Genomic DNA, 285,412 nt, shown 5'->3' with positions numbered 1-285,412 from the left:
GAAGGTGTTTACCTTGTCACCCTGTCCAGCAGATCCTTCCGCAGGGAGCTGGGCATGAGAAATGAACTCAGCCGCTTGAGATGAAGGCTGGATACGTTACTGAATAACAAATACAGTGTCTCTTCAGCATGCCCTCTAAACACAGATTTCCTGGTTTGCCTTGAATCTGTGAAAGATGTGTGCAGTGAGACCATGCATGGGAAATGGATGAAGGCAGCAGGCACCTCTGCTTTGCCTGTAACACCAGGCAACGTGGCCCTGAGAGGGCTGCAGAGCAGCTCCATGGTGCCAGGGCTTTGCTCATGATGCTGGCCCTGCCCTGAGGTCGTGGTGCCCTCTAAATTCCCCCAGCAAGGAGGTTTCTCCATTTTCTGCTATGTCAGGGTTCTTCACCATTGATGTTGGGTTGGGGTTTTTGCTCTAAAGCAGCTTTGAGTCTCCACCCTTCCCTCCTCCCCCTGACTCGTGTAGTTTGGGCATAGCATGAGCAAGAGGAAGGGTCGACCTTCGTTAGAATAAATACGAGCGGCAGTCTGTCAGAAAGATAAACAGAAAAAGGGCTGGGTCAGAGGTGTGGAGAATCCCTAAAGCTGAGGGGCTTTACATTAATTATATCAAGTGTTTGAACGGCAAAAATACCCATCTCCATTTTCATGTGCGTTCACTTTAAAAAAAAATAAAAATCCTGCTTAATTGCTCCACTTAATTCATTAAAGGATTATAGCAAAGACTAAAGGAATAAAAGTGAGGTATGATGGGTGGTTCTGGCATCCCGCTCCAAATTATCTGTGCGTGTTTTGGAGGTAGCACAGGGCGCGAACATGACTCCTCCACCCAGCGTTTCTGCTGTGTTCCCAGCAGAGCGGGGTGAACCCTGGTGCCCAGGAGCTTGAGCAACCTCGACCACTGGGACGGAAGGGTATCGGGAGCACAGCCCCAGGCACTCTTCCTTGCTCAGCAGATGAAAATCCTCCCCGGTGCTTTGACAGTACCGAGTCCTTTGCAGGAGGCTTTGCTGAGACCTCAAGACACACTTCAACCTCTTTACTTGGCTGCACGTTTGACAGATGCTTCTGACCCATTGACAGTATCCAGTACAAAGCTGTCCCATTAACCAGGGTTTTCTTTTTTTTAACAGAGCTGAAATGCTGCAGCAGAAGGCTGTGATGATTTTTGCAAAACATCTTCTGTATTCATTTGCACTGAGCTTTAAAAGTAAACCTGGGAGGTACTGGTTTATCTCTCAGGTGCATTTTTATTTGAGTTCCCAACATTTAGAGGTTAGGCTGATGTATGCCATGCTGGTGCGGGTCTGCCTGCATCGCTTCTGGGCAGGGACCGTGCTGGCAGAAAAAGGGTTAGGGGAAATGGGGGCTGGTGCAGGTGGGGAGTTTGCTGCCTGATAAAGAGGAGGGGAGTGGCTGGCAGGAGGTTAAGGTTAGGAGTAGGAGACGAGATTGTTCATCGCTTCTCTGAGAGTGTTTTGGTGTGATCAATGCTGGGATGGAGTGGTGGCTTTGGAGCAGAAGGCTAAGGGTAAGTCCACTTTGGTGGGACTAGCTATCCTCAGGAGTGGAGGAAAGTGCTGCCATGAGCAAAGGGTGTGGGGGATCTCACAACGCAATAGGAATGGGGCTCGGCAGCCGGAGCATGTATGTGAAACCACCTTTAAGCTATTACTTTGTCCTGGGGAAGGCTTGTGACTAACAGCCCTGAGGGACTGTGTTTGGGGGTGAGGCGTTTAGGATGCTGTTGTAGGGCCCCTGAAACCAGATCACACCCCAACAAACAGTTTATTTGCTGAAAAGAGGTGGAGGCTGCCTTCTGTCCCGCTCCTCACGGCTCAGTAAAGGGCTTGGCCTTGGGAAGTGAGGCTGTGCGTGGGGAGGCCAGGACATCATAGCAGTCCTTGGTGTGGACTTCCCATGCTGCCCGGAGCGCATCGCCTTCCCAAATCAAGCTCCTGCAGGGCCTGAGGTCACCATTTCAACACTGCCTTTTCCCAGCTGCCAGCGTGCCCCGAGCCAAGATGGGCTGGGGAGGTGGAGTGAGGTATTGCAACCTGTTCCCTCCAGCAATGACTGCGTACACATGGCTCGTGAGCAATAGCAGGGGCTGTTCCGAAGCCGGGGTTTGGCCTGAAAGGGGAGCAGGGCATCTACTGCTCTGGGGTGTCCTCAAATCAATGCACAACACCTGGAGCAGCTGGCCGGGCTCAGGCAAAGCTGAGCACCCAGGTAGGGCTCAGCCCCTCTGCAGAGTATCTTGGGTTCAGCTGACAAGCCCGGCTTTCGCTCCCTTCTTCCCTTGATTGTCCCTCTCCTATCTTATCATTGACCGCAGGTGGTAGCAGGTGCCTCACAAAAAAGCCAGACTGGTGCTACAGACCTGTGTGTGCGAGGGGAAAACAGCAAATCATCCTTGAAATAATGTCCCTTTTCAGAGCCTTGGATCCTGGCGGGAATAATCGGTCCTCCCTGGGTGGCTCAGCCTGGCAGCAGCTCTGCCTAATCCTGCCCAAGTCAGGGCAAATCTGTGGATTGCTCAGCTGTGGGGTGACACGGGATGCTTCTGCAGCCCATTGGGGAGCCTCTGCGGCTTGTTGTGGCTCTGGAGGAGGCTGGGAGGAAAGGGCAGGTGATGTGTTTGCACAGATGGGCACATCTGTATGGGCAGGCACATCTGTATGGGCAGGCAGGAGCGCTTGGGAGGGGTGGGTCGTGCTCTGCTCTTAGGGCAGCCCCCATAGGGAATGCTGAGGGTTGATCTGGGGTGAGAATCAGGGTACAATAAGGAATCAGTGTCGACGGCCATCCCTTGCCGGGTGGGAAGAAGGCTGACTGCTTGTTCGTGGGTCAGTCTTTGTACTCCGGAGCTGGAATCAAGGCAGAGATCCCAACCCTGGTGTGCTGCAGCGACAGGTTGCAAGCAGCCCTGTGCCCTGGACGTAGCTGTTGTCTGCAGGATGGTTGCCCTCACCTGCGGGTGAAAAATAAGGGCTGTTCAAAAACTTTCAGGGTCTGAATAACCCTGTTTCCTCTGAGCGGAGGAAGAGATGGTATGATCATGCTCTCTGGAGCTGTTTGCAATAGTGCTGCTCAGATTACAGGGGTGTGTGTGTGTGCGTGCAGAGATTTAATTTCAGGAGTTGTCAGCAATGCATGTTCACAGGGGACTTCTTTTTGCAAGTGAATCTTGTGCTGTTTTGGATGTAATATTCATTGTCTGAAATGCCCTCCTGGAGTTTTTCCCCTACCGACTTTTATCTGTCTCCGCCATCGTAAATATCATCTCATTTTCTCTTTCAAATGGGTCCTGGAATGAACGCTGTGGGCTGTCTTGTACCCCAGACTGGGGAATTCAGATTGTATTTGCAACATGCCAGGGAATTTTATTTTCCAGTAATGACTTGTGCTATAATTGTGAACTTCCTCTTACAACAGAGATCTACCTCCCCACTTCCCCGGTGAACACTCACTTTGGGAATGGAGGCTGGAGCACTGCTGGTGTTTTTCAGTGGGTTTTCTCTAGTCCCCTTGAAATTCCCAGAGTTTTAGCAAAGCTGCTGCAGGAGGATGGGGACTTGGACACCTTTTACTGCACAACATCTGGAGGGAGAGATGCGTGAAGGGCCATCACAGCTGGACCTGCCCCACAGGGAGGATGGAGGATAATCCCCTCTTACCTCCTCTACCTTCTGCCTTCCCTCCCCAGCTTCTGTTTTCCACTTCCTTTGCCTCCTCTCGGCAAGCTCTGACCCACAGCCTGGCCCTGGGTCACCTCCTCCTAATTGGGGATCAAAGCCAAGCTCACACCTACGGTGCTGGCAGGGAGGGCAGCGCTGCCCTGTCTCCTGCCCTGCACGCTGCCTGCCCGACTAGTGCCTGCCAGTGTCGTCTGACGGCTGCAATTAGGATGGGAGAGGAGAGTTTACTTAGCCTGCTCCTGCCAGACCCCAGGGTGATGAAAGTTGGTTTTTTGAAGGCAGCGAGATAGGGCTGGGGAGGGGATCAAAGGCATCCTGCCTGCCTACAGAAGCAGTTGGTGATGCAAAGCGCAGGGCTGTGCTCTCTGAGGCGATGCTCAGCCCTGACACTGGGCACATCTCGCCCTCCCAGCCCTGCTCGAGGTTCCTCCTGACCGCAGCACTGGTTCCAGACCTGCTGCTCCCAGCGCCGCTCCCCGGAGCCGGGAGACCTCTGGGCTATGCCGACGATAGACATCCCTTTGCCACCAACTCTTTCTCTTGCACTAGGGCCCACAGAGAAGTGGCTGTGGCTCCTGGCATTGGGGGTGTCCTTTGGCACCTCCTGGGGGGACACACAGCACCCTCGTGTCCCACGTCCAGGGGCAGAGCTGCAGAAATTGCATTACCATTAAAATGCAGCTTGCGCTGCCTGGCAAGCGTGGAGCAGCCTCTGTTCCCACGGACTCATTTACCTGCTTGGAAGTGGAAAGTGTTCAGTACCTGGCGGGCTCTGCTGAGCTAATTAATTTATTTAATAACGCTGCTTAGCTGCTCTCCGGGCCTAGCTGCTTTGCATCCCAAAGGGGGATGATTTTTTTTAGAAATTCCCAGTGGAGATGCGCCTGCTTTATTTATATATAGAGATTTTGTTGTTGTTGTTGTTCTCCATTTTGTACAGCACCTTGCACAATAGGGCTCTGGCTCCGTACCCCTGCTCTGACATGCTGTTGTCACACACATGAGCACTCCCACCCGTCTGGCGACACTCCTGCTCAACCGCTCCATGCATGCTGTGGGCTCTGCCCTCTGGGAGAATAAATCACAGGGCCCCATGAACCAGAGGAGCTGCAGCTCGAGCTAACAATCCAGCCTAATTAACCTGAAATCTTCCGAGAGTTGCAGTCGCTAGAGGGAGACAGGGGAGCCCCTGCTGCTAGCCGGGGTGTGAATGATTCATGGGCACCCTGTTTCCCTTCTTCTGCAGTCCCCAGGATGAAATCCAGCTGGCTTGGAGGGGTGCAGGAGGATGCCCTGCTAGCTTTCCATCATGACTGTTGTCATCTCAGTTTTGATTCTCCCAGCCGACGCCTTCCCCGCAGCTGCAGCCGGCTGGAAGTAGGGACCAGGCTATGCCCTGGACTAGGGATGTGCATTTCCTAGCAGGGATTAGGAAAGCCTTGTTACCTTACTGGGAACATCTACCCATTTTTCCTGTTGCCACTGGCAAAGCTGTTGGGACAGTTGACTTCAGGAAGCTTTTGTCTTGTTGCAACACAAAATGGAAATGCTGATCAAGGCTGCCTTGCCTTCAGGGACAAGCAAGAAAACACAGGGGTGGGGAAAATGTCTGTTATCCTGTAGGGCAGGTGCAGGGTGTGCAACTGGAATTACCCAAAGCAGTGCCCATGGAGGCATCTGGGCACTGGGGACGTTGGCTTACTCCTGGCGCACGGGTGCAGGTCTTGCCCTTGCTGCCCCAGGGACCGGAGAGGGGACGAAAGGAAGAACGTGCCATGGGTTTGTTTGTCCAGAGCCCGGCCAGTGCTGCTGTCCCAGATTTGGCTGGGATAGAGTTAATTTTCTTCTTAGCTGGTACAATGTGTTTTGGATTTAGTGTGAGAATCATGCTGATAACACAGTGATGTTTAGTTGTTGCTAAGTAGTGCTTATCCTAAGTTAAGGATTTTTTCAGTTTCCCGTGCTTTGCCAGCAAGCAGGTGCACAAGAAGCTGGGAGGGAGCATGGCCAGGACAGCTGACCCGAACTAGGCAAAGGGATGTTCCATACCATAGAATGTCATGCTGGGTATATAAACTGGGGGGAATTGACCGGGAGGGGCCGATCGCTGCTTGGGCATCGGTCAGCAGGTGGTGAACAGCTGCATTGTGCATCACTTGTCTTTTCTTGTTGTTTGAGGTTTTTTTTAAATTTTATTTTATTACATCCCTTTTGATTACTATTATTATTACTATATTTTATTACTGTTAGTATTACATTTTATTTTACTTTAGTTATTAAATCTTTCCTATCTGAACCCATGAGTTTTCCTTTTTTTTTTTTTTCCAACTCTCCTCCCCATCCCATTGGGAAGGGGGGAGTGAGCGAGCAGCTGCATGGTGCCTAGTTGCTATCTGGGCTTAAACCACAACACATGGGTGCATCTCTGCCAGAGCCTGGCTCTGCAACAGTGTTCAGCAAGATGCACCCTGGCATCGTCCACCCGAAACCTTAGGTGACCATCCTGTTCACGTGGGGACTTCTGTGGGTAGATCCTGTCCTGAAAGAGAAGAAAAAGCTCCCAGCACTGTGGCTGGATGAGGATCTTTTCCACTTTAGCTCAGCCGGGGCTTGGATGCCCCAGCCTCGTCAGTGGCACGAGGTGCCTGTCGCTCCCAGCGCAGGTTCGCTCACCCGATGCCGTTCCCCACGCTTTCTCACCGCTCTGCACAAGTTTGCTCTCCTCTTCGCCCTGAGACAGACCTGGGTGTTTCCATGACTTGCACCCCTGGTTTGTGCCCCGGCAGGTTGCTCTCCTCCTTGCGTTCCCGATTCCTTCCCCAAATTGCATTTTTCTCTGCCGGTGAGTCACGCGTCGTACTGTTGCAATACTCACCTTGCCGCGACCTCTGTGGGAGCCGTGTCCCTGCATGCAGGAGCTCATTCGGGCCGCAGTGATTCAGCTCGGATCAGAGGACTTGCGCCTCTTCCCTGTGCCCAGCTGTGTGTACCCAAGAAAGCATTTCTGCCTGGTGGGGAGTGAATCACCCAGGAGTGGCTTACCCAGCCCTGCCTGCCGCGAGCAGGAAGGGGAACGCGAGGAGAGGAGAAGGGGAACGTCGCTGGGAATTCACCGGCAGGGAAGCCTTCCTCCTGCGCTTGACACCGGGGCCGCTTTGCAATGCAACGCTCCGGTTTTGGGTTGCAGAGGAAGAAAGTCCAAGTGGAGATGCAGCATTTGGTTGCTCTTGTACAGGCTCGCAGGTCACCCTGGTGGCTGTCTTCCCGGAGCGGAGAGCAGCCGGTGCCTGCCCGGCTCCGACTGCATGGGCTGCAGCTTGTCTCCAGCCCTTTGACTTGTTCTCTGCTGATGCTTCAGGCAAGCTGGGACACGGCCACCACGGAGAGGACGTCCGCTTTGTCATGCCTTGAGCTGGCGCTGGGCTGATCTCTCTGCCGATTCCCACAGCTGCTCTCTGGAGCGAGAGGCTGGGGGTTTTCCAAGTAGGGGAGCTGGTACGGGGCCATCCTGCCTGCTCAGCTGTCATCTCCAACAGGCAGTGGGTGGCATTTTGAGTGGAAGGAGTGAGCTTTCGTCGTGTTCTTTCTGCTGTATTATTTCATTTGCTGTGGTCTGCATTTGCTGTACACTGGCCCAGAGCAGTTAAGGGCATCTAATTTAAGAACTACTAGAATAAATATAAGTTGTGGCAATGACATAAGATTTAAAAGAAAGCCACTTGGTGAGTCTCCCTCTTTGACCTGTCTCTTTTGGAGCACTCTCTAGCATGGCAAGCATTACTCACTTGGAGCAAAATCATTTTTGCACTACCAGGTCCTGGCCGTAGGGAGCTGGGAGCTGAGGGTAAGGCTGCGTTGGGCTCCCCAAAAAGCTGATGTGATGGATGAGTCTGGTGAGCACCTGTTTAGATGGGATCTGCAAAAATATGTCCCTATCAGATCAGAGCAGCCTTCTGGCCAGTCGCTGAACAGCCCCCTCCCCTGGGAAGCTGTGGGTGCAGCCTGGGAGCACTGAGAAAGGGCAGGACCCGTGCAGGGACCCAGGTGTCAGGGTCTGCAGTCAGCCCACCGGGGGGTTGTCCCACGCAGAGCTGTGCTCTGAGGTGCCTGCCAGGCCCCGTGCTTGGCTATGGGTCCGACCTGAGTTTTCCAATGGGAATATCAGGCGGGATTGCTGTGCCTCACTACTGGCTCCATTCAGTCTACCCGAGGAGCGATCTGGACGACAGCAAAGCTGTGTCTGATCTGGAAGCAGGTCCCTAAAGGATAGCGTTGATGCGCTCGTCTGTATGTCCCCACCCTGTGTAACATCAGACTCAGCTCGTTGCCTTCATTTTCAAGGTGAATCATGGTTTATCTCACCCAGCCTACCATCCCTCATTTGATACCGAGCAATGGGCTGTTGCCTCATGAGCTTGGGAAGAAGACTCCCAACCTCCCCCCAAGGGTGTCAGCATCCTTCAGGCACCTTCTTCACGCTGTTACCGCTGGCAGACGCATGCACGTGCATGCAGCTGGTGCTGAGGCATCCCAGGAGGAGGGCTGCGAGGTGCCGTGGTAATTCACACGATCAATAACTGCAGAGGATGAATCTCAGATACACATCTCTGGGGCAAGGCAAAAGACCTGCAGCTCATGTATTTCTGGCACAGGAATCAAGTGTCCCAATAAAATTACAGCCCCTGAAAGTTAAATGGTAGATCTGACACTGATAGGTGTGGGTAGGGAATTTCCTGCAAACTGCTGACTATAAACATGACCATTAATATTATTCTGAGAGGATCTTGTTCATGATTTATTAGACCTGTGTGGGACAGGCCCATAGAAGACACATGGAATAAATCAGGTGAAACCCAGAAATGCCCTTGAGCTGGTTCAACCCCTGCTACTGCAGCAAGGGCAATGGGAGCACGGCAGCCTGCGGGTATAGGCTTTCCATGGGCATGCCGCAGTGCTGGCCAGGATGGGGTCTGCGGTCTGCTGATGGGACCTGGGATTAAGAGAGGACCTGAGCAGGAGGCTGGGAGGGGAGTTGCGAGAAGCTTGGTCCTTCCCAGGACCCGAAACGGCCGGGCTATGGCAGCGTGCAGCTTTGTGCCCCACACCGCCGACGGAGGCTGGGGGGTGGGAGGGAGGCATGTTGCTACAGTTCTGCCATTACCACATCCAAAATTATCCTTCATATAAACAAGGCAAGCAAGCAAACCTCAGGACAAACCGGGACTCGTCTGGGGGAAGCGGGAAAAGGCAGGAGCCACCAGGTGAGGGGGAGCCAGGTTGTACGGGGGACTGCTCGTTCAGGCGGTGGGCTCCTGTTGCTGGAACTGCAATTTAACCCATCTCACCTGGCCTTGCTCTGAGGCTGCTGGACACTCTTGCAACTGTGGCACGATGTGTCTGAATTGCTCCCAGTGCAGTTTGGAAGGGGAAGATGTGGATGTAAAGGAGCTGGGGGTAACTGGGGAGCAGCTCCGCTGTGCTGATGTAGGAACTTCTCCTTTGCTCCAGGCAATTCTCCAGCAGCAATTATCTCCTGTAGGTGAAGCTCTTGCTGGGTTTTATTTCCCGGACATCTAACGACTTGCCTGAAGAAAGATCTGCTGTAAAGCCTGCATCACCCCGCTCTGTGCATTAGTACGAGGCTTTGTGCGTGGCTGACTTACGTTCGGACGGGTGCCAGCAAACGGGCTCTGCAGAGGGAACTGAAGCAGCAAAGGGACCGTCTGCCTGGGGTCTAAAGCATCCTGGGGTGAGGTTTAAAGCCTAGGCCAGTATGTTGGCATAAATTCTCTTCTCATTCAGCATTCCTACTTCCTCCAGACTCTGGTGGGCCTTTTCTGTCCATGGTTGCATAGGGAGGGTCTAGCTCCATGGGGCCCATTGTTGCACTAAAAAATGAACGTTGTGTACCATCACTGCCCTGGTTGGGCTGAGGGTGGAGATTTGCCACTGAGATTTAGGACAGGTCATCAGGTATTAGGTGGCTTTTAACAGGGAATTAACCTAAAGGCTTACACACCAGGGCTCTGGAGGGGGTGTCTGTGCTTCAGGTAGCTGAGCTGACCACTGGAGTCAATCTGGCTTCCGAAGGGCTTTCCCTGGTACTTGGACAGCATCTCCTTTCAGTTGCATTTTCTTGCTGTTTGTTTCTTTTCACGGAAAATAAGTAATTCTGGGGACATACTGACATGGAAAGGAAAGAAGGACAAAATCTGAGGTTTGCTGTCATGATAAATCAGGTACCCTGCTAGGGTCACGTGCATCCTCAGAGTCTGAGGTTATTCCTCAGCACCAGTGTCTGAACTTGTCTTGTCTTTGGTAAGGAGGTAAATGACATCTTTATTGGACAGGTATTTTTAGCTGTGCTCCAGGCAAGCAGCTTGAACGTCCTGGGTATCAAATCAGAAGGGTAAAGCCCTCGAAAAGAGGAATTCCAAGCACCAGGAGAGCTGGACAAGGAGACCTTGTCAAGCACCAGAAATAACCAGTTCCTTGACTACCCATGGGAAAGCCAGCCTTCTGGTTAGCTTCAGCACAAGCTTTGCAGCCATGTAGGCAGGCAGATGGATGGTTGAGATCTTCTAATACATATTAGCCAATACTGACATGGTTGTGGCATATGTGTACATAGGATGACTATGAGTAGCCTAAATATGATTGTTGAGCAATAGTTTGCTGTTATACGAATAACACAGATGTTGCACAACCAGGGAGGGGTAATCCTTCAGGTGTCCCAGTGCCTCTTCTGTGGCTCTGCTCAGCTTGGAGTCCTGCTTGAGCAATGCTGTGGGAGCACAACGCAGGGCACATGGTGCTCCTTAATGTCATTTCTTGTTCTGGGTGCAGGGGACAGATCCTGCACCCTATCTCTTTTTTACTGTTGTCACTAAGTGACACGCTGCTGATGGAGGTGCCTGTCCCTCTGTCCACCAGCCGCCCCTTGTCCCTTCATTTATCATCAGTCAGAGCTGAGTAAGGGCATAGGAGCTGTGGCTGTTGCACAGAGACACTATCAGCAGACAAAGGACTGCTCTCGGATAAGCTTGGGGCCAAGTGTTTCATCCAGTTTTAAGTCTGGAGAACTTCACACTTACAGCCCCAGGGTGCAAGGAGCCCAGAATGGCTGCAGGTGGGAACACGCCCCATTGTGTCAATGCGCTTTGGCTCTGCTGCTCACTGCTGCTGGGTAATTCTGGCAGTGTGAGGTGTTCAGATGTGGATCAGCACTGGCTGATCGTTAAACAGGCCCAGATTGCTATTTTTGTCTTCCTAATACTCCCTAAGCTGGTTATAGAGGAAATTCTACTTTAGACACTACCGTGCGCTCCCTGCCAGTCCTTAGCACAGCTCATCACAGTACCAGTTTCAGCAACATGCGGGATTCCCAAATGAATAGAAAATTATGGGGCATAGCTTTGTCAGGCGTTTGGAAAGGGTTTGTTTCTGCAAAAGCAGAACGTTGTGTTAATGGGAGAAGCTGTAAAGGGATTAGGAGTGAATGCACCTCTGCAGCAAAAAGGACAGCAGAACAGTACCTGAAAGTGCAGTGGAGTTGGACTCTGTGCCTGTGGGCACCTGTGCAAGCTCCCTGGGCTGGGGTACAGGCAAGCCCAGGGGTACCCAGGGTTGGAAGAGGGAGAGCTGAGCACCCTGGCTATGTAAAGTTTTCTCTGGACCCTCAGGAGCCCATCCCAGGGCAGATCAGCCTTTGCAGCTCCTGGGGCTGACTGAGGAAAGCTGGGACCCGTGAGGCATCACTGACTGTGACTAAACCCGCAGGTGAGGGGAAGAGCTATCAGTCCATCACTTGTTTTGACTGAACCCGAGGGCCCTGATTCAGGGTTGCTTTAAACCACTAAGTCCAAGGGGCTTAAGGTGGACAGAAACTACCTGCTGGGCTACGCTCCCCTCTGGGTGTGTAGATGTGGTTTCAGGGGTAAACCAGGTGCTCGATGACTGTGCTGGGCATGCACTGCGGATCTGGTTGTGAATCCTGAGAAGCAGGACATACATCAGCATAAGCGCCTTGAGCCAAGGCCGGTGTAAAGTGAGGGACGGGCCCTAATTCCCAAAAACACGTGCATTGAGCCAAAGCTTGCAGTGCTACTGGAGAGCAGGGCAGGTCAGGAGGCTTTCTGTGGCAGCCGGCCAGCCAGGCTCAGCTCTGAAGCCCTGGCCAAATGTGGTCCAGCGTACCCAGCATAGTGTGTGTGCAGGGACATGAGCCCCACAGCGTGCAAGGGGGCCGGACATTTGCTTCTCGTCCGCAGGATTTTAAATTCTTCTGCTCTTTGTTTTCTGGCAGAACAGGAGACTACGTGGATCCTCACGAGCTCTGATATCTCTGCTTTATCTCCTTCCTCTAAATGCCTGAGATCATTAAGGACAGAGAAAAGAAAGCCTCTTATCTGACTGCCAGCAGCACTGAAAGGGCCCTCTATATTACCTTGTGGTTTATAGTTTCTGAAGTATTTCTGTCCAAAATTACTGGAGGACAGGATGGCTGTAGGAAACATGGAAATAACAACAGCAAGGACACAGCTTGCTCTTGCTTATACAGGAATGGACCAGCATGCGCAAGGCAATGGGCATGGGTTTTCAGTGGGCACGTGAGCACCAGATGGACAAATACCCTGTAAACTCTTAACATGGTTGTACCTGGCCAAAGTCTTTTTTCTGCTGTGGATTTATGCATGTATGGACTGCGTAAACAGAGCGTAAAGGCAAAGCGGCAGCAGGTGGTCATGTTACACAGAAGAGCTGACCTTTCTGAGTGTGCTTTTAGTCTCAGGGAGACATGTGGACCTGTGTGAGGCTCAGGAGACGGTAAACTGAAGGTGGGGGAAAGTCTGCCAGGGCCTTTGATGAGAGCTAATTCTGAAGGCAGAGTTAATACCAAGGGAAAGAACATAGATGTTTGGGTGGTTTCAGGATCAAGGGATTGCCTTCAAAGCTGGTCGGGCATCTTGTGCTAACCTAGGGTAGGTGGTGTAAATAAAATAAGTGACCTGAAAATACACCAGGTCTTCACATCTCTGCTTTCTCTTCTGCTAGGCAGCCGGCATGCAGAGAGGGTCAGGCATCTGCTGTCGGTTGGCAGGTGAACAGTACTGATGTGAGCATATGACACCAACGATAGAGAAGACAATGCCGAAGTTGCGCATGTACAGAAATGAGTGGGTTTAGGTACATAGAATAAATACGTGAGCACGCACATATGCCAAAACATCTATGTAAGGTGCTAAAGCAGAAGTTTATGCAGAATGTATTTGTGTGGAAATACGCCTTGAGTTTGTAAACACCAGTTTACGCTCTTCTCCATGTATGTGCACAGATGCCTTTCATGGCATAGTATGAACATGGCTAAGGGGTAGTACTCCTGCTAATCAAGATGAGAAAAGATATGGAAGCACATAAAAGAGGGAGATTACACATTCTTGTAAAGCCTTCAAAGATGAATTCATGCACTGGTATACAAATATGTAGGGTAGGGGGGAAGAGATGTACCCAAACACATCAACAGGGAATAATACCTACGGAGAGATGAGCAGTCCCCCTGTCTTTTTGGATGTACGTTGAATACCTTTGTGATGATAATTAAAGCCCCATTTGGGTGTTACGTCTTGCGATTTACTGCAGTCTTATAAATCTTTCAGCAATTTGAAATCTGCAGTGAACAAAGGTATTGCAAAGGTTTGGAATAGAAACAAAGAGAAGGAGCTACACCGCATTAGGCAGAGAGTACCCCGGGCTCTCCGGAAAGAGTGGCTGATAGGCAGGGAGAGTAGGAGGTTCCACAGGGCTTTCCAGCCCAGGAGACAAAAAGCCGTTGTCAGTGGACCCCAATTCCTCCCACCTAAGGGAGGCACCCATCTCAAGTACCTCGTCCCTCCGGCTGGCTCTTACAGTCATGGAAGGGGATCTTGGGCATGCTGATCTCTCTTCGAAGGGGCAGACCTCTTCCAGTGGCTCCACGCCTTCCTGGGGATCTTGAAGATGGGAGGTATGAACGTGGGCTGGGAAAGCCACCTGTGAGGTAGACAGTGTAGTCGGAAGCTGTGGGTGGAGGTGGGCAGAGAGTGCAGCTGAGAGCAGACAGAAGGGGGGTGGAGGTGGTTTTGGGGGTGGAACGGGGAAGGGAAATGTTGCTGGTGAGGGATACGCTTGTGAGTGACAGAAATGGAGCAAAAATAATTAGGCGAGACGTGTGAAATGGGTGGCTGTGGCAAGAGGCACTGGAATGGAGAATTAAAACAATGAAATGTGGGACACAGTCTGGAAGGAAGAGCCAGAGGTCTGGAGGACTGGATGGAGACACAGAGAGGAGGGGAAAAAAGAGGTCACAAGGACTCGGAGAACAAGGATGAGATCTCTCTAGGAGGATGAGCAACTGTGAGAGGCAGGTGGGCCAGGAATGCTCCGCTCCACTGCAGAGCATCCCTGCTGCAGAGGGTGCGCATGGGTGGCTGATCGGGGAGGGACCTTGAGGAATGATCTCTTCCCAACCAGACTGAGCCTCTGACCTGCGGGCAGTGAAAGCAGTGCAATGGCTGTCTGCGGACATGCACAAACCACATCTCTTCTCTACCCTTTCCGCGACCCTGGCAGGGTGCTCTCTCACATTGCTTCCAGGAGGTCAGCAGGCTGTGTCAGCAAGCAAAAAGTTGAGGGCTCAGTCTAAAGTAGAGCTGTGGCTGCAGTGTGATGGAGGCTAAGTGACCATCGTAAGACCTGGATGGTTCCTAAGTTTCAAAGACAGGGCTTAAAGCTCCTTTTCGAAAAACACAGCTGGGAGGCAGACAGGCATGGGCTTGGGGGCAGGATGGGACTCTGGTGAGAATTAAATCAGTACGTGAGGAGCCAGGCAGATCAGTCATTGCATTGCTGCCCTCCTCCCAATAGGGCTGAGAAGGGACGTCTTGAGGACAGTTGGCCTCACAAGAGACATGGCACCCCAACATGGTGCTGGTGATATGCTACCGCCTGAGCAGGCAACAGGAAAGTCTTATTGATAGTCCCACAGCTAAGGAAAGAAGGGGTGACTGGGACAATACCTGGGGTGCACCCAGCTCTGTGGATGGTGGCCAGGCTGCCCTGCCACCACAAGGGCAGGGAAATGGGGAAGGGACAGCGTGGGGATGGGACTGTTGCAAAGATACATGATCTGCCTCCAGCCCAGCAGCCTCTACCACATCATACATGCCAATCCAGCCCTTGTCAGTCAGACCGCTTGCTCGTGCAGCCCTCTGAGGTTTGTTTTGCCACTCCAACGCTGAACTGGTTTTCTTCTACTCTTTGGCCAGCTTGCCTGATGTCCTGTTGGTGTGTGGTGGTACAGTGGCTCTGATAGTAGTCACAGCGGTGACAGCAGTCCCCACTACTCCTGCCAAGAAAGCAAAGCTGAAGAATGTGGAGGTGGAGGTGTTGGTGGGACTGCGGGGTGGAGAGGCACCACAGACCATCTGCAGAGAGCACGGGGTTGTCTGTGCAGTTGACAGCAAACACCATGATTTGCCTGGTGGAGATGGTGATTTCTGGCTTCCTTTTGAGGATGAGATCACTCATTGGATTCCCACCAAGAAATCAGCACTCCCTCCCGCAAACGGTTCAACCCTGCTGAGGGCATCTGTGCTGATTATCGCTGTAGACGGGTCTCCAAGAATGCCAAGGGGCTGATGCTTCAGACAATCTAAGCCTGGCCACTTGTGGGTGGATAAGAAAGTAAATAAAAGGATGAAGAACTTGGTCAATCAATGCCTCCCTGTGCTGGAATCACTCTTGTCTTCATCAGAGTCAGGAGGAATGGCAGGCACTGGAAATGAGCAACATGAGCAAAACTGGAAATGAGTAAAAGCCAGTGGGAGGTTTTGAATTTTTTTTTTTTTTTTTTTTTTTTTTTGCAAATGATCACCTACATGATGATCATCATTTCACCACTTCCAAAGCAGCACGTGGCTTAATTCTGAGTTCTACAAGGAAGAAAAAACTTTGTTGCCAGGCTAATTCTGATCCCCTAAATAATCGACAAGAAATCCACCCATCTCTTCTGAGGCAACTCAGGATCAAACTAAAAGCACTCAGATAAGAGCTCTGAACCCCGCAGCTAACGCTGTTCCTGGGGTGCCTGCATATAAATTGACTTAGGTGGGCAGCTGAGACCCTTCAATTTGTGCTCATGTTTTTCACCCTTGCTCCTCTGCAGGTCTCTAGGGAGAGGTCACAAGCAGGCTCCTGGTAGGAGAAAGCCCCAAGAGATCAGCGTCTGCTCCTTCCCAGCACTGGTGGCTGAGAGGGGAAGGAGACACTGATGGAGCCAGGAGAATGAAAGCTGATATTAGCCTGTGGGTGAGCAGCGGGCTTGCCAAAGAGGTGGGGAGGAGAGCCTCCTGTTTAGCTCTGGGGGAAGGTTGACTTGACTCCAGGGAGACGGGGGTAGAGCTGGGGTGGCTACTGGCTGTGGCACGTCTCTGGTGATTTAGATCTGGAGATACGGGAGAGGTTGCTCTGGCTCCCGGAAACCCGGGCAGAGAGAGGCAGAAAATCCCTTCCAGCATTTCCTGGGAAGCCTTGTGGGCTTTGGAGAAGACAGGCTGGGAAACGGGCAGGAGAGATGGGTGGCCAACACCACCGAGCCTGGGGCACTCAGAGAAGCTCTCCGGCCCTGAGCAGGGAGCAGTTTGGGGGGCCGCTGCCTCCCCGAGCCCCCTGCAGCCGGCTCAGCGGGATGGAAGGGAGACAGGCAGAGGGTGTGCAGCAATGGGCATGGGTTTTGGTTGGCAGCAGGGTTTGAACAGATGGCTCCCATACAGAGGCACCCACAGGGTTGTAGCTCGGGTTAATAAACTCGGCTCCTGTTCTCTGTGGGGCTGGTGGGGAGGTGCCCGGGGGCTGCCGTGGGGCCGGCGCGGAGCCGGGAAGAGTCACAACTGCCTGGAGCCAGCTTTACTCTGGTGTAACCGTAACTGGGATGGAAGGAGCTGTGCGAGGATGAGCTGAGGCCAGGGAAAAAGAAGAGAGGGAGCAGAACGAGGGAAGAGAAGATGAAACTGATAAGTTAACCCTAGAAACCCTGTTTGTGTGTGCACGTGTGTGTTAAGCATGGGTCCACCACGCGGTCTTCATTCTGTCGGCATGGAAGGGGAAGATCTTTGCTCTCCCACCTGGAAGGAAAGAGGAGACATTTACAAAGAAACAACGGCAGGGTTGCCAAGGCAGGTTCATTCACTCTTTTTGCAGATCCTTTTGCACCCTTGTAGAAGCCACCTTTTCAGCAGGGATCTTGCCTCATCCCCACCTCGTTCCCTCTGCCCCTGTACCTGCCAGGCAGAGCCGATCCCTTGCTGGCTCCTCCCTGGTCCGCGCAGAAGCCTCCCCAGACGGGGCCGGATTGGGAAGCCAGGCCTCTCCCAGCTTTGGCAGCCCAAGGCTGGCCTTTCCCCAGCAATTCAACCATTCCTCCTCTCCCGAATGGAACGTGCCCCGACACCTTTGCCTTGAACCGAATTGCATTCAAGAGCCTGGGTTTGCCCACACATGTTAAAGGTAGGGCTGGAGGCGAAAAGCAAGGAAAGGCAGCCACAGCTCCAGCGTGAAGGAAAAGGGGAGCCATCAGCAGAGCCCAGAGCTCGGCGCTTGTACCCAGCGATGAGTGTGGAAGGGGGGGCTGGCTGCTGGCGCAGCTGGAGCAGCAACGCGTACCCCGGCTTCCCATCACAGCTCCTTTCCAGAAGAGTTCCTCCTCATCTAACGTTTGGCTTTTCAAGTCAGGATCGAGCATCCTCGGGGAGATAAACCATCCAGAGGAGGAGGGCTTGATCTGCCAGGGGTTCATTGCCACAGCGTTGCAGCTGCATGGTGGCGGTGGGGGTCTGGAGGCAGGGGTGGAGGGAGCGGGAGAAGGGATGGGCACAGCGGCGTGGGAGCGATGGGCTGAGACCAGCAGCGCCGGGGGCTGCGGAGGTTGCTTGGCACTCGCTGGTGTGCTCCTCCCCAGAGGGCTTGCCCGTGTGGGCAGCAGCACGGGCAGGGGTTTGCAGGTGTGAGCTGTATGTGGAGCACTTTCATCCTTGCCAGTTTTTAGGTAGAAGCAGCCAAGGAGCGGAGTATGGTCTTCTCCTCCTCTTCTCTTTTGCTCTTTGCGTACGGAGGGGGAATATTATCTTCCTGCTCCTTCCAGTCTGTGCAATGTGCCAGGATCTCTGGGGGAAGTGAGCTTCCATGGCCGGGGGTTGAAGTTTGCCAGCACTGGCTTGAGAACATCTGTACGCGCAGGCCCTGTGTTATGGTTAACGTGCAAGGGATATGGGCATCGGCCTCTGAGGATGAGCAAACCAGAGCCCTCCAGATTTCCCCCTGATTATTGCAGCATGTTTCTTCCTGCCACAGGTAGTTCATCAGATGCCAACTGCCAGGCTCGGGAGAAGGATGCAAACAAGACATGTTAAGTAAAATACTCCAGCATCCAACCTGGATGAGCAAGCTGTAAAGGAAAAGGAAATTATTCCTGTGGAGCAGGATAAAGGCTCACCAAACAGACTGCACGTGGGCAGTGCTCAGAATAGGGATAGGCTCTTTGAAGGGCATGAAAATCTGTACCAGCGCTAAAACCTGGAGCTGGCTTCCAAGTGGTGGGGCAATCATCTGATGGTAGATAAGGCAAGGATTTCATTAGGGACACCGTGTCCGAGAAGAAACAACAGGAATCCTACAGGATGAATCCTTCTGCTCAAGCCCAAGCAGACAGGGTATGATTGCAGGTGCGGTTAGTGCAGAAGAGCAGCAGGACTGGGTCAGACCAAAGGTCTGCCTTGACTCATCTCTGAACCCAACAGCAGTTGCTTCAGGAAAAGGGAGCATAGCAAACATGTGGCGATACTTGCCCCAGATATTAACCCAGCTTCCAGCCAGTGTCCAGCTCAGGCGTTTCTGAGCCAAAGCAGCTCTTCTGGGGACGTTAGTGTTGGGGAGAAAGAGCTTTCAGTTTCCAGGAGACCCCTCATTTCATGGGAGGGAAATGCACCGTGTGGCTGGTCAGCTCTGGATGTTCATTCTAGGCGTCCTGTGTTGTTTTTACAGTCCTGGCTGTGAAATGTCCTACGAGTGGCTGGTACAGCCCCAGCCACCGGGGATTGTCCCCGCCGGGCATGGCTGCGGTGCTGTGGCTGCCCTGGGCAGGCCGCAGACAGTCTCCACCGTGCTGCGGTCAGGCTTGGCTTTGCGCACGGGGAATTTCGGCCCTGTAGCTGACAGCAGCAAAGTCTCCAAAAACCCAGGCAGTAAAGGTGATCAGCGAGGTGTTTGGACAAGAAATAACAAGAGACTTGTATAGCCTCTTGGGTCCAACTGAAGCAGTGATCAAAAGGAATATGAAATTAAGAAAAATGTAGGGAATGCACATAAAAATGTGTCCTGGGGCGAGTCGTTTCCCAAGAATCACAGAATCAGAGTTAGGAGCACAACACCAACGCTGACAAAAAGTGGGCTTAATTGGGAAATAGCCATGGTTTATGTGGTAGGCTGTGATACAGAAAGTAATGTAACTTCTCCATGGCCAATGCAGAAACTGGCTAGTCCCTGACACAAATACTTACCTACCGTGCAATTACCCTGGCACCAGAGCAACTGGGAGGCAGACCTAGCCCAGCTCTTGTTAGACTTCAGCATCACTGTGCGGCGAAGTACTTGTCCGTATGTGTGTGTCCTCGCTCTGTCTTAATGCTACCTGGAGGAATGTGACATCTTTGTGGTTTTATACCCCATCAAATCAGGTTAAAACTGGACAGTAGGTTCAAAAATTAGAGGGAATGGCACTGGGATGGGCAGACCGATCAGAAAAACAGAAAGCCTGGGATCGTATAAGCCATGTGTCCTTTAGACTGAAAAGCGGTCCGTGCTCCAGAAAGGCTGGGGGGAGCTTGGGAACCTTTGAGTGGGGATGGGATGGGATGGGATGGGATGGGATGGGATGGGATGGGATGGGATGACCAGGCGTGGGCAGAGATGTAGCCCCAAAAGGAACCAGGGCTGCATTTTGCGAGGCCACATCTTGCTGCTGCTGAGACGCTCCCCTACGAAGGACAAAGCCCTGGGCTTTACACCCAGGGGAGCAGGTCCCTCCTCCCGCCCTGTGCCCGGGCAGCCCCTGCCCTAGCAGGACAGCCACAAACCCACCCTCCTTGACCGGGAACACCCGGCTCTCCCCGCTCCATCCCGCCCCGCTCCCGGCGCCGGGCTCCGTCCCTTGCCCTGCCGCTCCCCCCGCCGGCCGCGCCGCGCCGCTGCCTCCGCGCCGGGGGCTGGAGATGGAGCTGGGGATGGAGGAGAAGGTGTCTCTCCCAATTTGGGGCGGCAGAGGGGGGTCTGCCTCCATTCTTGTCTCGCTCCAAGCCGGGGACATGCATCCCCTGAGATGTTTTTCCCTGGCGTTGTCTCTTCGCGGGAGGGAGGGCTTGGTTTTTTACCGAGTTTGTCCGTCTTTGAAATACATGGGCCGGTTGAAGTCAAAAAGAAAGGGCTCTGCGGGGGATGTGGGTAGTTCAGGAGGTGCTCAGCGAGCTGGAGCCGGGCAGGAGGATGGAGGTGGTCCTGGCACCGTCCCCGACAGGCACTGTGGGACCCACCCTGTGCGAGACCCAGTGGATCGTGATGGGATCCCCCATCAGCAGCAAGTCTGGGTGTGCTGGAAGAGATACCTAACGATGGGGAACAATAAATCCATCAACCCCACCACCATGGGCCAGCTGAATATGGGTCAAAGCCTGCAGTTATATGGCTCGACCTTCCTTTGCAGAACTGATTTTAGGTAATGAGGCTCAAGCCTGTGTGAAACCAGCCTTCGCCCATGTTGCAGGACGGGTTTAACCCTGTACGTTTCCAGTGGCACCATTAGCTAAAGCAGAAGCATCTCCAGGTGCAGCTACATCTTGCAAACGGTGAGCCTTGGAGCCCAGGCTTTTTGCGTTTGCAATATTTAAGCCACAAACCGTAATGCAGCATTTATGGCACAGTTTGTTTCTTTTGTAAAAGTCAGGGTCAAGAAAACAGACAGGAAAGCACTAATCTCTACAGGAATCTTTATCTTTCCCCATCTTTTCTTTGTTCAATGCAGGACAATGCTCAGTGAGCTGCTCTGTGGTTCTGCCCGGAGTACCTACAGCAAAATTAGCCACCTCGGCCTGCAAATGCACTGTAGCACTCGGGTCAGATTGTGCTTGTGTCAGGCTGGTTTTGGATCCAGATCTTTCTGTTATTTTTCTTTCTTTCTTTTTTTTTTTTTTTTTTCAAGTTTGCAGACTGTTTCCTCAGTCAGCACTAACCACAGGGAGAATTTCCACTTGGAAAGTATAGGCGAGTTTCTTTACTTCTGTACAGGCACTGGAAGGCTTGATTTTGGCTGTAACAGGGAAAGGGCTGTTCTATTCCACCCTTGCTGACCGTCTAGGTCTGAAAGCTTAAAAAGGCCAGCTTATTCCTGAAGTCCTGATGTAACCCCATGTATGGCATTTGCCCCAAGGCAGTGAAATTCCAGGAGCTTGATACTTCAGGCTGTGACCTTTGAAGGGTTAAGGGAAGCCCAGCTGCAACCTCCTGAGCTCACTTTGATGCTCAAGTTAAAGCCAGGACAGCTGCACTTGTAACAGCACTGAGTTGGGTCCTTTGGGCTTTGCCAGACTATGAGGACATGAGTATCGTCACCTGGGATGGGACATGGCCTTAGAGATGGATCCCTTCACCTTCCTGAGCTGTGATCGCCAGCTCTCCTGGTGGAGCCTGCTGTCTTTCCTGAGCTTGCTGGGATTTAGAGCAGATTCCTGCACAAGAGAGGAAGGCGGAGGAGAGGAGGGCTGGAAAGCCTTCCCTTGCATGGGAGCGAAGCCGCCCGTGTCTGTCCGGCGGCACTGGTGGGGAGGGCTGGAGCTGGAAGGAATGTGGCTGCGTCTTGGCGGAGGAGCTCGAGCGGGAGTTTCTGGCTGAGAGGGAGCGACTGGAAAGCAGGTTTGCACAGGGTGGCTGATCTCCTCTGGTCCCTGCCTGTCTTCCCATCCTCTCCGCTGCCCAAATCCTCTCTCACCTGCTTTCCTGGCCCGGAGGTGGTTTGGCAGCTGAGGGCTGCTGGAGCCAGCTGGATCTTGCAGGTGGGGGTCATGGGCAGCAGTGTCCCTTGCTGTGCCAGGCTTCCTAAATCGCAGTGGCAGCCTCCGACGGTGGGGGGGAAGCATTTGCTGTCTCTCCATTGAGAACCCCCACCCCCCGCCTCTGGCTAAAGCAGCATGGCTGGGTGGAATGAGCCCTGGGGTTCAAGGCAGGGGCGAAAAACCTTTGCCTGGCCCCTCTGGTCACCAGCTTTCCCACTGGGTTCAAACAGCTTGGCAAAGCAACTGCAAAGTGACCGTCTCCCATGGGACCTGCCCAGGGCTCTGCAGCCGGGAGCGACCCTGTGCAGGATCTGACCCTGCAGCCTGTGTCCGGAGCACGGCAGGTCCGGCAAGGGGCTGTTAACAGGGGGACCTCACAGCTTAACCAGAGCTCTTGCAGAATGGATATTTTTAGCCTGTGCAAATGGCAGTATTTATTTTCTACTGTTGTGCCTTTTCGCCTTTCCCAGGGATTTTATTGCTCGTGAAAGCAAGGGCCTTGGAGCTGCTGCAGTGACCCTGCCTGCCTCCATCACTCCATCTCCATCTGCCCATGTGTTACCCATCCGATATCCCCCAACAAGCCCATTTACAGTGAGGTGACGGGCTGTGACTGGCAGAGGCACCTCAGCTTACCTTGAAGGAGACTCTTCCCTGGGGCTGGGATGCCTGTGTTACAACTTGAACGCATGCATGGTGCGTGCAATCCCCCTCATAGGGATGGGATGAAACAGAGGAACATTGCAAGCTTGTTTATTGTCAGTGTTTCAAATCAGTATTTTTTATTACAGAGACTCATCAGGTTGCTCACACTGTGGCAGGAATTTAATAACATAAGGCACAGGGAACATTCAGAGGTAAAAAAAAAAAAAAAAGAGTTCTCAGCCTGTGAGATTTAACCATACCTTTGCTCCTGTCAGGACCCTCTCTATAAAGCAAAATCCAAATACCTTCTCCCTTCCCTCCTGCCCATTCCTTAAACCCCAAAATCCACAACAGGAAAAAAATATTACAGCCTTTCCCTCGAGCGTGTGGCAAGCATGCCTCTTTCTGTGCAGAAATGTCCCTTCCAAGCCTGACACAGATTCCCTGGGAAAGCAGGGCTGGAATTTAAGCATGACCAAGGCAGAGGTGGGAAGTGATCAAGGGCACTGTGATTTGGGGAGAGCCAAGAGCTTTATCTCAGCTACAGCAGAATCGCAGAATCGCAACAGCAAGGTCAGCCACGCGTACCCCGGGGGAACAGGCGGCCGCACCCGATCTCCCTTTGCAGCGCAGAAAACACAACAGCAGTACGGTCATTGAGTAATGGTAAAGCACGTAGCACTTTCAAACCTTTATTTTTTGAGGGGATTTTACAGGATGGGATGCGTTTCTTTTTATTTGTTTTAATTTTTGTGCGCTTTCCTATCTGTTGGTTTGATTAGCCCTTTTTTTTTGCGCCCCAATGATTGTTAAATTCAAGCCCTGGGAATGAAAAAAAAAAAAAAGGAACACGAAATCCTGCCACTCTATGTCTTTCTCACCCCTCTCCATACCCCTACCATGAGCTGGGTGACCACAATGTCACCCCCAGCTGCTCTGCTCGAAAAGCCCAATCCTTCTACATCCTCTGGCTCTGCCTTCCCTTTCTGGTGGTCTGTAACTGGGGGCGGTGAATCAGCTGAGAGGTCTTTGTGTCTACGCTGACGTGTCCAAGAACATGTTGTTAGTAAGAAGTTAAGAGAAGTCGATCCGAGAGTGGATACCGAGATGGAGCGGATATTTAGGACAGGAATGGGGTCGGTCAATGGTAAAGACACGTCGGAGAGAGAAAGGGCTGGTAAGCGTGTGTAGAAACAGCCGAGTAATCTAGTGGTAATAGATCAGGCTATGAACGAGGATTGTTATTTCTCTTAGCACCGTTACTACATAAGTTTAGATCTATATTAGCACCTTGTTCCCAGGGAAAAAACAAAACAAAACAAAAGCGGTTTAAAAACCAAAGGAAGTGGGAAGGTTAAAACAAGACAAAGTTGGCAGCAGAGAAGGAAGCTGGGGGTTTAGATCACAAGATCCTTGTCTATGTCCTCTGTGGAAGGAAAAGAGAGAGATGAGGTTAGGAGGCGGATGCTGCCAGGGTCCCACTGCTCCTGCAATCCCCCCTCCCCACTCTCCCCTGCTTTTCCCTCCCTAGGACAGGCTGTAATGCACTGCTTCGTCCCGAGTGGGGACTTTGGGGGTGCTTTTCAGTGTCCCCTCCACCCCCATTCCTTCCCTACTCGGTACTTACGCTCCTTAATGCCAAAGCAGCTGGCCCACTCCTCCAGGGCGATGTACTTGTCGTTGTCCAGATCGCAAGCCTCGAAAAAGCGGGTGGTGCAGTGCTCCATGGGGATGAGGGGGGCACGAAGGGGGGCCAGCTCGGTGTGGGACAGGTACCTGCCGAGGTGACCGCACGGTGAACGCGCTGCCCGCCAGCGCCAGCCGCCCTCCCACGCGAGGGGAGATGCTCTGCTGGGTGTGGGGGCCAGCGCAGAGCAAGATGCTGGCCCCAGGTCTCCATTTGGTTTGACTGCTGTCCCAGTGCCCTCCCAGTATCCACTTCTGAGTGTCATGAAGGTCAAGGATCGGTGTCTGCTTTTGCAACCGGCTGTGCTAGTCACAAGATAGCCAGCAGCCGGGGGTCCTCGCCAGCTGCCCCCACCCCATGGGTCTGTGTGTGTGATCGCTCTCGCGCCCATCTCCAGCTCGCAGCTAAGCCAGCAGCTGCTGTTTCAGCTGTTGAAGTTATCCCGGGGCCTTCGGACTAAGATATTTTAGGGAACTATCATACGACAGTAAATCTGAGAAGACAGAAACTCCGCGCCCAAGGGAGACGGGAGCAGCTGGGGCGGGGGGAGGCCCCTCTTTCTGCAGAAGAGCTGTCTGTAGAAGGCAAAACTGCCTCTACCCCAGCCTGGTTTGCCCCAGCCCCTGCCAGTTGTGTGTAGGGTTTGTCCCTCCACGGGGCTTTGCCTGTGCCTCTGCCATCAGCCATCTGCTTGTGTCATATCTCCAGCCTGCCTTGACACCTTCTGCCACCAAATCACGCTGGTCCTCGGGCAGGAAAGGGTCTTTGGCAGGGGCCCCCATCCTGCTCTGCTGACACTCACCCATCAATGGGGTGCTGGTCCAGCTGCCCGAATTGCCAGTGCACGGGGAAGATGTACATGTTGTAGTTCTTCTCAAAGTCACGGGCCAGCAGCTCCACGGTGTGGTCGCCGGCCTCCAGGCGCTTCTCGTTCTCGTGGATCTTCTTCACCTGTCACAGGAGAGGCCGGGGAGACCTTGTCAGCAGGCGGATGGGGTGCAAGGGGGGGCCCTGAGAGGGCCTTTACATGAGGTGCCCACAGGTCATTCTGGATGGGCTCCCCATGTGTGCTGGTCTGTTGGTGGGCTGAGCTCCCAGGCTCCCTTCCCAATCCCTCACCTTGAGCTTCTGCTTCTCGGTCAGCAGGTTGTTGTCCTCATCGCGCTCATACAGGGTGATCAGCACATTCTTGAGCCAGTCCCGCATGCGCAGGGGGAACTCAGTCAGCTCTGTGTCCAGGCAGGCGGGGATGACTGGAAGCCATACACGGTGGTCACTGCAGCGTCTGGACATGCAGCCCCAGATCCTGGACATGCAGCCCCAGTGCCCTCCCACCTTGGCCCTAAGCCTGCCTGGACCTTTGCTCTCCCTCAGCCCATGGGCAAGGGGGCTTTGTTCAGGTTAAGGGTCCCTTTGTCTAAGGGAATGGCTCCACTTACATTTGCAAGGCCCAATGTAGTCCAGGTGCAGCTTGTGTCCCTTCTTGGTTCCCTCCAAGGTGCACTTGGTGGCAAAGAAATGGCAGGAGGAGTCGTAGGTCTTGTTGTCAGTGCCGCAGACCTGCACGGGACGGGGAGATGCTGCGTGAGAGGCAGCGAAGCCCAGCCTTGCTGGGGAGTCAGCAGGGAAAGCCTCCAAACGAGATGTTTAACTTGTTTCCCTGGGGTGGACAACAGCTCCTTGGTTACCACCGGCTGAGGCTGGATGGGGACCTGCCACCCTGACTCTGACTCTCCCCCACCATCTCTGGCGATGTCCCACGTGGGGTCCCTCCCCGCTCCGGTCCATCAAGCAGCTTCTGCCCTCACCTTCTCGAAGACGCCGGCAGTGGCTGGGCAGCTGGAGGGGTCCTGGCACACACACATGGGCGAGTTGTTGTCATCCACCTCGCACACCTTGCCATGCTTGCAGTGGTGGTTCTGGCAGGGGTCTGGGAGAGGGCAGGGAGCAAAGTCACAGCCTGCCCCATCCTCACCTCCCACGAGCTGCCCGGGGCATCTCAGCACAGAGGGAAGACAGAGGCTTCAGCAGGGAGAGCCCAGAGCATCTCTTCTTGCACTAGGAAGATGTGAGGGTTTCCAGAAGTCCACGTTAGCCCTCGGGCTAATCCTGGATTCCTTTCTGTAGCCACACAATGCAATGGCTTTTCTGTTGCAAAAAAGGGCTTACAGAGAATACAGTGCTAGAAAGAGGCCATGCACCTCTTTTGCTCTTAGGTGTGCATCTAGGTTGGCATCATCCTTGCGCTACAGCCCTTCCCAAAGAAGTCCCTCATTGTTCGGGGTGTCTAAATCTCCCCCACCCAGGGAAAGAAAGATGTGTCTGTCTGCTGGAGGGCAGGGGAAGAGCGACTTACTCTCTGCGACAATCTCCTCTACGTCCTCAGTGGGTTCCTCGAACTCTCCCACCTCCACCTGGACAGGGTTAGCCCCCACGGGCTCCTGCAAAAGAGGTCAGTGTTTCTGGTGGGAGTGCACAAAGAGCGAGGCCCCAGAGATGCTCTTCCCAGAGCGGTAGGTGCTGCAAGGGATGGGTGACGAGGAAGAGCCGAGTCACCTACCTCCGTGGTGGGATCTTCGATGACCTCCGTCTCATCGGGCAGAGCCTCCTGCTGCGGGGAAAAGGACCATGAGCTGGGGTCCATGGGAAGGATGGTCCCAAGGAGGGGTGACCCGCTGGGACAAGCAGTAGGGCCACCCTCAGGTTTCCTCTCTCCTCACTGCCTCCCCCCCCCCCCCCCCATCCATCAGGGCTTTATTCATTATTAAAAAAAATCCTCATCAGATACACTGGATGGATAACCCTGAAAGCAGAGAGGCTCTGTTGTCTCCCATACTTACCGGAGCTGCCAGGGCTTTGCCTGCCAGGCAGAGAAGGAAAAAAATCCAGACCCTCATCTTTCAGCAAACCCTGAATAAAAGAGAGGAAAAGGAGGGATGAGGAAGGAGGCCGCTATGTGCTGCTCGGCTCCAGGCTGAGCTCACGGCTGGCAGGCAGACACTTAGAAAAGAGCGTTCTCTGCATATCCTGCCTTGTCTGTTCAATCTTACAGACCCACATGCTGGCTTTTCTAGCCAAAACCTTAAACCAAATCATGTTTCCAAGATAAATTCTTTTGATTTTGCAAAATGGGATGGTGGGGGGTTTAGGTTTCTGTTGCTTTCCTGGATAGCTTTAGAAAAAATGCAGTCAAAATGGCAGCTCTCCTTTCCTTCACAGGAGGTTTTTTGGACCAAAAGAAAATTGTTTTGTGTTAAAAGCCCCTGATATGAGCCCCAGATATAAGCAATGAAACTCTCTACTGTTTTATTTGTCAATCAGAGGGAAAATGAAAGTGGAGGAAGGAAAAAGAGAACAGAGAGACAGGGAGACGGGGCACTTGAGAATTAAATCCTTTAGAAAACTCCTTCCCACATGGACACAGACATCTCTAGGGCTATCAGGGACCAATCCCCCATCCCAAACAACCCCAAACGTTGGGGTCTCTACTGTAGTTTTTCCTTTTCCTGCTCAGACCTGAGGGTCCCCAGACCGGGTCTGAGGGATCCAAGATGCTTTGGGGTTGTGTCCTGCCAGGAGCTGAGCTCCGGGAGGACGAGCCCTTTGCACCCTCCCGGTTTGGGCTGTTGCAGGGACTCTGTAGGATGAGTGAGCCAAGCAGCCCAGCTAACACCGCCCGCGATGCGAGCCAGAAGGAGAGCGCAGCTGGTGAAATCCAGGGGTCTTTGTCCCCCCCTTGGTTCCTGTTTGGCAGGATTGAGCCCCTCTGTGTGAGGGCAGAGAGGAGCTCAGCTGGCCGCTTAATATGCTGGTGGCATCCCACTCCTGCCAGCGGGGAATGCCTGCTCCCTTCCGCCTGCTGGGAGAGCGAAACACCCCCGGTTTGTCTCCTGCCAGCGAGGGGACTTGTCCCCCTGCCAAGGCTTCCGCTGCCTCCCTTCCGCTCGCCCTCCTCCGCTCCACCTGCGTGACTGGGGCATTGCCCTGGGGCTGGGTGGATGGATGGCTCTGCTGGGACAGAAAGCGGTGGACAAGGTGTCTTCTTCTTTCTTAGCGAGCATGGATGGATATCTCATTCGCCAGTGCATCCTTTCCCTTCCTCCCCGTGCACGGAAGCTCTCTGGGTATAAATCCATGCCAATGCTGTGCTGCCAGGGCACCAGCCAGGCTGGGCTGTGCTTCCTAATTTAGCAAGATTTGACCACGCAGAGGCTGAAATCTTCCTTCCAATCTCAGCACCTCACCCAGCCTTGGCGGGGTGTCTGTGCAAAATAGGTGTCAGGGCATGGGGGGCAGATTCCAAGGGATGTCGGAGGGCTGGGAGCATGGGGTAGTGGGGATGGCTGCTGTGGTGGGACGGAGGACCTGGGGGGAGAGGGGCCCGTTTGCTCTGGCGAGGCTGCAGCTGAGCAGCTCCCTCCTCTCCTGCTCAGTACACGCCGTCCCTTCCCCTCATCTGTATTTGCTCTGGAGGCTGCCGAGAGCTCTCCCGGCATTTGCCAGGAGACAGCACTGGTTCTTCACTTCTGGAGGGGTGGTTTGGGGGAGAGGTGGAAAAGTACTGTTGAATCTGGCCATGTCCTCCCTTGCTGCCATCCCCTGGCTTGTCAAGGCTCCTCCTGGGCTTCTCCCAAGGGGCTTGTTTGCTTTGGAAGATGCTCTGACGTTCAGTGATGCTTGTTAGGCAGAAACATGGCAGTGCCCAGCCTGGAGCAGAGGACAGTGGATGTATACGTGGAAGATGGCATTAAGGGAAATGCAACCCCAGACCAAGGCCATCTCAAATCATTTCCCCAAGTGCCCCCCAAACCCCTGAATTTCAAAGTCTGGGCATGCACTAAGCTGGGGTCAGGGAATTACATGCTTGCTAGGAGCCAGCAGACAGTCAGAGCTGCCAGTGTTGTGTTTGGAGGAAGAAGGAGCATGAAAGAGTCTGAGCAAACAAGCTCTGCAGACCTGTCTCACCCTGGAGATGGGAAAACAAGTTTATTTGAAAAACAACATCCTCCTGGAAGCAGAGCCTGTGCGCAGAGGACATTGGAGCATCTGTGAGCCCCTGGCTCTTTTGCAAAGGCATGGTCTTTCCTGAATGCCTGGTGGCCAAAAGCCCTGAAATAATGGCTCAGGAGCCCTGTGCACAGAGCTGCTCTGGCAAAAGACCCTGGTCCATGGTGCAAGTCTCCCTCCTTGTGGACCTACCATGGTTCTGCTGTCCAAGAGGATGCTCTTTGGAGCTGGCAGCTAGGCCATACCATGAGCTCAGCATCCATCCCGCAGCTGGCGGGCCTTGGGGGGATCCCTGCAAGGGATCCTGCACTGGGAATGCCTGGCCCAGCTCTGCAAGGGCTCCACGGAGGGCAGAGGGCAGCATGAGGGACAGAGCAATGGGGTGAAGCAGGGGGTCATTTTGGACAGAGGAAAACAGGACTGGGAAAGAGATTTTAGCGAGCAGGGGCTTACACCCTTCTGTATGCTAATGGAATCAACAGAAGCCAGCATTTTGCAAGACGCTGGAAACCAGCACATCGTGGGCACAGAGAGGGCTGCTGAATATGAAATAAGAGAAGCCTCCATGGTCACCACCCCCTCCTCAGGCCTGTCCTCCTCACTGCTGATGATGGAGAAGACAGCCTGGCACCCACGGGCTGCAGGACCCATGGCCTGCACTGCCTTTCTAATGCTTGACCCCACTTGCACCCTAAGTGGGGACTCCAGCTCCCAGTCACTGTGTAAACAGTCTTGTGGCTCCCAAAAACCCCTCACAACGGTTCACCTTTCTAACACGGCCCGGGCTATCCCTCAGTGCCAGCTGCTCATTGCATTTTGTAGACATGACCCTAACAAGAGAGCCGTGGGGTATAGAGAGGTCTGACCCTCAGCACCTCCATAAATTCAAAGCAGGCTACTCGGGCAAACGCTTTACCACCCTTTCCCCAGTCCTGTAGCACCATCATCAGTTTCTTCTGCTGGGGAAAATACCCTAAAGTGATGCCTAGAGGAGAGTCTGCGCCACTGGGTTCTCTTGGTCCTCCTTGTCTCCTCCTGCCCAGCCTGGGAGCCTTTGTGGGCTGGGGGAGGACAAGGACCAGGTGGGTGCAGGCTCCGGAGGAGGCTCCGTGGGTGGTGGACCGTGGCCCATGTGGCGTTGGCCCTGGCCAGGGTTGCATAAGCCCTTTGGGATGCCACGTTAGCGTGGGGAGGAGTCTGGCCACTTTGACAACTCCTCCCTGAGGCCACTGGGATAACCCCGGCTGCCTCCACCGCTAACCCAGGCGAGGGGCCCCGCTGCCACCTCCCATCGCCAGCAGCGGAGAGCAGGAGGGGGTAATCGTTGGGCAAAAAATATCTCATGTCTCGGCTCCCCACCTGCACCCCAGCCCGGCCACGCGGGAGGCAGCCAGCCCGAGCGGCAGGGTCTCCCGCACCCATCTTCCATTTGCTCCTTGCTTTTCCAAGGCTTTGCAGAGTCTGACATGCCCCAGCACCTCAGACTGAATGTAAAGGCAGGACCGACCCAGAAACAGCTTCTGCCTACAAACCCCACCGTGGGCCATAATTTTCAAGGTGCAGATGGGTGACCAAGTGCGGCCACCAGGCTGCCTGGCCCTGACCTCCCTGTGCAAGCAAGACCCTCTGAGCTGTACTCAGCCAGCCGCTCCCAAGCTAAAATTCAATTTGAAGTCAGAGTTGTTTGCGCGAGTCCCCATAAAGCTCCCTGCTGAACAGGTCCGTGCGTGTCCGGGCCGTGCTGCTGAGGGTGCCGGCTCACCCAGAGGTGCTGCAGCTCCACTGGGTCCCAGGGGAGCAGGGCAGGAGCAGAGGACTGGGCAGAAACCAGCCTGGCTCCTGCCACCAGAGCAGTCCCTTCGCATGCAGCGTGCAGCCTCAGAAAGCCAAGCTAGGTTTAGATGGAAGTGAAATTCCCTTTAACTCATGCACACGCTTACACACTCCAAGTAAAACACAGGGGGAAAAAAATCTATCTACCACATCTGTCCATGCAAAGTCACTAAAGACAGGTCTATGCCACAATGCTGTATTAACCCATTTCGCTTGCAGGGAGTTGAGCAGCTCTGCACTTATAAATGCTCCACATCTTACAGGGCTTACTGATATAAGGGCCAGAGCCCGTATGCCACTATAGTTGTGGGCTGGCTTGAAGCTGTCATAGTTTGTCTAGGTTGCGAATTGCATCCATAACGGGAAACAATTAAATTAGTACCAAGAAAAGTGCGTGGATGAGACCTGGGCTGCACGCAGCGGTTCACCGATGAGCCCTTTGCAGACCTCAGTCAGAAGGACAGGCGATACAGCATTTTGCTGTCCTGTCTGAGCTTTTTCTTTTGTTTGGGCTGGACTCAGGCCAGTGCCAAAAGCAGCCCAGATACTTCTGTGCCAGGTGCAAGTGGTCCCTCTGGCTCCCGGGGGATACAGCGAGCTGATCTTGCACAGCTTCACAAAGGAGGGAGAGAAGAAACTGTCCGCTAAATATTCTGCAAAAATGCAAACCATCTTCAAAGCATTCCCTGGACTGGCCCTGCCACAGCCGCTCCAGCGATAACAGCCCCTACATCCCTCCGACCAGAGGACCCAGAAAGGGTTTCCATGGGAGCCGACATTCCTCTGGGGCTGAGTCATGGAAGAGCAGAGGACTGTGGAAGGAGTGGCTTGCAAAAAAGTCTGAAAAGTTTATTTCTCCTCTTCCCCCTCCCAACACCGCCCGCATCCCTGCTTCTGCCTATGTGGCAGACAATAGCTTGGCTTTAACTGCTGCGCAGAACGCAACAGCCTTTTATGTCCACTTAAAACTCGCCTGATCGACCCTAACAAACAGCTGCGATTTACTTTTGTCCTTTTGGAGGGTTGCTGCGGTTTTGGGCTGTTTCAAGTTGGTGGTAACTGAGGGCTCGGAGTACCGGCGACCTTCCCGGTGTCCCTGATTTCACTCCAACTTGAAACCGTTGCCTGTCGGTTTGGGTGGGAATTCAGCCCCCATCCTGTTAAGTTTCCTTTTCTTGGCTGGATGCAGCAGAGTGGAGCTTTCTTAGAGGAGGGACACAAAGAGCAGAGTTAGACTGCCACGCACGTCACCGTCACGGGAAGGACAGCGGCTGCCTTTAAAGGAAACGAGCCCTCGGCTCTTCTGCGTGGACCTAAAATTGTGCCTGACTGAGCCCAAGTTCTTAAAACTCTAAAAAAAAAAAACCCCAAAAGAGCTTTATTCCTCCTCTCCTGCAACCTCCGTCTCTCTTAACAGTTGATCAGCTGGATCAGCAAACCAGGGGAACAGGACTTGAAACGGTTTCAAAGTCTGCTTGGAACAAAAAGCTGAGTGTCTTTTTTTTTTTTTTTTTTTTTTTTTGTAGGAGAAATAAGAGCGGCTGTACTGAAAAAAATAAAAACGCTGAGATGAAGTCGACAGCTCTTTTGTTCTTCCTCTAGATATTCTGGTGAGTAAAACATCACCTGCCAACGCACCTCGGGCTGGGCGTAATGGGGACTGGTTTGTAACTAGATCTGATTTGCTCTGCAGATTGGTTTGATGTGCCCAGACTTTGGTCTCACTCATCTCGCTAAGGAAATACCCCACAACAGAAAACCCAGAGGGGAAAAAGGGAGGAGGGGGAAAAATTAGGCCAGGTTAAACTTTTAGGGTCAGATGCCACCAAAGTGTTAAAGCCAATAATCTGGCAGCAAAATACAGTAACAGAGTCAGTTTAGGAGCGGAGATGCTGCAAAGAGGAGAAAGAGAAGTCAGGAGGGGTCTCTAAATGCATCCCTCGGGGTGGGGAGCGTCCACCTTCCCACCCTGAGCAATGCAGTGCCCAGCACCGGTTGCACGCCATGGACCAGGGACCCCCCTGAGTGGGGCTAACGGGACCCCCACGCCGGGAGAAATAGCACAGCAAAGGCAAACGCGAAGGTCTCAGGCCATACCTCGCAGTCCCGGCAGCAGGGCTGAGGAAACTTCAGGAGCTTGGACAGGCTGGAGGAATCTGCAGGTTTTAGAAGGAGGCAGGAGGAAGCCAAAGGGTGGGCTGGGTTTCCCGCTGCCTCTCCTCCTCCTCCTCCTCGCTATCTTTCCAAATCGGTCTCTTCCTCTCCCTCGCTCCCCAGTGGGCAGTCCCACCCGCCCGAAAGACAGGCTGAGGCACAGCCTAGGTCCAAAGGATAGACCAGAGAAATCAAGCGGGGCTGGAGATCAAGGGGGTCTCTCGCAGGGACGGATCAGCCCCCAGCGCAACCTTCCCAGCAGAGTCATTGTCGCAGCGGTTGCCTGCACTGCTGCGACGAGTTTGTCAGTTCTCTGGCTCTCTCGGACTAACAGCACGGGGGGAGGAGGGGGGAATACCATCTCTCTGCTTGGTTTGTGCAACTCCTAGCGCCTTGGTCTACTGCAATTAAAATGTTGAATGCTGTCATTTCACAATGGGGTAGTTCAGTCCCTGAGCTGGTGGTTCCTGTCCTCAGGGAGATGCAGAGGAAGGCAAGAGAGTCCTTACTTCTCCATCCTCTCTCCTAACACTGCTGCCATCTGGGACTGCCTTGCGGGGAGGGTGAGGAAAGAATGATCCAGAGAATGTGGAGAGTTATGACATGTCTAAAATACGCTCCAAGTAGGCAGAGAAATGCTGGGCTGGTAGATGTGACCCTCAGCAAATTGGTCTCTCTGCTGCGGTTATTGTCCAGCAGATCTGGACTGATTGAGCAAAACTCGCCGTCGAAATTGCCCATCAGTTGAATCTGATGGTCTCTTCAGACATCACTGAACAAGTTGACCTTACAGATCGTAAGTCAGCTGAGGCAGCTGCCCAGCCAGAAGCAGCCAGACAGCAAAGCTGTTTGGAGTTCACTTTCCCCATCTGTTCCTCTCTACGCTCAGGGTGAAACCCCAGCTCCTCTCTCCTTGCATCTCACCATGACTGAGAGGATTTAAGGTTCATCTGCTCCCCTGGCGGAACCAGACAGCACGCCTTTGTGCACCGGCATGGTCACGGCACTGCATTGCGAAGTAAAACCAGCAGCCAAAAAGAGAGGCTTGTCAAATTGCTGGAATTTAGGCGTCCCTGAAGTGTCTCCATGACATGCAGGGCTGTCCTGAGCACTGCAGATAGTCCAGCTCTTTGAAGCTTGTGATCCAGCTGTGGTACTGACCCTCACCCCATCCAGGGCGATGCAAGGTTGCTCCCCGGGGGCTGCTGGAAAGATGGTGTTTCTTGTAGCCAGCAGGACTGAGAACAAGGCATTTGGGCACCAGCTGTCTGATTGCAGATGCTGGGTGAAGGACACCCAAGACCATAGCAAAATGCAACATCATGTTTTGTCTTGGCTGCCTGGGGTTTGGGTTCATTCCTCATGATTACATGCTATCTTTGAGAGGGGCTGAGACACCAATCGGGTGCTTAACTCATCCCACTCATGTTGCTGAGGATTTAGATATCAACATAGGAGCTGGCCTGCCATGACCTGCCGGGCTGTGCCGGCTCCTTGCTCTGTAGGATGCCTGTTGCTTCGTGATTTGTGATTCTTTATCAGTTCAGTCCTTATCCGGCCTCGCGGCACTTCTGCTGCATGTGAAAGAAACAGATGTAAGACTAAACATCCATATGGCCAACAAGAAACAAAAAATAAAACAGAAAGTGAAAGGGGAGGGGAAAGATAAGGGAGGGGGCTGTGAGAAACCATCATCACTTCCCAGTGAGACGGTTGATCTCTGTGATCAGGCAGCTTGGGAGGCCAGTAGGAAAGAACAAGAGAAGAAAGTCTTCTTCACCCATTTCTTTACTTGGCTACACACCTTTGTGACCGTGTCTAAGACCCCATGGGTCCTTCTAACACAGCCAACTGCCTGTGGTATCTGGAGCACCTTCTCCTCCCACCACAAGCGTCCATAGCTCCCACACGCAGCTCAGTGCCACGTGTAGGTCCAGTTTGGCTCCAGAGGTCACTCATCCCCTAAGCCAAAGTTTCATTTGCTTCATTTGCACCCCAATGAATTGAATGCTCTTGGTGAATGCTCTCTGCACTGGATTAGTCACGGCTCACATTGAAATCGTACAGCTGCTGGTACTTCTCCTAAGGAAAAAAAAAAAAAGACATCTGGAAAAAATTTTAGGGAGGAAAAAAAAAACAGAAAAGAAACCACGTCTTTTCTAACTGACAACGTGGCAATTGCTTAGTGCTCTTCACTGTAGCCTGAAGCTAAGCCCTCTTCTAAGGGCTTAGACAAATGACAGTGCCAGAAAGATAATTATAACAGGGATTTCTTTATATACGTGGCGGCTTAAACCCTGATTTTGAGAGAAAGCAAAAAGCAACCTGCTGCATTGATGCAGTCACATCTGGAAATGGCCCCTGAGCTCACGGCGGTGAGCCCGGGTGGGTGGGAGTGAGGGGTCCTCACCGTCCTCCGTGCACATGGTGGGGACAGCCGGGTCCTGCATCTGGTGAGGGGCACGCTGCCAGGCCGGGGTGTGCGTTGTCAGCACCGGGATGGAGGGGTATCGCTCCGAGAGGGAAACAAGAGCCTGGAGCAACTGGCTGACTCTTCAATCTCAGCAGATTTAAGAAGCGCCAGAAATGACTGAGAGCTTGCAAAGGAAGTGCTGAAAAGTCCTCTCCACACTTATAAGGCTCAGTGGGGTCATCAAAGAGGAGGTTTTGGTGTCACGCTGCCAGGAGGAAAACTGGACCTCACACACGCTTAGAAGGTCATCTTATGCCATCTGCAGCACTGGATGGGCAGGAGATGGCCCAAGGGGTCTCATCAGCCCCGGGAGCCCTCGCAGTGCTGCCGGCCTCGCAGGCCACCTCGGGCTCCTCGACCATGAGCCCAGCAGGGTGGTTCGGGCACAGCCGATGCACCCCGGGGCTCCCGGCACTCGGCCCCAGCTCGAGCGACCGCGCAAACTCCGATGGAAACAGCAAACAGGACAAGACCCCTCAAGGCTTGAACTCAGTTTACAGCAAAGCCAATAGGTTTGCAGGGCTGAGGTTTGAACTCCAGCTAACCCCAGTTCAAAATCCAAATTTCTTCATCCCATTTCAAGCCAGGTCAAGCAGATCTGGGCTGGTGCAGTTGAGAAAACCCCAGTGCTCTCTAGAAGGGGAACAGTTCTGCTGCAAGAGGGGAGAAACGCAAGTGAGCAGCTTGGTAGAAGCAATACAAGTATGGATTAATAATCCTGCTGTCTCCTATTGACAAATCTGTCAGTCTAAGGAGCCTTTCCTTCTTTCTGCTCTGGGAGGGATTCTCTAATGAGTTTTTCTGGAGAGGATGTTTCTGCATTAATTGCTGGTGGATGCTGCTGCAAAACAATGAACCCCAAGTGCATATAAATAAACAGGATGCCCTGGAACCACTGCGGGAATGTCACTTACAAAGTCTTCATGGCTGGGTGTGTGGCTGGAGGCTGAGCTCCTCACAGGCACAGGGCAGCGTGGGGAAAGGCAACGGCCGCTGGGGTGGGAGCCCAGCAGCCAGCTCAGGAAAAGGCGAGTGAGACAAGTAAGTGCAGAGCAGACAGGAATCTGCTTATCCCAGGAATGTCCCAGCTCCCCTGCTATCTGGGAGTGTGTCAGCAGGTCCTGCAGGAGGGTTTCTGGTTTTTTTCCATTTCAGAAGCAGATCAGAGGCAGAAAGGCTGTTCTCTCTAGACTCACACTAAGCAGATGCATGGCCACTGGAAGCACCATCTGCACACGGCAGGATGAACCCAAATTGTCCTGGGAACTTGCCTGAGAGTGGCTTTGTCCTACATGGGGCAAGGATTTCTTCCCAGTGGGATGGGACTCTCCCGCCCAGGCTCAGCAATAGGACTGATGCCTGGTTCAGATGGAGCAGACTAACGCCCAGCCAAGGTCTCTTCCAACGCCTGGACCGGGAAAGCCTGAGCCTCAGTGCTCTGCAGATGGACTGGGGGTGAGCTGGCTTAATGGGGCAATGCAGGCAAATGGGGTCCTGGCTCTGTCAGAAGCAGGCGGAGAAGGAGCAGTGGATGTCACTGCAGTTTTTCAGCTGTAAACCAGAGTCCTCCGGGGCAGCGGGTGGAAATCCAGCTGTGCATGGCTCTGCAGTGAGTCACGACCTGGGAGCAGGCTGCGGAGCCAGGAGGCAGGGCATGCTTGCTGTGGGATGGCTTGCTCTTTCCATGGTGTGCGTGGGCTCTCACAGCTGTCCCCTGGGGTCTCCGAAGGAAGGCAGTTCCCATGCCGCATGGGAGGGATCCTTCCCCCACCTCTTTCAAACTACCCCTGCAATGATCATCTCACTCACTTGGACACGTGTGGGGCTGCAGGCTTGGGAGAAGCTTATCTGTCCTCCCTGAAACCGAACTGAATCCAAAGAAGCAGGGGGGAAAAAAAATTCCATCACCTTCCACAGCTGTGGTGCAAATAAGGAGCTCTATGTGGCACAGTTACCCCTACACTGCCCTGGATGCCTCTCGCAGGCATCAGGTCTGCACGTCGCAGCTGTACCTGCCCCCAGTTACTCCCAGAGTGGGTGGTAGATATAAGCCCTCTGGCCGTAGCCCCCCGCTGCATCCCTGTGGCAGAGTCCTCACAGCACTGCCTGGAGCCGTCACACCATGCACCAGCAGATGGGACAGGTCTTCAGCTGCTTTGAAGCTCCCATGAGTGGTCTGGGCACATCCAGCCTGGCTGAGCTTGGTCCCAATCCAATACCTCCAATATCCAAAGGACCTCATTGCTTTTCCTAAAAGGACTTGTCCCCTGCTGCAGGGGGCTGTTCTCTATTAATCCTAAACACGGGGATGTTGTGTGCCTGAAATACAGTCTGGTGTTTTAGCCTGACTTTGCTTTTGCTCGAGACCTTGCGTTGGAGATGTGCCTATGACTTGCAGAAGAAGCAATAAAGCTTCCAAGGGAGAAGTGCAGCAAACACTGCTAAATCCAGGCAGTCCCACGTTGCTCCTGGTGTTTACCTAAGATGCACTTTTGAGTCTTCTTGGGCCTGACAGATGCGGCTTGGCAGCTTTTGAAGGCTATGAATAGAGCTGCTTAAGGAAATAAACAGGAATCCACCTTCAAGCCCCTGGGACATGCAGAGGGAAGTTCCTGGGCTGCAGTGGCAGCTCTTTTGCACGGATAAACACAGCCTTAAAGTCTCTCCTAAAAGGCAGCCTTGATGGGAATACCCAGGTGAAGCTGTGCCAGCTCCAGGACATCCAGATGCCATCTGGAAAGCAGGGGCAATAACCATGGTTGAGGAAAAGACCTGAAAGGCAAATGCCAGGGTTCACAAGGCTTTCTGGGGCCAGCTGCCTCTGCTTTTTTGCCTCATGAGCATGAGGTTCTCTTAGAAAGCTTGATTCTCAGATGAATTGGCTACATGCTCCACAATCACTGGTAACCACACCCCTTTCAATTTCGTTTAATCACCTCCACAACCTTACATCTTGGAGTGAAAGCAGTGGTTTTCCTGGGCCGTGTCTTTGCTGGGAGCCCCTTGGTGATTTGCTGGGAGGCCATTTAGCCGGCTCCCCTCCCAGGGACACCATGCAGCTGGCAGACTGGTGAGTGTCCAGTGGGGCTGAGCGGGAAGGGGCAGAGCTGCCGTGGATTGGGAACACGGCTGAGGCAAAGCAGGCAGCAGGGCTTGGTGTTGTCCACAGCACAATTTGCTGGCTGCAGGAGCATGGTAGCTGAGAACATGGGTTTTAAACGACGGCTGCCTTCGCTCCAGGCTTGTGCACTGCTGGAAGTGAAGAGGAGCAGGGAAAGACGGTCTTGGGGAGGGCAAGGCACACTGGTGACCAGGACGCTGGGCTGCTTGTTAAATTAAAGTCTGGAAAATTTAGCAGTTCCCTGTGGAGGCTGAAGAACAGGACTTTATTGTCCTCCTATTAACCATCATCGCTGGCAAAACCCTATCAAAATATCCCCCCTCCTTCCAGCCCTGCCCCACAGCGATTCAGTCTGTGTATGGCTCGGTGCTCCCAGCACCGTCCCCATCCCCTGCCAGCTGTACAGCCCCGGCCGTCCTGCTGTTGTATAAGCCGGGAAATGCAGCTTCACACCATGCAGAGGGATCCCAAGAGGCCACGTCCTCTCCAGCACCGCTCACGGATGAGCTATTACAGCATCCCTGGATGGGAATCGGACTGTGCTGGAGCTGTGGCTGCATCCCAGCATAGCTGGCAGGGCACAACTGGTGTGCCTGGCGTGCTCAGGCCACCCCCCGCTGAACCTGCACATATCCACCCTGAGAATCCGCATTTTTCAATCTATCGCTCTGACACTTTCTGCTCGATCTTAACTCACTTCAGAACAAGCCCTGGCTTGAGATTTACCAGACGAACAAGCCAGACTGCCGGATGCAGGAGGGTCCCTAAACAGAGTGTCCCTTAAAGGAGACAAAATGAGATTTATTTTGGCAATGTGCATTTGGGAGGATCTTGTACAGAGGAAGAAGCCAGTCACAGATAGGCTTAGAAGCAAGAAAAGAAGATACAGGGGAGTCAGTAGGAAATGCTTTTTGATAGCAAGGCTTTGGAGCAGGATATCTTGGGAGACTGAGCCATCCCTGTCGTGAAGCAGCAACATGAAGGGCTGTTGGGACAGGGTAGGTCAGGCTGGTAGGGGCACTACTGACAACCGTTCGAGGATTTTAGTTTCTGATGACTGTGATTTACAAACACAGCCGCTCCAGGCCAACACCAACAGCAAAAGCACTGACCTCCCTAACATGTCTGCTTGCTGGCTCCCTCCAAATCATCTCCAAGTGCATTTCTGAGCCCCTTTAAACTCCCCTGCCCAGCCTGGATTTTATCCTGGGGAGTCTAGGTCCGTTAAAACCTTCCTACCTTGAACAATTCATAAATATGCATAAATATTCTGCTCCTTGCAAGGACCAGTCAGTGGAGGAATCATTTGCTTCATCTGTCTGGAGTTTGATGGGATTTCACTGATCAGGGGGTAAAAGAAACCCAAGAGGACACAACCCCCTTAGCTGGATGAAAATCCGGCTGCCATCTGAGGGCATATGCAGAAAACACCCTGTCCGTCATTGCTTCAGTGTGATGAGTTCTGGGCATCTCAATTTAGCCCTGAAACTTGTTTACTTCCCTTCAAAAACCACCATCCAGTTTGGCCGGGGTTTGGCAGGAGCCGGTGCTGTGGGCAGGAGCGGCACTGCGGGCAGGAATAGCTGGGCTGTGGGAAGGCTCGGGGCTGATGCTGCACCACGTCTGTGGGCTCGGGGCAAGGTAGAACATGGTCAGCCCCAAAATAGCGAGGTCGTGCGCGGCCCTGAGCGATCGTTGTGACTTTCCATCCTGTGCCTGGCCCAGAGCTGGGTCCCTCTCTTGGGACCTTCTACTAAAATTAGCAGTGTTTCTCCACGCCGTATGCCCTGCTTCTGTTATCGGCAGCTGTTTAAGGAGATGGAGGGACCAGAACCACAGTTTAAAAAAACATCAGACTTGGAGAACTCCCTTTTAAGCTTCTCTTTTATGGGAAAAAACTGATGGAAAATGTTCTTCCCTGAAACAGGAGCCCTGGAGAGAGGCCCCTGGATTCTTTCCCGTGTGATGCTGAGACTGCTAATGAACGTTAATCATATCAGGTATCTGCAAAGAGTAACCAGAAAATTACAGAGGTGAGACATGAGCATTGGCGATGTCACCCCCCAGCCCCTTAATTTCAGACTTGCCCAAAGGTGCCCGCCGCATCCTCTCTCCTGCGCTAACCCTTCTGCCCACGCCACCCCGGGGAGAGATCTCGCCCAGGATTTATTACCAGGATTAATGGAGTGGATTTTTAATGGCACGAATGTTCCAAAAAATTCTGTCGTTCACTTCGGGGAAAAGGTGGGAACTGGGAAATTAGGGGAATACCAACTTTCTCGATGAGTGGGATGGTGCAAGGAATTGTCTGGGCCTTTCTGGAGATACCCAGCTGCAAAACAGGAGGGAGACCACACTGTGCTTTGGGATTACGGGTGGTGACCCATCTGGATCCAGGCAGCTCGCACCGTACCTGCGCGGGGTTATTCAGCTATTCCTTCTCTAATGCACACAGAGGCCAACGCAGCTGTGGACAGCAAGGGCATCCCTGCAGCGAGCAAGGGAGCTTGGCTCCCGCTGTGCCCAGGGGCTCCTTTCCTGCTCCTCTGCCCGCAGTTATCTCTGAAGAGCGAAGGTCCTCGCTGCCTGAGGTGTGCCTGGGCTGACGCTGATGTCGTCTCGCTCAAGGTTTGCCCCCCCCCCATGCTGTTCTTCCTCCAAGGAATTAGAAATAGTGAGTGGTACTGAGGGAATCTGTGCTGCTTCTGGATGGAAAGGGAGGGTGTGAAAAGGTTGGACGGGAGGGGACATCTCTTTCTCTGTCCCTTCCCCAAATCCCTCTATGTTCAACCTTTTCCAGTGGAATCAGAAAGTGCACCCCTCCCTTTGACCTTGCTGGAACTCTGTGTGGAAGAAAGGAAGGGAGGGACTAACAGGGAGCGAGGTTTCCTCTCCTGGCCCCCTTTTTTTTGCACCTACCGATGGCCGCAGCTGGAGCGTGGTCCCAGGCTGACGTGTTGGGGAGCGGGCTCCAGCTGCTCGCCCCCAGCCTGGGAGCAAGCTCTGCTCTGCAAACCTGGGAGGACCCATTTCAGCGTGGGACAGGGACACTTTCCCTCCCCACTCTCCCGTGAGCTGTGGGGCTTAGCCGCTGCCCAGTCGGGGGCCAGAGAGACAATGCCAGGAGTGGGGAGCAACGCCTGGCTTTCCTTTTTATGTACACACACACCCAAACAAGTTTTCTTCTCTGGCAGCAATTGGCAGCTCCTCGGTTGGGTTTGTAAATCTGAAAATAACAGCTGGAGGTTTTTCTGTGTTATCCCACTCTAGAAATGAATTTTAAAACCCTCCCACGTTGGGTTGCATGGGGTTGGGTCTATTGTTTTCCCTGGCAGAGCGTGGTGCTGGTTCGTGCCCAGCTCCCTTTGCCTCAAAGCGGCTCTTCCAGCATCTATCCCAAGTGCAGCTCCTGCTGTTTGTTGGCGCTCTGGGCGGCTCATGGAGAAGGTTTGCTGGCTTCTTGCTAACACAGCCTCTCTGCCTGGCACGCAGCTGAGCGCCCACCGCTCCACTGGCATGCTGAGACCCTGTTTGGAGGAGTTGTGGACAGACTGGCTCTGCCAGGGAGAAGGGAAGCAAGTGGATGGCAGGAGGGGTTTGGAGACACTTAGCTGAGATGATAGGTGGGACACAGGGTCCCCACCTTTCTGGTTTTCCTTTGGACACACCAGGAATTGTAGTCCCAGCTGTCCTCAGCAGGTTCATGGCGGAGGTGGCCCTGGGTGGCCAGTGCTAGTGGCGAAGGACGGTGATCCTTACTTGGGGTTACACGTCCCTGTCTTCAGCACGTGGACCCTTGGTGAAAAAAGCCAACAGCTCAGCACAGAGCCTTTAAAGAGTCAGAGCTGGCCTCTTGGCTTCCTATGCTCTTGCTTTGACCATACTTTGACATATTTTGACCTCGGGGCAGGGCAAGCTTGGAGGGCTGCGACTGAAACTGGAAAGCTGAAAATCCCCCAGCAGTTGTAAAGCCAGCGGGGAGGACTCTGGATGTGCCACATCTCTGCTTTTTTGGCTTCTCCCCTGGCAAAGGACAGGCTGAATTAAGAAAGCAAATGGAGAGGAAACCGTGAAGAAATAAGAGCGGCACTGTGAGTTGAGGACGCTCTGGACTCAGTCCCGTCCCGGTTGCCCTGGAAATTGGATCGTTCCCACCGAGCCGCCTGCTTTGCTGGCTGCTCCTGGGAGGGCACAAGCATTTAGTGCTGGTCAGAGGCAGGGGAAGCGGGGAAGGGAAAAATAAAGGGAAATATAGTTACAAATACTAGTATCTGGGTTTTCTCCACCAAAGGGAGACCCTAAGCTCTTTGCCCCATGCCTTTGTGGGGATGGTATGAAGAACTAATCCCCACCAGCTCAGCTGAGACACAAAGGCAAGGCAAAAGCCAAAGGGCCATAGCTCTCTTTGTAGGTCAAGCCCAGGAGATCCAGCCCCAGGGACACCAGGGCTGCTCCCTACAATGCTGTCCCAAGCAGGCAGCACCCCAGGCACCCCCCCACTGAACCCTGCCTGCCCTCGAGACCGCCCCGTGTCCCATGCAGACTTCTGATGCAATCGGCGGGATCACCCCGACAATAGCTGTGTGGGTTGGTTTTTTTTAAAAGCTATGCACAACAGATTAAGCCAGCGGCCCCTGTTATGATTGCTGGGCATTGTGCACCATGCTGACGCTGGCTTCTGTGGGCCAAGCTCTGCCCACGGCCACGCAGGAGCTTCGGGGGGGGGTGGAATTCGGTTCATCTGAAATGGGGCAGGAGGGTACTCGGGCACAGTGGATTTCTGCTCCATTCAAGCGTCTCCTTTCATTCACATGGGAATGAGCTGCGTTTGTTGTTTTAACGTTTTCTCATCCATTTGTTGAAAACGGGTGAGCAGGTCTCAGCTGGGCTGACAGAGATGGTGCTGCTCGGGGAATTTCATACCAATTGGGAACTGTGGGGAAGTCTGAAATGCTGCAGCATCTCTCTTCTGGCTGTGCCCTGCCCCAGTGACAGCACAGTAACCCACTGGCCTGGACTGGTGAAGAGGAAACTGGAACGCAGCTATGTAGCACCCAGCAGTCTTTCGGAAGGTGCTCAGGAACAGGCATGATGAGCAGAGGGACAATAGCAGGAAGGGCCAGGCTGAAGGCTCCTGCTTACGCAGACCAGTTTCCCTTGTCTCTTCCAGGTGACCTGGGACAGGTCCATGGAGCAGAACAGTCACAGAGCAGATCTGCTCTCCCCAGAGCAGCCAGGGACCTTGTATCCTGCCCCGTGTATCCCACAGCACCTCTGAGGGAGCTGCTCGCTCATGAAAGCTGGCTCTCTCCCTGCTCCCTATCGCTGCCCCAAAATGCCACCGCCTGCAGCAGCTGTGGGGCTGTGAACCTCAGCTCTCCGGAGTCCAATAAATTAAACCTTAGTCCGAAAGGGGCTTGGGCTGTCTTTTGCAAACAGAGGCAGCACAAAAGCTGCCTTTCTCCCTCTCGTTTGACTTTGTTTTCTCTCCCTCCCCATCTGCTTTTAGCCAAATGGTTGAATAGCTTCAGTATATACTGTGGGAGGCTAAAGCCAAAAGCGGGAGCACCAGGGAAGGAGGCAGAACAGCAGTGCCCTGTGGCTGCTGCCTTCCGGAGGGGCTGGGAACTGTTTGCTGCCCTCGCTCTGTAACCCAGCCTTGATCACCTTGCTGAACCCTTGGAGAAAGCAGCTCCGAAAGAAAATATTTGTGCTCTGGCTAGCACACATGTACACATTTCCTGCTCTTGAAGTCCTTAATTAAGCCTGTTTTTTGTTTGTGTTTTTTTTTCTTCCTATTTACACTGCCACAGTCTTGGAGGGGGAGTCTGTCAGGTCCCCATGTGTTTTGCTGTTTTGGAAGCTGCAATGTGGAAAGCTGCCTGGGATGGTCACACAGGGAATCTGCGTGTATTGACAGGGGAGTGGGAACCAGCAAGGGCCTTCGGTGTTGCTCTGTACGTCAGTGCAGCAAGCATCAGGACAGCTCAGCACATCACCCATTACAGAGTGGCCTCAGCCTGGCTGTGGCCTCACGACAAGGAAGATTGGGTCTTTGTAGACCATACTGAAAAGATGCAAGACCAGCACATTTAATGCAGAAAGACTGCCAAGCTTTTTTCCAGCCAGCTTGGGAGCTTGAGTCCCTCCAACGGACCACATTATCAGTCTGTTTCATCCTACTTGGCCTCCGTAGGCAGAGATGTACGATCACTTAGGGTGATGCTTGTGACTATGGACACCCAGCCCAGTGCAACTGGGACCTTCGGGTCCAGCTGCACGGCCCTAGTTCAAAAAGCAGCTGGTCGGGGCAACGTTGCAGGTGTTGATCCCAAAAGCGTGGGGGTATGATCCTGCCTGCAAGTCAAACATCAGTCATGGTGCTCATCCAGCCCCCAGCTCTGCTACTGCCATGCCTGGGCTGGGATCAGGCAGGCGAGCGAAGGTGGAAGCCTAAGGCGGGTTGTTTCTTACAGCAAACATTTAACAGCAGAATAAGACTAGAAAATCCCCATCTCTTGGTAATGAATCCCCTGTGTAACAGTCTTAACACCCAGACACGACACGCCTGTGGAATTCCTGAGATTGTTGCAAACTGAACCCTTCTTTCCCACCCTGAAATTTCACAGCAATTTACGTCTCCAAGCCATCAGGAATCACCATTTGCAGGCACCGAGGGGGATCTCCCATCCCTTGTCTGCTTTCTGCAGCCTGTGGTGCTATTTTGGAAATTCTCTCATTTACTGGGTGGTTCAACTGAGTACAACTGCTCCTTTGGCTAAAATCATCGCGTGCCTGTCATCTGGTAATTAGAAAGCACCAAAAAGCCAGTGGTGCTTAAGGCGGCTCTGGGATGACCAAGGCAGCTTTTTCTTTTGTGGATAAAGGACTGGGCTTTGGAGGCTGTAGACTTTTCCACTGAACTCAGATTTTGGTTTAAAAAGAAAGGGAAGGTAACACTGGGTGAAAAATGACACCCAGAAGCCCAGCAGCACTACAAGAAGAGCAATGATCGGTGAGAAAAGCAAATGCCTTCTGTTGGAAAAACCACGGGGTGGGGGAGATAATTTTGAGGCAGGGGAAACAAAAGAACCTTTAAAGCCCATCCCTCCGGGTTTGCCCAGTTCTTACTGGTGCTGCAGTTAGAGGCAATTCACGGACTCTCGCAGTTCAGCTGGAGCTGGGCTGAGAACCTTGTGAGGAAGCCAGAAGTGAACTCCTGCTGCTGGGAGGACATATTCACGGATGGCAATGCACTGAACTGCACCTCACCAGCTGCTCATCCTGCAGCTGGAAGAGCTGACACATCCCTCTTCCAGCAGGTCACTGGGATGTCCTGCAGAGCCAGGGTGTCTGTGGTACAGGAAAGCTCCTTTTCCAAAAAGTGCCACCCTTTCCTGTTTGCATTGCAAACTGAGCATTTCCTTGTCTGAAAACGGCCTCACAGTGTCTGGCATATTGTTTACTGTGGGAATTATTGTGACCACGTTAGCTGTGCAGGCTTTTTGGGGTCCCTCTCCACGACATGCAACCTAGGAGCCAATTTCAGGGCAACATGATGAACGAAGATTTTGAAGATCTTGAAGTTGGGCAGTGGTGGAGCAAAGAGACTCTGCTTAGGTACTGACTGTCTTATCCTTTTTAGACTCTGTGAAAGAGCTGTTGTTTCTCCCAAAGCTTTTCCATAAGCCGCTCAGACAGCCACCCTGCGGGTCTGCTGCTCTGTTCAGACTGATCGTCCTTCCTTAACTTCCCTAGCCCAGCTGTAATCAGCCCAAATGCGACCCACGCACCAAAGCAAGGACTGTCACAGGGTGTCATTACTCAGCTCTGGCTGCATGTTCATGGAAGAGGTAGCCTTTTGGGAGGCACCCTGTGCTCCCGCAGAGCCACTGCTTCAGAATTGGTGAAGAGCCTCCTGTGCTCACTGTCCTGCAGGCAGAACCAGCAGGTCATCTTCCCCAAACACCTTATCTTATCCAGAGGAAAGGAAAGCAGGCAGAACGAGAGCGTTCTGCAGATTGCCTGGTCTGGCTGAAACGCCCTGTTCCCCGATAAGCCTGCAAGGTTGATGGGGAAGCCCATGCGATGCTGCCCCACTGGGCTTTTGCTGGTGAAAACAAGCTGCAGCTTGGGTGTCATCCTCCAGCCCTGCTTTAATAGGAATTGTCCCCGTTCTTTGGTATTTTCACTAAATGTGCCTGAAGTGCTGGGGTTAGCAACCATCACAGTGCTTCCCTCCTCTCAGCTGGAGAAGAAACATTAGCAGCTCCCTTCCCTTCTCCACAGGGCTGGGGGAAAGGAAGAGGGATGCGATGGGAGGGTCTGAGCACTGGGGCCACTGGAGGAAGTCTGAAGCAGGGCTGACGGGAGCCCTTGGTGCTTTCCCAACTGCTCAATCCCATCAGCATCCTCAGGTACGGCACCAGAGACAGGCGGCCCATGCAGACTTCGTTATCCCTCTGTCCCCTCTGCTCTGGAACAGCGAGTGAGGAGCAGGACATCAAATGCCACAAGCCATCAGGAATGAAAGCCCACAAACCCAACACACGCACAGTCTCCGTTGGAAAGCAAGTGGCAGGGACACCTCAGGAAAGGGGCTGTGGGCAGCCCTTGCCATGCTGCGCACACAGGGAAGTTATAGGGGCTCTAAATGACACTAATGGCTGGGTAGAGCACAGCAGCCTAACGTAAAGATTTCTTGCTGGGAGAGACAGTTAGAGGCATTTCTTAAAGTCCAGGGCAGGGACCAGGAGGGGAAGAGTCCCCAGCCTGGACATCGCTGCTCCGGTGGATGCAGACAGCTCTGGGCAGCTTTGTGAAGGGTCGCTCCTCTCCCCTCTGGGCAGCGTGTATTCCCACCACACTGTGCAGCCAGCTTGGGCTGGCCACAGCTTGCCACTGCAGCCGATTTCCACCCAAAGCAGCAAAGTCATTTTTGCAGTAGGAAAGAGTTTAAAGCAGTGTCCAGCCCCTGCACGCCCACTGAATGGTGAAGGGGAGGCCTGGGAGGCTGCAGCCATGCAAGATGGGTGCTGAAACTTGAGGTATCTGCGTGAACCTACCGGCCAGAAGTGGGTAGAAACCTTTCCTTGTCTGGCTCAGAGATAAGCAGGCTTTAACCAAAAGACAGTTCAGCAGAGCAGGGAGAGGGGAGCAGAGTAGCTGGGGGATTGTGGATAGCATAAGCTGCAGCCCAGACATCAAGGACGAGCAGCCTGGTTTACAGCAAGACAGACTGTGAGTTCTCCTCTGTGGGCACAGCACTGCCAGTCCTGCCTGCCAGTATGGCAGAGAGCAAGTGCCACAAGGACTGCTGGCTCCAAGGCCAGCCGTGCCACCACATGCCATCCAGCTCCATGCCAAACCCACAGCACGTGTTCTTCCCCAGCCCACTGCCACCAGAGCTGAGCCACCGGGCAACCAGCTGCTGGTGGATGCACTGGCCATGCCTGGGAGGAAGCTGAAAGAAATAAATAATAACTAACACTGGCAAACACCAGCGCAGACCAGCAAGGGGGGGGGGGGTGGGGCTAGGGAAAGGGATTCACTCACCCCGGACCCCGGAGGTGTCATGCCATGTATCTGAGTGCACAGGCACAAAGCAGAAATAGGTTGTGGTTCTGGGCCTTGGTTCTGGAAACTTGTGCTACTGGGAGATTTTAATGCAAGAAAATAATGCAGTGATGTTACACTTTTATCCTTTAGCTTCCCTTAAACTAAGAAGTAATAAAAAGTGTCTCCAGCTCCTGCAAGTGCATCTACAGCAATTAATTGTGCTTTAGATCAATGGTAAAGAAGAACTTTGAAGTACTAAACCACTCTAGGAAAGTATAAATTGCAACTATGTCAAAAGTGATCTCAATGTACAAGGGTGAAAAAATTCTTAAGAGTAATGTTTTCCTTCAAACTTTAGTTGGTTTTTCTTTCTGTAGAACAATTCACATGTGACTGGTAGGCATGGGAGACATCACCCAGCTGAAACGAGAGACAGCAGACTGGGACAGACACATGCAATCCTTTCACTGGGCTGAAAACTTGAATTAAATGGATGGAAGCTGGGCAAAGCAACAGTATAGCCTGGTCACTGGGCTGAGAAGTAAGAGACCTTGGAGAGATTCCCACTCCCTTCCCTTCCTCCATCCCTTCTGCATTTCTTATCAGCACAGGTGTTCTACTGTATCTGTGGGTGCATGCAGCACCTGGGGATCCCACCCTGCATCAGGGCACCATGATGCTATTACCTATTTGGTTGAAATTTTATATGTGAGCAGGGAAGGGAGCAAGAGGAACTCTTGCTAGGGGAAGGGACCGATCCAGGTGTCTTGAGGTGGGCCCAGGATCCGGAATGATTCCTCACATTTATATGGTCAAGCAGTGCCCTAAAAAGCACTGTACTAAACCTAGGTTGAGTCTGTGTTCCCTGTTCCTGCTTGCAATTTGGTTGGCCTGCAAGCTCAATCAAGTTGCTGGGGTTCAGTGACTTCTGCCTTGTGGGCCCATCTAGCTCAAAAGGACCTTGACTTACAGGGGCTGCAAGAGTCCCTTCTTCCCAGCACCTGCATCCCAAATGGAAAGTTTGTCTGTTTTAAGATGGAAAGACATCTGCCAAGACACAGATTCCCTGAATCTAAGTGACGTTCAAGCTCAGTTCTCCTGAGACATGTCCTTCAGGCAGAAATTGCAGTCAACTTCCAAAGATAGGTGCAATTTCCTGGGAGACCTGTCTTGCACGTAATGGGTAGTTTCCCATCCCTAAGAGCCATCTCTTTCACAGAAAACCACTTAAAGCAGTACAAAGACACACAAGACACATAGACATGCACTGAAAGATAGAAGCAGCACCTCGATTTACTGTGGGAGTAGAAACAGCATATAACCCCCTCCCTTAGATTTCTCCAGTTTTAAAGCCCAAGACGCAGTTGTCTCCTCCTGCCAGCCCTCTGCTTTCCGACATCTGGCAGGGTAGCAAAGGTCAAATGACAGAGCAAGTTGGGACATATGCAAACAGTTAAGCCATCTTTTTGCTGAAGTCATGTTTGAGTTCCTGCAAAATAAATAAATAAATAAATAAATACATACATACCTAGATGGAAAAAAATACCAAGGCACAGAGGAGATAACGTTATACAAAGATGCCCTCTGCCGGTCACAAGCCAAACGAAAGCCATCCACCTCAGCTCTACGCCAATGATTTGCAACTTCCCCTCCCTCCCTCCCTCCTTTTATAGATGAACGCCTAAAATATTCCCTATGAGGGAAATGTGCTGTAAAACTTAAATTTAGTTCTTTTTCCCATGACAGCTGAGGTGATCTAGCAACAAACTAATATCAAGGGCAGTCCAGCCACCCCTTTCCTTTGTTTTGGATCTTACGATCCTTGGGTAAGTCAAACAACTTCAGTTAAATCCAATAGGAAAACAAAAGCATCAAGAAAAATGTTCTGCCAGGTCAGCCAGCTGAACTGACTCCCTAGCTGCCTTGATGTAATATAAGGAAAGTGGTGAGAACACAGGGCCAGGGCAAAAAGGGACACATCCACATTATTCAAGATTGGCTTTGCTGTAATGGTTAACTTTTGCAGGCACTTGAGACACAGTCCACAAGTCCCTGCAAGATGAAAACACGTGGTCAATACTACCAGCTGAAAACTATTTAAGGCACTAATCAATTCAGAGCATGTTTCTCTCTCTGTTTTAAATAGCAATGTTATTGATTATAGCTATGATTTTAAATAATTTCCAAGAAGTACTGAGAGCTTGCTCAAACGATACAAATTGCAGATTTTAAATCTGTTAAGTCAGTCTGTTAAAACAATGCAGATCTATTGCATACACACATCAGTATCAGCTCAACTCTTTCTTGTAGCAGTTTAATTCCTGCTGATGTAAATCCTCGATTTAATTTACTGACAGGGAATTAAATCAGCATGAACTGGTTTCAATGCATCTGTGCTGGGCATTTGTGATGATCAAACTAGACCAGTTTAAAACAATGTCATTGGATTAGAAAGCTCTACTGATAGAAACAAGCTCTTAAGAGATGCAGTGTAATCATCTTGGACACTAAAGAACAGTACATGCAGTGAGTGAGCAGCCCTCTCCCAATTCATTCTTTTCCACTGAAATTGAACCCTGTCTGCAAAAACATTTCACAGTCAGGGAAGAGTTTCGTACATGTCCTCGTAGTGCTGGGACTCTAGGAAAACTGACAGGCTGCAACAATCAGGTTGTCTTTGGGATAGATGTCCAGTTGGCCAGGGGCTTTGAGCACTGGGAGCTAGACTGAAACCCAACATTTTACGTCCATGAGGGTAGCAGGGTGCTGCTCTTTTTCCATCCTTGAGTTTAGTGGAGGATTAACAGCGATATCAACAGAATCAGATGTTGGAGGTCCTGGTGCTAACAACCAACCCCCTGAATCACACACCCACAGGGGTCTTTGTGTCCCATCACCCTCCTTGGTATTGTTGGGGGCCACAACTCCCTCTGGTCAGCTGGTGACTGTCTTTGGGATTTGTTTTCATGCATGATACATTCTGGCAAGCTCTAGGTTCACCTGGGAATGGCACAAAGACTATGTTCTACCTCTCCACTACAACCATGGTTGGGATCACATAGGCTTTCCAGAGCAGCTAAGGGGTCCCAGACAGAAATGGTGCTGGCTATACACGGTCTTGCTGCTGCTTCTTCGATATGAGGGGTTTGCTGAAGCTGGACCTGCAGGTCCTTCCTACTTTGTGCTTCCCAGGAAGCAGCCTCTTTTACTAGAAGAGCTGGAAAAATCTCAGATCTCTCTCTTCAGCATTTCATACACCTGGTATATACCTAGCCTCCTTACACCAGGCAAGGCTACTGCGCGGACTTCTCCCCAAGGTAGGAAGCGTTCTTTCCAGTCTTCTTTAGAGTTTCCAACAGGGTGTCAACGTTGTGCTCTGAGTCGATGCACACCTTCTTGTTGGGCAAGTCAATATCAAACTGGACACCTACGAGGAAAGGAAAAAAATTTTGCACAGCTAGAAGCAGCCAAATGGTGTGAGCACAGGGAAAACTCACCTTCACACATTTGATGGCTCCTAAGGCCACGAGTCAAATGTACACGTGCCTCCTGCCAGCAAACCCTGATACCACCACCAGCCAGCAAAACCAAACTGGTATCCTGCAGCAACGGTATGAAGGAAGCCAGATCTCCTTACAGATCTGCATCGGGCACCACAGTTTCTCAACTGCTTTAATCTGCTCACCCCACCTTGGATCAACGCAACCACTCATGAAATAACCAGAATGAGCTGAGTTTAAACCAACCACTATAATCTCCAAGCAGCTCAGCCTGCGCTGTGGTTTAGCAAGACTAGGCACTAACAAGGGAGTTAGTGTAGGGGTTAGGACAGGGTCAGGTCAGATTTCCTCAGTGGTGGTACCAGCTAGCTAGCAGCTGTAAGAGGAAGGAAAAGACATTTTCCCATGTGGATTTCCCAGTGGCTAAGAAGAGTAAGCCACTCTCAGCCCAGTGAAAGGAACTGGACATGAAGTCTCTATCCAGCCACATATTTCCACAAAACTTGTAGGTATGTATCAGCTTTGAGAGCTCTGCCACGTCATCACATGAGGCTGATACTGGCCACCATGTTGAAGAGTGATGGAGGTGCCGACAACCACATACAGAAGAAGTGCAATCACCACAGCCTGGTGACAGGGTCTGGAAGAATTTGCAAGGCCTTCACCTTGGTGACTGAAAGCTGTTCTCACTCGGTGCAACTTGGAGCAGGATGACAGGTCCTCACAGCTGGTGAGTGTGGGTTAGATCCTTCTCTCTTGGTAATCCCAGCACAAAGGAGACATGCGTTATAATTTTCCAGGTGGTATTAAAAACGGGCTGTACAGACAACCACCAAACACTCTGCTCAGCAGCTCTTCGCTGTGACAGCTCTGCACATGGACGCTGATGACACATCTAGGGAAGCACCACAGATACTCTGGGACTCCTTGGGAACAATGCCTGGCAGGACATCCCTTCCTTCTGGCAGCCTGAGCAAGGGTCTACCAGTGTGGTTCCCAGAAGACTCAGGATGAGGCTCTGGTGATTCAGAGCCACCTGAAGCCACGGCAGCTCCTCCCTCCCGTGACATTTTTCCAAGGGTCACACAAATCCTGCGAATGAACAATCAGCGACTTCTCACTGACTAAGCAGCAGGCTCGGAGCAGAGGTTTCCAACCAGCCACCTTCTGCTTTTACCCACAACGCTACCATTGCAAGGTGGAGGATCCCAGGGCACTGACATCCTGCCCCGGAGCTGGCGTTGCTCTGGCGAGCTGGCTGTCACACACCCAGCACTGACTCACCTCCCAGCCTGTGCAGGACACGGGTGACCGCATTGGAGCAGCCTTCGCAGGTCATGTCCACAAAAAACTCGTGTTTCTGAAAAGAGGTAGACGAGGGGTCAGGGAGGGTGCAGCTGGCAACACACCACGAGCACTCGTCCTCCACACTTGCCTTTTTCCTTGGGGAGGTGCGTTCAAATCCTCCCCAACCAAAAGGTCCATGCATGCCACTAAGGGATCCTCAGGAAAACTGACAGCTCCCGGTACTCCTCCCTATGGCATCCTTGTGCTGTCCCTCACGGCATAATCCTGAGGGGCCTTTGGAGACTGTATGGCCCCCACTCAGAGCAGGGCCACCTTCAGGGTCAGCGCAGGTTGCCATCTCTGTGGGCCTCTGCTGGACTCACTCCACTTGCCCTGGGAAGCCCAGGAAAATCAAGTCTCCTGCCTCCAGCTACCCACTGTCCTGACTGAGTCTGCAAGGTTTTCGGTGCTTGCCCACGCTATCCTTCTTGTGTCTACAAGGCCTCTAGTCCCCAACATAATAAACTTATAAAAATATCAACGAAACTGAAATTTAAGGAACCTTAGTGCTGTTTTTTTTCACCCCTTCGCTCCTCTGGGGCCCCAGTGTTATCTTTGCTACTAGTGAGAGATACCGGGTCAACATAAACGCGGTTGCCTGTATCACTAATCATCATGTTCAACCTTGGGCACCAGACGGATCCTAACTTCCTTTTCTTGCACATGCTTTTACTTTCCTTAAAAAAGAAAAGTAAAGCCGTTTTTTATTTGTTACCCACAACCCCTACTTCTTTCTGTTCAAACCCACCTTCTGCCCCCCACCCGCCACTGAGAGGCTAAAACCCTCACGGCCACAATTCACCCTGGAAAGGAGTTTGGGAACGGCGGATCCCAGGAGGATCTTCCAGTCTAGCCAGCATTTTCTCCATTTTTATTTTACAAATGCCCTGCATGCTCTGGTGGGCCACGGTGCGGGAAAGAGGGATCGGGAGGAGCCGGAGGGGGGGTCCTGGGGCAGGGTCGATCCCCCTCCCCGGGGCCGACCCGTCCGCCCAAACCCCTCTGGCTTTTTGGGGAGCCCCGGGGGCTCCTCCCGCTACCGGGCAGAGCCCTCCCTTGCCCCGCCGTCTCCGCTGGGCCCACCCCCACCACGGCCCCCGGCTCAGCCGGGCCTAGGCGCTGAGCGGGCCCGGCCGAGGGCCGCGATGGGCCTCCCGCGCCCCCCCCTCAACCCCCGGGGCCCGGCACCCACCGGCATGGCGGAGCGCAGCGGCGGCGGCTCCCGGCTCCCAGCTCCCGCCTCTCGGCGCGGAGGAAGGGGCGGGCCTCGGCTTCTCCGGGCCCAGGCCGGGCCCTGAGCGCCGGCCCCGCACAGCGCCCCCGGGGCCGCGGGGAAGGGAGGCCGGCGGCCCCGGGCAGCCCCACGGCCCGAGCAGCCCCCCCGGGAAACCGGGCTCGTCCTCTCCCGTAGATGAGGGCAGCGGCGGGGCAGACACCGCCCGGCCTCCCCGGTAACCTCGCTCCGGCAGGTTCCGGCCGTCTTTCTTTGTCTCTAAGCCCTTATCTCCACCGAAGACGGGGTTTTGGGAGGTTTTGCAAGGTCACGCGTGGGCCAGGAACCGTGGGCCAGCTGCAGAGAAGCCCAGGGAGGGCAGCGAGGTTGGAGACAGGCGCACAGAGAAGGTTTTGGCACACCAGGAGTTTGGGGCTGGTGGCTTTCGTTGGCGCTGATGTGAACTGGCTTAGGCTGTGGGACACCGGCGTTCAGACTCTCTTTGGCCTGTTGTTAACACTGACCAAGGTTTTTTGGAGCCTTTTGGGGATGGCGATTTAATTCTTAGGAGTATTTGTTGCTGAAACACAGCCCCACTTCTCACGGTTATGTTTCTCTTCCATTTTTTCTGATACTAAAGTGCTTCCACTCCTCATGAGGAGATGCACCAGGGCTGTGGCTGGACCGATGCCGTCCGGGTTAGGTCGAAGCCCGAGATGGGAGTAAGGCTGAGGCAATCAGAAGGCATAAGATGCCAGAAAGTGTTAAGGAGAAAGTGACGGGGAAAGTTTGTACTCGGTGTGGATCCCTAACAGCTGCCCAGCACCCTGATCCTCTGGCTGCCTGTTTGACAGGCTGAGGATCAGCACAGAGACAAACTGGCTGCAGAAGGAAGGTGGGAAGCATCACAAAGATGGGGCAGGAGGTGTGAGGGTTGGCTGGGCCGCTTCAGAAAGCTGGTTCCTCTCTGTCCTTTGAGGTTTTGAGATTTACTGGTTTAGGAGAGCTCTGCTAAACTGGATTATTGAATGAAGGAGGTTTGGGGGTGGGTCTCTGCTTCAGAGTAGGTTGAGAGGAAGGATGCTGGTCCCTGAAGATGTCTGTGTGTCTGCTTTGGGGTGGGTTTTTGTTTGTTTGTTTGTTTGTTTGTTTGTTTTCCCTGGCTGTTTGGCCCTTTGAAGGAGAATGGGCCTCTTTCTTAAAAACTCAAGTGGAGGAGGCTGTGGCGGGGGCTGGAAGCAGCTTGGGTGCTTTGGCAGTCTGCGGGTAACCGGGAAAGGAGATGGTGCAGTACGTCAGGGCTGAGAAGAGCTGGCAGATCTGCGTCGGGGGCGATGCTTCCTGACCACGTGCTGAGTTTCGGTATCTTCCTGTTAAGAAGCCTAACCTGTAGCAGGAAAAATAACGGGGGTGTTTCTGATTATTTGCTACCACACCAATTGGAGCTGCGTCCTGGGATGTCGGCTGGCCTTGGCTAACCCTTTCCCTCGCACTGAGTTGGTGCTGAACAGGCCGAGCCCCTGCCAGGGAGACTGAGCCAAAGATGATGCGAATGCCTTTCCTAGCGAGCTTCCGTTGCACGGGGGAAGTGAGGGCATTGATTTTAACGTGCTTAGGAGCCTGTTGTACTGACCTTTTTATAAAAGAGGAATTACCTGTCCCCCTATTGCTCTGGGGAGAGATGCCTGGGGTCCCCATGGCAGAGTTTATTTTGGACGGCTGTTGTGCTAGGTCACTGGTCTCATGTTAAACTTTGCGAAAGTCCGCGCTACTGATTTATGAACTGGCAGATTGCAATGGGGCTTAGTCTATAAATAGCCGGGGTGTGTGGGGGGAAGGATATTAATGCTGAGCATGGCCCCATGCCAGTCCACTGACTGTATCGCTAGCTGCAAGGCATAGCAGGGAGGGTTTTAGGCAGCATTCAGGGATACGATGGTGGGGAGGAAGTCACTTTTATAGGGTGAAATATATCTCTGACTGCTTCATGTCATACATTTGGGATGGGATGCGACACAAACAAATGGAAAGCTGTGGCCTTCTGGGAACTGGCTGGCTCAGGCTGTCTGTCTGCTTCCTTTCCCTCCTGCTCTCCTCGGGCTCTTGGACCAGCATCTGCTGGTGAGGAAGGATGTGTGAAGTCTGAGGCCTTTCTTCTCCTCTGCAGGACTACTTGGGCCTTGCAAGGTGGGTTAGAAAATGTCCTTGCTTGGCTTGTCTTTCCTCTGGGGCAGGTGATCCCTCTGTCTGCTTTGCTCAGAACTCGTGAAGGAAAAGCAGCTGCACGAGTCTCCTGGCTCTGCCGGGGCTCTCCCGGGGACGGGCAGGGGAAGCCAGCCCGTGTTTCTCTAGCGTGGAGATGGCGAACGCTGCCTCACGTGAGCGGCTGGGCCTCTTTCTGGTGGAGGCCGCCTTGGCTGCAGCCCTGCACGGAAGCCTTTTAGCGTGAAAAGGCCCCTTTATCCACCCCCACTGGTGGTTTCTCTCAGGTGAGTGGGTCAGTTGTGCCGGGACTGGTGAGACGAGGCTGCGTTCACCCTTACGGGTCTGCAGCCCTCACCCGTGGGGGACCGGGGACTGGGAGCCCCCGTGCCGGGGAAGGCGGCAGCAACAGGGCCTGAGCTCACAGCACCACAGCCCAGGGCACATGGCTCCGCCGCCATGTTGGGCGCCGTCCCCTCCCTCCAGCAGGGGGTGGTGCTGGGCGCGGAACGCCGCCCCTCGTGGCGGGCTGCCTGTCCCTTTAAGAACGCCGGAGGCGGCCTGTCCGTCAGGGCCCGCCGCGCTCTCCCATTGGCTGCGGCGCTTAGCGCCTCACCGAGGTGGCCGTCCTGATCTATAACGGGGTTTACCAGCACTTTCTCAAGGGCGCTGCTGTGCGGCTCAACCATACTATGGCGTCAGGCCTGGCCCGGCCCTCGCGCCTAGTAGCGAGGGTAGCGTCGTCCTATTGGCTAAAGGAGAAATCCATCAGGTCTCGTCCCACCCCGACGGGGGCAGCTCCAAGGCCCGTTGGTCGTGCTAGGTGCCGGTCACCCTCGCTGCCCCGCGGAGCCAGGCCGCTTGGTTGGTAGATTGAGCTGCCTCTCAGCTATCCGCCCGCCTCTTTTCCCTCAGTAGGCCAACTAGCATCCGAGTGAAGGCGGCCGCCGTTCTCTGATTGGCTGAGTCGCCTCCCGCTGGGGTAGGCTGCGCGCCGGATATATCTAGCCGGCGGCAGAGCACGCCGTTGCGTGAGGTGCTTCTCGTCCGCCGGGCAGGCCTGTGGTGAAGCGGCGCCTCCCGCTCCCGTCCCGCTCCGCCCGCAGGTGAGGGAGAGGGCCAGCGGCCGCGGGGGGAGCGGGCGGGAATCACCGGCGGGCTCACGTCCTCCCGGGGACGGCTGCGGGCCGCACGCAGCGGGCCTGGCCTGAGGCGCAACCCCCCCCGCGCCCCCGGTAGGCCGCGGTCTGTTGGGGGAGGGCGGTTGCCGGTTCTTCCCCCCCCCCCGGCTCCGTTCCCGGCCCCGAGGCGGCTCCCGCTGTCCCGGTCCCGCGCGCGAGGCCCGCCCGGTCCTGGCGGCGCTTTGTGGCGAGCGCCCTCCCGTTCGACCCCGTGGCCGGGCTTTCGCAGCCCCCTGTGGGGGCTCTGGAGCGGGACCCTCGGGCGGGAGGAACGTCCTGGCCCCGCGGAGCCCTCGGAGATTTCCGAGGCGGGAGCGGGGTACAGCGCTGCGGTGCTCGGCCAGCAGTTATTTAGAAGGGAGCGTTATTTGCGGAGCGGGGGGGGGGGGGGGGGGGGGGGAATCGGCTGTTCACGGGCCTTCATTGTGCGGGTCGAGATGTGGAGCTGCGAGCTTTGTTCTCGGCTTTACATACTCTGGTGTTTTTTCATCCGCTGGGTTTTTTTTGTGTTTTTTTTTGTTTGTTTAGGGTTTTTTTGTTGGTTTTTTTGTTGTTTTTTTGAGGGGGGCGGGGGTTAGGTATGAGGCGGCCCGAAGCCTGGCATGTAGCTGAGATAGCCCCTTTCAATAGTTGTAGGCGGAGGTTGAGGGAGTAATCCTGGGTGCTTACACAGTGAGGTCGTCAGATGTATCAGATCGTAGGTGTCTCCTTTGCTCTAACTTTATAGATGAAGGGAGTCATAATTCGAGCAGAAGTAGAGCGTGTATCTTACTGTGACTTACTGCATGACCTTGGCTGAATCCGAGATTAAGCCAAGGTTTAAATGCAAAGTAGTGCTCTTATGAAGACTTTATGGCCTCTTGCGAGGCCCTAGATATACTTGCTGGAGGAAGACCAGAGAAAAGGCTTCCATACATCTTTCAGGTACATTTTAGTCTTGATCTGGATGATCTGATGTGTTATTAATTCTCAGCGGGCTTACTTGGTGATCTTTTATGTTAAGGGTTACATGCATGTAGTAAGTATTCTTTACAAAGAAAATTATGGTGGGTTTTTTTTTTCACAATTGGTTGAAAGCAGCATTTGCAGCAAGCCGCCATGTTTCCAGTGTGTGCTATTTTTGTCTAGCCTGTGCTCTCACAGCCAGGAGTGACAGCTTTAGGAAATGTGGACACTGCTATCAAGCTCTGAAGGCTAATGCTTCCAGGTGCCATAAATCGAATGTGTGTGGGGGGGTGTGTGTGTCCGATTTGTTTTTAGCTAACAAGACTTTTTAGATTGGTGTTGTAAAGAGAAAGGAGTGCAGAAGTTGACAAACAAAAAACTGCATTTCAAACCTTTTCTGAAATCTTCCCTTTGACCAAGTTTTCACTTTTCTTATTCCCCCTCTGTAAAGAATAGCCTAATGATTTTTCTAAATAGATAGTTCTGTGATGCTTCCATGATACTGGTGGTAGCATGTTCACATCCTGTGAAATGAACTCACCTTTTCCTGGGGTGTTTCAGTCAGTATACTTAATGTTGTGAAGTTGTGAGTCTAGCTTAAAAAAAAAAGAAAGCTTAATGGATGGAATATATAGCTAAATTGAAGGCTAGCTGTAAGTATTTATGCGCTTAAGGTCTTATATCCTAATAGTCACAGAGCATCTTTATGATGATCTCCCAACTTTTTGATAGCAGGGACTAGTTTGCTTAAAAGGCAGTGTTAAAACATGCTAGAAAGTGTAATTGTACAAAATCTGTAGGAAAAAAAATCGAATCAACATTGGAACCTTTGCAAATGTGTATCTTATTTTTAAATGTAAATCTTCTTTTAAAAAGAACCTTGTATGCATCAGATGATAAATAGTGGTCTCTAGTTCTTGACTTGTGTCAATTAGGCAACTACCTTTTTTTGCTAGGCTGTATTCTTTTAAGCGGGAACTTAGTTGAAGGCTAGAAAACAAACTTAAGGTAGAAGACCTGGTGGACAAGTTTTCCTTTGTGTGGGTCAAGTGTAAATGCAGGATCCTCTGTAGGGATGCTTTGCATTTGCAGTTTAAGAAACAACAAAAACATACAAGAAGACTTGTTTGTACTGTGATTATAAGACCACCGCTCTACTGTTCGTTTTGCTGCTGGCACAACAGCATCAGTAGAGTTCAACACAACTGATGATAGTCTTTTAAGTTTGAATGTCTTAATTTTAAACATGAAATCTTTATGCACCTGATGAAACAGCAAGCTCCTTGGTTGGTTCAAAAAACTTGTGTTTTCTTTTTTGCCTTGCAAATTACAAGGCGAACATATACAGAAGAATGCTTTTTAATGGAAGTAAAATAAAGCAAAGGTGATGTTACTCTAAGTACAAATTGATATTTCTGTTCATAACAGTAGTATCTGTTGAGAGAGCTCTCATAAGATTAGCATAAATGGCCTGTTTGATGAGTTAGAAAATGTTTTAATTGATTATTCCAGTTTTTATTATTAGAACCTGGGCCTTTTTGTCTGAATAAGTAATGTGATGAATGAAGAATCAAAGAGGAAATCAAAGCAGAACAGGGCTCTAGCAGGGTGGTGCTAGTTGTTATGCTGGCTGTAACCTGCTGTGCTTGAAACCAATCAAAGGTGAAAGTGATAGTTTTGTCTAGAAGACTGGATGCTTTTTTACAGGTAGCTATATAAAATCTCCAGAGTTGAAGTAATTACTAACTTGCCGAAACTGCTAATAGACTAGATAATCTTCAGCTACCTCACTGAGTAATTAAAAAATCGGAAGTCTGATCTTCAGCTACTCTAAAAGAATCCCTAAAACTTTGCAAGCAGTGAATATTATACTTGTCTAAGGTCCTAGTTTTGCTATATTGAGTCTGGACCTCCTCCAGAAAGACATAGCTGGTGGAGTGCAGCTTTCAGAGTTAGAAGATTGTGAGCTGTCAGTTATGTACAAATAATCTGTTACGAACCTGATTATTTGCTGAGGCAAGTGTGAAATACTGCATTCTAAAATGCTGGTGGCCATCTTTTGTTTTCTTCTGCGTTGCCTGTACTGTTTTCTCATTTAACTTACAGTTGCTATTAGGCTGACTTTCTGTTTTGTTTTTAAGTGTCTAACAATGTAACAATGCCATCCATGATGGTTCAGTCTTAAGTGCTAGGATCTGGTTGATATATGAAGGTTAAGAGTCTTCTGTGGCTAAAATGGGTAGAGGTGAAAGGGTTGACTCTCTTTACAGGTATCTGTTGCTTGGCATGCAAAACCTGGTGATTTTAATTCAAGTGGGAGTGAGCTTGAATTTCACTGTAATGTTTGTGTAGCTAGGTGTTCTAATCTGCCTTTTCTGACTGCTTACGAGTAACTTTTGCTTTTTACTTTAAGAAGCTGCAGTGGAGCCAAATGGAAAAATTGCAGACCTAAAGAGAAGATGACTGGACCTGCTGCCAACTTCATCAAGTTGTTGGAGCAGCTCTTGGATGTCAAAACAAAACCTGTTGTAATGGCAGAATCATAGGGTCTAAGTAGCTACTTTATCATGAAGCAGTCTGGAGAGCAGTGTAGGCATAAAGCTGACTGTTATATTTCATTTGAAAAGCCCCGAGTAAACAAACTGTTCAGACTAGCACTATCCTACCACCCTTTAGGATGAAATTTGTGTGGTTAAAATGTAATTTTACAGAAAAACACTACTTCTAATTGTAGGGTAAATGAGGTTGGAATAGGTCCAGTTAGGAATGAGAAAGTCCTTCACCTAGGTGTAGGAGAGAGCCTGTTTAGGACAATCTGATTTAGTATTATTATTATTAAAAAAAAAAGTAGGAATATTTCTGTGAATTCTCAAGGCTTTTGAGTTTTGAGAGAACTCAGATTCTCTTTCTCTTTGTATTGCTAGTTTTTGTGTTGCTGAATAGAAGTGATGATTGTGTGATAGAAAGTAGAAAATTGGAAGCCAGTTGATACAGCTTTAAAAAGGAAGAAGGAAAAAAAAACCAAACCCACACCAAATATGCTCAGCACTCAGGGAAGGCAAAGTGTTTTGAGGGGAGAATCCAAGAAACACAACTTGGTGAGAAGCTGTTGTGATATCACTTACCTTTAATACCAAATTTTTAAGATTCTTCTACATTACATTCTTTTTTTCTCCCCTTTTAAACAGGACCTAATTTGCTGTTTGTCTTTGGACCTTTATGTTTCTAACTGCAGGAATAATGTCTAGTATCTTTTTTCCTTCCCCAGATGAACATTCCTTACTGTATAGGTATAGATGATGGTCTCAGCTATCTTAACTTATGCTTTAGGTAGTCGTCTTTGTATTTTATTTCTCTGTTTTTGAGCCTAATGCTCTAGAAATGATATTTTTCTGAAATGGTCACTGTTCTTTTAGATTTTGAATAATAGCAGTAGGAATCTTCAGTTTGTCTGTTGCTTGGGAGAACTGAGCAATACAAAAAGCACTGAATTTTATCTACAAACTGGCAGACTCCATCATATCCATCAACTTGTGGATCACACTTCGGTTTGTTAGCAGAAACACAGGCTGACTTCTAGAATGACAGCTCTTCTGTAGCAATTCATGGTTTGTTTATTTGTATTCTTATAGTGTTTAAAGGGCTGCGCATTGCTGCTGAGTAAGGGTTCCCATCTGCCACTGGCAAGCTGAGGGGTTTTTCAGTACTAGCATGGGCAGTGTTGAATGTAATTCTGAATTACTTTTTAATCTTGCAATGCAAATGTTTTTCTTGCATTTAAATTTGGATTGATTGCTTGGATACTTTGATTAGAAAATAGTTAAGCTTCTAATTTGATTTTTCTTATCCATATGTTGCTGTAATGTCTAGCTTTTCTATAGTGTCCCTCATCAGTATGTCTCAAAGGGCTTCAGAAAGGGGTTCAGGTATTGCTCTACCTTTCTGCAGTACCAGGATAATTAAGCACAGAGAAAGGTGATTGCCAAGGATGCAGCGTTCTGGTTGCTCCATGATTGTTTTTTTTTTAGGATCTAGCTCCTTGTAACACCTCAAGTACCCTATGAGCTTAGGTACTGCCTGTCTTTGTAGGTTATGCAGTTGTCCTACAGTAGACACTAGTCACTGTAGTGCATGGAGAAATGGCTGTTGTAAGCTTGAGGATCCAGATCCATGTTTTATTAGATGTTGGTTTTGAAGATTATTAATAAAGGCTCCTCTGTCTGCATGATATGTGTAGCACTTCACACTGCTCTGATCTTGGCTGGGAAGTGCCTGCTGCTGGAAGTTCCTTGTGTATACATATATCCTACAGACTACCTTAATGTTTCCAGGAGATACTAACAAGTTGAATGCTGGTAACATCACAACTTGTTCCAGTTTGATCTTCAGATATTTCATTATTCGTTGGAAAAGTTATCCCATCACTAGCTTTCAGGCTCTGGCTTCCAAGTGTCATGGCTCCTGTGCAATAGTGCTACCTTTAAGATAATTTCTTTCAGACGGAATACTTTCCCTCTGAATCTGTCAAAATACAAAAAAGTTGAACTGGATGCAGGCAGGCAACTGTCTGTAATGGCTTCTCTATAAAATACAGGCTGTATTGCTGTGACACTGTTCCCTGTGACAGTCTACTTACACATCCAGTGGGAGGCAAGTAATGAGACCTATTTTTTTAAAGGAGATTAGTGTTTTGAGGCTTTGGTTGCTCACTTATTTGAGGTGCTTTTTCAGCACTTCATAATTTAGACTTGGGGTCAACAACTGGGTGTGGTTTGTTTGGGTGGTTTTTTTTGTTCCCCTCAAATAGTTAAGGCTGTGTTAAAATAGAAGGGTATCTCACATCTTGGTGTATCTGGTATCTTAGTGTTTTACGCATTTCCTTGAAAAGGTTTGCATTACTCTTCCTACTTGAGAGCAAGCTGGTGTAATGATATAACTCCCCAGTTGAGATGGACACTGGAATTTGCCTAGTGATGCAAGTTTAGCTTGTTGGTGTTTCATTGTTTACTCTGTAATGTTTTGTATCGCAGTTCACACAGGTACCAGCTTCTCTTTTTTTTTTTTGCTTAGTCAGCAGCACTAGCAGATGTGAGTCATGTAAAATGTATGGGGAGTTGGAATTAACTGGAATTGCTTTGCTTTTGTTGTTTAATTTTTAATCTACATCGTGTCTGTTGGAGGCATATTAGGAGTTTTCTTCATGATTTTATTTGTATTGGCTGTCTTTTTCTTGTCCAAAGCAGCAGTTACGCAGCAGTAGTAACTGCTGCTAGTGCTGGTTACTCCATACAGATAAATGGTTTGTGGCTTTGAACATGCTCACCTGTTGCTAAGCAACTTGGAGAAATCCCAGATGACACTTAATTACGCAATCCTATTAACTATTGACCAGACCTTTGATGTCTAGCAAAATTGCTGTTTGCCAGCTTTGTAGTGTGATGTGCTTAGATACAGACACCTCTTTTCCATGTGAGCTTCTCTGGGTCTTAAGTTTTCAAAAAGCCTTTTTATGTTAAGGAATTGGTATCACAATGAGGGAGTAGAGTTGCATGAAAAGTTAGATGTTCTGGTTTAGCGGGGGAAAATAGCTTCATCTGGGTAACACATCAATCGTACTGTCAGAGTTGCTTTTGTATAGTTAGAGGTAAAGTTGTAGAAGTGAAAGAACTGAATTATATTTCATAGAAGCTGATTAGGTTGTTGGAAACAGTGTAACAGCTCTATGAAAATATGTTGGTTAAACCTGTAATTAAAAGGATGGGGGGACAACATGACTGCCTTGGTACTCTGTAAACTCTACCCATTTGTAGAGATGGACAGGAATGTAGTATCAAATGAGTCGCCTTATAGCACATGAATAGCCAAAAGAGAAAGTGTGAACTGCTATAGGGTTGTGCCCTGTGTCTGCTCTGTAATATTGCAATTGAACAGAACTATAATGCGTTGTAGTAACTTTGGATTTTTTGAGACTGTTTCTTGTGTTGAAATGCAAGTCAAAAATACAGAGAACAAAGGCACAAGGATAATATTAAAAACAAACTGTGGCCTGTTTAGAATATGCTTCAATGTAAATTTTAACTTGTTTTTCTGTTGGTACTGTCATTTTTCTTGACAGAAGATGTTTAAAATTGCCACACACTTTAGGAAGTGAAGTTTGGTATTTTCTGACTTGCATTTTTTATTTCAATGGAGTCTGGTCCTCTGGCTTGTTACATCAGGCTAAGTGGGTTCTGCAGTCACTGGTTGTCCTGAGAGCCTGGATGTTGTGTGATGTACATTGGAGAGATTTTGTTGTGTAGGAAGTCTAGTAGAAAAAAAAATTCAGACTAAACTCCTTGTCTGATTCAAAAATAAAACCACTTTGAGTTCAGACAGCAATGGTTAGTTTACTTTGTGTAGCAATTTGGTGGGAAAATACTAACCAATGCTAGCTATTAGGTGTTCTTTGAGTCTATTATATTTCTGAATACTAGTATGCTAATAGGTTTTGTGGACCTAAATCTGAATTTGCCAATACAGAATTTACATAAATGGCTCTAATTTACATAACTGTACTTTAGAAATACAGTGCCGAGCATTGATTTTCTGCCAAGTAGGAGCATTGTAACAGATGGCGGAATTTTCCACCAGCCAGGTGATAACCACTGTAAAGGAGGTATTTGTTTTCCTGTAAGTCTCTTGGCTTAAGCAAAGGGCTCAGTTTTGTTGCAGAATTGTTCTAGTCCATTTGTTATAATTTAAATTACTGAATTTGTTTTACATATATGGAGTAACATGAATGCATGCTTATGAATGAATCTTAAATCATTTGATATTCAGCTTTTCCTGTCAGTTTTCACCCTTTCTTCATTACCTCAATTGACACAAAAATGTGTGGGTAAGCTTCAAGCATTCAAATGTGTGGGTAAGCTTCAAGCATGTAGTGACACTTCAAGCATTTGATACTATTATGCTCTGCAGTAGAAATGCAGTATAAAATATCTGCAGTTATTGTTGGGTCAAGGAATAGTGCTGTAGTAAATTGCTAATGCGTAGCAGGGAGCAAATATTCTCTCTGGAGATGCTTGGCTTCTATCATTCAGGTTATGTTGGCTGGAGAACAAGAACAGATGGCAACAGGCAGTGTAGCAGCAGGTGCAGCAGGAGTAAAAACAGATTGTTGTCCTCTGATTAGGTCATGTAAAGGTTTTTCCCATTTCTTTTCAGATCCACTTAACAAGAACTGGGCATTCTGCTATTCCTCTTCCATGTTAAGAATTAGTTTTTTGTTTGGTGGGGTTTTTTCGCCCTTAGCAGTAGGGAAGTCTTTTTTTTTTCTAGTATGTAGATATGACAGACATAAACAGCACAAGGCCCTTTAAATATGTCTTCAGTACAGCATTGGGACAAGTCAGAACAGCATTGAAGGTGACATGCTAGTGGATTAATACTGGTGAGGACTCTTTCTCTGAGTAGACATCTGAAAGAGCTTTTGGTGAATAAGCTGTTTGAGTGCTACAGGTAACAGTTTACCATTATGTGAGGATGTCAAGCTTAGTACATTCATATTCTAGAAGCAATTGAAAATAATTCTCAAAAGAGCCCAATTCACCACTTAACAGAATTGAGTAGAAAACCTGCCTATTGACATCTATAGGAATAAGCTTGAATTCCAGGGGAAACTAGTCTTTACAAAGAAATTAAATGCATTCCTTGCACCTTCTGCACCCTCCCCCTGCCAAGAAAAAAAAAAAACCAAAACAACAGAAAAGGAAGAGTGAACAAGCAACATCTGTATGCTTTTTTATATAGAGCTCGTCATACTGCAAACAGTGATCTTGGGTGATATGGTAGGACTGGCTTTCTAACTGTAAACTCACAGCACAGAGGCAAGTTTTTTATCTGGTGCGGAGCAATTAAGTCTTGATTTGTCAGTTTGACTGGGTCTAAAAGTGTAGGTCTTGTCTGTCTGCTGTTTCTACTCTTATTCTTTAGGATCCTCCTACCCCTTGTAATGACAGAGCTTCACACGTGCTTGACATGAAAAAAGTTAAATCAGGAAATCAGCAGTGGTACCCACAATTTAACCTTACTTTACCAGTGGTGTTGTCTTATTGTCTGATGATATTTTGCAGGGATCTAATTTAACATGCACCAGAAGGCAAACAAGTTCATATCTTTGAGGTTTTTGTCCCTTCAGACTGTGCTTGATCTTGGACATCTGTATCTCTAATACATTACACTTACAATTCGAAGTCTTCAAAACCACAGATACTGTGAACTTCCTGAAATGAAAGCAGTCTGCAGAATCTGAGCACTTCCTGTGAGCCAGACCCAATGATGGAGTATCACTTTCTTTCTGCATGGTTAGCTCTTGAAAATATCCTCACACAACTGATAGCTTCTGAATGTATAGAAAAGCCTTTTTCAATTCTAGGTCATGTTTGGTCTTATCCTTACTGCATGTGATCATGTAAGTACTATTTCCCTGTATGGCGGTGATAACACGTGCTTCCTACTGAAAGAGCGGGTGCTCAAGTGTACACATTCTCTGGAGCCTGTCAGATCTTTCTCCCCTGTGTTTAAACTTACAAAAAGTGCATTTAAAAAATAGAATGTGTAGACTTTTCATTTATTTTATTTTTAAACTTACAAAGTGAAAGAAGTATGTGTGTGTGGTTGTGTTAAAAGCAGAGCAAAACACATCAATGTATGCAAAACTATAGCAGTTTTTGTTGTCATATTAATAGCATTCTAGTCATATCTTCTCTTTTGAACCTTAAACTGCATACCTGCCAGGGTAGGAATTTGTGTACTGTATCTCCAAGTAAGCTGGATGTAGTGCATGCTGACCATTGCTGGGAGTTTGGGTATGATCACATCCTCAAATATATTATCAGTGTGTTCTGCCTGTATAGTTAAACATTGCCTTGTCTTTTGATTACACTGTGTTGCGTGTTAGACCACAGTTTGAGATACAAGGAGTTTGCCAGGTTGATTTGGACTTAGAAGCTGGTATTTTGGATAAAGCTATGTCGTCTTTTTTTGTATGTTCTTCTCTTTGGGGTTTGAAGCTTCTGTTTTGCATTCCTGATACATCCAGCAGTATGGCTGTAACTTCCTTTGCAGGCCCCTATATAGTGTGCATTTGAAACTGTCACAGTAATAACACTCACCTGGTAGGTCATTTCTGTCTTTTGAAGCTATAGTCTGTTGTCAGTTCTTAGCATTTAAAGGACTACTTCCCTGAAATTCAGCAAATGTAATGAAAGTGTCAAACAAGATCCTTGGATGAACTGGAACAAGGCACAGGACAAGTATATGGGAGGGACAGTCTGTTTTTCTATCCCCCTTGCTTTGATCAGATGATAGTTGTGGGCAACTCTGTTTACCAAGGATACAGTATGCTGTTATGTATAGTGACAAGAGAAAGCTTGTCTTAACATAACTGCCTAGGCATGAACTTTGCAGACTTCATCTGGATTAGTCTATGCAAGAGGACTTAGTTTGACTTCCTTTTTTTAGTTGATGCTGCCACTTCTTGGAGCTATTTATAGTTGTGCAGTCTTAAATAAAAGCAGATAAGTAAATGATGACTCCTGAATTGCTTTTGAGAGGACTGAAGTTAGTGTATTGGTATCGATTTGTACCACACACCTGAAGTATGTGCATATTGAATTTGCATACCGTGTGTTTGGGAAAGTGTTGTTTAGGGGAAGGGATTGGGGGTCAGTAATGGGCAGAAAGTTCTTTCGGCTGCTACATGTGGTCTTTGAATGCCCTTTCAGTTAACATCTGCTTGACTTATTGCAGATCGCACTTTCACTAGCTTTTTACTGTCAGCACTACAGGGCCTGAATAGTTGCAGGAAGATTAGCTATCATATAGACTGATATATCAATAGCAAAACTGTCCGCTAAGCACCCATTCTGCTGCATGTTGGTATAATTGAGCATGACGCAGAAAATCTACTTTTGTTTCTGTATTAGGTAGCAAGAATATGGTCTGGTATCAGTGTTTTTCCCTACCAGTTTGAACAGTGTGTGTGAGTATTTGAAAGGAAGGAAACACAGGAATGTGCTTTGGTTTTGGCTGATGTGGACTGGAGATGTATATATTGTATAATCTACCTGCAAAGACTTTCTTTTTGTAACTTACAGATCCATGGAAATTAAGTAGAAGGTGCCTAGATCAATTTGTCCCTGGGCCTAGGTATGGGTGGTGCTGTTCATTTGACTGGTCTTCTGGGTTTAAGGGAGAGGTGACTTGCTGAGTTTGGAAGCAAGGGAAGGGCAGCATGCATTTGTTTGTAGCAGAGTAATTTTAATATAATCCGATATTCCTCTACAGCGCATGTCACTCACAAGCAAGGAGTGCTGCGCTGTTGATAAAAATAGATTGGACTTGTTCTGACCTTTTAAAAATGCCCCTAATACACCAGCACAGGCTTTGCCTTGGAACACCTGACTTTTAATTCTGATTGTGAAGTCAAGTGAGGTAAGTAGAACTTGGATCAACTGTAAATGACTTAGCCACTTAGCAAATCCTCTTGAAGAACCATACTTGCTTGCCACCTGCTTTTTACTGAGGGTATGTAGGATGATTAAGTGCTGGCATGTTATGAGGTAATCTCCCTCGCCCATGCAGCCTCTCCCACCGCTGGTTTGGTACCCAGCAGTCCTCTCCTTAGCACCAAAGACTGATGACTCTGAAAACACGTTGGTTTAACTGCTTACTGTGGTAAAACACCTAATGGGTTTTGGTGCGTGCTTTCCACTGTGATTACATGGCTTACACTATCAGTGTGTGAGCAGCAATGTGAAATGGTCATGTTTTATGAAGCTTTTGATTTTTCTATAGTTTTCAGTTGACCAAAGAAATGGTGATGGAGAAGCCAAGTCCCCTGCTGGTCGGGCGGGAATTTGTGAGGCAGTACTATACTCTGCTGAACCAAGCACCTGACTATTTGCACAGGTAAATCTCCGCTTCACTTTATTACCTATTTTTCTGCGTGAATTTCTTAATTTCTATGTTAAAATTGGTGAATAAGCTCATTACCAGGTCTTGGCTTGCTGAACTTGGACACTTAATCTGATTTACTCAAGACAGATGCTGGGTATAGTTTGCTTTCAGTTTTAATCAGCCGGGTTAAAACATGGATAATAATGATTACAGGAATTATATAAATATCTGTGTTCTGGTTGTTACTGAAATGCTGCTAGGCATGTATTCCAAGCAAAAAAAGAAGAAAATGTGAATCAAAATGTGTTGCTTTCTGCTTCTAGTTGTAATCAATATAAATGAAAGTTGGATAAATGTTATTTAGTTAAGCATTTTTGTAGTTTTGTCTTGATACACTGCCCCCTGACTAGGGGAAGAACGTTGAAAATGGTGTGTGCTTGTATATTGGTATGTCTCAGTAGTCATACCAGCAGCTCTTTCTTAAAGGAAAATCAGAGAAATTATGAATATGTGGCAAATGACAATCTGTTATCTAAATAAATTTGTCCTGTTTGATTGGACAGATATCCTACAGCGCTAGAACTAACCTCATTTTTTAAGATAGGCTTTGTTTTGCTGTGATTGGAGTAGCTAGACAAACAATTTCTGAAACCTTCCTTCTTCCAATCTCAGGTACACTTAGAGTATTTCTCCACTTAGGTGGACAGCTGACCTTGTCCATTTGGGTCAGAGGAAAGTTTACAATGAGCCACGGAATTCAGTTCTAGTCCTTTATCTGCTGGCAGAATGCAGTCCCATGATGTTTATGACACTTTAGCTTGTAATCCCTCAGTTATAAAAAGGAAGATTGACCTGCAGTACTTTCTTTACTGTAGATGAACATGAAAGTACTATTGCTGCTTGCGCAAGCCTTAAACTAGAACCTGAGGGGAAGCATTCAGCATCCTGGGTGTTCGGAGTACTATGTTACTTTAGGAACCTTGTACAGAAAGGAGAGAATGAGATTGGATCATCTAGCTCCTATGAAACTGGTTTTGGCTGTTAGTGCTTGGATATCTGATGTATCTGAATGCTACAGGTTACACAGGAGAACTCTGCATTCCCCCCGACCCCAAATTGCTAGCAGAATTACGGAATTGTATGGCTGTGTTTCAATAATTCACACAGAAAACTTGCCTGAGAGTGTATTATTCGTAGTGTACTCTAATGTAGAGGCTCAATGTTCTTGCATAACAAAGCTTAGTGTTAAAATATTTCTTTTCAACAGGTTTTATGGAAAGAACTCTTCCTATGTCCATGGTGGCTTGGATTCCAACGGAAAACCAGCTGACGCAGTCTATGGGCAATCTGTAAGTACTTAAAACTTACTGTTCTTTCCTTCTTTTTTGTCACCTTTGTGGTTGAGAAGAGACACATATCTAGCTGTGATTCATTCCCCTTTGTCCAAGTGCTTTCTGTAAAAAATGGGGAGAGAAAACTGTTAACTGTAAACAGCAATAGTTAGGCAAGATCTGCTTCCTTTATTAAAGTTCATAATGTAAAATTGCTTGCAAAGCAAACTTAAAGATCATGCTGCCAAACTTTCTCCCTAGAGTTAGGGAATATATTATGAAACAGTTTTATGGTTTTGCTTTCTTTGAAAGCTGCTAACTTCGCAGAAATGGCTTCTGCGGTGTAACCTCTGTACCATTCTTTCATAGGATATCCACAAGAAGGTGCTGTCATTAAATTTCAAGGATTGCCACACAAAGATTCGTCATGTGGATGCCCATGCTACTCTCAATGATGGTGTTGTAGTCCAGGTGATGGGAGAGCTCTCCAATAACATGCAGCCTGTGCGCAGATTCATGCAAACATTTGTACTTGCCCCTGAGGTATGCTGTATTGAGTGCTAGTGTTATAGTGTTTCTAATATCATGTCAGGATTAATGAGGCCTCTCTGGTTCAGTGTTGGAATATGAAGGGTTAGACTGGGAAGGTGGCTTGCTACGAAATTCAGCAGTAATGTTCTGCAAATCCCTTAAGAAATTACACTACTTCTGTATGGTCATACGTTAACCTTGGATATCATAATTACAGTTGTAAATATCCTAACTTTTGGCCACTAGGTATATGTAATGCATATTTTTTTCTTAAGCATTTTAAAGTTATTTTATCTTTAATTTGCCCTCCTAGCAACTGGTCCTCTTACTGAAAAGATCTAGTAGAGAGAAGAAAATGCTTCCTGTTTGAAGACATGGGTTCCAGACTTTCTTGGTGTATAAAGCGCTGGCTTAGCATTTGAGGTGGCTTTTTAAATAGACACCTTTTTTGAACAAAACAGTTCACATAATTGAAAATAATAGTGAAAAAGGAGTATTGCAAGATAACCTTATTTTTCAATTTGACTTGGAGCTAAGAATTGATACTTTAGATCCCAGAAAGTTCTCACTCCTACTTTCTCAGTGTTGTGAGCTATTGGAATTAAAAGCGCTAATACGATTTTTTCCATTTTCCGTGCATTGTTCCATGCATACTTGGCTTGATAGTGTGATGCATCTTCTGCCACCCCCTGAAAAACACACGTTTTCTTGAAGGAGGCAAGTTTGGATTAATCTTATATGGGAAGGATGATTTGCTCAAGCTGTTCTTGTTTTCTCGTTATTTCAGTTTTTACATTACTGCAGTTGGTGTAATTGAATCAGTTCTTCCCTTTGATTTGCTTCCAGGGTTCTGTTGCAAACAAGTTTTATGTCCACAATGATATCTTCCGCTACCAAGATGAGGTTTTTGGTGACTCTGACACCGAGCCTCCAGAGGGTAAGAAGCAGGAGTTTTTGGATGGTTCTACTGGTATTTGTTTCTGGGTCTATATCAACACTCCATTCTCAGATCAGAGGAAATCTTGCTGGAGAAGGCAGATCAGCATTAAGCTTCGTGTTCTAGATTTTTTCCTTGCCTGTAGTTTCCTTGCTCTCCAGCAAGGAGTTGTGACATGCAGGTGATTGTTATTTTTCTGGCATATTCTGTTTCTATTAAAAGAACTGTGAGACTTACTTTAGCAGTTGCAGTCAGATTTGTAGGCTATAAATCTGATTCTCTGAAGTATTTGGAATATGTTTGACCTTGGTCAAAACTGAGTAACTGAAGTGATAGCAGAAGTATAAGGAAACGTCTGTTCCATGTCACATCTTGGTAGTGCTTCCAAGTGTGGTCTTTGGCAGAGACTTCACTTGCATGTTGTGGAAGATGCCTTGTGTTTGAACTAAGTACTAAAGATGTGTGCGGTGTATTTTCTCCTTTTCTAACTTTGTTTAGAATCAGAGGAGGAAGGGGAGGAACCTGAGGAAAGACAGCACACACCTGAGGCTGTTCCTGATGATACCGGTGCTTATTATGAGCAGGCTGTCAGGTAATAATATCTTATTAGATGAAGTCAGATGTTGTGTAATACAGACTGCTTGTAGAACAGGTCAAATGAATTTATTGCTGCTCATGATTTTCCTCTTTGACGGTCAAAGGATTTCTGTTTATTGGGCAGCTGAAATCAAAGTGTTGTTAGGCTGAATGCAGAGAATCTGGATTGTCAGTAGATGTAATGCTTTTTCTGCTCTGTAGTGTAACAATGCAAAACTTGCATCCCTGTGCATTGTGGCCTTATTTAGACACATTAGCCTTGTTCTTCCTCACGAATGCAATATGCCTCACTTCTGTATCGGACAAGTAGCATTACTTACTACCCAGAAATAGAATCAAATACAACACCACCTCTTTTTCTTGATTTTTGTGGTGCTGTATGATAGCAATGACATTGAGGAACACCTGGAAGAGACGGCTGCAGAGGCGGAGCCTGAGCCAGAGCCAGAGCCTGAACAGGAACCTGAACCAGAGGTGCATGAAGAAAAATCTGAGCCGGTATTAGAGGAGTCAGCTCCAGAAGAGACTGTGGAAAAGAGTCCTTCTCCAGCTCCTGCTGATCCAGCTCCTGCAGTGCAAGAGGACTCCAGGGTAATGACAGTGGATGGCTCTTTTCTGTGATGTGGTAGTTTCGTCACAGTATGTTTGACTCTTCTGTTTTACAGAGCATGATTCTCTCTCTGGCAAGAGGAGAAATACCTGGAATTAGAAGTGTTTAAGTGCTCTATAATTCCCTGCCCAAATTACTCTTCTCGTGACCAGTTGCCTTCTTCCTATTTGTTCCTATACAATAACAGGTAGCAATAACAGGTAGTTGAAATTCTAGCTAGTAGCTAGTTGGTTAAAATACCAGGAACTAAGATAGGGCTTTGTATAATTTGTAGGTATAGGAACTGTGGCAGCAGTGAGAGGCTCAGATTCTCTGTTTGTAAACAGAGCTTCTGAAATTCTGAACAGACTGAAACCAACATGCTGAATCAGAAGAATGGGAGAAATGTGACTTTATTTCTACCTGGGGATTTTTGTCACTCTTCAGTGTTAAGAGAGGCAAAAGTGGGCAAATGGGTACTCAGGAAAGCAATACTTTGGTTAACCTTGATGTGATACTTGGTCTTAAGCTACTGCTGTGTCCTATTTCAACTCTATGTAGAATTTAGAAATAGGGTGGAAGTGTGACTGCATTGTCATTACACCAAGTCTTTTGAATGTAAATGATTTATGGGGAAACTGTTAGCAGCAGGATCCTGAATTTCAAGGACAGGTTAAAATTTATTGCTGTTATCCTGTGTCTGTTAGCTGTGCTATCAGGAATATATTTCAGAAGGATAAAAGCATCTGGAGTTGAGTTACAATCTTATCTCTCTTCTGCTTTTTTTTTCTTTAGACATTTTCCTGGGCATCAGTAACCAGTAAGAACCTCCCTCCCAGTGGAGCTGTTCCAGTATCGGGAATACCACCTCATGTTGTTAAAGTACCAGTCTCGCAGGTAGGAATCCAGCACCTAGAGAAGTTTAAGTGCTAAACTGGCTGACAGTAAACTGAGGTGGGGAAAAAAATATAGTGAAATCTACTTGCTTATAATCTGAATACTCAGACTCCAAAGACTTTAAAATTCAATTTTTCCTGATAGACTTCATAAAAATATTATTCCTTGGCTTGAGCAGGAATTGTTTCTCATAGAGAAAAATGAGGGAATGTTCATGCAAGTGCTGGATGTATCTGCCATTGCACCCTCTTAAGAAAAGATGCAACTTTTCGTTTTCCACTGCCTATTCGCGAATGAGGTTTTGTCATGAATGTATTTATGTAATACAGTCTATCTGCATAACTGCTGCTGCCCTTTGGGCAGACACTTTATTGTATATAACTGTGCATGGGGTGACTTTGAAATTCTAACTTAGTCAAGTGACATGTTTGCTTTTGGCATATAAGCCAACATGAGCTAACATGCATTTTAGTCATAGGTGGAAAGAGCTATGATATTTTTTTCCTGTATTTTCAATTTATTTTATCAACAACTTTATAGTGAGCTCTTAAAAGCAGAGCCCTGCTGTTACGTCTGATTCTTTCCTGTCAAGTCCTTTTTTTTATTTCTACAGCCTCGCCCTGAGGCAAAGCCTGAATCTCAGACCCCACCTCAGAGACCGCAGAGGGATCAGCGAGTGAGGGAGCAGCGAACAAGCATCCCACCACAGAGAGGTCCTAGACCAAGTAAGAGAAGCTACAAAGAATAAAGTGTTTCCCCTGTTTGATGGTTTTGGGGAAGCAATATGATGATTAAAACTTTTAAAATCTAATTAATTTTGTCAGTAAGTGAATGATTCCTACTTTTGTGGATATGGTTATTTTAGATGATCTTGGTCTGAATGTCTGGCAAGCTTTAGAGCTGAATTTCACTAGCATTCTATTGAGGTATCTAGGTTTCTACTCAAGTGTTTGGCTTCAGCCAGGTGATTAAAAACCAAACAGTTACTTGCTAGTGTAGAATGCTTACCTTTCTTTATATATGAATGGATAAATAGAGTGTGTATTCTGCTTCTTTTATAAGGTGCTAATTCTGACCATGGCTTAGGGGTTTTTTTGTTTGTTGCGGGGACTGGCTTTTCTCAAACAAGTCTTTTCTGTTCAAGTTCGTGAGGGTGAACAAGGCGATGTGGAAACGAGACGAATTGTGAGATACCCAGACAGTCATCAGCTGTTTGTTGGGAACCTTCCCCATGATGTGGATAAAACTGAACTTAAAGACTTTTTCCAAAGTAAGTTAGTTGCTTTGCTGTACTCTCAGGGTTTGGGGGTTGCAGCCATAAGCGTGGTCAACAGAGCATTCTAATGTATGACCCAAGAACTTGGCTTTTCTCTTGCAGGCTATGGCAATGTTGTTGAACTCCGCATCAACAGTGGTGGAAAGCTCCCCAATTTTGGGTTTGTGGTGTTTGATGATCCTGAACCAGTTCAGAAGATCCTTAGCAGCAGGGTAAATAAACTGCTAGTCAGTGGTTTTTGGTCTGTTAATAACAGGCAGTGTTTTTCAGATTACTCTAACAATAAAAGATTCTACTTGGTCCCTTTGGCCTTTCTCGAGCATCTTAAAGTAGGTGTGATGACTTTCCCTCCTATTACCAAGACTTGTGCAGCATTTGTACAGATTGAATCTTTTGTCATTGAAGTAACAACTTAGCTGAACATGGATTTATTCATTATAGAGCCTTTTTGCAATGGGAAGTTGCTGAGCTCTACAAAGGAAGCAGGTAAATGGCTTTCAGGAAAGCAGGGCAGAGAGAGTCTGACCCTATGGATAAGTAGAATCTTGTTTGTCAAAGAGGTTGAAAGGAAGAAGCTATACTAGTGTTCAGGTTGAAAAGAATTTGTGCTAACAGAAGCAGGTGGTACCTGCTCACTTGTTAGCAGTGACTGCAAATGCAAAATGTGTGGTGGTAGGCAATGAATCTGGATGCACCATAACAGCTGTGCAGTGTGCTTGCTTACAAACTAGCTTTTCAACAGACAGGGGACATCCTTTCTTCTTTACTTCCTTACTGTACAGCAGTATTGCCAGTATATTTGATCTTAAATTGAAAGGTAACTTGGGTGCAGATTTTTAAACCTTGAGATTTGGTCTGAGCTTGGGATATTTCGTGTGGCTAGACACTTTTAATTGTGGGAAGCCAGCAGCATTTGTAGCAATGCTTGACGAGTTAGTGCATATGAAGTCCAGCAGCCCCAGTTCTTTTGCAGGGAGCTGGTGATTCAAGATGGAATGCTGATAGAGAGTTGCTTCCGTAAGTGCTTTCCTGCTATCCTGGGCTGAGCAGTTCCAGTGTGGTCTAGGGTAAAGCCTAAACCAGGTCATTTGAAACCAGTCCTAAAAGTAGATTGAGTAGATCTGGTTGACTTTGGCCTGAATTGGTGTGGGAACAAGTAGTACAGTGACAGCAGGTCCTTAAGCCATTTCTTAGCTGCAAGCAATATGTGAACACCAGCAGTCACTTAAACTTGCATGTTTGAGTTTTTGCTGGAACAAACTAGAAACGTTCACTCCTGAGTTCTCTTGCGGTAGGAGAGGTAGGTAGGAGCTGAGGGTCAGACTTCATGTCCAGCGAACACCAAAGGCACACTAAACTGAGGGATTTGTGGCCTTTGTTTACTTGTTCAGCTGTGCCACTCTGTGTAACTGGAGCTGGAGAAGAGAGTGAATGCTGTCTTCCAGGTTAGGCTTTGAATGTGTAATAGTTTGTGTGCTCAAAGTATCTTTTCTGCAATCCTAAGTTATAATGGATGGGCATGGCTTTCTGAAATAAGATTACTCTTTTTATATTTTTTAATATAGACTTAAGTCCTATAAGAGCAGTTTAACACACCTTGTACCCTGCTTTGAACAGTGCTAAATTTTGTTTGTAGTATCCATTGTGTGAATTGTTTTGCAGACAGGTCTGGTGCTTTGAGCAAACGTATGTCCTGAAACAGTAGGACTTTTTTCAGGATAAGCTTTGCTATAAACAAGTTTAAAAGGCTTTGGTAGACTGATAGCCAGTGAAGCTAAACCTGATGTCTGCTGCCTGATGTGAAATGTAGGAGTTTACACTGGAGTCGGTAATAAGGCTGTAACATGATGCTTTTTGATCTTTGTCCAGCACAGCTGATGGCTAGAGGAGGGCAACGTTCTTCATCCTTAGATCAGTTCTACTTCTATAGTCAGTTCAGTAGAAGTGAATGGCTAATATTTCCATTTGATGAGAAAACATTGTGCCTCTGCCAGTGATGGATCGTATTTTTCATGTTTGTTATGCAACTGCAGGAATAATTTGAAACAATTGAGTCCTTATTCCTGTAGTTCATGGATTCTTGCAAACTTCAACTTTTTGTCTGCAGTGGGGTTTGTGGGATGTTGCAGTCCTGCTCCTCTCTGTTCTTGCTTCAGTGAGGTTTCCCAATCAAGTGACCACTTGTTACGGCAATTCTGAAAAATTGAGTTCGACCTAAGTGAAAAGACTTCATTGGCCTATATAGCAAGGGTGGGAGAGAGGATCTGACATTCTTCATGCCATAAGAGAAATCAACTGGGACCCTGCATGGTGGCAGACTGTGAATTGCTGCATATTAATGAAAGGAGGTTACTGTTGATAGTTCAATTCCTTGTCTAAAAGGTGTCAGAATGCTCAGTGTTAAGCCTGAGATTGCTTTTCAAGTGTCACTTTCACATCTTTTTTTGTATCTTCTCCAGTAAAGCCACAAGACTGGATGCATAGTTTGACTATCACCATTTTCTAGTAACCAGTCATAAACCACTTCAGTTTCCTTTCACGGAGAGGAGGATGTGAGACAAGGTTGCAGAAATCTGCTTGACATTGAAGAGTTACTGGTGAGTCATTAATGAAAGTACCTTTTCTGCTTTTTTTGCAGCCCATCATGTTCAGGGGAGAGGTGCGCCTGAACGTGGAGGAGAAGAAAACGCGAGCTGCCAGGGAGGGTGACCGCAGAGATAACAGACCACGTGGACCTGGAGGCACTCGTGGGGGGCTGGGAGGTGGGATTCGAGGGCCTCCACGTGGAGGAATGTCCCAGAAGCCAGGATTTGGAGCTGGAAGGGGGATCGGGCAACGCCAGTGAATGCATCACGGATGTTGACATGGTGGCGCAAACCCTTTTTCCTGCAGATTTGTGAATTTCAGCCTTGGGTATCTTGGAATGTGGCCCTAGCCTGTTATAGACTGCTACGTTTGATACTATTTTGGCCCCTTTTTGTTTGTGTTATGGTTTTGTGATTTTTTTTTTCTAGTCCTTGTCCCAGATTCCAGCTTTGTGGAACAACGTTTTAGGAAAAGTGGATTTTAAAAAGAAAAGAACTGAGTTTTCTTGTTCACCTCAAACTTACGGACTGGATTTTTTTGGTACCAGTGGTTTTTCCTAAAGGAATGTCTCTTTTTTTTCTTCTTTCTTTGTTCTCCCCTCTTTCTACTGACTTTGGGTGCGTTTCAGTCAGTGGAATAATATTTCACGTGCATGCGTTCAAGAGCCTGTAGGAAAACATTGTACCTGGCAAGTATTTCAAGGGCAGAAAAACAAAGCTATTGATTTATTCCTTGAGGGTCATAGCAACATCCTCTGGTCCGGACATATTGCCACTTGAAAAATTGACATTCACCTTTCTCTTTGTGGCGCTGTAAAAGTGGAATAATGGGTATCCGTAGAATCTTTTTTCTTTTGATACATGATCACAGAAAGGAATTCGAACTACTGTTTTACCACTTTAAAATTTTGGATTGTGGGATAGGTTTTAAATGTCTAGAACTTGACTCTTAAAACACTTTTCCTGAACTTGTGAAATTTTTTATTGAAATAGGGAGTTTTTTTCATGTTTAGTTTGTATTTGTATAAAAAAAAGCAAAATTGTTGTGCCTTCTATTTATCTCTCATTCCAGTCTTGGCAAATTGTTTAAAAAAAAAATAATAAAAAAGGTCTAGATTTGCTTTATCAAGTCAAGAGTATGTTGGAGTTTTTCCAAGGGGAAGAGGTTCTTCCTTCAGTCACTAGGTTTACTAGGTAGAGGTGGTTATAGCTGAATTTTTTAATACCTTATCTTCATCGTTTGGCTGCATTTAAATAATTGAAAACAAGTATTTTTTGGATGTAGAATTTAATAACTTGGATTTGAGGCCCTGTTACAAATGTTGTAAAAGTACAACTGAAGCATAAATACCTCTGTCACATCCTTTTACAGTTCAAACTACTGTATGTAATAGAGTTATTTTTGCCGTTTGGGCATTAATGTCATCCCCCTGCTTCTGCCAGCCCTGAAGTGGATGGATGGCATTTTTGTCAGAAGTACATAAGGTGCCTGTCTGTCCTGGTGTTAAAAAAAGGTGTTGAACGCTCTCTGCTGCCCCTGAAAGAAGATGAAATTGAAAATAAAATAGAAAACTGGGTAATTTCAATCAAAGAGATCTTGTAAGACTGTACTGTGCAAAGCAGTATTATTTCTGTAATGTGTGGTGTTAAACATCTGGATGAAAACAGCAGGTTTGATTCTACACCAGACCTTCAGAGCTCTTGGTAATACAAAAGAGCTGCTTAGTAAGTTTGCTTATCTGTGTCAGGGTTCATTGTTTCTATATTTTCTTGATTTATTGATACAATCACTGTGCATATGCAGTATATCTCTCTTGACCTTTGCTTGCTTTAAAGCTAGAGCAAAGCTGCCCTTGCCCGAAGGGCAGATAGGTATTACCCATTCCAGAACAGTAATTTTTTGCCTTTTACTTGCCAAACTTAGTGGTTGAGCCTGGTTGTACTAAATGTCAGTAGAGTTTTGGTTTCTGTTTGATTTTATCTTAATCTTCAGAGTTGTTATGCTCTTTGTCCCTTCCCTCCTTATGAATCTTTCTCAGATTGACTTGCTTAGAATCTCTTCCTGAAGACTTAAGTGTCTTAGTGAATTGGAAGAGAGCTGAGTGTGACAGCAATAGCTGTGGTATGCTCTCACAGCCAGCATACTGGCAATACAGACTGCTTCCTCTTGTGGTGGTAACCGGTATTTAAAAAAAAAACAGCTTTCTGCATTTTTCATATCTGGAATGACTGTGAGGTGAAGGTATGCAATGGAAGTCTTTCACTGAGCTCTGTCCTTGTTGTTTGTGATATTTTTTCCTTCTCATTTGTTGGGTTTCTACTGTTCTTGATCTTTAAATCCAAGACTGAAGTAACAGTTTGCACTTCAGAGTTAACAAAGTGCTATTAATAGAAGCTTTCATAGCTCTTAACCTGCAAATCTGCAAAAGCACACCAAAGCCTGAAACACCCTTTCTGTAGTGGGAGTTGGACAGTTCTGGCTCATTGTTGTCTGGTTTGAGAAAGAGCTGAGGAATGTCAGTACCCATTAGGTGAAATGTATGCTTGTTTTCACATGAATCATACTCTCAATATGTTGACCCAGAAAGTGATGTTCTTCTCCAAGATGACAGGCAAAATTAAATATTTACATGAAATTTTCTTGGAATGTGTCTTGTAAAAAAAATACTTTTCAAAGGCAAGTTATGTTGCTAGCATCTTGAACAAAATGTAGAGTTGACTCTTTGCATTTTGGCTGTTCTGTGACTAGCTAACAACAAAGTATGCTCAAAAGACTTGCTGTAAAATATTGTCACATTGGCTTTTTTGTTTAAACTTTCTAGTAGCCTCAAGCCCTTCTAGTTTTTGCATTGCTGTGCTGTTAAAACCTCAATATCTCTTGTCTAAGGTCTTCAATGCTGTGCATGCATTAATGGTGAAGATGACTATGAAGAAGTCATGATTTGGCTTGCCTCAGCTGGTTGCAGTGAGCTAGAATAGCTACAAGAAGGCTAACCTCTAATAACCAAGGTAGCCTCACTCTTTCCAGAAAGAAAATGCTACAGGGAAGTCTCAAATGAGTAAGACTGTGTGTCTCCCTGCTAGCACCTCTGCTTTAATTGAGACAATGAGGTGTTTGCTGAAGTGCTCTTGATGTCCCAGTGCTCTGCAGGGAGTAGGAAGTGGAGAAGTTGGTCAGACCTGTCATAGGCTGCTTTTGCATCCACACAAGCCCCATGGATAGTGACAGGAACAATGTTAATGATCCTTATACCTTAATGTTCTGCCCTTCTGAGAGCAGTGGGGGAGTTTCATGTATGACTAGTGTGATCTGGCCTCTTCTGGCTGATCTTAATAGTGTAACACAAGTAGAAATAAGACTATCTCATTTACAGTAGTATTTTGTACCACCAGAACTGGAAACCATGCTGCCTTTGCTGCATTTTCTTTGGTTAAGGGTATTGCACAATTAACTAGGCTTAGTTATCCCCTTTTCTTGTGCAGGGAGGAATTTCTTCTGGAGTACTCTCTAAGTACCAGCAGACTTGCATGGAGCTGTTTTGTAAAGTTGAACTGAAATTTCTATGTGTTCAGGACTGCAGGTGTTTGTTCTGCAGTTGGGGATTCAGGCGGGGATCACTTGCTCTGCAGAGCCCTCTTTACAGTTTTGTTTGTTTTTTAAATTTGTTCAGAGCTGAAGCTGTAGTGTTCCTGTGTATACACTGGCCACATACAGGCAAGCGTGGAGGTAGTGAGCATGCTATTGGAAGTAGGGCTTTGCAGAGGGGATTTACTCCTGGAGGAGGAAACTGAGTCTGTGTGCTAACAGGCTGTGTGGTAACAGGGAACTCTGCCTTGAATCTGAAGGAGAAACATTCTTCAGCAGTGCCTCATGGAAGGCCCTTTAGACCTGTGAGTCCACTTTCTTTGGTGAAAAGGATGGTTCTGGGTGCAGGTATGAAAATTTGGAGTTGATCTCTGCAGCTGCTGATTCTGCACATCTTGGAGGGACATATTTTTGAAAAAAAAGTGGTTGTTTGTTTTTTTTTTTAATTGTTTCTCTTTCTTTATATGCTGCTGCCTGGGGCTAAGAGCACATGGCACAGTAGCAGTTTCCCTAAGCTGTGCATGCTTTAGCAGGAAGTAATTATCTTGGTGATTATTTAATTTCCCAGCCGCACCATTCTTACCCTGGCTGGTAACTTGAAAAACTGCTCTCCTAAGATCTTGATAATCACATTTGTATGTCGTGTGGAAGATGGGGCAAGGGGTTTTGTTGATAGCTTCTCTGGTTGAGACATGAAACAATTGAGTAAAATGCTTTCAAACTCCATCGTTCCTTAAAGACAGCATATTTTAGAGTAATGGTGTGTTCTCAGAATAGATTTGAAGGGCAGGATGTTGCCCTTCTATTTTCTGTCACAAAATGCTACTTGCCAAGCCAAGTGGGATCTGCTGTTCCACTGATGAGCTTGACACAAACTTGACAAAGCACCTGACTGGAAGGAAAAATACTTCATTGTGTCCATCTTTGAGATTAAGTGTGAGTGGCAGTCCTTTAGCTGTCTGAAATGTCATTTTGGGTGTCTGGACCAAGGTCATTTCATCTGCCAAAGATTATTAAGGCTATGTATAAATAATGCCATGTCCTAGCTTGCAAGATGGTACATAAAATACCTTTTTTTTTCATATGGACCCTTGCCAGACCCTGTATCAACTTGCATGAGAATTTAAGGCATAGTTTTGCTTTATTGAAAGTACTGCTGTTCATTTGTGTATGACTTTAAAATCCAGGATATTGTAAAGACAACACAAACAGAACTTTCTGTTTGGGTGCCTATCGTTGCTGTGTCAAAGACCAGAACAACTTAAGAGGTGCTTTATAGAGACTAGAGATGTGATACATCCCTCTTGTGGGAAAACTTGCTTCTGCTGCCTGGACTTGATCTTGAATCCTGGGAAGGGAAGGCTAGCTGTGTGTTGGCTAACTGTGTTAGCCTTGCAAGAGTCTGAAACAATAAAGAGCAGTTCAGGAGTCTGAGTGCTATGGCTGATACTGCTGCTGCTGTAGGAATTCCTTTGTGGGGTGGAGCTCAGGAGGTCACAGATGGGAGAGATTATTCTTCAGAATAAAAGGCTGAACACTAAAACTGGTCTTTTGCCTTATTTTCATGAAATGTTACGTTAGCACAAATGCACCAGCAGTGTGGGCTGCAGCATGGAACCTCTGGCACTAAAAATCCATGGAGAGAATTTCAGAAAAATCTTTTATTTTTTTAATTGGAATCAGCATGAATGTATGATTCAATAAATATATTTTATATACATGTAACAGCAGAAACTTTACATTCCATCTTCAAACTGCTGAAATAGAACTTCTGTTTTAAAATTTTTTACAAGCCAGAAAAATAATCTGCCACTGTTTCTGTGTGGTCATGCAATTTGTATAAGTTACAGGTTTATTTTATCATGATGTAAAAATGCTGCTTTTAAGGAAGCAGTTGCTTTGCACTCTGACCAATGTAGCAAAATATCCTTAAATGGAGTGTAAGGCCATACCAATTTTGTGTATGTATATATTATATGTATATATAATAAATCCATGTAGAAAAGACAGGGAGGTCCCTTTTTAAGGTGGGTAGGGAAAAGACATGTAAGCACTTCATAATTAAGCTAGTTTATTCTTTTTGAAGAATTTTACATCCTAAGTTTTAAGCACGGATACACTTTATTCTGTATTTCTCTAGTCCTTCCTCTGTTCTTGAGGGGAGATTTCTCTAGTCCCTCCTCTGTTCTTGAGGGGGGAGTAGCATGAAAATTAATAAGGATTGACTTTTTCCATTATTTTTTTTTTCAGACTTGTGTTAATGAACCAGCAGAGGTACTCAGAGAGCACTTGAGTTGCCTGCTTCCCTCTTCCTTCTTACCTTATCTCCAGTAATTTATAACTCTGTGAATACTTTTCTGATTATCTCCTGTGAGATGCTGGTATTTTAGCACCCACCTTGCAAGGAAGAAAACTAAAACAGCTGAATATGAACTATTTCAATGCCTGTTTCAAAGAAGCTTATTTGGAGTTAAGAGGATGTAACTCATCTCCCTTTAAGAGCAGCTGCCTCTTTTTTCCTATGTGTAAAAATTGGTTAAACTGGGGCATTTTAATGCCACTGCTTCCTTCTGAGGTCTCAGTAAGATTGAAGAATGAAAAGAAAACACTGACCTTGTTGCCAGTCCTTTCCTGATTATGAACAAGCTTGAGAAAATATCTGTATCCTGATATTTTTTTTAACAGGCACACAGAGAAAAAATTTGCAAAAGTAGTTCAAATCTGGATTTAGTATTTACAAAAGAGCATTGATAAATGGGCTCTGATGGATGGGTTTGTCAAGAGGGTGTAATCCTCAGTGGTCTGTCCTGCCCCTTTGCAGGAGGGTCTGTCCCACAGCTGAGGTCTTGGTCTGTGTTGGCAAAACCCCATGGTTTTACCCTGAGCTACACTAGAGAGCGGAGGGTGACTGGTAGTGCCCTCTCTGGGGGGGGGACGACAGTGACTGCTGGCAGGGGGATGGGGCAGCTGTAATGTCTTAACAGTGTGGCTGCTAAACCCAGCCCAGCTCGTTTGTCAGAGCCCTTGGCTGTCCCTGGTATAAACAGCATCAAAGTGCTGTTGTATTTTGGAACAAATGAGCTTTAATAAGTCAAGCTTTGGAAACAAAGATTTTCTTCATACAAATGGCTTACAGATGGGAGATGTAGAAAATAGGAAAAAACAATGCCACTACTTAATAGGCTTTTTCCAAAAGTTTTTCGGAGGTATTCTTCCTAGACACCAGGGTTTTGGGGGCTTGACCAGTGAGGTGGATAATTCTGGGAAACTGAAACAATGTTTATCAAGGACACAAGGAAATCACTCTGTCTAGGTGCTGAACTGTTCCCACTTCTGTTTGTTTTACATGTTTTCAATTGGAAAGTATTCCAGCTGTGTGTGTGTGTGTGTTTGTATCTTCCCTCCAAAGTAAAACCAAATGTGCACTGGTTGTCCTGAAGACAAATATCTTAAGTATTTTTATTTTTCTTCTAGAGATAAATTCATTTACAAAACAATGTAAATGGGTGTGCGTTTATAGTTGGAAGGGAGAAATTCCTGGGTCTCCCCCTCCTTTTTTATATCACTTAAGTGTAAGTTTTTCATTACTCCTCATCCCAGTTTTAATATAATAAGCATGATATGCTGTACACTGTGGTGGAATGTGAGCAGACAACACAGTCCGTAAAATGTCACTGTCCACAACGATGTTAGCCTGCTTATGGCTGTTGTTTGATCTTGGGTGGGTGTTTACAAACAGCTGCTTGGGACAGGCTTGTGCATCTTCAGGATTCAAAGGCTGCTTCCAGAATGCTGTTCACCAATGTTGCAGGGATGGTAAACTGCGATGAAATGCACTGTGACCTTTGCATGTCAGGCCATTTTTGGGTGAAGTCCTTAGCGTGTTTCTTCATCTTTACATTTCTCTATAGATCTCTTAACTCACTGATGAAGTTTTACTGTGTCTCAAATCATGTGTGAATGGCTTTTTAGCATAGTTGCCTTCTGTTTCAGTTCTTTTGAAACAGTCGTCTCTTTCCTGCAGCTCCGTGAGTCCAATAAAGAAGAGGTGAGCTCTGCCCATGATTAGTGCTCTCAGTATGTCGTGACCAGACTTGGGAACCACAAACTTATCTTTTTGCCTATGAATTCCATTTCACAGTACGTTTGAGATGCTCCAGGCGGTGCATTTTTTCAGGATAATTAATTCCACATGCATGTGGTGAGTTAAGTCACTTGGCCTTTGTGCCTTAATGTCTGTGTCTTGTCACCTCGTATGCCTTTGGAGTTGGCTTGTGCCTCCTGACCTACCGCACCAGTCGCAGGGAGTGCAGCGCTGATGGCAGAGTGAGATGCTCTGACATTGCAGTGAGCAGGAAGATGGAGCTCAAAGGCAGAGTTCAAGCACAGTAGATCGCTCCTCCCAGCGAGGGGAAGGTAGATTACGTATCTGTCTCTAATTCTCACATAACATCAGTGTTTGGACCTTAATGTTTATTTCCCAAAAATTCCAATTTGGATACTCCCCAAGCTGACAGATCCCCAAATTAACCTGCTGACTTGACCTGATTTAAGGAGGGATGTATCAATCGTGGTTTTGAAATGCATGTGTCTTTGAACTCTCCTGTCGAGTTTAATAACCCTACTCAGTGCTGGAGGACTGTGAAGTGGGCATCAATCTGGGGTGGAGGTGCTGTTTTTACGGTTCTCTGATTTGAGTGGGTAAACTTAGGGATTTGTCAGCTTGGTCCATGCTGCTTCTGAGCTTATTTTCCCTGCTTCTGATCTAACCCTGGAATTGGGAGAATGCAAGTGTTTTGGACAAACATAAGCAGGTTTGGGAAGAGGGGGACAGAAAGGAAACAGTACAAGTTCAGTGTAGGCAAAGGCAGAGCAGCGTGTTTCAAAGCCCCTTGTTCATTTGTTTCCCCAGCCTAAGCAAGCATAAAGTAAAGGAACTTGTGTTCTCTTCTGCTAAGAATTTTTTGGGTCAGAGTCTGAGCATTTCTTATAGTCCTTAGCTCTACTGTTGTGACTGGTAGCACTGGCCACGGTTACTTAAACAAAATGGTAAGGAGAGGATATAGCAATAGCCTAATTCATTAGTAGTGGGGTTTTTTGGTTGTGGGTTTTTTAAATTATTTTTCCTGATAAAAAGTGGGATTGATGGCAAGTGGAGGCATGCACCTGATCAAGGACTTGCCAGGATTGCTCATTATACTCCTCCTGCCTGTGACGTATGTACTGGTGTCCCTCACCTTACTGTGCGGTTGTTCAGCGAGATGCATTTCCAGCACGGTTCTTAGGTTACAAAGGCTGCCCCTTCTCCACTTCCTTTCTTTATTTGCTAGTTTCTTGAGCTTTGTTTTCAGAGGCGACCCTACCCATGCTGTACCATACCTCTTCCTCTATGGGACAAGTCAAACCTCACGAATTCTCTTTCCAACCCCTCAAAGAACAAGCAGAAGTATTTAAAGCCTCAGCTCCCAGGAGGACAATGCGGACTGGGGTTGCAATTGTGACTGCACTTACTATAGTGAGGAGTAAGTACTGCAAGCTCCTGTCCCTTACGTGAGTTGCGATCTGCTCTTCCTTTCTCGCCTCTGATCCCTGCCCTCACTCTACTCCTCTACTTCTAATGCTGTAGCCTCAGAGGAGCAGAGCTGACCTAGAAGCTGTGGTCATAACACAGTTGTGGCCATTTGGGGCACATCACAAGCTCTAGAGCTGGCCCTGCTCTTCAGGGGCTTGCTTGTTGGTTCTTTAGCCCATTACAACCAACTGTGATGAGGATACTTTTTAAAACATCTAAGTGCATATCCAGGAGAGGTGGCTGAGGCACCGCCCTTGGCACGACCTCTTCAATATTGCATAGTTTAACTTCAATAAAGGTCAGTGCTTGGGGGTTAGGCGTCAAGAAACACGGAGGCCCAAGCCCCAGTTCTGCTATCGTTGGAAGTCATGGCCTGTTGGTGTCTGTAGGGCTATGACAAGGTAATGCTGATTTAAGCAACACTATTATCAGGCCTTCACTGTAATTGTGACTGTGAGGGTGTCTTCACTGCAAGGTTGATTCAGGCTTGAACCTGGAGCTGTAATTTAGTGCCCAAATTCTGCGGTGTGCTCAGTCTAGGTCAGCTGGTCTGCAGCCTAAAGCTTGATTCATGTTTTTGTCAGACAAGTAACCCAACAGTGCCCCAGTATCACCACCTGCCCAAGGCAGACGTCTTCCCCCAGACCCACTGGGGAAGGTGATTTCAGCTTGCTACAGTGCTAACAATCCTGGGACCGGCTTTCCAGAAGCCTTAGCAGCAAGAGCTACTTCTGAGCTCTGTGTCCCTCGGACTTGGCAGCTCCAGGCCAGCTCTACCTGTCCCTGCTTGTGCCAAGCTTGACTTGCCTGCCATAGCAATGACACACTTGCAGCTCTAAGCCAGAGCACGTAGTTAATGGCAATACCTTGTGCCCCAGCCAGCCTCAGCCAAGTTCCCTGGGTAGGTGAAGAGGGTGTCCTTGTTTGGCTTAAGCTACTTATGCAATTCAAGTGGCAAATCTACAAATAAAACTGAATTTCAAGCCAGGCTCATGGCTTATTTATGGCGGTATCATCCTATGCCCAGGAAAAGATGGATGATTTTATGCTGGAAGCACCACCATACTTGAACCTTAGGCTGGGAACAGGTACGAGGGTTTCGTATCCCCTCTTCTTGCTGAGAACTACCGCTCTCGGGAAGCTGCCGAGGTCCGTCTCCCTCGTGCTTTTTGTGGCTGGCTTCTTACTGTTGGTAGGAGTAGTGGCAGCACTATAACCACAGCCTGCAAACCCCAGCAGTCATGCTTTGAGTCCTGAAGGGATTGTTAAGCCAACATAAAGCCATCCCTGCCTTCCCCCAAAGTGGCAACATCCCTTGTGCTGAATCTATTCCCAGTGCGTGCACTGTGTGTGTGGCCTGAGTCAAATCCTGGCTAATCCATCTCCAGCGCTGCTGAGAGCCAGCCTTATCCCAGGGTGGGCTTCAGCACTCCGTCTATAATACACCCAGGAGCAGGAGTGTCACAAACATAAGACTCCCTTACAGTTTCTACTCGGAAGCCTGGCAGTAAAGTGCATGAGGACTGCAACTTGGGTTAGCTGGACTTGATGGTCATGATTACTTAATACAATCTCATCGTTCCTGCTGCCAGCTTTGACTCTTGCATCATACCTGTTAGCACTGTCTGCCTTGAATGCCAGGAGAAGACAGTGATGTGGCATGCAAACAAACCTCTCCTGTTGCTTTTCCTTTTCCTTCCCCTTCTCTTCCAGTCTATGCCAGGATCCTAATTTGACAATTTAACCAGTAATTTCCTCTGCTAGGTGCTGAAATCATCCCTTTCTTTATAGACTGCCATGTGGTTTGTGTCCTTTACCATGTTACAGTACCAGGAGCTTTGGTCCTTTGCTGTCAGCATGGTGCTGGGACAACATGGTAGGGTGAGTGAGGGCAGAGATGAACCGGGAAAGCTGCAGACTCCACAAATTAAAAGGTCAGCCTTCCTGCGCATGGGATGCCTGCTGCAAGGGAGATCACAGGTTGGGATTCCTTGCCTGGCTCAGCCTGTGCTTCCCATTACCAAGCTAACCAAGTCCAGGCTCTGTACTTCGTTGTTCCCTCAGTGTGGGATCACCTGAGGGCATCACCCAAGGGCTGCTCATCCCAGCAGTTCTCCAAGGAGAATGACTCACCTAGGGCAAGCACCAGCATCTCCCCATCAGCCGCAGGCAGAGCCTCGAGTAGCTCTGAGCAGGTGCCCCGTGCAAAATGTGCAACAGCTCCTTACACGTTGCCTGGCTTACAGCCGCTTATGTCTTCTGGGGCCCTGTGCTACACACCAAGGTAGAAGGAATAGAAGAACCTGGTTTCCAATAAACAGCTGCAATATAGCTGGATCACTGAAGAACATGGAGCCCCGCAGGGATAATAGCCAAAAAGTCTGCCTTCTCTCTGACTTAATGCTGCTTTGCTTTTACACACAGCACAGTCAAAAGAGACCTTGTTGGCCACCCTCACGTTCCCCAGGAGTCCTCCTCATGCATCCCTGATAACTCTGTTACCCTGTCTACCTAGGATGAAGGGTTTTATTCACATATTTTGCCCTGTATTTCCCAAGACACCTATCTGTGCAGGCCCTTCAAAGATTGCAGAGCTGAGGAACTTAGCCCCATAGAAATGAAAGTTCAGGTGGTGAAAGAAGTGAGATGAACACAGAAAAATGTAATTTACTTGAAAGAGGTAAGAGACTTGTGTAGATTCATTTGAGCAAGAGAGATGTGCAAGTGCCCTTAAGAAACAATTGTTAAGGAGCAGGAGATGAGGGGATGGGAAGACTTAAAGGACCTGAAGTAATTTTGAAGATGCTAAAATAAATGAATATTAGCTTCTGCTTTGCTGCTCATCCTAGCACCCTGAAGAACAATCAAGTATCTCAATTTTCTACTTAAATAGTATACTGCCTCCACACAACTGATGGAAACCTGTTGAAGCAGGAGCAGCACAAGATTCCCCTTACATCTTCTTTGAGAAGGTGGTGGGAGAGTGTCGGGTGCTTTCTAGCAGGGAAGGGCTCAGACACTTCTTTCACTGAACTGAGCTCTGTGGGATGCTCCCCCAGGGCAGGACCTGCTGCTTGCAGTTGCCCAGACAGGAGATGCCCAATGGCTGGCTGGCAGGCAGGTCTGGCATCCCTGCCTGCCGCTCCGGTAGGATTGGGTTTTGAGGGAGAAGGGGTCCGTATTGCATTACCTGCTGCTGTTAGTAGTGAGATTTTAGAGTGAGAAGTGGGGTATTGAAAGAGATGGTCTGTGTTTTGGCACAGGCATGAGAACTATGTTTTATTAAGGAATGGTAGTACAGTACAAAAATATGATTGTATAAAATCTATGAAAAATATGGCACCATTTAAAATAGCCTTTTCTCCTTTCATATCTTCCTTTCTTTTTAAAAAAACCCCATATATTGTAAATATTTCTAATCTTTTTTTTTTTTTTTCCACCAGCACTAGGAAACCAAGAAAGGTCTTCAAATTACAGTCGAGGTAAAGGACAACCAATAGTGTAATTTGAGTTGTCTTGGATTTGCCTTAAAAGTAAAGGTCTTCAGAAGAGGCAGAAGGAAAAAAAACCCAACCTTCCAGAAAAGTCTGGGGAAAACAAAATGTTTCTGTTCACAGGGTGTGAGAATATTCAGCATTTGATATTTTGAGGCTTTTAGGAACAAAGTCCCCCAGCTGTGACGAGCAAAGGCTTTTAGGACAGGAGAAAAGAGGGCACTACCAGACCTATGAAGCAAATGACCCTGCCTGTGTGTTTAAAGGCAAGCTGGTGCTTTGCCAAGGGCAAGGTTAAGCCTTGCAGTCTGTAGCAGACCATGCGCTTGCTGGTCTGTCCTGGACCCCCTTCAGCACCTCTCAGATTTCCATGGTACTGGAATCCCAGATGGAAAGCAGCTTTAATCAGGAAATAAAGTGGGAAAAACTTATCTACCTGATCAAAAAAATAAGTTTATCCTACTTGTTTTTTTCTTTTCTGCAGTTATATTTACATATAAGGAAAAATAATTCCTGTTCCATCAAGTGATACATTTTCAGGAACATCTGGAAATAATGTTGTTTGGGATAAAGCCTTGTTTTTCCAAAGAGTCCAAGTGAATTAGGACCCTCTTTTCTCTCTTTACTTCCAGACAGACTGCTATCTATTTTATTCAGAGGTTTTGCTTCTGAGCCTTGTTCTTAACAAGAGCTAACAATTACTGACTTAAATTCCATCAATATGCCTGGAAGCTACCCTGCAATATCAAATCCAGTACATTCTTACGAATAAATATAATTGCTGGCACTATTGAAGCAGCCTACTTTGAAGATGAGATAGGTTATCAAAGCAAGTTCTGTTGCAATACAGAGACTAAACACAGCCTAGTACAGATGGTGAAAAATGTTTGATTTTGAAAACTATGCCGACTTGCCAGGGGCTCCTAGGACAGCCGAAGGTCTTGTCTATGTGGTGAAACTGGCAGAACGTCTGTGGGACAGCTATCTCAGCGCTGTCAGACCTTTGCCAAGACCCCAGCATGTTTCATGTTGGGATGTGAGTGCTGCTCACTGTCACTGTGCAGGCAGCCCTGGGGCTGGAAAATGGCCCGAATGGAAACTGCCTGCTTAATGAAGAGAAAACAATGCTGCTTATGGTGAGCATCAAACGTGTCTACGGGTTGGTAGAGTCAACCTGGATGCAAAGGCAGGCTGGTAAGCGTGTAATTCTTATTTCAGTCCCTAAACTCCCATGGGCTCCATTAGCCGCTGAAGTGCCTCTGTATGAGCAGGAAACGTAAGCATCCTTCTGATGATTTCTAGTCCCCAATTTGCCTTCCTCTGGCCTTACTTAGTACCAAGAAGTGACATTAGAGCTCTAGTGAAGGAGTAACTGCGAGCTTATCTGCATGTCCAAGCAGTAGGTCTGGGATGAACATGGACTTTCTCTTCGGTCTCCAAGCCTGAGCAGAATGAAGCGAGGTGGGAACCGTAGTCCTTCTCCTTGGTCTGTTCTTGCCCTTGGGATGTAGGATCAAAACTCACTTGGGTGGGAGGATGGTGCATGGGATTTGTTAATAACCTAGGGGCAACTCTGTAAAGCAGCTCCAGTTAGGAAGGAAACCTGCAGCTGGCTGTGCCCTGGTGAGCCATCCCTGCTAGCCTGGGGGGACCGAGGCGTTGTGTGAACCACCACCAAATTGCCAGGCTCCTAAGCGCGAGGTCTGGGCGTTGAGGCAGGACCTTTTTTGCCCAAACAACGCTGATTTGCGGTTGTTCCCCCTGCATGAGGAAGGAGCTGCGGTTCACGGGCTGCCAAGCCTCTGCCCCGCTGCCGGGCAGGGAGGGGATTTCCCCGGATTTGCTCTTTCATCTCAGACAAGGACGCGCCGTTTAAAGCGATCGTACAACCCGCAGTTGGCACAACCGGCTGTCGCGCATGCAGGGAGAGTTCAATAATTCAGCAAGCAAAACCAGAGCCAGCAGCAGACTTGGGCTCCAGCCAAGGCTCGGAAAGTTGTCCTAGCATCAAATAACGCCTCTGCTCAACAGCTTGAGATCTCCCTGCTTGGGAGAGCACCGACTGCCAGGGGACGGAGAAAGCCTCAGCCCACAGGTTTTCTGCTGCTCCAGTGGAGGGAAGGGGGTAAGGGGCTGATCTACTGGTTCTCACTGGTATCGCGTGATCTTTCCCTGTCTCCGCAGTGCAAAGAGACGCAGAAAGCTAGGTGACCTTTGCCAAAACCCTAGGAAATATTGCCGTTTGCCCTAGTCCACACAGTGCCCACCATCTTTTCTTCTTTTTTCTCCTTTTTTCCCCCTTGTTGTTCTTATCCTCAGTTTCTTTCTTTCCTTTTTTTTTTTTTCTTTTTTTCTTTCTCCTCCTCTCTTTAAATAAAGTGTATTTAGTGCTGGTGAAAGGTGCTGAGTTGGCAGCCTCGGAGATGGGTGTCCCTCTACCCAGCCCAGGAGAGCCCTGGTGTTTTCTCTGGGCTCTCTCCTCTTGGCACCAACCCTGTGCTAGGAGGGCTCGCAGGTCCCCGTGCTCCCCCACCCTCTCCCATAGCTGCCTCTTGCTGCGCTGGTTGGGACTCCCACCTCCCATCCCAGGCTTGGGTGCTGCTGAACTGGGCCAGACTGGACCTGACAGTGCCAGAGGGTACTTTGCTGTGAGCTCTTCCAGCTGCCGTGGAGGATGCAGCTTCTGCAAGTGGGAGCCTGTCTGTTCCCAGAGCAAGCATCAGATCTGCAGCCCAGGTCAGCTGGGGTCCAGTCCTGAGTGGGAGAGGAGGGAGAGTGGAAGCACCCTTAGGTGCCACTTGTCTCTCTGCCTTCATTTAGTGCCTAATCCAGACCCAAGCCCAAGTGCTTCAGTGCAGACTGATTGTCTCGTCCTTCATGCTCTCTTTTACCCGCCTCACTAAAGTGCAAACGAACACACCTGAATCACCCCGGGTGCTGCAGCCTGGCTCGTGCCCAGGGTCCCAGAGAGGCAAGTGGGACATCGAGCCCTTGACTTGCCCATGTCAGCCTTGAGCCGGGCTTTCGAATAACACCCTGGAGGCATTTGGTGTGTGTCCCCCCACCCCAAAAGCCCATGCCAGCCTGTGCTACCACTTGGCCAAAGGGAAACCCCTTTGCTCACCCATTCCCACCTCCCTCCCCCCGCTTCCCTATCCCCCCCCCCCCAAACTGTGCTGGCTTTGCCCAGGACTCTGCTGGGCAGCAGAGAGGGGCAAAGCAGCCTGCTCCGTCTTCCCATCCACGTTAAAGCTAAATGCAGCACCAAAATAGATACAAAAATAGAATTTTGGGTCCGTTGACCCAGCTTTGCTATTAATATTACTGCTATGTAATGTCTGAAAATAAAAGTCACTCTCTCTGTACACACCTTTCCCCCACCCCCCCTTACTGACAGTATTGCCGTTTGCCCGGTCCTGTTGCGACAAGGCATGAATATGCCTGTTTTCTCTATATTTTAAATAGAAGTTCTGCTTTAACTCATCCAACGCTTCCATCCCCCCATTGTAAACAAACATGGCAGAAAGGGGTTTGGAAAAAAAAAAAAGGGCTGTTTTAAAAATCCTTCATCATTTCTAGTGTTCTGAACAGTATTTCTGACTCCTGGGACTTGAATCCTGCCAGGTCATTTAAAAGGACAGAAGGTACCTGGGATTTCTGATGAAGGCCCTGATGTCCTTCTCGGGTTTCCCATTGGATGCTCTCTGATGGGGATGAGAGAGATAATGTATTTGCTTTCCTCTATCCAAAAGTCACAAAGTGTTTGATCAGCAAACCCGTGACTAAAAAAAGTAAATATATAAAATAAACAACAACCCGCAGCCTCTTTCTTAAAGTTTCCCCGTCTATCCAGTTTCCAAAGTGCAAAACCTAGAGAAGCATAGAATGATTTTCTTGGGCTTTCTTTTTCCTTTTGTTAGGGCTTTTTTTACCCCACGTGCTTGACTGGTATGGCCTTTCTATAGCAAAAGTCAGATAAAGCGTAGTTGCAGTCATTTCTGCACATGGAATTATGAATCATTCCAGTGACTTGAGAATCTAAGCTGTTAATAGGCTAAAAAAAGGATTTTTTTTGTTTATCTTTTTTCTTGATTGTTTTCTTTTTGCATTATAATTAAGCATGAATATATATTAATATATTACACTGATTGGATTGCAGCTGGAGCAATCCAAACCTTCCTATGCTGTAAAACTAGCCCCACCCTGCACTCCCCAGATCAAGAGGTGGGTTTTTTTCTCCTCCCTGTGCCGGTTATCCTCAGTTCACACGATTAAAAGTCCCTCCCAGCCCCCCTCCCCCCTTTTTTTAGTAGATATTGCCACATTCTTAAATTCATGCATTGCTGCATTGCTATTGCACATATATAAAGGATTGCTCACTCCCTCCCAGCTGCTCCCCTTCCCTCACTGGTTGTGCACATCCTCTCTGCGGACGATCTTGTAGATGATCCAGTAGAAAATGTTGAAGATGAGGAACGCCATGGGGAAGCCGATGCGTGAGATCTTGTCGATCTTCTTGGCTCGCTGAATGAACAGCTTTCGCATCTCCTCGGGGGAGCGGGACGGCGGGGGAACCGGGTTGGCTGTGTTGTTGTTGTTGGCGCCCTTGACGGAGATGCCATCCTTGGCTTGTAGGCAAGCTGGTCCCATCCCGTAGGCAGTGAAGTTGAACCTGCCTTCACCAGCTTCGTCCTCCTGAAACAGATTCAGCATGGGACTCTACTTAAAATGAGATATAGACAGTGCACCCTCGCTATAAGGCTCTCCACTGACACCTTCCTGCTCTGCAAGGGGGAGATGCCTCCGTCGTGCCCTGAGCTCGGTGCCCTTGGACAAACCCTCTGCTCTTAGGAGATCAGCCTTATAGAGGGGTGCCAGCTGCGTGATGCACAGATGCAAATCAGGGGATCCAGGCACCCCGTGGAGAACAGGACTGACTTCCACCCCACTGGGGTCTTTGACATACTTGAAGGGTTTATGGTACTGCCTTCGTTTTTCAATTGCATCCCCTGTTTTGCTTCTGCCTCTCCCTCCCCCCGCTCCTATCGGCACCTTCTTTGCTTTGCCTGTGCTGTATCAGCTTGCCCAGAAGGAGTGGGCTCCATGGAACTCCCGTAGTCAAGCCGCGGCGTGAGGCTTCCTACAGAGTTACATGGATGCGCAGGCGCCGAGACCTGTCCAGAAAAAGACCTCTGCAGGCTGCGTGCAACCAGCCCTCCACTCGCCTGCCCACGGGACCCCCTGAGCCCCACAGCCCCTCCACACGAGCCATCTTCCAGGTGAGGAACAGAAGGGCCCTTCCGTGCGTCAACAATAAGACGTGGCTGCTTGGGCTAAGTCCAATTATCGAGTAAGAAAAAGAATTTCTTTTCCAGTCTAAAGGCAAATGCGATTGCTGGTTTTGTGGTGGAGGCCTTGCGGGCTTCTCAGTATGATTTAGCCCTATTTTATCGAACACGGGAACGTAATCACAGGGGAAACCAAGTTTGGCCAAAGTAATACAACCAGTGAGCTGCAGAGGCAGGGTGAGAACCCCAAGTCTCTTGACTACAGGTCACCAAGGCTAATTGTTCGACCAATGACACTAATTATCTGTCACAGAGGCTGATCCATGCTGTGTCCCCCAACACGGACCTGTGTCCCCCAACACTGACGTACCGGCCCCCTCCCTCGTAACCCGCCTGCCCTGCTGCCCCTTCCTCTCTCCCTTGCAGAGTGTCTTTTCTGGATGGCCCCGGTATCGAGCGGGTAGCTGCGTGGGATGGAGGCACTGTGCCGGGGGTCTGGGGCAGAGAAGCAGAAGGGAGAGCACGCTGGCATATCCGAGCAAAGCGAAACAACCCAAATAAAATCAAACCTTCTTTGTTTGGGGTTTTTTGGGGGGGAGGGTGGCAAGCTGGTGAGTTGTATGACCTACCAGAAGGCTTATTTGTTTCAGAATCCTGGCTGAGAAAATTTTGCAGGCCTTTGGATAATTCTTCCCTGCCCTGGTTGTGTCCCCTTGGTGTATCTCTGGTCCCCGGCATCTGAAACTTAACAACCTTTAAACGTCTTTGACTCCTAACAGTGCCTCTGTGAGGGGGCAGTGCATTGGCTGGGGAAACTGAGGCACCAAAAATTAGGACCCAGCTGCTCTCGGGGCTGAGTGACTCCATGTGCTGAACATCTAGTCAGTCACTTTGTGAGCTGGGAGTCAAGGATCACAGAAACTCTTCTCTTGGGTCCCTTGGAGAGATTTTTTTCCAGTTAAAAGGCTGATTTTCTGATGATAAGCGATGCAGGCATTCTCCTTTTTAGGTGGCCAGAACCTGCTCTGTGGATGAGGCACTGGCAGTGAGGGTGGATGGGGACCTGGAGGGGTACGGGCTGCAGGGGCCAATTCTGACCTTCCCACTGCCCAGCGGTCAGCAGGTACCTCCAGCCACGCTGCCGGCTCTTGCCAGCGCCTGCAGGCAGATGGCACGGGGCGACGGGGTAGCCCCGGGCTGTGCCAGGGGCTGTGCCCGCCTGGCAGCGGGCACCAGCATCCCATGGCTCTGAGGCATCTGGGAGAGTTTTGCAAAGGTCTTTCTCATCCCTAACTTGTCCCCCTTTCCTTAAGTGAGCTCCTTTGTGCAGCTAATAACCTGTGCGTGGGCTGCAAAGACCTGGCCTTCTGAGATGCTCAGAGCTGATAGACCTTCTCATCACGTCTGTGTTCTGGAGGGTCAGGTAAAATTGCCTCTGCTTTTCTCTGACTGCACAAACACATATGCCCTGACACGTCTGGTTTAGCCTGAATCACTTAATTCCCTAAGTTACTGAATTTCTTTCTCTTCTCATTGCTGAGGGGCCACTGGCTGTTTTCTGCGGCTGATTTGTTTTGTGTGAGTGCCATACCTAGGATAGAGCAGCTAATGGTGCCTTTTTCAAGGTGCCATGTCAAAGGAGAAAGGCAAAGACATCACCAGCCACCCTTGGCTCGCCCCCTTGGGCTGGGTCTCCAAATACCCTCCAGCTGGGTCTGATGATGGTGTCACGTTAACCAGACTGGTCCATGCCTCAAAGGGACAGCAAGTCTCCCTAGCCACCACAGTCCCTACATCTCCCCATGCCAGGACCTGTCTGCCCCAGTAAATACAGAGAGCATAATGGGTTCAGAGAGAGCTGTCTAGTCGATTTTCCAGAGACAAAGTGGTAAGAGCTGGCTCAGAAATGGAAATGGCCAACTGAAACCCTATAACAGATATTTATGGATTTGATTTTTATTTTTTAGAGAGGAAGAAAGACTCTTAATGAAGAGAACAAGCTAGCACCTTGCATCTAACTCTGAGGAAAGTAAGAAAGAGATTTGTCTGGATTTACTTGTATTAATGCCAGACCATGGCACATTGTCCAGTGCATCGAGCTGTGAAGAATGGCTAGTAGATTCTGATTTGGGCAGACCTAATAAATGTGGGCATGGGCTGCTCCTCTCCCCAGCTGCCTCCACCAGCACGGACCACTGCAACGTCCCACTTGTTTTTAGCCTGGCATGTCGTACCTAAACCAGGCAGAGCTACCCAGACGAGTCAGGACACTGGGACAGAGCAATTAGGTTCTTTGGCAGCTGCACTAACCCATTTGCATATTTGCAGTCAGCTCCTAGTTTTCTGATGAGCCTGCAAACCTTGTTCATTTTGCTTTTGCAAGTGTTTTTGTTTATGCTTTGTTCCAATTAAATTGCTGTGAGATTGGGCAGGGATTGTAACAGCAGCCTTGTGTTCAATGGAACATCTCTGGCAAATATCTTTTAAACTCATCTGTGTATTAGTGGCTTTTTTTTCTTATTGTTTTATCAACAGAATGATCTGCATACAACAGCACGGATCCAGAGACAGGATGTCTGAATCTAGATGAAGAGATAAAAGCACTATGAGGCACCCATGTTGGGTGGTTTTAGCTCTGGCTCTTTTAAGCAGGCTGCATCTTCTGGACCAAAACTGCCTCAGCTGATTTTGAGATGGCAGGGTCTTGCTCTGGCCAGACAAAATCAGTGGGTGCTAGTGGTCTCATCCGTTACTTCTTTTCCCTTGCATTTGTCCAACTTTTCATCCCTGGTCCTGACTGGGCTGGGGACAAGTGAACAATTATCTCCTGTTTTGCAGATAGGACAACTGAAGCAGAGAGAGACAAATCTACAAAGAGACGGGCATTCCTGCTCCTTAGCCCCCACTGCCTCCCGGAATGGTGGCAGTTCTCCAGGCACACACTGTGAACTGCTGTAGGACAGATTAGACCCTGGGAAAGAATTTTAATGCCTGGGACAGTGAAGCAATGGAATAGGGGGGTCTCTGGATGAGATGGATCATGGAGGGCTCTTTAAAATAGAGGGTAGGCAAATACGTATGAGGAATATTTTAGGCAGACCCTGGTGTTGTCCTAGGGGCTCTCTTGAGATTGCCATCAGCAAAATTGTCTATGGGTTTTTTTTCTTAGAAAATTTAATCTGTTTTTAATGCTAGCTTGAAAGCAGTCTCTCAGGCCTGGTGCTGAAAATTTGATACCACCTACCTGATTCTACTAGTTAATTAAAGACAATTTTTAAGTGCCTTTGGTCCTGTGATCACGGACACCTTTATGTTTCTAATGCATCCTGTGAGGTGAAATCTTTGCTGTGGTACCTCAGCCTAAAAGCTAGTAGAGTCTAGGCTGCAGGAGATGCATGTCGATGTGATGCCTGCATGCTCGGCTTGGTGTCAGTCATGGTGAGTAAGCATGGAGCAAGGCTGAGGCTGAGAATAATGCTCTTTCCTTCCGAGAGGAATTTGCAGTCAGTCTGAGAAGCAGATGCTTTTGAACACGGAGATGACAGAGACAAAAGAGGTGTCACTTACCTCCGGGCTAATGTAGGCTGTCTTGTTGGGGGATACTGTTCTCTGATAGACATCCCTCACACCTCCCTGCCTGCCCCCCCCCCTGCCCCCCCAGCCCTCGCTGTCTCTTCTGAAGAGGAGAACTCAGACCAGAACATTGCTGTGTGAAAATTGTTCTGTTGAGAAAAACCCTTTTGGCTTAGACCACGTGGCTAGCTAACAAAAACCAGCTTGCTAGATGCCTGGGGTCAGCAGACTGTTAGAAGAGACACAATTCATTGAGGTAGCCCTGCTTTTTGATGTGTGACCCTCCTTAACGTCTGACCATATACTGAGGACTCCTCCGGGGGCTAGTGGCTCGGTTCAGTTGACCATGTAGTGATGTTCTGCTGGGACAGATTCCAGCCATGTCCTTCATGCTTTATGTATTACCTTATGGTGCCTCCTCTTCCTTCTGAACCTGAGCAGCTCTTTGTGCTGCCGAGACACAAAGTTGACGGCAGCGTACTCTAGAAGTGCGGAGAACACAAACAGCAAGCACACGGCCATCCAGATGTCTATGGCCTTCACGTAGGACACCTAGGAGTCAGAGAGAGAGAGACTGAGTTGAGGTGGCTTCTTCACTCACGTGCCTTTTTTCCTGCTATTTTACATGTTACTCCCAAGGTCTTTGGAAGGAGTTGATCAAGCCATGATATGGCTGACATCTGCTCTTGGATACTGAAATCTAGCTCATTTAACATGAATGTATTATCAGGCCACTGAAAGTGCTCCTGGACTCTTAAGTAGCAATAATTCCACAGTTTTTAATTTATCCAGGTCTTGATTGTGATGGTTTATATGCAAGGAAAATAGTAATCCAATCTGATCATACCAGAAGGCCTTCATAACAGGGAAATTCAGTACTATTATAAAATTATGATGGTCAAGTGAGTCAAAAGCTAGAATGTAGAGTTCATACCCATGTGTGGTTGTTGCAGGGATTTGTAAGGTACAGAGCTCCTGGCTACTGAGATCTGTGGTGCATCTTGGGGTGAGCGCTAAATCTTAGGGGAAGTTTTACTGCTAGTCATAGCAACTCTGAAAATTTTTGCAGAAGGGGACTGGAATTTGTTGTGCTTGCTTTTAAACTGGAATAGGGCAATGGCAGCAGAATGCCTCTTGTGTTGAGCAGGAGGATCTACGTAGTGACTTACTTATGTGCTGTCCCCAGAAAGTTCACATTTTGCCCCTCTGCGAAAATAAGCGTTATCCCTACCTTGGGCAGTGATGCTCGGGAACCAGAGCTCTGTGTGGTCATAGTGAGCACTGTGGTGATCCCCAGGCCAACACGAGCAGGTGCAGCATCCATATTGATCCAGAAGGAGATCCAGGACAGAATGACGATAAGGAGGCTGGGGATGTACATCTGGATCAAGTAGTAGCCCATCTGCCGCTCCAGATGGAAACGAGCTTCTATACAGGTGAACTTGCCTGAGGAAGACAGGAGATACATGGAAGATTACTGGTAAGGCAAGGTGAGCCTCCTGTTTTCAGCTATTGTCTGGGGACTTTCCTTGCATTGCCTAGAACCAGAGTCTTGTTAGAGAAGGAAAAGAACAGCTGTTGCCCAGTTCTGAAATATGAATGTGCAACCAGAAAGCTCTTGGCAGTATGTCCTTTGTCACTTAAATTTCACCTGCTCCCTTGCATCAGTGATAAAAAGAAGATGTTGGGAGAGGAGGTCCAGACCAAACACCCTTGAACTGGTGCAGATGTTACTGCAGACAAGAAGGTTCCACACATTTGTGTCTATTGACTTTTTATTGCCTATATATGTGTATATTTACTGGTAACATACCTACGTGTATTTATATATATGTTGTCCCTAGCTGTGTAGGACAAGGCTTGTATCACCAGAGTGCCATCACACATAGCAAGACACTGTGGCAAATACACAGTCCTGAATTCCTCTCTAATGAACCCAGCAGCTAAGGCTAAGCAGCACTGACCTGTGTTGTAGTGCTTTGTGCAGTATCTCAAGTCTTTTTCTTCTTTGAGGATAAACTGAGGCAATGTCAGCCCGTCAGCAACTTGCACAGCTCCTTTTTCTTGCCACTCAAATATGAGATCATTCATTGTGTAGCCAACTGTTGAGGAGGGGGGAGAAATACAGTGTGAAACCTATGAAATACTGATCTGGAAAGGGACAGATTTGTAGAAGAGAGCTATGATTGGAAGCAGGGACTTATCCTGGCCTTCCTTGGCAATGCTGTAATGAATGGGGTTTGGGTTGAGGGAGAACTGCTTATGCGTAAGGTAAAAGCTAGGGTAATGACCTGCACAGGAGCTGTGATGGTGTGCAGTGAATTGTCTGTAATAAATCACAATTTTTCTTGAATTTGGCTTGTCGAGCTGTTTGCTATTTTTTCAAACTCGACCTCTATCTCTGAATGGAGTTGTTCATGCCCTTTCCCTCCTTTGGGACAAGCAACAGGTACAAGGGGCAAATGTTCATCCAGAGAGAAAAAAATCCCATTTGCAACTGAAAGCATTTTCATCTTTCTCCTCCAAAGTGAAAGGCCAATGTAAATACAAGCAAGCCAGGGCTTCCCTCGTGGGATCTTTTAAGGTTTGGCTTCGCTAGGAAATGTCACGTGTACTGAAGGAATAGAAAATCCTGAGCAAGTGGTTCTTGAGCAAGTCTCCAGTGAAGGCTGAACTGGGAATAGGTTGCAGCTGGGAAGGGAGATGGCAGGGGAGAGGGAGAGGGAAAACACATTGTCTCCTCTCCAAAATGGAGACGTGCGCAGGACTCACAGCTTTCTAACTGCATGATGCACGTCTGTACGTCCATGGGGAAGTTCTTCAGGTCCATGGGGCAGGCCAGAGTCAGCGTGATCCTGAGGAGAGAAGACAGCACAGGGGAATGCCAAACAGTTTGTGGTACTGATGAGGGGGTGAACCCTCTCGGACATCCCGTGTTGCAAACAGGCTGATACCTTGCCCGAGACACGCTGGTGTGCTGGGGGGAATGACAGGTCATTCACTTCTTCCCTGCCTGTGTTTTCACACGTGGTGTTGGAAAGCATCAGAAACACCGAGCATTTGGATCTGGGATGTAATTCCCAGCAGAGCTGCCTGCTGCAGATGGCATTTCATTGCAATGTTGTTTTGGACTGTGCAGAACAAAGAGCTCCCACCCCAAACACTTTTGGTGCTTCAGTCTTCATTTCTTGCCTCAGGTTCACAGCAGTCTGGATTAGCAGCAAGCCCAAACCCATTCTCTGGACCCCCCAGATGCATTCCTAGAGACTGGGACTGTTTGAAAACCTTTGAACAGGACATTTCTGTGTCAGAAAAAAAAATGAAGTTTGATCAAGATTACACATTGCTGTGGGGGAAAAAAAGAGACTTTGTTGGGATTTTCTGCAGGGAAAATGCTCGGTGGTAAGTCAGCATGAACCTCTGCACCTTCCTGAATTCCTGATGTGACCCCTGAGACCTCTGCTTTTGTCTCTCAAGCTCCATTTTCCCCTAGGTGCAGGCTGCATTTTCTGTGGTATATTGCTGTTCTGCCCTATACCATGATCTATGCTCAAAATGTTTGTTTGGTTCAACAAGCTGATATTAAATGATTTGATTCAGATAGCTAGACTTGTGTTATTTGGTTTGATAATGCTGAAAGTGCTGTTCCCTGAAGTGTTTAGATTTTTCAGGTTTTTTCTTTGATGTAGAAATAGCAGAATTTCCTGGGGGACAGGAATTGAATTTTTCTACCATCAGACTTAGAAGAAACTTAGCAAGAGGGAAAGATACTTTAACTTAAATCCTTATGTTAGAAGAAATTCTCTGCTTGAGTTTAGAGGCATGTTGTGACAGAAAGTGTGACAGTAGAAAGAATCAACCTGTTCAAGTTTCCTCTTTATGAAAGCAACTGCTTTTTCTGTATTTAAACAAACACCTTACTGGAAGAGGGTCACCACTAGCCTTTGCCCACTTTGTTTTTCTCATCACATCTCTGGCAGGGAACTCCATCCCTGATCAATCAGAGAGATAAGCCTTCAATTACATCTTCAGAGAAGCCCCTTGAGAAGAATTTGCTGTAACTACCTGCCAGCTATGAAACAGGGGTGACTGTGGCTACAACTAACTAGGTTATGAGATGCTGAGCACATGCTGTACAAGTGTGTGCTGAGAAGGGATCAGAGAGTGAAATCCTCAAGGGTGATTTTGGGTGAACCCAGTGCTGAGCATCCCGAGTCTTGGGTCCATGGGACAAAGTCCACCTTCCTGTAAATGCCTTGACTAGAGTTTGACTGTTGCAAATAGTAGTAGCAAAGTGCCAGTTAGGAAATGGCAGAGGACTTTAGATGGAAACTTTTTTTTTAAAAGGGAAAGATTATTTCTCCTTTTGGAAACTCTTTGTGTTTGCCTTATGCTCTTCCACCATGCATGTCCCTTTTTTTTTGCTTGTTTTCACAGAAAATCATACTTTAAAAGGAACCTATATTTTCATCTGGAGATGAGAAAGATAGGAAAGTTCATTTTTTAAAAGAAGAACTGAACTGTTTTCAAGTTTTTGCCTTGAAAACGGTGATCAGCTCAGCCACATTGCTCCATGTCCCCTACTGAGTCTTTGCTCTGTTTGGCAGAGCAACTCCAGGGCTGGGGTGACCCGGTATTCCCCCTCTGTGCTCCTGCAGACCCACCTGGAACAGGACACTGTGACATGCTCACTGCCAAGTTGCTGGTGGCAGTTTTACTACCTGCCTGTGTTTAGAAATTAAGAAATGTGAGGTTTCCACATTCAGCCAACAGGCATGGCAATTCTTTTACTGTGTTGGCCAGCAAGGAGCTGGTCTTTGGGCTGGAACTACCTTGATGTTTGATGGAGGCTGTCTACATGGCAGCATTAAGCTGTTTATTTTCCATTGTACAGCTCTGTGCTGCTTTTTCTTCCCCATGACTGCCGCTTGGAGCTGCAGAGTGAGATGGAATGTGCGTACCTTAGGCAAATTTACATTATACATGAGGTGAAAAAGTCTTTAAGATAGAGTTAAACTTTCCCTCTTTAAGCTCATGAAGTTTGATCTTAGTTTCATTGGTTTAAAATAAAGAGTGGATGGGGTTGGAAGTGAAATGAAGGTGGGGACTGGATTAATTTCCTGTGGGAAATTCAGTGCAATTAGTTCAGCTTCACTGACGGATTCCTGGATCTAGCGATAAAGGGGTAAATGGGAAGAGTAATGCTGAGACAAAGCCATGGAGCTCTACTTAGCATTTTCCCTAATTTTTTTTTTGTCAGGAAATGCTGCTGCTTTCAAAGCATAGTTCTCATGGACATCTGCTAGTTTTCATGTAGTACAGCTGGTTTTAGGCTTGTGCTAGTATAATATCTCACGTAATTTTACATTAGGGGTGTTAAGGAATCTACTAGTGAGGAACAGAAGTCCTTGGACTGAGAAAGGTAGAGATGAGTTATTGGTCAGGGAAATAAGAGTGTGTTTCAATTTTCAATGATTTTTGTATGAAGGAATCTGCCCCAGAAAGAGGATGAAGTGCTGACACAGGCTGCCCACAGAGGTCATGGGATCTCCATCCATGGGGTATTTCAATTTGACCAGACAAAGCCACAGCTGACCTGATCTGTTGTTGTTAACCATCAGGAGACCTCCAGATGTCCCTTCTCTCCACATGGCTATGACACTGCTAATTTTACGATCTCCCCCTTTAAAAAAACCCTTAATTTCTTTCATCCAACAGCATGCTCAAAGTTTTCACTTTCTCGTTTTAGGCTTGAACAGTGAGAGTTTAGCTCTGCCCTCCCCCGCATTGGTGGAGCTCTTCCCATGGAGTCACCTCACCTGATGCTGTAGAGGACATTGCCGTTTCTGGAGATTCTCAGAAGCTTGTTGTCTGTGGTAATCTCATGGAAATGGGCCCCTTTCTCATTAGCGAAGAACAAGTCAGGCTTCCAGATGGAGTCCAGCATAGAGGGGTCCAGGTCCAGGGAGTCATCAGGGTATTCGTTGTACGCCAGCCGTGGGTCATTCCATTGCTGTCGCAGGAAGATGTTCACCCTGTAATCCTGCCCGGTGTAAGTAGGGAGCAGAGAAATGCAGTTAGTGCTCAAAGCAGGCTGAAAGTGCTGAGAACGGGGGAGCATGTACTAAAATCATTCTCAAAACCAAACCATGTCTAGGGCTACATTCCCAAGCAACGGCAAGCCTTTTGGGGATTATTTCTCAAGGAGCTGTTGTTAATTTTCAGCTTTGTAGGTTATAGCTATCTCATAGCATGAGAAGCTGCCTATCCTTGCATCCTTCCATCACGGCAATTGTCAGCTGCGTGTGAAGTGTCAGGACCTCTAGTCTGAATCCCGGTGCTGGAGAAGCAATGTTCAGTGACGGAGGTCGTAAGGGCTGGTGTCAGCAAGACGACTGTTGCAGAGGATTAAGGGGGAAAGGAGTCTGAAGCCAACTTGGTTTCAGTGTCAAACCATCCCATATTGTGACTATCTATGGTTCCTCCGGACTTGTGAAAAGAAAAGGCACAGTGAGACAGGCAGTCCGTGGAAGGGGTATTCCCCGTGTGTCCACTAATATAAGGGTAACTCAGGTGAACTGATGGAAGCAGCTGCCCTTGGTGAGCGTATGTGAACATGAGAGGGATGTGCATGAAGTCTGCTTTCCTAATCTTAAGTGAGTGTTCTGGGTTCCCCTCTCTAATGTCAAAATGCCATAAGTGCTACAGATTTTATAAGATGGCCATCTTCTTTAATTGAAGCTAGTCCCCCAGCACTACACAAAATGATATCTGCCTCGTAACTGTGTGTCTTACAGCTCCCCTGAGTTCCCCAGGCCAAGGCTGGCTGCTGAGGTCGAGCTCAGACACTCTCCTGGACAATTAAAGACAGTTTCTGGTCTCCCTGTCTGACCAATAGCTTCCCCGGGTGATCTACGTGCCCCTTTTCTGCTGACTTGCACATAAGAAAGTGAGCCAACAAATTGAAATGGGGAGAGGATGTGGCAGCTATCAGGAGAGGGATAAAAGCTCCATGTCCATAAATTAATTGACATTTTCTAAGTATAGAGGCAGACTGCGTCTGAAGAGCAGCATATAATAAACCAATTTCACTGCCCTGGCCCAAACTAATAGTTGCTATCATGATTAAGGGTTTCTTTGGTGCCTTTCTAATACTAATGTACTTTGAAGACTTTTATTAAGAGACAGTTAACAGAGGGTGTCTGACATGCTTGCTGGTACCTAATACCTGCTGCAGGCACTAGGACCTTTCTTTCAAGGAGACCATTTGGCACCTCTGAGGGGATCTCCCGGACTCTGCCGTCAGGTCTGTTCTTTCCATCTGGAGAACACAAAGCTCTAGAGTTGAAGGGTGCATGTGGAGGAGAGTCTTTCTGACGTTGCTGCCTCAAGTTCTTGCTTGACCACGAATGTACAGCCTCTTGTCCGGGAGGACATGACTCTTGTGAAGTCCAGTCACACTGGAGGCTTTGGACAGGATTGTGTCTTGGGTGCTTTGTGGTTTTGGATGGGGCAGTTCGTAGCCAAGCCTATGGTCTAGAATCTGCTTGAAGCCACTTAGTGCCATCTGTGTCGTCAGACCACAGAAGCTGCTAATGACATTAATGATAGTGACAACAGCAAATGGACCAAGGACTTGATGCTAAAAAGAACAGACTTCTGAACATGAAAAAGAGTTGCAACACTCTCTCCTTCTGCTGATACTCCGAATGTCACCTTCACAAGACCTAGTGGGTCCCTCTGACTTAATTATTCACCTCTGTCAACCCTGTGTAATGTGTCTGGAGAAAACATGAATAACTGTGGACAGCTGGGAACCAGGGTCTTAGCTCAGGACTAGCCAATCACGCAAACCTGAAAAAGGAGAGCAGCCCTGAATCTCCGCTTCCCATGGCACGCACCAGCTCCCCGAACAACTTGTATACTTTCAGTTCTCCCTTTTCTGCATGTAAAGATCTGCAGCCATTGCAGTCAGGGGAAATCAATGTCACTGACCTAATAGGTAGAAAGTAAAAGGTTGTTTTGCTTATTCAGCTACAAATAAGCTGGATGCTAGCAGGTTAGCTTCAGTTGGGGGCTTATGTCATGTACAACACAAATTAAACTCATGTTTGGAAGAAACTTCAGTGGTAGCTGCCCAGAAGTGTTCTCAGCCTGATGGAGTGTTGGAAGGGGGGGGGAAATGGAGGCAATCTCCCTACAACAGCCTGTGTTGCTGTGGATAAGCTTTTTTGCTGGAGCAAATTCACTACTTCAGCTGCAAAACTTGCCAAAAGGAAAGGGTGAGAAGAGAGGTGTAGCGTGGTTTATGTTGCCACCACAGCAGGCATAAGAGGCCATAGACAGAATGACTGCCATGGTCTTCGTCACCATGATGAGGGATCGTAATCATGTGTTTGTGGGCCAAATGAAAATTAACTTCTCACAGTAGGTGGCTGTGAGAAGGCCCCTCCTAACTCATCTCCAGAGACCAAGTGTCCTGTACTCATGTCCTACGTGAAACAGTCCAGGGCCATGCCGTGAATGTGTGGTGTGAGAGACTGCACTGCCTGCCTCCGGGGGATGTTCAGCAGTGTGCTGAGTAACTCTGGTGCGAGCTACTCTTTGTGCTGTCCTTTGGAGGCAAGTGTTTGCAGTGGATATTTTTTGGTTTGGAATATAGACAACTGAGAATTTATGTTGTGATATAAAAAAGGTAAGGGCAAAGAAATAGATTACATGCACTGAATGCAATTCTCTGGCTTTGCCATTTTATGGTATTAGTATTTTACCTATGTGTGTGTTTATGAAGATCTTCCTTCTCAGTGGGTTTATTCCACAGTCCTGGCCTGGCCACTGAGAAGGGTTGTTTCCTCCCAGATGCCTTTGCCCTCATGACGGACAGCTACATTGCACTGTAGTACTGAAGGTGCTGAGCAGCCTTTTAGATTTCTTGTGTCCAGGCTTATTTGAACATAAATATAAAAACAAGCACTGTGACTGCAAACTGGACGTAACACTGCCTGAGGAGCTAGCATGAGGCATGAAGAGCAAATGGGGTATATCTGTGGCTGTGACATAGACTAAGATAAGGGTTACAGTATTCTGTACCAGCTAAAAGATCCGATGTGTTGAAAGCTTTGCACCTAGGCATTGCAGTCAAGCTGAGAGATGATGAGTCAAACAACATTCGTTCATTGGCTACTTGGAGATAGGCAGTGTTTCACCTGGATGCCTTGTATGAGATCTTAATTAGCATCACTAAGAAGCCCAAAGTTATTCCTAAATGATGGGCAGAACGGACCAATTTCTGATATGAACTTTCAAGCAAAAGAAAAAAAAAAAGGTTTTACTGGGGCTGCAAACTCAGCAAAAAAAATCTCTTTCTCCATATCCTTCTTATCACTTGAGTTCTTCATTTGTGTGCCAATCACATCCAGTCATTGATTATCTTGTGCAGCCTGCTCCTCTGGCTGGCCTGGGAGAAGAAAGTGGCAACTCTGTGTTGTGAAGGCATTCAGGAGCTTTGCAATTTGGCTCAAAGGCATTTTACTCCCAAGGGTGAAATGACACAGGGCAGGAAGAAAATAACTGAAGCGATCAAAGTAGTTCAATTTGATAATGCTGAAATGAAATTCTGCTTAATGACCTCACAAGGAGCCAAGGAAACGGAAGATCACTCGAGACCTTTCCTTCCCCAGGTACCGCAGCCTTGGCACCTGATGACGAGTGAGCTGATGAAAGCAACGGCAGGCTGGAGGTAGTGCTGAGAACAAGGGATGGAGACTCTCAGAAAACTCAGTAGGTTTCAGACCCTCACTCAGGGGTTCTGTCAGACCACCCTCTGCACTGGACAGTTTTGGCGAGAGACTTCACTTTGATAAATTTACATTTTGCTGATGGAAAAAACAGGGTAGAGACGGACCTCCCTCAGGAGGTGATTCTGTTATGCCACCTGGACAGCAGAGCACAAGGGGCTTTATTAGTATTGAGTTCATTCTCTAGGAAGGGAATGAACAAACATTTTTAAGGCTACTTGACCTGCAAAGGAGCAAAACAACAGACTGATTGCAAAAAAATAAACACACCTGGAGCAGACCTTGGAAGGGTTAATAAGGGACCTCGTTACCCTGCCACAGCTGTAGCCAAGTAACCAATTTGAAGCCTGGTGTGAAAACCACAGCTGGGCTAAGGGGAGGAGGTGCTGTGAGTAGTAGTTGTGGTGGAGGTGCTACTGAGGAGGAGGAGGAGGTCTGTTGCTTGAGGAAGGTAGGTGTGTGGTGAGGGGTAGGAGCGGTACCCCGGTGCTTAATAGCTGTGAGGTTTTTTTGTGCTGGAACCTAAAGCAGAAAGTTTTTCTGGGTTTCCCTCCAAAAAGAGGGGGAATTATATCTCCTGGGCTAAGGATGGGGCTGCTGGGGGGTGGGCTGTAGCTAAATTTCAAGTTTAGTAGTGAGGTCTTGTTCTTCAGCTTGGGGGGGGGGGGGTTTGTGTCCTTGTATTTGAGTTGCATGGTCTTATTTCATGGTTTTGGGAGGGGTTTTTGTTTGTTTGTTTTGGGTTTTTTTGTTTGTTTGTTGTTTTTTTTCTTCTCCATTCAGTGCAATGACAAATTCTAACCACATAGATAGCCAAAACACTGCAGGTATGATGTTGAAACTGCAGCAGACTGTGAGATGTTGTGGAAACCTTTTCATTTTGTGTTGTGTGACTTGTTATATGCTTATCATCTCTGTGGGACTGATGGTTAGTTTTAAGAATGATTGACTGTAGAAAATTGAGCTCAAAACCTTTGCTACAGGCTTTGTGCGTTGATACTTAGTCTTTTGCAGACCTTGGGGTGAGTGGGCCCAGTATTAAATGTGTGACCCATACGCTTCATCAGTCATATTTGCTATCTGCTGCACTGTGGCTTGTGAGGCTGGAGCGAATTGCTTGGTCTGTTTTGAGGATGGTTTGTTATCTCACTGGAAATATCTTATACAGATATCTCTGAACAAGTATTTAACATTTGGACAGTTGCAGCCTCCAGCTTCTCCTGTCCTTAGGAGATGCTGGGAGACCAATTGTGGCTCTGCTGCAGCTGGCTGGAAGGTCGCATTTGGTTTGCTTATTTCAGATGGGACGACTATGGCACGAAAGCAGCAAAAAGAAATTTTCATATATATGCTGTGTCTGGGGGAGCCTGTGCTGGCTGTTTTGTGGCTCGCTTTCTCTTGTGCTCTCTTGTTTTCTATGTGTGGGTCCTTTTTAAAATGTGAGACTGGGAGGGGTCATCTTGAGCATTGAATCCTGCTCCTAGCACCTCTAGGTGATAATATATATATAAAAACCCCCTTCTTCTCCATGTGCCTTCACTGTATATAAAATGCTCCCAACTGCCTAAGCCAGTGAGAGAGCCATAAAACTGCAGCTTCCACTAGAAGAGAGATCAAGGGCATTGCTTAATTCCAGGTTTGTTGTTATAACAGGAGATTTGTTAGATAAAATGCTCAGATAACCCTACCGGTTGTCTTATGCTACAAAGAAAAGCCAAAGCTGGTGCAGTTTATTAACTTAAAACCAAGACCCTGTTCCCTAGATGCTTGACTTCTGTTGCATCTTGAATGAAGAATTTGTAGCTTGGCTATAGGTTTCCTTCTCTGGTATGGCTGGGGGCAAGGTGTTTGTGCTTTTGAAGAGCACAAAGGGATTTAACAGCTTGTGCTTGGGGGTTGTTTGGTGTTTTTAATAAAAATAAGCAGATAAAGTGGATGCATTTTGCATTCGTCCTCTGCAATCCCTTGCTGTTGGATGCACTATTGCAGTAATGCTTTGGGACAGAAGGAGGCTGTCTGCATTTCTCTGGCTGTTGTCGTTCATAGTCTCTTGCTCCTTGAAGCACTTGTTGGGTTCACAGGGTTGTGTTCCCAATCGCAGGTTCCCTTGTCAGACCTAACGGTTGAGGTTTAAACCATAATGCTGTTCTTCCTCTTTGGCCAGCAAAGCAGCTGGGGGAGTGTTACCATCATCAGTCCCAAGAGTTGATGATAGAATACTGCTTTCTTTATGGCAAAACACTGAATTGCCTCTCTGCCACCCACACTTTCCCACTGCCCCAGATATTTAATCATTGGTTTGAATTCAAATTAGTCAGGTCTGTCTCAAATTCCCTTCATGACAGGACCTTCTGCCCTTATCAGAAACTGTGGTGGGGAGCTGACGCTGCCTGTTTGACCTGCTGCATCCTCAAACAGCGAGGAGAGACTGGCTTCTCTGCAGAGTAAATCCCAAGCTAGCAAATCCCAAAGACTGCTCTGACTTGCTGGGCTCTTGGTTTTAGATGCTTCAGTACCTGTGTTGCTTGTGTTCTCATCAGTGTTTACAAGCAGAATTGCTGTCCCCAAAGCAGCACATTATATTAGGTTGTGTGCAATGCTGCGTCAGCCTGACATCTGGACTAGCTTGTCAGAGCTGGCTTGGGTATTTCTAGACAAAGCAGTGTGCCCAGAGGGTGTTCTTGGCTTCCCATGGGAATTTTTTCTATGGAAGATAGACTATGAAATGAGTGGCATCTGGAGAGGATAGCAACTCCCTGCAGCATGTCTTGGAGGTGAACTGCATGTCTCTCTCATGCTAGTCTATGCTGATTTTATGGACCATCCTGTTTATTGGGATCCTGTGGTGTCTTTTTATGACTGCTCCAATGCATCTTGCAACGTAGGACAGAAATACCGAAAAACATGTCACTGTAATGTGCTCTGTATGCTGCACAGGGATCCCTTGTGGGTCTGCCCCTCTCCCTTGCAGTCTGTGGATCACCTCTGCTAGATTGTGTAGGAACAGAGTATTTATTGCCTGTAACACCAAAGGAGTTGTCCAACAAAGTAGTACATTAGGAACAGATGTGTATTTTGGTTCCCGTTCTTTCTTTTTTGCTTGATATACAAATGAATCCATGAATACAGTTATCGCCTATGAACTCTGGCAAATTCTGCAATCCAACTATGGCATGTGTTTCTTTGTGCTTGGACAGAGTAGCAGCTTTTTTTTCTACTACTGGAACTGAACTGCCCCCAACCCCAAACATTTCCAGAAGAATGGTGTGGTGTCAGAAGAGACTTATAACCCCAGATATATAGCTGTTGATCTCCTCTGACAGTGGTGTGCATGACAAGTAACTTATTCAAATCGGGGAGCGTGATCTAGATATAAAGCCTATAACATCCTGCCTCAATGCACAAAACACCTGGAGCTGGAGTCCTGTGTTCTTTGTTCACCATCTTTCTAGAAAGAGAATTACCAAAGCTTAATTAAACTCCATATTTCTGGATTAGCTTTAATTAGCACAGAGGTAAGGCACTGTACCTCCAGAGTTTTCTTTTGTTGTTCACTGATTATGTCACAACAAATCTTTAACGGTTTTCAGATGGCGCAATTATCCTCTGCTCCTAGTGTCTTGCCAATTAGATACAGCCTTTAGCCATGTTCACTAATTTTGTCTGAAGTGAGCCTTAACTTGCAAATATTGGGTTTGATTTTTTAACAATCTTTGTCTATCAGAAATATGTCTTCAAGAAAATAATAATCTAGTGATTCTCTTAATTTTGGGGGATCCAAAATCTGGTGCAGCCTGAATTTGAGTTCAGCTGATTGCCCTTCACTTAAAGCATTGATTCAAACTGCTGGATTTATATGCACTTAAAGTATTTGGAACTGTCTCTGAGCTTGGAGCCTTAGGCAAGTCTTCAGAAAAGACTATTTGTTTCCTTTTCTGATGCTTATACTTTGCCCGTACAGTGTTTTCATAGAGAAGCAGATGGAGACTGTGTGATCTTCAATTACATGCAGTATGAGTCTTGTGTGTTGACCATTAATTTACTCAAACCTTAGGTAAACTTGGGAACATGGAGACAGTATTTTCCTCTGGTCACACTAAAGAGGAAGGTGATGCTGCATTTGCTGGGAGTGCAATGAGGCTGAGCCAGTAGCTAAGCAGCTGTGCTGTGACTTTTACTTACCATAGTCGTTTCTGCAATCGAACCAAAGCTGTTGATGAAAATGTTGCAGCTGACATTCACCGGTGGGCCTGCATGACAAATACAGATTGGAACAGCAGTTCACTGTGTGCTTATAAGACAAAGTATTTCCACTCTGTAGTGTTAAAACCTATTGTGGGAACAGGGTGATCATGGGAATAAGGTCTGGATGAGCCAACTTAGTCTAGTCTTGGTTCTGATGCCAGTTTGACATCAGACAATACTCTTGCTTTGCCTCTGTTCCCCTATTTGGGAGAGTGTTTATGTATCTCTTCTGTGAACTGTTTTGATGAAAAGGAATAGATTACAGCCAGGCAGGACAGCTTTCTAGATATCGCGACACTGCTGTATGAGTGGCAAGCTCACCCTGAACATGATGGCAATGCATCTCAGAAAAGAGTTGAGAGACTACTGACAGGCCCTCTTGTTTAGAGCTCTAAACTTTTAAAATACTCATTTAAAGCATCTAAATGTTTCTGAACTAGATCCATATGCTCCCTATGGAGCCAGTGCAGCAGAGTGCTGTAGGGATCAGGCTAGGTGAAGGAACAAGTACCCCGTGTGATAATGGTGGTGGCTGCTAAACTCACAGCTGGATAGGAGACTTCAGGGTTCTGCCAGCAGAAATTCTCTGGTTGTCCTGTTTTTGAAAGGGTCCTCACACACATGCATCTCCTTGGCTTTATTTGCTTTCAGACCAAAGCTTTGCTTTGCCTGCTTGTATTGGAAAAGTTAAGGGGCCACCAAAGGAGAGGAGTGAGGATTAAGGGATGAAAGCATTGTTGTTGGAGGGCGTGGGGGGCTGCCTGTCGCTGTGGTACTGGTACCCAAAGGTACCAGTATGAGTGGAAGTGGATCACAATATTGCCTGGCAAATCTGAGGTGGAAATGTTGTATTTGCACTGAGGGAGATGCCAAGAGCTGCAGTTCAGCCCAACGCAAAAAGCTGGAAAACACTTTGGAACCAGAGCCATATCTGGTGCCTGGCAAACCAGTGCCTTGCCCATATATAATGAGAGGATTTCTGTAGAGCCTTTACAAGGGGAGGGGAGAAGCAAAAGGGCCCCCCCGCTCTAGGGGCTCCCAAAGGACCTGCTACCGGTGCTGCCTGGTGTGTGGTGGGGAAAGGCAGCCCGGGCAGAGAGCAGAGGACGCTGCCCCAGGAACCAAGGTTCCCCCTTGAACACTGGGAGAATTAATCTCATATCGTTCTCGTGACTGATGCTTCTGGGAAGATGAGATCTGTAGAAGTGGTGAGCGTGGATTTTTAGGTTGTTCCCCCATCTTTTATGGAGATAAGGATGGTGTCTGCATTTCAAACACTGCCTGATGGCTCAGCCTCACTGGGGGAGCGATGCTTGCCAGTTAAGGCCTCATCTGCAGTCTGGCAGTTGCTGCAAGGTGAAATACTGGGGGGGAGAAATAAACCATATAGAAGGTCCATGTGCATGTCATGTCCTGTCCCAAAGGGCACAGCATAAGAAAAAATACTGAGCTGACCTCCTGGATGACTGCATGTGCTCGTGACTGACGTGCATGGAAGATTTTGGCCCTCTTCTTCCTGATCCTGTGCTGATGCGAAGCTGAGTGTAGGATGAGCTTGGCCCAGTGCATGTGAAGAAGACTGTCTCCTTGGGGCAGCCCAGCTCTTGTTGAGGGACTGTGCTCTTCACACTGCGTCCAAGGGGAGCTGTGAGCACTCTGCAGGGTTTTGGTTTTGGTTTTTTTGGTTTTTTTTAGCTTGTGTGAGGCTCTAGAAGCTTCTCTGCCTACTGCTGAAATATGCCACCTCTGCAGTGGGATGCAGCTGTGAAGGAATATAGTTTTCCAGGAGTGGGGTTAAGGGTACAGCCTGGGCGAGAAACCCCTTGTCCCACACCGGCTGGGTTCAGCTCTGTCCCTGCCCGAGTTATTGGTTTCATCCTCCAACTTGAACCAAAGCCCAAATGCTTCTTCCTTGTTCTCAGAATGTGAATCCACAGCTAAGTTCAGATTTTACAGCATTTATGGAAAAGCTGCAATCTTCTCTTTTGTTAATCTTCCCCTCCCCAAAAATCAATCTGATACGGATCTTTGGTATTATTTTCATTTAGATCTAAGCCATTAAAATGCCCTTATGAGTTACTGCAGTTAATTTAAATGACATGCTTTGAGAGCTACAACCCCAAGCTCTGTAAAACACCTCCTATGCCTCCCATATAAATTGGAGCCTGATTTATGTGTGGGATGCTAAGCCAGCAAAACTGCCCTGTGGGGAAGGTGTAGTTCATTGAAATAAAACTGAAATTAAATTATCTCAAATAAAAATGCAATACAGCTGCCTTCAGCAGGAAGATAATGTATACATTTCATTAAATATTAAAGTTTAATTTCTTTTGTGTGTGTGCATAATTTAGTGGTAGGCAGGTTTACAGGCTGGTTTTTTAACTCTTTGTGATTTGGAAAAGAACAGCAGTGTTCTCTGTTGCCTAGTTGATTACCAAGACGCAAGCTTCCCACCTACACTTGGGTTTAAGAGCTCAGTATAGAGCTTATTGTTTGAAGCTGGATGGCAGGTGCTGTCACCAAGATTAATGGGTCCTGGGAGTCCTATGATAGCATTGCCAGTGACTCTCTGGGGGGAGGAGGAGGAATTGGTAGTAGGAAACAAAAGAAATGAATGAAATGAGCATTGAAGAGGGCTGAACAGTGGCTGAGAGGGGGCAGGTCCCACCTTATCTCTGGGTGTGATTCAGGGGCAAATAGCTCTGGGAAAAGTGAGCTCAGTTAAAAAGAAAACAAACAAAAAAGCCCCACAAAAAAAACCAAACCCAAACCCCACCCTTGTTAGAAGAGGTGTTTTGAGGAGCAAAGAAAGAGGTTTTGTTGCCTCTCCCAGGGCCTGCACCAATGCTGCTTGGCTGCCAGTGAATATTGGGTGAACTGGGGAAATTGGGTGTGAACTGGTGCTGCGTTGGGCACTAACTTAAAAGCCCCTTTACTAGGGGGGACAGTGGTGGGTCAGAGCTGCCCCTGGCATCTTGCTGAATTCCTCTGGAGCTGATGGGAGAGACTCCTCTCGGCTTCAGTGGGTGTAAGGGGGGAGCATTGTCCACTATTAGAAGGTGCTGTGGGCAGTGACTTAAGGGGAAAGGAAAGTTGAGGGTTTTTTCCTAATCTGCAAGATGTTCAGCTCCCTGCCAGTCACTGCTTGGTTTGGCAGGTTCCCCGATCCCTATATTGAAGTTTTTCCTGCATGTAAAGTTGTTACAAGGTTGTTCCCCTTCTGAGTGGAAGTCGGATGCCTTTCCAGACATCTACAAGGGATCAATGTGCCAAATCTCTTATCATAGATATTTCATATGAACCTAAAGATTGTTCATGTTCCATATACAATTAGGGAGGCATTCATGAGGATTGCATGCAGTTTTCAGTCCCAAAAAGAAATAAAGCCACAAAGCAGGGGTTTGCATACCTTTAAAATTTGGCCTGATCCTGGCATCGTATCCTGAAGTTCGCCCCATCAACTTATCCAAGAAATCGGAAGGAGACATGGGTTTGGGGGCAGATCGTGCTGCTGCTTCAGCTTCTTTGGAGGCCGCCAGGCTGTGCGAGTAGAAAGAAAGAGGGTGTTTTGGTGTACATCCCATGCTGCTGGGGAGGGTTTGGGGTCCAGAAACAGAGCAGTCAGCATCTCATTCCTGCTGTGAGGCAGGATGGGTACCCATGTGAATTCCTAATGAGGCTGGTCTCTGCTAATTTGTTTGCCCAGCCCAAACATCTCTGAATACAGAATCCCAGCTGCCACCAAAGTAGAAGAGAGATGATGAGTGGAGAAAATCCTTTTGTGAGTTTAGGTATAGCTCCTTGGCATGCCACTAAATTATAAATGTGAACTCTGGCACTGAGCTCCACAGGTAAAATACACTCTGAGATTAGCCTTGGGCAGCAATTACGGCTTAATTACATGGCAAATAGCAAGGAGCATATTTGGTACTCTGACAGTCTAATTTTCCAGAAGGCAGGTAGGATCAGAGCAATCTGGAATTCAAGGCTTAAATGAGCATCATGTGATTGTATAGCTCCTGCAGGGCCTTTGGGACTGTAGGAGATGGATGTATTTTTGCTTCCAGCTTGCTGGTCAGTCCAGCATTTGCTATTGGTACCTGCAATGCAGGGGTCTGAGTTCAATACAGCAACGCAGCCTGTGGATGGAGAGGTGTCTGGAGTGTGATCCTGAAATGATACTCCTGTTGGGTTGAGGATGAAAGGAAATGAAGGCTTTTGGGAACCTGTTTGGCCTCTGGGGCAGAAAGAGCGAAATTACCAATTTATCTGTAGAAGATGAAAATCTAAGGCTGGCAATGTGCATTCTGACCCTATGGGAGTCTACAAGATCTGCAGGGTGATGATTTGAGCTTACGAAGTCTCTGTTGCCATCTACGTGGCAACAAGTGACCCCTGGTACTAGGTGCTCATTCTCAACTTTGCAGGAAGGTTTGATTTCCAACATAGGAATAGACACCATTTGGTTCCTTCCCTATCGTTATATGGCTTCTGCTTGAACACAGACCTGTTGCCAGGTTGAAAGTATGGTGTAAAATTGCCTAGACTGGCACAAAAACCCCAAACCCCATAGGTGACATGCAACGAGCTTAGGGCAAGAGCTGTGTCTGCCTGTGGGTTCAGATGCCTGATGCTGATTAACACCTACAGCCTGTATTGCAATGCAAATGTATAATAAGCCAAAGCAAGCTGTTCAGGAGGAAGTGAGGCTCATTGCTTCACCATTTGCAAAACTCCTGACTTTTAAAAAGTACCAAGGCTCTGTGGGAACTGTGAGAAGCCACTGTGGCAGAGCAGCTGAGAGGTCTAAGCATGTTCACAACAGACACAAGATATTTAGCTACATGTGTCCTCTCAGATGACACCATGGAGTCCTCTTTCAGCATGAGGATCTCGCCTTGGGAAGTTTTGCATTTCTTGTATCAAGAAACTTTGCAGTAAACAAACCTGCTGTTGTTCAGAAAAGTAGTGCTAAGGACTGACACAAGATCTATCAGGAAGAATTTGGAGATGGTTACTATGCATGGCATTAATGTGACCCTGCCCTCAAAGACCTGTTCATACAATGCAAGTTTGAGCTGAGACTCCAAAACCACAAATGTTATCTTGTCAAGAGCATTTTGATCCACCAGGTTCCCTGGGACTTTAAAAATGGGTGGGATTCAAAAGGGCTTGGGTACCATAATTTCAAAATCGGGAGTCTGTAGTAACCTGTATTGCCTTGACTTTCTTCTCTAGTGTTAGCAGTGATGGCTTGCCAAGCCTTGGTTTTGAATCCTGCAAACTCACAACTGCAGTGTGGCTGCTTTTGCAGGCTGCAACTGTATTAGCATTCTCTGATCACTAGACTTTTAACTGTTAAAAATTGTTTACTTTCTGAAGTAAAGAGGGGAGATAAATTCCAGATCACTTCCAGTGAGAGTCTAAAACTAGGATTTTGTTCACCCTTTATATATTCACAATCTGCTCCCACACCGGACTTTATCTGAACTAGCTGATGCACACCCATGCTTGGAGGTGCTCTGACAAGGTATGGATCTAGATTCTACTATAGCCACGTGCCATTTCTTGCCTTGTCTCCGCCTCTGCTCCAAGAAACTATGCAAAGCCAAACCAGTATGTTTCAGGGGTAAATGGGGTTGTGGAATGGGTGATGTTTTTTAATTTATTTTTCTTTTTTGGTAGAAGGAATACAACAGGGTGCAATTGATTTGCAAACTCAGAAGAAAAAAGCTGGGAGTGGGAGGACAATCAATACTGGGCTCGACTACTGCATTCCGAGAGAATGTCTGCATGGCAATGAGTTGAGAGAAGATTTCAATTAAGCAGCAAATGACTTTGGTAACCAAAGACTCCTGCCACTTCAGCAGCAAGATGCCAGATAGTGCAATACACTGATTTCTTCTCATTAACTGTAGACTGGAAGAAGTATATGGAAGTGGAGAAGTGGGGGGTAGGGGGGGTAGAGGCAATACAAATCTAATAAGCTTTAAGTGCAAAAAGATAATTAGAGACTGCAATTCCCCTGGCATTCATTTAAAAAAAAAAAAAAAGAGGTGAAAAAGCACAGAAGCTGGTGCTCAGCTTTCCTGTAAATTCAGGGTGAAAGCCTGCGCTGAATATGTTCACTCCCCTTCCAAATGAATGAGTCTGCTGGTATTTCTTGGGTGCCATTTTCTGATTCTTTCTGCATCAAAGTTGCAAGTAAATTAATTTCAAGGGCTCAGTTTCTACATGGAAGTATATGTTTAGATAAATGAATCCCACAAGCATCTGGGAGAGGACTGCTCTGTCACAGCCCCACTGCTTTCTGCAGCTTCATACCCAACCCTATGAGCAGTTTCTGTGAGCACCTCTGGGGATGTGCTGAAACTGTCAGATCTGGTTTCATGCCTCCTGGTATGTGTTTTAGAAGCTCTGTTTGGCTGCTGTGTGGTGTTACCCAGGTGATCTAGGAATGATGAATTCTGAGTTTCTTCCAGTTTCTATTTGGTTACTAAATGTTTTCCTAAAATGAGCTGGTAACAACTTCCCCCCCTAGATTTGAGAAGAAAAGGCAAGAAAGCAGGGGATGAGGGAAGAGCAAAGCCTTTCCAGCAGCAGGCTCTATGGGCAGCAGGCAGATGTCTACTCCCTGATCTCCTCAGAAGTAGTAGTAGAAAACACCTGTGGGAGCTACAGAGGCTGACCCCCCCCATGCACACACTTTGGAGGGATGGATTGCATCTAACACAACCCTGAAATGTTCACTCAAGTTGTGACAACTGGGCTTTGTTATAGTAGTTTAGCTTCGACAGCACCCGAAAAAGCTATTGGCTTCTGCTATCTTCCAGGTCTGTCTTGACCAGTTCTGTGTGCGCTGCCTTAGGAGCTTTCTGGGATTTTCTCCATCCTTTAATTCTTACAGAAGCATCCTTGAAAGTCCCATGGGACTATTCATCTCCTGGCCCAGCGGAGATGGGGAGAAGGAAATTGCCAAGTGATTTGAAAATTATTGATGATAGAAGAGAATTGGAAACTTGGGGTGGGTTGTTGTGTTGTTCAGAGAGAAAATTCATTCTCTGAATAAACAAAAGGAGGGAAAACATGTAACAAAAACACTGAGCATGTAGCTTGCCTCGGTGCAAGAATGTTGTCTGAGCCGAGAGCATCTTGGTGCATTTTAATAGCAGACAGACAGCAGCTTATCTTATTTATGCTGGTGTAATCCCTAGCGGATCTGGCTGAGAAAGTGCCATCAGGCAATCATCACAGCAACAACAATGGAAAGGATCCCTTCAAAGGTTGATGAACTAGCACAATCTCTTGTGATATTAATGCTGGCGTGTAAGCAGACACCACCAAACCCCTGGGAAGTCCAGCCCACGAGCAGGTATGTGAAGGTGAAAGCTGGCGGAGATGAACAGCCCAGCTACTCAGAATTGCATTCCTTAAAATGGAGCAGTTGGGCTTTGCAGGACACCTATTACTGGTTTCACCCAGCCTATACAGGCACTGTTTGCTCTGTCTGCGTTATTTTCAGCTAAACAGATGATATATTCTTTTAAGAAGTTATTTGGTTTAGAAAGGGGCTCTTCTGCAGTCTGGATGTACCAGTTTACTTGGTTCCCTGTTCCCCAGTTGGCTGTTTCCTCATCCTCCCTCCATTTGTATGGCCCTTGTGCAATAATTTCATGCTTTTTTTTTTTGGCTGTGCCTATGGTTGTCCATCTAATTAAGTCCAACATCACAAACTGCCCTGTTCTGGTTGAACGCTGATACTGAGAAATATCAATTTTTTTTCTTTGTGAAGAGGAGAGATGAAGGAATTTAATTAGCATGGGGCTTCTATTCCCCTGTCAAATAATTTAATTGTTAATCATTAATTCTGAGGGTAAAAAATGTCTGGCAGCAGAAACGCAAACTGTTGCAAAACAAGTGTTTGCAGAGGAAATATCTCCCTGCAAATTGTGGAAGGCTCAGGTCTCTGTGAAGGTAAACTGGTGCAACATCAGTGGCTCCAGAGAACAGCACTGGGTTTATTCTTCTGGTTGGGCTCTCTGCAGGTTGGGGAAATAGAAGCTAGCTGATCGCTTACCCTGGTTCAGTGCTGCTCAGCAAAGGTTTCTAAAGTGGTTTGTTTATTTTGAAACGCAATGCAAGCCAGAAATCTTGGCAGGGATGTGTTGGGAGTAGCGTTCAGGTGAGCTGGCTCACACATTTGTCCTTCAAATGTGATGTTTTCTGTAAGTAGGCATCCCAGGGGAGAGGAATACGCATCAGGTCTTTGAGGCAGGCTGAGGTGACCAGTATAACTGTTTCTCCCATTACCTTCAAAATGAGGCTAGGACAGCGTGAGGTCTTGGGGACACAGGAGAATTGATGAGCTTAGTTTTATTGACTCCAGCAGGCTCTGAGCAGCATAATCGCAAAGAGAACATCAGACGGTTGGGCACAGAAAGGCATCGTGCTGTCAATGATTAACTAGCATTACCCATGGCAGCTCTCCCCCCGCTGTTCCCAAACTATCTCCCTGGTCCCCGAGACAGTGCCTCTTGGGCACAGAAGCCCCTGAGCAGAGACTGGAGCTCAGCAGAGCCCTACCTGTGTTCAGCCTCAGCTGATGCTGGGGCTGCCCGTCTCCATCTTGTCCTCAGCAGCTGGAGAGAGGGAGGAAGGACAGAGGAGAGATTTTTTTTTTCTGGTGAAAAGGAAAATGGGCAGCCCTAAACTCTGTACCCAGACTGTTATTTCTGACTGCATGTCAAAATGTTATCTGGAGGGAAATGCTGCCAGACGCTGGCCTGGGAAGGCTTGGCAGAGACTGCAAGCAGACTTTTTTTTTAATGATTAGATTTACTATCAAAATGAATAGCACAATCAATATGGATACGCAATTCAATTAAAAAGGATGAAACTCGTTGTCTGCATGTTTTTCTCTGTCACGTTGTCTGAATTCCTGGCCTGTAGACGTGGACAGGATAAGAGTGGAGGTGTGTGGGGAGAAGAGAGCCCTGATGCTATGGTTTTGGCCTGCCATGGTGCAGAGTAGCAGGAGCTCTGAGTGTTACAGATGTGCTGGTTGCACAGTACTGATTGCAATCCATGTGGTCATGCTCGACTGCTAGTAATGATAGTCCCTGCAGTATGGATGTGGGGCGTGCTACAGGGGTGAATTTGCAAGGCTAATTCTCAGAGGTGGGGAGGAAATTTGGACTTGGTTGTTTTCTTAATTCAGCTGAGAGCTTGTGCAACAGAGGTGTAAAGCAGACCTGGATGTTGGAACAGGATAGGAAAATAGCCGGGTATGGCGAGACTGGTGAAATATGGAGTTTGAAAACCTGTGAGGAGAAGACTTCACTCTGACAAAGAAATGGGCTATAAGCTGTTATTTATCCCTATTCATGGCAGGAGGAGGGGGATGGGAAAAAAAGTAGGCTTGTTAAATGTTGCTGTGTCTGTCTTGGACGGTTGTGCTCTGCTGTGAGCTGTTTAAACCAATTTTAGCTTTTGCACCAGAAGTAACTGCATTGCAGTAGTCACAGGATGTAATCAGTTAAAGTTTTAACCCAAAGGATTCCAAGACACCCTCAAAGACCCTGTACAACACCTTACCACTGGTCCCCATGGCTGTACAGGAGGAGAGGAGCTGGGAGGCACTTCTCCATGGGCCTCAGGGAATTACCCCCCTGTGATCATTCCCATCCAGGGAAAGCTGCAACAACTTTACTGGAGTGAGAAAAATCTCATCTTCAGACTGCAGCATTCTGGTGTCTCTGCGTTCCACTGCCATGTTCCTGCAGCCCATGGCTCCTCCGCCATATGGCAAAACACCCTGTCCAGAACTATAAAACATCCCAATTACACTGATTAACTCTATGGAAAGACACCAGCACTTGGAACAATTGCTGACGCTGCCTGGACAGAGCAATAAGAAAATAATAAATTACTAGACAATCAGCTGGGGGGTGGGTAGGGCGAAATCTGCATGTTGCATATAGTTGAGATGGGAAGAGCACAGGGAGACCAACAAATTGCATGGGAGTAGTGCTCAGTTGCATACAAGGTCCCTGCTTTTACAAGGACTGTTGTTCAAACTCTCATATGTTGCGTGGTCACTCTTGCTTATTGCGTATTAAATGAAAAGTGTGTGTTAAAGTCAGTTTTGAGCCACAGGCATTCTCTCTACAGACATTCTCAACTAATTGCTCTTCCAGAAGCGTCTACAGCTCTTGGAGCACAAGTAGAGACTTTCTGGAGATGTACGATCCTAAGCCACTGAGACAGGTTTGAAAACATAATTCAAACAACGGAAAAGCACAAGTCAATGCTCAGGATTTAATCACTTGTGAACTAAATCCAGCAAACACCAGCATTGACTCTTACATGTGCATATACTGAAGGATTTAAAAAAAAGTTATAATTGTGTTTTTCATTGGAAAAAAATCCTTGCAAAGACAAAAGCAGGTGTCTAGCTTCACACACACTGAATATTCCCTTTAAAGTCAGGGGGGCTAGTCAGATATTTAAAGTTATGCATAAACAGCCTTCCTGAATGCAGTAAATAAAGGGGGAAAATGTCTTTACAAGACAAGGCTTCATATTCTAGGTAACAATATTCTCTTCACTGATGTGCTCTTGATTTAGCGTTTGGACGGAGAGCTGGGGTGGGAACCTCAATTGACGTCAGAAGGTTTTAGATCACAGACCAGACAAGTGTCAGAGAATTACAAGAAATCGTGGATGCTCTTCTATCTATAGCTCTGCAGTCGCACTATCAGTCGTGTTTTCATCAGTTCAAATAACTTACTACGGCAGCTTTTTAAAAATTAGTTTTAGTTTAGGGATTTATGCTGCTTGTTAAGGTTGGATAAGAATATTGTAACTGCTTTTTTCTTTTTTTTTTGATAAATCAGAGGTAGTATGAATAGAATTCTTTTAAAAGAGATATAACGTGCACTGCAGAGTGGTGGTGGGGTTTATCTTCCGAAACTTTTTGCTTTGAAATGCCTCCTGAGCTGACATGCATAACCTCCCTACAAAATTGTGGGTCCCACAGTAAAACTGGGGCTCTCCAATGTGTGTGTGTTGTACTGTGTAAGATGAGTTGCATGATGAGAGTGCTCATTTTGATATTTTCTGATAGAATTAGTTGTCATTGCAACGCAAATACCCTGCTCGGAGATGAATGTTCCTTCTGTGCTGTCTGTGATTCCTGGTGTAATTTATCAGTTTATTCATGAGCTGTAATGAAATGTAACTTCTGGAATGAATGGCTAAGCTCTGGGTCCCCTGCCCAGAAGGGCTCTTCTCCCCACTGCGGCTGCCCTCTGACTTTGGTTTCTTCATCTCCCTGACAAAAAAAAAAAAAAAGCCAACATCTTTTCAACCCTGGCAGTGCTGCAGGGCCTGCGTTGGTGCAGGAGAGCAGGTTATGTTTGATGAGGCTTGGTCTCTGTCAGCCACGCTGCTGGGAGATGATTTCTAAGCCTGTAGCTCTGTGTCAGGGTGTGATGGATAGGGCTGGAAGCTGGAGGATGCTTGTGATTCTCAGGCACACGGGGTGGCAGGAGAGGTGGGATGCACGCATTTTGGTTTGTAAATCAGATCTTGGGAGCTCTGCTGCAGGAAAAAAAAAAAATCTGCGTGTGTAGATATGCCAGGAACTGTTGCCCTGCTCAGCAGTGCTTCCAGAAGGTAAAAGCACTGGGAGTGAACAAAGAGACAAGACTGTAAAGATACCCCACAAAAAGTCACTTTTTTTTGTCCACAGCCTGTCTTTGCAGTTCTTACAAGACAAGAAAAGGCTGCCTCACCCAGCAATTTGGAGCATCTTGCTTCCCTACTCCTAAGTGTGGTAATACACGTGGTGTGCAGATCCTGCTGTGCTGTGGGACTCGGCCCATCTTGCACAGGGGCTCTTGGCACTAGCAGGGACATCTGGAGCTAAGGAGTTTTTTAAAGGGTGCTGACAACAGCTGACCCTTCTATGCTTTCAGGTTTTATACCTCCACCATAAGAGAGGGGAGGAGGGGCCTGTGCTTTGTACAAAGCATCTTTTTACTTGCATCATCTGAAATAATAAGAAAAAAAAATCCAAAGGAAATCGGGTAAAGGTGAGAAGTCATGAATTTTGTTGGATTTTCTGCACGATTCCTGGCTCAGCTGCATTTTGCTGGTAAACTAGATGCACGCAAAAGTGGTCCGATCTACCATTGATCCCACTTCTGTTGCTATTTATTGATTTGTGTGTTTACTCCAGCCCTGCTGGGGCTGGGAGACAGGATCTGCATTCTGGGCAAGCGGTCCTAGGGGCAGGCATTGCTGGCAGGGCAGGCGTGGGGGGGTAGCTGCTGTCAGCAGCCTTGGTCTGAAGGCAACGTGTGCGATGATTGATTGCACTGCAAGCCCAGCTGTTCCATGCATGTGACACTCCTTGTCTTGGCCACCTCTTGATAGTTTTTTCCCTCTTCACCCACCCTGCAATGAGGCATTGATAAAAACAAGAGAGTTCCCTGGCTGTTTGCTAAGGCATTTGGGGTTTTTGTCTTTTTATTTCTCCCTTTCCTAGTGGGCTGTGAGCCACAGTGGAAGGGTGAAGAGGGAGAAATCAAAAGGAAAGCAGGTGCAAAAGTGTGTTCTTTTGTCTTCCCCTCCCTCTCAAAATCCAAATTTTGTGGGGTTTGGTAAATTAAGATTTCTCCTGCTTTTCTCAGCTGGCACTTAGATTCAACAGAGATGTATTTACAGGATGCCAACTGTGTCTATGTACCAGCCAGATGTGGTACAGTCCCCAAATCAGTAGCTTACCACGGTGCATTATATGGATGAAATAATTGTCTGCATAATGGGGAGCGCTCAGCGCGTGTAAATGACGGGTGCATCTGTCTCTCTCTATTTCTGTTCTCTGCAGGCCCTCTCTGTGCTCTGGCCTTACCAAGGGGACAAAAGCTGTATTTCTGTTTGTTTTTAATTTTTTCAGTTTCTGTGCATCAGTCTTTTGAAGTATCAGGAGAGATTTAGGAGTAGCACCAGTGGGATCAAAGCATGCAGATCTCCGGGACCAGATCAGCTAGGGCATATCAGCAGTTTCCCAAGAGGTTAAGGGGACTACATAATTTTGCACCAACTGATCATCTTAACTGAGAAATACCAATGCAAACCACCTCTCCTCGAGGGAAATGGTTTCTCTTGTCTGGCCCTGGAAGTGCAAATGTAAATTGTTTGGATACTTTGGGGGAAGGGTGAGAGAAACAAAGAAATGGTGAATTTTGTTTTGTTTTATTTTACTTTTGCCTCTAAGGGGAACTGACCTGCTGAATTGGCAATATTTTTTTTTGCAATGCAAAAGTGGCTCTTTTCTGGGCTGTGCAAGTAGGTCTAGAAGTCAGAAGCCAAGACAGCCTAGTGTTGAGTTGTCTGATTATGGCTGCTAGTGATCCTTCTGGTGCCTTGCGCTGGAGCAGCAGGAAGAATTCCTGCTTCTCTTGCTCCTTCCTTTTTGCTTGGAATGACAATTTTTTGTCGATCAAAAAATCAAATCAAACCATGGAGAGAAGGGTATGCTGGAATGACATTTTTAGCATGTGAAAGAATATGATGAGCCATTTCTCTTAGGTGTGAGGTACACAAGTGTAACTATACTTCATAAGAATAGAAATCATTGTGCTTTTGGTGATAGATAAAAGTTAAATGAGAGTATGCAAGGTAACGACAGCACAAGGGTAATTTACTGGAAATAACAGAACCCCGATTTAATGTGCCACAACACTGAGAGCCAATACAGGCAAATAAAACAGATAGAAGTCAAAATGCATTATCAGCCTATCTGTTGTCTTAATACTAGTCACTCTGGGATTCTCAGAAAAGCTCCAGGTTATAGAAAATGAGCAAGTGAAACTCTGTTAGTAGTTTTAGATGATTTGACATATTTAAAGGTTGTGGATTTGATTTGGATGTTGTGAATTTTAAAGCATGATTTATTTTTAAAAACCTTGTCTTTCATCAATACCTAAATAGCAGTTATATCCATTAGGTGGTCTGACATCTTGTTCTCAATACTGAAATTTCGTGAGCCCTTTTAACCTGCACGCTCAGATGAAATGAGAACAGACTTCTTTGCTGGTTTTCTATCACAGATAAATGATCAGTGGTTAGTGCTGGGATAATAAAGTAATTTAATTTTGGACATTGATTAACATCTTAATTCAGATGCTGGGATCCTTTTCTATCCAGGTCAGCTCATGAGGATTTGGTGAGATGAATTTCATAAGCCAACAAGGAAAGTGTTTGCCCAAGACTGGGGAGACTCCAGCGTGCTGTTGCATACAAGTGCTTTCCTTTTTGACTTGAATCACTTGGTCAGTAGCAGAATGAACTTTTTAGCCTTTAGTCTGTGCTATTAAATCAGAGACACTTAAAACAGAGTCAGAGGGTCCTTTGGTGCTGACTTGCTTCATACATAAGGGTCTCCAACACCACCGTCATGGGAGAAGAGGAATAAGGGGAGACCAAATTCCCATGCCTAAATTCTTGTTCTTGAAGGAAGTATCTGTAGACAATTCATATGACGTCATGCCATTACATGTAAGGGCAGGATCCTACCATTCCCTCCACATATTGATCTCTTTCCAGAAGCAGCTCCCTTCAGGGATTTGAACAGTAAATCTGTGTTCTGCCAGTGGGACTTACTGCAGTATAGGTTAATGTTCAGTGGGAGTCAAGTTGGACAGCCAGTCTATATAACCCAAACTCTGCATAGCAGCAGTGCCTCAGAGATGAAAGATATTTTATTAGTGCATGTGAGAAACGGCAACATTTTTTGCAATGTTTTTGTTAAGCAAGGTGATTATCTATGGTTTTCCTGCTCCTTCCCCCACCCATAATGGGGGGAAATGTTTTTTTTTTGCCCAGGCATTTGTAGACCCTTTCTTTTGTTCTGATCTATCCAAAGAGCAGGTCTGCAGTCATTCAAGGCAGCTCTTTAGAGAGGAAGGTTAAGATTAGACTGTGTTAGAAAATGTTTTACGTACTTCATGTTGATTTGTTTTCATTGCTTAGAATGCAAGTGAATTGTTATGGGTGGTTGGAAGTGTGTAACAAAGTCCCTGCAGAAGGCAGGGTCCCAAATGTTTTGGGCTTCTACAGGGATGACACCAAATTACTCTTTCTTTGTGGAACGATTTATAAGGGTTTCTAGGTAGAATTGTTTACCTCATTGCATTTTCAAACCTTGAATATGTAACACTTTTATCAGGGTCTCTAATGGGGCTATTACAGGTTGCAAAGCAAAGAAGTTGGAGTGTCCTTAAAGTGATCTTGTCCAAGCCTTTGCAACATCATTTTTATTTTGTGGAGGAGCTGACAGACTCAGCAGAGGCACAACAGGTCATAAGGCACAACTTCTAGTAGATTTTAGTTAGTGTGAGGAAAATACTCTTTAACTACTGAGAATATCTGCTACATTGCTTAGCTTGTGGCTCTGGAAGCCTCTGGTTAGCACTTCATTCACAGGTACCTCTGTAATGTTATCTAGCACTGCAGAGCTATAGCAGAAGGTTTGGAGATAACATGCACATTACTCTCCTTTTCCTTCCCCTGCCTTTTATTTTCTTGTATTTTCAAGAGGCCAAAATCAGCAGCAATCCAATCACCTACTGTACTTGTCAAGACTGTTTTAGGAAAAAAGCGCCTGTCTTTCCACAAAGTTAAGAGGCATCATATTCACGATGGCATCTTATTGTTTTAAAAACTGGAATTGAAGAGCTCTGTTACTGACAGAAGAAAATATAATAATGCCAGTTAGAGCAATCCAAAAAGGTCTGCGGCTGGCAGCAACTTTTAGCCTGTGAATCACTTGGAGCAGTAGCCTTGAATCACTCCCGCTAGCTGACAGATTGCTGTTCAGAAGGGGCCAACTCAGATCTTGATTCAGTGAAGGTCATGCTACTGATTCCTGATATACAGAAATGCAATTAGGACAAGGATCAGGCCCGCATGACTTCAAAGCCTCACAGGACAGTGTCCAGTTGTGTAAGGTGCCAGTTCTAGGCTATCAATCTTATCTCCTAACTTGTATAAGGTGCATTCCTACCACTAGGCTCATGCAGTGGTGTTTCTGGACCACTACAGCTATTAAAAAGTGATGGTAAAACAGAGAGTCCAGGCAAGATCATCATAGGGTAGGGGTAGCTTTTTGTTCTGCATTAAGGAATGCACAGCTGAACCAGGGAATGAACATGCAGTGTATGTAGCTAGACTTTGGGATAATGTTTGTATATGTCTCCACAGATATAAGCAGGACATCTGGAAGTCCCTGCGTAAATATTGTCCAATCTATTTTTATTTTCAAGAAATAGCATTTTGCCTTACATAGATATGTGTAAGGAAAGGTTGGTCAAGCAGCCTGCCTGTCAGGAGACTGTCCCCCACCCCAGTCCAGTTTCCATCCCTGCCTCTATCCAGGTTCTCAGTAAATGTCTTAGTCACAGCTAAGTGACTGCAGTCCGAGAAGGCAGGTAGCAAAATGGGAAATGCTCTTCCATAAAGAAAGGCATGTCAGAATAAGCCGCTTATCGCAAATTCCTTCTAAAACACCCCAACTGTAACAGAAACAAATATCATATTGGCAATACCATAATGTTTGCATTCACACACCAGCTGTTACTCTTTCCCACAGGGTCTTGTTTTTTAAAAGGCTGATGAAGGACATATTTGTTAAGCAACAGATCTAGTCTGATTTCCTATATTGGCTGTATCAAATTTTCCTTTAGGACTTGGATTTTTTCTTTATTTTTGTGGTGTATGTGCTAACATAGAATGGATTCTCTTTCCAGAATATTTTTGACAGGCTGACAATTAAGTGTGGTACACTCTGTAATTTAAAGCAATGCATACTTCTATCGTGGATTATTGGATTATCAGCTTGTGGGTTTTTAAACACTATGTATGACTGAGTGCAGGAGTAATTGGCACACTAAATTTATGAATGACTGTTAATGAATAAACTTCTTTCACTGAAACTGAAATAGCAAAGCTATTCCTGGACCAGAAAGGCTGGTAGATTTTTGGCCTGTAGCAAATTGAACACATAACACAATGCGGGAGAAAAAAAGAAAAACATTGCTTAGAGTCAGTTCTGAGCAGGAATTACTGAATTTTCTTCTTGTTTGGAAAATGATTGCAGTATATAAAACAATTTGGTTTCAACATCTCCCTGTAATTGAATTAAAGCATTTTCAGATTTTCTGAAATTGTTAATTTCAGGAAAACTAGACTTCCAGAAATACTTTTTGTATGCAATATGACATAATCATATATAGCACATATGTATATAGTTTATAACATTTATTACATTAGAACCTGAAGGGACTGGTTTACTAATGTTTTGAATGCCCAGGGCTTCAATTGATGTGCTGAGAATCTGTAAGTGCTCACATGTGTTGTGTGATGCATAAGTGTGCATCATAGAACAGGATCAGCAAGACAAGTATGTATCACTTTCACTCGTTCAGGCAGTTCAGAGGAGACCCAGACAGATGCTTTAATGCCAGGGCCATAGGAAACTCAAGCCCAGAAATGTGCTTTTTTAAAAAAAAATTTTCCTTTTGCCTTCTAGCTTATTTACGGACAATATTCCAGAGCATTTATGTATTGCTTAATCTTGTTTATTTAATCTCTCTGCTTCAACACTAAAGAGTTTTTTTGCACATACATATGCTTCCTGTTGTCCACCCCACTGTATTGTGCAGTGCTGCTATACACTTGTGACTAAATATGATGAGAAAGGATGGTTCTGAAGTACTGAGTGTTGTGCATTGCTTTTCAGATATTGGTGATTTTAGTTATTTCTAGAACTTCTTTCCTGGTTTGCCTAACAGATAAACATTGAATGCTTTGAGTTCATATTACAATCTTGCTGTCTGATTTTTCTGTAGAATTACAGAAAAAATGGGAATATCCCAATTTTTATGCCTGGAAAGCTGTTAGTGTTCAAAAAGGAGAGAGACCTCTAGCTATTGAAGTCTGGCCAGTATTAGCAGGTCTGCTACTGTGATTCATAAAATAAGTATTACACCAGTGATGTATATGTAAATAATATCTGTTCTTTCACATTAAACTTTAAGAAGGGACTTTGGTAAAATAAAGAAATGCAGAAGTAAGAGCTGTGCAACTGAAATGAAGTCTAAGATTGATGAGCAAGTTCAGGACATGAAAGAAGGGTTTTTTTCTCAATTGCTTATATCTGGCGTGTATCACTTGCTGAAGCAACCTGCATTATTCATGCAAATACAGAAGAGCTTCCACCTTCCAATATTATTTTTTGTCCACTTAATAAAAGCACTGCAAGGAGAGATGGACCAGAAACAATTCTTTAAGGCTAAAACTGTTTCTTCTCCTACCTTAGCCTTAATGAGAAACTGAACACATCTAAAGCAGAGACGAAATACAGCTAGGTGATAACAGATATAATTGCAAAAAGCTCCCCGCATCCCCTTTGGCTTTCACTTAGATTCTGCAAGGGGAGGGATGGATGTTGAAAACAACATGAAAGAAAAAAGTTGGGAAGGAAGGAGGTTATTTCTTTGCTTTCAGTGACTTTAGACATAGCAAGCTGAGGAGATAGGGTGAGCCCTCCTTGAAAAGGAGTCCCACGATTGCTCAAGATAACATAGCTAAGCAGTGAAAGCATCCCACGGAACTCACCTTAACCTGCAATTTGAGGATGGGGAGGGGGCTCGGTAGGAATATTTACCCGGGCAAATTCAAGTGCAGCATTCCCAGCCGCCACTAGTTGTCACTTTGCAACCAGCCGGGGTCGGTGTTTTCAGCACTGCGGTTAGCGAGATTGCGGTGCTAATTAAACGGAGTAACTCCCAAAGCCGCGGAAAGTCCCGAGCCCCGAGGCTGTGCGATAGCCAGTCTCGGAGAACCGAGAGGAGGCGAAAAGGCAGCTCGAGAGAGGCGGAACGCCGCTGTCCTAAGGCTGAGGCTGTGCTAGGGGCCGTGCCCCGAGCTCGGGGTGGGCACGGCGGTCCAGCCCGGCAGTGCCCGGTGCGCACACGCTCCTCCCGTAAAGCCGAGCCTTACCTGAAGAAAACGATTGTCTCCCACACGTAGACTCCGAGCGCGTTGACGTTGCACATTTTTCCAGCTCTCGCTGTGGTGGTTTTTTTTTTTGTACTCCGTGAGGGGTGGGCCGGTGGGGTTGGCCAATAAAGTAACCCGGCACTCGGGGAGAATGGGTAGGGGAAGCGAGCCACCCCTCCCGAGGCAGGCTGGCCAGGGGGAAGGCCGGGAGGGCTCCGGTCAGCACCCTGGACAGCGTCTGGCGGGCGGCTCCGGTCAGCACCCTGGACAGCGTCTGGCGGGCGGCTCCGGTCAGCACCCTGGACAGCGGCGGTGCGCGGCGCTCCGCGGGCGCCTGCGGAGCGGCCGGCGGCTCCGCTCCGGCGCTGCCTTGGCTCGTCCCTCCTCTCCGCCTGTGCCCCCGCCACCGCCACTGCAGTGGTGCTGGGGGCCGGAGGACCAGGCTTCCCGCACCGAAATCTCCCTTCAGCGGGATCTCGCTCCGGACATCAGGCTGGCGAGAGGGGGAGACGCAGGGGGTGTAGGTTTGCCATCAGGGTGGTGGGGGTAAGATGGGAGGGGGGAGGGGGGGACGACTCTCAACAACCCGGGGCTTTAATCTCCGCTGCTAGCCAGGGTGTCTTCCTAATTACATCCACAGGAATTTGTCAGTGTGGAGCTGTGCTGCAGTCCCGGTTGTGTTGCTTTCTTGCCCGTCGCTTGGCTGCTGTTGATCCCTGCTTCCTGGGCTATTTTCCTCCCGGATAAGTTATTGCTGCTGTAGGGAAGGTGTCCCATTGCTCAGGGCTAGAGCGGAGGGGAACGAAGGGGAAGTTTCTTGGGAAGCACTCCCATTGTGCTCAGAAAGAAAGTGGCTCAGTGTCCTCCTAATGCATCTCATTTCCCCTCTGCCCTCTCTCCCCTGCTAGGACTCGCCAGATCTTGGGAGTTTCTTGCTGCATTAATTTACTAAACTAAAAAAAAAAAAAAGAAAGAAAGAAAAAAAGAAAAGGAGGGGGAGGTAGAGAAGAGGGAAGGCAGAGGGGAGGGGGCAACTCAGCCTCTCCACCATCCCAAGGCCCTCCTCTTAGCTGTGCTCATTGGTCTCGAGGCTGAAAAAACTACTCTAGGACGTGGTTGGATAAACGCATGTTGTTCAGCAGAAGCTGTTAACCTTTAAAGCGCTGATACGTTTTGGTTTATTTCATTTTTTTTTAACCTGAATTGCTGTCTTTTTAAGAAGTCTCTGAAATCGTCTCCCTTGACAGGGCAAGCGTAACGTGCCTTAAGTCTCCATCTCGTGGAAGATCTGCTTGGCTAACAGTTGCTATGTGTTGCTGTTGGCTTTTAAGGAACATCTCTGTGTTGGTTTTTTTTTTTTAGTGTGGTTTGGTGTTTTTTTTCTCTTTGTTTTATTTGATTATTTTTTTCCCCTTTTGTATTTGGTTTTGCAAAGAGGTTTGGCAAACACCAGAGCCATCAAGGCCAGGGCAGGTAAGGAGCATTTGGCAGTTTCTTATTGCAGCTCCAGCTGTGCTCGCAGGGTGCCGAGTGTGGTGGTCGGGGCGGGGAGGAATGGGCTCCTTAGCCACTTTGTCAGTGTGTCAGTCTGCTCGGCTTTTCAACTTCTGAAAATTGAAATTAAAACTTAGCTGTCCTAAATAATCTAGGATTTCTTTCTTCTCTCTTGTCCCGGTGTAATGGGATATTTCTTTAAGTTCTGTTTTGTTTACTTGTCCTGTGCTTTGCACCCACCCCACCTCCCAAGCAAAGAAAGAGTCACTTTTAACCCCTTTTTAGCTGCTTTTAATCTGTTCAAAGACTCATCCCATCCCACGTTGGAAGGGTGGAGGTGAAATGGACTGCTTGCTCCACCACTACTGTAGCCCCCCAGGCTAGTAAATAACCAAGTTTTTCTTTTCACTTTAGGTTGTATCTCAAATACTTTACCATACTAAAATTCACCTGATCTTTTTGATGTCCTCTTTTCATTTGTTTTAAAGCATTGTGTTTACTTAGTTCAGCAGACAGAAATATCCTTTGGGTTATCATTTAAAATAAAAAAAAAAAAGGAAGAAAGACCTGCTTGGCTTCTAGCCATTGATACAGAAGGAGTTTAATCTGATTTACCCCAGCTACTGGGTCTCAATGTCTAGCTAGATTAACAACAGGCTCTGATTTCAACTCACAGAGATTCCTGGGGACACGATTCCATGCAGCGTTTCCTGCCTGCTGCTTGCTGGCTTCTTGCTGTACTTTCTCTCCTGATATTTATCCCCACATGGATGAGCCTCTGTCACTGTGCTTTTCCAGTCCCCACTGTGCTGCCAGACCAGAGGAGGAGCTCCAAACTGGGAGTGTTAACAGGACCCGCACAGCAGGAGAGAAATTATGCTTCCCTGCATTTTTACTGGGAAGCAGGACAAAGAGCAGGAGGCAGAATCATCTCTTGGCATCTGTGGGTTGAATCTAGAGGCTAGTCAGGCTTCTGGTTCCCTTAGAAATAGGCTCTGTAAGAGAGGTATGATTGTCTCGTGATTCCCTCCCCCCCCCCCCCCCCCCCCTTGGTTGTAACTTTGATCTTCTTTATACCAAAGGAATCTGGACTTGTCTCCTTTTGTCCTCACTTGCTCTCCTTGCACTACCTTGGGTTAGGGAAGCAGGGTGGCTGTGCATAAGATCAAGAAAGCACATAAATCTGGGTGTATATAACACAAAGAAGCTTCACAGCTATTCCTGTTGAGGGGTCTCAAAACTGCTTTTCCCAGGGGAAGAACTTATCTGCTTTGCTGTCATCTGTCCTGGTGGTGATGGTGACTGAGTGATTTGTGTGGGCCCAGGGACTCTTCTGCTGGTATTCAAACATTTCTTCTTGCTGGAAATAAATAGGAGCATTATTTGCTTTGGCATTTGGGGAAACAGAGGCAAAATGAGATTGCAACAGATGTTTGGAGCAGGTCTAGGCATCAAGATGATTTAGACCAGGGAGTAAAATCAAAAGAAATGTGAATTTAAGGGATGCGAGTTTTGCATGTCTTATCAGTGTGTTGCTATGAAAAGGAATGTAGTCTATCTATTCTGGATAAAACTTTCCTTGTACCTTTTTTCCTTTTTTTTTTTTTTGGGGGGGGGGGGGCGGGGGGGGGAGGTTAGGGGTGGGGAGGCTGGAAGTATTTGACTCTAGACTGTATACTCTTGTATCTCCTCCTGGTGCCAAGGCAGTTGGTACTTGCTTGCCTTGGTACAGTGCCCTGCATGTGCTACTTGCATGTGTCAGATCTTGGTCAGGGTGGCTCCAGATCCTTGGAGTTCCCAACCTCTGATTTAACCCAGATGATTCAAGACACAGCCAACCAATCCCCACTAAAACCTATCTATAGGGATACCTGTGGTGAAGTTACCCATATTAGTTCTGTACAATGCCTGGTTTCTAGTTTCCTCTTGCTTTCCAAGAAGCTAAGGGTAGATAAACTGGAAATCATGTCTAAAGATCTAATAATGGCTGGAAGTCAATTTTATCACCGTTACTGTAAGTAACCCTTGTCATCAGGTACTGGTTGGTAGGACTCTTCTCCCTGGATCTGTCCTGGCTTGCTCTTAGATTGGGTTTTAGCTCTGCTAGGTTTTGCTGCAGTGCTTTGTGATTTTTGGGGGGAGGGTTTACTTGCCAGCTCTCTTATTTTTCAAAGCAGAGACCAAGTGGTTTTGAAAGGCATTTGTATTTCTCTGGTGGCACTTGTACAAATGACAGAGTTGAAGATAACTTATCATGATGTCAAATGAGGCTCTTAAAATTATAATTACCTGCTGTGTGTTCACCTTGTTTTTATTAGTTTGTTTCAAAGTGGATGAGTCTTGCAAAACTCGCTCTAGGTGAAATTGTCTGGGAAGCTTCTGTGTTGTCTTCTTTCTTGGCTGTGAGTGATAGATTCTGTTCAGCATAAGACACCACAAAGATGGTTATTGCAGGGTAACTGCTGGAGTAGTATAAGATGTCTTATAATTTAAGAGGTCAGTATTTACATCTAAACTTTCAGGAGCAGGTCAATATTTTAAAAGTTGCGGCTGACAGTTGAACATCACTGGCACAACAACCAACAGGTGGGACTGAATTGTGTGCAGTTCTAGGCTTGCCTTGATGGAAAGGAAGTTGCTGGGGCTGTAGGATTTGGGCTGAGGACACTTGTTCTATGACAGAGAGCTACATCTTGACTCTGTCTTATCATGATAATGTCATTACTGTCTTTACTGCAGGTGAATTTGATTTTTATCCTTCTTTATGGCTGAGGACTCTGTAATGACTCAGTCCAGCCAGTGCAGCTGGTGTTTTTTTCTGTTTCTTGCCACTTGCTCTTTAGTGTTTTAGATAGATGGATAACTGGTTTTCTTTTTTTTTTTTTTTTTCCTCCCCCCACCCCAGGCATCACTGGCTTTTGATGTGTTCTATATAAGATATTACTGTAATGAAGAATGGGTGATTAGGTGGCTGGTGGGATAAGATGCAGCTGTGGAGTGAGATAAAGAGAGGGATATGACAAAGAATTTGTGAAATAACACTTTTCCATTGGGGTCTCTGGGCATGAGGACTAACAAAGTTAGGAAGTGAGTCTTGTCAAGGCAGTGAGGATTATGACCTTGAAGGGTATCTGCAAGCTATGACTGTTCAAGGAGCTGCAGTTACGTGTTGCTGGGTAGACAGTTGTACCCCTAGCGCTGAAACATGGAACTGCCACAACATCCCCTGAAAGCCAAAGACACATAGACTGAACAAAGGGATGAGTTGAAGTCATGGTTAATTGTACAAGGCAATTCTGCAAGATATCGTCTCCTGGCCTCTCTTCTCTCCCAAAAGCTCAGTCACCATGTCTGAGGCTTTCCAAATTCTATTATTCATAGAGTGGCAGGTAATAAATAGCAAAGAATAACATTAGTGATGTTTGTTTATTAATTACTAGCCAAAGGCTGGATGTGATCCAGAACAGAGTTACTGAAATGCACCTATAACCATAAGTCTCTGTTTCAATATGTCTTCTCTTGATTCCTTGTACAGTAGGAGCAGATGAGGCCTTTTGGTAGGAAGGATGAAATCGGACTTCTCAGGGAATGCAACAGGAGCCATGGGAAACAAAATGCTTTAAAAAAGCATAATGTTTTTAACTTCTCTTCAGCACCCAACTAAAATTCGGAACACCTGCAGAAAAAGGTGTGTTTGAGGAGTAAAATGTACTCAGATGATGTCTGTCAGTAGGTACAAGTCTTCTGTGGCTGAAAAAAAAAAAATCTACTTTCTAACTATGCCCTTTTCTTTCTCATTCTTTTCTTAGCTATGAGGGTCAGGGAATATCTGATCCTCCAGTTTCCTTCATGTGGTTCTTCCCTGATACTTTCTCTTTGAAGAATGCGAGTGAATTTCTTCTTTTCTCTGTGAAGAAAATGAATCTTTCAATGTTCCTGGTAGTCTGTAAGTTCATTTTCTTTTTGATAGTTGATAGCATAGCTTAAAGACAAGGGGAACCCAGAAGGCCTTGGAAATTGCTCTGTGATGAGACGAACATGCACTCTGAGCTGCGAATTAACCTAAAGCCTCATTCACAACTGCAAGTTGATTTCATTCTTGATCTGTTTTTCAACTCTGAATTTTATAGCAAGTAGAGTAGTTTTTAGTTTCTTTTTCTTGCCGTTTTCAAAATTAAAATTTTGTTAATAAATTCATATATGGGGGTAAACTCCAAGTTGAATGTGCACATACACTGCCTTCCTTCCCCAAATAAATTGCAGAATCTTCAATGAGGAAGCAGCTAGCATAACAGTAAAGTACGCTCAGTGTATCTTGGGAATACTAAATCCATTATTGTCAGTTTGTTCTTTAGAGAATGGCTAATGAGGAAACAGTGCCCCAAGAACTTGGATTGTGCCTCCCAAGACAGAGATTGAAACTGCTGCAGCAGCACTATTTGCCTTTTGACACTGAACAAATGAAAAATAAAATTTAAATTCAAGTTAAGTTCAGGGAATTTTACAAAGGTTTCTATAAAGTAAATTCCTATTCAGTTAATTTCCCTGTGTAGTAAGCTATTTCTGTGCAAGATGGTTCAACTGAATACAATTTTCTTAGAAACTTGAGAGCCTGGAACACTTTTTTTTTTTAAATAATTGCTGGTAAAATAGCATCGTAAAATGTTCCTGCAATGTTTTGTAAAGTTAAGCGTTTAGTCAAGTTTTTTACTGAAAAGATTTACAGATGAAAGAGATTTCATTGGAACTAATGTAAAGGTTCTTCTTATCCATATTCCCAAAAATATGTTTAAGGTTGAGCTCTGGTGAAAAGTTTAGTAAATTCTGTTTTGAAATGCAGTGGATCTTTGGAAAACAACCACTGGAGAGTTTTGCATAGAAAATTCAGCAGAACCTGCAGACAAATGTTAGAAGGCATTTAGGGGTGGAGCTGAGGGAGTTGTGGTGTATGTGATTGATATTTTTGGCTGAAATTCAGACCAAATATCACTGTTGACAGTCTTTTGCCCCGTTTGTTTAAAAAATGATAGGTCTAGCCATAGAAATAGAGCTTGCCTTAGAAAAAGTAACAAAGCTGAATTTGGTTAACATGCTGGAGCTTATTGTATAACCTTATAAAATTATCTCCTGGTTTCATAAGGACCCTTTCTTAGGAGCTGCACCCAGGATGAGGAATGCTGAGAGGCACAAAACTCTGAGGTACCTTACTGGCAATCTGAGCTCCTGATGGGATGACCTAAAGCTGAAGATCCAGAGCAGATGAAAAACAGCTTGCAGGAACCAGGGTCGGACAACTGTCTATCAACTACTTTTTTTTTACTACTTTTTTTTTTTTAAGCTGGAGGAAAACTTACCTTGATACTTTGAGCTGGGGAAGGTTTTTATAGCCACCCACACCCACCCACATGTCATGCCACACAAGGTGTGTTGTTGCTATATACAATACTTGTGTTTTCATAAACATGTGTAATAGTCAAGCAGAAGTGTCCTGTACAGAAATGCTGAGGTGTCCATATCCTCCTCCTTCCCTATAGGCTGTACAGGTACTCGTCTGATGCGCCCACATGGTGCATCTAAGTTTAGTGTCCTGTTTCTACCAGTGCATGTAAGCTTTCCCTTCATGTAAGGGCATATATACACTGCATGCTGAACGTCTTAAACATGCAGATTCCTGCCCTGCACCATTCTCTGCAAAAAGAGCAGTTATATAGATTGTCCTTGACCTTCATTTTTCTGGGCAATATATATTCTGACAAGTAGATTAGGGGCTGTATTGATTTCTCATCACTGGAAACACAGCCCCCATAAGTCTAGTGATATCCAATCTGTGATGGTAGACTTTTTGGAAGTGGTGTGAAGCCCTGAGCTAAGATGACTTCATGACAGACTATATGTTTGCAGAAGGCCAAGTGAGGTGCTGGCTGGGTACAGCACCTGACCCGAGTGTGTGTTTGCCTCCTGTGTCAGGTGCATGAATCAGGTTAAGGCTGTAATCCTTGAAGAAGAAATAAAGAAGAACGGATGGTCGTTTTCCCCCTAGCAGTGCTGATTTATTAATAAATTTCCATAGCTCGTATGTCATATAATGACACTTGACTTGAGCTGTGAGTAGTCTTGCTGCATATCATAGGCTTGTCACTGTTATAATTTATGTAGTGTTATGTAGTAAGAAAGCAGCATGGACCTTGTAGCCCTAAAAAAAAAATACACTGCTACTTCCATTAGAAGCTTGATTTGCAGGTCATAAGTTAATTATTTTCTGACCTGTACAGAATAATTACCAGGCGATCCCAGAGAACCCAGAAGTACTGTTTCTTTCAAAGATCTTGGCCAATAAAAGTTTTTTGGTTACATTACCGTGTGAATGAAAAATAAGCCAAAGTTACTTTTACAGCCAGTCTTGCCAGAACTTGTCAGGTGCTGAACATCTTGCAGTTGTTGGAAGTATTATCTAAGCTTTTAGTTTTTTGAAGCCCATTGCTCCTGCCTTAGTAGCCCTCAAAAACTGTGGAAAATGGAAGTTTTCTACCCTGTATCTTGCTTGTAAATGAAAGAAACCATTTATTTTGAAGTGAGCAGGCACCAGGTTTTGAGATGCTTACACAGAAGTAGAAGCATTCAGGGGAGACCTAGAGCTATTCACATCACCCTCTTCATTCCTGTTGTCATGAATTAAAAAAACCCCACAAAACCCAAACCAAACCAACCTCCCCTCCCCCCGAAAAAGCCAAGAGAAAAAACCCCAACGTAAGAGAAAGAGGGAAACAAATATGTTGCACGCTTTCATTGCTTCATTTGTCTTGTGAATTCAGTAGAGTGTGTGTGGGAGACGCCAAGAAGTGGAACCCTTTAGAGGAAAATTTTGACTGCAAACAGCAGACTCAGAAAGCAAATCAGGAGATGACAGCCAGTGATGTTGAAGTGGCCCCTCAGTGTCCAAGTGTTTAGATACTGAAACATCCTCTTACATGCCCCAATTCACTCATAGGACCAAGTAGCATAATTTATCTTCTGGAGTGAAAGAAACAAGCTGCAGCTTTTTTTTTTTTTTAAGCTTTTGGCAATGGAAATATTTCCATGTCAAACATCTAAAGGATATAAAAGAAGCCCTGTAGGATCCCTCTTCTCTTAATGAATAAAAAAGGTCTGATCCTCCATCGACTTTAATGAAGCTGTTTGAATCTGAAGAGAGGTATGGAACTGCTCTTGTTAACGACCTCAGTTTCCAATGCACCAGAAAGTGCTGATAATAGGGTAGGTTTTCACATTGCATTAGCAGAAGGAAGGGCTCCTAACACATCTGAGATGCCTTCAGGTTTGATAGCACTGCTGAGATGTAAAGTATCACTAAGGGCCTCCCTCTGGTAGAACATGTTTCTTGCTTCAGTATCACAGTCCTCTTGAATTGTCCAAGTCAGTGGATGCACTTAAGGTTATTTTACTCATGAGGGGTGGCAGCCCTGGCTGCTTCATTGCCATCCAATGTCATTCCCTAGTGGGGTAAGCGGTGATTTTGAGAGGTTGTTAGGCAAAAGACTTATTACCCAGCTGTATTTCATGTTGTTCAAACCTGTGGTCCTGTGGACTCGCAGAAATGGACTTGAGCATCACTCGCTTCAGCTACTTGTTTGGTCTTCATAAAAACATCTTGCCTTTACCCCTCTATTTCAGGCTGAGAGCTGATGTAGGGTTGGGTTACTAAGGGCACTTCTGCACCAGGTTTACTGATAACTGTTTCTGGACATCCTAGTGGAGGTGAAAGCTGCCATTTGAAAATCTCAGCTGGGTTATGTGCAAGTTGAGAAGTTTACCTCACCTAAAATTCTTGCCTCAGCTGCAGTATCTCATACCTCAGGTGAAAAGACAGAACAGAGATTTTAGCACATTTGCTAAGTAGCTTGTTATTGCCTTGGGCTCTATATTTCTTTGCAGCTTGCTGAGTTAAACCCTATGACAGGTACAAGCCCTCTTTCATGCCACCTCTCAGCCTACTGTTTGCTCAGAGCTAGGGCAAAATTTCCCTCCCAGAGGGGCTGCGGAGTTTGTTCAGTGTGTTCGATTTTCCACATTTTTGTGTGATACTATTGATTCACTGGTTGGAAAAGGGTATTAGTGTGGACTACTCGTTGGATTCAGCAAAGGGAATTTGGCAGTCATGTTTGCTGACTTGTCCTCTGCCAAATCTGAATGGAGGGAACACTCCTCTTTGATGCAAGCTTATACGTGCTCTACTTGACCATAGCAGTTGACAAGGCTCCTTCTCTAAATGACTGCTGCCATTAATGACTGGATTATCTTGATTTTCCCAAGATATTAATGATTAATGACCTTTCTCTTGCACAGTGAGTATTCCTAAAGGCATATGTTGAAGGACACTGAATATCCTAGATCACAATTCTTTTTGCATAATTGCAAGATTGCTTTTTCTACCAGAATAAAAATTCTCTTCCCTCTTCAAAGTATTTAAATAATGGTGGGTTCTAATGACTCTAAAGGCAGATAGCTTCTGTGTTTACAGTTCAGCTGATGCAAAAGCACTAAAATGCTATTGGTTACAAGTTTTGCAGTCTTGTTCGGTTGCTGTCTTTACCTTCTGCATGCCTGGTACAGACAAAAGTTGCAAAGCCTTTGCAAATCCCTGCTAAGCACCAGTGGGCTGTATTTATTAAAAGGAATGGAAGCATAAAACCCAGAACGTAAACAGAATGGATTTTTATGGTTAAAAAATATGCTAGCTCTGATTTATTATTTTTTTCCCCAAGCATCAATACAATTATTTATGGTAAAAAAAATTGGAGCGTTGTTATGCATTTCCTTGGACAAGTCAGAGAAAAGAAATTGCACCCCATTCATGATGTTGCACCATGCCAGCATTTTTCTTTTATATAGCTTTCTCTCCCCATGAAAATAGTTCTCTACCAAGGCTATTGAACTGGACAAAAGGGATTTATGTAGGCTGTGTAGAGAGAAAAGGCTTTGTTAGGTTTCAGGGAAGACATGGAACACTGAGGGTGGGAAACAGCTTGGCTGAGACATGGGGAATCACAATCCTCTCATTAAATCTCCATGCCTATGACCAGACGTGGCCTCACTTTGCATTTGCTGCTTGATTACCAAATCTATGAAGCTGTCCTCTGGAAACAAAAGGCAGTAAATCAAATCAACGGGCATCCTTCAATGGGAACTGAAGAAGCTCGTGATGTCATATTCTCCTTTGGCTCATTGTCTGAATGTGGCAGATGCTAAAAACCTGTCCATGCACATTTCTGCTTGCACATGGAAGTGCAAATATAACTCGTTTTTTTTAACTCTTCATGTAATGTGTCATGGTCCAGGAGAACCTCCTCCTCATGAAAAGAAATCTCCCCCTCTCCTCCCAGATAACGTCCTTGGGAAAATCAACCCCTTCAAGTGGTGGAGAATTTTATTTGACAGCATCTTCCCCCCCCCCTTAAGCCATCTTGTGCTGTAATAGGGGGAGTAAAGCAGGGAGTAGTGCTGGTTTGAATTAGTTTAATTCAATATTAGGGAGAAACAGAACTGTGGTGACTCTCACCTGACTTGTGTGGACGAAAACATTGGAGGTATTTCTGATATTGCACTCTTCATATTCATATCATTTGAAGTGGAAGAACTCTGTCAAAGGGCCAGAGCTTAGTTACTGAATTAAATTTTTGAGAGCTTTATTGTGTAGACACTAGCTATTCTAATGTACTTTTCTTGGTATTTGAGAGCTGGCTCAATTTTCTGTGAAGGAATAACCAAACTATTATCTTATTTTGTGTATGTGTGTATATATATATATAAAAAATACTATATTTGAGTGTTTGTGTATATATAATAATGAATAACACCTGCATGGGCTTTCTGGATAGAAAAAATAAGCTGAAACCATAATATCTTTTGTCTTTCTGACGTGTGCTGTGGAAACCCAGCATAACATCATAGCTCCCAAATCTGGGCAGTGTCATGTGTCCCACCTCAAGGATATACATATTCATTCCCCAAAATATTCAAGAACTTCCAAAGCCTCTTTCTCCCACATAAAAGCACCATCCATCTCTTCAGAAGACCTTTACCTTCTGGACTTTTAAACAAGGAAACACTCCTGTTCTAAAGTCTGTGGCTGCTAGATTGCAGCTGTCCTACTTGTTGAATTCCTCTGGGCAACTACTGGGAAGTTCTGACAGAACTGACATTCAGATTTGAACCACTTCATGGCTTCCAGAGGTGAGCTGTCACCGTACTTACTTTATCTTTATCCCACATGCAAATAGCCTTCAGATCCTGGAGATAAGCTGCTTCTCATTTAACTGCTGTTCCTGGCAAATCTAGGGAATCCTAGAAAAGCCTCTTGCAACTCTCAGCATTCCAGAAAGCCCAACAAGTCTTGGATATGAGAACTTGAAGACTGCAGGAATTATTACATCTGGGTGTGTCTTTGCTGTCCTAAGAATGTGCCCAAGCAGCTAATTCCAACTGAGTAGAAATTTGTGAGAACTATGAACTTATGGGAACTGAGGCTTTCCAAGGACTGATAATTTGGCTGAAGTTGGACAAGTCTCACTGGGAAGTGTAAGAGGGACATCACCCAGCCCTGCTGAACCTAAATCTTCACTCAGAATTACTGGGAGCAGGTTAGTGCCCATATAAATTATACAGAGGGATGCTTTTTTTTTTTAGCATTGGTAAAACAACATATTTTCCTCAAAATGTCTGCACTATTTTGGTGGAAAGCTAAGGACAAATTCACTATAGAAACTGTCCTAACAGCAGAAGGTGGACAAAGTAATAAACAAATGAAACGGGGTGTTACAATGGACTTCAGGCAGTCTGAAGTATAGGCTCTGCTCCTGGCACTGGGTAATACGATGTATTGTCTTGTAAATTCCAGTGAACATTACCTCAGCTGTCTATAGACGGTAGGTCTATGCTCCTGTAGAAAACCCGAGAGCTCTGGGACCTTGTCTGTTAAACAGTTTGTTGGCCTAATAAAATGGCTCACGTGGAAGTGCTGTATGTTAGAAATCAATACAGCTGCACTTTCCTTGTCCTAGCAGAAGGGAAAGCTCAAGGGACTGATTAAGTTCTCTTTGCTGAAAAAGTTGCTGCATCCTGAAACATTTTAAATAAATGCTGTGTGTCTACAGGTAGTTTTGCATTTAATTCAGATTTTATAAGAGGCTTGCTGTACACTAAATAAATGCACCTTGATTATAAATAGCTTATTCACTGTAAATGTGCATCTTATTTCATAGATTTTAAATCTCGTGATGATACTGGTTTTTAATTAGTATGATAAGCTGTCATAGTGAATTGTCATTGGCCAGATTTTCTTGGTGATGTTGTGAGTGTCTAAATTCAGTTATCCATTTACCATCCCAGCCCCAGAAACAGTCATTTACTTATGGAGTGTTTTAATAAACTAGATAATGTACATGTTCCTTTCCAATTGGCTTGACAGGCTCAAAATTATTTTCCTCTCTGTCCAAAGCCCTCAATGACATCAGCTAGTCAGACTCTCCCCTGGGGCTGGGGCTTTTAGTAAGGAGAATCTCAGCTGTCTCCCAGCTGTCTCTGGCAAAGCACAAGTGATGTGAGTGTGGAGTATAATTGACAGATTACCGGATTTGTAGGTGGCCAAAGATTTTGGTGGTGAATGGGGTTTTTTTTAATAGGAACCAGCACTTCTTGCTCGTTTGGACTTGTGGTACCCCGGGCACTACTGTTAACCAGGAGTCAGAGTGAGGACTTGGAGAAGTTTGGCTGTGGTGGTGCATGGGGTTTTCCGTGGCGATATGTGTGCTGGCGATGGTAGTATGGGTGCTTTCTGCCAGCCCTTGTGATGCTGAATGCAGGTGACATGTCTGATGAGTCCGGTCTGTCCCTAAATGCCCCTTAAGAATTCAGGGCTAAAATATCACAGAGGACCTAGCTGGGAAGGGAACTAGAGCTGCCTCAGGGCCAGAGAGTGTTTCTTTCGTGTTCCAAGAAGCAAACGGGAGGGTCATGCAAATGGGAATGCACGTGCACCCCCCACTTGCATGTTTATATGCTCTAATATTTTATGTGCATGTATTTCTCACTAAGCAACAACACTCCCCTCCCTGCAATAAGTGGAAAGAAAGTCTGTTGATTTATGCTGCCCATTAAATTAGTTAGGTGAAACTTTATGCACATGATTGGTGAGTTTCCCAATTACTGTTCCCATAGGAGGAGCAGAAGGGGGGAGAAGAGGGGAACCTGCCTTGTTGGTAAGATGGGAGTTAATAATCAGTTTAATTCACAGTCTCCAGCTCTTCAAAGGAGTTGCTAATAAGTGTTTGTCTTCTCTTTCCCTCCCACTCTTTTCCCCTAGGAGCTAGTAAGAGACACACACAGCACTGATCACAGAAGCAAAGTTGTAAAGGAGAGAAGAAATCCCCAGTGGAAACTCTTTAATCTGCCTCTGGAAAGGGCAATTTGTGTTAATAGGACAAAACTGTAACGTTTAATATTAATTATAGGGATTTGGGGAGGAGCATGTGAAGGATGGAGGCAGAGAATAGACCGGAGGGAAAGAGAGATCCGATTGCAACAGTCTTTCGCTGCAGTAGGAAATAGAGCAGCCAGATGAGCCCTGCCTCCTCGATCAGTGAGGGGAAGTTTATGTGGACCTCATACCAGTTGAATTCTGGTAGCAGAGAAGCTTCACGTGTTACAGACAGACCCAGTTCCTCTGTGTATTCCTGATGGGGTTGTTGGACATTGTTGAGTTCAGTCAGCAAACAGCAGGGTGTGTAAAAGATGAGAAAAAGTATGTAGATTGGATTTCGTGGCATAGAAGTTCCTGTTTACTTGAGCTCTAGAGCATCTCAACACGTACAACCTTAGCACATTGGAAGCACTGTAGTAAGCCCAGCTTTATCCTAGGCTTCTGTCTCAAATAATAGCCCATAGTGGATGCCGAGACAGGGCAGTATGAAGAGGGCAAACAATTCAAGGTACTGCCTGAAATCTCCCACAGGATTTCTGGAGAAACGTGTGTGACAAGCCAAAGGGTGTAAAACAGAAATCCCAGCTCTCAAAGGGATGCCCGCTGTTGTCCCTTGACCCCTTTTGTTGTGCTGCTTTCCATTGCTTCCTGCAGCTTTTCATTTGCATCAGGACACTTTGAATTGGGAGGCATTGATTTGCAGCTATTACTGCTTCTCTTTGTGGTCATGTTTATTTGAATGCTTTGTCTGTTTGAATGCTTCCAAAAATCCTAATTGTATTTAGGCCCAATTCCCATACAAACACACCAAGGTGGACTTAATTCTCTCAGCCATTCAAGCCTTTGCATGATAGTTGAGGATTTTCTTGGGTTATGGTCAACAGGTGACATTCAATTACTATGTATGCCCTGGGGCAAGATGAGCACACGGAACCTCACTGACCTCTAGATGAGAATGGTGGAAGGAAAGGGGGTCACCTGGCTTGTCCAGATGACCAAACACCCAGGGAACCTGAAGTTGCCTCCTAGGTGTTCAAAAAAGTGTAAATGGTGGCAACAAAACTAGGTTTAACGGTGCATGTGGAGTTTAGGCTACCTAGATGTGGCTATGTTGCCGTGTCCTTGAGTGGAAACAGCCTTCTTCAGCACGTTACTACCTCAGGGCTTCAGTGGGCTATTTGACAATGTTGGCCAAACACCCTGGAAGTGGCTGCCTTCCGACAGTCGTGTCTTTCGGTTCTGATCTGAAAATGGGGTACTGAGGGAGGAAATCACTCTGGTCCGACTTATTCAATACCCTGGAATTTCTCCTTTGAGTTTGGATTCCTTGGTGTCATCAGCTCATGTCTACCACGAAAAGCTTGTTTCTTCTGCAGTGCAGGAATGCTCTTCTTCGATGTAGCTTATCCCATTGTGAAAAGGGAGAAGTTTTGTTTTTGGTTTTTTTATTATTATTTAGTAACCTAATACAACACATGTGTAAGAGAGACCTGGTATTTGGTTCCAAGGCCAATCTGTGTGGCTTGTGGGCCCAATGTCAAGCAAAGGGATGGTGTGGGCAGCTGAACTGGGCTGGCAAAGAGCATCATGGCCACAGAGCAAAGGGGGAAGGATGTGTCTGAGTGTAGCAGTAACTTGTCTCATGCTTGAATTAATGCAGCCGTATCAGTTTCAGCTCTTGCTTCTGCTGCTCACGTGAACGCTGCATTTGGTTCCCATTTCTTTTCTCCAAAGTGTGATAAAAAGATGATATGAGATTTAATTTCCAGAAAGGGACACCCAGGCAGGCAGCAGGATGCCAGCTGTTGGGTAGATTAATGTGGGAAGGTTTCCTATCGGACGTTTAGACTCTGTGTTACAGATAAGCAATTTTTCTTAAAAAAAATAAAAATACATATAAATGCCCCTTTGCCAATGAAGCATCTTGGTGATATTCCATTATAAGCAGGATGAACATGAGTTGGATTTCATCTGACCTTTAAATTACCTCCATTTTATCAGTTTCATTTTATCAGCAGCTCTTTAGAGAATGAGTCCCTACTTGGAATTAATAGATTCCTTCATTGCAGGAATCTGACACAGGCCTGTGAATAGCCCAGCCAGACTGTGTTTTTCCAGCAGAGATCACATCTGGAGCAGAGGAGTACACTTACATGTAGGAAGGATGCTTAGTGTAGGGTTGGTTTTACCCTGACTTACCAGTGTTCCTTATAAAAGAAAGTTCATCACAGACAAACAGTGACAGTGGCATAAAATCCCACATCTTTCTTCTCCCTATACTGTAGACCTGTGGGAGCAGAAGATGGAGTATTTCCTTAGCATCCAAGAATTAAAGAAAACAACTCTCTAAATTCTGGAGATAGAAATCAAATCACTATGTGTGTGAAGATGTTGGATCTGGGGTTTGGTAGGGAATGAAACTGGAGGATTTTATCTTCTGTGGTGCCTAGTGCCGACTGACTTCTGTTACACCCTACCAAGGCTGACTTTTGCAGAAAAGGTGGTTGGATGTGGGAGGAAAGGCAAGCACCCAAGTGTAGCCCTTGCAGTGAAATGGTTTCCTGGAGAAGAGCATGGGGTGTGCAGGGGTGCTCTCCCTCTCAAGCTTTGATCTACCTCTTGTTAGCACCATTTCTGAGGCCTAAACAGACCCCAGGAAACATTGAGGTCAACTGCCCTTGTACAGCAGATCAGATCTAAGCCATGATGGTAAATGCAATTTTAATTTCATGGAGAGATTGTGTCCAGGGGATGAAATGATGCAGAGGAGCTCACAAGGATCAAACCTGCTTGTCTGGCCACAGTGAAGCTGAGGATACATTCTGTGCTTGTGCCGATCTTAAATTTCAGTGGTCTGATAAGGGACGGCTCTTGGAACCTGTATGATACAGAAAGGATACGAGAGGCTGGCATGGCTTTCCAGCAGAAAGTTTCTTCATATGTAGTTGAATGCTTTTCCTGACTGACCTTTTGTTGGGTGATTAATCATTGGTGTATGCATGGAGAGATGGTTTTTATCTAGACTGTGCTTTGTCATATCAGCTCCTGGCAGCCTCATCTATGTACAAGGTAAACTTTTTTTTCAGTTGTGCTATTAGAAAACCCCAGGGTGAATCATGGTCATAATGGCATGTGATTTCTTTCACGGTCACTTTCAGATTGATCCATATATTTATATAGCAGGATGTTACCTCTCTGGTTGTCCCTCCTGCCTTGGATCACCTTAGGGCTACTTTAAACAATGCTACTCCTGCATTTGGTGAGGAAGATGGAGTTTTATAATGGAGAAATATCCTGTTGACAGTAGTTAATCTCCTTGTTTAAAAAAAATAGACCCATTCCATCATCTAATTTAATGATAAATTGCAGTGATTCATCAGGGAAGGAGGGTTTATTAATAGGATAATAAATGGGCTGCAGAGAGATATGAGAAAATAGTTTTGTCAAATAAGGGGCTTAGGGGAAAAAAATGCAGAGCATGAAGTCAGAGAACTGAAATCTTCAGAATCATTGCTATCTCTCTGTACCCCACACATCGCCACAAGGAACTTGTCTCCTTGTCTCAGACTTGCTACTTTCGGTTAGATTTATACTGTAAATGATCCAAGAAGAGAAATACCTAGGGATCCCCTGTATGCTCTTCAGGTCAGTGAACATGTGTCCAGATCCAGAACAGGCATGAAAATATTCTGAGAATACTCTGAGCGAGGGGAACTGAAACCATCTATGAATTTGGGTTGAATTTATGGAATTGTTTCTGACAAAACTTCCAACTCTAAGTTGAGAAATACAAAATACTTAATTTTTCCCATGGAAAATGGAATCTGGAATTCCAGGATCTGGTATCCACTTTGTAGAAACAGTGCAGGCAGTCATCCATGTATTGATTTCTCTCCGGTACCTTGAAATGGAATTCTTGGATTCAGGTTAATAGTAACTTGTCGTATTTAACATCTGTCCCTGCAAATGCTGATTAAATTTGCTGGGGACAGAAATTGAAGCTGAGATTTTCACAAAGTCACTGACAAAGCCCTTGTTGTTAAGAAATTTTGTTTAGGTGTGAAGATACAGCTCTTATTTCTCCAAATTGGGGGGGGGGGGGGGGGGGGGGATATATGAATCTGTGTTTCCCCTTTTCTGGCAGGGCTTTTATTGAATAAGAGACAGGCAGAAGCTGTTAATCTTTTGAGAACATCTACCCCTTCAAGTCCTTTGCTTCTCTCAGGAAAGGCTGAGGTGGAACATTTTTATTGTAGGCCACTTGAAAGATTTCATTTGGCAGATAAATGAGATGCTTTAAAGTTTTGTTTTGGTGAACAAAAAAAGTTAAGTTTTGATAAGAATTGTGTGCTGTCTTTTTCCTGTTTGGGCCAGCAGCTAAACTGGTTCCCCAGCACTCAACTGCTTTCCAAACCCCAGTGCTGGTTCTGACCAGGCAGGCTGGTAGTAGCCCAGCATTTCTGTCCGCCACGCTTGTGAACTGATGAGTGATCCTCCTGGTGCTAGTTAACAAACAGTTATTAATCATGCTTGCTTTCCATCTCCTTTGACAGAAGGAAAAGGTTGGGAGGTGCAGTACTCTGCCTTTCTTTCCCTTGGAGGAGGGGAGAAGATGGGTCAAGGAGAGGCATCACCTGCTGCGGCATGGGAAAGCTACTGATGTGTGTGATGCTATTTAAGGAAACAGAGATTAGAAGAGGGGAGGGAGAGGGAAAATCCCTCTATTAATGAACTCATTAGTGCTGGGAAAAGTCAAACCAAATTGCTCTTCAGAAAAGCACTGTCTAGCTGGATTTATTATTCTCTGTAATTAGGGCCGAAAGAGGATGGAGCGTGGTACAAGCAGGGGCTGAGAGAGAAAAAGTGGTCTATTCAAAGCCTAATTACTCAAGTTGAGAAGTGACATTTGCACCAAAGAGGGAATAAGATCACAATGCTATTACCTCACCTAAAGAGCCTGTGCTTTGCTCGCAGGCTGTCTGTAGATCAGAAACAGTGGGAGGGAAACGGTTTAAAGGGATTTGAGCACGACAGATGAGAGGTAGGATGCCTGGACACGTTTGTACGCTGACCCTTAGATTGCACCTGGACCTACACTGGTGAGGTGCACATACATCTTCATTGAGTCATATGGACCTAGCAGCAACGCTAGCTCTGGGAACCATTTACAGGCTGGCAGAGCTCAGAGTTGGACATCCTCAGTGAAAAAAGTCTTGTGTGGTGGAAGAGATCCCAAGCCTAGGAGCCTAGGCTGCAGCTACTGTTGGATATCGCATTGCAACAGGGAGGCTCTTCTCTGTTGGACTTCAGTTGAGTGCTTAGTGCCCTGCCGCAACTGCCCTGGGATGGAGCAGCAAGGAGAGGAGCGAAACCTCCCAAAGCAGGGAATGTGCGTTTGGGCTTCATTTGCCCCAGCTGAGGAATCCTGGTCGAGCTGCCAACAAAGCCGTCCTTCGCAGAAACTGATGCAGAAGGGAGAAAAACATGGGTTCCTCGGGGAAAACTGCCATTTAGTCCTGTGCCCGTGAGAGCCTCCGAAGACTGCACTAGCTGCAAAAGCTTTTGTCTCTGCCTCTTCAAACACAGCCGCCTGGAGGGTTTTCTTTGAAAGAAGCTTTTTGGTGTGTTTCTTTCAAGTGGCAGGAGTTGTGTGTGTGAGCCGCAGGTGGCCAGCCTGGAGTCTGAGCCGAGCTGTTTGTAGGGGCTGGGTAATTCCAAACTCCCCGAGCAGAAAGGAAACATCAGAGACATATTTAAGGTTTATCTGTGCTAGGATGTGGCCCCGACTTCGAAACCACAGTGCAAATTTAAATTGCTTTCGTCAAAGAAGTATAAGCCTCTCTGTGGAGAGTCACAGCTGGTTTTAAAAGTTACTTTTTAAAAATGTAAGTTATTGATCACAGTATAATCGGCTTAGTTTAGTTTAAGTCGTCTTGAGTTTAGCAGTGTCTGTTTAAAATGTATTTAAAGCAAATAAGGTAATAAAAACTTAAGCTGGTTATCACTCTTCTTCTCCTACGCCTCCCATCAGCATGCAGTTCTACTCTTCATCTTGCAAATCTAGCTCACGCCGTCCTTCTGTGGAAATTCTGAACTATCCCTTACACATTTGCTTCTCCACAGAACCTCGGCCCAATGGCCAGCCATGCGTATGGCAGTTTGAAAGCTCTGCAAGCTCTCCCTGTCTGAACATCAGCGGCTGTCCTGAGACTGATTTGAAATCCCTGCAGAGCTCTGGTGCTTTCTGTTCCTTGGCTGATCCTACAGTAGCTGTTCTGAGCCAGAGAAAGGTCCAGCTATGAAATGCTGGTCTCTAACAGCATCAGAAATGGGTGTTTGTGGGAGAGTTGGAAGAATGGGGCAAGGGTTCCAGCAGTTTGCAGCTCAGCAGCTGCTTAAACCAGACATAATAACTCTATCTTGATGGGACTTGTTCCCCTGAACTTGTCCAGCTGCTTTCTGAATCCTGGTAAGCATTTGGCATCCTGAACCTTCTTTGGCAAGGAGTTCCATAGCTTAACAAAGTGCTATGCAAAGCTTCTCCTCTGGTTTGCTTTGAACCTGTCCCTTGCTAGTCTATTTGATGCCACTTTGTATGCTGGGAGAGATGGTGAACAATTTCCTTCCTTACATTGCTCAGTATTATAAATTTCATACTCCTGCTCAGCTCTCTTTTCTGCTCTTGAGTGCTAGGCTGCTTATATATTTCTCGTGCAAAGCCTCAGGGGACTTGGTAGGATTGCAGAAAGCGGGTTGGTAAACAAGGCTTGGCCACAGCCAGGGTATACAGTGCTCTACAGGCTGGATGGGAATTTTATTCTCTTACGTTTCCTTCTCTTCTTGGCCCCCCTCACCAGGAGGCAGCTGCTGTCTGAGCCGCAGAGAGCCTGCGTGGCAGTAACCAGCCCTGATGGAGTAGTCAGAAGGAATAGGGATAACTTCTGTCCAGATGTCACATTGATCTGCATGGAGGAGAGGGAAGGGGAATTTCTCTGTTCAGCAAGATGAACAGAGTTCTCTCCCAACACATTAAAGCTCGGTTTCCCATGAAGTGCCAGACATCCATACGCACTTGTTCAATCACTGACTTGTGCTAGATGCCTGGGAAGGAGCAACGTCCTCATGCCGCTCTCCCTGGCACTGTGACCTGATCTGACATGGTCGCTAAGGCTTGTGGGCCTTTACGGATAATGTAAATATCCATAAGGCTACTCAATTAGCTCTGTGTCTTCCACTTGTACAGCTCCCATTGCTGTCATAGCTGAATGCCTTCTAGAGTATCTCGCAGCAGCATCTGACACAGCCCCCTGCGTTACTCCCATCGTTCAGAGAAGCCCCACAGGGGCCTGGCTGGTGCTACTAGAGGTGCAGTAGGCTTTGGCAGAAGTTATCTGTTTCACACAATATATTTCCAGGAGTGGGGAATGTGCCTGCGGCATAAAAGATGTATTGTCTTCTACCTCCCTTCCTCAGGAGCGTCAAGCCTCCTGAAGCCTAACCTAGTAATTGGAAGAATGCCTTTGACAGCTCCATGTGATGGAGATGTTCCTCACAGAGGTAAAGAAACATTATGGTGGCAGGTGTCAACTTCAACAGAGATGTTGGTATGCAGCTGGGCTCCCTCAGTGCTCCTGAAATACTAGATTTTTCTTAGCAGATAAATATGTGTGACAGGGAAACAAAGAGTTCATAAACCTTATTGGTCTTTCTAGTGCAGTTGGCTTCCTGGTCTCGCATCCACTGAACCTGAGTGTATGAAGTGGCACATACAGCTCAGTGCTGCTTCTGTCGCATATTGTGCTTGGAGACACCAGCCTGTCTCCACGGAATTGAATTTGGAGGAAGTTGCTCTGTCACTTGAACCTGAAGTGTGAACTGAAAGTGCAGTAGATATGGCCTTTCACTAGGACTGGTAAGAAGTCAGTTGTTTACAGAATTTTTTCTTGTATACCTCATTGCAGCCTTCTCCTGAGCTTATGGCTTTGAGGTGTTTTAGAGAGGAATAAGGGTGTGCATATGTAAGAGGTTTAGTGGAATTTCCCATGGCTCTTCCCATTGAGCCAGAACCATTTGGTAGGCCAAAAGGGTTCTGGAGAAGATGCTCTTAATGTGCAGGCTGCAGATAAATCAGCGATGTGCAATCCCATACCTTGTTGCCCTCTTTCCAGTTGTTTGCTGAGTGTGTGAATTCTGTGTTTGAGGCTCAGTCCTGCACAGCAGTGGGACGGCTACTTCACCCTTCACTGTCCTCCTAGAAATTTCCCTGTGGTGCTGTTTCTCTGGATGTATCCGTGCTGCAGCATAGACAGCTTTAAATTAACTTGCTTGGATCTTTGCAGCTGTCAGACATTTTGCAGCAGTTTGGCGCTGGTCTCCATGCTGTTGCATTCACAGGAATGCTGTGTGCCAGCTTGGGTGTTTTGGTGCCTTTCTAAGCGCCTCTGCCCTATGGCAGACGATGGGACTGTAGCACGGGTTCGCTGGCTGCCAGAGCACGAGCCTTGTGGTAGGTAGGACTGTGTAACAAAACTGTGCAGAAGTTACCCGAGTTCTTGTGGGTCCACATAGCTAGCATGGTAACGGTAGCATTGAAGATCTCTCAAGCAACATGAATAGGTATATGAGGGTCCTTTCAGAGTTCCCCCATGTGTGCTTGAAACTGTCACAGTCCTCAGATGGGTTTAACTCTCTGGTGAGTAGGACAGAAAAGGTTGGATCTGCAGTCTGGCAGTTGCCAATGACAAAGTGTGTCATGCTCAAGGACACTTCTGTGCAACGGTCTCTGTGCTAACCAGGTGGTGCTGGGGTGGAGAAAGCCTCTCACTTTGCACATCCCTGGTACTTCCAGGCTTGAGAGATTGGAGCCCTTCCCTAGTGCATTGGTTAACTCTACAGTTAGTCCAGCACCTTGAGCTTGTAGTTCAGCCCTCTTCTTTCTCAGGGTGTCTTGTAGCTCAATGAATGTATAAGCAAGGAAAAGCTTTCTGTCTCTATCTTTCAGCCATTTAATGTTAAGAGGACTTGGTGAGATCTAGTTTGCATGGTGGTGGATGCCTCTTTCCGTTTGGAGACGTGTCTGTGCCGCAGGGAGCTGCCGGGCAGGAGGCTTGGCAGGGTGGATTGCTGCATTGTGGAACTCACCTGGAACTCTGCTTTGCAGAGGTACTGCTGCAGGGGTTGAGTGCAGCATTAGCTCAGATGTCCCCCTGTGTGGTCCTAGGAGAATCCTGCAGCTGCCTCCAGCCTTTCCCTGTCCCTCTTCTCCATCCTTGATTTAACACAAACCTCCTGCTTCTAATCAATTTTGCTTTCCGAAGTCATATGTTTCTGCAGCACTGAGCTGTTTCCAGAGATGATCTGAGAGTACAGTGAGGGGGAAGGGAGACCAGTTCCTTATCGATAAAAGCTATCCAAACCTCTGGGGATGTGCCTGAGCTGATGGAAGGATGGTTTATGTTGGTCCAGTTCCTGTGCAATGCTTGAAAATTGACAGGAGAGTAATGCAGAAAATGTCTGTCTTCTCCAGGAAAGCAGAGCATGACTCTGTGCTTTCTTATATTTCCTTCAGGGAAAACAGGGTTAAGAGCTGATTTATACAAAAAGAAAGGAAGAGGAATTAAAAAGGACCAGTGCAATACAAACAAGGCTGAAGTCCTCAGGTTATGAGATGGTTGCACAAACAAGTGGGCAGAGGACAGAAGAAATGGGGTGCTGAGCTTCTGTAGAGCTGAATGTCTATCAGGTAACCGTAGTTTTTGCTCTTGCATCTACTGGGCCAGGCATCCAGAGAGGACATGTCACAGTAGTTAAAGGGCTTGTTCACCCTCTGGAAAGCACACGTTTTGCAGCTCAAGTCAACAAGCCAGAAATGAGAGAAGGTCAACCAATACCTGGAGCCTTGCAGTGGTACTGGCAAGATTGCCATGCAGCCACCATGCAAAGGAATCGTAAGGGACAGAGAGGGATGGCAGGCAATTTATAGTGATGTGATACTGTAGAGGGGGAAGAAGGTGGTTGAGTCCTGAACGTTTTGATTTTCTGTAGGAATAGATATGTCTTGTCTGCTTTGGCTGCCAGAGACAGGACCCTGAGTTAAACTTCTGCCAGATACTGTGTGACAGTAGTTATTTTCTAATAAAGTTCCCACTGCAGCCCATTCGAGACTAATAAACAGAGTCTCTTCAGTCTCTATTCATATGAGCCATTATCTTGTACTTCTGGGAATTCAACAGCTAGATAAGTGCTTTTTGTGGGAGGGGGACACTTGTGTATGTAATAAAAGCAGGGATAAAGTGGGTGCATCAAGTGAAATCATGACAACCTAAAGAATGAATTAAGCTCTTAAAATCTGTAGAGGTAAGCACTTTGTTTTTTTTTTTTTTTTAAACTTTAGTGAATGTGCAAAATTGTTACAATATGCTCTTAAATTTGACACAGGCGCCCAAATTGTTTGCAAACTATTCCCTTTGACCAGGTCTTGTGCTATCCATTATTCTTGGTGTTTGAGGGGCTATTTAAAGTCTATGGTATCATTAGTAAATCTGGACTGGAAGAAATCCAGGCTAAATTATGTCTGGACTATTATGAAGATGGTGAAAAAAATTAGGCATTTCAGATGGCTTCATGCTAGCAATGCTCCTGAAACTATTTTTCTGTTTGTGCATTTGTAAGCTCTTTGCTGTCTATGACAGGCTCTGGGGGGAAAAAAAGCATTTCTGTGCATGTTTGTGGATGCTGTTCAATAGCACAATATATTTAGACAAGTCTCTGCTCTTATTCTTGCTTGTGAATGTTCCTTTTCTTTCTGCCTCATTTTTTCCTTGAACCTTTAATTTCAAGAGTTGCTTGCAACACATATGCTAAGAGCTCTTTCCCCACTCCGTTGCAGTGGAAACAGGCTCATTAATGGACTCATTAATAATCTCCAGTTGGACACTACCTAGGGAGATCTATGTGCTCTGAGTTAACATGTCTGTGGCTACCTCTGCCAAGCGGACATCTATTATTTTCTCACCTCGGCCACAGAAATGGCTCCCCTGACAGAGGCACTTTGCTATACCACAATATCCAGAGATTGCTGAATATTCATTATATCTGACTGCCGAAAGTGCTTCGCCAGCATATGGTATTGGAGCCAAGATGTTTTATTACCTCTTGCCTTTTGCTTTCCTCAGAGAAAGTGGTGTGGCTTATATTGTCAGTTCAGTTAACTTTCTCATCAGAGCTCCTTCACTTGTGCTTTGCTTTGAGAAGGGGAACAGAGGGAAAAACTCTGATTTAGTCCTAGTGCTTTGGTTCCATGAAAGTGAAATTTACAGCCCTGTTAGTCTGCTGGAAGATTGATTAAAGAAGGGAAGCCTTTGAACTTTGTTTCAAACAAGAGGTGGTTGTAATAACTGTAATCTTCTGCTTTATATTTCCCCATGTGAGGGAGGGAGGAACTTCATTTACCTCTCTGTCACAGTGAAAATGAGGGATGTAGGTGGCCTGCACTCAAACAGCAGCAGCCACAAATCCCCTTTGTACCTCTAAAAATTGCATGTGACCATTTTGTGTTGCTTACTGAGCCTTAAAACTAGCCCACATTGCTTTATGAACTTCTAGCCTGACTAAGAGCGAGCAGCAAAAATGGCCCTACAACTGTTTTGCAGGATCATGGTCTGTGAATTCCATCTTCCAGCTAAAGTGACTATCAATTCCCTGGTATTTCCCAACCCGTCACATATGCTGTTGATGGAAGAACATCAAAATGGCTATACAGAGACAGTCTGCAGGTCCGTTAATGCAGGGTATTGTCTGTGGTCAGCAGCAAACAATAAAAAAAAAAAGGAAAAAGTATACAAAACTGGATATATATATATATAGTGAGCTTTCTTCTGTTCTGTAGAAGCAAACACCAAATACTTGTGGCCAAAAAGCTGTGTACTCTTATAAGCTTATGCAAATTTACAAAATCCCACTTTTGACAAAATCCTTTTATTCACTGTCATTGTAAGAAAAGAAAAAAAAAATTTGAAATGTATCTTTGATTATTATGTAATTACTGGAGAATTTGTCTTCATGGTTGTAGAAGATTACTTTAAAAAGCAGTTTTTCCTTACAGTCCCCCTGCCTATGGCTTGAGAGACTTAAGTTCAACCCTTTCCTCTGGTTGAATGGGTTCAAACCTGCTTTAATTGTTTCACAGAAGACTTCCCTACCAAGGGGGTTGTAGGCAAGGTTTTTGTGTGTGTGAATGAAGACGAGAGCTCCTGCTTCAGTAGTTGTACTTCATGTGCAATACTTAAATATTTCAGCAGGGGAAAGAGCATGTCCCTACCCTGTGTAGGGCAGTCCTGTATATTCTGAGCAGCCCAGATACCACATGTGGTGGGCCAGAGCCCTGGGGAATTTGTGGCTTGCTGGGTAGTTTGACAGGTTCTTGAGAAATGCGAATTCAAATACCATTAGGTAGAAGAGAGAGCTCAATCCCAGTCCTTTGCCTGCAGTCTGGGACATGAAAGAAAACAATGTTGTTTTCTTATTGTCTGATGTATGCAGTCTTTCATGCCTACCTAAAGCATATGGCTCGAATCACTGATAACCTGATAGACTGTGTCCACTGTTGTGTTAGTTCTTGTCTTTCATGAATTCTTTTTAATTCAAGGGCGTGCCCAATGAATTTAGTATTTGCACTTGCTGAGGTGCAGAGAAATATTAAACTCTATGCAATTGTTAAGGCTTCATTGCATTGATCAAGGCCTTTTTCACTGATAATGAGGTTTGACTTTCTACTTTTCATTGTTCCGCGATTGATATTTTCCCTCCTTGAAAGGAATTTAGATTAACAATAAACATAGGAATGGAATGACAAGTATGTAGAGATTCCTTCATGCAAGATTTTATGTGCAAGCAACACAGGCAGGAAGATGTACACAGAAAACAGTAGCAGTGGTGGTAGTTATGTGGAGCTACTCTGTTTTATAGTAGTTTAGACTGGGGATCTCTGTTCAAACTCTTTTGACATTACTGTGGTAAGAAGTTAATTCAGAACAATTATGCTGTATTTTGCTCTCCATAGATCCTAGAGTCAAACCTCTTCCATTGGAGAAATCAACCATGTCCCCTAGCTCTCAGCTCAGTAGATATGCCTTCGTAGTTGGAAATGAACTTGTCTAGGTTTTTAAAATACATTTTCTCACAATTAAAAACCACCTAACAGGTTATTTATGGAAAATCTATTCCAGCTATAGAAGCAGAACGGAATAAACTATCTGTGTGTCTGGCTACGGGCATCAGAAAAATCCAGTTAAAAAGCTGGATTTTCTAGTCATTTATTCAATGTTTGCCTTCGCTATATTTAGCCACACTTTGCAAAATAATAGGTTCATGTACTCTCTCTGCCAACAACATTAATATTTCACCATTACATAGCTAAAATACACTTCTTTATTTGTTTCAGTATTAATTCTTTGTATGCAGGTAAATACTGTCCCTAGCTTTGTGGTGCTCTGTGGAGTGCTTGTATGTTGGCTTCATTCAGATTTCATCTCAGCTGAGTTGGTCAGTGGAGGGGATTTATGTTTTTACTTTTCAGTCATAGGCACATCACAAATACACCTGGGGTTACAAGCAAACTACAGACTTGTCAAATGGTCAACATGATAGTTCTCCTAAACTCAGAGGGAGGAAGTATAACTAGAATAGACAATGTCCAAGTCTGCATGTAAATTTGCATGGTATTTATGCACCCATGATGATGACAAAATATATAGAGAGATTTCTTTTCTTGCTTGTAATTCTACTGGGCATTTTGCTGTGCAATCCTGTGGTGTGTGGATGTGCCGAGTAGTTCTTTTAATGCCTTTTGGTAGCATGAAACTTTCCTAGGATATCCCAAAGCTCCTCTTAATACAGTTAAATGTGCATGCTAAATCCCCCGGATATGCATAAAGCAGGGCTGTGAAAGGGCTGTCCCAGGGCGTGATCTGCAAGATAACCGCACTTTCCTTGACTCCTGTGAAACACCAGTTAGATCATTCTGCTTGCTTTATCCTCGCTTGCTGTGTTGCCAACCACTGAGCTTCTGTGCCTGAATTTTCTCAATTTAGTGGTTGCCCCCTTTCCCTCCCAATTAAATCAGCTTGATCTAATGTTTTTGAAGCCCCTTCCGTGCCAGGCTTCTGTGTGTCATTCGGATGTGTCGAGTCGAGCCCCTACGATGTAGACTCATGGAACTGAAGGCTCGAAGTGGTGCAGCAGCCCTGAATAGCAGCGGAGCTCAGGAAATTAAGGAGTCCTGCCTTATTCAAACACGGGAGCAAGATTAAGCTAGACGTAGTGTGTTCAAATGAAACTCTGCCTATCAGTCATTAGTGGTGGCGTGGAAGGTAGAGCTTACAAAGCAGCCAGAGGCATTTGCAAATTCAGTAGGTAGTCACCTGTACATCAGGAGATGGATGCTGGAGATCTGCATTTATTCCCTCCTTCCACAACGATTTGGATTATTTACCTTGTTACTCTCTTTTTTTTGTGAAAAAATTCTGTTTCCTTTGATGCAAGAAGCTACTAGTGAAGAGTTCTCTGTGTACTAAATGGTTATTTCTGTTTCCCTGAGCATCCTGCCCATGTTCAGTGCACGTCTGTAAAGACCAGGACACAGGTTTGACATGATGAGAGTAAAAGCAGCCCCGTGTCTAGACAGGCTTGGTTACCAGCAATGGGTCTCCTGCATGAAGCAAGATGCAGGGAAACGGAGCAACCCTGTGTGAAGGTAGAAACGTGTTCTTCATTACTGGACAAGATTGAACATGGAAACGGGCATGACTGATAGAAGTAGATAAGCCGCGCTGTAAAAAAGAAAGACTGTGTCTGGACTGCCTGGGGTTAGGTGATGGGAAATTTAGTCATATTTCAAGTTTCCATTTTAGATGCTTTCCAGCATGGGAAATTTACTGCCATTACGTGACTCGTAAATTCCAAAATCATTTACAACTACCCTTGGGATCAAGATGTTCTTAGATTTTTATTTTTTTCCCGGGACAAAAATATTTAACTTTTGAAGGAGCAATGCCAAGCTTGTACCTTTTATGAGGCAGTATATTTTTAGCTAAATCACAACAGCTATGCTATTGTCTTTTTTTTTCTCCTCGTGCCAAATACAGGATTTTTTTCCTTCAAAAAGAATTTTTGAATAAAAGCCATTTCCCTTTATCAGTAAGGAATTAAGCCCCTGTGGGGATCCTTTGATTTCTTCAGTGTACTAAAGGTAGGGCACAGGGGATTTTTAATTTCATGGTTTGTTTGGTATTTCAAAGGCAGTGAACACTAGTGGTTAGATCAGCTGATAGCGAATCAGAAATCATGACATGTTGTGTAGCTTTTGTCAAGTCCTTTAAGTATTCTTTTGCCTTATTAACCCCTTCTGATAGGATGTTATTTATACCTTACTTGAAAATCGGGATAAATCCTCACAAATGGCAAATTCATTAAAACTCAGAAAAAGATTATACATAATTTAAAGTACGAAAATTAAAGGGGATGGACAGGATTTCTTCATGCACTGGTGTTACCGAACCATTGCTCCAACTCCACCTTGTTCAAATCCACCCCAAGGATGGCGTGTTCTCTCTGAGGTTCACTGGAGACGCTCCGACCAGGCAGGTGCCTCCTCTCATGAGGAAAAGTGTCCTCTACGAAGTGGGATGCGTGGACACAGGGATGTTCTAGGACTGTGTGTTGTACTGGCATTTCCCGTGTTGCACTTGCTTGCAGATAGCTAGAAGAGGTCAATTCCAGGCTGGCAATTTTCTCCTGTCCTAAAAATCACTTAAAAGGCCAACATGTTTGTGGTGGCTGTTGTATTTTTGGGGTTTTTTTGGTTGGTTGGTTTTTCCCCTCCTTTTCCCCCAAAACCCCTCTGTGTGTGTAGTAGAATTGGAAAGGAAATAATTGGTGAGTAACCATCAGTCGTTAAAATCCCTTTCTTTCTATACTTCTATAGTCCCTATCCTGGAGGCTCTTGCTATCCACAAGTCTGAAGTTACAGGGGCTACAGTTTCAGGTCAGATGAAATTGTCCATGATGCCATGGACTGCTTTTAAAAACAATCCACTTTTTTTTTTTTTTGGGATGATCACTCCAACTCCATCCTGACAGTGGTCTAGAGAAGGGGACTTTAGATGCCATAAAATATGTAAGTATCACTAGTCAAAAGAAGGGCAACAATTTTATGAAGAACTTTAAACTTATTCTGGATTTTCAGAATTAGATTCTGGTGAAAGTTTCTGCAAAACTTTGAGCAAAATAAATGCTACTTTAATGTTGTGGGTTTTCTTATTTTCAGAAATAAGATGTGCCAAACTCGGTATAATAATATTAATTTAAAACCAGGACTCTGAAAATGGTTTTGGCAAAAGTGTACAGAAATCCTAATGAAAAGAAAAAACAGAAAAATATAAAATGGGGGCAGTTTCCCAGAAGAAAAGTCACCACCTTTTAACAGAAAATAATTTACCCGTTCTGATGTGTACACTTATGTTTATAATTCAGAAATTATTTAAGTTTTTATTGCACTCCATATTTTAACGACCAATTGACATTTAACTACCGTGTGATTACTAATGCATTTAATTAAGCTTTCTGTTCCTTCCTTACTTGAACAAAGGAATTCCAGATACCGTAACAAAGCCACTTCATCTCCTCGTAGCAGGGCTGAGTCTGTTTCTGCCGTATATTGAAAATCAAGTTTATTCAGCGTTCCTAGGTGAAATGAAATACAGAATACATATTTACTAGGTTTTAAAAAAAGTAATTTGGAAACTTCTGCTGCTTCCATCAGCACTCAGGGGGTCTGATTTGTGTCTCTCACTGACTTCATGCCACTGGTTTTCAGAGGAATTGCTCCTCTTTCTGTCTACGTGTGAGGAAAATGACATTGTTCTTGCTTGTGCTGGAGAAGACATCTTGTAGCTCTAGCCAGTCATGCTCCTTGCTTGTTGCCAGTCTGAACAAAGTCACTGAGGTGGTGAAAGACACGCTCTTAACTCGGGGGTGCAGTGTCCTGCACTGGGTGTCCAAGGTGCTTTGGCTGCACTGTGGAGCAGTTCAGTGTAATGCCCCAGTGCTCCGCCAGCTAGCGGAGAGGTTTTGCTGACCTCGATACCAGCTGCCTTGGCTCTGGCACAATAGGACTGATAACAATATTGGTCCCAGGCTTCAAACCCACCTATTGAAAAGGGAGGACCTTCAACCTTGCAGTTCTCTGTGCAAATGGAGGCTCAAACCTGGGCTCTTGCACTGCAGAGTCTAACCTCCAGGCCATCCCTCCTAGCAGTGTGATTGACACTTAGCTAATAAAGGATTATAACTTCAAAATGAGACTAAGGAGTGGGAGCAGATGAGTGTTTAAATAACAAAGAGTCTCTTTTTATGCAAATGTCCCAAGCAATAGAGAACAAAGAGCGGAATCTCATCGCTCTCCTACATTCTGAGAGTCTGGGAAGTGTAAGCAAATTGCTCCTACTTACAAGGGAAGGGGTTTGTTCTCTTTCCTAGCAGCCAGTGTGTGTTCTGCAAGAAAAGCAGAGGAGAGATGGGGAACATCAGGCTTCCCTGGGGTCTGCCTTGGAGGGAGGAGAAGCAAAGTAGAAGATAAGGCTGGGGTGGGCAATCTAGTTCCTTCCAGCCTTCTCCCTCTCTCCTCTTCTTTGGTCGAAGCAGCACTTGATTTATTTGTTCATTTGCTGTCCTGGGGAAGGATCGCTTGCCTCCAGAATCGGAGGACTGTGTAACTGCAGCAAGAAGCTTCCAAAATCCATAGCAATAACAAAAGAATAGGAAACAGAAAAATTGGATTAAAAGGCATCTTCCATTGTGGGAGAGCATAGCGCAAAAGAAGGGTGAAAGCATATGAGCGTCGAAACGGAGCACGAAACTCCATCAGCTTTCATGTCTTTGCTAAAAGGCTTTTGATGAACAGTGTGACTGGCTTGTGCCCATGCTCAGGGCACAGGGTTAATTACACCTGATGTAGCATCCAGGTCATGTTGAGTGGGTGGGGCTGTGATGGAAGAGCAGTGAAAGCTGTCTGCAGAAAAATTGGTTTATAAACCTGGAGCCCTCTCAGTCACTGGCTCCCTCATTTCTTTTAGGACTGGTATGAAATGAGTCTCTGAGGTAGCTAAAGCCTGGGCTATTGCTGAAGATTTAAGTCGGGATCCATGCATGTGAAAAGTGAAAAATCTCTTTCTCAGTTGGGAAAGTGCGGGTGCCCGCGCCCCCCCCCCCCCCCAGCATCCCTCCCTTCACTTTTGGCAGAAGGAATTTTCTGCTAGACTCTGCTCTCTCTGCAGCCACTGTGTTTGGGGAAGGAGTGCTAAAAGGTCAGAATAAACACAAGGCAACAGCAAAAGTTTCTCCACCTGACCTCTGGGCATCACTAGTTTGACACTGTTATTTCTCAGGGAAGCTTTTATTATAGCAAAGGACAGTGTTGTGAGTCACTGCCCCTCCCACACTGCTGCTTTTCACTGGAAAACTCTCCATACCTCCACCTGACAGAAAATATTATCTGGCTTGACAACAGCTTATTTATTTACCAGCTACAAAACCAACATCAAAAAGTCGGTTGATGGGGGAGGAAAAGATACTGCACCAGGAAGGTGATAATCTAGAAAGGTGTTCTGTATAGGCAATTTTGTCTGAGATTTGATTTTTGGAAAGGATCAGGAAGAAGTTACTTTCATAGTTGCAGAGGAAGGTGCTGTGAACAAGCTGCTGGAATTTGTATGACTTCAAGTGCTTCCAAATTGCAAATTTTCTGTATAGTCACGGTGGGGAATTGGCCCTGCTCAAAGGTGTGTACCAGAATTGCAGTAATGTGGGTTTTGGAGCGGACTTTCTTATTTACTGTCTGCTTGTAAAGTGTCTAGTGCAATGGGATTCTCTGCCTAGCCGACATGAAGATGTTATCTCTGTAAATATTCTTGCCGTTCTGCAGGCATGCACTTGAAATGTTGCTGGGGTGGGGGGAGAAATCAATCAGAGTTTCAGTAAAAGCCATAGGCGGAGAGCTTCAGTGCTGCCAGTTCCCATGGGCATCTAAATCCCCCAGGCATCTGATAATCTTGGCTTGTAATTATTATCGGTAAACATTTTGTTGTTGGGAGCAGGTGAGTGTGGCTAGAAGGAACTGGCACATGTCCAAGGAATTTATATGCCACCTTATTATCATAGTAACTTTATCAGGGAATAGACAGTGTGTTTTCTTATTGTGTTTCACAACTTGCGGTGACTGAGAAACAGAAAAGCCCATAGTCTAACCAGAAATCTCTGTCCATTTGGGAATTTGAATAGAAATGTTCCATATTCCAGACCAGTACTCTAACATACATCTTTCTTCTCTGTTGTCATGCATCAAGGGAGAGATGGATGATTTCAGTGTCTTTTTCACAGGCAGTGTTGACATTTTGTAATTTTTCTCTCCAAATTCCTATGAAATAATTTCTGAAATTTTTCCTTCTAGAGAATTATGCATTTTGGAGTTTCTTTTTTTTTTACAGCTAAGTTTTCTTATCCTTTTTATATTAATCCACAGTATTTCCAAATATGAATTTTTGTTGTAATTTTGATATACAATAAAACAATATTTTAATCCAACCTCCTGATTTATCCCAAATGATGATCTTCAACAAAAGTTTATTTGTAATTGATCTCATGATATGTCCATGTAAAAATAGAAAATTGGAAGTAATATAAATGAGTGAAATGTCAAAGTTCCAAAATAAAATAAGATCCTAAAGCACAAATTCCTTTACCTTGAAACTGATATAATATTACTGAAACATAGAAATCAGTTTTGTGCAGATAGCTTTCCCAAAGTGAATCTGTTGAGATGAAAAGGTTGCAGTGTTGTCTGAGATCTGCTAAAACTTAACTCCCACAAAGTAGATACAAAAAAGTAGCAGTAATAGTTTTATAACAATAACCAGAAATTCTCATAAAAAGCCAGTGGTATGCAAAAGTTTTGAAACAGAGTAAGAATGAACATAAACAAAACCCCTGGTATTAGTACTTTTCTTTACCTTGTTCTGTGATCCTCTCACTTCCATGAAACCTCATGCCTTCTGGTTTTGCAGGAATGAATCTGGTAGGAAAACAGAATGAAAATAATTTAATGTAACATAGGTAGTTGTGTCCCACCTCGATTCTTCCGCTGTTCTCAGCATCGCAGTAGCCGAGTGCCTTCCAGGAGTGCAGTGAACAGTGTGACTCGCATCTGGCGTGTGTTTGTTCTCTCATTCCCTCCTCGGGGGAAATTATTTTCAGTGGAGTGATTTGTTAGGAATTCTTTTTAAATATGTGCACATAGGATGCTAAATATTTGCTAGAAAAAGGCCAGGCCAAATAAATTCCTCCTGGAGCGGAGGAAAATAGAGTTTGTGGGGATTAGGATTTCTCATGAGGGTTAATAGCGTAGTCATTAGGCAGAGCAGAGGGAAGTTGTTCCCTACACACAGACGACGTGTTGCTGACCACAGCTGCAGCCATCACTTCAGGAGGCTGTTAGGCAGCACAGGGATGTATCACTGAGCTTGAAGATAAGGACTAAGACCCAGAGACTGACCCGTGCCATCAGAGAGAGGAAAACTTGGGTGTCCTTGTGATGGCCCAGCGCTACTGCCAGGAGCTGCTGCAGAGGGTTGCGATGCTTCAGTCATGATGGCAACCAAGAAGAATCAACGTGGTCCCCTGCTGTCCTTGGAGCTCTTAAAGCCTCCTGGTGTCCCCTGTCCTCTGCCTTGCTCCATCATTACTACCCAGTGGCATCAGGCCATTATAGCAAATGGTCGGCAGTTTTTGCGTTAAAATTCTTGACTGTGCTTTCAGCTCTGTCATTATTTCATGTCTTTCATGAACTGTTTCCACACTGGCCCATGGCAATGCACTGCTGGCAGCTACAAGTGAGTTTTTTAGAGTGTTTGAGTTTTAGTAGGAAACACTGGGCTTGAGGACTTGAGGGGAATTTAGGCTGTTTCAGCTGCCCTTAGTATGATACATGTTGTTAAAACAAAACCCCAACCCAAAACACCCCCTCGCCCCCAATCCCTTAATTGGAATTGCAGGTGAATTACAATTATCCCATAATTCCTCAATATTCCTTTAAGATGTTGAACTGAGGCCTGATTCCACTCTCACTGAATTAAATTTGTATCTACGCAAAGACTTCTGCTCCTGTTAAAAGGAAAGCCTGTTCCACCCAGAGAATTTGATGATATATTTCAAAAACACGGGTGGAAAAAAAAAATTTCTTGTTTATTTAAAAAACCCCTAAACGCAATATGTTTAAATGAAAATGTTTGCCCCTTTCTGAGCATAAGTAGAGGAGCACTGAAGTGGTGCCCTGCCTGGGAGGCAAATGTCACCTATGGAGTCTCACAGAAAAGTCAGATTCCAGATATTTCTGTTCTCAAACTGTTCCCAAGTTATCCAACATGGAAAGTTAGAATCAGGGCTTGTTTCTCCTGAAACGCTGTGTCTCGAGGGTGTTCCAGGGTAATGAACACGGCCTGGTTTTTGCCCTGTGCAGATTTTTTGTGTGTTGCCATATGTAGAGCTTTGTCCGTGGTAGCTGTGGGCAGCTGTGTCCCTTTCAGGTGGCAGGAGGAGTCCTCTGCTCTCCTGTGGGACTGCTGGTTGTGCTCAGTGCAACTCATCTCTGCCTCACTGATTCTGCAGAATCTATCCAGAGGCACAGCCTGCCTGGGAAGAGTTTTCCTGTCTCCTTTCCATGCTTTCTGGAGAGGAAGCAAGGGAGTATATAGGGGCACATGAATGCAAGATACGATGCTGAGCGTTTCACTGCTCTGTGCCTCAACATCCCTAGCTGTAAAATGGGAAATATATCTCCTTGACAGAACTTTGGAGGAGTTCAATTTGTGACTATTCACAAGGGCAGAAGCTGCTGTAGAAATGGAATTTTTCTGAGTGTTCAGTTAATTAGTCCCTTTAAGAATTATCATTGCTCTGAACTGGGTTTTTCTCCATACCTTTTGGGGTTTTTTTCTCCCTCATTCCTATGGCAATGTGGTTTCCCCATCAGCAAAACATTTACAGGTACTTTAAGCACTACTTCCTTGCACTAGTGCTTTAATGGTAGAAACTGAGGAAATTGTTTCTGACAAAATAAATACTTTGATCTGTTGTAAGAATTATGTGGGTTTGGCTAAACTTTCATATGTAGTAGAGGGTTTTGCAGCTTGGGTCGTGTGTGTGGTCGTTGTTGTTTATTTAGGCTACAAAAGATTGGGGTCATGGTTTTTACTGGCTTCTAAATAAACTCATATACAGTTGACCCTCCCCGCAGTACGAATTCTTCTCCAGGAGGCTTGTACCTAGACGGTGTGTACTTCGGTAACAGGCCTCTTGCCTTCCCTTATTCACCATCTGCTAGGTGCTGTTGTAGCGAGCATCCGTCTGGCTCTTTGTACCATTCTGCCTCTGGTCCAGAGAGCCGCTCTCGGTTCCCGGGAGGGCTCTAGGCTCTGAAGCGCTACTTGAAACTGCTGCGCTGTTGAGTTGTTTGTGGCATCGCTAAAATGAAGCCTCTGATGCCTCCTTGTAGGGGAATTAAAGGTCACAGGGAGCTCTTGGGAAGGGACGAGTAGCATGAAGGGATGGTACCGTTGCCCTCGCTGGGTTCTGTGAGACATTGGACACCCAACTTTAAAGTGATCTTGACTTCTGGGGGCTTTGCCCTAAACCAGGCTCTGTTCCCATCGGATACAAAATGGACAAGTGACAGGTATATGCAGGATTCTGGCTGAGGCTGTTTCTTGTAAGGCTGAGTGGTTTCCAGGCACAGAGGAAAGCGTTACTCCCTTTCTTTCGCTCTGCGACTTTCATGAATTCACACGGACACCTCTGTTCTTTATCCAGCTTTCCCAGCAATTGGAAATACCCTAGAGGCAAAACTGAAATCAGGGGCTTAACCGCAAATGCCCTGTCAATGTGATACTTTTTGATAAAAGCTCTTATAGATGTTATGAACAATAATCTATCTTTCTTCAGGCTATTGACTTTCCTATAAAGAGCAACGCAGAGCAGTGTCCTTCCTTTAGAAATCTCAGAGGCAGTTTAAACACTACCCTCTGGGAGGACATTGTTCTCATCTAACCATGATGGTTTTCTGACTAATTTAAATTTATCCTTATTCAGCTTCGTTGCTGTCAGGTCTGGTACTCAAAATAGAACTTTTCCACAGGTGAAAGTCTCTAAATGCTGAACTGGCAAGAGGCAGATTTATGCCGGATTTTTAAAAATTATCACCCTATTTAAAATTCCACTTTAATAATTAATATGGGTTAATTTCAAAATGATATTTCTACATGAAGTGGGTCTTGGGCAAGGAGTTTCTTTTCTGCTTATGCTCTTCCCCCTCCTGTATCATCCTGTGCAAGCACCCTTCGAAATTCAGTGTGGCTGCATAATACGCAGTCATTAACTCTGCTTTCAGGTTCATGGATATCTTCAGTGCTGAGGTCATGGTAGCCTCTCTGTAAGGGTTCTAAAAGTAATTTATGACAGTTTAATGTGATTCATTTTCTTCTGTTCAATATTTTTTTTAAGGATGGTTTCACAATTTTCTGGTATTTTCTTTATAGAGATCTTCTCCTTTGTTTTCTCCTCTGTGAAGTTTATGATTTGCTGTGCTGGAAAATGTGATGTTTTTGCAGAGAGGCTGGGTTGGTTAGATTCTAAATGTTTCTCTGCTTCTAGTGACACTGAAGGTGTCAAAAAAAGATTCAGGTTGTTAAGAGAAGAGAAGTTATTTGCCTTGACAACAAAGGTGGCATCTTGAGTGACTTCTGGGGTCCCCGGTGAGCTCCCTGAGCCCAGGGCACGGTGGTTTTCCTAGTCCTGTTATTCTCCTTACCATTTGCTACTGCTTTTCAGTTGGTGTTCAGCTTGCCCCACTGGTGACATCATATGCAGTTGCTGGTGAGCTGAGTGTGAAGTCAGGGGAAAAGAATAAAACTTGAATAAGTTGTATGATCTAGTTAAGCTGTCCCTAGATAGCAAAGCTCTTATTTTCCTTCTTGGTAAAAGGTAGGAGGATGGAAGACAGAAGAAGCAGCTGACAGCTTGCAAAGCTGAGTGGGTTTCCAAAGGATTCTGTAAGAGATCAGCTGCTTTGAGTAAAGAAAGCGGAAACCGAGAACAATTTTGCCTTAAAACTGACTTAGTTCTGAGCACTGGCATGAAAAAATGCGATGGACTGTGATAAAAATTATCATGCTTATTTCTCAGCATACTTGGCTAGTAATGTGCTGTTGTCTGTCCAGTCTCTGTTGGCTTTTCATTTTTTGCATCATCCTTCCCTTGTTAGTAAATGACGTACAACATCCATAAACTTCTGAAACAAATCGGGGATTAGCCTAGCTCAGGGAGCATCTGGATCAGCAGTGATGTGCACTGGGCGGTGAGAAGATGCTAGGAGGTGTCTTTCTGATGCATTGGTTGCCCAGGGAAGTGGTTGAGTCCCCATCCCTGGAGGTATTTAAAAGATGCGTGGATGTAGCAGTGTTAGGTTTACAGCTGGACTTGATGATCTTAAAGGTCTTTTCCAACTTAAATGATCCTACGATTCGTGTCCTTGGCTTGGTTTAAAACTCTGACTAAGCTTGATATGTGGATCCAGCCCCATTTTTGGTGCTGATTCTTGGGTCTTGTCGTGGTTTAACCCCAGCCAGCAACTAAGCACCATGTAGCTGCTTGCTCACTTCCTCCCACCCAGTGGGATGGGGGAGAAAATTGGGGGGGGGGGAACTTATGGGATGAGATAAAGACAGTTTAATAGGACAGAAAGGAAGAAAATAATAATGCTAATAATAATTAAATGACAATAATAATAATAATAAAAGGATTGGAATATACGAAACAAGTGATGCACAATGCAATTGCTCACTGCTTGCTGACTGATGCCCAGTTAGTTCCCGAGCAGCGATCTGCTCTCCCCAGCCAAAAAACTCCCCCCAGTTTATATACTGGGCATGATGTCGTCTGGTATGGAATACCCCGTTGGCCAGTTTGGGTCAGCTGTCCTGGCTGTCTCCCCTCCCAACTTCTTGTGCCCCTCCAGCCTTCTTGCTGGCTGGGCGTGAGAAACTGAAAAATCCTTAACTTAGTCTAAGCACTACTGAGCAGCAACCGAAAACTTCAGTGTGTTATCAACATTCTTCTTGTACTGAACCCAAAACACAACACTATACCAGCTACTAGAGAGAAAACTAACTCTATCCCAGCCGAAACCAGGACAGGTGTCTAATCAGGACTGAACCTGCACTGTATTTTCTCTTCAGTGAGAGTATTAATAAAGTCTGCCTTCTCCCTCGCCTCCAGTCCTAGTGGGACAAGTCAGATTCTGGTATCTTTGATATTCTTCTCTCCTTCTCGAATGTGGTTTAAATTATCCAAAAGAATTTAAGAGGGATTACTAATCTGCATGTGCTCAGCCACTGGCTTCACTAGGAAGCTGGGCTAAAAATATATGCCAGTTTACTTGCTTTGCTGAGACCTTGGCTTATACCTGTGACTCTGCTGTGTGGTTATTTAAATGAAAATGTCCTGCTCTTCTTTTCTAGGCCCTCCAGCCTACTCTTACTGATGCTGTTGACCTGGGTTCCTTGTGTGCTCCTCTGTACTCTACCAAGGTGCAAAATTTGACTTCTCTAGTGGCTCCGATCGCAGCCTTGTCCCACCCACGGGATGCTTCTTCCAGTCCTGTCTGGTAAGTCTCTTTCCTTTCAGATTCAAATGCTGCTTAAAAAGTCATAATACCTATGAAAATAGAAAGGTAGATTCCAGGGAAATCCACTTTGGAAATGGTAAAGCAAAATGTTTTTCACTTGTTCAACCTTTTCTTCATTGAATTGAAGGGGAAAAAATAAAGAATAAAAGAATTTTTAGCTTCTTGTGTGTAAAGCTTGAAACAAGCCGAGATGCCTAACCTCAGCGCATTAAAAGTGTGGACTAGAGCTCTAAAGAGCTTGATTAAAATCTAGTGACGTTACTCAGTTTGTGTTAAAGATCAAAGCAAACGTGTGTATTGCTTGCAAAGCACCTTGTTCCGCTGGCACTGCTGGCAAAGCAGCAGTGAGCGCGGCCCTGGTGCAATATCTGGAGGAGTCCTGGATGGTCAGGGCTGGCTGAGATGATGGTCACCTCCCTCCCTTACCTTTTTTCATAAGGGCCACCTCAGATGGTCACCCAGCAAAGAGCACATAGGCTTTTGACTGGAGACAATTCCTTCTTAGTGTTGGATGTACAAATACTGACTTGCTAAGTAAGGAGAATGTTATGTGCTTGTTGACTGAGGTCAGAGTTTGGTTTCAGCATATTTCCTGTATGTGTGATGTCCAAAGCTGTAGAGAGCTACTAATGTGAATTGTCAGGGCAGCTGCTATTGAGCTAATATAGCTGTCATAACTCCACATAAACTGCATTCAAATATGCCAAACTGTCAGCATTAAAGAACACTCTGGGCCACCTCTCAGAGGGTGGTTTAGGGGGTATCTGAGAAGCTGCTGGTTTTGCCCCGCTAATTTTGGCAGATGAGAGTTTTTTTAAAAACTCTCAGCAACATCTGGAACTCTCACATGCAGCTGAGGTGGGAAAGTTATTAACCTTGAGCGAGCAGAGTTTGCTTTTTAAAAAATGAATCAAAAACGCATGTTTTGATACATTAAAAAATGCATGTCATAAACCCGCTGTTTCTGTGCCTGCCAAAGCCAAGAACTGTTCAGGCGTGGGAAAGAGCAAAGGAAAAAAACCAATAAAAACTATCCAAGCCTAAAGGAGATGAAAGACAGCCACCTGGGATGCCCGTAAAACAACTGGTTTTAATCCCCTGCTATTGCTACCTGTTTCCTTAGAAAGGGAATTTACAGATAAAGATTGCATGAATAATGTGCTTGGTCACTGTTTGTAACCCTCAGCTTGGGACCAAAGGCTCTCTTTACAGGCAAGAAATAGTGCCTTCTTGTAGATAGCAGGAATTTTCTTGCAGCTCCTCTGCAGATCTGCTGGTGTTTTAGTGAAGGAACGTTGACCTCCAATTTTACAGAAAGGAGGCAATGATCGCAGACAAACATGCATGAGGAGGTAGTGCAATGGACTTGGGAACTGCGTAGTCTTCAGAAAAACGTGACTGAGAGAAATTTGTAACTGCTTGGAAAGACTAGAAAGAGTTTGGAAAAGGTTTCACCAGCTTTGTACTGCTGAGATAAAGTTTGCAATACAGCAGGCTTATGAAAACCTTCAGGTTTACAGCATTTGTCCTTATGCAGCAGTATGAGAGTTTGGATGGCGGCCAGGATGCCGTCTGCAAGTGTCCAACAAAAGTCCCAAACACTTTGTAGAATAGATATTGCTCTCTTCCCACTCCCCAACAACAGTTCCAGCCAAGTGGGAATGGAGGAATTTTATAAGATTAGCAGGCTACAGGCTACAAGCAGAGAGCTAACCTTGTCTGCCTTCAAAGCCAGGGGTATAATCTCTAAATTAAATTTACATGATTTATCACATCTAGGAAGACTGATGAAACAACCAGAAAAACTAGAGGAGAAGGGAGGCAAGATGGACTGGAGGGTTTTTCTCTCATCAGTGGTGAAATGGACAACTCAAACTACTGAAATAGGATTAGCAGTGGGTCCCCAAACCAAATTGTTCCGAAACTCAGAGGTGTTTAATATATTACTATCAAAATGCAATATCTCAGGACAGCGACCCATCTGTTATCATGGATGAATCAGATGGAAAGTGCATTAGAAGCTGGAATTTGTCCCCACTGGGAGAACTGCACTGAGTCATGGTGATGTATGGGATCTGTGCAAAGCGAAGAGAGAAAATATTCTCCTTATGATTTATGTATTGCATAATCACCACCATTTTCCACAGTATTTCTATTCTGTTGGCTGCAGACAACAGCAAAGAGAGATTCCCCCTGGCTCCTTTGCAGCCTGATTATACTGGGGTTTTAGTGGTGGAGGAGCTCTGTTAGGACGGTGGAAATGTGTTTGAAAAGCAAGGAGAAACTAATTTGAAAGATAAAGGCCAACAGAAGCTGATCTAAAAGAAGAAATAGCAGATTGGATGAATTTTGTTCATTTGATGCCTTTAATGTATAGAGTTGATACATAGAAAGATGGTTTGGTTAAGCGTCACATATATGTTGCTTCTTCACAGCCAGCTTTCATGGCATCCCATAAAAGGCACAGTGCAAATGTAAATCCACGGAGAACTAACACGGAATTTGGGCTGTGCAAGACCAGGCTGCTTTTGGAACAGCATGGATCTACAGCTAGGTTTAGTCCACGAGTCACAGAGAGCTAAAGCCACATTTATGTCTGTATAGCTAAAATAAGAACTAGACCCGGGACAGTTGAGTAAAACCAGTTTCCAGTTATGACAAATTCATAGGATATCGGAAAGCCTGAAAACACTTTATCCTTTGCTCCCAGCGTGGTGCTGTCTAGTGGCAAAGTAGAGAGAGAATTTCTCACTGACACTGGACCCTGAAGCAGGATGGTGATAAGCTTTTCCTTTCTGCAACTGCTGAGCCTTTGGTGCTCACAACAAAACTCGCCCTGTGTTTCCTTCTGTGATCCCCTACACCATCGCTTTCCACTGCTACTTAGCTATAGAGGCAGCTTGCCTTCATCCAGCTATATGCCTCTGATTTTACTTTGCTGATTCTTAAGTAACATTTACAGCTAAGACGGGAATAAAGCCACATCCTGAAACTTACCCCACACATCTTGCAAAGGGAGTGATTAAAACTTTCTTGTTATCCCCAGGAAATCTGGGTACCTCCTAAGAAGAGCTATGAAATGGTTTCCCCTGTTAACTGCTGGGAGCTTCTTAGGAATCCTATCATATTTCATTTTTATTATCTGTTACTACAACTACCCAGGTGGCATATTGAAGAACACTTGTCAAAAAATGTAGCATTGTTCTTTTATCAGGAATAAATGAAATTTATCTCATAACCTAATCACTCCTCCTGAAATTACTATAGATCTAGGCAAAGAGGAATCGAAGATAATGTATTTTCTTCACTTATTGCATTAACATTCATCATCTTTCCCTGTATTTTTCCATCTTTTTTTCAGTAAAACCCCCAGGTATTTAAAGGCTAGTAAAGACCATCTTGGTTTGTTTTGCTTTGTTTTGTTTTTGCTGAGTTTTGCTGGTTAGCTGAAGTTGGCATGTGGCCAGCCTGACATCCATACAGTCTCTCTTAAAACTTGTTGGTGGAGTGCTGCTCCAAGGAGACACCTCATTAAATTAATGTTGGCAAATGTTTGTCACCTTCTCAGGAGCTCTGCAGTGATTAAAGTTGGGATTTTCCTCACCTAACTTCATCTCCCTGAGCGTGGTTGAGGCAGTTCACAGGTAGCCATGATTACTTGCCCTCTAATATGTCTTTCTCTTTTTCTACTGTTGAGGGAGCCTGGAAGACAAGCTTAGCTTACATACTTCAGGTTTTTTATGCTTAAAATGAGATGAATACTGTCCTCCAATTCCTTCAAAGCTCTATTTACTTGATTTTTTTCTTCCCTGGCTGCCTCTGGCAAGAGGCTGTTCAGATCAGTTCTCCCCTGCATGAAGAGATTCTCGCTCAATTCCTCCAAGGCTTGACCTTTCCTGAGCTTTTTCATTTATGCCACCTGCTTTCCACATTTGACATAGCCCTAAATAGTTTCGTACCATCTCATGAATTCTCTTTAGTGTTATGTTTTACCTCTGTTACCTCTGAGTCTCCTCTCTCCCAACAAATACAGGTCATGTTTGCCCAACACTTCCATGTGAGGTGCTAAGCTGCTGAATCAATCTTGTATGGTCTAAACTCCTTCCTCTCAGCAACATCTTTGGGGCAAAGCTATTGTGTGTTCAGAGTGTGAGAGTGAGGGAGAGGAAGGACACAAAGAAATTCTTTTTCCTTGGCTGAAGCACTCGTGCTGGAAGAGCCTTGGTGCAGCTGAGTGTCTCCAGAGATGCAAGGAGGTTGCTGAAGGCAGTACAGTAGCTCCACGAAGGGGATTTGTGCCAAGATTTATACATTGGGAACTTCTTGAAAAATGGAATGGATTCATCGTTCTCTTTTTTTCCCCAAAATAAACTTTTGGGAACATCAGGCACACTGGAAGGGAGCTTGGAGTGTTGGAGACCAGCTTCCAGGCCACATACACATCCTTCCCTCTTCTCTACTTCTTTTCCTGTCCAGTTACCCTGAAATTCACTTTTCTATTGCCAGGGTTGTTTCTTTAGCTTGGAAATCGGAATACTGTGGAGGGCAAGGCTATAAAAGCAGAGCATGGTTCAACATTATGTGAATGGCACTGTAATAATATGCACTATAGTTTGTCCAGTTTGGGGCTGGCTTGGCTTTGCATAATCACTTATCCAGCACTGTGTATTTGCACAAAGTGGAGCACCTTGATCACAATCTCTGTTTACTGCTTGCTGAAAAGTAATCCTGTGCCTTTACATCCTCTGCGGAGATTTTAGCTTAGGTACATACTGAGCCTTGGGACAGCAGTGTAAGGAAAGCTGATATGAAAGGGGTAAAGAGGTTTTTTTGGATGAAAGGGACTGATGAAGAAATTGGAGAGAGGAGTAGCTGATTAACATCCTGGGCTTGCTCAGATGCATAGAGAGAAATTAGTCTTTCCATTGGTATGAGGAACGGGGTAGGCCCTTATCTGCTGTAAACTTCACCCAGAACATCACTGATGTGGAAGAACAACTTTCAGGAAGCAGGTGAACGAATGACTTATCACAAGGTAGTTTTGACCCTTGGCAGGGTCTTATTAAACACCTTCTTTATGGCTGACTCTGCATAGCGTTGAGAGACTGGTCACAAGGCATTGATATACATTTTTCCCATCTTACTCTCTTACCTGAGCCATAGCGAGAGAGTTTCAGCCTTTGAAAACATATTAGGGAAAGCCTGAAAGGAAAGGAAATACACATTCAGAAAGATGGTGTGCTCTGCTGGTGCAGTGTGGGCTAGGTGGTTTGTGCCAATTAACAGAAATTATTTATTTGGACTCTGTTTTATTTACTTATGGGGCTGATGCAGCTGTGGAGAGTCTGCTGGTCCCTCACCAGCAATGCATCCGTATGTAGACAAGTTCTGGTTAGTTCCCATAGAGAGAAGGAAACCACAAGTTTTTAATTGAGGGAGTCATTAGTTGCTGCTCCCCAGGGACAGGAGAGATTCCCTGCTCCTTGGAAACTTTGCATCAGAACCCAATGTCTCGCACCTCAGTCCACCAAACTTTGGTCCTGAAGCATCTATGTTAGCCTCCAAACAACCTCCCCTTTCAGTCTGGAGAGTGTGAAAGGCACCTGCACAGGGCTGAGACCTCAATGGAGTGAATCGTCCTTTGGAGACATCTCTCTGCCCTAGTGAGGGCCCAGGGTACCTAGTTACTATTTCTAATTTCAGCAACCCGGTTAAATGCCTCCAATCCTGTGGGGTGAAGCTGTGTCTGGTCTGCCAGTTAAACTGTCTTTTACTGGCATGATGGGAAGAGAGGGGACCTTATAATTTCCTTCTCAAAATGGAGGTGTCCTTTGTCCTATGTTACCAGAGTGACAGCACCCTTTGTACTGTAAGGGCTTTAACTTCATGATGGGAAAGTAAGAAAACACCAGATTTTGTTTAAAGGAAAGCTTTGAATCTGCCAAATACTTGTGAGGCAACAAAACTTGTAAAGAGCCTGGAATGGGGCTGATTGACAACTGTGCTTTGTGGGTGCAATTTTCTCTGCTTACTGGTCCTAAGCTTTATTTGCTTTGAGAGAATACCGCTGTGCATGTTTCGGTGTGACATTTATAGTTTTCCTCATGTAAATTGGCCCAGCAGCAGCCCAGGGACAGCTGACCATGAACTTATAAGGGTTGGCATGGAGTGTGCAGCGAGGTCAATACGGGGGTGTGATTTCTCTTCCCTGCAAGGAGGGAACTGGATTAGTTGCTGTGGAAGGATGCTCTGGAGAGCTGATGTAGAATTACTTTCTTTTTGCTTCAGTTGCCCTTTTTCTCAGCAAAATCAAACTAGTATTTTAGGGCCATGCTGCCCAGTTTCAAGCCTCGAGGCTTTTTTTTTTTTAGCTGAATGATGCTATTTAGTTTATTATTTATTTGTCTGTTAGGTTATTTTTAAGAAAAGTTGTGAGAATATATATTGTTCCTCCCTACTTCTTCCCCAGACCCTTTCACAAATTTGAAAAATCGTCTGATATAATTTTGTCTAAAAGAAGAAAGGAAGAGAAAACTCATTTTGGAGCAAAATTTGGCTGTCTATCTAGAAACAATATTTTGGAAGGAGTGGAAATAAGGTTCTATAATCAGAATTGATTTTTAAGGTTCACTGTAGAGTTTGCTCTCAAGTCCCCATGGCAGTGCAGGGAAAGAAGATGCAAAGTAGGAATAATGGTACAATGGTATCAGGTACTGTAGAACTTGGTGGGTGGCTGTGGTGGTGTTATAAGCAACAAAGGCATGATGTGACTGCATGGTGCAGTGTAAGGTGAGATACTGCAATTTTCTGAAGAGGTGGAGATGTGAGTACTGCTAATACCTTGGAGTAAGGTAAACTATGCAGCAAGAGCTGGTACAGCCTTTGCATTTGGCTAGATATGGCACTGATTTATATCAGGAAGGAGTTTCATGCAGCGGGTACTGTAGGGAGACAGTTGCTTGTGATTTACTCACTGTGCCAAACTCGCCTTGAGTTTTATTTTTAAAAATCCTGTGTAGTCTTTTTCCTGCCTCCCTCTCCCTCACTGAGCAGCACTAAATACTGTTTGCCACTGAGGACATTTAAACTAATTTTCCAAAAGTGCTGATGAAGCAGGACACACTTTTATTGCTGTCATAATATCTCTCAAGCTTGCTTCCTTGATTGCATTTGTAAAACACCGACCTTAATAAGTTCAAACCCCAAGGAACGGATGGTGCAGACGGTAGCCCCTGAATGACAGCCCATCTGCTTTCGTGTCTTGCAGGCCAAAATGACTTCATTACACGGCAGTATTAAGCTGAGTGCAGAGGCTGGCAGGAATGCTCAGCTTTGCTGTATCTACCGCTATGCTCTTGCCCCATTTGATCCCATGGTGCGTGCCAAGGTAATTGGCACGCAAGTTCTGTTCCTCCTGCTGGGAGACTCTCATTACGCAGCATGTTTCCTGCAAGCGGGGAAACATGCGCTTCGCATGTCAGCATATTTACACGCTGGTGTAGGACAGAGCTGGACGGCTGCCTTCTGACAAAGGGTACGCAGAGGTAGCTACGAATTTGAGACAGCAAGGGAAGAAGGGGGGGCAGGGCATGGTGAACAGGCTGCTGAATGCAAGGAGACTGCTCTTCCTGAAGCCCATCTTTACCTGCCTAGGGAGCTTTAAAAAGACTTCTCAGCTAGATGCCCTCAGTGCTATAACAAGCAAAAGCTGGAAGTTTGGGGACCCCACTCCGGAGCCAGTAAACGTACACCATGAGCCTGGAAGACTGCTGAGGCGTGTAGGTCAACGTCCACATGTCGCCCATTAGTGAACGCACACACGTCCCGGTATTCAGCAGTCCAGGCTGCCAGCAGCTCGAAACAGCCAGCTCACCCCCACCCAAAGCAGTCCAAATCAGGACTCTTGGATCTGTCCCTTTGGAAGAGGAGGCAATTCCATAGTCAGGCTTGAAACTATAGCGTTTGGTCTACTGTCATAGGCAAGAGAGAGATTTCTCTTCCCTTAGGTGAAAAAGGCTTGAGCCAAGTTCTCAGTGTACTTTGATCTCCCGTTCAAGTCTGCAAATACACCTCAGCTCCAGCTTGTGGCGTCTGGAAGCCTAAGCCAGTCTGCAGCTCCATTACTAGCTTCTGGGTTTGACCTGTAGGTAATGGTGCTTCTGACTACTTTGGCTCTCCTGAAATTATAGTCTGTTTATTCCCAAATTCCCCCCCTTCTCCCTCTTCCACCCTGGATGCCTCTTGCCTGCTCAGTCCTGCCACTGCACCTATCTCCCATTCAAAAACCTTCTCTGGAAGCAGAGGTCCCTCTGACCAGGCTGCTGGAGGGGGGTTCGTCTCAGCTGCAGCAGCCTCCCTGTGCACATGTACGACGGCAGCATGCTCTCCACAGCCAGAGGCCCTGCTATTTCAGTCCTGGCCTTGGTCTGGGAGGACTGCGCTGGCACATTATGTTGTAATTCTGTAATAATGATAAAAGGCTGGGTGTGCACAGAGCTGTGTATGCTTATAGCTGACGTAACAGTAGCTAATTAATTTTCCCAGCATTGTGATTCACTGGGGCAGCATTTTCTCCATCTGTGGCTAAAACCCTCTCCGAAGCTTTGTTCTGTCAAAGTTACTGACGTGGGACAACATCAGACACATGCGTTCTTACCCTGTGCTTACACCCTTGTCCTGGTTTCAGGACACTTCAACGCTTGCTTTCTTTAATTCAGACCCCTCTACATATCTCTTGGCCCATAAGCCTTTTTCAACTAGTGTCCCGGTTTCAGTTTTTGATTCAGCATGAAAAGAATGTTGATAACACACTGATGTTTTCAGTTGTTGCTGAGTAGTGCTTAGACTAAGTCAAGGATTTTTCAGCTTCTCGTGCCCAGCCAGCGAGAAGGCTGGAGGCGCACAAGAAGTCGGGAGGGGACACAGCCAGGGCAGGTGACCCAAACTGGACAAGGGGGTATTCCATACCATGGGACGTCATGCCCAGTATATAAACTGGGGGGAGTTGGCTGGGTGAGGGCAGATCGCTGCTGGGGAACTAACTGGGCACAAGTTGGCGAGTGGTGAGCAATTGCATTGTGCATCACTTGCTTTGTATATTCCAATCCTTTTGTTATTATTGTCATTTTTTAATTGTTATTATTATCATTATCAGTTTCTTCCTTTCTGTTCTAGTAAACTGTTCTTATCTTAACCAAGGAATTTTATCTTTTTTTTCTCTGATTCTTTCCCCTATCCCACTGGGTGGGAGGGGAGTGTGTGAGCAGGTGCATGGTGCTCAGTTGCTGGCTGGGGTTAAACCATGACAACCCTCTAATTGCTCCTTCCTATTCCTTGGTATACTTTTTGGGTCCAAATGAATATAGGCTTTACCTCTGAATGAAAAGAACTGACTCTGCTAAGTCTCGCTGAGGTTTTTGTGTGAAATATTTCCTGGCTTACGTGCTGCCTTTCCCTCTTGCTGCATCTTGGTTAGGATGTTGTGCCTACAAATCATATCTTGGTGAGAATCAGACTGGGTACTAGGTCCTGTTGGGGAAACAGTAGCTTGGGATAGTGATTGGAGCTTTTTGGCAATTTGCTTTCAAATGTCTTGGCAACAGGAGTAATCTGGATCTAATGAAATAGATGTAGAGGAGAGAGGTTGTCATCTCTCAGGCCAGAAAAGGAAGCTTATGTCATTTACTCCACACTGGCTTTAAGACAATCCAGTTGTCCCAGAGCAGAAAATCCTGTGGGTTTCTTCTCCCTTCTCTTTCTTTGATGTTGGCACTCACTTGGGAAACATGGGCTACTAGAGGTGTTGAGGTATATCTGAGCTCTTAGGCTGAGTGGGGCTCTGCTGGGGCTGAATAAGTAAGGATAAAAAAACCCCAGTGGCACAGACCATCTGTCCCTGCCATTGGAAAAACAGCAAGACAGTAAACCCCATGTATTTGTTTGCAGAGTCATTGCACTATTTTTATGTGACTCGTTGTGTGAAGTACTTTAAGGTGCCTCTAGATGTCTTAACATCTGGTTCTTCCCTGGTGTGACTCACTTTCTCCTCTTGTGCTACATGCAGCAAGGTGCCAAACATCCACACCTTGCAGCAATAGCTGTCAACGTGAGCAATCCCCACCCTTTGGAGGAGAGGGAGCCGTGGGTGGCCTGTCTGAACTTTCTGCAACCTCCCCAGAGCCCAACTGGAGTACTGTTTCCAATCTTATTTGGCTAAGGAAGTGCAGGTTTCATGTTTTTCACTTGTCAATATTCTCATCCAGCTTTTTTTTTTTATTCTGCTCACACTATTGCTTTCCCATCGCACTTGTTTTATTTTTGCTTCTCTTGATTTCCACCTCTGCTCCTTTGTGGCACAACCTTTCCACATCTTTAGTTCGTGGCCCTTGTTCTGTGTGTTTGATACAGTTTTAAGAAGCTTTGTAGTTTCTTTTCCTTCCTTAGTCCCTCCAGAATTGATATCACTCAGTCGGGTCATAATTTTTTTCCTGCTATGGATTTGAGCTCCACTTTTCTATCCTGCTCTTGTAGCTAAGGTCTCTCAGTCCCAGACTAACTCGCTGCCTCCTTGTCACAGCTTCTGCATGTCTTTGTAATGATCCTTTGTTAGACTGCTGTCGGCAGCTAAATGCATTTTCAAATATTCTCCCTCTCTGCTGTTGCTAAAGCTTTGTTGGTGAATTCAACCTCATGCCCTGGATCTCCGAGCAAGGAGAACAAGGACATTCTCATCCCTGTCTCTGACCCAAGGGAAATGGCTTGGTGACAAATGGAGATGCAAATTGGGCACTGATTTCTCCAGTGTCAATGCCATGATCATGAGATAGTCTCTGCTGCTGCATTGGATATTGCTTTGGAAGGAGGCGAGAGCCACAGGAGATGCTAATTTACTGTATTTTGGTTTGCCTCTTGTCCTGACTCTGGGAACCACTGAGAAGAGTTTGGCCCTGTCATCTTTACCATCATCCCCATCAGGTATTGAAACACACTGACAAGGTCTCCCTGACCGTTCTCTTCTCCAGGCTAAACAATCTCAGCTCTCTCAGCCTTTCCTTGTACATCAGGTGCTCCAATCCCTTAATCTTCTTCATGGCCCTTTGCTGGACTCCTTCCAACATGTCCACGTCTCTCTTGTTCTGGCTAGCCCAGCACTGGACACAGGACTTCAGATGTTTCTCACCGGTGCTCAGTAGAAGGAAAGCGACCGCATGTCCCTCGACCTGCTGGCAATCCTCTGCCTAGCACAGCCTATGGTGCTGCTGGCCTGCTTTGCTATGGCAGCACATTGCTGCCTCGTATTCAACTCGTCCACCAGGACAGTGATGTGCACCACATGCTTCAGTGTTTTTCCATTTAATTTGTGTCATTAGTGTTTCTTCTGGCTGCTGGAGTAATTTCTGTTTGTATTAGAGTGTTCCAGTCTGTACTGAGTATTATCAGATTGCAATTTGATACGAAATGGGCAAAAGCTGATTGAAGGTCCAAGGCAATTCTCTCCTTCATCATCTTCCAGAATAAGCACTGCTGTTGTAAGCTCCAAAACCACCTGTGAATGAAAGAATGTTCTTAAATTCTTGGATGACTTCCAGCATCTATCTGTGGGGAGGATAATCTTTCTGTGAAGGAAGGATGGAAGCCTGCGTGTATATACAAGGGTGACGTTAAACTGAGCTACCCTTCCACTCATGTTTGTTAATAATCCATTGCATATGTTTTGGAGGCTTAAAGGCCCAGTGTGAATTTCTTCTTGGGAAGAGGAGCCTTGTACAATACGGTTTTCTGGGCCCTAGAGACGAGCAAATCTTCCTCAAATATTTTGAATCATTGATGGATATTTTTTCCCAGCTTTAATCAAGCCTGTCATACCAGCCTCACTGTCACCCAGGTGACTGTTTCTTGTGGCAGGAGGATGAGCGAAGGGCACATTCACATCAGAACGGAGATGTCTCAGCACAGCTGGGAGTCCCCAGGGCTTGCCTGGGAGTAACTTGGATGCTCTGCACAGTGATAGGATCATAGGAGAGTTTGCCTCTGAAGTAGCAAAAAGGGCTTCCCAAGCTCCTTCAGAGACTGTTCGTTCAGATTTCCACATCGAACGTGGCAATCGTTTCCCTGAGCAAAATTTCAGAGAATTGCAGCGCAATCCCTTGTCTCTCCTGTTGTCGTTGATAACTGGCTGTGCAGCAGATATGGAAAAAACTGCCCAACCTTTTTCCTCTGCCTGTAGCAATCCTCAGGAGCTCTCATATCCCCCTTTCCAGCACCACCAGAAAAAGCCTGTGTTGTTCTCAAATGAGAAAATCCCACCCAGCAACATAGAAGTTTCTTTGCTGTGGAGGGTCAGCAGTAGGTGGATTACACCCTGAAAATCCCCTGGCAGTTCTTGGAAAATAGGATTTAGATCTTTGTATAAAGGCAACTTTTATTAAGCAAACTGCTATCCAGTTGGCTCTCTGGAGTGCTGAGCTAGGTGAATTTAGGAAGCTTTTAGCCAGGAAATTGGAGGGACACGGTTATCTGTCACAGACTTAAAAATGCTGCCGGTGCCCCCAGGGATGATGCTTCATACAGATGCAGGAAAAAAATCCATATGTAGTCAAAGCAGTGAGGAGAGGAGAGTGGTTACCAGGTGATAACACTTCCATTTAAAATCAAAAGGAGAGCCCCCAATTTATTGTAAGTTTCCTGGGTGATCAACTAAGAGAACCTGAGGCCTTTAAACACTACAACTTGCTGTATTTACCTATATGGTGGTTTTGGTGATTGTTTTCCAAAAAAGTTGACAGTCATGTATTGCTGGTGGGTTTAAGAACAAAATGGGCATCAGGCTTGTTTCTGAGGGCAAAAGTGAAGAAGGTATGGCCAATAGTCCGAGAAAAACTATACGTGTTTTGCACGTTACAGAGCAAATTCCTGTAGCCGAGATGCACGTTGCTGCTCGGGAAGACCTTGTGAACATGGCCTTTGGGCTTAGTCTGGACTGACTGTATTCCTCAGAGTAATGCAGAAATCCTGAAGGTGGTTGTCTTCTGCCAGCTGTCAATAGCTTCAGAGGCCTAGCTGGAGACCTGACAACTGCGGTATGGCACACTTGACCCCTTTTGTGTGGTCGTGTTTTCCTGCGCTAGCTACATAGATTATGGCATTAAGAGCTGCTGCACTGGTATAAATCTAATCAGAGATGCTCTTTTATGGTTGTGTTTCTGTAATGGAGCTGGGAGCTGCTTGCAAAGTTGAGTAGTAGTGATCTGGCCCTGGAAAGCTTGAATGTCATGGATAAAGTCAGCAGAGAGCTGAGACTTCCCCAGAATAGGAGCTGGAGTCCAGACAAAGACCATGTGAGGTCAGGGAGATAAATTTTAGTTGCAGGAATAAAATGGGCCCTTGCTCCTGACTAAACCTGATTTTTTTTATTTTTCTTTTTCTTTCTTGTGGTATCTGGGTCTCTCTGCCCTTGCCCAGAGGGAAGGGTGATGTGGAGAGACGGGTGACCACTGATGTGCCTGCTTCACTGCACAGGCATGTGGGGCTGGCGAGGACTAGTGGACAACACTGAGGCCATAGCAGCCTTGCAGTCACCTCCCTTCTGTGTAACGGGAGCAGACAGGGACCAAATGGGTCATAAACGTGCCCCTAAGCTGCCGGGGAGGTGCACCCTGTGAAACACCCTGAGGGATTTGTCCTCAGATCATCTGGACAGGGGGACCTGTTGGACATCTGACATGGAGTCAGGGAACGGCTTAGACACCCTTGTATCTGGCTGCTGAGAAATGCCTTTGGGTCTCGCAGCTCAGACACAGCCAGTGACACCCCTGTCTCCTCTCATCCTCATGGAGAGCTGTGGCTCAGCCTGTTTTGATTTCTCTGCTTGCCGTGCTGGACCCTGCTGCATAGCCCCCACGGCTCCCCCAGGCCATTACTGCTTGCAGTCAATAATTGCACATTAACATCCCCTGGCAGAGGTGCAGCGAGGCTGGATGTTGCCCTTAGTGTACAGAGAAGACGGGTAGCAGGTGATTTTTGAGTTAATGAGATGTTTCAGAAACAAAGCCTTCATAGCAAAGATAATATACCCCCCTCCTTCCTTTTCCTTCCCCTTCCCCCAGTGCTCCCTTATTCCTATTCCAGGTGCTTCTGCTTCTGGAAAGACATTTATCATTTCTCCATCTTCGACGGTAGATTTTTTCATTCTCCTCTCTTGCTCTCTTATTTTATCTTGCCCAAGGGGTCTGTGTTACCTTTTATTAGCTGACACTTCACTTCTGCAGATGGAAATGACACTAATGGAATGTGGCTGAGGCTTTATTACAGAAATGCTGTTCGCCCTGCACAAGCAAACCTCCAAATAATCCCACAGGAAGGAAAGGAATAAACCTTGAAGGCAGGGCAGGAGCTGCAGGTGAAAAAGAAGACTCTGCCTCTGCCTGGCTGGCACTCCTGTCGTTGCCCCAGCTTCTTGCCTAAAAGCTGTGCCAGTAGAATAACTGTTAAGGATGGTGGATGCTGTTCTAGAAGCTTTGGTGTTGCTTCTGTGAGTGAGCACAGGGCTTTCAAGCCAAAGGGATGCCTCACCAAATATGGTTGTGGTAACCCAAGCTGACAGGGATGGGTTTTTTTGCTTTTCCTGAATATGAAAACCCATCTGTGACATACTGAGATATCCCAGTGATCTAGCCCCTTCTTTTCCTAACCTGAGCAAGGCCAGAGCATCCCTCTGCACTGTGAGAAGGAGATGTTAGCACTTACAAAGGATTCCTGAGGAGCCACTCTTGAATCTTGTCCCTTGGCTGCTGTCAACTGGAAACCCCAGGACATAATGATAACCAAATGATTGCAGAGATAAAGTGCTAGAAGAGAGTCAGAGAATAAGCATCTGGGAAGGGAGGAGGGCAGCTGTCTGGGAAGACTCGGAGGATGTGAGGGAAGTGACATTCACTTAGCAGCAGCCTCTGTGGCTGTTTTTCTGTGTTATTGATGCTTGCTTTTCCCTCCCTCTTTTATTTTCGTGGTGTGTCTGTTACATCTATGGCTCATTAGGCAACAAGATGCTAATACTGTCTGTAAAGCTGCAGGATAGATACCCTCCCCCTCCTCTGTTCTTCTCTGCGCCTCTTTTTTTTTTTTTTTTAAATTAAATATCTATTTTAGCTTTGTTTTGTTTCCCCTCCATGTCATCATCTTCCCCTGGCTCCCTTCATTCACAGTGTAGCTCAAAGGAGAAAAATTTCAAGAGTTGGGAACTTTCTTTGCTCTCTCTCCCTGCTGTAGGAATTCTTCCCACCTCTTAAACCAGTTTACCCTATTTTAAAAAACAGTTGGTGACATGTCGAGAGGTGTTACATTGGGGAATGATTCTAGCGGGAGCAGCCTGTGTATTGACCAGCTTGAATGGGCAAAGCCCCAGATGAAGAGTTAGTTAACCCAGTGAACTAAAGACTCAAAGATGCCATGGGAACAGAAACATTTATGTCAATCCACAACAGAAAAGACAACATGGACAGTGTGTTTGTAGCTGGGGCTCCCTGTTCACTTGTTGGCTCCCAGCCTGGTTGGCTTTTGTACTGATATGAAAGAAGTTTTGTGGGAAGAAGAGTTTTTGGGCTGGCTCACCTGGGAAGCTGCCAGATCAAATAGGTGTTTCAGAGATCATCAAACACTGCTGTGCTTCACCTTCCCTGAAGATCCCTTCTCGCTGGCTGAGAGGCTAGTTCTATACAGGAGCACAAGTCAAATCACTCCCTTGCTTTGAAAAAGAAAATGGGTGGGGAGAAGACAGCAGCCTTCAAACATATGAACAGGAGCTGCAGAGAGGAAGGTGGTCATCGTTCCTCATTTCTGCTACGTACAGGACAATCAGAAATGGGCTGAAATGATAGCAAAGAATGTAGCAGTTAGTAGGAAAACTGGTATTGTGAGACTAGTGCTGGAACAGAGCATCCAACACAGCTGTATTGCCATCCCTGCAAGTCCTTAATGCCAATTTGAAGAAGCATCTGTCACAGTATTGAGGCTTGTCTTGCGACAGTGCAGTGGGTGTTACTTTGCCTTCAGTGGTCTTTCTGGCTCTAGTCCAGAGGATGTTACGTAGGTTTTTATGAGGGAAACCTCCTAATGAGTACCTTATTGTGGAAGTAAGCCACTGCCAAATACCCTCATCTTTACAATGACCCTGGTTCTTTCTGGTACAGCTAATGCCCAATGGAGGAATTGCCTGTAGGTACATGTGTGCAGTCACCCACATACATCCATCATTTATGTGCCTTTGATCGTAGATGAGAATTTTATTTATAGAACAACCTTTCTATCTTCCTTTATCAAAGCACTTAAGGGTGTTGTACATCATCATAATAAAACCCATTACAATAAAATACTACCTCTAGAACCTTTGAAAATGAAAGCCAGGCAGAGGAAGTCCAGAGAAGGTGGGAAAACACCAGGGCAGGAGGAGAGAATGGGCAGTTTACACGTTTCAGGTGCCAGAAATGGCTGTAATGCAGCTAGAGCCTGGGGAGCATATAAAGGTCTTGAGACCCTTTGCAGAAATGGGGCGAGACAGAAGCAGACAATGCTTTGATAAAAGTGGAGGGGATGGCATGGATTAGTTAGCTGTATTAACGCGCCCATATCTGGGAACAGTTTGGCGGCACGGTTGGTTCTCAGAGAGAGACTGTACCTCTTCCCCAACCTCCTTCCCACCTTTGTCCAGTAAATTCTTCCTAGTGAAAGGGGCTGGGGTGAGTGTGAGGAGGGAGCTTTCCTCTTTTTTCATGCTCAAGAGCCCACCATGATAGAATTGCCTGCAGATCTGGGCTATGATGGTGCAATGTATGAACAGGCAGGGACTAAACTCGGCCCAAACTGTCTTTCTCATCTTTCTCCACTATTCTTTTTTTATTACTTTCCCCTTCCCCCTATTTCTTGAAATCTTTTGTGGGTGAAAGAAATATTTTGTTTTCTGTTCTTAGAGCTATTCTTTGGTGTAGTTAAGGCTCTTTTGCACATCTCCCTAGAGTCAAAGTGACTTTGTCCTTCTTTAGGCTCAGAGACACACAGGCAGCTTAGTCTCCCTTGTCCTCTTCTCCTGTTCTATCCAGATATGTGTCTGCCCAAAGTCTAGCACTGTTCTCTTGATCATTTTGGGCAGACAGTTTGCCTGTCCTGTGGGAGGGCTGTATATCTACAACTGGACTCTACCCACAGCACAGGCAATGCTTGTTCATTGTGCAGTCATGAAGAGACATCAGGGAATATGCTGACCTTGTTATAATTAATGGATAGTGGGGTAATGGTTCTGTGTGACGCATTAGATACAGAAATGGGATCCAAGTCTTCTACATTTAGGGTAATTGAAATTCTGAGACGTTTATTATTTTGGGCACATTACAATAACTTGGGTCTTTAAATCTTAAATTAATTTATTTCAGACATTTACAGGAAGAAAACAAGAGGCTGCAGTATAAGGGAGACTCGAGCAGTCCGTTGACAGGTCACCCTAAGGAAGGGCTTTACTATTATGTACTATTCCCTGTCTGAAGGCGAAAGAGGGACCTGGGGAACTAGTGCTGGATCAGCAAACCAAGGGTCTGTCTTAAGCGTTGGGGTGTGCTGGTCAAAGGCTCCTCAGTCAGTAAAATGTTCCGCAGGACCATGTCTGAGGAGAAGGTCCATCAAAAAAATACGTGGGCTGAGGGACCAGCCACCGTTCCTTGCCAGATCCCAGAGCTGTGACTCAGACAACTGCTCGAAAGTCTCTTGAGCGAGCACAGCTAGAGCAGAGCAGACCTCACGGGCCATGTGGTGGTACAGGTGCTGGACTACAGCTGAGGGGAGTTTAAACGGAGACCGTGACCTGGCGTGGGCCATTTCTCCCTCTGTTCCCCTTTGCCAGAGATGCGAGACTCTTTTGGGGCAGGACCGTCCCTCGCTGATGCTGCGGGTGACGTTTGGGCTGTATCTGTCACAAAGCCCCGAGCAATCCCTGATGCGGCTGCCGCATCCCGTGCACAGAGCGCACAGCCTGGCTGATGCTTCTCCCCGAGCGCCTCGGAGGCCTCGCAGGGTTTACTCAGGTGGGCAGAGACAATTTTCTGTGAGGATCATTTTGCCAGTCGAGTGCTCTGGACTGCAACAACCTGTCATTATGGACCTCACCTGTTATTTGTCTATATAGCAGCTTGCACAATTAAGGGGATAGATATGTAATAACCAGCCAGCTAAGCAAAGGGCTAATAAAATCTATTTCCCCCAGCTGCCCTGTTATAGTGGTACCCCAGCCAGAGCTTTTTGCTTCACAAACAAGGAACCACATTCATTTTCACTCTATCGTTTTGAAACAGGCAGACAAACAACTGCTTGCTTCAGCTGCCTCCTCCTCCCCCCACTCACATGTGAGCGTGGGAAGGGGTGGCACAGAGTGGTACAAAATAAAACAAATGGGTGCAGGGAAAAAAACAGAAATACAGAAGAGAGCTAGAAAACTCAAAATCCCTATGAAAGTTATTGTTCAATGCTCCGCTTCATTCCCTGCCCTAGGAGCCTTTTAGTATAAGATATCAGCTTCTCACAGCATATGGCTGCTGCTATTTTTTGATGTGATGACTTTTATGTCCCCACATGGAAAAGATCCACAGGCTTGAATGGAGAATGAGTGCTTTGCTGTTGAATTGTGGAACCCACTTGTAGATGATAATGAGAAGCATATTATTTCCTGATGCTGTTTAGGTTAGTTTCGCTGCTGCTGTGGAAGAGGAGATGTTGCCTGGAGTTTTGGAGGCACCCCTATGCAGTGTCACTTTATTTTGGGTCCAGAAGGTCATAGGGCTATGCTGGTTGTGCCTCTGTTACATTGATGGGGACGGCCTGTAAGAGGTCAGGGAAATGGGGATGGATACAAGAAAGGAGAGAAAATAAATTAAAGAGCTATAGAAGAGACAGTATAGTGATATTTTCTCCTGACCCTCCCATAGTTTGCTAGGTACAGTGGACTCCTGATGAGAGCAAGTGTGCATTTTCTTGGGTGGGAGAAAAGTTGATGGTGGGAGCAGGGAGAGTTCAAATATTTAACTTTAGGGAGTGAAACAGTATGCCTAAACCAGGAGCCCAGGCTTCAAGTGCAGTTGTACTTGAGCCTAAGAGACGTGTCTTTCTCCATTAGCTATAGAGGGAGACAAAGGTTATTATTGCTTATAACCCCTGAGTGCACAGAGAAGTCCTAGCAAAGTTTCTTATTTAACTTTTCTTTTGTCTGTCCCTTTTTCTTTCAATCCTTTAAAATGTTATCAAGGGATTGTTTTATTCTCCTCTGGATGGTGTGTTTCATTTCCAATTAGATAGCTTTCTGCTTTCAGCTGCCACAGACCAGATTAAAAATCTCAGATTTGAAATGAAAGTGGTGGGAACAGGGGTGGTGCGCTGTCAGATGTGTGCTCACTGCAATTCAGGCTAGGTGGAAAAGTCAGAGGGAAAATAAATATAAATAGCAGCATTGTGGTGTTCTTGACTGGCTGTGTGCAGGAGAGTGCCTTGGCCAGAGCCATTGGCACAGTGGTGTGACAAGAACAAGGTTTGCTCATGCAGTTCCTTCCCACTTCATTCTCATTTCATTCACAATTTCCAAGCGAGACTCCCAAATACTTCCTAAACCCAAGTTGTTCTGGTATTTCATAGTCAGTTTTGCCTCAAAACAAGATTGACAGTAATTTTAACTCTTTTGCAATGCTAGTCTCTATTAAATTGGTGTCGTTATTCCTAAGGGCCAGTCTTGCTTTTTCTACTCTGATAAAATCCTTGCTAAAGTCAGTGCATACATCCAAAATTTCCCAGGTACTTATTAAGCGATTTCTCTCAATAATATTTACAGATTTAGAAAAGGTAACAAAAAGTACTATTTCCTTTTATCTGTAATCTGCCTCTCCTAAAGCACATGATAAGAAGTCAAGGACAAATAGACAGATAGTCTGAAGACTGGCTCAATCAGAGCATCTGTACTAAGTGTTCCTGCGCCTGCCTGGGAATGACAGTCCAATTTCATGAATCCGAAGTCCGACACCTCCCACTGGCGCTACATCACTTGTTTCTTTCCTTTTGCTTTCTCTTTGAAAATCCCAGTTCATTTCATGGTCAGAGAACCCCCTTCTCAGCCCCCTCTGTTCATCAGAGCCCTTCATAACCTGGCATAAGATGAAAGGACTGTATAGATAATTTATGGGAAATCGGTAATTGAATCTTGGCTGTTCTCATAAATCATATCGCCCAGCTATCAAACAGCTGTGGTTAGTGTAACATATTCCAAAACCTGCATAACTGATGACTCCCTTGCAATAGTCTAGCACACATGACTGGTCACTGGCTTTTTCCTTCCAACAATGTTTTGAAGTTTCCAGTGAGGAAAGCTCGGCTCTCTGGTATCTGACTGGACTTGTAAACTGAATGGCCAAAGTCATTAAGGAAAAGATGCTGATAAAAGGAGAATGTAATCCAAGTTGATGGGTAAAAATGGATCCTTCACGCTCTTTCTTAAAAGGATTGGGAATCATAAAAGCACCTGAGGAGGGAAGCTTTATCTCTGAAACTGGTTTATGGATTGTGTTTATGCAATAGAGAAGTGCTTATAAAAACAGGACTGTTGTAAGGAAAGCTAGTTACACGCGGGCTCCTGCCAACAGCCAACACACCGCAACGTGCGTCACTTGCCTCAAGGCTCTTGCTGAAACCACCCTCTTAGCGAATCCCGAAAGCAGTTCCTCACCAGTTGTGGGCTGAGGTCAGGTGCCAGTGAAGTGCTTTAAAATTATTTCATCTGAGTCCTGATGGGCATCTGAACGGTGGTGTCTGTAGAGGCAGCTCGCGTGTGCCACGTGCTGCTTCCCTCTCCATCCCAGCCACTGCAGGAGCCCTGGTGAGCTAATGAGGCCAGGAAGGTTGGCAAAACCGTGCCTGAATGTCCTGCGCTGGGCTTTTTGATACTGTCCCCCTGGTTGTGATGCTGCTGTGAAAGTAACTGCTGACTTCGCCTGCTTTGGGCTCTGGGGTTTATCCTGCAGGCCAGGTGGCCGCGCTCTGTCAGACAAACAAGCTGTTACAGCAAGAGCTTTTCTGCTTTTTGCTAGCAAGGGAGAAAAGAGTTTTTGTACCCTGGCTTACCCTGACTATACAGCCCAGGGCTGTGTGCTTTATGGCTGAGCCTGTAACAGTGTCTGCAGCTGTCATAAAAACCTGCAGGCTGTCTTGTGCACTAGAGCTGCTGGAGAAAATGACACTCTGTTTTGGCAGAAAAGGGGTCTTGCAAGCCAGGACCAAAGCGTGTCATCGCTGATGTGTGACTTTTCCCATCCATTTAACAAAGGTGTTTGCTGAGGCCTGTTGGAAATGTATGGCAGACTTACAAAATCCAGAGAGACATGGTAATATGGTGTATGCTGCTGCTGCTGCTGCTCCTGCTGACTGGATGTTTGCTTAAGTCCACGGTAGTGCTGCTTAAACACAGAGAAATGTGCATAAATTACCCTATTTTTCCTGAGGGGGAAAAATGATTTCACTTTTTGTTCATCCCAGTTTGGAGTTCACAGGTTCTTCAGTATAGGAGACCAAGAGACCTGAGGCCCATTTATCTTAGAAAAAGTCCTTTCAGGGTGTGTGTCCATTAACGTTTTCATTTGGCCTAAGGGACATGCTTTGAAGGGTCAAAAATCATGCTTTGATCGTCCCCTCCTGTGTGTTTTGTTTGCATTCGGGAGCGGTGTGTGAGGGACAGGGGAAGCGATGGCATTCTGGAAAAAAGATGAAGCTTTATCCCAGTGAATCGAGGTTCTGTCGAGCTGGTTGTTTGTAAATGCAACACAACAGACCTTGGAACTGAACTGCAGCATACAGGTACTTTGATGCAAACTTTTCCAAAGATAAGCTTAAAAAAAAAAAAATTGCTACTGTTTTTATGAGGTACTAACCAAAAAATATCTCCCGACCCAAAGAGATTAACAATTGCCTATACTTAGCCATAATTCAGGCAGCCTCGAGTCATACAAGGTTCCAGTACACTGTGGACTCTTGGATCAGGATGCAACTGGAGCATCTCTGTTCTGCATATGGTCCAGGACACTTGCTCAAAGATGTGTCCTTTTAGCTGGTATTTGTCTGTTCTTCGTGTGGATGCTCTGTTCACTGGCACTATTGTCAAAGGGAAAATCAGAAAGCTGCTCTGAGGTTTGAGGCTCTGTCCCAAGATTTAATTGAAATGATTTTGCTAAATTTGTTTGCCTGTGTCTAAAATGAGAAAAGTCCCCCGAAGGGAATAAGACTTTTAAATTCTACCACTACTGAAGAATTTACATGCTCTGAATGTTAAGCTCTGGGTTTAGTTGCTTGTTTTATTTGCAGTGAAGCCATACATAGATTTTCTGTTTCTCACAGCGATCAGAAAGCACCAGCTTCACCGTCCCCCACAAGTACTGCTGCAGAGCTGTCTCATCATGACTTTGTACTTCCAGACAAGTTTTCATAAATTCACTCCTATCTTCTGTGCTTTCCACGGCTTCCTCCAGGGAGGAACCCTGTGACCTGTCCTAACCTCTCTGAGCAGTGCACAAATGCAGGATGCCAGCCTTAGAAAAGAGACCACAAAACTTTGTTAAACAAGGTGACTCAACAGAAACAAATGAAGTGGAAAACACCAAGTGACATGCCATGGGCCACTTACACATGTCAGTGGGTATTTCGGTAGCTTTAATATCAGCCTATAATGCTTTCCTGACGAGAGGTAGGGAGGGTTTGAACTGCAGCTATCAAAAATCACGAGGGGGAACACCACATTGCCGGGGAAAAGAGGGAAGAGGGAATCTAGCGGTACCCACATCACCCTTGGTGAGGAGCAACACTGCGATATGAAAAGTTATCTTGAGTCTTGTGCTAACTTATCTAATTATTATAATTAGATATAAAATCATTAATAACCTGGCTTAATTACAACTGGTTTTCTTCAATTGCAGTCTAATGTAAAAGGTTCCAATTAAGGTTCGTTACGTGGAAAATCTGTGGAGTCTGTTATTTCATTCTTAAGATCATCCAGAACAAAGAGAAGACATACAGATGCTAACTTTCTTTTAAGGGCTGTATTTTAATTAATTTCGGCTTCTGAGACAATTAATGGATTTACTTGTAGTATCTCAGGAATTTCATGCTCATCTCTAGAGATCCAGTGCTGTGAGCTCAGGGAAGAGAGGCTGCATTTCTTATGGATTACTGGGAACTAAAATCTTGTCAGTGTGGAGCTCAGCTTGGGAATTTTGGCCTTGTGGCTTTGCCTGAAAAGACTGAAACATCCCCCAGGGTAAAGCAGGTGAGTCCCTGGTACTACCACAAGCAAATATCTCTTAGAAATGCTGGGAGCTTCCCATTCCCCTGGTTTCCCATTCCTTCAGCAGGAGGGAGGGTGCTTGGTGTGGTGGCAGAGGGACAGGCACCGCGTGCCACTGTGCTGCCATAGGGGACAAATCCAGCGCTTCAGATGGAGAAGTCATTTGCTTCCTTCAGCCTACTACAGCCTCCAGCAATGAGAGCACCATACTGGTTGATTAACCCTCCTGAAAGGAGACCTTCCCTCACCTTGAGGAGAGTCTTTCCCACCGTCTTTGCTTGTTGAGCAGCCGGTTGCTTGCAGCTCTGCCACGGTGAAGTGTGCTGGGTCCCTCTCCAGCGGGGAGGCAAAGGGTTCTCTTCTGGTTCTCGCGCTGTGGTGCTGAGCAGACTGGAGTTCTCTGCTCCACCGCAGGCTTCCCGTAATGCCTCGGGCAGATTACTTAATCTCTCTTTGTGTCTTCTCCCCTTCAATGAAAATTGCTCCTTCTCTCAGCAAAATGCGGAGAGAGCTTCAGACAGCGAAGTCTTACTGATCATCTGCCTTGCTGAGGCTGTGATGCTAAGTGCTGTATGGATACAGGTACAAAGGGAGGAGGCGGATTCACTTGCTTTGTGTAATGAGGAAAGACAGATGCTTCCATCACTCTTAAGGGAAAGGTTCTGTTTTACACTGTTTTCAGCATCGTTGACAGCAGACTCTTCTGAGAAACTGAATCTACAGCCTGGCAGTTTTCCCTTTTCAAGTTGTTGAGTAGATTAACCACAGACTATAAGGCTTGGGACTGGTGGTTTCTCAGTCTGCTGTTGATAATACCCTGAACAGATAACATCCGTGGGTTGGGGAATGAAGTGAAAGGGTTTCATTACTTGTTTCAAAATGTTTTAATATTTCATGTGATTTGTATCATGCCTTGCTGGACACTGTAGGAATGCCTGTACTTTGTTGCTTGGAGCGTAATGTGTTGCACTAATATTCCTCCTCATTAGGTGGTTTGTAAAACTTGGCTCTTGCATTTTCCGTTGTGTGCTATGGAGCAAAATGCAGTGGTTCATGGCCATTTGCTTGACCTTGTGTCAAATTAGGGGAGGAGATAAAGGGTTGATGCAACTCCTCCACAGGAAGGAAAAAATTTAGCCCGATGTTCCCAACTCAAGGACCAGATTGGCATTCTCAGCAGAGCCCTCTAAAATTTGCATGTGTGGGTGGTTGTTCTGGACCCAGACGGGGTTCAGTGAATGGTCCCAGGACAAGATCTGAGGCTGGATTTAGGGCTTTAATAGAAATCTTGAAACTGCTGCTCCAGCGTGACTCAGTTTGAAAGTCAGATGATGCTTTGTGGTAGCAATTAGGATCTGTTTACGGCCTAGGAAATAATTGGAAATTGTGCCCTGAAGAGCCACACTAAATGATGTAAATCCTAGACGACTAGAAAGCCAAGCGATTGGGAAAAACTCTAGCACCCTTCCAAACAGGGCTCCCTGAATTTTCCATAGCAGCAGCTGCCTCTGGGCTTGTATCGAGTCGTATCAACGGGGTGCTGCAGGTAGTGACAGAGAAGCAGTGCAGAGGAAGGCTGCCTGCTGGATGTGCTTTCGGAGGGCGGCCTGCAGTGTGCTGAGTAACTCCACGACATTTTCTGTTCTGCTACAGCGCAGCGAGCGTGCTCCGGGGTACTGGCAGGAGAGGGAGTGCGTTGGGATGGAAGCCGGGCTGACTGGCCGTAGCGCTTTGCAGGGTACAGAGCAAGCGTCTGCAGTGCGAGAGCGTGTCCTTTGGCAGCTGGGCTGGAGTGGGTTTTTACCGCAAGCAAATGTGAGCACCCCATTCCTCCTAAAGCTGGAAAGAAGCCCTGAGCGAGGCTTCAGCTGTCTGGGGGAAAAATGAGCTATGCCCTCTCCAAGCAGCAGTGCAGTCAGGTGCTGAAGTATTATAAAGCCAGACAAAGAAGAGATCATTTCCCTTTTTAGCCTACTTCTCCCTCCTCAAATTTATCCTGTGCAGTGATCCTCTCTCAGCCTGCAAGAAACCTCATTGATTGGCGTGTGGCATGGCATCTGCATGGCATGTTCTCCAGGGATTGTAGCTTAACCGCCAGCCCCACCTCACTTGATTTTCCACAACACTTAAACACAGGTTTGAACTTTAGCTTTAGTCCAAAGCAAGCCTATCTGCTTTTCAGCCTGGCAGGGGCTGGCTTGCACTCAATTTCTGCTATACAAGTTCTGGTGACTCAAGCCACTCAGTTTAATTGCAGCTACCAAAACCATAATAAATGCAGATCTCTGGTCTCTGAGCTGCTCTCTAGCCCTCCGCTTTCTCCTCTTTTACAACCTCATTTGCTCCTTTCCTGGCATCGCTAGGTTTCCAGCCCCTCTTTCCAGGTCTCGACTGCCTCTTGCAGGGATTCCCTATTTTGTCTTGTCATACACCCGCAAAAGTCTCCCACTCAGAGAGGCCTTCCAACTTCTGTTCCCTTCCTTCTGCTCTCCCCTATGTGTTGCTCCCAAAAACAAAAGGGAAAGAAATGAAAACCATTAAGAAAGTGCCATTGGGTGTAGGCTGGCATTTTCAAAAGCACTGCTGGCAATGAGACAGCTGCATCTCGTGGGTTCAATAAAGGATTTTCCCACCTAGTTCTTTGTTACCTGTGGAAAAGCGTTACATGTTTAAATGGGCAGTAGCTGCTCCCAAGCAGAAACGCTTCAGCCGGTGTCCTATGCAGGGAACACAACAACGCTTGAGTGGAGAGTGAGCTGGCTCCCAGCAAAAACAAGGAGCCTGGATATTGCCTTAATAGCATGTCAGGGTTATTTTGTCACTGGTCTCTTCCCATCCCGTTACAATGCAATGCTCCATAGCTGCTTCACAGGGCAAGCAGCAGCCCATGTTCATCGCTATCTGTTTTCATTTCCTCCTCTCCTTCCAAATGATGCAGGATTTAACTGTACTTTGGAGGGCAGATCTGCTGCCAAGACAGTTGGAGGAAATGGTGGAGAGGGTGACTCTGGTTGGGATCCTCCCCACTCAGGACAGTTTGTCTATGAAAGCCCCAGGGAGAGGTGCAGGTGATGGATGAGGCATGAGTTAGCAGAGGATGAGCTCTCCTGTGTCCCTTCTCTCGGCTCTCCTAGTTCACTACTTTACTGAAGGCATCGAATCTGTGCCCAGGCTTGGTGGTAGAGTAAGAGCAGAGCTTTGCCTCACCGTGTGCAGCCGTGCCCTATGTGATGTTAACTTGATTTTCTTCCCCTATATACATCCTACTGTCAGGTAAACTAGGAGCATTTCTAACTTGAATCAAAGGGCGGCATGTTGCTTGGAGGTCTGTGAATAGAACAGAGTTGTGGTTTGCAGGCTCTGCTGCCCATGAAGCATTGTGGTGGACGGGGAGGTGTGGGGGCTCCCAAGGAGAATGGTAGAATAATAAGAAATAGATGCTCTCTGATGTGAATTTGGGAGACAGCAAATGCCAGAGATGAGATCCAAGTGGAATTTTCTTGCAGTCTGGAGTCAGACAAGAGTCCGCTGTTTGAGGACTCCTAGTGTAACTGTATGCAGACAAAATTAATGTTATTTTATAGTTAATTTCCTTAAGTTACTTGCTTTGGTTATTACACCCACTCTGGGTATTATGGTATCACCTAAAGAACACCAAGGCAGATTCTCTTATCACTGTCTTGTATTTGCTCTGTCTTAATAGTAACTCTTTGTACTGGACTCCTGAAAACACCTAATTTTGCCCTCTTTTGTACCAGTTTCATGTTACTGTAGCCACAGTGACATCAGTAATTATTCCTCCATATTTATCAAAACATACTGTAAGAATGGGGCCTCAGCTTTATATCTGGTGATACATATTTATGTTCTGCAAAAATGTCTTGCCGTAGGATACCCAATCCAAGATGAATTGTGAGTCTCTTCTTCCCTACTCAGGAAATTACCATCTACAAGGGCACCCTGTCAAAAGGAGGGAGAGAGTTTACAGTGATATGCAAGTTACATTTAAGAAGAACTGAAAATCTCAGCCAGCATAAGGGCAAACTCTAGAATAAGCTGTCAGAACAGAGCAACCTTTAATATTCATATATCTATTCAGGATGCATCGCTGCATAATGTGTATTGCAGTCATCAGATACACATGTTTAGCACCTAGAAACAGTAAAAGAACTTGTTAAAGCTAAAATGGAAATTACGGGATTGATTTACCTGTGCACTTCTAGTTGCTTTATGCCAGACTGGTGATATGAAGGAGGCATAAACCTCATATAACTGGCTGAGTAAATTAGATTAATGTCTCGTTCTCCTTTTTGGAAAGGTCTAAAGCAGACAAAATGTACCCTGAGCCTGTACAAATTCCTTTTCTTGTATGTCTGTTGCAGCCTTCCCCTGCGGCAGTTTTTATGATCTTTCTGGTCTTAAAACATATCTTTTAGTGCTAGTTTGTCCCCCTTTGCTGAAGGAAAACTGCTACATGTTGACTGCCATGAAAAGCCCACCCTCATACATAGTGCACACATTGCAGGCTCTGCCTGGCCCAGCTTCTACACTCTTGTGGGCAAGTCTGTTTAAACCCCCCGTGAGTACAATGTTATACGGATCACCCATTCGTTCCTGCTCTCCATCTGCTGTTGCACAGCGGCTCTAGGAGCACAGGTCTCCCAAGAGCAGCAGTCTGTACTGCTCTAGCAACACCATTCCCTCCTTCCTCCTCTGCAAAGGCAACAGAGCACGTAAAACAATTTTGGCAGCTAAATATGGCCTGTGGGCTTGCAGTTGGGCAGCGGTGTTACGTGCTCAGGCAGGGTTTCCATGATATGTTTGTTTTATGTAGCGCTCTGCGTAGAACTGTTTTGTTCCACATATAAAAATACATATTCTCATGTATATTTTCATCTGTAAGTACCCTTTCTGAGAAGGAAAAGATGGAGCTTGTGCAATTTACTGTGATTGCGCTTAGCTGCTTTTCATTATAGTCCATTGAATGGTTTCTTTGATTTTAATTTTTCTAACACTACTGAAGTTCCCGTTCTGGGGAAAAAAATTCCTCAACTTTGAGAGACTTTGCTAAAAGAAAATTGTTCATGTCACATCTCGGTCTCCTCAGCACGATGTTGCCTTTATAAAACCTCAGTATATGTTTGGTGAGTGTTACTGGTTCATAGAGACAGTTACCTGAAAGTCATATTGGCAGACCTATAGGCAGGAAATTTACCCAGTCCCTGGTGATATAAGGGCCTGCAGACACAGGCAAGGGACCAGGAAACTGAGGGCTGAAGGTGAATCCATACGAAGGAGAGTCGGCTCTGGACTGGGTTATGTTGAATGTACTCGGTAGATTGCATTGTTGCCAGGGAATGAAGCTGGGAGAGGAGCATGTCCAGCTGTGGGTGCTCCTGACCCCGGTCCCAACCAGCCCAGTCCACTTCTCCCTCTCCCTGTTCTCCATCACATTCATTCCCTCATACAGGGAATTCCCCAGCGACTGCTGATCCCCAAACTGGGCAGACTTTTCTTTTACCACTGTCTCTTTTGAAGCTATGGACCGTGCACCCAAAATCTAGTTGGAAAGGCATCAGGCATCTGCTTTACCAACTCTCTGAGTTGTGGTGGAAACATCTCTGGGTTGGATCCAGCTGTGCAATTAGTGAGTAGGCAGGAGTGTGAATTCCCAAGAACACTTACAGCTGATGGGTCTCTTTTGTTGGCAACAGTTTTGCCCTGAAGCATTTGTTAAATTTAGTTGGACCAGAGGATCTGAGCAAGTGCATTGTGGGAGGGAGAAAAGCAATGCCATGGGCACGTTCCCACTCCAACACAACCTTTCTTGATGGGGATATGGGGTTCTTTTTGGCTGGCAGGTTGGGAAGAAAGGGATGAACTGAAATTGGATGATAATATTAAGTGAGATGATCATGCCTTTTAGGGCTCAGCATAAGTCTGAGATGATCCTGGTCATCATCATTATGCCAATTCACATGGTGTTTACAGAAGTAAAGCCACCAAAGTGGCTTATCAATGGGAGAAGATGTCAGCTGCTACCATACAAAGCAGCTGGACTGTTAGAGCTCATGATCCAGAGTCATTTGAGAAATCTGACCTTACCTCTATCCTTTCTGCAGCAACCTGAGAAAATTAACAAGGCATAACAGCCCATAATACTCTCATTTTAGCTGCAATCACAAATCTAGAATGTCCTCATCTTCGTAGTATTGCGGTCTTCTTTATTATAATTGCATCAAGGGCTTATTTCTGGTTGGGCATTTGCTGATCAGACCAAGAGGTTGCTGAAGGCGGTCATTTCCCACTGCTGGTTAATAGCCACATCCCATGAGGAGTCTGCCCTTGGCAGGGAAGCTGGTAGGAATCATTTTGGAGGGGCTGCGGCCCCATCACTGCCCTTGAGGCAGTGTTTTAAGTAGCATAATTTAATTAAAATTTAATAAGCAATCAGAACTTGTGCACAGCATTGCACTGCCATTTTTTAACAACAAATTAATACCTTTATTCTAGAGTTTCCTCTTTCAACGCAATTTAAGTTAAGGTTATATGGTTTTGAGTCAAATTCTGCACATTTGTATTTGCCAGTTTTGGCTCAGGAGGATTACAGGAGCACTCAGGTATGTGCCTGTCTGTATGAACCAAACATTTAATCTTTCAGTGGCTTGTCCAAGTTCAGGTATACCCAAGACAAGAAGGAAGACATACTGCCATATCTGGCTTATGTTTGAAACAGAAAGGCAAAATCCTGGTCCCAGTTAATTTAATTTCAAAAGTCCCAGCAACTGCAATAGGGCCAGGCTTTCATTGAAGAAATTGATTTCATTTTGCGTGTCTCTCTCCAAACCTTTCCCTCCACTGCACCTGAGCAAAAGCCAATATGGAAAAGCCAATATTGACAAAAAGATCCAAGCATGTCTTTCTTAGCTCATTTCACTTCTTGGCCTCTTCAGTTTCCCATGGCCCTGAGGATAAACAGAAGTTCACTCATCGCTAGAAATAACATCAATGCGCTTCAGCTGGTTGTGGCTACTGGCCAGTAATGTTGGCTTTTCAAACAGCACTCTTTCACTTTCAAGTACATCTCAATGACACACTCGGTTGATTTGCAGTGTTCCTGCCAGCAGCTTGGTACGTTAGGTGGTCTGTCTTCACTATAAATTGAATGGGGCAAGATGCTTGGAGTGGAGTGACAGGCTTTCAGACAGCAAGATCTTTAGAGAAATCAGTTGTTATTACACAAACAGCGTCAAGAAGGCACCTATTTAGGGCAATGTTGAGGAATAGAGGTAAAGCAGTTTGAAAGGGACAATGGAAAGAGAAAAGGTTAAATGGAGCAGTTGTGCACAAAGTCTGTGCATTATTTATAAACCTTCCAGACGTGCAGGACCTTCCTTTGGTTAACACACTTGCAATTTTCCAAACCTTTGGCCAAAAACTCCAGCAGGTACAGAACTGGCATCCACTTGCCTAAACAAAATATGCCATCAAAGATAGAAAATTGGAGAGGTTTGCCCCTATGCTTTCTAGAAAGCTTTGTCATTAGTTTGCTAGAGAGATGCAAACAGATGCTAAATACCCCATGGAGGCTTAGTGAGTAAATGCCAAGGTTTACAGTACCTGGGTGGGCAGGAGAGTCCTGCAGAACCCATGGGATTTGCAGTGGATTTGGAAGAACAGGGTCTCCTGTTCAGTGAAAAATGTTTCCAAAACGCTTTCCGATACTATGAGAATCAGTAACGAGCTCGCGAAGCTTGTTCTGCTGTAAACTACATCCAAAAGGAGGGTTTGTTTTCCTCAATTGTCTTCAATAATTTTCCCCCTCTCTTTCTGTTTCTGCATCTCTTTCTTTTTTTCTGGTTGTTGTCCCTCAGGGGAAATGTCCTTCTGAGCCAGAACAAAAGACTGGGTGGATTATGAATTTTTGTTATTAGGATCATAAAGGCTTTTTCTCTTACAATTTCCCTCTCTTCCCTCGTATTTCACGTCCTTCATTTCCCTGTGTGAGCCTTCGTCAGAGAGAACCACCAGGGCTGTACATCTTTTTCTCCTTTCATTCCATGCAAAATCCTGTTCAGAGTTATTCAGTGCCTGCCTGGAGGTGAAGGAACATGGGGTGAGTTGGAGGAATCCCTTTCATCTCCCAGTGAAAATCCTTGAATTGGATTTTTACTCATGGTTGGCATCCCAGGGGATTACAGTACAATAATGGGGCGGTAGTGATTTTGTTTGAGAAGGCAGCACTTTAGATTAGTCAAGGAGTTTTGATGTCTGAATAATCCAACAGAAAGCCAATATCAGAGCTGCTGCTGTATTTCCAGCTCTATCTACCAGGACCAGAATGTGACTAGAAGCAAAAATTTGGCAGAGGCTCAGTCTTGAGGGTCCTGCAAGGTGCTGGCACTCTGGTCCTGATGTAGTAAAAGCACACTCAAGTTGGTTGGTCCCCTGTCATCACTCAAAATGGTTAAAAATAAGCATGTGCTTATGTGAACTGATGGACGAGGAGTCAGAGAACTCTACTCTTTACAGGCTTTGGCACTTCTAGTTTAAATAATATTGCAGCAGGGAACTTACTTTTGTTGGCAGGACAAGAGTGCTCGGGAGAGAAAGAAACAATTTCTGTGATTTCAGTGAGACTTTCTTGCTAATATTTTGCAAGAGCCTAGATCCCTCTTACTGTAGGTGAAAGCTTTCAGTCATGATTTATCCATGAACAACCACATTGTCCTTAGGATTATTTTTGCTTGATGTGGTTTGCAAACTGTTTACTGTTTTTTGTACTAGAGTCTACCTCATTGTATACTTAGTACTGAAAATATTAGTCTGCGCTCTGGGTCGCTCAGCTCACACAGCACTGCTTCTGTTCTCTAATTGAATGCATACAGCTCTTGAAATAAAATTTCTGCTGCAAATGTTTCTGCTGACAAGTTCGGAAAGCGCTGTCTGCAATCTTTCTTTTCTCGCTGTCTGAAAGGTATCTGTCCTAAAAACATGCCTGCCTGTGTTTTGACTCAGAGTACCCTTAAATATGACAGGACACAAAGAGGACTTAAATGAATTCATAAAAAAAAAAAAAAAAAGAAAATAAAGAAAAAGCATTTCCTACCATGTTTTAGGTGGTTTAATAACAGAAACTACAGACTGTTTGATGCTGCTGTTTCTCTTCATGTTATACAGGTACTCTTCACCTATATCAGTGCCGGATTTTGGTCTCCAGTATGTTCTTTCAACATTCTTAACATGCCTTAAAAAAAAAAAAAAAAAAAGGAAAGGAAGAAAAATGTTAAGGGGTGTCTGTGTGTGTGTGTTCCTAATATAGACCTGTTACTTGTCCTTAATGCCGAAGTCCTTAGGATTGTTCCACTATTTCTTGTGTGATTTCTGAAAGAATGCATTTGTCACTTCACACAGCTAGGGAAAATAAAATCTGATGATTGGTGCTTTGATTCCTCTGGCAGGTTTATATTGCGTCCTTATGACAGGCAATCCTTAACCAGGTGCTTATTTTGTGTTATGTGTATATGAGTTAATTTCTCCCTGGTACCCCAAAAAATCAAATGCTCTCCTTTGTATTATATTTTTCTAATTCGGAACAATTTACTCCTGAGGATTTACAGTGGGTCACTATATCTGGGTGTGCAGTAGCTCAGTAGAAGCAAGATAAGTCGAAGTACAAAAGCTTTATGTCTGTATTTCAAAGCTGAAGGAAGAGACAAGGTGTGTGGATTGGGCTGCACGTTGCAGAGAGAAATAATTTTGTAATGTTTTAGATTCAGTCGCAAGAGGAGGGAAAGGAAGAATCTATTTCTCTAGCAAAGCAGGAGTCCTCTGCTTGTGTTTATCAACATTTAAAACACATCTCTAAGTGTAATTTCCAGCATGCCAAATGAAATTCCTACCAATCACTCACTTTGTTGCTATTAGTGCTGTTAATAATGTAATTTATTCAACTTAAAGGCTCCAACAGAAATATATAATAGGGAAGATATAAAAACTGTTCCCTGGAAAGATACATAGAGTAAAAATTGGCTAATTATACAGGAGCTGATTCATAAAACTGGAGACACCAAAGGCTAGCCTTCGTGAACTGGCTGCCTCAACTGAACCTTGCAGGATTTCTACGCGCAAGTTTGTCATGCTCAGAAGTGAGCTACTGCTTCAGAGACGCCAATAACCGAATGGCTTAGAGGTCCCCTAGGAGAGGGACGCACAACACATGCCGATGGGTTACAGCTCTCCAGTTCTCTCCTCCAGGTACCCTTAATTGCCATCTTTCCTGCGGTCATGTGGGTTTTGCCCAGTTCAATCCCACGGGATGAAATCGCGCGTGGTCTGCAGATCGACCGTCACAGTGGCACTGATGAGCTTTGTCTGTATAATCCTGTTTAATCCAAGAAGCTCAGGAAATTACATTGGATTATTTGTACGTGATAGGAAGGACCTCAGAAGGTTTAAAGCCATGTGATTATTTACACTCCTTGAGGCAAAACTAGGCATCGACTCTTCCCATGTCTTCGGTTTTGGTTGCTAAATATAAAGCTCATTACAGTGACAGGCTCATTTTGTACTTGTGGACTCTTGAACATTTGGCCCTCAACATATTTCCCGATTATTTATCACTGCTGCTAACATCTGCTCTTCTACCCTTTGTGTTTATTTAAAATGTGTTCTTCAGCCACTGAAATAGCTCTGTTTGGACCTCCTGTAGGGAGGCATATGAGCTGTGTTGCAGCCCGTAGGTTTTATCTGAGCTCTGAAGCGGTCAGCACTGGGAGAGTTGAAGGAGAGTGAAATTTTGCAGCATTAAGGATCTCTGTATGTGGACACTTACTGGAAGAAAATCAGCATTTTATGTGTCCTGGGGTTCATTTATCACTAGTAATTCATTCTACAGTGTATTAACTGACGTAAGTCTATTCTTATTGTGCAAGAGACAATGCTTCTTTCTTGTCTTCGCTTCCCTATAGTGTGTCAAGGACCTTAACTTGTTGTTATTGGATTTTTATTTTCTCTTGTTTAGCAACTGAGTGTTTAAGGGCTAGTTTTCACAGCAGCAGAGCATATGCAGCAATAAACTACTTCTCCAGTTGATTAAGCACCATAGCTGAGTTGTTCAGCTTCCACAGAAGCTTTTTATTGAAAGTATCCTCCAACTCGGAGGATCATTTTAATTATATTGCATGAGAAGGAGCAGAAACAATAAACTAGAACATTAGAAAAAATTAAAAGATACAATTTTCCTTCCCTGAGAGGAAGTTTTGAGTGAAGGTCAGAGTAGATTGTAGGTGTTTGTGTAGCTGGGAAGTATTCTTGAAAGCCCATTTCCCAGTATGTATTTCTTTTCAGAAGCTGCAGAAGACATTAAGGATAGGATAGGCCATTTCGACTGATCTTCTGAGGCCAGATTGTGAAGTTATTGTGAATCATGCTGGTGATTTTGGAGAAACATATTGCGCAAGCTCACTATTTGTCAGTGCAAATGACGTGTTTCCAGCTTGACCAGTGGAGAGTCTAGCCTCGACAGCGCGACACTAATGGAAGTAGCTTGCTTTGATTTACTTCCTACCCACTCTAAAAGATGTGAAAACATTAATTTCTATTACTGCCATTCTGAACCTTTTCACTAGCTCCAGATATCAGTCTGGATATTTGTCTTTCCTACCGTTTGTTTGAGAGAGGCAGTAAATAACTGTATAACAAAAAAAAAAAAAAGCTGTAGCAGGACAGGCATGGGAGGACAGTGTCAAAATGAGACTTCTCAAGCACATCAGCCTCTTATTTCAGACACATGCCTTGCATTTCCAAGCTGCCAGGCAACCCCCAACACTGCTAACCTCTGTGGCTTTCTTGATTGAACAAGGTTGTTGATGTTTGGCCCAGTATCTTCACTTGTCTGGCTCTGAGGGGACCATCTGTGTTACCTCAACTTTTTTTCTTTTCCCGATTCTTATGATTATCTTCTCTTCTGTTAAACAGTTGGTTTAACTGCCAATTAAATACTGCCTTAAGTTAAACACTGCCTGTTAAACACTGGCTAATCTTCTAATAAACTACAGCAGTGAGGTCAGTGGCAGTTTTTGCAGTGGAAGTCTAACTTAAGGGCAGGCTTGTCAGGTTATTTGTGCAAGGCTTGTTGAAAGGTTTGTGAACTTTCCAGCAAACCTAGTTTTGAACAAATCCGGGCTCTGTTAGCCAGGTAAAACACTGGCTTCACACATCACTAATCCTGCCTCCCTCCCCTTCCTGCCCAATGTGCCCTGAACCAGATAAACCCTGACAATTCCCATAGGGGTTTCGAAGGTTACTGATGCTGTGGCCCGCAGGGGCTGGCGGGCATGAGGTGAGACAACAGATCCAGTTTGGCATGATCTTCTTTTGCACAGGGATTTTTACCCAGCTCTAGGAAGAAGGATTGGGAGGAAGACTAGACAGGCAGTGGGGCAGGATTGTCAACAAGGGGAGGTGTCAGCCAGCAGTGCCTGCTCCCATCACCAGACTATGAGAACCACCTTCCTTGTCCTCCCCCCACCTCCCCATTGCAGTTTGATTGATACCTTCCTTACCTGCTTTTATACAAAGGCACTCCCTGCAAACACACACAAATATACACCACTACTATCTTTTCAGTCCCCTTTAAAGATCCCCTTTATTGCAAATGTTGTTCAATACAAAGCTGGTGAAGACCTGTGATTTGCTTTTTCTGAGACAGAGCGTTCCTCAAGCAAGAAGAATCCAATGTTTTTTTGGGGTTGTGATCATCTCTTCTCAGGTGCTGGTATGGGCCCCACAGAGAAAGAGCCTGCTTTGTGATGATACGCCAATACAAATAAAAACCCGTATGCCATCGCATTACTTAATGCTGGCAATTTTTGCCACTTCTATAAATCTGTCGTCTTCTACCAGCACTAAATGACACTGAAGTTAACATTATTTACTCCTTGATGTTTCAAGAGTTGCTTTTTCTCTAGTCACTGGTGCAAACATTTCGAGAACTGAGTGCTAATGTAGAGATAAGTAGAAAAGGAAGCCGTGCCCCTCCAAGTAATGCACAGTCCAGTTATGACTTATTGCAAAGATGTGAAGACCCTGCAGGATACAGCTTGCTGTTCAGACTCCCACCCCAAATACTGCAGATTTGTTTGTGGGAACTGCAGGAAGAACTGGAAGGACTTCTAAATCCATCACCAAATGCATTGAATAAGATGATGTTGAATAAAACCAGCCCTAGCTCTGATCCTTTTGCATCTACTGCTCATCCTCCTCCATTAGAAGTGCCCATCATCCCCGAGTGCTCCTTTTACACCATTGCCATCAAGTTCTTCCTCTGATTTGCTAGACCTGGTTCTCAGTTTTCGATATGTCTAAAGAACATCAGATATGCTGGGATATTTCTATATGTAAAATAGTTATGGGAAAACACCTTATAGTGAAAGCAAGAGAAAGTTTGTGGTCACTGAGGATTCCTCATTATTTTTCCTCCAACATGGGGAAAAGTAGCAAAGACACAGCTGGTCTATGCAGAGAAACTCCAAAGCAAAAAGCAATACTGAGGAAGAAACTGCAGTGCAGTGACTTTGAGATGCCACTGTCTTCTCAGTGACGGTTTGTGGCTCAGATGACTCTAGCCCACCTAGAAAATAGGAAGGCAGCAAAACATATAATGCAGAGAGTCTGGGAATCACATATTTTAAGGCTAGAAGGTGATCATGAGCCATTTTGTCTTAACTCTCTCATCTTGCCAGCTTACAGAGTGCCGACTTGCACTCCATTACATCTGCACTAGACCTATAACATTTGTCTGATCATCCTACCTTGGTTTAAAGACTTTGAGTGAGAGATCACCCTACAAAGCTGTAGATAAATTCTTTTAGTGGGTAATTGCTCTTGTATAAAGCAAATCTGACATTTGTTGTATGTACTACTTTAGCTTTTTCTTCTGTCTTTGAACATATTTATAGCCCTGGGCAATGACCCCCTTTCAAATTATTGTTTGACTCTTGGTTTGGTTTTTTTTGTGGGTTTTTTTCCCTCATTTAGAATACGTAAAGAAGTCTTGATACAGAATGTGTTATTTAAAACTTTAGAACAAAGTTAGTGTTTTCTAGTTAAAAACCCCTTGCTATAACTTCTTTTTTTCTAACAAGACCTTCCTTCTCTTAATTTAAATAAACCCATGTGTACATGCCTATACAGAGCTAGGACAGTTGCACACTTCCCCAGTATTTCCTGTCAAAAACTATTGGCCACAAAACACTTGACTAAGCTGGTTTTGGCTTGACCCATATAGCTATTCTTTTTTTCTGTGATAAGAATATTAGTTTATAGTTTCTCCTTTCTCTGGTAATTTTCTCTCTTGCTTTAAAAAATTTCTTTCCACCTTTCACTAGAGCCAGTGGTGCTCTGAAGACATGTAGGAATCATGAAATCCTCATCCTCAAGTGTTTGGATGCATTTTCAGGCTGAATGAATTTTTCTGATGGTCTCCCAACAGTGACATTACTGTCAAATTTTAATGCAAAAGTTTTGATTTTTACCACTGACACAATGAAACACCTTTTTCCTACCATTTATCACAATTTCATGATGTTATCCAAAGTCTCATTGAAATGTTGTAAAGAATCTGCTGAAATTGTGGTGTTATTGTCTGTATTGCTCTCTTGTTCCTGTTTGCGGCAAGTTCAGTGAAAATTTACTTATGCTCCTCATCTTATCGCAGCTACATTGTTTTCAGTGTATGCTATTGCCAAGAACAACGCTATAGCACTTAATAACAGAATTTTGTCATAGTCTTCATCTCTGGAAGCTATTCCAGTTTATCATTTTATTAGCAAGTGGTGCGTTCTACATAGTTGCCTGATAACAGTTCTCGTAAGCCTCTCTTTTTTTTTTTTTTTTTTTTTTTTCCTTCTCTTTTTCTCTCTCTCTCTTCAGTTACAGATTTCAGGAACACTTACTTCCCCCTCATCTTTTTAAGGCCAAGGTCAAGCCTAGTGAAAGATGCTATGGGACACCTCATGTGTCAGACATATGACATAGTGCTTTCAGGCAAAACAACAAAGCGGTGTACAAAGGGACCACAACAAACTAAGAGTGTCAGGGTGATGAAGAATGAAAAAGTGAGGAAGAACGTGCTATGTTAGGATGTACAGAATGCATTGAAAGTTAGTCATGAATGTATGGATTCAGTGTTTCTAGCAACAAAACCTACCTAGATGAAAACATCGGCACTTATTTTTCAGGTTTTGTGAAGGGTGTGTGTTCAGATGAGTCTGAAATGCTTGTAATTAATGTTATCAGAAGTGTGACATTTAATTAACTCAATAACACGTTGAGCCTCATGATAACACGTTTTGATTCACCGCAGGCAGCAATGAGCTCTCCTGAGCAACTCCAAAAGTGGGAAGGATTGGGGGAAGGAGGAGCCCTGTAGTGCACATGAACGTACTTTTTGCTGAAGAAAGGCAGAGTGGTGAGAGAGCTGATTACGTTGTCAATCCCCAGCTCACATCCTAGAGACATTTATGAGTTCAGAATATCTGCTATCAGATATTTATAACAATGATCTATTTTTCCAGTCTTAATTTTTATAACACTCATTTGCCACTGAAAGGAATAACAACAGAATGCATTAGTTTCATATTCTCGAGTCAGAAGTGGTCAATGAAATGATGCCTTTTTGACATTGAAAGCTATTACAAACATTTTCTAAAACTGAATCAGCAAATGAATTTTTTTAATTTGAAATGGAAATTTCTGCTGTGTCATTCAGCTGATCGATAAGAAGTTATGCAGAAGAAGTAATACAAATGGGAGGGGGAGAGAATTGTACCTCTGCTGTGCTGTTATTGCTGGTTTTGCTAGCATGTAACTGATTAGTCAGGTAGCAGCATGAAATTTTCTTCTCCACAATATTTATGTAAATTTAAACGCTTTTCAGAGACATCTTATTTAGTTAAAATAAATAAATAGAAAGAACTAAGATGAACAGGGACTACGCTTAAGTATCCTGAAGATATTTGATCAAGCAAGTTGCTTTTGCATCTCAGAAATACAATGAAAATAGGCCATTGGACCTTTAACCCTTGTAGGACTGAATTTCACTGACTTTCCCATCCTGAACATAGGACATGAGTTCTTAAGAACTCTCAGAAATAAGAAAGGTAATTTGTTCTGCATGCAACCTGCCCAACTGGATGAGGGAAAGAAGCTCACAAGTGCAAGGGAAATTTTATGAAGGTGTTTTTGATGACTCACCCTTCATTGCAGGAAGGCTACAGACAGGAATGAAGCTTGTGGCTTAAGTATATTCCAGATGGGAGATGGGACAGGAGAAGTGGTCCAAGAGACCCAAGGACGGAGTGGAGAGAGGTGGCAGCTGGGACAAAAGTTCAGTAGGAGGAGTAGGGCAAGAAACAAGTTCATAGATGTTCTGCCTTGCAGGTGTGTTTTGTGGCAATCAATTAATCCATGCCCTTCAAGATTCAAGTCTGGCAATATTTCCCTGACTAAAACTCAACCTCCATGGATTTCTGTTGGTATCAGTTAGGAGTGGCTTCAGGCTTAAGGTGGGATTTTAGGCTGTGAATCAGGACACTGTTGTTCCCACCTCATGAGCGGGCACTGAGTGTCCAAGGGTTTGAGAGTGAACGGAGTGAGGAGGATAAGGCTGGGTCCCGCTGCAGGATCTGACCCTAGCAGCTGGTCCAAGCCATGGGCTCTATCATGCGGGGTGGACGATGACTTATTGCTCTCTCCAGGAATTTTATTTGCATAGTAACGGGCACAGGAGGACTGCAGTGTCCCTGCAGCAAGGCCGTCGTTACAACGTACTGCCGGGTTTACATTTCCATAGCAAAAGCATGCATATTAAAAAGGGCGTGTGTGCACGGGGATGGGGATCGATGGACACATTCCGGCATTTGTGAAATGGGTTGAAGGATCGGAAACAATGGAGCCAAGGTCCCTTCTCCGAAGATGTATGAGGGGGCGTTGGACGCCTGGAATCTCATTGTCATGGAGGGAGGGGGTTGTTCTTCCCTCTTTTCCCTTTTTTCCTTGCATGCGAGCGAGAAAGGGGGCGGGGAGGGGAGGGAGGTAGTCGCTCCGCTGCCGTGCTGGGTGCCAGGCTTGCTACTGCAGTATCGTACTCAATATTCTGATCACCTTGCAAGTCAAGGAGCCTTGTGGAGCCTGCAGTGGTGTCAGGGTGAAAAACGAGCAACGCCATCACGCTTGGCCAGGCGGTGGCTGCCTGCCCGCAGCGAGTGCTGGTCTGCAGTGTCTTCCTTTGATAGAAACCCACTTTGAACAGGGTGGTGGGCTGGTGGCTTGCTTTTCTGTTTTGATATTTCCCGTTACGTTTAAATGAGAGGTTTCACTGCAGTGGTTCACAATACTAGAGGCTTGAACTCCTTGTCTTAGGGTCTTGAATTCCTCTTGTGATTTGTCAGTCATTTGTGAAGACGCAGGAAGGAGTGGGCTCGGTTGAATGTGGTTTTGGATGTGTTTTCCTCTCCCTCTCTCGCTCTTTTACACGGCAAGTGAGCTGGAGGAGGCAGTTTCCCGCAGTGAAAAGCAGGAGGAATGCACCGTCGCTTGCGTGCGTGTGTGTACGCGTACATGTGTCGAGGGAGGAGCAGGCTTTTCAGTAGGGAGGTGTTGCAGTGGCGAGTGCGTACAGACCCCTGGATGCTGCTAACCCAAAGTGTTGTCTTTTATTTTATTTATTGTCCGTGGCAAAGGCATTGCCTAGGCAACCATGATGCTTCTCCACTCTTGACTGGCGCATTCTGCGTCATCTGGGTGGGACACAGCAAAGCAGCAGAAGGAGCAAGACAAGTGCTGTTTGGCTCAAGACGCTCGGAGATTGATAGTGCTAGTTAGAGGCAACTAGACATCTGGGAAACGCTGCACAGGATTTTTCCCACGCTGCTCTGTCAAGTCACTCAGAAGAGGTTTGCAGGCCCCCCTTGTTATTGCAGGGCTGATCTTCCACTCGTGGCTTGGCTGAGGCACTTTGGTTGCAGCCCGCTCTTCCCCCTGGCATTTTGGTTGTGACGTCTAATCTCTGCAGTGTTCATACACACCATTCTTCGCTTGCAGCAGCCTCTACTCTGCCAAGATGACTTTGTGCCATCTCCAGGGAGAGAGACGGAGGGAGCGGCTGGTTGCCTGTGTGGTTACATGTTCCATTACTAATGCCTTTTCTCTCAGCGCAGGTGCAGCCCAGATTTGTTAGAGTAAAAATCGTTCCTTCCCTTATGGCTGCCCAGGTAGGAAGGCTTGTGATGGTAACTTCAGGGCTGACCCACAAATAAAATAATCCAATGGCTCAGCCACCCCTGGAGAACAAGAAAATAACACCCTTCTGGAGCTCCATTTACACCAGCATGACCACCCTGCATGGAGATTCTCCTTGATGTCTGTGCACTCAGTTTAGGGGAAGGTTCCCAGTTACGTTCATTGGGAGGGAAGAAGCCCTCAACAAAACTTAATTTTCATCATGACTAGATCCATGCAAGAGCGTCTGTTTATACAAGGCACAGACACAATTATATCCCAAATACAGTAGCCGTCTACCAGCTTCTGATGAGACCTGCTTTGAACTGCCACACTGGAGAAAAAAAAAAAAAAAAAAAAAGAAAAAGAAGGAAGGAATATCTTAGTCAACGGGGTGGAGATCTGCCTGTCATCTGTCTGTTATTTAAAGAGAGAAAGAAAGAGAAGAAAGGAGGAGAAACCTATTATTTTCTCTTCAACTGCAGGTGCCTGGAAATCACTCTGCAGATTAATTTATTACAACTCGCTCAGACTAATGGAACTGCGATGACGTATAGTTGTGAGGACAGGAATTATTGTATTAAAAGTGTTGGCAGATATAGCTAACAATTTAAGCTTGTTAGCCATTCCTGTCTTGGGATAAAACACAATGAAAGGTGGTGTAAAAGTTTTACTGCTTTGTGTACAGGTCACATACAAATCAGCTTTCTGGCGAAAGAATATAAAATGTTCCACAATGCAGAATTGCTCTCATGGGGGCATTCTGAATGTCCCATTCAGATGCATTTCTTCTAGAAAATCCCCTTGGGTCTAAGCATATAGCTGAAATGTTTTGAATTTTTAAAGCTCTTGCACAGCTTTTTCCTGTGGGTTTTTTTTCCCTTGCCTTTTTTTTTTGTTACTTTTCTGCCTTTATTTTATGTGGGTTTTTTTTCTTTTTGTTGCACACTCCCTATTTTTCTACCAGCCTGTGGTAGTATCAGCTCAGAAAGTCTTCCTGCAAGCTTGTTTCAAAGCTTTTCTTATTCTCCAGACTGGTGTGCTACCAACAAATTCATGCTTCTTCCAAGTAAGCATTGTATTCCATGGGAGTGGGAAGAGAAAATAATATCTAACAAGAACTTGTTAAAAAGGACAGATTTTTGTGTTTGAGTGAGAAGAATCAAGGAAAATCTTATGCTGATAAGTTAACAGAATTTTTTTTGGAGGTGACAGACCAAACTAAGTATTTATGAAGGGGTTTCACTATCTGCAACGTTTGATTTCACCCCAAATGAAAGGCTGTGTTTTATTTTAGGTCACTTAATCCGAATTTAATTTTTAATAGCACTCCCATCCTGCGGTTCCAAAATAAAAACAAATCTATAGGTAATGTTGAATTGAAATGTACCACAAATTCCTAAGCAATATTTTGGGGGGGCTAAATAGTGAATTAAAATATTTCAACAGCAGAGAAATAAATCAACTTTTTCCCATTCATTGCAAATCATTCCCTGGGTTTGCCAGGAAACATCAGAAATTATGCACTTCCGTCCTCAGAGAAGCTAGTTTTAGGAACAGGTTCTGTAGCAGTTGGTTTTGCCGCATCTGCTTTCAGGAAAGGAGCGTCGGTATTGTCATTTCCACGGTTAGATGAAAATGTTTATGCACGCAGGGAGGGTGGGAGTGAGGCAGGAGCCGGCGGTCCTGCATCTGAGCCAGAGTCAGCGGCTGGTTAGCCCTGACCCGGAGCATCGCTGGGCACGCAGCACTCACGCTGCTCTTGTCATAATAGGCTGCTCAAAATTTCTCGTGAGGAGAATTTTGTGGAGAAGGCAGTAGGACCTCAGGGGGGAAAGGAGTACGGCTGGAAGATCGCCAGGTAGGCACTGCCTTCTCAGGTGGATAGAAGCTTGTGCTCCACAGATGGCTACCAATACTGGTCGTTCTTCTGACCCTAATTATAACCCTGATGCTAGGCTTAAGGCCAAAGGAATACTCTTAGTTATTAGAAAGCATGGTCCCCCTCTCCCCACCCGTGTTTTTACATGGGAAGTGAGTAGGTGATTCTTTTTGTCCCAGAAAGACGAATGTTCAGAGGATGTCCCACTCCTGCTCGAGCTCTGTCCAGCACCAAGATATTCCTTTCTAGGTTTGTTTTTCTTCTGTTTTTTTAATCTCGCCCCCCCGGCAAATGAGTGAAGTGAACTGGAGAGACAAGTCCAAATTAGTAACAGGCTGCAAGCGTGCCCACGGGCAGCAAACACCCGCGGGGATGGGGGAAGGAATGTCAGCCAGTGGACGCAGGAGCCCAGCTCCCAGGGTGAAGTTGCCCTCCTGAGTGCAGGCGGGGGGTGCGAGATCAACACCTTCTCCCTGTTGGGAGTCTTGTGCTTCAGCCTTGCTCTGGCCCCGCTTCTCACCCATTTGCTTCACTGGGTTGGAGGGCCGATGGGTGGGAAGTAAACCTAATGAGGAATGTAACTGTCAGATACTTTGTGAAGAAGACTACTCCAACACCTCCAAATATATCCAGTTTCCTCTGTCTCTGTAGCTCTCTGGACACTTTCTCACTTAATTGCTCCTCTCTGGCAGGTACAGGGCCCCCTGTAGAGACAAATGATCTACTGACTCATGTGACTTGTATTTAATATGTAAGTTCAGACTGTAGCCTCAGCTCCATCACCTTGGCAGTGCTCCAGCGACGCAAGGAGGAGATACAGCTGATCTAAAGAGTTAAATAGATGTCTTCTTGCATAAATAAGCAGAAAGCTGGAAGGCACTGTCCAGGCCAGTTTGCAATCCAATAAATCTGAATGTCAAAATCACAGAAAGCTGGTTTTGAGCAGCACAAATCACAACAGCCCGATAGCCTAGGATGACGGGCAGAGGGATGGAAAGGGTGTAAAGATGACCCAAGTATCACTGTAGAACACCTTTCCCATTCAGGAAGCATTGCATTTTGTTGTATCAGGAACTTCACCTCCAGTTGCCTCCCTGCTTCAGCCCTGACTCTGCAGAAGTAGGAAGAATTGGTAGCTCTGGTGCAATTGTACTAATGGGGAAATCCTATAGACTTGTAAAGTGAATAGTGGTCTGTTCGTTTCTGAACCATCCCACGCCAGGATGTAGATCATTAGATGAGGAAGGTGGCTCCAGAGGACTTTTGGAAAGATTATACGTGTGCCCTCTTGACAAACACTAGCAGAGACACATTACAGAAACCAGTGTAGATGGGAAAAACAGCGCCAGCACTTGATCATATGGCTTTTAGGAGATGGCAATGGCTTACAAGCATCGTTCATGTTATTTTATTGTGAAACCTGCATCTGAGCTGTGGCATTGCTTTATTCTGCTTTTCTCTTGAAAGACCAGGCAAAGCACCAGGCTGCTGTCAGACTGCCACGGGCTGGCGTGATACATCTCCAGCACGTCCGTGCGGCTGACTGCAGGGAACGGCGCTTCCAAATCTACCCATAAAACCGCCGTGGCTGCTGCCGTCGTGACCGACAGCAGCAGTGCACACTGGCTCGGAGCTGAGGAGGCTTCTGGGACAGACATTGCCCTGACTCGAGTGATTCATGCCTGAATAATGTCCTTTCACTTCCAGAGAGAGCCAGCGTGACAGGCGCATGCTCTATCTGTTCTGACAGGGAACCTCTACATCAGCTGTGCAAGGGAATTTGAGCAGATTGGGGACTCCAATTTCATTCCAAATGTGACAGGGCTGTGTAAATAAATAATCCCAATCTACATAATTATCTCTTTTTCGGAAAGTCATCGCATAAATTGGGCTGATGCCGAGGGATGCTGCGTGTGGAATTCAGGCATCCAAAGCTGGGTTCTTCCTGGCCTCGCTGCCTGGGCTCTTTGAGAAAGGGTACGATTTTGTGCGCTCTTAAACATCACAGATTTTCTTCTGAGGAAGATCAAATGCTTGTATCATTTTCACCAGAAAAATGCCATCAACGGCAGACTTCCAGTGGTGATTGAAAGTGTGAATTCTCATGCAAACTGATTCTTTTGCATACAGTCATCTGGGAACCGGGCCTTTGATTTTCATTTATTATTCTCCCTGGCAGCATGTTCAGTCAGTATGCAGATTTCCTTCTTCATTCAATTTTCAGTGGGCAGGAAGGCTACAATTAGTTGTATTATCATCAGTGTGAATAAAAGGGAAACACTGAGCTGGATCTTTATGAGGCTGCAGTTGCAGTGGAAAGATGCAGATTCATTACACTCTAGTAAGGTATGAAAAAAGCTTCAGGCCAACTGAATTCAGCTCCTTGTCATCTTCCTCCTTTGAGGAACTTTTTGTCTTTTGCTGTTATTCCAGTTCTTTTCCCTAAGTCAGCTGAGATAGGGAAGTCACTGGATGGGAGAGAGTTGCATCTTGAAAGACTGACAAGGACAAATAAATTAACACAGGTGAAAGCTGGCTGGAGAAGCAGCCAAAAGGCATGCTGAGGAGACACTATTGCAAGTTAGGCTTAAGTGTGTTTTCAACGATGCCTCCCATCTGAGCATAGCTGATGTGGGACCTACATGCTGAAGTACACAGCTAAGAAGCTGGTTGTGCTCCAAGACAGGAGATAAGCACACCAGGCAAGAGGGTACTCCTCTGTTTCCCCAGGAGGATAAATATATTCATTTTACGATAAGGTTTTTTTAGGGATGAGGTAAGGAACTACATTTTCTTTTCTCAGGAACTTAGTTTGGAGCGTTGAATTAGCTGTGTTGAGAGGAGGATTCAAATCAGTGGAGTCTATGTGCTCCCTTGCATGCTATCAAAGTTAATTTAGGTGTTAAGCGTACTTGCTTTGCTCTGAAGCTGTTGGAATCTCTAAGCCACACATTCACATGCTGGAACTGATTCTGACACCTCCCTGGGTTAGAAAAGAATGTAATTTCCCTGATTTATAAGGAGAATGGGGATTTGGGAGTTGACCGTAGTGGTGTGCCATGCTTATGTTTCCATGCTGTTAATAAATCGGTGAGAAAAAGAAATTAGACAGACATTTTCTGTTGCCCTTATGCTGGAACATTATTAATTCACCAGGAAAAACTCATTTGGGAGAACCTGGTAACTTCTTCAACTTCATATGTTGACACTTCCATGGCTTAGTAGGTCCTCTGGCAGCAGCATGCTATGACTCTTCATATTGTTGAGGATTCCCAAGGTGCAGATTAGCCGAGTCTCTTATCCCCTGCATGAGGCCACAGGGATACAGCATAACTTCACAGAAATCATAGTAAAGAAAACTGTTGTTACACAAGCAACCAAACACAGGAGTCGAACATCTTGTGTAGCTTCTCTGAAGACTGATGAGGAATATCTAAGGGCTGCGTGCTCAGTAACCCCACTGCAACCCAGCTCCTCCCAGAATATCCCTGTCTTCCTGGTTTTGCAAAACACATCGGGATGCCCACAGCTTTGAGACTGTGCCACTGTCTAAAATTGGGTTGAAACGCATAGGGCAGACACACACACGCACACGGAGCATGACTGCGTACCTGTAATTTCCCTAGGAAACCAGGCAGGATGAGAAAGCTTGCTTCCAGTAGGAAAATGCTGTAGTGGGCCATGTGTGCTTTGACTTCCAGCTGCCCTCGTTATATGGACTTGTCTCTTTCTCCTCATCAGGATGCTCTCCCAAGCTCTTTTTTGTTTCTCCTCTTTTCCTTCTACATTTTGGTCTCTATTGCTATTTCCTGGTGTGATGCTTATTACACTAATGAATTCAGGGAGTCACATGGCTGGTAGCAGGTATTGACCCTCCTGTCGTCACACTGCTGCTGTCCCCCCAGCCTGACAACCCTGCTGTTCTGGCTGACAGTCTGCATGCCTGACACTGATGCTTCACCTCATTTTGGCTCTGTAATGTGTTTTTGCTACTCTAATTTGGGTGTTCTTCACCACCATCCCTGATGAATTGTGTAAAATTTGGACTGCTGTCTCATTAAAGTATAGGTTTTAATCGCTAGTTTCTTCACCCCTCCATTTTGCCTTAGCTGATAATACTGTAAGCTATTTAAGCAGTGCAATTGCAGAGCTATTTTTTTGGAAACTCTAGGTGTTCCCATTAATTAATGTGGATAGAAATTATACTGACTAATCACACCCGGTCCAGTGCTAGGGTATTTGAATGTATCAGGAGACCTTTCATAGTCTATTTTCTATTTTAATTTCCTGTTCGGATATGTAACAGGCCCTAGATCAAGTCTCTGAAGGTGGGTCCTAGAGAAGCCTGCATGTCTGGGTGCCTGTTATGTTTAACTTGTTCTTCTGGCCCATGGAGGAATTGAATTTCTACTCCTCAGCTGATGGGGGAAGAACGTGATTTCACTCCTGATGTTTGTCCAGTGCTTCCCAGATTTGGTCACTTGCATCTTCTGTTACTCTGACATACTAAATAATTTCCTGAGAGTAAGTTTATAAGTAAGTAAATAAGATGGGGCATTTTTTTCATCCGATTCCTTTGACCAGGCCATGCCAAGTCTCATGACGAAGTGGTGTGAGCAATTCCTCCCTTTCATTACTGAATTTGTCCAAGATAGAGCATGTCATCAGCACTGATCCATGCCATCTGCACTCTCTCATCTACACTTGCTGTTTTCCATTTCTCCTGAGCTAAGGTGCCCATGAGGTTCTTGCAGATGGGGAATATTTAGCTGGGAGAGGCTTTTTCCTCTCACAGTGCTGTGCGAATGCTGGCCAATGATCAAACCTCTCATGTAGAGAAGTGCTAATACTTTCTATTTTCAGAGACCAGAGACATAAAGGGAACACCAGACAGGAATTTACTTAAGCCAGTGGCTGAAGGAAAGAAGTTCAGGATTCTCCAGTGTTGAAAAATTTAGACCTGTACTCGTGCACATGTGCATCTTTTAATCCCATGGTCCTGGTCCTGGTCCTGCCTGCTCCCTCCTCCCCATCCCACCTTCCACATCTCCATCTTCAGTCTCCTCCCTGCTGCCAATCAACTGTCCCTAAGTTCATCAGAGCTGTTGCAGCAGCAGGGTGCTGTGTGCCAGGAAAGATTATTCTTGACTGGTTGCCAAGTCTCTTGCTCTTGCTCTGGCATGCAGATAAAATGTTAATAGGGCCAAATGTATTTGACACGAAGGGTGAAATTGCATGTTCCAGGCACGGAGCCTCTTGCCATCCATTTAGCAGAGACACAGGCTGGAGCCTTCCAGTTAATTTTTGCTTGCTAAAGGGGAGCCAACCAGGGACTTTCAGGTTTGATGGAACCCGGACAAGGATTACACCTGCCTCGTGACAAGCAGCTTAAGCAATGCCACCTTCTTGTTGATGGGTACGTAAAGAGAAAAATTTTCTAAGGACAAGTCTGGAATTCTTCTTTTGCTGGAGGATTATGATGTGAGGGTGGAAAGATCTCAGTGAGAGCATCGCAGGAGATTAAAACGTGGTCTATGTTCAACTCTGATCATTGCCGCAAGTGATGAGGCTTCCCAGCAGGATGAGTGTTGGCTGAGGTCAGTCAGTCCAAGTGCAGGAGGACACGTCAGTATTCACCATTTCTCACAGCGTAGTTTGGGGCAGGGAGAAGCTACTGCTCAGGTTCAGCCAGCCAAGTCCCTCCAGGTCTTGCCAAAGAAGAAAGTCAGAACTTACTACAAATGATGCGGCTAGCAAAACAGGAGGGCACCTTTCTTAATTAAGCCCTTGTGAGGCAATATCTCTGTGCACCTCTACTGATAAGGATGGGTTTGCTTCAGTTTTTGCTCTTAAGGGGAATTCCAGCCTGAAACTCCTCCTGGGTGAAAAGTGTTTCATTTTGAAGTCCATAATGGAGAACTTCCTCTGTAAATTCCAGAGGAGGATTATATCTTGCCTCTGGCAACTTTGTTTAGTCAGGAATGGTCTCACTCAAACCACAGAAGCAGATACATATGGAGAGGGCATATAAACAAGTTGCTGCCATTTGAGCAAGGAAAGTCAGGGAGGGCTGAACTGACCTGATTATCTACCTTTGCAGCTTCTAGTAGAAGCTAGCTTATCTAGCTTCACAGTGGGATCATAGCGTCATCATTCATGCGGAGTATTGGCTTCCACTGGTGTAAAGGAAGGAGGAATCAAACCCCCAAGATGTGGGGCTGATTAGAGCTGGACAGAAGTACGCTATGACGTGCCTACTTGGAGCCATGTCCTACAGGCATGGTGATGCCAGATGACCAAAGCTGTGATCACGTGCAGAAACACAAGCCCAGTAACATTATTTTTTCTGCAGAGTAGCAGATAATTTTGCTCCCCAGAAGCACACACTTGACCAGTTTTCATTGATAATTATTATGCTTTTGAGGGAAGGGTATTTTTAACGGGGAAGTGCGTGTTTCTTCAGACAGTATGCAGTTTCTCTCTTCCTTCCCTCTCCTTCCACAGTATGCAATAAACTCATCATAAGATTTTCTAATAAACCTTCATGGTGATTTCCCCGAGTACTTTATTTAGCTGGAAATTACTCTAAGGGCTGGACCCTGTATATGCTAGAATTGGTGGAAAATTCCCATCTATTTCAACAAGCTGTAGGTAAGACCTGTGCTTCATTAGGGAAAAACAAGAGCTCAGATAGCGCCATAGGCTGGGAGACGATTGCTGTTCAAGCACGGGGAGGGGAGAGGCTTGGAGACTTTATTTATTATTTGCATTGTGGTCTCCCAGAGGATCTCCTGCCCTGGATCAGGCACAGTGCAATCACAAAACAAAAACTCCGAAGAGCTGTGATCTTAGCTTACAGCAGGCAGATATGCAATGATTGCGGCCTGGCTTATAATAACCAGAGCGGGTAGGAATCTTCCATGGGAATACTGTAATTGAAATATTTCTCATTTGGTTCAGGCAAGAAAGAGGCAATATTTAACATGTTAACCTATTAGCATCCACTTAAGTATTGTTAAGGGACAGTGCCAGAACTCTGAGCTCTTAAAATGCTGCCCAGGTTGCTTCTGAGATTTCAGGACTGGTCTGAAAAGGTTGGCAGAAGTGAATCTCTAACACTTGCTGCAATTAATAAAGAGTCATCTTTCTGGGATGCAGGGAGAATTAGAATGACCTGTGTGATCAGAAATGAGCTTCAGGAGGTAACGGGAAAGGCAAGAGCTGTAGGTGGCAGTAGTCTTTGTTTTAAAAAATCCTTTCCTCCCTTTCCCCCTCTGATTTATGCAGCTAAATACCACGTTTGAAGAAATTACTTGCTGAACAGATACTAACAATACGATTTCATTACTTGAATCCTGGGAGGATGAGAAGCAGTGCTTTGGCAAGTGTGAACGTTCTGAGCCTTCTCGGGTTCCTGTGTTAAGGGTTTTATCTGCACTGTAGTTATATGATGTCACATGAGTTGATGCCATCAGTCGCCCTGGGGAGCACGGCGCAAACTCTTCTGGGTTTGGAGCAGTAAAGCTGCAGTCACGGGGCTTGGCGGCTGCTGTAGTAGAGCTGCAGTGTGCGTACGGGGCTGGACCCACCAATGTGGGTGAGTGCTAGTTTGTCGCTTTTAATGCTGCCGCACATTGAACGCTTCCTAGTTGTCTTGCTCTGCTGCTTCTCTGGAGCCACCATATTGCTGCTTTTTAGTCTTCAAGGCCTCCTGATTCCTTGCCATGCTTTTTGCCCTGGTGACTTTTGGATCCCTTTGACGTTAAATGAATGTCTTGCTTTCAGAGGTCTTCAAGGGCTTATCAGTGGAGGAAGATCTGCAGCCCACCAGTATGCCGGGAGGAAGGGCATGTTTGCTTTTGCACAGCCCCGCTCCTTGGAAGTTCTCCAGATCTGTTTTTGCTATAAAGTGTTGGGAGAAGGTGTCTGTAGGGAAGCCAATTCCCTCTAGAATCTATAGAAGATTATTGCTACTTTATCACCCAGAATACATAGGTGTCATGATAACTACTTCAAAGTGTAATCACTGAGTAATCGAGAGGCAATATAATTAGTACCTGTATGCAGAATATGTAATTACTGTGTTATGTAGTGATACGGTATTTGCCAAGCATGTCTGTCTTAGTTACCAAATAATTTAAGAGAATTTACATGGTATTTATGTCTGAGAGACAGGAAAATATCACTCAGCTGGGATCTCTGCAGAGGACGGTAAACTTTCTGCCAGCAGGATGTGAAAACTTCTCCAAGACAAGAAACATTAGAGGAATTTGATTTCTGCTTTTGTTTTTCTTTACAATACAAAAGTTCTCTGCCTGCACAGCATTACCAGAGGAAGTGAAATCATTACTTTTCAATTAACCGTGTATTCGGGATCCTTAGGAGGTGAAAAGTTTTCCTTTACTGCCATGTGGGAACATGTATGGCAGCCATGAGAGTAGATTAATCTAGAAAAGAGATAAATGAAGAGCGAACCATTCATTTAATGAGAAAAAACCAAAGACAAATAGAGTTTTCAAGCTTTGAAATGTCAAAGCAAACTGCCCCATCTCCACCAGAGCCCAGGCACTGAACATCTCACCAGGCTGCGCACACGGGAGCTCGGGCAGAAGAAGTGGAGGATGCAGCTCCAGCCCGTGTGTCACCAAGTGCAAAGGTGGAAAGCGAGGCTTTACAGGATCCCCGCTGCATCGTGAGGATGCCTTTTGTCCAAAATATCATGACCTCAAAGGGCGGTTTCAGCAAGATTTCTGCTCTACAAGTGAGAGCTGTACCGCAGCGGCAGCAGTAGGGAACAACAAAATTTATGGTTGTACCTACGCTAATGACCTGCAGTAGCAAAGCAGCCATTTGTTTCACGTAGCCTCTGTTAAAGCACAGTGGCATCTTTCCCCTTTCTCTCGGTAGGAGAGCGAATGGTGTTTACTAACTGTCCTTCTTTCTGCTTTTGGAAATACCCTGCTATGGTAAACCATAGAAGGCAGCCTGTTCGAGCTGTGTCCTCATTTACACAGAGACCAGAGGGAGGGATGGGGAGGGGGAGGGGGAGCAGTATCAGACAACATACATCACTGAGGTAGCTCTTTTCATCACTGCGCTTGGCCTTAATTACATTATATCGCCCTCTCAAGAGAATCTCCGACTCTTTGAGCTTTCGTAAAGTAATACTTTATCTTCTTTTTCATTAAATAGTAAATACCTGTTAGGGCAATTTAACACTCTGCTTTTCCTTCACCTTGTAATAAAGTTGTGCTCCTGCACGTTCTGAGTATAAATAGACAAAAGTTTTGGCACATTAGCTGTTGAGAATTTGAGGGCTTCACCTAACCAAAAAAATTAATCCTCCCAAACTAAATAGCAGTTAGATTCTCTTCTGAGAGCTTTTGGGGGTTTTTTTGCAGCATTCACTTTTGGGTGAGTTGCTCTTTTTTAATGATACCTTGCAGCCAATGCTAAAAAAGGTAAACCACAGCCACCACATTTTCTGCAAAATGAACTTGGCTAATCCTTTGCATTCAAACCAGCCCTCGCCTCTCTATTGATAAATACAGCTTATGCTCTAGTCCCAGTGAATGCAAATACTGTTTGCAGAAATAGTGCTGTCCTGGCTACTTCTCATTATCATGTTTTTATTGCCAGAGATCCTGGAGCTTTTTAGTCGCTACCAAATCAATAATGCTGTGACATTCATACATTTCTCAATGCTGCTGTGCCTGGTACGGCATGAAAGTGTGTGCTTCTCGGGCTATGCTTGATACTGCTACTTGTGTACTCATATAATCCTTTTTGTCTATAGTTTACAGATCTTAATTAAGATTTACAGTGCTACTGTGAAGTGGATCTTTGTCTGGGCAAACTGAGATGGCCAGGTGTTAGAGGGGACAATTTCAGAAGAGCTCAGGCTTTTTGTCAAAAGCATTCGGCTCCCAAAGCAAGGAAGTCCTTGGCAGCCAGGCTGCTTTGCAGGGAAAAACTGCCTTTCTCTGAAGTCAGTGCTGGAGCCAGGGACTGCAACCCAGGAGTCCCAACACCCACCTTTGGTGACATTCCCTTCTCCTCTTGTTCCATTTTTGGGACATTTCCTAAAAATATTTTATTTTAGAGAATCTGTTGCACCCAAGCCTGTAACTTCCCTCCTTTCAAATCTGGGGAGGTTTCCCTTACAGACTTTAAAAATAACTAAATAAATAGTTATTTGCTAAACAGCAAAAATAACTAAATAAATACAATCAATTTGATTTACTCTAGCTTCCGGAAACACTATGTTGGAGACAAGGAGGCTTCCAATTTCCTACATGAGTCACCATGTTCTTGGATTCAACCTGTCAAACTGTATCAGCAAATCATATTATATAATGTAATATAACAAGACATAACTGCCTGTGTTTAACCTAGAAAAGATTAAAAAACATGACCTATCACGGTCATTGGGCTGTCCTGGCAAAATTGTCATTCTCTTTTCCATCCAGCTGCCCACCCCTTCTGTCCTCCCCAACCTGGTAGGCTGGAAGAAAACATGTCGTTTTTAGGAACAAAGATCTGAGCAGGTCTGTTAATAGGGAAGCAAATCCTGCTTGTGCCACTCCTCTGTTTTGGAGGCTGACTGCTCTAAGGTCATGTCTAGGTTTTTATGTTTTATAATTATGCAGAACCAATTTCCCCAGTCGAAAACTGATGCACTAACTGTGGCATGCGTGGGAAGACTTTTGAACTGCTAGTGATGCCTTGTTCTCAGCTCATATACGAAGTAGAAGAAAAAGGGATGTGAAGAGCTGATGAAAAGTCATTCTCCTTTTCTTCTTCGGCTGCACAGAATGAGGGGAGTTGGAGTCTTTTAGCTCCATTTCTGGGTCTCGCATTTGCCTGGTGCAAGGCATAATCCAGGAGCAGCCAGGGAAATTGTTGGGAGGGGTTGAACGGAGACATACTACAGCAATATGCGCCTTTCTCCTTAGCTCTGGCCTCTGGGGATGCAGAAGAGGCTCCTTGAACAGTGTTACGGAGAGCCCTGCAGCAGGGCGGGGAAGCAAAAAGAGGTGTGCGAGTGTCGGTGACTTCGGTATGGGGACATGCAGCCACATCTGCCCTGCCCGAGGCCACCTCCCAGCTGGCCTTGATCCTGGGACAAGGAGGAGACAGCCATCGGTGTTCGTTATTCCCCTTGTAGCTTGGGGTCTGCGTCCCTCTACCCAAAAACCCTACTGCAAAAGGATCATCCGTTCACTTGAGCAGTTCAGTTGTGGGGCTTTTCGCTGATTGATGGCTGGTGCAAAACAGGAGCGTTTCCTAGTGGTTTTGAGAGAGGAAAGCTGTGAACAAGGTGCAGCTCCCAGAGCCCTGGCGGTTTCCTTTTGCTGTCGCGAGCCTGGCTGCTGGGGCTGCGTGTGTTCCCACAGCGTCTGAGGATGTGGGAACGGTGGGAGGAACAGGTTTCAGTCTCTGGGCTTTCTCATTTCCCCTTGGAGACTTCCCCCTTTTCTCTCCCAGGACCCAGTGAGCAGCAACCCAGGAACAAATTTAGTTTAGCACCCACTGGATTTTTTTTTTGTGTCTAAGGCGCTGGCTTCAGCGGTGAAAAACATCACATTTGTTTGAGGGGCAGAGATTAAGCAGGAGAAAAGAGGAGACGAGCAAGGCATAAGTTTGAAGGGTGATTGGGAAAACTGTGCCTAAGGAATCACAGTCCAAGGGACAAATGTTACTGAGCAGCAGGGGCATTAGTGAAATGCATGATCTGGCAGGGCTAGAAGGGAATCAATGGAAGGAGCTTGTCCAGGCTTCTTTTAAGCAAACATTACAATGATGCACCTCTCCGCAAAGCTGTTATGGAGAAATGTCTCAGGGGAGGAGATTTTAATGTCTTTCAGCATGAGGTAAATGATCCCATGCTGACAGAGGCTGGCATCCTCTCTGTGCCAGCATCCTCCAGGAGCAGCCAGTCCCTGAGAAAAGCCATAGCTAGTCCTTTATGAGACGCAGCAAGGAAGCTGGCATTAATACTGCTTTGCTACCGGTTACATTTAAAAAAAAGAAAAAATCCGAAACTACCAAACAAGCCCCAAGAACAACAGCAGCAGCAAAATCCTCAAGCTGTGCTGGAACAGAAAGTAATTAAGAAATATTTCATATCTCCAAGCGGCCCTGAAATTTTTATTCCTGTGCATGAAGCTCCGTAGGCTCCTCACGGGCGGCTGCTGCTGCTGCTGCATTTCAGTGCAATAAATCCTGTTGCCTTTGGAGCCTGACAGCCAGTCCGGGATGTGATCAGAAAACCAACGGGCGCTCTCTGTAAGGTTTAGTCCTTGTCTGCATCGAGTCTGCTTATATCAACCAAGCCAGGGTGTGCTCCAGCGGCAAACCAGTAAGGCAAAACGCTGACCTTTCTTGAGGTGATAAAGATCAGAAAAGGTGGGGAGTGGGGTGAAAGGGAGGGATGGAGAGAGTGGGAATTTGGACAAATAAGCTCCCAATTGCAATGTTCCCATCCCAAACCCAAGACGCTCACTCAGCCTAGGTCCAGCCCTGTGACAATTTACGGTCCTGTCAAGGTTGACAGGTCCAGAATTGAACTTATCTGGAAATAAATAACAGTATGCTTTAATCTCACTGCCAGTGAGCTGTCTCGGTGCCTCCCCCGGTGCGGTGCAGTCTGGTGGGATGTGGCTCGGGGCTGTGCCTGGTGCAGGGCTGTGGGAACCGGGGCTCGGGCTCCCTGGGTGTACCTTGCAAGGCGGCGGCGAGTGGCTGTCATGTCACCCCACCTGGGTAAGCTTAGCTGAGACCGAATGTCCTGCACTGTTGGCAGCTGCTCTGCGAGGGAGACGGAGAAGTGAGCAGTCTGTTTTTCTTTCTCCTACTGTTAATCATAAAAGAAAGCATTTCTAAAACAGAGACCCAAATTGTTTCTAAAACCATTAACTGCAAGAAAACCTCTAGTTATACCTGTGAATTTAGTTCGTTGTCTACAGGCTTAATTCTTCCAGGTCTCAATCCTGGGCAATCCTATTAAGCTCCTTCCTCCCATCAATCTTATTCTCCACAAAATCCAGAGAGCCATTGGGCTCATCCTACACCATCTTAAAGAAGCCCAGCAGAGCAGTCTATCCAGCTGACAGCCAGAGCACTAACAGTTATTAGCAGCTAAACCCTTTGGTAGCACACACACAGGGCAGGGACAAGGCTTCTCTGGTTCCTCACCCTGCAGGGGATGGGGACGTGACTGTCTCTGAGCCAGGCAGCCTCCATCAAGCTCTTGGTCATGAGTCAGTTTGCAGGTTGTGAGTTCAACTTTCTTGCTTTTCCTCACATTTGCCATCAGGTGAAGCAGGATGGGTAAGGATGTTTTGGTGGGGAGGTGACTCTGTCCACTTTTTTGTGTTTCAGAAGAAAAGTTATGATTCCCTATTGCTTTTGGATAAGAGCAAACAAAAACTGCATAATTTTTAAGCAAAGGCTTCATTTTGACTGCAGCTTTACTCTTTTTTGTTTTCCAGCTTTCATTTTTGTAGCCTAGTTTAACTAAAATTTTCAAAAGGGAAAGTAATTTTAAAGTGAACCCCCCATCTTTTTTATTTAGAGCGAATCAAATGGGAAGTTTACCTTCACTAATTTTTTTTTTTATTAGGGAAACTTTGTCAAAACTGAAAGTTTTTCTTTAAGCACTGAGTCTCAAAGACTTTGTATTTTTTTTCTAAAAATGTTGAACTGTAGGTTGCCCATGCACATTCACTCTGTGGATTATTTTGTTCCTCTTCAAGTGTCCATAGCGTAAATGAAGCAATTTGTTGGACCTTGAAAGTTTTCTCAGGAGGTTTTCCCTTGAAGAACATAGAGGAAAGCAAAAGCCCCCAAACCTTTTGGGAGGTACCAATTGAAGGGTGCTTCTCCCGTGGGTGCTGAAACCTCAGCTTCTTCCTGCTATCCCAGCTGCATTGCCTAAACTGACATGGTCAGAACTCCCTTGGGAAATGCAGGCAGCTGCCATGCTTAAAGTCTTCTCCCTTCTATCCCCCAGAGCACTGATTCAGACGAAACAGTTAAATCCATCTCTTTACTGCTATTTCTTCCCCCCTCTTCTGTTTTCTTCCTCCTTTTTCTCTTTATGTTTTCTTTCCCCTCTTCCTTCCATGCATGAACTAATTGATGTCTGATCTATTCAGAGGTTTGGCCCTAAAAAGTAACCTTCAGTTAACTGCTCACATAACTTGCCTGTCACTTTTGATAACAGTCAGGACATCATTTTTGCAAGTGTTCAACAGTAAAATTACTGCTTTGCTCTTGTCAAGCAAATGAGCCCTGAGGCTTGTGTGAGAACCATTAATGATGATGCCACGGTGGGATTGGTGCACTGGGCAGCCTGCAGAAGCACTGCTGCTCAATTCACTGTGCCCCTGCCGAGCAGTTTAGGTTTAATTAACCTGCATTAATGCCTGCTGGGATAGCATTTTCCGTGCCTCCTTTTTCAGGGGGTCAAGTGGAGCTGGAGACAGCTGCTGGTGTCTCAGGTGCCCTGTGTACGTGGCTGGGATCCTGGAAATGTTTATGTCTGTGGTGTGGAAATAAACTCTGCTTATTATGCTCATAAAATCTGGTGGCTATAGCCTTGGGCTTTGCCAGACTTGCTGAGCTGCTGGAGAGAATTATTGACAGAACATAAAAATGTTACAGTGCATGGTGCTAGGGTACATGACTGTGGTCTGTGATGTGTGTTGGTGGGGACGGCAGGCTGCAGCACTTCTGGAGGGTTCTGCAGAGAGTGTGTGGGTATTTCAGCTCTCCAGAAGTTATGTTTTCTATGGGTATCTATGCAGTAAACTAACAAAGTTTACTTTCTAATTGCAAAGAGCTTGGAGAATGGGCTTTGTCTTGCTGAGTCAGCACCCAGCCGTTATCAGAAGCATGAGCATCTACCACAAAGTACTTAGAGTCAAGAGGTTGCTACTATTGCGATTTTACTGATGAGTAACAGGCAGAGGCAAGTGACAACTCCACATCTGGCACTGAAGTTCAAGCCAGTTCTGAGATCTTGAAGGCAACTGGCAATATAGAGAAGTGGGGCTCAGTCGCAGGTATTGTGGGTGCCCCACTATACTGCGGCTTTGGACAAGAGCCGGGATGTGACAGCCCTGGAGGCAGGCAAGGAAAACTTGTTTGTGGGTCACTTGGTGGTAGATGGCAAAGTAGGGAACTTAAGTCCCTTGTATGCCCCACGTGTGGTGCTCCCAGCACAGCTGGCAGTGATTTCTCAGAGGCTTCCCCAAGGGAAACCACCAAGAAGGGAGGGGAAGTCAGGGATCAAGCCCTGCTCTCATCAGTGAGCTTTTGATTTTTATTCTGATGGGTTCTAACACCTTGTCACTAATTTTATTTTTTTCTTTCCAGCTGGAGTCTTAATGCAGCTCATGACTTTTCATACTTTTTGCCACTTTTTTTGAGGTTATTTCCCTGCTGTTATGTGTTCCTAGCTTTCCCTTCCCAACCATTCCCATCTGAGGCTGATATTTCCCAAGCTCTGTTGGTGCTGTAGTAATTAAGGAAGAAAACTCCCTTCACTGCAACCCTGCTCAGCAGGCAGAGCTGTATCCCTTCCAATGGGAAGCCTGGAGCTCGGCATCCAACCCTTCAATGTCATGGAGACTGGGGGGAGATCCAGTTCTGATCCTGCACGTGATTTTGAAATGTGGTTTTCCACGAGGTCAGAATAACACTTAAGAGTCCAGTCCCATTCACAGGGTCCAGGCCAGTGGCAGACAAAAGAATGCTGAAGTGACAGCAGGCTTAGGATTGCCCAAACCTGACCCCCTTCTGCTTGCAGCTGTGTCCTTAGAGCAGGTTGGCAAAAGTTACAGGAAAGCCCTGGCACAACCCCTTTGATACAAAGCTCTGCCTCTGAATTGGGCTTGCTCCTGGTAAATGGCTGCACAGTAAAAGTAACCTTAGTTAAAAGTCTAACAGTGCCATGAGCAGTGGGACCAACAAGACTGGCGTTTCAGATGGATTGGGCCTCATGCTTGATGATGAGCACTGATGAAAGCTTCTTCAGTGGCTGGGCTTTCTATAAATGTCAGATAAAGGGTGGGTGTGTTCGTTTTCCTCTCAGGATCTCTCTTTAACCTAGTCATTTTTGTGAAATGTGTGGTATTTTAGAGACTCATTTTGTTCCATAAAACTGGCTTTGAACTAGCTATTGTGCTTAAGTTATTGTGGACAAGAAGGAAAAAAGTGTGCTTGTCTACACACAAAAAGCCTTGTCACATAAATCCTATTTCTTTAAGAACTTAAGCTTCAGCGGGCCTCTGCCGAATCCAGTACCATTCCTCTTCTGGGGAAAAAAATGCCAAACTTAACTTTCTTCTTGTTGGTTTACCACGTGCCTGTCCCAGAAGGAAAACAAGTCCAAGAACCAGAAACTCAGGCAGATCTCCCTGCATATGAAGTTCAGATGGGCCACGGGTTTTGCAATGTACCCACCAGACCTTGAGTGATTCCATCAAAATCTCTGATTCCCCTTCGAGAGCTCAGTGATTGGTGTTTGTCTCACTAGGTGAGAAGATATCATTGCATCTTCATGCTCCACTGTGAAGTGGGATGGAGAGAAACGTGTTTCTTCTTGTCTAATTCAGGTCCTCATGGCCCTGGTGCTGTTTATATAGGGACTGGGCAGGGTATAATTGCTTTTAGAGAGGGCAAGTTTGATGTGGTGCCTTCTAAGCAACTGTAGGACAGTCCCAGAAGAGGAAAGGAGCATGTGGTCAGACAAAGCTCCTTTGGCTTTGGTTGCGTTGTTGGAAAGGCCTTGGAAGATGATGCAGAGGAGAAGAGGGGGTGGGACCGTGCTGCTTAGTGGTTGGCACTTCTGTTTTCAAACACACAGGATTCAAAGGAGGTGAAAAGTCAGCCTGGCTACCTCGGCACAGCTGAACTGTTGGAACTGAAAAAAGGGGAGGATGATTTATGTCCTGCTTGCTCAAGGCCTTGGTGATAGAAACACTTCTACTCTAAACAATGTATGAGGGGCCTGAGCCTCTTGGTACAGGAGCTAATGCACCAGGTCCACCTTTTCAAAGACTCAGAGCAGGTCAGTTTGTGTCTTGGGATGTCTGGACCTTAAGATATGCAGTCCCTAGCCTCTGTGGGAGCAGCAGCAGCAAGGCATCAACAATGGGATTGGAGTGAAGTCAAGGCAAACCAGTATGGCTTCCTATTTCTGGGAAACCTCTGGGCTGCCTCATGGACACTGTTGCTGCTGCCCTCTTCACGTACCGTCTGTTCATGCTTATTTGGCAAGGACTAGGGAGGACAACAGACTTGTCCGCAGAAGAACTTGCCCATCCTCAGTTCAACATCACAGTGCACAGGCAGGCAACCAACCAACCCCTGCTTCACCACTGTGAAGATTAACGGATCAGAGCGACGAGAAGGTGGTTAACAGCAATAGCAGTGGCTGGAACGGCCATGAGAAGTTTTTCAGTGTTGTAGCATCAGCAAGTTGCTGAGTTTACCTTTCAGAAACCGCTCGCAGAGAGAAGCGTAGGATGGCTGCCCGATCAATGGTGTTACTCTGCCACCGGCTTCCTGCATTTTCCTTCCAGGCTGGAGGGGCCTGGTCACCAAAGACGTGCTCTTTTGAACAGTGCTTGCTTGTGTCTTCATGTGGCTTGATGAGCAAATGAAAGAAATTACTAGTAAAGTGGTCATTAGCACATATTTACATAGGTTAATTGCATGGGGTAATGAAAGATCAATTTGATTTTCAGTGGGTCTACTGATAGAGACGTCTTCCTGACAGTGCTTCATGACATCTTTCCTTGACATTGAATTATATTTTTCAGGCCTCAACAGGCTGTAGCTAAGGATTTAGCAAGATCTCTGGGTCATGTCAAACCTTGCTTTTGTAGTTCTGGGTATTGGATTTAGGTGTGCCGTGCACATTGGGTGCATTTATTGAGTTTACCATTATGGTCCAGTAAGGAGGTTTCTAAGGAGGGGAACTACCATCATTCACATATATAACCACCATTCTGGGTCCCTGGTGAATACTGTTGCAAATTTTCATCAACAAAGATGAAGAATACATGGGTTTAGGGCATCTGAGTACTTAAAGCCTATCTGTAATAGCCGTAATTTCATTATTGCTAGCAAAGGTCCATGGTCATCCTATTGCCTGAGCTAAGTATGAATGGTTGTACCTTATCCTGCTTTTCCTGGGCTAAGCACCATGTTACTCTTGGTAAACCACTACTGCTACCGGAGCAGGCTAGCTTAGAGCTGGTTCTGTCATGTCTACATTAGTCTGCCATCTGCCACCTACACCAAACCTCCCCTTGGCTGCAGTCCAGGGCTCTTGCAGGCTTTGCAGATGCTCAAGCACCCCAGTGGCTGCAGGATGGGGGTTTAAATAAAACAGAGCATTGATGTGGAGATGAAATTAATTAATGTCCCTGCTATTAAATTACTGTCTCTAAGGGAAGACTTTTATTTTGCCTCTAAGGTGACAGTGTTTCATTAGAAAAAAAGAAGATTTGGAGAGCTCAAGCTTTGAAACACTTTATCAGGTATATTTATGACAAGTAACAATTGCATCAATTTTCTTGTGGTCTTAGTAGAATACAGAGTTTTGGCCCTCTACTTTTTGATAAGAGAATTGCTATGAAAAACCTGCTCTTGTGAACTCCTAGGTTGCAAGAGAGTCCTACAATATTTTTTAAGGATCAGTCCCTGACTGCTTCCACAATTCAGCAGCTGAACAGCTCAGTGGGGCAGCCATTTTTTATCTATTCATTTATTTCCAAAAATGTATGGGCAAAGCTGCACACACCTTTCAGAGCATGTATCAGCTGTGGACTGGTGATGAAGCGACTCTAGTGGCAGATAAACTGCTGTCTGGGGGGACCTTTCCCGTATTCTAGCCTTGCCCTGCTTCAGATGAGAAGCAAATTGCTTTGATTTTGTGTCACTGGAGGTTTGCATAGTCCTTATTTACGGACATACTGAGAAGCGGAGCAAGTAAATGAGAATTAAGGCAGTATTTAGAAAAAAACCCGCTGGAATAAGACTTGGATCCCTAAGGGAGAGTTGCAGCCATTTGCACCCAGAGAGAAATGGATCCATGGTTTTTCCTGTGTGCCTGCTACCCACTAACCATCCCGCTGACACCGGCAAACTTCTTTGGCTTGGCATTACTGAACTAAATTGAACAACAGCCTTTTGTAGGAGTGGAAAGGTCAGTGTAGAGGTGCTACGGTCAGGAAGTTTGTACAGCAACTGCCCATATGACTGCTAACCGCAGCCAGAGCTGTCATTTTCTCACTGTCAGAAGCATTAAATTAAATTAAAATAAATAAATAACCTCCCCTAGCCCCACGGTAGACACCTTTATTATATGAAATAGGCAAAAAATGTACCTGGAGGGTACACATAATTTATTTAGAAAAATAGGAATGGCGAATATCTGCAGATGATGAAAAAACTCCCCAGTCCTTGGGGTTATTTGATCTGCTAATTATCCATACTTCAGAACCCATTATTCACACTTTTCTGCTTTCCTCCAAGAAATCTATTTGGCAGACAACTATATATATTTTTATAGTTTTCTGTGAGATCAGCAGGAACAAAAGAGAAGAAAAGTTCAAGTTGTAGACTATTAATAAAATGCAAACACACAACAGTCATCTTTCTTTGATGTTTGCCAGTAAGCAGATCGAGACAGAGATTTCTGCTATGTTGATATCTTGAATCACCGAGAGAAATAAGTTTTGCAAGCTTGCCTTTGCCCAGCTAAACAACCAAGGGCAAACTGCAGCTTCGTTTGGAAGCATGTTTGGCACACGCAGCGGTGGTGACTCATGTATATTAACAGCAGCAGGGTTTTGGATCTCCTGCACCTTGTTACTATAATGCCAAGCTATTCATCAGCACAAACACCATCCCGCACACTCTCCTCCAGAAAAAAGCCAAACTGAGGAGGCCTTGGGAGCAATAATTTACGCCAGGCTTGATCCAAAGCTTGCTGGAAAGATTACCTTTGACAGAAATGGGCTGTGGAACTACCTAAAATGGTCCAGTACAGGTAGGAGTCAGACCCCAATCTATTCATCGCGTTTTACACTCCAAATATTTTGCAGCATCGTGGTGAAGGTCACCCTTGTGATGCAAAACTGCTGGTGAAACAAGACAGTGCTGCTTTCTGAGAGAGAGCTGATAGCCATGGAAGGGGTTTACAAGGATGGAGGCTTGCTGGCGAAGAGACAAGGGGGTTGTATATGTCCCAGTTTCCTTTTTTGCTGCATTGTTGGGCAGATTTCTTTTTGTCATTAGTGAATTCATGTAGAGATGGCTTCTTTGGCATTGTAATACACCTACCCTAATTGCACCTTGACTCTTTCTTATGGACGTGGCTGCTCTTAGATTTCTACTGGGTAACTCCAGCCACAACATGGTTGGAGCTATATTCATGTAATCAAAATGAAGGAAAAGCCCTTGATATCCTCCAGAAAGGAGCATGATTCTGGCTCTGGTGTCACCAGCTCATGCTGGAGATTGTAACTGAAGTAAATAGTTAGATACACAGGGGAAGTCTGAGAGAGTTTGATGTCTGAGGCACCGTCTCATCCTCCTGTGGGTTTGTCCCTCCACCTGCACATCTCTGCCCTCCTCCTCCAGTGCTGTGGATCTGCAGACATCCTTGGATTCCTGCAGGAGCAGGAATTAGCCAAGAAATGGGCAGATTTACCTTACTTGGTGCCCATTCAGTGAGTGCTTGGAGCAGGGTGTCACTCACCTTGCCCCGATTATGCTTGTGTTGTAGGGAATGTGTTAAAAATGCAGCAGCTACTATTTGTTCTTGAAAAACACAGGGATCTTCTATCAGGATAAGCATTTCCAAAAGCACATGGCCTCTGTGACAGCTACAGGCCTACGAAGGACTTAAATGATATACATAGAGCTAGACTTGACCTTCACCAGACTGGATTTCACTCTCTGAGCTAGAGAACAGTTTGTTAAAATGGGATTTCTATTGCCTCTCTCTATATGCTGGCAAATACATCTTGCCTGCTTGAATCTATATTTTCTGAGTACTTCATTTAAACTCTGAACTCTGGAGGCAGATGAGCACAGGAGTCTGGTGATATTTGCAAAAAAGTACTTCATATCCCATAGCTGGCAAGAGGAGACTAATAAAGCTTTAGTTGGCTCTGGGTAGGAAGTCGGGTGGCATTTTCAGAGTCCATCTCTGCAAATACTGTTGTATTTTATGTCACGTCTTCTGCAGGACAGAAGACCAGTTAGACATGATTTTCACAGGCACCAAGTAAGAGCAAAACAGAAACACGTTTTGAGGGAAGAAAATGTTCCACAGCTAGAGGTGCTGGTCTGAGGTTATGGACACATGTGCATTTAAAAGATCATGCTGACAGATCACAGCCCAAGAAGGTCCACTCCAGATTGTAGAATTTTCTTTTTAATACACTTTATCTGAATGTTAGTGCTCTTTCAGGAGCAGTTCTATATGATGGGGACGTGTACATTTTGATGGGGCAGGTTTGTCATCCCCCAAGGCAGCAAATCTGTCAAGGCTCCAACGACAGGCTGTCAGGCCACCGAGCAGTTATCCTGCTCAACAACGTTTGAGATGGGTTGAATCTGGTGAGTTGAGTTACATACCCCAGACATAAGTTGTATCCAAGAAGGGGGGAATCAGCCTGGGGAGAGCAAAGGATTTGAACAACAAAGGTAGGGAAGTGCAAAACAGTTGTCTTGCATTACAAATGTGACTTTCCAGATGTCAGGGGTCTGAGTGCGAGTCAGCTGAGGTCTGGTTATTTCAAAAACAGGATAGACAGCCAAAACATATCAGAGTGTCCCTGGGTTTCCGAAGTTTACCTGCAGTTCATGCAGGACGGAACAGGAGACAAAAGGAACGTTCTGACTCTGGATGATGATATTGTGTTGTTTATTTTAATGTAGGTCAGAAAGTCACATTAGATCTGTGGTAAGGTCTAGCACTTTGCACAAGGTCATGATGTAGACCGGTGAACAACTGACCCAAAACTGTTTGTCTCTCTTCATGCCAGCTGGCCAGGGCATGACAGCCTAGCTGCAACTCAGCTCCCACCCTCATAAAACGGTGGCTAAACTCCACCGCTAGCATAAACTGACCTTTCTATAAACCTGCTGTGCTGCTTTATATCAGTTGAGCCTCCAGCCTGATCATTTTTAAATGCCACTGTTTGCCAACCTTGCATTGTTCCTGCAAACCAACTGAGTGTGTTAAGAGAGAATAATTAGGGAGAACACAGTAATTAATACTGCTGATAATAACCCAGAGGTGTAATTTAGCTGCCTGACTTACACTGAATTCCCTGGGCTGGAGGAGGAGTGGAGGAGGAAAAGGCACCTGCTGAAGGCTTTCATAGCAGCTTAGCTCTCCGCAGGAGGCAATCACACACCGAGCCAACAGAAGCCCCTGAGGTCTCTCCTGAGCCGCTAATGATTGCCTTGCAGTCAGTGATGGCATGTCAGTATTGATTATTTTCCTATTATAAACTCCTTCCTCTTGTCCCTTTTTGCCATGATCTGTTGAGTAAACACAGGAAACAAGTAAGCGCAGCTGAGGTCTGTGGTTATGAAGTGTTTGGAGGGGGAGGAGGGGAAGCACCAGTTCAGCTGGCGGTTAGTTCTTGTTCTGAGGAAGTGGCTACAGCTAAAAGAAAGTCCAAAGGGACGTGGTGGTATACGGATAAAAAGCATTCTTCAGGTCTATGCAGGCTTTTTTACATCGACATTGTAAGAGGCGTTTTTTTAACACTGACTGCTGTCTTGAGCACAGCCGCAGTTGGCAATTTTGCAGTTAGTGCAAGCCCGTGGTCAGGGTTTTTGTTTTTCATAATGTAGTCACCCCAAATGTTTCATGACCTTCCTTTTCTCAGAGGTCCTTGCAAGGTCCCTTAGGCTCCTTATGTCTCCTGTGGTGTCCTATTGGCTGTGGCAGGGTTGAATGTGGGAGAGATGAAGCTTGGTTTCCCACCTTCTGGTCACTACTGTCTTCACATGTGGAAGTCTCACATGACTGGATACCCCCACATTGGTGTCCAGCTGCTGTCTGCAGTATTTTTTCAAAGTATTTCCCATCACTTAGTCCAGAGGCAGCATTAATTTCATGCAGTGCAAAGTCGTCCTGTTCCCTGCAGCTTTTGCCCCAGTTCTAGTTAGACTGTAGTGTATTTAATTTAGGTTTGGTTAGGTAACGCGCTCATTGATATTATCCTGTGCCTTGGGTTTTTGTTAACACAAGCAGCTATTGAAATTCGCAGGATTGTGTTTTCCTAGTACCGATACTCTCCGAAGCTTGGGAGAGCTGGTGTGCTTCTGCTCACATAAATGAAACTGTAGTTAAACATGTGCCAATGTAAGGTCATGCTTTTTCTTCTGATTTTTATTTTTTTTTTTGCATGTGGCATTTGGACTGTCATTTCCTAAATCTTATTCCATGAGTGATAAATGAATATGTTTTATTCAGGACATTGGAGTGCACTCAGGAGACATGAGCAGTTCTAGTGACCTTCTTTGTGACCTTGAACAAGTGTTTTCTCTCCCTGGGTCTGCTCCTTCCCAGAGGTTTTAAAACCAAATAATTTGTCACTGATGTCTATTACTAGCTCAAAGTCTTTGGACCTACCCTTGCTTGTGTCATGACAGTAGTACATCTTACCCTGTAGCTGTGTAGAAGTTGGACATCTAGTCTATATTAATTGTCTAATCTCCAAAGAATGATTTAGACCATCCCAAAATAGCTTTCTAAAGAAGGTATGGTGAATCATTCTCCTGACTTGCCCTTTCTCTGTTCACTGACTATAGTAGAAGCCTGGATTGCTAATGAGACCAGATATCTAATTTTTAAGAGATGTAAGTTTAGGCAAGAGGAAATCCACCCGCAAAGTCACAAAATGCAGATGTGAGAGGTTTGTCAGTAAAATCTCTTCCTTTTCTTCCACAAAATCTTTTGTTTTGTGTTTTTTTTTTTAATTATTTTTTTTTTTTTGTCTTTGTGTGATACATGTCTTCGTTCAGCAGCAATAAATAGAGCTGCACAGCTTTCCTGATGCAAAGATGCTGGCTTCTGTAAGTGAATATGACAGAGAAAAGGAATGGAGGAAGTTTGTGAGAGGAGAAAGGCAATAAAAAAGTAAGAATGAACCTGCTATAGTTGTTACAAAGCACTATCAGTGTTTAGCAGGGAAATAAGACAATAATCACTGGGCCCCGATAGGATAAGTAACCTTATTCCTGTCCGATTAGTGCTGGTTTTTTATGGGGAGAAGGTGGTTCATGCTTGATTTGTCAGTAAGTGTATTATACTAACTCCTGTTGTCCTCTTTGATGGTTAAGGAAGGGTTTAGAGATTTGTTTTTCTTCTATTTTTCCTTTCTTGTTTTCCCTTCCTCTTCTGGCTGTCAGGGTGAATTTGTATCTTCTGGCAACGTTGGGGAGGTGGGAAAGATGTCAAAAAGAGGATGTAAAATGCATTTTAAAGTGAGCTGTTAGGAATTGGTTTGACATTTCTGACAAAGGGAAAGGTTACTGCACACAGCTTTTCAGCTCCTATCTTCTTATTCCTTTTCTTGTCAATCACTACTGGAACCAGAAGAATTCCTCATCATGACTGCCTTGTCCCATGCACACAGTTAATCTGGCAGGTAGGCTTGACTCGGCATACAGGCACTAATCGCTCTCCACAGGACATTTTCTAGCACTTGGGTACATCTGTTCTTACCAGTGCCCCTGGGCTTCTGGTGAGCAGGCTGGCCAGTTCGGAGGTAGCCCTGGTCTCTCTCCCCACTATCTCTTCCCTTCTTTTTTGCAAGAGTGAGAAATGCCTATTCATTCACACTTGCTTCCTGCAAGGAGACCTTGATCCTTAAGTGAACTTTATTGACTGCTTGCTCCAGAAATTTAAGATTACAGATTTGGAGCCATCCGCATAATCTAGTGCACCTTTGCTGTTGATAGTGGACCAATAACTCTGATGCCAAGTTTGGCACCCAGGGACATTTGGCCTGGCTCGCTCTCTGGTCACCTGCTTGGGGAGAAGGAAGGACAAATTTAGACACAAAGTTTAAAGACAGCTCACAAATGGGCATGCCAGAACAGAAGGGAGGTACGTTCAGGAAGGAGCTTTACTGGTGAAGAGGTATGGCTTTTAAGTGCAGAAATGTTTTGCTGGTGATGCTTTAAATTGCAAATGAGCTGAGCTTGAGACAAGGGAAATCAACATGCATGAGCGTGTACTTTAATAGGTGCTTACACCATCTTTGATTTCTGGATAACTCAGGAACAGGAAAAAATAAAAGAATTTTTGCCAGTTCAGTTCATTACGAAAAGCAATAACTAGTTCTAAATAGCTCTTTATTTCTTCCCAAATCTTATTATAGGACTGGTTTAATGGCTTCAGTTTCCTGGTCTGTAATATGAAAGTCAAACACTTTCAATATTTTGGTAAGAATATGCAAACTTGATTGTTTTTTCCAAAAGCAACCAAAAACATAAACTTATTTGAGGAAACTCTCGAGTGTCTTTTCTTTAGCTGAACATTAACATTTTCTGATGCAGACGCAGCAAACCAGTTTCGTTAATTCTTTTTCTTCTAGCCAATGCTTACTGGTTCTGTGGGTTTCACGTGGGTGGGAAAAGGGCAAACCTCCTACAGTTTTCCCCTCTTCTTCTGATTTGCAGCTCTTCATTTTGCTTTTTGTCTTTCTGGACTAAAACCAAAGGCAACATTTCTAGAGGCCCTGAGAAGCCTTCAGTGTCAGAGCTTTTCTTGGCAGACAGAAGAGCATAATTGCAAAGCAGAAAAGAAGTGCCTTATTTAGCAAGCGGTTGTTGCTCTCCAAGTTGATGAAACAATTAGCTGGAGATGATGCCCTGTTGCCATTCTGCTCTTTTAATAGCACCACAATGCTCCTTTGCCAGGACAAGCCTCTTAGTAGCTGTAATAAACCAGGTGAAACCACACACAACTTTCCTCGCATTGGACTCTCCGAGGAAGATTTAGCTGGCAAAGGGGAGTGTGTTCCTCTTGAAGGAGGAAACTGAGCTACCAACAAGAATACTCTCTGCCTATTAAAGCAATTAATAAAAACTGGAGCAAATCCCCTCCTAAACATGTCTCTAGCAGCCAGAAAGGAGATAACGTGGCAGACACTGGCCTTATTCCCCCATGCTGGTACAAGCTGTGCAGAACGTTGTCTAGTGAGCACAGGGGTGAGAGCTGCTCTGATCCGCAAAAGAGCGACAGTTCTCCGTACCCCTGACAGCCACTGTTAAGCCATACACAGATACACCTCTGCAAAGTGGTGTTGCCATAGATCAGGCCAGTTCAAGCAGCTGTTGGGTTAGAGCACTGTCCTTTACTTATTTCCTAGTGCTGCTTTCCCACTACTACTCCTGGAAGCAAATAGTGTTGTTTGCCTGGCTGCTAAATCTGCTGGAAACGCTGAGCAGTGGATGCCTCTCTACCTTCCATGCAGTTGCATACAGATTGGTTCCTGCAAGAGTGTCTAATAAACATTTTGATGGCCCTGTTTTAACAGCCACATAGGAAGGCGATCATAAAAAGGAAAAGAAAAGAAAAAAACCAACCCAAAACAAAAGCCAGAGGAAAGCGGAAAGGGGATTAAAATTAACAGTGATCTCAATTCCCTGCGTTTCAGTTAAACAATCTCATTAATACTGTCTGCGGTGCATGTACTATGTCTGTGCTCCTCTCTCTGACAGGTCCCCAAATCACATTCACTGCCATTCATTATGTGCAATGGAATAAAACATTTATTCAAAGTCATGTTTTATTCCTGGGAAAATATCTATTTCTGCAAGCTCCAGACATCTTTTCAACTATTAGCACTTCCCTTCGTGGCCCTGGGCTCCCTGCCCAGAAGATGAGTCCTGCTGGTCTTGGTGGGATCATGCCACCATGCAGCATGACCCTCCTGGGACAGGTACAGGCTTCACAGTGTCTTATGGCTGCAGCTAACACAGCCTGCTTTCAAAAAGGTAACCATTCTGGAGCATTCTTGGTGTTTCTTGTGATCTCTCTCTGTGTCATCGTGACAAGGACCTTGTCAGCCAGTGTAAGGACTGTACGTTACATTTTGCTCAAGTCCATGGAGTTTTCTTTTTTAATTTAGTGAGCTTTTGCTCAGCACTTGAATTTTAATTTAGGAATAGCAATAGTGAAAATGCAGCACCCCTTTTCTGGAATGGCCACTCTCCTTCTGTGACCAGAGCACGCTGAGACTGACCCTTTTTTCTAAGTGAGGGAACTATGGCCCAAAGGTGCGTGTGATTATTTCATGGGCAGCAGGAAGCTGGATGTTCTGGCTCCAGCTCTTCCCTGCTTGCCTGACCAAGCTGCCTTTTTAGCTCCTGTTAACTTAACCCAGCAGTTAAGTGTGCAGTATGTGAAAATGAGCATCCTCTGATTTACCCTGCGCAGCTAGAGCAGCAGAGCTCATTTCCAGCAGCCCTTTGCCCCTGAAAGCCAGCAAAAACCTGAGCTCATTTGAAGATGAAACTTAGAGTGCTGAAGGCAGAGGGGAGTGCAAACACACAGGAAATTCAGGTTTTGAACTTTACAGCTGGTCCCCAGCCCACTTCTGTTATTGGCACATTCAATAAATCAGGTCAGCAAAGGTGCAGACTGGGGAAGATTCACTGCAGCTCAGTGACAGCTTTGCTGTTCAGAGCCTACAAATCACCCAGGGAGCCTTGTTACGCGCCTGTAGGTGCCACTCAGGGCTCTGCAGCGTGCGGTGCCTCTTGCGCTACGTGGCTAGCACAAGGAAGATCCGCTTCAGCCCTCTGCTTGCTGGTCTTTCTGCTACAAGACGGCATTTCGTTCCTGTGTCAATGGCAGTTTGTAAAGGGAATGCCACGAGGTCACGGCTATTTAAAAACAGGTCGCTCATCAAGCAGCGGGTCCAATATAGCCTAGATTTCTATGTTTCCTCTTTTGCATCTAGGAGCCAGCCCCACCGTAGCCCAGCTGTCCTCTTCTTGCTTCGTGTCCCGTGTGATGTGCCCACCACAGAAGGGACAAGGACATGTTTTGACCAAGTCACAGTTGCCCACAGCGCTCAACCAACAGCCTGCTCTCAAAATGAGCAAGAGCGGAGTTTGGCTCTGGCTCTTCACAAAACCTGTGAGAATGTTATAAGCGTCGAGACTCTGAACGCTGCAACAAATTTGGCTGAAAATGGCCAATGCATTTAGGAGTTATTAGGAGGGATAGTCTGTATGCTCTGTTAAGCCTTGTTTCCCGAGGAATCCAGGCTAAAATATTGCTCAGATCTCTTAAGGCAGTTATGCCCAAGTGCACACACTACTTTAAATCAGGAAGCATGAAAGCAAATTAAGGTTCTAAATCACCACAGGTCAATTACCAAGTGGCTACTGCAACCTGTTATCTTTGCTGAACTACTGTGCAGGCATGAACATCTAAATCAGTGCTGTTTAACCCAGAGCTCTCAAAACAGGACTTATTCAGTGCTGCTGAATCTCGCTACTCTGCAATCATCTTGCTTTCAAATTGCTGTAGGAACAATAAAAAAAAAAGATATCTCTCTGTGAGAAAGGTTTAAGTGTTCTTGTGGCTCTTAACCATTCTCAGTCACCCAAGTAGTAGATTGAACGTGACTCAACTTTCTTTTAAGTATTCGTTAAGTTGCTTCAATTCTTAGGATACTCTGTGTATTTTAACTCTTCCAGCACCTGTAATTCAGAATATCCTCAAAATTTCGTTGCCACCTTTCATCCCAGCTGCTTTCATAACAGGAATTATTTCTTCCTTATTTGAAAACCAACTATCACTGGTCTGAACCAGGGTACTGGCCTAATTGTGTTTAGGGTCCTATCTAGACTAGAGTTACAATGAAGTCAGAATGGAAGTGTGATTACTTATAATCTGATTATGAAGCAGTTGAATTTCACAAGGCAGATGGGACCTTAAATTTCTGTTTTCATAACTCTGGATAGGAGAATATGGCTTTGGGCTTTTCTGATCTACAGTGGAGCATATTTCCAATAACTAGAAATGTCTCAATTTAGTTCCTAAAGGGAAGAATCCGTCCAAAATGAATATTGTCAGCGGTAAAATAGCTAACTTTTGGGAAGAGGATAGCACATGCTGTAAAAAACACGACCCCACAAAACCAATTTTCCCCTATAGACTGATAATGACTCATTTCAGTGTTGAAAACATAATTGAATTGCTCCTTGCAGCAATTAGGAGAGTCTGTTGATGTGCAACTACTTAATTGTGTTTTGATGCTGCGGACTCTCTGTGGCAAGCTGAAAGCACCATTTTGATGATGAAATTAGTTGGTCTTTGCTGCTTATTTTTTTTCCTAAACTCCATCCTGGACCAGAATTTATTGAGATGGGAAAGTGGTGGGGATTTCAGGGGCTACAGGTCTGGGTATTTCTCAACTACCCCAGTGGCTTGTTCAACCTTTAGCAGCTCATGGTGTTGAACTCTGATTATTCCCTGTCCACACCATTCAAGGTGAGGATGGTTAGCAAAGAGGTCTGGGTTAAACTGCTTTTGCTAATCCGTTTGTTGTGTCTGAAGGGGATTAGGGAGCAATCACATACACAGCTTCTGTAAAACTCGGGCATCTTAAGAGAAGGGGAAGTGATATATATCTGGGCAGAAGGTACCATCTGAAGATGGCCCGGGCTCACTGTCTGGGTCAAAGCAAATAAGATGGCTAGGAAAGAAATAGAAATATTACCTTCTGTCCATTCCTAACAGCCAAATGGACAGACACCACCAATAAGGCTCACTCCCCATGGAAGTTGGGGCACGTGCCTGGCTTGGATGGCTTAAGCAAAAACACAAGCCCTGACAGGGCCAGATGTTAAAACAGCAAGGACAGAATTCACTTTGTTAGAGTGGCCTGGAGTTGTTTCTCCAGTCCAGGCAAATTTCTGTTTAATGATGTTTTCTTATGTGCTCGTCCCAAGGGAGAAAGCAAGAAAAAAAGGTTGTTTGTTTCTCTGCTAAGGGGAGTCTCAGAGATAATCAGAGTGACTGCTGGATGGTGTGAGGTACTCAGGGAAAGAAAGCTGTGGCCAGGAACATCAGGATTCCTTGTTAAAGGATTGTGTAGGGAAAAGCCAGCACGTCTCTCTGCTGCTCTGGCTGCCTGCCACGCTTCGAAGTACGAGCCAGCTCTGTCTGGGCAGCTGGATCTGCTTGAGGACTCTGCCAATGACAAGGCAGCCAACTTGTGAGAGTGAGAGGTGGTCAAGCTGTCAGAAACCATCTCTTACTTAGAGCTATTATGAAGGACATACAAATGTAGAACCAGCTCCTTCACTCTCGGAGCACCCAGAGTGCCCTCCAGCCCCCTGGGCAAAGAGGCATCTCTACCTGCCCATCAGGTACCCTTTGTGATTTGATATGGGCAAGTGGATGCAGAGCTTTGATCCTACAGTCTGGTGTTTTGGGAAGGCTTCGATTTTTTTTACTGTCTTTTATCTAGCATGCCTGCACTTCAGAGCTGCAAAATTATCCTTTTATCTGGAGTCCTATTGTTAGCCAGCTGCAATAGTCACAGGCAGCAGTTATGTTAGCACAGTCAACCTGTGGCATCCCAGTTGAGCGCATTACAAAACCATCAAATGATTTGATTCAGCTGCTGAAACATCCCAGAGCACAAGCTGTGCTCTCCAAACCAGCAGACTGGAGCTAGATCAGAGTGTCTTCAAAGCCCAAAGAGAGTTCAGATCCAGGGCTGCTCTCAGGCCTGAATGATTCACGGCAGGATCTAGACTCTGTCTCTGAAACTTCTGCCACGAACAAAGATGAGTCAACCTAGTCATTTTTGCAACCGATATCTTGTCTGAGTCATGAGTTAGCATATTGTGTTAATAAAATACTCAGTTTCACATATGAGGTACCGATATTTTTGCAAGAATTGTTTTGTCATCAAAAAGAAAAATGTAATTCTAGTCAAAATGGGAAGACTTGTTTGGTCTTGGCTGATTAGCATTGATAAGTGTATTTGGAGAATTGAGTGAAGTTAGGAATTTCTACTGTCTGGCAACTTCATATTCATTACGAAAGTCTAGCAGGAGTTTCAGTCATGCTGCTTTGCACTTGGAAACTGTGTAGCTCAGCTCGAGACAGTGCGGGAACAGACACAAAAGCCAGAAAACGTGCCTGTGATGCCACCAGGGAGAGACTGGTTTCAGGGGTGGTAATAAGTGCTGGGAGGCAGATGAGCCCTTAAAATAGCTCAAAGGAAATCAGAAGAGGTATCCCTCTCCCTCGTAGTGGGTAAAAAGAGAAGGAAGGCAGTCCAGCTGGGTCATAACAGGAGACAAATGGGAAAGTTTGAAGGATGTGTTTGGGAGAACCTCAGAGGTGTGGGGTGCTGTTTAAAGCTGCAGGAGCTGCCTTCCAGCCGTGGCAGGACTGTTAGTGCCTGCCGCAGCCGAGGACCTGTGCACTGGAGGGGTCTGGGCTCACTGGGGTTCTTGGGTGTCAGAGAGCACGTCGGGTGCTCCCTCACGTCAGCACGGATCGACCGGCACGTTCCCCAGGGGCGGTTGTGTTACATGTCATCGTGTGTGTCGTGCTTCAGCCGGGGCTGTCGGTGCCTGTTGGGAGGTGTCACGGGCTGTGTTTTGCCTCTGGCTGCATAAATCCCATTTCTTGAATGAATTGCTATCCAAAAGGGTTTTCTCGCAACCAAAGGGACCAATAAACTACTCGGCTTTTCTACAAAATGAGAAAAAAAAGTGCGTCATTGAAGAGAATAGGTGTTTCCCATAGAAGTATTTTGTTTTCCTCACTGTGCTGTAGAGATCAATAGTGCACTGCATCTGAGCAGGGGAAGCGGCTGAGGACTCTCTCTCCTTCCTGATCTGAATGAAAAGAAAAAGAAAAAAAAGGAAGGAAACAAACCCCCAAACAACCCCCCCATGTTCTGGGTTTTTTTCTTTCCTCACTTAAAAAACACCCCAACCAAACCCCCAAAACACCAAAGTAATTTATTTTGGCAAATGTACCAATTCACCATTTGGGAATGAAAATCTGAAATCGCTTGGGTTTAAGGTGGTAAAATAAGTCCAGTTGGCATTTAATGAACTTTCTTTAGCTGAAGCTATTCTTGTCACACCCCTGAAGAGCCTCTGCTCCTGCACCAGTGGAAGCTGGGAGCAGGGTTAGAAATAAACTCTATACTTGCATGAAAATACCTACTCCAGATTCATCTGATCTAATTCTAGGCAGTTGTATGTTTTGGTTCTATTTCTCATGCTAAGTATGCTATTGGTGGAATTGGACAAAAAAAGAGACAAATTTTTTTCACAGTATGAGTGTTTGCTTCAATTTGTGTGTTTCAAAATGTTGTCCCCCTCCTTTAAAGGGCCCACACTTTGTTTCAGACAAAGACCTGAAATAAAATGTCATGCTTTGCCTCAGGAAGCTGTGTTGGTTGATGGTCAATTTTCAGACTTTGTCAGTGAAGTACATGCTGGGCTGTTCACAGAGTACTAAGAGCTATTCATCGGCACAGATGGGGAAACTGAGGCATGGATGGGCTTCCCGTCTCCACAGTTTGGTGGCAGAGCTGGCAATGGCACCTGGTTCCCTTTGGTACAGCTCCCTGTGTGCTGGACCCCTAAGCCTTTCCTTTTGCAATTACCATGGAGACCAGCTATTACCTTTTACGTGTGCTTTAAGGTACGAGTGAGCACGGGGTCCAAAATCTCTGGACACAGCTCTGAAACTGGCAATCAGCCCAAGAAGGAAAAAAAAAAAAAAAAGAAAAAAAAAAAAGAAACAAAGCTTCTGGGGAAGCAGGAATGGTAGCTGAGCAAGGTTCAGCAGGTCCAACGTGTGTCTCTGAGTCCTGCCCGTAGCATCTGGGTCCTCACCCAGGTGGGCAGGTTTGGGCAGGAAGATCCCGTTACAGCGGTGGGACGCCGATTCCTTTTGCATTGCTGAATCCCTGGCGGTGTGGGTTGATTGAATGGACATATTTCATTAAACAAAGCCTTCGCCATCTGTTCCGTCCCAATTATAAATGCAGAAAAGAACATATTTCTCAATTACAATGGCAGAGAGGGAGGGAAGATATCAGTGGTTTCAAATCCCATAGAGTTTTTCTGTAAGACAGCCTCACAGCTGGGAACTTTAGTTCCCTTCTTGGGCCAAGTCTCCCAGACCACTTGTTTCCCTCCCTGCAAGAGCGGTTTGGCTGGGCTAAGAGATAGGAACTTCTGCAGAGAATTGTCCCTACGGGACGGGAGGACTGTTTGCTCTGCTCATGCCTAGGACCAAGGCGATGGGGAAAGAGCTCCCTATGAGCTGTGATATTGTTTTACCTTCCTGGTGATGGAAATTCCATACTGATGCTATGCTGAGTCCCCATGTCTTCCTGAGGGAAAGCATCTTCCAAGCTGAACTGAGGTACCATGTAAGAGATCTCTTAGGTTTCTTATTGCAAACAGTGGTTATACACAGACAGGCAAAAGTTGTCCTCTGAAATTAGAGAGTCAGTGGTGTAAATCACTGTTTCTGGTCATGTCCTGCGTGTCTGGCCAAAAATGTGTTTAGTTACTGCTCCATCCACTTGCTTGGCGTGTTGGGAATCAGCAGCTATCAGCTAGGAGAGGCAAGAGGTGGATGCAGAAGCAAATGCCTGATGTTGTCCCAGGAGATGATTTCCAAATCAGAAGGCAGGTTTGTTTTGACCTTTAGGAGGCAAAGCTGATTTGTTTTGTTGCTGTGCTGTGTTTTTTCTTTATGTTCCCATTAATCATTTTCATTCAAATGAAACCTGCAAGCGTGCAATGTGCAGAACTCATTTCATCAAGCTTGTGTGTGTGTTTGGGTGTCTTTAAAAAAATATCGCAGCCAGTTCCGTTAAATTATTAGTCCTGTATTTCTCAAATTTGCTGTCACCCTCAGGTAAAATTGCTGCTGCAACTAAATAAAACCTCTGGAAATGAATTCTAGCTCCTGACAACCCTTAAGCCCTTGAGGCATTTAAATTCTGGATTTAGCGGCAGGATTATTACTTCAGTGCAGCAGTTAACCATGTCTTTAAGCAGAGTTGCCTGTAATAGTCAGTCCTGATTCTACAATGCTTTTACAATAGCCCCTTTTGTTAACGTAATTCTAATGTAAGTCGGGGGATCAAGCATCCCACCCTGCTTAAAAGACCCACTTTAAAGTTGCAGCCTGAATTACTTCGCATCTGGCTCCTGCTGCACTGCGTATGTACCTCATTTCCCAACTAGGGCCGCCTTGGCAAAAATGTCAATGCACTTTTCTGTTTGTTTGCTGGTGTTGTTGCTTTCCTAATGGCAGTAGCGCTGCAGGGGGCTTCATTTTGCTCTCGCCACTTTTTAATGGTTTCAAACTATCTTTATTGCTGAAGCCAGCTTGTCCATCTGTGCCAGTTCAGGAGATACTAATGGGGCCTTGCATGGCTCGGCTAACGTGGCTGTGGCCACGGAGCCAACAGTGCACTGGGGATGGCAGGAGGAGCTGGGGGGGCTGGCGAGGCAGGTCCTGGTTCCAGATACCAGCAGAGAGATGCTGGAGCAGGAGAGAAGAGTGAAACGAGCCAAGGAGGTTGAAGCTTTGCAGAGTGTCAGCAGGGATATGTCCTCTTCTCCTCGGGTCATGTTAATGCTGGAGTAACTGCCTAGGCTATACCCTCTGCCTCTCCTTTTGAGACTTACATCTTGGGCTACTGTTCTTTTGCAAAGACAGCGTCAAAGTATTTCATCTGCCATTGCACCAGAGAGGAGGGAGCACACCCTGGGTGGCGGTGCCTGAGGCACGGTGGTGCCTGGGGAAGGGCATCCAAGCTTGGGGAACTAGAGGCTGTACAGCTAGCCAGAAGGTACTGTGCTGATTTACGACTGGAGATAAATATGCCATGGGGCAAATGGCGGAAAGACTTATTGAGAATATCTGAGGCCTTGGCAGGCAGTTCTGGGAGCTGATGGTTAGCAGAAGGTCACTAGTAGCAAGACAGAAGACAAACGTCACCGTGCTCCTTATTTTATAGTATCTCTGAAGAAGATCCTAACTCCACATTAGTCTTAATCCTGATTAAGTACCCTGTGTGAATACTGATGAATTAATGAGTACTTGAACTCTTGAGAGTGCTTCTGGCCAGCTTCTGCTGATCCCACCGTCGGACAGGGTTAGTTGTTGTGTCTGAGCAATTGAAGTATTCAGAGGTCAGGATGGTCCCTTTCTCCTTCCCACCACACCCCACGTTTCACAGATTTGAAGTCACCATCAGTCTTTGGAAGAAGGAAAACCAAGCCTGACTCTATCCAGAGCCAGTTATATCAGTAAAGAGCCCAAACAGATTTCTTTAGTTTGCTATTTGTGCTCAGCTCCTGATCAGTGCAGCTGCAAGACATTTATAAACAGACCTAAAATACATCTGTGCTAATTGCTGACAACTTTGCTTGAGGACCAAATCCTGAAGCAGACCGGAGTGGTGACAATCCCTAAGCTTCTCAGAAGATGCCTGTTTCTCAGCTCACAGGCAATCTTGGTCAAGTCCCTAACGGAGAATCCATGATTCAGATACTTAGCAGTGAGACACTGAATTCCTAAATCCTGTGGGACTTTTGCTATCTCCCAGCTTGTCCCTCACCCAGGTTCCCAGAGCAGAGCATGCAGAGGCAGGCGGTGTAGAGGGGCTGTTAGGGTGAGGGATGGGGCCAGCCCTTGTCCAGCTAGAGTGATGAGCATGGGCTTTGCAGCAGCCCCAGTGACACTGCTAGGGTCTGGGACGGAGGTGGGAGCAGTCCTCCGACCGGCACTGCCCTCCGGAGTGGCACTAGCAGAGGCAGGTAACACCAGAGGTGAGCAGGGGACTGCAGCACTGCCTCTGCTCCATGTGCCTTGGCGTTCTGGAAAGGTTTATGAGCTGGAGACCAGAGCTGCAGGAGAGTCAGCCAAGATTTAGTGCGGTGTCCAGGCTAATTATGCCTGGGGATCCTGTGCTGACTAACGCCGCAGCACTGAGTCCATGCACACAGATGTCTCTACCTCTCACTCCACTGAGCCGCGTAATGGAGAGCTGGCTGTTTGTGACAATTTAGGGCAGTGCTCCGGCTGGAAGGTCAGTGTAAATTAGATGGCATGATGAGAATAGTGAAGACATAACTGATGGGCTTAGCATTTTCCAGCTAGGAATAAACAAATTCCCAAGCATCACAAATTTACAATGAGCAAAAAGCATTCAGCCCTCTCCTCAGTGTGCTTGTGTATCCGCTGATAGGCACTAACACAATAATAGAGGCCAGCCAAAATAGCTTTTACAAACCTTATGCACAGAGCAGTGCTCAGACACTCTATTTTCAGGCACATCTTGGGTCTAGGGCAAAACGTATGCCTACCTTAGGAGAAGGTACATCCTGCTGTGGAAAGCATACAGACTGTGTACTTCAGCTGGAATACTGAAGAATAGGGTTCTGTTAATGTCCAGTGGCCTCACAGAGCCAAAACTGTCTTGTCAACTGTGGGCAGTTCAGTCCTGTCCCTCATACAGCACTGAGCACATCTGCCTTCCGGGTCTGGACAATGCTTCTGGGCGCCAATGTTGAAATAAATTGTTTCCTGGGACTCAGATAGACATGAACATTTGACCAGCTTCTGTGGAGAGCACATAGCAGGATGCAAAAAGAATCTGTCACAGTGTCAAGCCATGCCGCCCAGGAGGAGGAGGGAAGGAAGCCCTGGCACGTAGGACCTTCATGGTTGTTGGACAAGAGCTGGGCACAGCTGGCATCGTGCTCTGGGATGGGTTCAGAGTTTGCTGCTGCAGATCTGGGCTGTGATTACATTGTAGAGCTGAGAGTGATGGCTAATTAATCTGCTGAGTGATGGAGATGGGGGGGCGGGGACAAACCTGTCCCTCCTGGGCCCAATTCCAGCCACAAGCACTACAAGGCGCCCTGCTCTTTGCAAACGCAGAATTGCATGAACAGTTAGTGTGCCACCGAATCGCTGCTCAGGACCAAAAAGCTGTGAGCAGCTTTCCCCTCCTCTCCTGGTGAGATTAAACAGAGAACGGGGGCACCCTTTCCCCTCCCATTTTCCTTCCCCTCTTCCCTGGCTTAAAATCCAGGTAGCTGCTACACAGGCAGTGAAAAAAAAAATAGTTCTTATGGTTGTATTCCTTTCCAGAGAAGTAAATTGTGTGTGTGTGCATGTACGTGCACACACACACACAAATGCTGCATTTTAATTATCCTCATAAATGATGAGGAACGTGCATCTGGGCATGACTGTGAGCCAGGAACAACACATTCATTTGCTCACCATTGCTTTATCCCTTTTGACCTTAATTTGAATCCCTCCAAGCTGGATGGTTGCATCTGCCAAGGCGGCTGTACCTTAACCTGCTGGGACCAAAAGCCTGACGCAGGGAAACTCTGTGCCATCCGTCTCTGCCTGCGGCCTCGCGTTACCTGATGTTCTCCCATTTTGTCCCTCGTTGCCCCCACCCTCCCGTGCTTCATGCATTCCGTCTGCATTTGCTCTGATTACTTTAAGCAGAGGCTGAGCCTGTGCGGTGCTGTCCCCTGCCCCTGATGGTGCAGCAGAACCGCGGTTCTCAGCTGCTGGGACCATCGTGGTAGGCAGGGAGGCTCTGCAGCAAAAGGAGAAGAGTCCCATTATTTCCACCACCATCATTTCCCTGCCGTGCAGCGTGGCTGATGAGCTTGTCAGCCTTCAGATGATGGCAAGACAGAAGGTCAGGTATTGTTGATAATGGCCGAAGAGCTTGATCTAAGTAGCATGACCATGCTATTGTAGAGGGGCTCTGACTCAGTCTGTTCCTTTGCATAGATTTGCTGCAAAACTTTTCCATCCTGGAGCCCGTCTCCTGCAGATCTTTCCAACCTAATCTGCAAAACGATCCCCCCCCCCCCCCCCCCCCCCCTTTCAGTGAGTGTCATTTCAGCTGTTAGTCACAGTCTGAGGCTCTGCAGGCTGTTTTTTCTTTAGGTGGAAAAGAAGAGGATGGAAAGGGATTGGGGTGGGGGGGTGCTGTCTGTTTGTGTGGTGTGAGCAGAGGGTTGGTTCCTGAACCCCACTTCTAAGGGATGTCTACACAGCAATTTATAAACAGCTCCAGGCAAGTGCTCCCAGTGCCTGAAGGCAACCGGAGACCCTAGAACTGTATTAGGGAGTTCATGAGCCTGGGTTTAGAGAGGCCTGATGGGTTGGGGGGTTATTGTGCCAATACCCCAGCAACATCACCATATCATATGCCTGTGATATCCACATTAATAACTATGAAATTAGCCTTAGATTCTGCTCTCTGTTTGCCCTCACAGTCTGGTCTCTTCAGCCTTGCCTAAGCTCAGTGCTTTTCTGCATCTGGTCTTCCCTTGCCGCCTCCTTTCCTTGCTCTCCTGTCCCTCTCTCCAGAGCAGGGCTATGGTTAGCATCTCCTCCCTGGTGATGGGGAGGGAGAAGGACTGGATGTTCTGTCCCAGCCCTCCCTGCTCTGCAGAGCTACTTTTCCTTCTCGGCTGATAGGAATTAGAAGGCCCCAAACTGGAGCATGTCCCCACCTGAGGGAAGACACTCCTGGGGTTTACCACAACCCACCCTAAGAAGTGATTCTCCGAAGTCCCATGCAGTTTTCCAAGTGGTTTATCCTTTCTGCAGCCTGGTGCTGCCACGGGGATAACACCTTGCAGCGCCCTCACTCCTTCCCCGTAGCGTTCACTGCAAAGCCCCGGCAGGGATGGCTTTCTCAGGTTAGATGGACCCTGACATTTTTCTGGCTCTTTCCAAGCAGTGCATCAGTGCCGACCTTGCGAGACTGCATTAGAACAAAACAGCGGCAGCTCTTCTCGCTCCTTTTTTAATTTATTTCTTTTTGAGGCGAGCGGCACGGAGCCTGGCGGTATTCGGCTCCCTTCTTGGGAGGCAGGGTTAGCAGAAGAGCTGCTCAGATGGCGCATCGGGCAGATGGCTGGAGGTAACCCCCAGGGTAACGCTGACTAAAGAGCGCAAACCGCGCTGGGACGTGGCCAAGCGGAGGTCTGCGTGGGAGAAAGCAGAGAGCGGGACCCACCCCATCGGCGGTGCGTTCCCCAGCAGATTCCTGCCTTCCCAGTGGCGTGGTCCGTAGCAGTGCTGGCGGGGGGCGGGGGGGGATGCAGGCACCATCTGGTCAGTGCTCCTGCCTTCCTTGGCAGGAGGAGGTCTGGGAGAGGTGGCTGGGGCTGCTGGTAGAGCGTGAGCTGCTGCTCTGCGTGCCCTGGCTGGCTCAGCACGTGAGCTGAGCGGAGCTGGAAAAGCCACGAATGTCTCGATGCTGGGAAGGGAGTGAATCGTAACAAGGATGAAAGTCGGGTGGTGGTTCCCTCTGGATGTCGGGGGCCAGAGGTGGCTGCATCATGGTGAAAATTATCTGGGATTGAGAGCTGGGTGGTTTTTTTCTCTTTAGTGCATTTGTGATTAATACAGCTGCTTTTATGAAGTTAAATTCCTCAGCTTGAACCTTGCCTTCTGCATCCAGATGCTGCGATACAGCTGTGCCTATCGTCTAACAAATGTTACCCTTATCCACTTTGCCTTCTGTATTGGTTTCACGAGAAACCAGAGTGTGAAAACACAATACCAGCAAACCTAGATACAACAGGTTATTTTGCAGTAAGCAGGATAACCAATTGCTTAGTATCCTATCCTAGTCTCTGCTAACAATGCAACTGTTTGAAGTGCATTTTTCAGTGAAAAAATGGCTCTGCATGATGTATAAAAAGACTCATTTCCATCAGTATACCTGGCCAACAAAGGCTGAGCTGGAATTTGAACTGAGTGGGAGCCCACTCACTTTTACCACTCACTTGCTGTTTTAAAGGTTACTTCTTCTTTTCTTTTTTTTTTCTTTTTTTTTTTTTTTTTTTTTTCTTAAAAGGGCTTATGACTGTCTTTGTAGAAAAGACACAATGTAAGGACTGGGGAAAGAAGAGTGGTTAAAAATACCTAATTGAGCTATAGGAAAATATAATTTATGAAAGGAAAAATAACTATCTTAGTGCATTAACTCATGTCATGACTTTTTAATGGTAGTGTTATAGGTTAATTAGTATCTGTGCTGCCCTTGTGCCTACCAGAGTTATTCACAAGGGAGCGTGGTCTCATTAGGTAGGACTCCCATAAAGACAATCCTTTAATATCTGTGTGCGTGCATGGAAATTTTTTGCTCTTATCAGCAGAAAAAGTCAGATACTAAAGGGACCAGAAATGGAAATACTTTAGAGTGACACAAAACCTGCACGCTATTGAGATTCTGATTGGGTCCTTAAAGAGGAATTATTTTCTCTTGTATTTTCCTACACGTTGGCTTTCTCAAACCTGTTTTAGGGCTGAATTCAGGCACTGAGAGCTGCCAAGTGTAACCCTCTGAAAGACCCTGCTTGCACTCCCAGCTCTTGTGCGTTAGAGGTAAGAGCCAGCATGGCAATGATCCGCTCCCTTTGAGCATCACCGGGTGCGTGGTGGTAAAACCGGATTAACGTTGCATGGGCCCGTCAGCCCGCGCTGGCTGAACACAGCAAATATCAAAGGTAATGCGACGTTCCTCCTTAGCGTAGAAAGGGGAAAAAAAGCAGAATGACCTTTTATCTGTGAAAGTGAACGGACACGGGAGTGTCTGTGTCTGGAAAACAAGAGGCAGAGGGGTCTCGCTGGAATGATACCCCTGGCTGAATCTCCTGGTGTAAAACAGAAGGGGAAAGCTGAGAAAAGCCATGGGTTTTGTGCCTCTGTCGTTGTGCATGTCGCGCACCTTTGACTTGCATATCCCCTCTCTTTCCTTCTCTCTTTGCTTCCCTGTAGCCCAGAACTGACTTGTTCTCCAGTGAGTGGGATATCACAGCAGAAAATCTGGGTTTCTACTGGAGCTTCCAGACTGATGGTGGTCCCCACCGTGCTGGTGTAGGGCTCTCTGCCCTGTTGCCCAGCAGGTCTGGTTCCCAGAGGGCTTTGCAGCTTGAAAAGGGCTTTTCACATAAAAAACATGGGTACTGCCACCTTGGATCACATATCTTTGAGAGAATTTGTAGCAACCCACACAGATAATTAAAGCAATTGTGTCTGAAAGCTTCTGTGATGGAATTTCTGTGACCAGTGTCAGAGGGATAAGTAAGCACAGCCCAGAGGACAGCTGTGCATCCTCATGAACCCTCTACCAGTTGGGCACTTGGAGAAGCCAAGAGTGGGTGAGTCTGGGCAATCACCTGCCTCTGATCCCCCAGGTCTCAACTGCCCAGGGCAGGGATGAAGTTCACTGTCCCCCAGACGTGCTTGTACTCTGCCTTTGCCAGGAACCGGGATGCAGCACCAGGCTACGCGTGATGGCACGGTTTCTGGACTAGAGCTAACTCATAGTTAGCCAGTCTCTGCAGGTGGAGTGAATATGTAATGACTTTGCAGAAAGATGGTAAAAAAACTTGGTTTACTGTTGATCCTGCTAGACTCAGTCTGGGGTAAAAAGCCTTAAACGTCAAAGCTTTGTCAGCTTGCTTTCCATGGAACAGCATAGACAACTCTGAAAGGAAAAAAAATTGCAGGGAAGTTAATTTTTTTTTTTTTGACTACTGCAGTCTGCTTCATAAAAGATCTCTTAGGACAAAGATTCCATGAGGTTTATAAAAACCACTAGCAAAATCTGCTTTTTACTCTGCTTTCCTCAGGAAGGAATACTTTCCAAGTTGACAAAGACCATAGCTGCATCTTCTTTTGAATCTTGAAAAGCAGATCACAGGCAAGACTAAAAGAAATAGTGACCACCTGGTTTCTGGAGAGAAGCCCAATTGCTTCATTAAAAAAAAGAGGTGTCACATGCTTGTTTCTTAAATCCTGCTAAATACCTGCTTAGCAGCTTTATTGACAGGCTTTTTCTCACGAACATTGAGCTGTTAAGCTGTTCCTGGTTTACAGCAAGAGGTTAAAGGATTTCTCAAAGCTCGCAATGAAAGCCTTACTAACTGGATTAACTGCTAACATGGATTTAGGCTTCCAGTCAGATTAACCCCCATTGCTCAGAGTAGGTTCTTCTTGTTCATCTTTTCTTCCCTTTTCTTCTCCTTTTCCTCCCGGCTTTTCCCTTTTTGTTTGTCAGGAAGAAGGGGAAAAATAAGCCTCTGTGCTTGTGTTTGAGCAGTGGGATGCCCTGCGTGCAAGGGCCTGGGAGGAAGGAGGCTGCTGCTCCTGGGATGTGACCTGGGTATGAAGCAGCAGCGCAGACTCTGTCCCTGGGGCTGGGCTGGGCAGTTGCCTGGCCTTTTCAGATCTGACTGTTGCGGCAAGGCCTTTAGAATAATGGGGGTAGCTATGATAGGAATAAGGAGAGTTATTAATTGGTCTACAGATTTGGCTTCTGCTTGCCTTTGCTATTCTTTTCCTTAGATTTCCTGGGCAGCATGAGAATCATGAACTCTTATAAAGTAATTTAACTATTTACACACCTGGCTGGGCAGTTAGCAGAGAAAGCAGCTCAAACAGGATAACCCGTGGTCTTCATAGCACCAAAGAGCTGGAGTTAATCTAATTTAGGCTGTAGTTAAATGTGTATTGCTTCTGCATCTTAGGAGAACTTAAGGACCATCTGCGCTCCTGCTTTTGGCTGATTGTTTCTGCTGTTGCGCTGGTTCCTGAGCTAGCGCATGCATTTGTAAGCAGCCCTGCAGTCAAACTACCTACTGCCCGATTTAGAGGCATTTCCCCCTCTCCTCTCTGTAGTAGCGTGCCTATCCACAAGCAGCCTAGACGCCTGATGAAGGGGTGAATTCGGCAGCCCCACTCACTGCTCTGTGAAGGCCATGGTCCCGGAGCTGGTCTCTCAAAGTAAGGATCTGCTCCCGCCCGTTTCACAGGACCTGCAGTGCAAGAATCCATTAGCAAATGCTAAAGGATGGCAGGGGAAAGCAAACAGAGACGTAGGCTGGAAGGAGCTGGGGCACAGCAATGTGGCTGCTCTTGCCTGACCAAACTGGCATATGAGTTGATTCCCAGCCCAGAAAAGAGATCAAGGAATTGAGCCAACACTTTTTCTGTTTCCCTGTCATCTGCTTACTGCACAATTCAGACCTCTCAATTACCTTTTTTTCCCAGGGTATGACAAGCGATGCAATGCCCACGTGATGTTTAGCACACCGGGGTCACGGCAGTCTCTGCCCAATTCAAGGAGTTCCAGTGCTTGGCTGCCCCTGGGGAGTGAGCCTTGTACTGGGGCCACTCAGAGCCCCCCCGCAGGGTGGTGGCGTGTCCCCAGGGATGGAGCTGTCTCTCTCATTTAGCTCGCTCTGTCTGCTGTGCTGGCTCGGCTCTAAGTCCAGCTGGCCCAGGACCATGTTGCTAAACAGAGACTGAAATGTAAGAAACTCCTGCACAGTGTTTGCACCTCGTTTAATATCGCCCACGAATGTGTCCAGTGCCTGGCAGCCCTGGGTGCAGCTGGGTCTCACAGTATCACTGAGTTCCTGTGCTTTTTAAACAAAGTTCTTTCTAAGCTTGCTGTCTGATGATGCCAGTGGGTACTCAGGAGGTCTAGCAGTCCCCCTGCCTTTCTCTGGGCCCCTTGGGGTTTTGTGCACGTCTGTTCTGCGTTGTGGCCATCCTCCCTCCCAAACTGTTCAGTCTCTGCTCCTCTAAAAGCCATCAGCAGGATCCAGACGACCCTGCTTTCTCATTTCCCTTGAACACTGAGCAGCTCTCCCATGCAATTCTTAATCTCATGTTCTTTGAGTCCCCCCCCAGCTGCCTTTATCCTCATCTAATCCATTTTATCTGAATTGCTAGCCTCCATTTCTGGTTTCCCCTCCACCTTCCTTCTCCCCCACCACATGTCTCTCTAACCTTCCGTCACACCATCTCCCCTTCTCCTGGGAGAGCAGCTCCTCCTCCTCTTTCCTCCAGCACATCAGGCTTCTCTGCTTTCTCCCTGGTCTGCACCAAACCTCCCTCAGCTGCTCAGCATCAGCCTGTTCCTGCCTCATCACTGCCAGGGGATTCTCTCACAGATTTCCTTTACTAATTTCTTCCCACACCTCACTACACATCCCTTAGGGGAAACCAGGTCGCTCATTTTGTGCTTTCCATCAGCAAATGCCGAGTTCTTCAAGGCAACCGCTCCAGGTGTGTGACGCCGCTAATGCTGTCACCCAGAGGCAATGGTTCTCTGACAAAGGTTTCAGATGGTGGCGTTGCCTGTCTGTCCTCTGGCAGGTTCTGCTCTCGACACATGCAAGGACCTCCGGAAACCTCGCAAGCTTGGACAGAGCCGCATTTCTCTCTCTGCAGTGCTGGTGGACTTAGACAAGCACTTGGGAGCCATCCATATCCTGCCTCCCCGCTTTGGACATCTGAACGGTTATTTGTGGAATTCCTTATGGTTTGACACTTGGCATTTTACAGCATGGGCCTGTCATATCCCTTTTATATCAGATGATAAAAATAATGTTTCCTAGCCCTACGGCCTGCGGTGAGACTGGCCAAAGAAAAGGGAGGGGGGGGGGAAATAAAATTAAAAGCTATCAGATAAAAAGGCAGGAAGGAAGTGGGCTGGTTACGGGGTACAAGGGAAGGTCACCCCCTATGATTTAGTGCAGTGATTGGAAAGGGTTATGGGTCGATGATCAGGAACATGGCGAGATACTGCCATAGCACTCTTAACTTAGCACTTTCCTCCTGGGGTACAAATTCACCAGCCCTGTGACAGGCACGAGGAGAGAGAAGTTGTAACCTGGATCTTCCTTTTTGTTCTTACAGATGCTGCAGAGCTCTTCTGAGCTCTGTGCAAGTTGAAACAACCTTAAGTTTCTCCAGTTTATTCTCTCTATTCCTTTAATTCCCCTTGAGCCAAGGGAAGCAAAACCTTTGACGCATTGACAAGACTTTGCTTCCCACTGCCTGACATTCAAATGCCCCTTTACTGAAAATGCATGGGCTCTGTCTGGGGGAGAGCTCTGCCTTCAATTGCACAGCAGTCAGGAGGCCCCCTGCCCTCCCAATCTTCTTAAGGGGCTGTTTTTGAAGCCGTTCCTCATAGCAACTGTGGCATAAAAGCACTTGAGTGTGACTAAGTATTGGCCTTGATGGATTTCCTAGGTCTAATCCCAGGTGCAGTATCCCAGTGTTGGCATTGCAAGAAGAATGATGAATTTTAATAGCAAATCAGAGACTTCCTCATGGTCGCATTCTCTCTGAGGGAGCTACCAGCTGTGAGTTCTGAAATGGGCTGTGGCCATCTCTCTGCTGTTGTGGACAGCATAGGGTTGTGAGTCAAGTACTTGCTTGTGTAAGAAGAGGTTGCATTTGAGATCTCAGCCTGTTGAGCCTGGTCTCTCTCTGCCTTGTGTCCCAGTGGGTTTGTTATGGGACAACCTTCTGGCAACCCTGCCTGTTAATAACAGGAGCGGCTTCTACTGAAGATGAATTCTCTCCCACCAGTGCCAGATAGAAACGCAGATGAGGTGGCATGTCAAAGCTGTTGGGATTTTTCCATACCACCTCCCACTGCTGGCAGACCCATCATACTCCCAGGACTCCATTGTGCCCATAGGAAGTAACCTCACAATTTCATCCTTGGAACAGGACTGACTAGCCTGTGGGGCCAATTTCCTTGTAGTGTGCTCCCCCAACACTGATTTACATGAGTGCTTTATATTAGCAAAGTGTGCAATTTGTGATATTTCATAGTTAAGCTATGTCTGCCAGGTGTTATTGGTTTGGGTTTTGGCATGTAATGGCCAAGGTAGCAAGCACTAATAGATGGTTCTCTTTGACCATTTTCAACAGTCACCTTGCCTACTTCTTGCTGACACAGTTCTTATGGTAATTAATGAGCTGGCACATTCCTAGGAGCCTTGTCAATGAATTAATCTCTGCACAGAGGGAACAGCTGAACACAGGTTCCTCTTGTTGTCTCTGGCAAACAGGGGAGATGAAGAACCTGCAGGCAGGCGGTGTCCCTGTCTGTGTAAGGACTCCCTGCTTCAGGGGTGGCTGAAATTATGCATATTGTATATATTTTGTATACTTCTGGTTTTATCCTCCTGAGCTTTCATGTGTCTGATTAGAGTTTCTGGTGTGGTTACTTTGCCTGGTGAGGGAGTGCAGTTCATTATTAACTTGATGCTACAGGAGCAGAGAAGAGGTTCAGCTTCACCAGTTATGTGAAGGCATCTGTGTGGAAGCATTTTGTCCAAGTAAGCGAAGAAAGGTGAGACCTAGAAGGATGATCAACCCAAGGAGCTTGATCTCGATAAATTGTATTTCATGTTTGGTCACACTCTGGAGCAGAGGCTGGAAGTGAAACAAGGGAAAACAGTACCTCCCTGTAGGGCTTCAGACATGCTTTATCACCACTGGAGGAAAGGTGTCCATAAAGGCAGGGAAGGAACATGCCCTTCCTCCTCCCAAGCTCAGCAGATTGTAGGGAGCCCTGCGGCCTTGCACTGCCATCCTTCTCTCCCATATCTCATTATGCTCAGAGACTCAACAAATTTGAAAGAGCCTGTCCAGGCAGCTCCTTACTAAATCTCCCCAAGGTCCACACATCACAGCTGACCTTGTGCTACTCCCTGTTTGCAATTTTTTTCTTAAACGTTGGCCAAAGCCCCTCAATGAATTATAACTAAGGGGTGAGGAAGGATGAATGAGTGGTGGTCTCTGAAGTTGTCTCCAATGTGAATAAAGCAGGAAACACAAATGTGAAGAATTTGTGGCTAAAAACAAAGCTCTGCCTTGAGACTTCATTGGGGTCTGAGTTTCTGTTGCCTTCCTTGAGCCATTTTCTGGTAAATGCATCAGTGGGTCATTGTAAATCCTGTTCAATGTTCAGGAATCTCTCCTGAAGAATAGGAGAAATCTCTCCTTCTCCAGTATGACTCTCCTAAAGGAAAAGGTTTTGCGCTTCTGCAGTAAAGGTCGAAACAAGTCAATAATGTGGGTCAGGGCAAGCCCAGGATTTGATTCTACTTTGTGGTCCATTTTTTTTTTTTCCAATACAGTACTTGAAAATCTGTCAAGAGAGGGAGAGGAACAGCTTCTGACGGGAAACCAGCTCTGTATTGGAGTGTGTTTTGGTCTTATATGGCTAAATGAGAGCCAATGAATTCAAATGTTAACAGATGTTGTTTATTCTTCATAAAATTTGAAGTAACTCTGAAACATCCAGCACCGGATCTTTGGTTGTGAATCACCTGGGCAGAAGGATATTTAACTTTTAAGTTTAGGGGCTGTTCCCAGAGTACTAGGCTAATAACCTGGTTATACAGTCAATGTTGTATTAGAAGTCCCAGGGCTGCTGGTATTGATCCCAGTATTGGCCTAAAGTAACTCGTGCCTCTGTTAGGAAAGAAAATAGTATATTTGCTTGAGGGACAAGGTGATCTGTGAGAGCTAAGACACAGATGTTTTCCTAGAGTGTCTAGGAGTGAGACATGGAATTTATCATCTGGTTTAGTATTTACTTCCTCTTTCCTCTCTAGTTGCTAACCCCAACCTGCCATGGGGAAACCTCTTAAGGCTATGGCATATCTCTGCTTATTTGATTGCCCAAGAGATTGGAAAATGGTCTAAACCAAGGTCAAATGCATTCACAGGTAACGAGGGGATTGACTTAGGTAAGGAAAGGATGGAAACTGGCTACGGTTCTGCACTGAAGCCGCTGCCTAAGCTCTCAGGGGACAAGTTGGATTATTGCTTGTCTGTGGGATACTGGCTCTCCCTGGGACTGTGCATGTTTCCCTTTCATTGTCGCCAAAGACATCTCAGTGATGAAAACAAAAGAAAAGTAGCGTGACTGTTTTTTATAAAAATATATTTCCCATTTTGGTTGAAAAGGGAATCTCCTAGGCCTTTACTTTTCTAAAATCATACAGGTGCATCAGAGCATTTCCAAGGCAATTTGTCATCATTTCAACAACTGACTGCCTCTAGTAACAGAGAGGACAGTGCAGCTGGGTGCTAACCCTTTGATGTACAGGTCTGTTTGACCCAGCTCCAACCCACAGTATTGGAAGGGCTTTCACAGTGTTTCTTCAGCTTCAGTGGATTAGACTGAGCTGGATTTTGCACTGATATTTCAGTTGTACTTTTATTAATGTAGAATTACTCTAAAAATGTCATCTGGAAGAACACATGAATACTGCACTTATACCTAAGGACATTATTATGGTCAGTGATGCAGCTAACACACACATGTCCAGTCCAGCATAGATACAGTGACTGTCTTGCTCTATTGAACTGCTAAACTATTTTTGGTTCACATAAGTGCTTCAAAACTGCAATGATAAACAGACCAGAAATTTCTACAGAGAGCTGAAACATTTACCTGCCTCTGCCTTGATATTGCAGAATCCCTAGATTTATGGTAAACTGATCTCATTTGTGACCCCTAAGAAAGAGGTAGATACATCCCAATCTAATGGCTGAATGAAGTTCCTCTGATGTGTTTACTTCTTTTTGGGTGTATTCACAGCACAGGGTGTTAGCCAGCTAATTTAGATGGCAAAGCTGATCAATGGGAAGGCAGAGGCTCCCTCTGTAGTCCTCAGTGTGAGAGTGGTGTTTCCCGTGGAAAACTGAGCTGAGAGGTGGCTCAGCTCTTTCAGATGAAACTTTCCACAAAGATCTGTTGTGTGGCTGTAAGTTAGCAAACCAAGCTTCATCTTCACGAAGGAAGGAAGGAAACTTGCCAAAAAAGCGCAATATGAGCCAATAAAATAAAAATGTTCTGGCTTCCCTCATGCTAGAAACCGCGTTGTGTGCCATTTATATTAACTATCCTTTTCAGCTTACAGAAGGCTATGGCTGGTTGCTTCATTTGTATCACACAGCACAGAGTTCCAGTGGTTATTTTTGCTTAAACACTTAAAAGTGTTTTCTTTATAGATCTTCTAAGCAATTTCTGGTTTAATTGTGCAGATTGTCCCAAACTGCTTTCTCAAATGTCAGTGAAAAAGCAGAAGTGTCAAATACGGTATTTTATGTTCGTGACCACGCCTGTGCTGTATCATCTCGTTCATCTTTCTGATTTCTATTCAATAGCCATCATCTTTATAGCTTTTCTCCATGGAGAAAAATCTCTATTATCCTTACAATCCTTTTTCAAATTGTGTTAATTTTTTACCATTTCCTCTTAGGTTTATGACACAGATCTGACCACAGCACTCACCATGGAAATTACTTGTGGTTTCTCTAGTGCACAGCACATTGGTATTTTCTGTTTCCCAATATTTTGACTCTGGAGCAGATGTTTAAACACCACAGATGTTTTGAGCAGATGCGTCAGAGTGTTTAAGCATGCTGAGCTGATTGAAATGACTTTTGTATTCTCAGGCCTTCTTTCCCTCACCAGACATTACAGTGAGTTTAGATCCTTTCAGACAAATTATTCCAACATTTGCCATTGTCTACAACAAACATTGTTTGAAGCTGTGCTGACCAGCTCTCTCGTATTTGGTAGTCTTTCTGAAATGCCTCATGAGATCTTTCAAGTCCTGTTTAATTCTCTATTTCCCTGTAGGTTTTTCCATCTCATTATTCATTCTTTTGCTTCCAGAAGCTAATAGATATCTCCAGACCTTGCACTGACCATAAGACTTTTATGGTTCTCTTTTCTTCTACCTTGAAGGCCTTCTATGGAATCCAGGCAAACGCAGTGTGGCTCTTTGTCTCCCTCAAGTGACTAACACAAATACCAACCTCTGTGCAATTGTAACATCCTCCGGTGAATTAAACCCTAAGGTGTGCTGTTCCCCATGAAGAAGCTCATCTGTGTTTTTTTCTCTTATTTCTCTGGAAACATAAATCTGCAGGTTTTTAAAAAGAGGCTTTATTCTTTGCCTGGACAGGTCAGGATGAGAGGATGATGGCCTCAGACTCTCCTCTGACATTGCTGCTTGGGTAGATAAAAGATATGAGATGACTGCTCCAGACCCAACATTTTCCAAGACATCACCCCTAACTCATCTTACTTCCTGGCAGTCTGAAAAAATCCACATTTAAAATTTACGCCCGGGTCTGTCTCGGTAGCTGCAGTGGTGAGAGCAGACCTTGCTGAACTGGCTAAGGAGAAGCGAAGGTGGCTGTGCTGCTTCCAACCCAACCTGCCGCATCCTCGCAGGGCTGCGTGGCGCTGCGTCGTCTCCTTGGCCTGGCAACTTCTGCCCAGAGCTCATTACACATCGTTACTAAAGTTGTGCTGAGGAGATCAGAGCCAAGTTTGCTTCTAGATACCTTAACTCAAGCTCAGGACATAGCAGAATTGTCCTTCGGTTCCTTTGTCATATATACCTGTCTTTTTTTCACGGTGTCCTTTAGATCTTTGTATACAAAGGCAGTTTTTCCAAAGTCACCAGACACAGCTCCAGTCAGGGCAGCGGCATGTCTAACGAACGTGGGGGACACTTGAAAAGACAGATTCCCAACTGACTGTCTCCATTCGCAGCAGCGATGATTAGCCCAGCTCTGTATGACAGAGTGCAATAAAATGGAGACAGCTCTGCCCTTGATGCATAATAAGTGAAAGACTAGTGGGAAATACCTCGGAAAAACTTTCCTACGTTTAGATTGGATGAGTGAGCACAGCCCTTTTCCGTCTGTCTTTCTCTTCACTCAGTTGCAGCAGCAGCCGAGAGCTGAGCCTTTGGTGTCTTTGCCCTTCTCTTTTCTACCTCCTTTTGCAACTCCTAGGATGAAAAAATAATGTGGCTTTTCTAGCGTCCTAACCCCATTCTGTCATTCATGCTGCACTCTTGTGAAATGCGCGTTATACTACAATAAAGCTGGTGTGCAGTCAGCATGGAAATGGTATTGGCAAAGCTGTAATGGAGGCAGCAATTTATGACTGCAGCCAGGTGGAGTTCTGAGGGATCATACCTGAGCTAACATTACCTTGCTGCGAGCCACTGAATTCAGGTCTATCATTTTGGGCAGGTAAATCTCTTGGTGCCATTCAAGTGTGGCTATCACAGTGTTATCTTTTCTTTGAAGAAAAAAAAAAAATTACTTTTAATTGGAATGAATGCCAGTCACTTGTCTCACATTTAAGAAGAGCTAATGAGAAGCAAGTATAAAGAGAGTAGAACAGGTGGTTCAAAACAAAAAATACTTTGTTATGATTAATTCTTAAGTATGCACATTTTTACGTCATTAATACCTGGAATTAGGCCAAGTGGAGCTGACCAGTCAAGGAGAAATTTAGTGGCTGCCTGACCTTGGAGTTTATGACTACTTGGGCCAGAGAGGCAGGGGGACGTGTACCCCACCAGGCACAACTGATATTTCCTCTGCCTTCCCCCATCTTCACAGCCCAGTCCTTGGTCTCAGGCAGCTGCCCTGCTTGCTCACTCACCCCTTTGCCACAGCTGATGCAGGCTGAATCCTAAGTCTGTTGAGATATGGCTGCAGAGTTTTGAGGGTGGTGCTTTGAGAAGTCACGGATTGCTTTCAGGCTCCAATTTTCCCTTCCTATCCCCTCTGCTGTCCCTGAAGAAGTGGGTACATCCCTCAGGGCAGGACTGGCCTAGGCACAGCTGGAGAGAGTGCATGTCCTGACACCGGCTTGGGCGAGTTCTTAACCTTGGCTTGAACCTCACGATCCTGATGTCCCCTTCCTTTCTCCCTTTTCTCTACCCTCATCATCTCTGCTGAGGCTGGATGAAACACAAAGGTAAAGAAGTCCACAGATTCAGGGGCTGGAAACATGGGGAGTTACGAGCGCCATCTGGTTCAGCCACTCCAGTGCAATTGGGTTTATGTTCCCAGAACGGGTTACGCCTTAGCTCTCTTGAATTTCCCCTTTCCTGCTCTGTCAGCACCGTGGATCACACCCCAAATTTCACCTTGGATGGGAATTCACTCAACAGTTCTTGCTGCAGAATTATGCAAGAAAGGAAATTCAGCGAAGAGCATGCATTTAAAGAAGAAAAGTCTTCTCTTGGTTATAGCTGTGAGTTGGGTAAAAATGAGAGTGAAGATAATATGTCTTTTCCCATCCATTGCCGCCTTCCCCCACCCTATTCAGAGCAGTGCTGCTGAAAAGCTGGTGCACCCTTCATGCCTTTAATATCTTCATGTAAATAGTTTTATCATCCCTCTCAGCCAAGGTATCCGTCAGCTGCTAAAGGCATCATTTTCTGTTTATCTTCTTATAAGCTGCTGCTCCAGCGGAGCTGCAAAATTAACATTGTGCTCAGCAAAATGGTCTATGTAAAACAAGGGCAATTTATACAGAAATATCCATAATCCTTCACATTAGAATTTGGCTGTTAAAATTCTGGCACCTCTCGGAGGTCACTCTAACCTAGTTAAGTTCTGTTAAGAAAAGCTGTTATTATGGCTCGCAGCTTTTTTTCCTACAATATTGTCTCCTTCGGCTTGCACACTTCAGCGCTCACCTCTACTTCCCCTACCCTGCTGTCTACCTCTCCTGATTTAAATTGCATTACTTTCTGTCATACATTATTGAAGACTAAGCTTAACTACCTGGACACCATGAAAAGTATTCAGTAGTGGGGTTAAAGTTCCTGCAGTATTTCCTCTTCTTGTTTCTTCTTTTCCCTCTTTGGGGTTTCGACCATAAATGAAGCACGTTGAGGGAGGCTGCTTGTAGAAAAGGTGCTGAGCTGGAACAGAACAGATGTGAATTCAGTTCCCTACTGTGACATGGGTTTCTTGAGTGTCCTTGGATATATCATGTTATTTCTCTCTTCTTTTCTGTCTCTCATTCTGCCTCATTCCCCCCCTCACTGCTTTACACACGATAATATTTACTTTCACCCTCTAGCATATCTCAACGTGTTTTTTCTCCCAGAGCAAATCATATTAACCAATGTGTACACAGTACTGTGGAGAGTAGGATTTCAGTCTTTGGACCTCAAATTTGATAATACCACACAAATAAATACATTAAATAAATACCTCTCCTTCCAGCTCACTCAGCATTAGTATACGTTGTTTGAAACAGAATGATGCTAAGGTTAAACTCGATCTCTCTTGCCTGAGGCTTTTAATGAAGTAAAAAGGAGAAGATTTCATTCCAGTGTTAGTGTGGCAAGTCTATGACCTTAAATGGAGTCCTGCTGAATTTTTCTGGGGGGGGGTAAGCACACAACTATGTAAATATTTAGAGTCGCTGGCTTCCTGGTACTTCCTTGTGCAATATTCCCCTTCATGTACTGAATAGCGAAACCTGAATCACCAGCTTGTCCTGCTTCCATGGCAGAGGTCTCGTGAGCCTGTTAGGGTGTGCGGCAGGTCCTGGCTTCTTATAGGACAAGTTCCAAGGAAACACTTGTAGAAAAACAATGGCATTTTGCACTTCAAGACAGAGGAGAATTCCCCTAGCAGGCGTGGGGAAAACATCTCCCTTGCAAAGGAATATAATCAGATGTTTCTGGAACCCCAACATGACAACAGGTTGGCTTTCAGGTCCTAAGTGCCATTGCAAAGTAGAAAAATGCTTATGCCAGTGTAAGTGGGCAAACCAAGGGTGACACACAGTGTCTGGTCAAAGAATCCTTGGGGAGTACTCCACAGGGATGTCCTGTCTTCTGGCAAGCAGATAAAGCAAACGTTATTTCTCCGTCGTAGGTGGCAGCACGAAGTTGCAAGACGTTCACTCTAAAGATGTGCTTGGCACAACTCATGGTAGAGTCCACGTTTCTCATAATAGACATAAAAGTGACTAAATCAAGGCTGCAGACAACAGCACCCTTGAATGAAAGGAGGTATCTTCCCCCATGCAGAAAGCAAAGTAATTACATTCACAGGACCCCAGAGAGCGCCTATCTCTACCACTGATATGAAGAAACAGACTGAGAAAGATCAGTCTGACAAACAAGAATATATTTATACTGCAGTAATCAAAAGGGCACAGGCACTGGACCTTGGAATGTTGCCTTTCTCATTTAGGACCCTTATCTGATAGTGGCAGGACGGTTCCCTCGTGTTAGATTATGAAGCTACTCCAGGATATAGAGACTCCTGGACTGTAAAGTTTTGCATTGGCAGAGGAGTGTATTTCAGTGGCCCAGGACAGGGTGCTGTACTTAGATTCTGATTCAGCAAGGACACACCTAGCCTTCACCATGCAGGTAGTTTTGGAGGTATTAGTGAAACTAATTGTATTACTGGAAGCTAGTCCATTGTTTAAACATCACGTAAAATAAAGCAGCAGCGGTTCACTTGCCTCCTTGGTATAACACACTGTAGGTTATTCTGAGCAGCCCCCTGGTTTGCTGAGGTTTGCAAGGACTCTGCAGTTTCACTGCAGGAGGCTTTGTTATAGCTGTCTTTGACCATGTCCTTGGGATTTTGAGCAGGCTGGGGTCTCTTTAGTAGCTTTATAGGATCAGAGAAAAAACAGGGGAGAAAGGGCTTTAAGAAGTTTCTTTATCCATTTTCCTTCCCCTTTAGCAAGGATCAGCTATCTATATATATCATTTCTGATGGATGTTTGTTCTTTAAAAGCCTCCAACAGTGAGAGTCTACCACGCCCCGGGCAATCCACTCCAGTCCCCTACTCCCCTCACTGTTAGGAAGCTTTTCCTGATGTCTAACCCTCATATCTCTTCCTGCCACTTAAGCCCATTATTTCTTATGCTAGCCATCCTGGTCATAGCAAACAGATTTTCCTTCTCTTTCCAACAGTCTTTTTACAATTGCTCTGTCCATTGTTTTTCTCTTCTCTGTCTGAACAACCAGCTCCCTCATTGCTTATTTATAGATCACGGTCTTTGATGTTAGATAGTTCACATTTCTCGGGAATTCCTGCAATTTTTCCACTCCTTTTTTTGAGGTCCAGTGCCCCAAACTGGATGAAACTGAGGTTTTACTGATATAGGCTGAGGGAGAGACATCAGTTACCTTCAGTTACAACTCATGACCTATTCCCATCCTTACCATATACTTGTACGAAGATGATTTTTAACTAGGACAAAAATTGGTGGAACATTATTTTCTTATTGTGGCAATTTAGACTTATCTGATGCCTTTCAGATGATGCTATTAAGTTTTATTACAACTCAGGTTCTTTCTTCAAATCATTAAATCTCTAGGACAGCTAGTACCGATAAGGTGACCGTACTTACATCAGTCTTTGCTTTGAGTGTTGACATTTGAGTGGGTGCTGATAGCGGTTCCCAAGGAATCAGCGTTGCACTATGATTACCTAGTCTCACAGATCCTGACTTTGAAATTAGAATGTTTGGAGGTTGATTGTGGTATTTTTGTCCCCTAAGAGATGACGAGATGGCTGATATTGGACATGTGCTTCCAGTCAAGCAAATGGGAGCCAGCTGACCACTTTTCTCACTTTTCCTATCGTAACTTCCTTTCAGAGATCCTTTCACGTGCTTTGAAGAAAAGCCAGGCTAGGAGACTTATCTCTGCGCTGATACAGCATAGGGACAATTTCTTCCCATTATTGATAACAGACTATCGCCCAAACGCAGCGAAAATGAAAGAAGAAAGGGCAGTGTGACTTCACCTGCCTGAAGGACACTTGTGTTGGATCCCAGTCCGAGGCTGACATAAATGTGATAATGAGACACCCACAGAAATGATGAGAAAGAGCAATCCAAGTCTGAGTCCTGATAGTAGCCCTGATGGCAGAGGATCATGTTTCATACCGTCTTCTTGGCTCTGATGAGCACGTGAGATAGAAACTTTCGTTGTTAAGGGAGAATAGTGGATTTGGCAAAACAAGGACGGAGGTGAAAGTTCTCTCCTCCAAGGAAGTCCCTGACTGTGGCCTTTGACTTCAAAGGAAGGCTTTTAAGGAACAGCTGATGTTGAGAGGAGATGGGAAGCTTTGAAAAGTTTTGGTGTGTTTTGAGTTAAACCTTCCTTGCTTCTTCCCCTTCCCATTGAGGCCATGTGCAAGCCCTCCTCTATGTCTCTTTGTGTTCACTTCCCTGGGAGTGAACCCTCAAAGGCTCAGAGATTATCAAAGAATGTGTAATGAAAACAGGTCAATTTTCCACAGCTCTTGAGTCTGGATTGAGCTTTTCTGCTAAAATATAAAAATTCAAAGAAAAGCGTTGCACTGCTATGAAAGAAGAGAGGAGACAGACCTTTTTTTCCCTATTTTGGGTGCTTTTTGGATGACTCCAACAGGTAACACGTTCCTAGCTCTGAATGTCTTCAATAAAATCCAAATTTAATCTGTTGAGATCAAGGTCTCTCCTTTCATATTGTCATTTTTTTTAGATACAAGGGCTTCCTCTCATTGCACTGTGTGAATCCTATTTAAAAAGGACCCCCTGACAGTGATGTTCTTTAAACTAGGCCATTAGTCTTGTGACAGTGCACCAGGTGATTAATAGTGAGTTAGTGAAGCTAACTTCACGTTGCCTTACTCAGGTCCTTCTAAGAAACGTAACTTCATCTATGGAAATCGGAAAGGGGACACTATAAAATGCATAAATGGGGACACCATGGATGGGACAGCAAAGCACCTGGAGGGCTTTCAACCCTGCATCTAGTCAGAATCTTTGGTTTGGCACAAATCTGCTGGTGTGACCTTCTAAAAAAAGCCCCATGGCCTGAGATTCACTCAATGCAACCATAGCCATCACAAAGACAGGTCTGAATCTAGGGAGAGATTCAGGTGCCTAGACTTGTAATGCTACTATGGATTCCCAAAAGTATGAGAGACATCCGCATTGGGCTTTCTGGAGACCCAGAACTTTCAGAAGTTAGGTGGGAGACCCTCAATTATCTGAAGTGGTAACAAATACTTGTGCTTAGGAACCTGAATTGATCCCATAAACAGCTCTTGGAGAGATCTAGAATCTCCAAGGACAATTCAGCCCATCCAAAGATATCTGTAGAAAGGAAAAGTGTGATGGGTTTGGGGAAGAAACTCCAAACCTTGTTCTTGGATTTGCCTATTATTGCAAATCTACAACTCAGTCCTCACATGGGGTAGACCCGGTACCATCTAACCTTAGGCTCTGAACCTGCTGGTGAACTGGTGCAAATGGGAAGGGTGATACAAAACAAGGACCATAACAGTGTTGTGCTAAGGAGAAAAACTGGTTCACTTTTGAAATCATCATAAAGGAAAATGAGAAGAAACATGGAGACGTTGAATTCACTTTTAATTGCACAGATATAGTCACATGGTAAAATAAATGAAGAAGGAAGATTTTTAACTGTCCCAGTATTCAGGACGTGTTTTCACCCTAATATGCTGTGGTTCAGATTTGCTACAAAACCTCAGGCTGCAATAGAAAAGAACCTGTTTTGTTATGTTTTTCTATCAGATTTTCTTGCTCATAGCTATAAACACCTGGAAATCCCAGCAGCATCAGCAAAGCACTATGTTGTCCTCATGCTCAAGAGAATGTAAGAGAAGCTGACCGAAGATTGTGTTGACTGGACCACAACAGCCCGGGCACATTTAACTTCAAGACATGGTCAAATGCTTTGTCAGGGCCCTGCATACTGTGAGCTGTAATACGTACTAACTGGCAGTTGTGCTTCTTGAAAGCATGCCACATGGAAGCAACATCTCTGCACACGTGGTCTGGATGTTATGGTCATGCTAATTAGTCCACGACCAGTGCTCCCACCCTTCCCTGTCCCATAGATATGCTGTTGTTTCATACCCTGCCTTTCAGAGGTGTAATAAAAGGCATTAAAAGCAGAGGGGGTTTTGTCTTATCTCTTTGAATTGCCTTGCTTTGTGGGTTGCATTTCAATTCCAAATCTTATCTGGATTCAGCCTTGTGGGGGTTTCATTAGATCTACAGAAAGAATGGAAAACTGAAAAATAGAGAGAGGCAGGAGGAAGACTAGCTTTACAGTTGCATTTGACCTAAAGAACTGAGCTGACATATTCTTGGTGGTTCAGGTTTTGGATATTATAGAGTTCTCATATAGGACAAGCTTGTTGGCTCTTTTTCTCAGTGTACACGATGAGGTTATATATTTATTTTAGAAAAACACTTAGCCAGAAGGAAGACAACATGTAGTGAAAGATAAATTATGCAGATAATGTTCTATTATGTGCACAGAGTAAAAAGTACAAGGGACATGAATTTCCCCAGGGAGACACCTCTGAAAAGGGAGGCTGGGACAACACACAAAATAAAATGAAATAAAATAAAGAAGATGATGAAGGAAAAAAACAGAATTGGAAGTAGTAAGTTCTGGCAGATTTTGCCTGAAGGAAAACGAAGACTGAATGAGGAAAGATTGTACTGGGGGTAATTCCTTCCAAAGAAAGCACTTCGTATATGCTGTGTCACTTATCAAGGTCACTACTCCAACTCCTGAGGACAGCGTTTTGACCCTGCAGGTATCTATGGAGCTTGGACTGAGTGACTGGAAAGTGTGAAAAGAATCATTGTAGAAAACAACTGGCAGCATCTCCTCCCTCCAGGCTTTCCCTTTGCTCTGAGGTGGGGAATGCACTGGCTTTTTATAGTTCTGGTCTGTGCTATATGGCCTGTTGAGGCCTGGCAGGATCAATTCCTGTGGGTTGTGTGGCAATGCAAGATCAGATACAGCAGGAAAAGCAGTCCCTGGTCTTATCAGAAACGGGCACAAAAGCATGGCTGAGGGTGGAGTAATAATTGTACTTGAGAAGCAGAACACGGAGAGAGTCTCAGTGGGCAGTAACATTTCATTTCATCAGGAACAGCAAGAAGATGCTTCTCTAAAGTCCCTCTTGTTTCACCTCTAGAGCTGTACCTCGTAACAGCAGGTCTCAAAGCTGGCGTTTCCAGTCAGTCCCTGTAACTGCTTGCACTGATGCTCAGCTCCACTGCAGCAGTCCTTCTCGTACGTTTGTGCTTCTCCTGCCCAGTGCAGTGGGCTGAACTGTGCTCAGGTGAACAAACTGAGGGAATAAAGTAGGTTGGGGTTTTTCCAGCCCTTGAGATAGGTCCATAAGGTGGTAGTCTCCTCCTGTGACTCGGCGCACACAGGTTTTCCTCAATGTGTTCAGCCTCAGAGTCTCTGACCCAGCTTTTGGAGTCCTTGAGATGAGGTACTGAAGGGATACAGTATTTCGCAGGGTATGCTGCAACCATGGGCAGAAACGCCATTGGCTCTTCCCGTGCGGCTGCCATCGCAAGCTTCACTGCAGATAAAAGATGAGAAAACAAATCCAAGTGCTGGAACCCCTTTGACTCTACCTTCACATATATGTTTGAGGTGACCACTGTGCTACGTATTGACCTCCTGCAAGCAGCCGCTGTAAGAATCCCTCCCATTCTCTGTGCTCACCATACTACAGCCCCACGTTAAGTAAACAAGCCTATCAGTCTTTTGGGTTTGTGTTGACACTTGCAAGTTCAGAGACATTTTGTTTTCCTTATTCTCTTCGGTGCATAACTGACCAGCTTGTGTTCATGTTTTCTCTCCCTTACAGCTTTCTACCAGGCATTAGTCACAACTGGAGACTGGACTAATTTGCTGATGTTGTACAAGGAATTGTCTCTCCTGGAGACCTGGCTGATGGGATCAGAACTAAAAAATGCCATTCAGGCAAGTGGTTCTCTGTTTATTTTCGCTCAGGTCATTGAGGCTCCCTTTTCCTTATCACATCTTCCCGCCTCCCTTGCTACGTAAATCTTTTTTCCTCTGTCTTTTGAGTTGCTGGCTCCTTGCCCTCGGATCTAGGATGGCATGCCTTTCGCAGGATCAGCACCACAGATTTGAGGGATACAGGAGAAGAGGGTCTAATGTATTGCTTGTAGCTAATATGCTGTCATGCCTTGCTTTCCTTTTCTGCTGTCTCCTTTCCACAACAGCTACACCTTGGAGGCCAAGCAAAGAAATAAGTCCAAATTACTTGCTTTCTGCTCACCCTCCCTTTTTGGTTAAAGATATTGTGAGTGGTTGCATGTAGACTCTTGTTTTTCATAGCCACTGGTGGTTCTACCATCTGTGAATTTGTCTAATCCCAATAGAATTTATTCGCCTTGACTTAAAATTATTCCCTATTCCCTTTGTAATAGCTGCTGGCAAAGCTGCTGTGCTCCTGATGGATTTTGTTAGGTCTAAGCTTGATAGCTTACTTATGACAAAGACCAGCAGTCTGTTAAAATGGTATCACCTCTGCATTTAATACTTCTCTGCCCCCCAGCTCTCATTTAATCTAGGTATTAAACATCATTCACAATGTTGCAAAAAGCAGTTGCTGTTTGCAATATTAGGAAGAGAAAGTCATAGGAAATAATGGATAAAAAGGTAAGTACTGAACATCAGCATCTTTGGTTGTTGTATAAAGGATAAAATAACTGCTGTCTCGTACCCTGCTCCTGAAGCTTTCCCTTCTTGACAAAATGGTCTATATGATGGTGAATGTCTCTCTATCATCGCTACCCTATCTGTGGACTCACAGATTTCTTGTATTTGTGCTCTTATTTACAAGTAAACTGTTTTCAAGTTTTATTCTTGGCCTTTCCTTGTATTGCCCGTAAGTGTATCTTCTCCTGTCAGTATCTGCTTCTGTCATTTAACAGTACTTTAGAAAACAGCTGGTGCCCCCAGGGTAAACGTTTAAACAGTGTCCTATTCTGACAAAATTCTGCTCTTTCAGCAAACCATGTTGTGCATATTTCTCTCATTGTTTTGCAAATTGCAATTACAAAATGCTTTTGCATTTAAACAGGATCTCTCTGACCTAAGAGATAGTAAAAATTATGTTAGAGAGGGCACAGTAACTTGATGCTCTGACCTACCCTAAATAGCTGGACTTGTTTCACTTGGGCAAATTATATATTTATAACAACCCATTATGTCATCAAAATACTTCAGCAGAGATGCTGCAGCTCCAACCTACATGAATATTCTTTTGAAGGGCTAATCAGAAGAGATATACCATCGAGATTATGTGCTTTAAAAACACTGTTCTAGACAGTGCTGTCCAAACTAGGCAACAATAATCAATCAGTTCTGATTAATCAGATCATATAGATTCTTGCTACTCACCAGTTCTCCATGATCTTAGTTCAGATCAAATCTTAGGCTGGAGACATTAATTTTGTGCCACTGTTTGAAAATCAAAAACCTTTTCTCTAGATCACATCAAATTGATGTTCATGAGGTGCTTTACTGAAAGCACCAGGATATACTTGAGGATTTGAGCTTAAGAACATTCCCCAGGTCCTTCCTGCCTTTGCTGACCCATGTGTACCTAACAGGCTATGTAAGAACAATATATCATTCTCACTTAAGTAGTCTTTATGCTACAGGGACCAGCTGGTGGTCTCCTAAATGTCCAGCAGATGAACCAAATAGAAGATTTTGAAAATAAAACCATCTCTGTATGCTACAGCCAGAGCAGAAGGCAAGGGCAGTGCATGATGATTGCTGTGCTGAGTTACCCCCTTTCATTGAGCAAGAGGCTAGCTGAAATTCTTTGATGGGCTGGAAGTGAAGGTTCAGGGACAATGTACTGTGTCATGAAACAAGCAGATCCAGTGCAAGCCATCTTGTTAGGTGAAGGTATAGGAGGTTGTAGGAAATGCACGTTGCACGTAACTAAACAGAGAATGTTAATTTCCACAAGGGTTTATTCAGATACTTTCATGGCTGTTGACATAAAATGTAAATCATGAGAACAGATGACTTGGCAGAAAATAAAATATTTTTTAAACCAGAGATGTTCCTCAGTGCTTTTCAAGGGAAATGCCTGGTGATGCATTCCACAGTAGTGCAGCAACTGTAGGCATTACTGGTTTTAGCTTCTGCTCTAGAAGAGATAAATTATATGTGCTGAAGAAATTGGGCAGGATTATGTGTGCTGGTGTGTCTGCATGCTAAATATCTTCTGATCTTGCAGTCTCTGTGCGAGGAAACTCCCCTTCAGGGGGACTTCTGTCTGGAGAAGGCACATATGCAGTGAGATATGTTTGTCTGTCCGCTCAGTCAAATGGGGCTGGGACCATTGCTGTTTTGAATGTCTTTGCTTGGCTACTTTGTGCTTTTGGAAACCAAGGGGAGAAATAGCTTTAATTCTTGTTTCTTTTTTTTGCCTAAAGCCATGTTTCCATGACCAAATTTGCAATCAGAGCCCAGTGTTTCCAGCTTTCCTTTGATAACTTAGCAGAACAGCATGGTGCAAAATTTTACCTTTCCCTCTTTTTCTCTTTTAACAGACTTTAGTGCCTCATTGTATGTTAGGAGCATCTCTCATTAGGATTAAAGTAACTTGGTCCCTCTGTCTGCTTTCGATATGCACACGGCGCTTCCTGAACCTCAGCTATTCTCTTTGTGCAATTCTGCTAATGAAATCTGGTCATAGAAGAGATAGTTTGTACTTGTAAATCCATGGCACAGGCAGGGTATTACGGTATTGCTTCCCGTCTGCTGTCACTGAGGTCACTGTTCTGGCACAGAGTGAAACATGAACAGCTGCAGAAATCCAGTGATGGCCTGCTATTGCTTTCTGGAGGGATGAATGTGGAAATAAGTGTCAGGAAAAGGAAATTGCCAGCCATGCTCTCTGTCCTGGCTACTTGCTTGTGGGAAAGGGTTGGCAGGTGGCCTCCATTTCTTCCCTGGAGGATGAGATTATCTTTTTTTTTTTTTTTTCTTCTATCTGCTAAGCCTCTGCTCAGACAAAACTGCCATACAATACTTTTACACATGATTATTGACCTCGCCCCCAGTTCAGGTCTGACCTTTGTCCCACTCCATGGTGGTAATTTTGAGGACTTTTTCCAGAAGCTGCACCCAGAAATCAGTTCTGCTCCTTTTGCTAGAGAGTAAAGTCTGTCCTTTGCAAACCAGGACAATAAGGATTAACTATCCCACCTGGCCCTGATGATGCTCCATATTCACCGTGTTCACTGTGCAGCTAAATGCATGTGCTAACGTTCATATAATGTAGAGGAGTTATGGATGTAAGGGACAGGGACAGTTCACGACCTGAGAAACAGTGTAACGTGTGAGTGTTGTTGTATGGACTGTCTGTGCGGGGCACTGACTTTCTGGTAAACTTCTGTTGGCAAAGTGGTCTTCAAAGGTGTCGTGGTTTAACCTCAGCCAGCAACTAAGCACCATGCAGCCGCTCACTCACTTTCCCTCCACCCCCTCAGTGGGATGGGGGAGAAAATAGGGAAAAGAAGTAAAACTTGTGGGTTGAGATAAGAATGGTTTAATAGAACAGAAAAAGAGAAACTAACAATGATAATGATAACACTAATAAAATGACAACAGTAATAATAAAAGGATTGGAATCTACAAATGACACACAGTGCAATTGCTCACCACCCGCCAATCAACGCCCAGTTAGTCCCCGAGCGGTGATCCCCCACCTCCATTGCCCCCAGTTTATATACTGGGCATGATTGTCCCATCATACGGAACACCCCTTTGGCCAGTTTGGGTCAGCTGTCCTGGCTGTGTCCCCTCCCAACCTCTTGTGCCCCTCCAGCCTTCTCGCTGGCTGTGCATGAGAAGCTGAAAAATCCTTGACTTTAGACTAAATATTACTTAGCAACAACTGAAAACATCAGCGTGTTATCAACATTCTTCTCATACCTAGCTCAAAAACATAGCACTATACCAGCTACTAGGAAGACAATTAACTCTATCCCAGCTGAAACCAGGACAAAAGGGCAGTTAAAAGCTAGCACATTATGACAGGCTTCGTGGAGAGGATGAAGGTGACTGCCCATCACCAGCTGTTCTGAGTGGAAATCCAGCCCGGCAGAAAGCTGCGGCCAGGAGGGACAGCACTTGCACACTGCCTGTTGGCCACCAGAAAGACTGATTTTTCAAAGCTGTGTCTTCACATCTTTACAATCCAGGCAAAGTGAAGAAATAAATCATTGTGCACAGTTGTCATCTTTCCCCTCCAAGCACAAGCCAAAGAGTTTAAATATAGCTAAACTACTGTCTTGCCTCAGAATAAACACTCAAATACTCAAAATAAATTGCTAGGTCCCAGTATCACAGGAAAGATTTATAAACCAATTACTGGGAATTTATATCCCAGTAATATATCCCAAATATATCCCAATATATCCCAAATACTGGGAATTTTATTCTCTATTGCAGCTCTGACAGATTATGGGTCAATTAGGTGTTTCACTCCTGTAGGAACGCATCCTCATTCTGCCACAAAATGTCTGAACTTGGCACACTGGGATTCGTTCTGTCCATCTTGCAAAACACCTCCAGTTTGTGGCAAAACTTTGATTATCATTCTGCCAAGGGCAGAATTTTTTTATACTATTTTGCCTCTGTTTACTGCTGAGGGCATTCCCAGGAATGCACAGAGTTTCTTCCTGCTGAATAATCTTTCTTCACCCGATCTTGTCCTCTTCTGTTTTCTCATCGGTCTTGGGATGTGCAGATGATGCTCATGGTGCAGCTGAATCTGTAAATAATTAGCCATTGAGGAATTAATATCTTTGAGCCGTCAGAGTAGCTTGACAGCATCAGTAATGGGGCTGAGGGGCAGCACCTATGGATAGTCCCTAAAGAAGCGTATCTATAAATAGTCAGTGGATGGAAATCATAGGAACATAAGATTAGCAATACTGGTTCAGACCATCTAGGACAGTACCCTGTCTCCAGCGGGGGCCGTAAGCAGACACCTGGTGAAGAACAAGAATAGGGCAAGTATGTTTAATCTTCCTCCATAACATTTTCTACTCTCTGAGAATATTCAGCTCAGAATATTCAGCTCAGAATTTCCCAAGATTCGTGTGATTCTCAGTATGCCGTACTGGGTTTCTCTTGCAGTTGCTTGTTCAATCTGTCCTTGAACATCAACAGTTCTAGCATCACTCTGAATGAGGTACGTTATCTTTTAGAGTGAAACCTGTTATCCTCTACAATGATGTGAAACCACAGTTACTCTAAAGCCTTTAGCTGAGTCATTTTTTATTGGTGAAATCTGAACAAAGATGAGAATTTGACCAAGACAGTTAACACGAAAGAAAATTCAGGGGAAACAAATTTTATGAATATGCTTCTAAAGTCTTGCACTACTTTAGCAATGCAAATTGATTAGTGCATTTTAATTCTCTTCTTAGAATGGACTCTTCCACTCCTGAATGTTATTTATGTCAATATAAGCCAGAAAGGGAAGCCAGCCCAAGGGTTTTGTATCATCCTTGAATCTGCTCCTCCTCCTTTTTTGCAAATTAGAATAACAATGTCACAGTCTTGAATAACATTATATTTTTCTGCCCCTATAAGCTACAGTCATCTTCTCTAGCCTTAGAGAGATTGAAGCTGAATGAGAAACAAAATCCAATCCCAGTCACATTTCTACAGTGGTGGTGTAAGATGCCAGGCAGGTGGTTTTGGTATTCTGATGCCCAGCCTTTTTCATTTTCTGGATGTGGCTCTTAGCAGCCTGCAGTTGTTTGCATTAAGTGGTGTACATTGAGCAAGGCTTTTCCTCAGAATGCCTGACTCTCCTTGTTGCTTCTCTCCCCACACTTCCGTTACCTAACGTATGAATACAATAAGCACTGCAATAATTAGGACATCATGTGGCATTCACAAATTATTATAGAGCAATTCCAGCATCGGTGGAACGGATAAGTAGTCAGAAAGAATAAAATACGCAACACTACTGATGTGAGCTGAAGATGACTAAAGGCAGTGTAGTCGCATAACAGATGAACACTGAGTGAGTAAAGTGTGTGTACAGGCTGGACTTAGGGAACTTTTTAGCTTTGTTCTCATTCTGGATGAAATAGCACCACAAGTTAGAAGGGTGCCTCAGACTAATTTTACAGAGATGAATGCCCTTCATGGTGTATTTCTCTGAAGATGATCTTTACTATATTTGGTTTCCCTCAGCTGGGTGAGAAGTTCTCTAATATTTGCCTGCCTATTATTGTATCGCCATTTACTAGTTATAATGAGTATTTAGTGTTTTCAATTATTTGCTGCTTCATTGAAAACACAACAGCCATTGAAGCCATTAAGGGATTCTTAGTCAGTCCACTAAATAATAAAAAGAATCGGAGAGCATGTATAAAGTATGAGATGTTGCTGGCCTGGCTGTCTGCTGGGAACGTGAGCAAATCATACCCACTAGCCATCACAGTCACGCTAACAAAAGCTTTGAGGCACATGCAAAAACGCAGATAGTCAAATGTTCTTGGGTTGTGTCTCTCGAGAAATATTATAGCGGGGCTTGGAGAAGAGTCTTCTGGTGATGTAAATTGCGTGTCCTTTATGGATGGTTGCTCATATATGCAGAGTGTCAAGAATTTTAGTGTAGAAAACCCCATTCGGTATTTTCTCCCTGATAATAAGTTTCCTTCCAACTGAAATACTTCAGCTTCTTGGATAAAAATTGTCTGTTCAAACGAAAAAGCTGGCTTCATATTTTCACTAAACATTTTTTAATGATGTGGAATAGGCACGATGGAGGCCACAGAGCTAAGAACAAGTTAGGCAGGGAAGGTTAGTGGGTGACCTCCCAGGATGTCAGCTTCTCCACAAGAAGCCCCAGGACACCCTTTTCTTTGTTTCTACAGAGCAGATGCAAAGCAACCAACCCCCCTTTTTTCTTTCCTGAGGACAAATCGCTTCCAAATACAACTGGATGAGCACGAAGAATGAGAATATGAATACAGACAATTATGATGGAGTAGAGGCCTTGTAAATTTATACCCCAACTTACCCCCTGGTAACTCATTCATCTGCGTGTCTTGACAGGATGCATGTGAAATAGTGAGACAATAAAAGCTTTTGTTATGCTGAAAGATGTTAATAGCCGGCCTCAGGGTGAGCTGGGTTTCCAAGACAATCACAGATAGCACAGATAACACAGCGGAAACTCCGGAGGCTCAGGAGAATGAGCACTCAAGCCTTTATTTTGTAAAATAAAGAGACATGGGCTACGTCAGAGTGGGGGTTGTCTAAAGGTCCTGGTTTTACAGGATCTTATTTTTACGGAAAAGTACTTTATGGGACAGCGGGGTATCTGAACTGCTGGTTACACATATGGAAATATCCAGCAAACATAATTATAGACGACTGTGCCTCAGCGGGTGAAGGTCTAAAGACATGTCAGAGGGCCCTGGGTATTGGCCCCTTCTGCACCTTCTGCAATGCAGCGTTCAGCCTGTCTGCCAGGCTGCAGCACCACGCTGGGAACAAAAGGAGGTGCTTGACAAAGAAATATTACATGTAACGACTTTGGCAGTCTTGGATGGTTAGAGGTATTTCAAAAAAGCTTTCTTAAAATTCAGTCTCTTAGAAAGGGAGGGTGTAATACAGAGCTGTCCTCACCAAGGAACTGGTACGCAGCGAAGATCCTTCTCTGTCTCCTTTCTGTCTCTTTTCACTGTTGTCTGTACACAACCTGCTGTCTCACAGGGAAGATGCTGTCATAATCACAGGACTAGCTGGGAGCATATGTTCTCAGGGCTGTGGATGTTTTCTGATATAGTTCCTGAGTCTGAATCTGGATCAGCTGGGTTCTGTCTGAAAATACTGTCCTTTCCAAGGTGATGCTTTTGTGAAAAGACTCAGGAGTAAACAACTAGAATGCATCCACTCCTACGTATAGGCAAACATGCAAAGTTGTTTTAAGCGTATTCCACCTAGTCTAGGTGTAACTGCCTAAAAGTTAGAATCTGGTCTAAACAATTGTATAGATTTGCCCTGTAGTTAGTAGAATGATGCTTTCAGAAATTGATCCCGTTTCTCTTGGACAGTCATCTTAGGATGAGACAAATGGTCCTTGGGAGATGTTCCTCTCTCCAGTGACGACAGTAGAAACCAAGACATCTTGCAGGTCAGCTGCCTAAGCTCAGCTGAGAAGAACCCCATCCAGAGTTCAGCAGCACTGACAGAAGGTTTGCTCCATGTGCCCCTGTATACTACAAGCTAAAAAAACCTTTCCAGAGCGTACACCGCGATTGTAAAGCTCAAACCCCACAACTGTTCTCTGCCAGAGGAAGAAAGCGAGGATATCCTGAGGGGAAATGCACAGAGGATCCTAGGAAGTGCTTACTTGCACCTCAATTTGGATGTGTGACTAGTGGCAAAATGACACTTGAGCAAGGAAGACGCTTCTACGGCAGTGCTAGTTGCCGTAGCCGAGACCCACTGATGTGACGAGGCAAACTGGTAACAACATATCAGAAACTTTGAAGGGATAAATACAGGGAAGAAATGCCAGTCCCAAAAGTTGCACAAGTGACTAACAAATGTGGAACAGTGCACATTTTGGTCTTGGCATCTGTAATATAAGTAGAGCCATTTACTTATTTTAGCTTTCATGTTCTTCTTGCCCTTCTGTCCTCAAAAGAGATAGCTTAGATCAAGTCACTTAAGTCCATGCTGAAACAAAATGTACCTTTGTGATTAATACCTGTGAAAACTCAGAGTGGCATGGTAATAAAGCTGTAAAGGTTTGGGTTCCTTCAGGGAAATCCAGTTGCACTCACTTTGTTGTCAGAATAATGAGGTCTCTATTTTGCAGTCATAGAGTTAATGCATTTGATGCAGGTAGAATGATTTTGAAGTCACAGGGACCTCTTTGGAAGGAGACAAGAAGTAAAATTTTTAAAAATTGCTGTTTCTTATATACCCACATGACAGACTATTATGGATTAAGTATCCATAAAATGTTGATGCTCTGTAATCCCATTCTATGCTTGAGAGATAGCAAACCATTCCATGGCACAGCCCTAAGCCTGTTCTTCCTTTATAGTTACCCTGTATAGTGCATGCAATTTTCTGTAACATAGGTTCAGAAAACAGTTGAGTGCCTATGTTCTTTGAATTGTTGATCCCATTGGGTTAGGAGGTACATAATGAGCGGTGTCTAACTTCAAGTGGTTTGGGTTTTATGTATTTGGTGATTTTGGCTTCAGTTTTCATTACATCTGATGAATATGGACGGATGCAAATGCTATTTGTTATGAAATATCAGAAATATTTTAGCCGATGTAGGTGTCAGAGAAAGCTTCCACTACCCTTACCATTTTGGTTTTTGTCTGTACTGAGAATATTACATAACCATGCTAAATGCATTGTATTGACTGATTCCTGATGGTGAGTTGCTGGGACTGACTGTTGCTGCTTTGGAAGAGAATTTATTCA

General features: G+C 45.8%; 4 protein-coding genes and 1 long non-coding RNA gene across 9 annotated transcripts; 2 read left to right on the top strand and 3 right to left on the bottom strand.

Annotated features, from left to right (window-relative positions):
- Nucleotides 1-23,243: 23,243 nt before the first annotated feature.
- Nucleotides 23,244-33,267, bottom strand: SPARC (secreted protein acidic and cysteine rich). 2 transcript variants are annotated; one of them, XM_049829673.1, is made up of 10 exons: nucleotides 33,110-33,267; nucleotides 27,013-27,082; nucleotides 26,733-26,780; nucleotides 26,529-26,613; nucleotides 25,981-26,102; nucleotides 25,612-25,732; nucleotides 25,292-25,425; nucleotides 24,975-25,123; nucleotides 24,113-24,261; nucleotides 23,244-23,911 (listed from the first exon to the last, which is right to left on the bottom strand). In XM_049829673.1, exons 2-10 carry the CDS (start codon nucleotides 27,067-27,069, stop codon nucleotides 23,883-23,885), a joined length of 894 nt encoding a protein of 297 aa, XP_049685630.1. In that variant the 5' UTR covers nucleotides 27,070-27,082; nucleotides 33,110-33,267; the 3' UTR covers nucleotides 23,244-23,882. The 2 variants fall into 2 exon arrangements, with proteins under 2 accessions (XP_049685630.1, XP_049685629.1); XM_049829672.1 differs by having other exon boundaries at nucleotides 26,733-26,783; nucleotides 33,110-33,266.
- Nucleotides 33,268-49,581: 16,314 nt separating this feature from the next.
- ATOX1 (antioxidant 1 copper chaperone) lies at nucleotides 49,582-54,784 on the bottom strand. Of its 2 annotated transcripts, none has more exons than XM_049829694.1 (4): nucleotides 54,358-54,784; nucleotides 53,103-53,178; nucleotides 51,601-51,745; nucleotides 49,582-49,807 (listed from the first exon to the last, which is right to left on the bottom strand). In XM_049829694.1, exons 1-3 carry the CDS (start codon nucleotides 54,361-54,363, stop codon nucleotides 51,612-51,614), a joined length of 216 nt encoding a protein of 71 aa, XP_049685651.1. In that variant the 5' UTR covers nucleotides 54,364-54,784; the 3' UTR covers nucleotides 49,582-49,807; nucleotides 51,601-51,611. The 2 variants fall into 2 exon arrangements, with proteins under 2 accessions (XP_049685651.1, XP_049685650.1); XM_049829693.1 differs by having other exon boundaries at nucleotides 51,588-51,745; nucleotides 54,358-54,775.
- A 2,788-nt stretch (nucleotides 54,785-57,572) lies between these two features.
- G3BP1 (G3BP stress granule assembly factor 1) lies at nucleotides 57,573-79,519 on the top strand. 3 transcript variants are annotated; one of them, XM_049829237.1, is made up of 12 exons: nucleotides 57,573-57,686; nucleotides 69,546-69,659; nucleotides 70,915-70,996; nucleotides 71,348-71,521; nucleotides 72,356-72,446; nucleotides 72,945-73,038; nucleotides 73,430-73,634; nucleotides 74,428-74,529; nucleotides 75,143-75,254; nucleotides 75,674-75,799; nucleotides 75,887-76,017; nucleotides 78,444-79,519. In XM_049829237.1, exons 2-12 carry the CDS (start codon nucleotides 69,565-69,567, stop codon nucleotides 78,648-78,650), a joined length of 1,419 nt encoding a protein of 472 aa, XP_049685194.1. In that variant the 5' UTR covers nucleotides 57,573-57,686; nucleotides 69,546-69,564; the 3' UTR covers nucleotides 78,651-79,519. The 3 variants fall into 3 exon arrangements, with proteins under 3 accessions (XP_049685194.1, XP_049685195.1, XP_049685196.1); XM_049829238.1 differs by lacking the exon at nucleotides 57,573-57,686 and having other exon boundaries at nucleotides 75,908-76,017; XM_049829239.1 differs by lacking the exons at nucleotides 57,573-57,686; nucleotides 78,444-79,519 and adding an exon at nucleotides 76,076-78,431 and having other exon boundaries at nucleotides 75,887-76,036.
- Nucleotides 70,988-133,912, bottom strand: GLRA1 (glycine receptor alpha 1). Its single transcript, XM_049829240.1, has 10 exons — nucleotides 133,014-133,912; nucleotides 117,355-117,485; nucleotides 113,883-113,950; nucleotides 105,723-105,946; nucleotides 102,676-102,758; nucleotides 101,868-102,005; nucleotides 101,135-101,349; nucleotides 100,309-100,455; nucleotides 95,451-95,737; nucleotides 70,988-71,101 (listed from the first exon to the last, which is right to left on the bottom strand). Exons 1-10 carry the CDS (start codon nucleotides 133,067-133,069, stop codon nucleotides 71,077-71,079), a joined length of 1,374 nt encoding a protein of 457 aa, XP_049685197.1. The 5' UTR covers nucleotides 133,070-133,912; the 3' UTR covers nucleotides 70,988-71,076.
- Nucleotides 133,913-134,436: 524 nt separating this feature from the next.
- LOC126050833 (uncharacterized) lies at nucleotides 134,437-275,858 on the top strand. The gene is made up of 3 exons (XR_007509662.1): nucleotides 134,437-134,486; nucleotides 172,605-172,750; nucleotides 275,748-275,858. It is a non-coding gene; the product is annotated as an uncharacterized LOC126050833 (long non-coding RNA).
- The last annotated feature ends 9,554 nt before the right edge of the window (nucleotides 275,859-285,412 follow it).

This window comes from Accipiter gentilis, chromosome 26 (genome assembly GCF_929443795.1).
Source record: "Accipiter gentilis chromosome 26, bAccGen1.1, whole genome shotgun sequence".
Lineage (NCBI taxonomy): Eukaryota > Metazoa > Chordata > Aves > Accipitriformes > Accipitridae > Astur > Astur gentilis.
Note: the sequence above shows the minus strand (reverse complement) of the source record. Positions and strands in the feature narration are given on the sequence as shown.

Coding starts and splice junctions, on each gene's coding strand:
- G3BP1 (XM_049829237.1), top strand. CDS start 69,565: ATGGTGATGGAGAAGCCAAGTCCCCTGCTGGTCGGGCGGGAATTTGTG. Junction 70,997..71,347: donor ACGCAGTCTATGGGCAATCT/GTAAGTACTTAA, acceptor ATTCTTTCATAG/GATATCCACAAGAAGGTGCT. Junction 71,522..72,355: donor CATTTGTACTTGCCCCTGAG/GTATGCTGTATT, acceptor ATTTGCTTCCAG/GGTTCTGTTGCAAACAAGTT.
- ATOX1 (XM_049829694.1), bottom strand. Junction 51,746..53,102: donor TGTCCTGCACAGGCTGGGAG/GTGAGTCAGTGC, acceptor CTTTCCTCGTAG/GTGTCCAGTTTGATATTGAC.
- SPARC (XM_049829672.1), bottom strand. CDS start 27,069: ATGAGGGTCTGGATTTTTTTCCTTCTCTGCCTGGCAGGCAAAGCCCTG. Junction 26,614..26,732: donor TCGAAGATCCCACCACGGAG/GTAGGTGACTCG, acceptor CCTCTTTTGCAG/GAGCCCGTGGGGGCTAACCC. Junction 26,103..26,528: donor AGAGGAGATTGTCGCAGAGA/GTAAGTCGCTCT, acceptor GCCCTCTCCCAG/ACCCCTGCCAGAACCACCAC.
- GLRA1 (XM_049829240.1), bottom strand. CDS start 133,069: ATGTGCAACGTCAACGCGCTCGGAGTCTACGTGTGGGAGACAATCGTT. Junction 105,947..113,882: donor CGATTGCAGAAACGACTATG/GTAAGTAAAAGT, acceptor TACACCGGGCAG/GATTACAGGGTGAACATCTT. Junction 102,759..105,722: donor AATGTCCTCTACAGCATCAG/GTGAGGTGACTC, acceptor TTCTCTCCTCAG/GATCACGCTGACTCTGGCCT.